We start from the raw sequence: 288,358 nt of genomic DNA on the forward strand, positions 1-288,358 counted from the left end.
GTTGTATGTCTGTGTGTTTTTGCACCGAGGTCTGGAGAACGCTGTTTCGTCAGATTGTACTTGTATAATCAGATGATAATAAACTTGACCTGACTTGACTGATGGATTTATTGGGTACAGTAAATCACCCTTATATGGATGTTTGGTGGGAGAATCAGGGGTGTCAATGAGTAGGTTTGAAAATAGGTTACAGGGAGATATGGAGAATGGGATTGACGGGATTGCTCTGAGAGTTGTCATTGACTTGATGGGTTGAATGGCCACTTCTATGTTGTAAAAGAATATATATGAGCAGAGTATTGTACTTTGCAGGATACCTTCTAACACGAGCTAACTGTCTGACTCTACACTTTATTTGGTTTATTGTCTGATGCACAAATTCATGTTTAGACTTGTTGAGGGTTGAATGGAACATGGTATATTTTTAAAAGAAGCAAGATCCTGTGGAGTGACTTTTGAAAGTCCCTGCATAAAATCCACTCACTTTCTCTCCCACGTGAAATTAATTAATGTCTTAAAGAATTCCATTAGATTTGTGACGCATGACATATTGATTCTAAATCCATGTCGAGTAACTCCTTAAGACCTCTGCAACCTTTAGATTTACATTTGAATCACATACAAAATTCTCAAGCATTTCCTACACAAATTTATCTGAAATAACCCAATAGTTTGCCTCCCTTTTTTGGATTTGTAACAGAAATTGGCTGGTCTTGGTGTTTCCACTGCATATAATTCAGAAAAAAAATTAAAGCAAAACAAAGAAGGGGAAAGGATTAAGAGATAAAATTTAGAAAGTCAGAAAGAATCAACTTTTTCTTATATAGCTCATGTTGCAATCTCTGCAACCTTGGGATAGTTTGTAGTGTTTTATAGCTCTTTAAAATCATGATATGAAATTACTATGACAAGAAATTACACATTTTCTGGTCCATGGATGCCAGTTACTGTAAGAAACTCACCCTACAGACTCCTAAATTAGGCTCAGGTGGCAATAAAATTGATCAATTTTAGGTGCAAAAAGCAGTAAAAAGCATAATTCTTATCTGTTTTTAAACATTTAAAAGACAGCAAAATAAATATCTGCAGGATTGGCAATCCATTTACATGAGATTAATTTTCAGGTCAAGGAAACATATTCCCCAGTCTGGTTAAGAATGACCTGAATAGCAATGTAATATCATGAAAAAAAATTATATATTTAGGTGTTTTCATAAAAAGAAATCTGAAGTTCTTATCGGTCCTTTTCTGAAAGTTACAATGGTGAAGATTAAAAAATACCCTCGTGGAGGGCATAAGAATCACCTGCATCAACTTCAGGATTTGAATGTTTAAGTGTGAATGCACACGCTTTTAAATTCCTACATTACTTTTGGTCTAATCTGCACAAAAGATGACTATCACTGTAGTTTCAAATGGAAATATGGGGAGGCTACAGGAAGTTCACACAAAATGGCAATTCAATAAAGGACCATGTATTCTGATCTTGATTGTGTGATTGATGGATAGATGTTTGTAGGAGATCCCCCACAAATCCAAAAACTCTTCAAATCATTACATATGAACTTTACATTTAATCAAAAGGGTAAACTCGAAGTTAGTTTAACCTTTCGGTCAAAGCTAGTGTTCATGATAATTCAGCATTCTCGACATAGGCTCCAAAATGGCCAAAAAGAAATATTATTTCATCAAGTGTGATTTAGAGGTGAGATTGCTATTATTGAGCTAAATAATAGTTAGTACAAAACTAGAAGCTTGTAATCACTGCCATGCTGGGTTTGCCCCAATATTTACTCACCCAGTTTCTGGAGAGTTTCCATCCAACTGTTACTATTGAGAATAGGGACAGGGAGTCCACACTAGTGGCTTTCAAACTTTTTCTTTCCACTTACATACCACTTTAAGTAATCCCTGTGCCATAAATGCTCTGTGATTAGTAAGCGATTGCTTAAGGTGGTATATGAGTGGGAAGGGAAGGTTGAGAATCACTGCTCTAGACCCAATTGTTACTGAAATATTTTGCTAAACAAACATTGCCATTGGCCCATTTCCTTTGGAGTTATGAAACCGTGCACTTAACGAGTCAATTAGGTATGATTAAAACAGTGGTTCTCAGCCTTTTTCTTTCCATCCACGTACCACCTTAAGCAATCCCTTACCAATCACAGAGCATCTATGGAAAAGGGAATACCTAAAGTGGTATGTGAGTGGAAAGAAAAGGTTTGAAAACCACTGGCCCACACCAACGATGACAGGAGATTCTTGCAAAGTAGCAGCTCTGAAATGGAGAATGACAGTCCCAGAACTAAACAGACCTGGTGACACATGAGGGATGGCAGATGCTAGAATCTGTTGCAAATCTGGGTTGAGCAGCATCAGTGGCGTGAAAAGAATTCTCTTGATGAAGGGTTCACATCCAAAATATCAACAATTCTTTTTCTTCCACTGATGCTGCTGGACGAGTTGAGTTTCCCCCAGCTGGATTAAACAGTGCTTGTTATTGAGACTGGTTTCGACATCTTGCCCAATTGCATGATGATGAACAGTAGCTGATTTTGGTTCAATCCGATTTTGACAAAGAAACAGTGCACACCCTTATATTGGCTAACATCTTATTTTTGTGAAAGGTAAAGATTCCATAATTGTCATGTAACACTACATTTAGAATACTTTAACTTTGTCTATCATAAGGAAGTTAGAGAGTTGCCACTTTGTCCAGCACCTCTCACAGAAACGAGGCCCCAGTGAGGAACAAACCTGGTTTACAAGAACAGTGTCCTGACCACTGAGCTATCAGAGCCTCACCAGTACATAATTGTTCTGAATTATTTTGAAGTAGAACTTCTGTATTTGGGAAAGATTTTTCCGATTGTACAATTTACTCATAGTCTTAATAATGCTTAGTGCTGGATCTTTTACCAAATCTTTGTACTCAAATACATTTTCCCCTTCTTCATACTTCAGTCTGTCTTCTCCAGGCTCTCAGTAAAATCCCATAAATCCCATTCTTTCTGCAGAAATAATTTTAAATATTTTCTTGACACCATTTGTGTCACACGTTATTTTTGGAATATTTAATTTTTGATTTTCAAAGACTCATATGAATCCAAATAAACAACAGTTTTTTCCAACAATAGTGTACATCATACAGAGTCTATTTTATCTCCTATCCCTCTCCCCTCCCTCCCGTACTCTAATAGAAAAAAGAAAAACATTATATAATGTAAACAAATACAAAGAACAAAATATTGTTAAAAAAAAACATTTAAGGGAACAAAAGAAGAATCAAAAGAAACGTAAAACAAAAGGATAAGGAACAAAATACAAGAGCCCGTTGGCTGCGCCATGACCCACTTCATTGAGCTCTAGCATTCCACTACTGACATGTTGTTGTATTCACTTTATCTAAAATGGGTGTAATTACATTTGAGCATCAATGTGCTGCAGATAGGGTTGCCACACCCTAATGAATGTGTCATATTTCTTCCTCAAATTGTACGTGATTTTCTCCAGAGGAATACAACTCTGCATTTCTGTATTATTTGTAATATTTAGTTGGGAGTTGGACTTCCATGTGACCGCTATACATTATGTTGCTACCGACAAGGCGATCTTCTCAAACAGAATTTGGTATCTGGACAGTTTAAAACACACATCCATATGTTTCCTAGAAGGTAAAATTCCAGATGCCGTGGAAAATCCACCTTTGTAATTTTTTTCAGAATGCACCTTTCAGTATCTACAACTATACTACCCCAAATATATCCAGCAGTAGCTTTATGCTACTAACTTCTCTTTATCATAACATATTCTTTGCCGCATGAAAAATTTACCAGGTTAGTTATATTACTGAATTTCTATCACTTCCAGATTCATAATAACAATGTAAAGATTTTATGTCTGCCTGCTTATATAGGCCCAGTTTCCTGCTGCTGGGCCTAGTTTTCCTGCTGTTGCTAGCAGAAGTGATGTCAACAGCATTTTGTCTGCTGATTGGTCAGCGTTCCCGGCTGTTGGCCGGGAAGCAAGGCATTAGTCTGCATGGGCTTTGCGAGATCGCCATGTTCATCCGCCATTTTGTTTATTCCTCCCCAGAACCGGTGATCTGGGTGCTGTCCTTTGATTTTGGTGGCCTGCCCCTGCGTCGCGGGGCTGCATAGTGACCAGTTGACTAGTGTCCATGTTTGCTTGTTTGAGACAGTCGATAGTGAACGTCTCCTCCTTACTGCCAATGTCCAGCATGCATGTGGATTCATTGTGCTTGGTCACTCGGTAGGGTTTCTTGTATAATCACTACAGAGACGTGTGGTGTGCTCCCTGTTGCACAAAGATATATTTGCATGTCTTTAGATCTTTGGAGACAAATGTTTGGGGTTGGCCATGTAGCAAATTCTGTGTCGGGGCTAGAGAGCTTATTCAGTCCCTTAGTTTTTCCATAATGCTGAATTCCTGGAGGCCCTTCACCGTGTGGGGTTTGGTGAAGCACCTGACTGCCTCTACCTTTTTGGCAGGGGTGTTTGTTGATTCTGTGGCCCAGGAAGTCTGTTGTCTCTAGCCCAAACTGACATTTGGCCCAGAGGAAGTCACTCAGGTGGTGCACAATTGTCTTAGGTGGGTTGTGTGTTTCTTGGGATTGTGGTTGGGTATCAGGATGTCATCCAGGTAAATGAATGCAAATCTGTGGTCCCGGTCCACCATGTCCAGTAACTTTTGCTTCGCCCAGAGAGAAAGTCTGGAAGGTCCTGACGTGAACCAACTGCTGCCCTTTGAGGTCCAATCGCTGGTGGTTCTTCTGTGTCTTTGGCTGCCTGGCCGACCACAGTCTGACACTTTATTGAAGGTGAAGGTTAATGGTTTTCTGTGAAAACCTTAAATTGCCTCCCCTCCAAAAAGTACTTGAACTGTCAGACTGCAAGGTACAGTGCCAAGAGTTCATGGTTGAAGGCACTGTATTTAAGTTCAGGTGGTTGGAGGTGTATGCTAAAGAACACTGCCCCTCGATCAACTGTTTGAGTACGCTCCTGACTGCTGTGTTGGAAGCATCTACTGTGAGGGCAGTCAGGGCATCTGTCCTGGGTTGTACCAGAAGCGTAACTTTGGCCAGTGTGTTTTTGCCTTCTGAAATGCCTCCCATGTTTCCCTGTCCCAGGTGACCTCTTTTTTCTTCCCCACAATGAGTATGAAGAAGGGTCGCATGATGTGGGCTACTGTCGGGATGAAACGGTGGTAGAAATTGATTATAATGCTGAATTCCTGGAGGCCCTTCACCGTGTGGGGTTTGGTGAAGCACCTGACTGCCTCTACCTTTTTGGCAGGGGTGTTTGTTGATTCTGTGGCCCAGGAGTCTGTTGTTTCTAGCCCAAACTGACATTTGGCCCAGAGGAAGTCACTCAGGTGGTGCACAATTGTCTTAGGTGGGTTGTGTGTTTCTTGGGATTGTGGTTGGGTATCAGGATGTCATCCAGGTAAATGAATGCAAATCTGTGGTCCCGGTCCACCATGTCCATCTGCCTCTGGAAGGTCTGGGCTGCATTTTTGAGCTCAAAAGGCATTCTTAGGAACTCAAACAGCCCAAAGGGGGTGATGATAGCAGTTTTAGGGATGTCATTGGGGCAGGCTAGGATCTGATGATAGTCCCAGATGAGGTCGACCTTCCAGAATATCCGTGCCCCCTGTAAGTTTGCGATATAATTCTGTATATGTGGCACAAGATACCTGTCCTGTGTGGTGGCTTCATTGAGTAAGTGGTAGTCTCCACATGGCCTCCACCCTCCCACTGCCTTTGGCACCACGTGCAGGGGGGAGGCCCAGGACTGTCAGAATGCCGCACTATCCCCAGGTCTTCCATTTTTTTAAACTTCTCTTTCACGAGGTTGAGTTTCTCAGGAGGAAGGCAGCGTGCTCTGGCATAGAGCAGGGAGCCCTCTGTCAGGTTGTGGTGCTGTACCCTGTGCTTGGACTCAGCTGAGGTAAACTGTGGAACCACAATGGAAAGGAATTCTGCCAGGATGCGCATGAATTCATTGTCAGACACCATGACGGAGTCGAGGTGGGGGCCAGTAACTTTTGCTTCGCCCAGAGAGAAAGTCTGGAAGGTCCTGACGTGAACCAACTGCTGCCCTTTGAGGTCCACTCGCAGACAATGGGCCTGGAGGAAGTCTGCGCAGGAGAGTTGTGCCACCACCGCCAGTGTGAAAGTCCATGTGAAGCTGTTGTTATCAAAGTGGAGTGGAATGTTGCAGGTGCTGAAGGTCCTTATACAGCTACTGTTCGCTGCCCTCTGGGATAGGCCTGACTTCCCTTTCTGAGTGTCTTAGGCTGGGTGGGGGGGGGGGGGGCAGGATGCTGATCTTGGCACCCGTGTTGGCCACGACATTTCCCTGAAAAGCACAGGGTTGAAGGGGGGTCAGCAACGATGGGTCTCCATACCCCATCAATGATGGTAGAAACAGTACTGGTTGGTGGGGGAATCCACTTGCCTTTCCGTCGGTTGTTGCAGCCTTGGTGTTCACTGCACGTGTGGCCTAGAGACCTATTCCACCACAGCGCCGTTGTTCCTATTTGCTCTCCAGAGCACATCCACCTGGGCGGTGACCTTCCTGAGGTCACTGAAGTTTTCATCAGGCAGCTGTTCCAGAAAAACCTGCTCGAAAAGCCCACTCGGCCAAAGCTAGCGTATCGTTCAAGAGGACGGATGTGGCCCTGTTCCCCAGGCCATCCATGTGCAACAGTCAGGCGATGTGTTCATGCCACGAGAGCCCAAAAGTGTGGGTTAAAACCTCCTTGAGGGCATTGTATTTGCCTTGTTCTGGAGGATGCAGCAGGAAATCAACAACCCTTGCTGTTGTGTCCTGGTCGAGTGAGCTCACCATGTACTAGTTCTTCGTGGCATCAGCAAAGATCTGTCGGAGCTGGAATTGGGCTTCAGCCTGTTTGAATCACACCAGTGGCTGCAATGTCCAGAACGTTGGCAGTTTCAAGAAAACTGCGTGGAGCATTGACTGATCGGTCACCTTCAGGTCCAAATGCCATTTGGACCGGTCGGGGTCACCAATGTAGCACGTACTGCAGCAGAGAGTGGAAGAACAACACACACTCGATACAGTTATAGTCATGTCTGCTTCATTGCTCTCCCTGCCCTTGCTTATATAGGCCCAATTTCCTGCTGCTATGCCCAGTTTTTTCTGCCGTTGCTGGCGGAAGTGACATCACCAGCGTTCTGGAGTCATGCAATTGCACTGAACATGGTGCAGGTAAGATTTATTAGAAAGTTTCCTGGACTATAACATGAGAAAAGATAGGAGAGGCTTGCTTTTGTTGAATGGGACTAACTAATGCCCATAAAATAATGAGAAACTTTAGACAGTACAAGTGGAAGAACCAATTTTCACTTAGTAGTATGATAATGAGGAGCAGGTACAAATCAAGGAGATGAAGTAATTGGTACAAGCCAGGGGCATAGCGAGGTTCTAAAGTTAGGGGGTGTGAGCACATTAAAAAGGTGCCACTGTAGCGAGTGGTGCAGTGAATAAAGCACAACAGAACTGTTTAATGGAATCTTTGCAGGAATTTAAATAATTACAGTTGGCGCGCTATCACCATCACCCCAGCTCTGAAGTCGCGTGCCTCCCAGAGTTCTTTGTACCCCCCCAGCTACTGGGAACTCCTGATCCTGCGGGGGCCCGCAATGACGGATGCTGCTTTGATGATAGAATGGCATGGTTCACCACATCATGGCATCTACCAAATATTTTAAATTCATTATACTGTAGGGTGGCTACACTGCAATAACACACACAACTAGATGGGTTGAGCTCAGTGAGCAGACTAGTTTAATGCAGGCTGCTGGGCTGCACCTATACTCCCAGCCCGGACCTGGCTGAGAATAGCACTGGAGGGTGCTGATGTCACCCAGGTGTCCCCCAGCACGGGTTTCTGAGCCCTGTGCTGGAGGAAGGGAACACCCCCGACAGTGCCATTTTGGCCGGCTGCCCCGCCGCGTGGCTTACAAGCAGGGCCGGTTCGCCTGTCTTGTGTTGAGCCGCCGCACAGTCCCCCCCCGCCCCAAAACCAGCGTCAATGTCCTTTTTCGCTGGGCAGCCTTGCTTCTTGGGCTGGGCAAAAAACACAGGCTCGGTGGGATCGGAGGTGTGCCGGCTTCAGCCTGTCCATGGTAAACAGCTCCTGCCTACTGCCAATGTCCAGCTTGAACGTTGTGCTGGAATGCTGCACAACCCTATACGGCCCCTCGTACGGTCGCTGCAGAGGTGCTGTGGTCGGGCCCCGCTGAATGAAAACGAACTCCGCGGAAAGCAGTTACCCGGGAATGTGAGATGGGTGGGTGCCATGCCTGGGCAGCGGTGGGGGTTCGAACAAGTCCAAGTGTGCCCTGAGGTGAGGACGTAGTTAATGCGGCGACCGCTGGGGATTGTGAGGTGTGTTGACGAACTCACCAGGTAGTGCCAGCGGCGCACCGTAGACCAGCTCAGCTGATGATGCCTGCAGATCTTCCTTGGGAGTGGAGCGGATGCCCAGGAGCACCCAAGGCAGTTCATCTGCCCAGTTGCGGCTGGTGAGGCAGGCCATGAGTGCTGACTTAAAGTAAGGGTGCAGACGTTCGACCAGTCCATTGTCCTGTGGATGGTAGGCCGTGGTTTGGTGCAGCTGGATCCCCAACCTGTTGGCAAGCTGTGCCCAGAGCACAGATGTGAACTGGGTGCCCCGATCACTGGTGAGATGACCCGGGACACGTTGGCCGCACGGAGGGGAGGTCCATGAGGTCGGTTCCTGGACTCGATGGCCGTGGCTGGGATGACGCTGATCTGGGCTCCAGTGTCAACGAGGAACCGCTGGCCAGTGACTGAATCTCTCAGGTAGAGGAGGCTGTGTCCTTGGCCAGCTGCCGCAGCCATTAACAGCGGCAGGCCTGGTCCTTTCCCTGGAACGAGCAGGGCTGACGACACTTCTGAGCCTTGGCTCCCCAGTGCTGGTGGTAGAATGAGAGGCCTGTAGTAGATGTTGTGACCTTTGTTATGATCTTGGAGGCCCCTTGAGGGGCTAGGTGCTCTACTGCAGGGCTAGGGGCGGGCTTGGCATGGTCATGCCCGTGCCTCATGACCTGCTGGACCGCTGAGGCCTCCGGGAATCGTGCGAGCCATAGCTCTTGCTTCATTGTGCGTGACCTTCCTCAGGTCGATGAAGCTCTCCTGGACCAGCAGCTGCCAGATGTCCCCAGAGAGTGGGCAGTTGGTGTGGTCACCCATGAGGGCGTGCATCTCATCCATCAGCTCCATCGGCGACCTGTCCCCCAGGGCATCGAGGTGCAGCATCCAAGTGGCACACTGGTGTCTAGATAGTCCAAGGGACCCAGTAAGCACTCACTTGATGGTCTCATACTTGTCCTCGGCAGGTCAGTGCTGAACAAGGTGCAGCACGCGTCTGGCGGTGGCCTGGTCCAGGGCAGCGACCGCATAGCAGAGTTTGGTCATGTCGGACTAAATCTGGCGGAGGTGAAACTGACCCTCTGCGTGACCAAATCAGGCCTTCGGCTCCTGAACCCAGAATTCAGGCAGTTTTACAGCTATAGCACTGATCCCAGGCTCAGACATGATGGGTTCAAAGACATTTGAACCAGTCAGGGTCACCAATTGTAGCGGCAGCTACATTGCTCCTGCAATAACACACACAACCAGACGGGTTGAGATCAGTGAGCAGACTAGTTTATTGCAGGCAGCTGGGCTGCACTTATACTCTCAGCTTGGACCTGGCTGAGAACCGCACTGGAGGCCACTGACGTCACCCGGGCGTCATGTGGCCCCCAAGCGCGGGTTTTTGAGCCCCATGCTGGAAGGAAGAGAAACCCCTCCACAGCACCATTTTGGCCAGCCGCCCCGCCGCATGGCTTACAAACGGGGCCAGTTCTCCTGCCTTGTGGTGAGCCGCCACAATACATTTTTATTTTGTATTTAACATGAAAAAACAAGGAAGATACAATTTTAAAGGAAGTGGATAATTGTTATTTTGTTTTTAAAATCAAAACATAATAAAAACAAGTGTTATTTAATTATTTTACATTTTAAACATAAAATGAGAACACAATGAAGCAACAGCCTCTTTCATCTCAGCTTCATTTTAGCAAAGTTATTTATTACTTTATTATAATTTTCTTCAGTAGCCAACTGTCTTTCAATGGAGACCAAAGCGAACCCAGACAATCTTTCCTCACCCATTATAGAGCGAAGATAGGACTTTATGTGTTTGAATGGCTAAAGGATCGTTCCGTAACTGCGTTAGTTATTGGCAAGGTCAGAAAAATGTGGTAGAATGTGGACAGGCTAGGATAAATGGAACACGTCATGGGCGATCCTGAATTTTAGCACATTGTTGATGGTCAGTTTCTCGACACTTGAATTGCCTCACTGCTCGTGCTCAATATCTCTCTGTACATGTCTTTGAATGAAAGAAACTTGTACAATTTCAGTTTGACTGTTGATGACATCTGAGTATGAGTCTGCTAAAAATTCTAATTTGTTCACATTATCTGTGTTGTCAAAATTCTTTGGATCTAAACCACTAAATTTGGAAGCTACATTTTAAAAATGCTCAAATCTTTTACTTGTGCTATTTATAACAGAATCTAAGGACACTAAGTAGGATACAACTATGAATTTCTTTGGGCATCAAATATTCGTTCATCCTCCGCAATTTCTTCATGGAATCTTTTTCCTTTACATTCTCTGTGCTGCTTGTATTCCGTATTAATTTCACATTTTCTAGTCAACTCGGTTGCTTCATTCTCAATCTGTTTGAATTGTGATTCATTCTCATTTTGCATGTCTTTCATATCTTTTTCAAAAAGCTGAATCAAATGAGAAGCTGTTACCAGATCTAGATGACTTTTCTGTAAATATATGGATAAATTGAAAGACCTGTCTAGCACTTTAACTCCCAAATATAAGAACAACTAAGAACTAAGTTTCCAGTATAGAGTTTGTTGTTTAGGAGTAGTTTTAAAAAAATCTCTCCATCCAGAATTCTTTGCAGGGCAACAACTAGTGCTGGTAAATTCTGCAAGAGCCTCTACTGTTGACTTTCTGGATGCCTCTAGCATCACAAAGTTTCTTTAGAATCAGTACAAAAGATTTGATATGATTGTATTTTTCTTCTTTTAGTACAGAAAGACAAGGTAAACTGCCAGAAAAAAAGGTATAGACACTTTTTAGAGTTCCAAAAAAAAAAGACTTGGTTTGAATGTTGGAGCTTACTGCATCAATTAGAATTAAATTTAAATTATGTGCCCAACAGTGCATAAAGAGTGCATTTGGAGCAACTTCCCTAATCTTTGTTTGGAGACCAGATATTTCGCACAGCATGGTACTGGCTCCCTCATAAGACTGACCATAATACATAGTTATTGACAGCCATAAGTTTTTGATTGCTGGAAGAAGAATGTTGAAAAAAATTTCAGTCCTTGTTCCAGGTAATTCGCTGAATTCTGTAAATTGTTCCACTGAATCACTGTTTACTGTTACATATTGCAAGGATAAAGAAAAGTATCAGTTCTGCTGATATCAATAGTGGAGTCAACAATTATTGCCAAGTACTTAACCACCTTGATTTCAGCTATTATCTTTGATAGAACCTGGACTGATAAGGAATGCATTAGATCGTTTTGTATGTTAGGGCTGAGATATGTTGCATTTCAATCACTCAGTAATAAATGTTTCTCCAGTAATGTTTGGCAAACATCTTAGTAAGTTCTAAAAAATTCCCTTCATTTGTACTTGAGAAACTTAAACCTTGATATTCGTGATGACCACGGAATGTTTTCCCAAATAGAGAACTGCATCTATAACATCCAACTTTTCTCTGTCTCTTTCCTTTCTGCCATTACAAGGCCAGCAAAGACAGTTTTGCTGTTGAACAAACAAAATTTGGTAAGGAAAAGACTTTTCTCCACTTTTTGGTGACTCACTTTTTTCATGTTTTTCAATTTTGTGTGTACCTTTAACACAAATCTTGTAACCAGTTTTTGGATCACTCCAACCATCTAACAAATTTGCAAATAGCCAACAAGCAAAACAAAGCTCTTGGCTAGTAAACCAGCCAATGCCCGTCCATTTCACTACCACTTTAACTGTCTCTTGTACCAAGTTGCATTGAAATGACATCCAGCTTCATCTTTTGGAAAACCATCAAAATTATCTTTAAGACCTGGATGACAAGGGCCTAACTCAAGAAGAGCACGTACTAGATCAGGTGTTACAGGTGTTTCACAAAACAGGTGCGGATCTGTTGGATATTCTGTATGTGTGTCAATAGTCGCACATAGTCTTACTGTGTCATCTCCGTCCTCTGGATGATAATTCGCTGAAGTGGTCGCTTCTTCTAAGGGATCCACTTCCACCACCTGTGCAGCCACAGGACCCAGAGAGCTGTCACCAACCGCTATGCTGAAAGTAGGTACTAGCAAGTCTTTAGAAGGTTTCACCTCAGGTGCAACCACAACGGCCTGGGAACCGTCTCCATTTCCTGGGCTGAAGGTAGGTAGCAAATCTTTGGAGGGTTCCACCTCTGGCACAGCAGACGTCATGTGTTGCCGAATGAAAAGTAGGAGTCCAATCTCTGAGATTTTGACGATTCTTTTTCTCAATTTGCAACTTCTTCCATCTTCCTTCTATCTCGGATAGTTTATTCTTCTTAGTGTTTTTCTCCATGACATTCCTTATCATAAAAAAAATTATGACTACAGTACCAAATGTTGGGGTAATGATGATGCACCCACAGTAAGAAAGCAAGGAAAGTGCTTTGGCTAGGCTACAGGCCTGAAGTGTTTTGGCTTGTAACCACACGCTCATTTCTCCAACATTATGCCAAATGTTTTATTACATAGCTATAATATACTCAATGGCATTCTTACATAAACTTACATATATCTGGGGTTGTGACTTGTGACATGAAAAAGATGAAGTTCCACGGGATCAACCAGCGTCAGAGCAGAGGTGATGATGTCACGGTTTTTTTTTGTTCTCCAGTTGCCAGGCTGCCAGCGGCCACCAGCGCATCACAGGAGACTGAGCACACAGTTCAAAATACCAGGAGGTTGGTCGAATGAAGTAATGAATGATTCCAGAAAGTTCTTCCAAGGCCATGCGATAAAGTAAAAAAAAAAGACGTTCGACTTTTATCGTACAAGGAAGCTGGAGAGTTAGAAAATTGTTGAAAAGGCGCCACCTTTGAAGAATGTGTTTGGGCTCCCCCTCGCGCTACAAAGATTAGAGAGAAAACATTTCATCACTAAAATTCTACTCGAGTTAATTACCTTCCCCACCTCTCCATCTACTCTCAATCATCATCAAGATGGTGGATGTTTTCACCCACAACGCTATCAAATGCCATTTACTCTAAAGTGAACTATTCACCAATGCCCAGGTTTGATTTCACTTGGACCACTGCAGGAGTTCCTCAAGGCAATCTCCTGGATCTGACTATCTTCAGAAAATGAAGCTTACGCACGCCTGCCTGCCTGCCTGGACAATATTCAGGGAGAGGCTGAAGAATGACTTATAGAGCACACAAATGCCAGACAATGGCCATATCCAACAAGAGAAAACTGATCACCCATTCTTGACTTTCAAGAGCATCGCCATCACTGGGTCTCCCATTATCAATATTCTTTGGGTCACCGTTGACCAAAACCTCAGCTAGATCAGGAACGTAGTACTGTTGTTACAACAGCAGTTCAGAGGTTGGGTATTCAGCAGCTCATGGTTGATGCCTGACATTATTTGGCTCATTCAGCATTTAGAAAGAGCTAGTTTGTAGAGATTTCACACAAAAGTTATGAAAAAGGTGAAAACTATAAAATGTAGCAAAAAGTGCCACGGCAAAATGATTTTGACTGAGTCTGGCATTTGATGATTTGAGACTGAGCGTTTTTATGATCTCAGTGTCGACAGGGATTTTGCTTTTTAAAAAATTGCTGTCTGACCTGAATCATCTGATGATCCTATGAGCAATGAGCCATTAGTTACAGTCTAACTAAGGGTGGCATGGTTGACAAGGTGGCTAAGAGCAATGCCTTTACAGTGCCAGTGATCAGGACCGGGGTTTGAATCCCGCGCTATCTGTAAGGAGTTCGTACGTTCTCCCAGTGTCTGCGTTGGTCTTCTCCGGGTGCTCTGGTTTCCTCCCACTGTTCAAAACGTACCAGTGGTGTAGTTAATTGGATGCAAATTGGACGGCACAGACTCATGGGCTGAAATGGCCTGCTACACTGCAGTATGTCTAAATTTTAAATTTAAAACTAATGTCATCCTCATGGAGCCTTGTGTGGAGACAAGATGGAATAAAAGCAGTTTCCTGGGCACAATTCAAAAAGAGGTAAAAGCTATGTGACTGCAAAAATAACAGCAAGAGAATGGAAATATCTGATCAGTTCAGATACAGATCAGGAGTAAGACACGAAAGTCTGCAGACACTGTGGTTAAAGTATAAACACAATGCTGGAGAAACTCAGTAGGTCAAAGAGTGTCCTTTATGTAGCAAAGATAAAAATACATAACTGACGTTTTGGGCTTGAGCCCTTCATCAAGGTTTGGAAAAATGTCAGCAAATGTCTGGATAAAAAGGGTACAGGGGGAGGTGTGGTTGCAAAGACAGGAAATGGAGAAGGGATGGAGGGAGGGCACAACAGCAAGCAAAGGAAAGAGGGATGGCTGGGTGGATAGATAGGGAAAGGGGTGGAGAGCTGACAGGGGGAAAGGAAAGGAGGAGGAAAGGAGTGCAGGTCAGTAGAAACCACAAAAATCAATGTTAATGCCATCCTGCCAGACTGTGCCCAGACGGAAAATCAGGTGTTGTTCCTTCAATTCACAGGTGGTCTTGGTGGGCAAGTACATGACACCAATGGACAGGCATGTGAGTATGGGAGTGGGATGTAGAACTGAAATGGTTAAAATGATCAGATCAGATGCTATTTATTGTCATGTGATAAAACAGAAATGTAATATTACACAAAATTGTCAAAAGGCAGACAAAGATTTCCCGGTGCCCTTTACAGTCAGAGAAAGAGAAGCAAAAGAGTGTCCAGTGCTCCCACAACCTCTGCAGCTGCACAAGATTCATCGCCAACCCAAGCGAGATTCAATTCTCTGACATGATGAGTATGTGATATCTACTATATAAAAGCAGAGAGTTTCAAACAGCCACAATCATTGAGTGCCAAAGAGGGCGTCAGTAACAGCCTCAATGACTTCTGCTCCGTGGCACTGACCACCACCATTATGAAATGCTTTGAGCATCTGGTGATGGAATACATAAAAATGCACCTCCAGAGACACTGGATCTATTTCAGTTCACCTATAGAAGAAACCATTCCACTGATGATACTATAGCCTTATCTTTCCTCTCGATTATGACCCATCTGGAGAATGATGCCTAATATGCTGTTCCTCGACTTCAGCTTGGCATTTAATACAATCAACCGCCAGAGGCTGGAGAAGAAGCTGTCCTCACTGGGACTCAACCTTCCTCTCTGTAACTGGATTGTGATCTTCCTAACGGAAAGGCCACAGTCTGTCTGGGTTGGCAGCAAAACGTTGAGCACTGTTATGCTGAGCACTGATGCATCTCAGGGCCAGATCCGGCTCCAACACAGTCATCAACTTTACTGATGACACAACAGTAGTTGGCCTCATCAGCAACAACGATGAGAAGAGGTGTAAAATCTCGTGATATGGTGTCAGTATGAAACAACGTGGACAAGATAAAGGAGATGATCTTGGACAAAGGATGACCAGGAACAACTGTGGTGGAGACAGTAGAGGGCATTAAGTTCCACCGTGTCTACTTAACAGGTGACATCCTGAACACACAATATCTCCTCACTTATCGGGAAGCCACAACATTCACTGCACTTCCCAAGAAAATTCAGGTGGGCAAGGTGACTGACTATCATCCTGCTAACTTTCTACAGGAGCTCTATCAAGAGCATGCTGGCCAGTTGCATCACAGTGTGGTATAGTTGCTGTGAACTCTACCACACTGTGATGAGACCATTGGATCGGAGGTTAATCTACAGGACCACACGAGTGGCTGAGGATCACTGGATTCTCCCTCCCCCCATCAACATGATCTACCGTGATCATTGTTTGAAGAGGGCATGCAAAATAGTTGAGGAGCCCAACCACCTGGCCCACAGCATTTTTTGTTTACTCCCATCAGGAAAAGGATACAGAAGTATCAGAGCCAGAACCCAGGCTGAGAAACAGCTTCTTTCCACAGGCAGGGATGCTGCTGAACAACTGCTCATACTAACCCTCCGAGACTCTACTTTTTTTTTGTTTGCATGTGTGTTATGTCTGGTTGTGTTTTTGCATGTTTTTGCACCAAGGACCAGAGGACGCTGTTTTGTTGCATTGTATTTGCACAATCAGATGAGAATAAACTTGAACAAAATTGGAGAGCAATGAAAAACAACTAAAGTCAAGATGTTTGTGACAGGGGACATCACGTGATGCCATAGAGTTAGGACGTAGGAACCTGGCCCTCCTGGTAAACTAGCAAAAAAGTACTGAATAAGCAATGTTTTAAATTAGTAAAAGCTTTTGAAGTACATTTAAACACGGTTACAACATTTCAAGAATACCTCCGAAAAATGAAAAAAACTGCTGCAGACTTACCCGGAGCCTGACGCAAAGAGCTCTGAAGCCTATTGCAAGCTTGAAACAGGGAGCAAGTGTTCAAGCTGCTCCCTGGGTGATTGAACCCATGGAGGGTGCTTCTGCTGATGTCACTCTCCTGCAGCGATGGAGAGATGGTGTTGAGGAAGAACCCGGAAGTGAATTGCGCATGCACGAAAAGGCGGGGCCTTCAGAGACACCGACGGAAGAAGAAGAGTCGGGCTCGCAAGGGATTAGCAATGAAGAGGAAGAAGTAGAATAAGAAGACCAGCAACTAGAAGAGGAAGTTACAAAAGAAGTTAAAACTTTTAAAGGTAAAGGTAAATACAAAGTAGAAGATATAACCAATATTGATTTATTAATAAGAGAATGTCATAGAATGAAAAGGAGAAATAAACAAAGTTTATTAATAAAATGAAGATAAAGTTAGATAAATTAGATGGGAAAATGAAGAAAATGCAGGAATAAATGTACCAGGTGGATGATAAATTAACAAGAGTGGAAGATACCACCCTGTCTTAACTATGGAAAATCAGAAGCTTTAGCAGAAAGTGGATATACTGGAAAACTTTAATAGAAGAAATAATGTTAAAATAGTTGGTCTTAAAGAAGAAGTGGAGGAGCAAGATCCAATTGTTTTTTTTTATGAAATGGATTCCTGAGGTGTTGGGAGGTGTGAAATTTGATCACCTTGTTGAGATTGAAAGAGCACACAGAGCAAATCTGCTTCCAAATCAGAACCCACATTATGTCCTAATTAAGTTTTTTCAATACCAAGATAGAAGATTTTGACTCTGATGGCAGAGGGGTTAGAGCAAGGAAAGGCCAACTTGAGTATGAAAGGGGTAAAGTTTTATTTTTCCCTGATATGTGCAGATTTATTAAAAAGTAGAAGAGAATTTAATCCTGTTAAGAAGATTCTTTGGGGAAAAAGGATATAATTTTGTATTGCGTCATCCTGCAAGTTTGAAGATTTTTCTGCCTGGAGGTGATAATAAGTTCTTCTCGAGTTTTATACAAGCAAAAGAGTTTGTGCAAAATCTTCCAAGAGCCCAGGTGGAATGATTAAGATCAGTAGTTGTTATTATGTCCTAGATGGACTAAATTTATTTGACAGTTCCTGCAGGACTGAATAATTCAGAATACTGCCCACTTACTTTTCTTGTTGGTTTTTGGAAAATTTTTATATATGAATTAAATTATCAAAGATTAATGTACCAGGGGGATTTGGGGAGGGGATGAGGTTCTAACTCCTCATGGTTCATGTGGGTAATTGTGACCTTGGTCGCAGCCTGTAAAATAGGAGGTAGTGTTGGGTATTATCTAAACACTTTCTGGGGTGGAGCGTTTATTTTGTTTATATATATAAATATGGGAACATGTATGTTTTCATTGTAAATCTTTTATTTTCTTAATCTGGATTGCTGGAGGAAGTACACGGAAAAACCTTGGATATTGAATAATGGAGGAGGGTGAGCAGGCAGAGGCAGAGGAAGAGTTATTAAGATGAATACTAAAGTGAAATTTGTAAATTTTAATGTTAATGGGTTAAACAGGTCGGTGAAGAGGAAGTGAGTATTAAGGTATATTAAGAAAATGGGAGCAGGCTTAGCTTTTTGGCAAGAACCCCACTTAGGTATAAATATTTAGGTATAAATATGTAAGATGCCTCTTGAGATATGTATTAATCTTCTTCCCTCAGCTGATCGTATAAACCTTGATAGAGTTCTGTGTGTTGGAAGGCGATCATCCAAGCAATCCATAAAGTTTTATCTTTTTCTTTATATTACTATATATTCTTTTTAGACATTTTTTGGAGGTGGGGAGTTTAGGGAGGGAGGATACGGGAAGGAAGGGGAAGGGTTAAAATCATCATATAATGATTGAAATACCGTTAAATTTAAATTCTTATTGTTTCATATAATTGTTAATTAATTACATGTGTGGAAAAAATTTAAATAAAATAATAAAAAAGATGTTTGTGACATTCAGAAATGTTTCAAATGTGACGTAATGGCAGTTTAGATCAGATGAGCTGTGTTCAGTTTTATGTGGACAGTTCAGTGTTTGCAGGTGACCCTCAAGACTGCAGTATATTTAAGATGATACAAAAAGAAAAGGAAAGCATCATTTAGTGACAAGAAGTGCTTCACAGAAGCAATGGTTAATTGTCAAATAGCATTGTGGACAAGAGCAATAAAGACCCATTCCTTCAATCAGACTTCTGTTGATTAAGACCTTGCACTGGAACATTTCTCTGACGACATTGACCTATAGTGTTTAGTGTATTCGTGCACGGGCTGGAACAGACACATATGATCGTTGCAGGTCAGAATGTAGTCCAATGTAGTCTTCATACTTGACAGCTGGCATGGAGTGGTACTAGACAGGAATTAATGATTCCAAATACCTTTTAGAAAAAAAAACTTTCTTCAATCCTTCACAGAACATTATCAATGAAATATGTTAACCAAGAATGAACAAGATCGTAGAACATACTGTAATGATTCCCAGATTTTTTTCCCCCTCAAATTTCTGCTGTTTGTTTTGGAACTTAGACTGACGTTAAAGTGTGTGTGTGTGTGTGTGTGTGTGTGTGTGTGTGCGAGAGAGAGAGAGGAAAAATAGCCTTAACAGATTCCAGCAGGCATCAGGAAACCATCTCGTGGCGAGAGGTTGGGGGTCGTTGCACGTTGAAGGAGGGAGTAATCCCACGACACTTAAAACAGTTCCTCCCTTCGTCTCTTTTTTTTCATCACAAGCCAACAATAGGAAGGTTGTCCGCTGATTTTATTTTCTGTTCTTACTTCTCCCTCTGATACCTGCCCAGCACAAACAGATAAAAAAGAAAGCGGGCTGGGGGCCGGGGGCTGGGGCTGGGGGCCGGGGGCCGGGGACTGGGGTTGGGGGCTGGGGACTGGGGCTGGGGGCCGGGGACTGGGGCTGGGGGCCGGGGGCTGGGGCTGGGGGCCGGGGGCTGGGGCTGGGGGCCGGGGACTGGGGCTGGGGGCCGGGGGCTGGGGGCCGGGGGTTGGGGGCCGGGGACTGGGGCTGGGGGCCTGGGGCTGGGGACTGGGGCTGGGGGCCGGGGGCCAGGGGCTGGGGCTGGGGGCTGGGGGGGTGGGGGGAGGGACATCAGAGTGAGAAGTGCCTGCTGCTCCATGATCTCGTCAATTTCAGGCCAGTCACGGCGCTGAGCAAATTGACAGAAAGGGATAAGTGGATAAGGGTAAGTGGGAATGCCTGAAATCATATTCATAGCTTGGACTGAAACTATCTAAAGACTCTCAGCAAAGATGAAGGAACTTTTCTTTCCCATAGAACATTTACTTTGGAATATTTTCACCTACTCAGTCATTTAGAGCAAGAGATCTGGCCACGTCGCGCAGACTAATGCGAAAGTGGCAGAAGTGACTTGAAGTTAGCTCGAAATTGCCGATATTCACAAGCTAGAGGTGGATATTCCACCCCCCCCCCCCCCCCCACCCCCTTCACAGAGATCCTGGAAATGGGTCAGGGAAAGCGCTGAAAGGCGCCTGGATGGGACAGCAGGGAAGGAAGCCCGTGGCCCCGGGTGACAGACTTGCCTCGGGTGGATCCAAACGGGGAGGAGTAAAGTGAAAGATGAAGCGGTGGGGTTAATCAACAACCGACTTCCGTCATGTGGCTTTGATTTCTTTTCTCTCGCGCTCTCTGTGACCCAGTGTGCGGAGAAAAGTCAAACCACAGCGGTGACAAACAGCGGGCACCTCGCCCCGTCCGCGCGGCTTGAAGAAGACAAAGTTGGCGAGAGTTTCAATCTGTGTTTTTTATTTTGGATCCCTTTTATTTTTGGGGGGTGGGGGGGGGGGTGGTCTGATTAGCATGGACTCGTTGATCCGATCCAGCCGAAGGTGCAGCGAGTGAAGAAGGAGACTGACAATCAATCAGGGGGTTGAGAACTGGATGAAGACCACGGCGCTGGGGTGACATCGCCCGGTGTCCGACATGAGAACCGCCACCATCTCTGGTGGATTAGGGGTCTTGCTGTACTGCTCGGTCTTCAGCTGCGTCTATGCGCTGGTAAGTGTGGTCCTTTGTCATATAGATGTGTACAGATTAATTTACTGAGTTGTGGACATGTCACATATTGCTTCAATTAATTTTGGATGTTGAATCTATTATAGTTTATTATTCTATCAATGAATGCCTGGATTGGGGGAAATCCTCACGTTGCCCGTCTCATTTCCAAAATCATTTGCTCTCATATGACATGAATCAGAGGACAAAAAGTGAAAGACCACTCTTCACCTCCACCGTAGTTCGTTGGACAGAAAAGAGTCTTTTCATATTGATGTAATGTCTTACACTTTTTTTTGAGCGTCTTAAAAGATCTAAGTGCAGGTTAGACAGAAAATCTCAATTTTTAACCTGATCGTTATCCAGTTGAGATTTAATGCTCTTTACTTCCACCTTTTGTGTGTGTGTGTGAGCGAGTTTGTTCAGATTACTCACTTACCCCCACCCCCCCCGGGTGAAATTTCCTCTATGTCTGACAACTCTTTGAGATTGTCAGCCCTTCTCAAGTCTTCAATTTTAATCACACATTTATTGGCAGACATCCTTCAGCCACTTTGGCCAATGCATTGGAATTCTCTCCCTGCGCCATCTGGTTATTTAATTATTTGTCCTCTTTTAAGTCACTTCATAAAATGTTTTATTTCAATGTCCCATTTCTTTCTGTGGCTTGCTCTCATAATTTGCCAGTGTCGATCCTTCACAACTGTTTGTGGTGTTTCTGTCATTTTCAATCGATAACGAATTTAAAATCAATATGATCTTGTATCAGGGTGAGACCAAATGTAGTTGTTTGTGCATCTCTAGACCTGCAACATGTGTGTGAATGTGTTGGTTCATGCACACAGATCTGGTGATGTTGCTAATCATTTGAAATCTCTCTTCTTAAGTCACATATCTCTCCCCTGTGGAAAATATTTCTGGCCATTTAGTCTCTTATGGCTCCAAATGTTGAACACAATGAATATTATGGAACTTCCTAATAAATATTAAGAATCGATTGAATAACACTGACCACGAAGAGACATTTTAATATAGTTTGATATGTTTAATTTTGGTATAGTTTGATATATTGCTTCATTTTAATATAGATTGAAAAGTTTATAAATTGGTGAATACTTTGCCATTGGTGGCTTTCCATTTTAATTTTGGTTTGCTAATTCCTCCTCTTGCAAGCAGTGACCATGGGTTCTGTGGACAATCTGACACCACATCTCGAACCCTTCTTCTTGGCCCCCCTCACTTGAGTTGCTGCATTTTGTGACCACTTGAGAGTCAAATGCAAAATCCTAGCAAGATGAGGGAGCCTGCACTGTTTATTCCCCCTGTCCTCATTATTGAGGAACTGTGAACAATCACTGGGGCAGCTAACATCAAGTAACTCAGCACAAATTGCAAGTTGAATGTGGGATCTTTCTATCTATTAGCAAAGGAAAGGTAAACTTCTACAGACTCAAGAGTGTGAAACACATTCATGACCAATTATATATTTTTGAAGTTTGCCCAGGGAAATATCACAAAATAGATAATCTGTTTTAAGCAGGGTCTATCTGTTTTAAAGATAGATTTTGGCCAGGACACCCAAGAACATTTGCCTGCTTTTCTTCAGATGGTGCTATAGATTCTGTGAGGGCAAATGGAGCATCTGTCAAACCACATCTCCACAGTCCAGCAATCTTTCCGCGAAGCACTTGGATGTGGTTGTTTGAACCTACAAGCTTGCTGAATCAGAGCTCACAATGCTATCAGTTGAACTATTGTTGTCATAATGTATACATGCTGTGCACCGAGGCCACAGGAACAATTTGCTGGTGGTGTAAGAAAGTAGATTGAGTGCTCTTGATTATTAAGTGACAAAAAGAAAATGAATCTGAGCTGCAGCCACATCAGGACGGGTATTTAGAAATGATGATTTGAGAATATGTGTCAAACATGAAGATTTAATGTCTTAGTTTCTTGTCAAAAATCTGACTTCCCTAATTTTAATAAAAGGGGTAAAGTAACTATTCAAATGTTGATAAAAATAAAAAAATTGAAAACACAAAAGGCCAGTATCCAAGGTGGTGGTGGTGGTGGTGGAGGGGTTCCTTATTAATCACTAACTCTTAAAAGTAGTTTGTCGCACACCGCACTGTAACTCCAGCTTATGGCAATGTTCTATCAATGCTTATAGACTTTTAATACCATTTCTACTTTAGTGCCTGATGTCAGCTGGTCCTTCAGAGCAGCACAACAGACAGCGAAAAATTAAAAAATAAAAATAATTTAAGTCCACGGAAGAATTGTGCGACAATATCTTTGAAGTTGTAGAACACAATGGTGGAAAGTGGTTTTTATTTGTTAAAAGTCTGGTTGACAGTAGGATGTTGTGTCGTGTGTGCAATCAAAAATTAATATTAAACCGAAAATATAATTTGGTCAAGACGAGAATTATAGATGAATAATTGAGTGAGTGAGCCAAAGTAACGAATGACACATTGCTAGATAATGGTGTAAGGAATATGAATTTAGGTCAGAAATGAAAAGTTAAAAAAATTATAATTAAAATACTGACCACATTTGCTTGTAAAATATAGAGATGTGAAAGTTTTTTTAAGCACTTAAAAAAGGTAAGAAGCTCTTGACTGACAGATAAACCTATTAAGGAAACAGTTTTATTCTGAACATTTCATTAATTTAATTTTTAATTTAATTTGAATTTAGTTAATTTAGATATACTGCAGAGTAACAGGCAATTTTGTCTCATGAGTCTCTGCCACCAAATTACACCCAATTAATCTACAACCCCTGGTACATTTTGAATGGTGGGAGGTTACTAGAGCTCCTGGAGGAAACCTATGCAGACATGGGGAGAAACTCCTTAAAGACAGTATGGGATGCAAACCCCGGTCCTGATTGCTGGCGCTGTTACAGCATTGCGCTTACTGCTACACTAACTGCTGCTCTTAATAGATCATAATAGAACTGCCATAATTATCTCTGTTTGAAAGAAAAATTAATTTACAAAGCATTTAATGGAAAAGAATGGCTAAGAGGGAGGAAATTGGTTCAAATGCTATCTGAAGGGTGCATAGAATGGAAATGGAAGCAAGTATAGGAGGGTTTGTTCAGCCATTCTCGAAATTCTATTCATTAAAAGATTTTGTGAAGTTTTACAGAGAAATGCAAAGAGAGCAGGTGATGAGTATAAGAATAAATAAATTAATCCCCACAGGATTTTTAAAACTTTGGAAAATATGCTGATCGAGAAGTCCACAATGAGGAGACAAGAAATGGATAAGTGAAAAAGAAAGCTGTGCACAGTGGAACTATATAGTTTTAAGGGGTATAAATGTTTAAGCCCAAGTCCATAAAATGCAGACTTGGTTGGGAGGAATCAGGGATAGTGAGGAAAAAGGGAAATGGAAGATGCAAAGAAACAATGACACATTTGTTCTAATTTGTGTCCTTATAATTAAATGAACTGTTATTTTTTTTCTTCCTCAATCTGCTTGTTTGCACTACAAATTATTTTAAGATCTCTTAATGATTGCAATGGTTATACAAGCATTTGTAAAAAAATGTTTTTTTGTTTAATGTTGATGCAGACTAGCTTAGGTAAAAAATATAACATTTATCAAGGCTAATTTTCAGTAACAGCTTATCCTAGAAGAAATAACAGGCCTGGCCATATTAAATATATTATTGAATAATGATTAATGGTCCAATAAATGAGCAGTGATATAGTGACAATGAAATAATTGAGTTCAATTAGATATTTCAGTGGGAGAACACAAAACAACTTCAAAAGGTCAAGAACCACTTGTGACAAACCAAATCTGCAAATGAATGGGTAAAATGATGAAAATTGGTTGGAGATGTCCAAAAAAGTAAATTATAATACAGAATTAATTTATAATGCCAAGGAATAAGAAACTTGCCAAATAAAATCTAAAGGGACGCCAAAGATTTCAAGTTTCCTTTATCATCAAGGAATAATACAGAAAATGTAATATTACACAAAATTTTCTTTGCCTGCCATAGTATTGAGCGGCACCCTTTCAGGAAGAGAAAGAGAAGCAAAAGAGAGTCCTTTTAGAGACACTGAGAGTCTATGGATAGAAATCTAAAAGAAAGAATATTCAAAAATGTCAAAACCAAGTAGCATGCATGTCGAGGGCTGGGAGAAATGCAGTGAAAACTCAAAAGGTAGCTAAACTGTTAAAGCTATAAATGGGGTACAGAGAATGTCAACAAAATGAGTTTACATTAGGTAAAATAGAGTGGTGAGAATGTTGAAAACTGAAAATTATTTGTAAAGCTATTTACCCCTGAGAAAACTTGCACTGAATCAGGGATGGGTATGTACCAAAATCTATGAAGAAAAGAAAGATAATAATGGAATTAAAGACCAACAAATCCCTCAGTAGAGATAGTTTCAGATGCAGAATTCCCAAAAGCAGTTGCTGAAATCAGAAATAAAAGAATGTTGCAAACACTTGAACGGTCAGGAACCACTTATGAAAAAGGAAAATAATACTTCATATGGATGATGTTTCATCAGAAATGCTGACAGAACTTCAATTCTGATGAAATGGAATCAATATGTTGCATTAACCCTATTTTCCTCTCCACAGGCACTGCTTGTCCTTGAGCATTTCCAGCATTTTTCTGTTTTATTCAAAGCAATTATATATAAGTGGCTCTTTAGGACAGTGGTTCTCAACCTTTTTCTTTCCACTCACATACCACTTAAATAATCTCTATGCCCTCGGTGCTCTGTGATTAGTAAGGGATGGCTTAAAGTGGTATGTGAGTGGGAAGGGAAGGTTGAGAATCACTGATCTAGACTCAATTATTATTGAAATATTTTGCTTGAGAAAAATTGTCATTGGCCCATTTCCTTTAGAGTTATGAAACCATGCTCTGAATGGGCAACTAAAGTGGCATCGATGCCGCTTTAGTTGCCCATTCAGAGCCAGCTCTTCAGCGCTTGACGTCCTGCTTTGCGGAAACTGCCAAAATGTTTGGCCTGGAAGTCAGCCTGAAGAAAACTGAGGTCCTCCATCAGCCAGCTCCCCACCATGACTACCAGCCCCCCCACATCTCCATCGGGCACACAAAACTCAAAACGGTCAACCAGTTTACCTATCTCGGCTGCACCATTTCATCAGATGCAAGGATCGACAATGAGATAGACAACAGACTCGCCAAGGCAAATAGCGCCTTTGGAAGACTACACAAAAGAGTCTGGAAAAACAACCAACTGAAAAACCTCACAAAGATAAGCGTATACAGAGCTGTTGTCATACCCACACTCCTGTTCGGCTCCGAATCATGGGTCCTCTACCGGCACCACCTACGGCTCCTAGAACGCTTCCACCAGCGTTGTCTCCGCTCCATCCTCAACATCCATTGGAACGCTTTCATCCCTAACGTCGAAGTACTCGAGATGGCAGAGGTCGACAGCATCGAGTCCACGCTGCTGAAGATCCATCTGCGCTGGATGGGTCACGTCTCCAGAATGGAGGACCATCGCCTTCCCAAGATCGTGTTATATGGCGAGCTCTCCACTGGCCACCGTGACAGAGGTGCACCAAAGAAAAGGTACAAGGACTGCCTAAAGAAATCTCTTGGTGCCTGCCACATTGACCACCACCAGTGGGCTGATAACTCCTCAAACCGTGCATCTTGGCGCCTCACAGTTTGGCGGGCAGCAACCTCCTTAGAAGAAGACCGCAGAGCCCACCTCACTGACAAAAGGCAAAGGAGGAAAAACCCAACACCCAACCCCAACCAACCAATTTTCCCCTGCAACCGCTGCAACCGTGTCTGCCTGTCCCGCATCGGACTTGTCAGCCACAAACGAGCCTGCAGCTGACGTGGACTTTTTACCCCCTCCATAAATCTTCGTCCGCGAAGCCAAGCCAAAGAAGAAGATGAAACCATGCACATAACAAGTCAATTAGGTTTGATTAAAACAATGGTTTTCAACCTTATTCTTTCCACCCACATACCACCTTAAGCAATGCCTTACTAATCCCAGAGCACCTATGGCATAGGGATTACTTAACACTGCATAAAAGTGCTAAATCCTCCCTACCTTATAACCCTCTACTTTCCTTTCATCTATATGTCTATCTAATAGTCTTTTAAAGGCCCCTAATATTTCAGCTCTACCATCACTCCTGGCAAGGTATTCCAGGACTCAACAATTCTCTGTGTAAAATAACTTACCCCTAATGTCTCCCCTATACCTCACTCCCTTAATCTTATACATGTGTCCTCTAGTGGTTGTTATTCCCACCCTAGGAAACAGAAAATAGGCTGTCCAACCTATTTATGCTTCTCATAATTTTGTAGACCTTGATCAAGTCCCCTCTCATTCTTCTACTTTCCAAAGAGAAAAGTCCCAGCTTGGCCAACCTTGCCTCACAAGACAAGGTAAAATCCTTGTAAATCTCCTCTGCACCCTTTCCATAGCCTCCACATCCTTCCAATAATGAGGCGACCAGAACAGAACACAATACTCCAAATGTGATCTCACCAGAGACTTATAAACCTGCCACATGACTTCTCTACTCTTAGACACAGTCCCCCTATTAATGAAGCCCAGAATCCCATAACATTTTTTAAACTATCCTATCAACTTAAGGGATGTATGGACATGAACCCCAAGATCCCTCTGTTCATCCATGCTCTTAATTAACTGACTGTTAACCCTGTACCCCTAATGTCTCCCTATATTTCTCTCCCTTAATCTGATACACATCTCGATTTGTCCTGCCAAAATGCATCACCTCACACTTGTCTGGATTGAACTCCATTTGCCAATTTTCTGCCCAACCTGCATCCTGTCTATGTTGTCTTGAAACTTCTGACAACCATCCTCTCAGTCTTCAATTTTTCCAATCTTTGTGTCATCCACAAACTTACTCACCCAACCTTCTGTATCATCATCTAGATCATTTATAAAAATCACAAAAAGCAAGGGACTGAGAACTGATCCCTGTGGCCCTCCACTAGTCACTGCTCTCCATACAGATTATCTCCCTTCCACCAGTACTCTCTGTCAACTTCCTGCAAGCCAATGTTTTTATCCAGACAGCCAAGGTTCCACTGATCCCATGCCTCTTGACCTTCTGGATGAGTCTCTCATGAGGGACCTTATCAAATGCCTTACAGAAATCCATATAGACCACATCTACCACCCTACCCTTATCAATTGCTTTTGTCACTTCTCCAAAGAACTCAGTTAGGCTCATGAGGCAGGACCTTCCCTTTACAAAACCATGTTGACTATCCTTGACTAAATTATACCTCGTAGCCGCAAGCTACTTGAAAGAAGACACGCGCACGCACACACACACACACACACACACACACACACACACACACACACACACACACACACACACATATACACACACACACACACACACACACACACACACCATGGCCCCCCTTGGCTGATGTCATAACATGCATAACAAAAGTGGGTTTCCTGTGCATGGGTACTTTCCTGCATAACAATGCGCTTCTTCCCCACACGCTGTCCCTGTCTGTTGGCAGTGCAGCAAGGCTGACCTTTAAGCTGCCCTTGCCATTCACCCAACGGTTTGCTTGTTGGGGCCAGTGCTGCTGTGCGGGCTGCCATAACCTCTCCAAATGCTGGTGGATCCTATCCTTAAGAATCCTTTTCTATAGTTAACACACCACTGATGTGAGACTCATCAAATTCCCAGAATTCAACTTATTACCTTTTTTAAGCAAAGGGACTACATTTGCTATTTTCCAATTCACTAGCACCTCCCCTGTAGTCAAAGCGGATTCAAGGACCATAACTAATGCTCCTGTAATTTCTTCTCTTACTGCCCACAGCAACCTAGGGTACATCTCATCGGCTTAATCAATGTTGATGTTATTTAGAAGATCTAACACTTCCTCTTCCATAATCACCACATTGTCCAGCACGTAGTCATGCTCTATTTTGACTTCATCCTGATCAAGATCCTTTTCTCTTGTAAATACTGAAGCAAAGTATTCATTCAGGACCTCCCCTACCTCCTCCCTTTCTAGGCACATGTTGCCTCTTTTATTTTATAGTGGCCCTACCTTCATTTCCAGCATCTTTCTATTTTTTACATGTGCATAGAATGCCTTGGGGATATCCTTAATCCTACCTGCGAAGGGCTTTTTATGCCCCCTTCGAGCTCTCCTAATTTTCTTCTTAAGCTCCTTCCTGGCTTCTATATATTTCTCATGATCCCTATCTGTTCCCTGCTTCCTATATCTAACATAGGCTTGCTTCTTCCTCTCTACAAGTCGCTGTATCTGTTTCACCATCCACAGTTCCCTTTTCCTACCATTTTTTTCTTGTCCTAATAGGAAAAACCTGTCCTGGACCTAGGTCAATTGGTCCTGTAACTTCCTCCACATTACTTCTGTGCTCTTCCCCTTGAACATCTCTTTCCAATTGATATTCCTTAGTTCCTGCCTAATCACTTCATAATTAGCTCTTCCCCAGTTAATTACTCTCCTATTTAGCCTAATTTGGTAAAATTATATATTACACAGATTTCAAAGTAGATATACATGAGTTCCTTCATTTTAGACCTGAAAAAGGACAGAAAAGTGTTGCTTGTTATTGTGTTGAAAGGATAGAAGTAAGGCAGAGTGTACATATACATTTCAGGGAAAGGTATAGAAACTGAGTGTTTTATGAATAGTGAACTGGTTAGTGTGAATAGAACAATAGAGTAGGGAGCTGCAAAGAGAATGTCCCCTTCAAAATATTGAAAGAAGAATGGAGGGGAATATGTATCTGATAATGAAACCTCGTTGAAGCTGGTGTACGGATGAGCTGTTGAATGCAATGGTTGGTGGGAAGGATGGTGTGGACCAGGAGAAAAAAAATTCTTTGCACTGTTCAGAAGAATACAGATAGATAATTCCCTGAAAGTGGTGTCATAGGTAGAAAGAATTGTAAAGAGACCATTTGGTATATTGGCCTTTATGAATCTAAGTATTGAGTATAGAAGTTGGGATGTAATGGTAAAGTTGTCTAAGACATTGGTGAGGCCAAATTTGATGTATGTAGTTTTGGTCACCTAACTACAGAGTAGATATCAACAAGATAAAAAAGAGTGCATATAAAATTTATTAGGATGTTGCCTGAACTTCAGTTACAGGGAAAGATTAAACAGGTTAGGACTTTATTCCTGAGAGCGTAGTAAAATGAGGGGGAAATTTGATGAAAGTATTTAAAATTAGGAGGGGTATAGACAGATTAAATGTAGATAGACTTTTTCCACTGAGGGTAGGTGAGTTACAAACCAGAGGACATGGATTAAGGGTGAAAGTGGAAAAGTTTAGGGGGAAAAATAAGGGTAACTTCTTCTCACAGAGAGTGATGGAAATGTGGAATGAACTGCCAGCTGAAATGGTGAATATGGGCTAAATTTTAACATTTAAGAAGAATTTGGACAGGTACGTGAATGGGAGACATATGGAGGGCCATGGACTTGATGCAGGCCAGTGGGACAAGGAAAAAAAAATGGTTTGGCACAGACTAGAAGAGTTGAAGAGGCCTGTTTCATAGGGTTCTATGATTCTATGAAGATATTCTCCCTTCTCGCCACATTGGCAACAATGATGAGGCAACTTACAGAGAGGAAGTTGGAGGCTTGTATGAAAACAAAAACTTGACTCTAAATGCAGACAAGACTCAGGAGATGATTATGGACTTCAGAAGAACTGCGCTGATTGGGGGTGCGGGACAGGTAGTGGCAGCTGCGGTGGTGCTGAGTGGTGGGTGGGGGAGCTCATAGAAGGTTCAAAAAATAAATTAGCATAGAGTTTTAGCCTTGTAGGTATATTGATACGTGTAAGATGGGCTTACAAAAACTATTTGTTGTTATAACTAACTACAGGGATATTTTTATATAAAAATAAATTTCTGCTGAAACACTGCACAAAAATTTTATAGACAGCCATTTTGGTGTCACCCCCTCCGATGGTGTCACCCGGTGGGGTCCGCACTCCTCCTACCCGCCTAGTGATGCCAGTGCCTATACCTCTTTCCTCATGGCAGCAACGAGAACAGAGCCTGTGCTGTGTGGTGTGGATCCTTGATAATTGCTGCTGTTCTCCGAAAGCAGCGTTCCCCATAAATGTTCTTAATAGTGGGGAGGGATTTACCTGTGATGTCTGGGGCTGTGTCCACTACATTTTGGAGAGCTTTATGCTCAGAGGTATTGGTGTCTCCATACCAGACCATGATACAGCCAGTCAATAGGCTTTCCACCATAAATCTGTAGAAATTTGCCAGGGTTTCTGGTGACATACCAAACCTCTGCAAACTCCAGAGGAAGTAGAGGCACTGACTTGCTTACTTCATGATGCCATAAATGTGTTGGATCCAGGAAATATCCTCCTAGATGGTGACTCCCAAGAACTTAAATTTGCTCTTCCTCTCTACCTCTGATCCCCAATGATTACTGGATTGTATACACCTGACTTTCCCTTCCTGAAGTCAACATTCAGCTTCTTAGTTTTAGTTGCATTGAGTGCAAGGTTGTTGTTGGTGCACAATTCAGCCAAGTTTTCAATCTCCAACCTGTATGGTGACTCATCACTTTTCTTTCTACCCACTACTGTGGTATCATTTGTAGATGGGGATATTGTCGACCGAGCCACACAGTCATAGATGTAAAGCAAGTAGAGCAGGGGCTAAGAACGCAGCCCTGTGGTGCTCTGGTACTGATGGAGATTGTGGAGGAGATGTTCTTACCATTCCTCACAGATTGTGGTTTGGAGTTGAGGAGATCCATGATCCAATTACACAGCAGGGTATTGAGTCCCAGGTCTTTGAGTTTGCTGATCAGTTTTGAAGGGGTGATAGTATTAAATACCGAAATGTAGTCGATAAAGAGCATCCTGTTGAATGGATCTTTATTGTCCAGGTGTTCCAGGGGCTTTGTAGAGACAATGAGATGGCATCCATCTGTTGCTGCAATAGGCGAACTGGAACATATCCATATCCATGTCGCTGCTCAGACAGGAACTGATATGCTTCAACACCAGCCTTTCAAAACATCTCATCACTGTTGATTTAAGTGCTACTGGTCGATAATCATTAAGGCAGGTTACTATACACTTCTTGGGCACCAGTATGATTGACGCCTATTGAAACAGGTGAGTACCATACCCTGCTGAAGTGAAATGTTGAAGATATCTGTGAAAATATTGGTAAGTTGGTTAGCACCCGTTACTTTCAAGTTTTCTTTTTGAATGCAGGAAGCAGCACCAATATATTCACTGATACATCGGAAAAAGTCAAGTCAAGTTTATTGTCATCTGATTGTATAAGTATAACCTGTCAAAACAGCATTCTCTAATCCTCAGTGCAAAATATGACAGACATAACACATATATAGACAAATATTACATAGGCAGGACAAGTATTTTATCTATAAAAATAAATGTGTAAATATTGTTTTGCACAAATGAGAGTCTTTGGTCATTCAGCCCTTGGGAAGAAGTTGTTTCTCAGCCTGGTGGGGCCTAGCTCTGATATTCCTATATCTCTTCCACAATGGGACTAGTTGAAAGATGCTGTGTGCAGGGTGGAAGAGATCCTCAATGATTTTGTGCGCCCTCTTCAGACAATGATCCCGGTAGATTATGTCGATGGGGGCGAGGGAGATTCCAGTGATGAGACAGGTGTCCTGAATACACATTGAAATGGACAGTGTAGAAGCATATCCCATGGGCCTATGGTTCTTATAATTATAGTTCCTGTAGTTTTGAGCTGAAGAGAGTGAATAAAGTTGAAGGAGAATGTTGTTCAGTGTGAAAAGAAATTCATTCAGAATGAGTGCATTGATGGAGGATGACTAGTTGGCATCTGTTCAAAGAAAAATCAAATGGCCCTTAGATCATCATGGTGTGGCAGGATTGTACCTCCATGGGAAAGATTAGCTTGATGAGAGAATTAGAAATGAATCTAGTGTTGGAGGGCATCAGAAATGTTACAGATGTAAATGGGATTTCACTGGATCAAGGGGAAAAAGATGGTATGATGGTAGGAATAAAGAAATTTGTTGGAGTTAGAGAATGCTGAAGAATGCATCTTCCTGAAGTAATAGAACTGGGAGACAACAGGGCTGGAAGCAAGGAGGGAATATCTTCTGATAAATTGTGGCTGGGATTTGGAGACAATAGCCTGATATTTGGTGGTGGAGAAAGTATGGTGTCAAGAGAAGTACAAGGATGTGTTTGAGAACTAGTCTCTACCTTCTGTTTGTGGACATTGCTGCCTCCCAAACTCGATAATAAATTCCACAAACTTGGGTAACTTGCATTTTCTGTTTGTATCAGGACTAACCATATCTGTTGTAAGCCATCTATGGTATTGGCTCAGTTTGTTTCTTGCAATGTTTAGAACCTGACTTGTTGGGTGTATCCCTTCATCCCTGGATGGTGCTGCCCCGCCTACTCATGATCAGTGGTTGCATGACATCATGTCCTGTTTGAACATGGAAAATATTAATTATTTAATTAATAATTCAGATACAAGATTCCAGAAGTTCTAGGGTTATTTATTGCTCACTACCTTACTTATAATTTTGCTCCTATGTAATTACAGTAAATTATCTGACTTTAAGGCAAAGCTTGAGCTACAAGGGGCAAGAATTGTGTTCTCAAATGTCCATTTCATGATTTTCCATAAGACAAAATTGAGTCTTCTGCATTTGCATCAAGAAATAAGAGTTTAAAAAATAAATAAATGTTGTTTACCTTTCCCACAAATTTTATGAGAGCGACTTTTATGCCATAACTCAACTTTTTGGGTAGTAAATTGTGTCAGGGTGAATTTCCGTTACCTGTATGTGCAAAATGTGGGTGACTCCTCTGTAATTCTTCCTTAATGTAGGATATGGGGGAGAATGCACAAACAGGAATATCACATTTAGATGATCAGGCATGGTTCTGTTGAAGATATAGCATGAACAAAGGGCTAAATGCCTTATTCTTATGAGTTTCTATATTCTTTGCCGTGATATCTTTCTGAGTTTACTTTGATTTCAATTTAATTTTTCAGTAAAACAGAACCAAGTGAAGAAAGGGGGACGCAATGTAAAATTTGTGTTGAGATAACTCAGCTCAGGAAGAGGGATACAATTGGCTTCAGCTCTTTTTCGTGAAACAAAAGTAATTCTCCTCCTCCTTACTGCTGGCTGGTGACCACTGTTGTTCATGTTCATACCCTCACACTAGCTGAGAAAAACTGGTGGTGACACTTCGATAGTCAAATTGGACAAAGTTATTCACTATCTGGATTAAAAACACTGCTGGAGAAACTCAACAGGTCAAACAGCGCCCTTCATATAGCAAAGATAAAGATACAGACCAACGTTTCGGTCTTGAGGCCTTCATCAGTGTATGAGCAAAATGTAAGCAGGTGTCTGAACAAAATGGTGGGAGGGGCAGGGAGAGGAGCATAGTCCCACAGGCAGGAGGTGCATAAGGGAGGGAGGGCATACCAACAAACAAAGGAGGGGGAGGGCTCTGTGAATGAAGAGGGAAGAGGATGGAGAGCTGGAGAAAGAAGACAAAGAGTAAGAGAAATGAGGGAGAATGGAGAGTAGGTTAGCCGAAACAAGAGAAATCAATGTTAATACCATTCAGTTGGAGAGTGCCCAGATGGAAAATCAAGTGCTGTTCCTCCAGTTTACGGGTGGTTTTGGTTTGACAGTATATGAAGCCTTGGACAGACATGCCATCATGGGACTGGGCATGGAATTGAAATGGTTGGGCACTGGGAGATCCCTATTAGCTTGATATTTGACTGAGACCCCACAGATGATGATGATAAGTGGTGGGAGTTTATTATCCAACACATGATGTGCAAATGCACTGAAATTCTTCTTATTTGCTGCAATCACAATGGTACAAATATCATTGTTACATGAGAGGAAAAAATAATAACTACAAAAGGGCAGTACACTGAAGTGCCAGAGAAACGCTGCAGGTTCCACAGTATCCATGGGAAAAGTCTTCCTATAGATGCTTCGTCATCTTAGAAAGGATGTGATGGTGCAGAGATTTACTAGGATGATTCCTGGAATACAAGGGCTAACGTACGAGGAATGTTTGGCAGCTCTTAGATTGTATTCATTGGCGTAGAGAAGAATGAGAGAGGATCTCATAGAGACATTTTGAATTTTGAAAGGTTTTGACAGAGTGGATGTAGATAAAATGTTTCCCTTGGTGGGTGAATCAAGGACAAAGGGGGGGGGGGGTGTCACAGTCTTAAAATTAGTTCTCCATTTAAAACAGAGATGAGGACAAACTTCTATAGTCAGAGGGTCATGGATTTGTGGAACTCACTGCCGCATACTGCCGGAGGCCAGATCATTGGGAGAATTTAAACAAGAAATTGATAAGTATCTCATTTGTATGGGTATCAAGGGATATGGGGAAATTGGAACTAGGTGTGAGCAGAGTTCAGCTTAGTGTAGAGTGTTGGAAAAGATGGGCCTAGTGGCCTGATTCTGGTCCTTTATCTTGTGATCTTGTGACCTGCTGAGCTTCTCCAGCACTTTTGGGTACTGCACTGGACCCCAGAATCTGCAGATTTTCTTCTTTACCTGTAAATATAAAAGGATAAATAAAATTTAACAGTGGCAGTTAGCACAAAAACAATGTGATGTTATGATATTGCACACATGTCTTTGGTGGTCCTGGAGTGATGTTCTTGTTAGGGTAATATGGGGAGGTTCAAGAGCCAGGGGAAAACAACAGAAATAAACACTGGCAATGTGGGATAACATCATGAATGTTAACACTTGAAATGATGAGAGATTGCAAGTTGCTTGGTGGACACTCAAAACAAAAGATTTCACCTTCATTAGTCATGATACAGTGGGGTATCTATGGGAATGGATCAATGGGCAAAAAAGACTACACTTTAGAGCAGTGGTTTTCAAACTGCCCCCCTAAACACACATTCCACTTTAAGCAATCCCTATGCCATCGGTGCTCTGTGATTAGTAAGGGATTGGTTAAGATGGTATGTGAGTGGAAAGAAAAATGTTTGAAGACTACTGTTTTAATCGTACCTAATTGACTCAATATGTGCATGGTTTCATAACTCCAAAGGAAATGGGCCAAGATAATTTTTCTCAAGCAAAATATTTTAGAAACAATTGGGTCTGGAGCAGTGGTTCTCAACCTTCCCTTCTCACTCACATACCACCTTAAGTCATCCCTTACTAATCACAGAGCAACGATGGCATAGGGATGGCTTAAGGTGGAATGTGAGTTTAAGGGGCAGTTTGAAAACCAATGCTAGTGCAACTGAAAAGCAAATTCTATTAGGAAAAATTTGTACAGATTGTCATTGATTGACAGAGAAATTAAAAGAATGTTTTTAAATGTCATTGCGGTTCCCCAGAGTAAACTATGCTATATTAGCTGCTTTAATCCCTTGTTCAGATTTCTCCTTGCCATTTAATTAGTCAGAAAGGCAAACCATCGCAATTTTTTTGTCCATGCCATCCTGCTATATTTTTAGAATTCTGCGTTGGTCATCTCTTGAAGGCTGGTGCCATAGGTTTTTAATTCATGAATACCCATTAGATTTTTTTTAACGAGTTGGATGGTCTCCTAACATTGATGACCACAAATGAAATTGATAGTCTGTTACCCTTCCCCATCAATAGTGAAATAGCTTCAAATGATCAAGTTCTATTCCATCCTTAATACAAATTCTCCTCACTCAGGACCCTCTTCTCCATTTAATTTTTTGACCATGATTTTAGTTATTTTTCTTAATATCTTGATGTTTGGTTCAGCATTGCCTGATAATGTTTCAGTGAAAAGTAATATGTAATTTTACTATGTTAAATGTGATATTTATATTAAAGTTATTGCTGAATGAGTATACAAAATGTCAGCTTTGATCAATATTTATGGATAGATAAGGTTGAAAATGGGGAATAGTGTAAAAATATTTTTGATATTCAAAATGTACATGTAAATCAAATGAATGAATTATTGAGTAGAAGACAAATGGTCCTCCTAAGAGAACTTGATTAATTCTTCAAAGAGAATACAACCAAAATGACACAGAACCTGACTGATTGCAATGTGTTAACTTGACTTTTGGCCACCTGGAAACTGATTTCCTTGAAATGGATACAGATTCTGTATGCAGGACCATGGACTGACATTTTGGACTGTGGATTTTCACTTTAAAGGATAGATTTCTACTGAGAACTGTGTAACTCAATGCTGGTTTCACAAGGTGAGAGAGAGAGAGGGAGAGAGAGATATTCTGCTGGCTAAAGCAGAGATAAAGAGTTTGGTGGAGAAGTCAGAAGGATATGCAGAGATCCCACTCTGTTGAGAACGGTTCTGGCTGACTGAATTCAAGTATGACAAAAAGGTCACTTTGAGTCTGCTGCTTAAGAAAGAAATTGTGGAGAAGCTATGTTAAAGGCACACTCTTCAATAAGTGAGGTGGTTAAAATAAACCAACCTTGAAGAACCAAGGAAAGTCCATGGTGAAGAAACCTGCAAAGGATTTGTAAGTTTAGTGCCAAGTAACATCAGTCATCTCTCTCTCTCCAACATTCATACGGAGTCCTTTTGTCATCAGTTAAAGAACTGAATTTGGACATTGAACTTTGAGAGTGAATTCTGTGGACTGTGATTTGGACTGACTTACTTAACTGGACTGACCTGGGGCTTTGGGCGATTTTTTTCTTTCTTTTGTTTTTGACTAATGGGCCCAGACTGGAAATGTCTGGGGATTTTGTTCACATACACACTTTTTATAAATAATCTCTATATTGTTACTATTAAAGGCAAATAGTAGGGTTAATTTGGGCAAGATATTGTATTGTTAATTGTTATTAATAAATATAGAGTTTAGAAAGAGATAGAGACATATGGTTAAAAGTAAAGGAAAAAATCTGAGATAAATTTGATAATATTAATAGAAGGATGAACATTAAAATAGAGGGACTGAAAAAATGGATAGAAGGGAAGGATCCAGTTTTTTATTAAAGAATGAATCCCAGATTTATTAGATAAAAAGAAGATGGTTGGAGATTCACATATAGAAAGAGCACAAAGATCCCCTTTCCCTAAACCAGCTCCTGACCAGAAACCTCAAACAATTTTGATTAGATTCTCAACTTACTTTGATTGAAAAAGAACCCTGCATTCTGTAATAGAGAGATTAAAAAAGAGGTGGCCCCATTGAAGCAGATGGGAGAAAAGTTTTCTTTTTTCCAGATTTAACTTCCAACTTTAATTTAAAAAAGGGAAAGAATTTGAAGGTGCAAATTAAAAAAATAAATAAAGGCATAGATTATGTTCTGTTGCATCTGGCAATGTTAAAAACTTTCCTTCCTGGAGGCGGGAAGGAATTTTATAATGATTCTAAAGAGGCCCTAAACTTTGCTTCTAATTTGAATACTTCTCAGAAACACAATTAGATTTTTGTACATATTATTGTATATAATTATATAATAGTGATACCTTACTTTTTTGATACATAGAAATTAATGATAAATATAGATATAGGGATCTCCAAGGAGATAGGATAAAGGAAAGGTCTATAAATAGATGCCATGGACACACTCCAGTATCGGGGAAGAATTGGTACCAATTTTTTGGTGGATAGCACTGGGGGAGAAATTTCAAACGGATGGGAAAGGATTTTATGGTGGTCATCAATATATTCTTTTATATTATTGTTTGTATTTTTTTTTAACTTTATTTAAATCTTGTTTTGAGTTTTATTTTATCACAGATGTTTGTGCCAGGGAAGGATCAAAAAAGATGTAAGAGAGGGGGTAATGATAATAAAGAAGCTCTAGGGTAATGGATAAAACAATCAAATTTGAAAGTTTCAATGTAAATGGGATTAATGGGATAGTAAGAAGAAAGAAAAATTTGGCACTCTTTAAGAATAAGACACTCACCTCACCCAACAAGAACATACAAACTAAAGAGGGGATGGTGGGTCAAGTGGTGTCACTCTCCTTTAGTTCTAAAGCAAGGGGAATAACAATTCTGATAAAGAAAAATATTCCAGTTTTGATCCGAGATGTGATTGCCAACTCAAATGGGAGGTTTTTGTGATAATGAACTGCCAGATATACTTACAAATCCTGGACACATGAATATTTATGCTCAAAATTTTAATAACAAAAATTTGTACAGGATATATTTTTAAAAGTGTGTGATGGATACAAAATATTTTGATTGGAGGGGATTTTAATTTTTGTCATGGATAAGCCAGCATAGACAGTAACTATGGCCAGGATGGCTAAATCTACCCTAGCCTTTATGAAAGATCTACATCTTATTGATGTTTGCAGAAGACTGAATCCAAAAGAAAGAGATTATTCTTTTTATTCTAGACAACATGATTCCTAACTTGAATTGATTTATTTTTGGCTTCAGCTCAATTGGAGGGTAGGATAGTGAAAACCAAGTATACAGCTCAGTTACTGCCAGATCATGTACCCTTGACATTATCCATTATAATACCAGACAAACAAACTGTGATGTACAGATGGTGCTCAAATACACTACTGTTGGGAAAGCTTGAATTTTGTAGTTTTGATAGAGCTCAAATTGAGTTGTTCTGTGAGATGAACTGCCTCTCTTTTGAGGACAAATTCTTAATTTGGGACACTTTGAAAGGTTATTTAAGGGGCAAAATGATTTGCTATATGAAAAGTATAAAAAAGAGACATATTAAGGAAATTAGGGCTTTATAACAGGAGATATGCTTAATTGGAAGGACATTACCAAAGAGAGGGTACGGAAGAAAAATGTAGAAATCTAATGAACAAGAAATTCAAATAGAACACATTACAAACATACAAGACAGAAAAAACTAATTTTGAGATCTAGACAGCAGTTTTATAAACTGAGGGGAAAATACCCAAGAAAATCTTGTCCTGGCAAATAAGGACAATTAATGTGATCCAGACACAGAATGGGGTAAGATCTCATATAAACCAAAAGAAATAAGTGAAACATTTGAAAGATTTTATAAAGAAGTATAAATATCTGAATTTGGGAAAGATCATACAAAAAATAGATGAGCATCCATTTGAGCTACCAAATTTTAATCAAGAGAGAGAGATGAAGAGATTACACTGACTTTGAGCTCTTAAACACTGGAAGATCACCAGGGGAGTAGTTTCCCCGCTGAATTCTAGAAAAAATTTGAAGATCTTCTAATGAGGGTGGTGCATCAAGTGTACACTCCCAGAATCTTTCTTAACAGCTATCATCACTGTACTCTCAAGAAATGACAGGATCCCTTAAACTCTGCCTTCTATAGACCAGACTCTTTATTGAATACGGATTATAAAATTATTGCTAAAACATTAGCTAATAGATTGGCAAAATATCTACCAAAATCAACGAATCCAGATCAAACTGGATTACTTTCTATAATACATTTAACATAGTCAAGACTGGATTTGAGAGTGGCCTTGGCTCAAGATGTGGGGAAGGCCTTTGACAGATTGGAATGGGACTTCCTTTTCAAGGTACCAGAGAAGTTTGGATTGGGCCAAACTTTTGTTAATTGGGTGAAGACACTTTACCATAAACCCCCTAGCTAAAATTATTACAAACAGACAGATTCAATTCCATTGAATTGGTTTAGTAGACAGAGCTGTCCATTATCCCCACTGCTGTCATACTGGGAATAAAACCATTTGATGGGATCCAGACATAAAGGGAATCAAGGTGGACCAGGTGGATCATAAAATCAATCTTTTTGCTGATAATTTGTTAATATATTTGTCAGACCCGGGGAAGTTAAAAATTTAAAAATATATATATATTGTTGGGCAGCCCAGGCAAAGTTTATTGCATTATTTTTTGATGGAGAGACTATCCTAGGGCACAAATTGGGCTATATTTGATAGATGAAAAGATAGCAGAAAAAAATTATTTACAAATGGAATACTAAATCAATTTCAAATAAGTTAAATAACTCATTACTGAAACATATACTGCAAATTTGGAAAAAATAAATCAATGTATCGGATTAAAAATTGGGACAACTCCAAAAACACCTTTGACCCAAAATAATTTAATACTTTTGACCAGGGGTAATGAGATCATGGATATCAGGTGCCAGAAAGGAATCAGGTATATCGAGGATTGTTATATACAAAGGCAGGTTATGATTGGTCTACTAGAATATTCTTTTGATATCTACAACTAAAATCTTTCTTCAGAGGAAAATTAGGATCAGATATGATTTTACTAGATGCAACAAAGTGTAAATCCTAGTTTGACAAGGGAATGTACATAAATTGATGTCTTCAATGTAGTACATATTCCAAAGTGAAAGTCCAAACTGAATTTATATATAGGGAGAGATGGGAGGCGAACTTAGATAAAAAAATTAACAAAGAATGGTGGCAAGACCTATGTATGAACAGTATGATCGGAATCATTAATACCAGATATAAATTGGTGCAATATAATTTATTACATCAGTTATACCTCACACCACAAAAATTAGATAAATTAAAATTTGATTTTTTGGAAATGTGCTTTAGATGTGTAAAGGTTGGAACTTTTGTCTACTCCACCTGACTGTATATAAAGGTAAGGACTTTTTGGGTGAACTTGAGGGACATTCTTAAGAAAATTACAAAAGTGGATTTTCCACAAGATCTGGAAGGGAATCTTTTGGGAGACAATGGCAACATGAATTTTAAGTTATCAAAACACCAAATTTCTTTTGTGAAGTTCACCTGCAGTTGTGGTTTCATGGAGGTCCGACTCCCAGTTAACTATCCCACAATGGAATATGGAAATGCAGAGTTGCATTCCCCAAGAGAAGATCACTCAAAAATATAAAGAAGAATTATGACACATTTGTTAAAATTTGGAAACCTTATTTGAATTATATTGGCACCCTGTTTGATTAATTCCCCCCAGTTGCAAAGAAGATGATGCAGATATCGTGTGTGTGTGTGTTTTTTTTAATGAAGAAAGATATTTAATTTATTCTGTGTTAATATGTTTATTGATTGCTTCATCAATTGTGTTTGGGAGGGAGATAGGAAGGGAAGAAAGAGAATGGGATTAACACATACACTGTGCGTATATCAAGTTGATTTGTTTATGATTTGTTGTATATAAAAATCAAAAATAAAATATTTTAAAAAGTTAAAATTTAACTCTTTTGTATTGTGTCCTTTATTGTTGGTGGTTTGGGGCATAACACTCCCAGCTCAAGGCATGGTTGCCAATGTGGAGGTGAAGTTCAAAAGACCAGAACTGAAGAAGTTGGAGGCAGATAATTTTAAAAAATATAGGAAAGAATTTGAACACAACATCTCTTGAGAACCAGCAGCCAACACAGCCTAGAGGTACAATGGGTGGACCTACTGCTGTCTCACAATGTCAGAGACCTGGGTTCTGATGCCTGTGTGGAATTTGCATGTTTTACCTGCAACCACGTGGATTTTCTCCAGCTGCTCCGGTTTCCTCCAACACCACAAAAATGTGTGGATTTTGTCTAGAGTGGTAGAATCTGGATCAATTTGATCGTAATATAGGGAGAATTTTAAAAAAAAATATAATTTTTGGCTGCTTAACATTAGGAGTAATCCCAAGTCCTGCCATTGATGAATGTTAATCTCTCTGATGTTCCCTAGTACAGATTATCCCATTTTACAGTCCCTGACTTCTGTCCATTTCTCCTCCAACTACACTCTACTATCCAAGCTTACCACTCCCAATTCTCAATCATCAACTTTTCCATTATCCAAGAATCTAATCCCCTATTCCTGATCCTCCTTATCCCATTGTACAACTCTTCATTCTCTCTTGTCTCTCATTCCATTCCACTAGCAAATATCCAACCACCTGTAAGCAGAGTCTGAATTTCTGTGACTTGAGAGTTGTAGTGTGGAATCGCACTGAACCACAGACTTCTCTAAAGAGGCAGCCAGTGGTGCATAGGAAGGAATTTAAGGGTGCTTGGTGTACTTGGTGTAATACGTCACCTCAATAATGGAGGAGGTGTATAAAAAAGAGCTGAAGCAGAGCATATTTTGCTGAAGAGAAGGCAAATGGCTAAAACCAAGATTGTCAACAGTGAGACAAAGGAAGATAAATGAGGAACATAAAGCCAGTCTAGGATAAAGGACTGATTGGAATGTGGTATTGGAAGTTGGATATTGCAATGAAAATATGGATGATGCAAACAGGTAGATTTATGAACCAAAATTGGCATTTAAAATATAATATTTCATGAAATAAGGAGCTAGTCCAAGTTAGAGGATGGGGTACAGCCAGTGGAACTTAAACTGGGCACAGTAAGTCCCTTGTGTATATCGGCTACACTTGCTTCACAGGCTCTGTTTACCAGTGGCTGCAATAGAAATATTTGTAGAGACTAAGTTGTACATCTTGGCAAGCTCCCAAGACACATTTCTACACTATGAATAATTAACTATGTGAAACTGTGGGGCCTCTAACGCATGGCAAACTATCTATTATTCTGAGGTGAGTACGAATGATTTTTTACTTGTTTTGCTAAAATAAATTCCTGGAAACATTGGTGGTAATTTCAAAGCAACCTTTTCTCTGGCAGTAAACAAGGGATTGGGTTTAACTACACTTCACACCTGATTTTTCTCACTGTTAACTTCAGATTCAGATTTCAGATTTATTGTCAAAGTACAGAGGTGACATCACATACAACCCTGAGATTTTTTTTCCTGTGGGCAAGGCAGAATTACCACTTATTGACCCTGGGAAAAAACTGGACTCAATGTACACATGTAAATAAATTAATGTAAACAAACTGACTGTGTAATACAGAGAGAAAAGATCAATAAACTGAAAAAGTAAGAACCCTTAAAAAAGTTCCTGATTGAGTTTGTTTTTGAGCAGTCTGTTGTGCAGCTGTTCCTGAACCTGGTGGTGCGAGTCTTCTGGCACCGATCCCTTTTTCCTGATGCAAGCAGTGAGAACAGAGCATGTGCTGGGTGATGTAGATCCATGATGATTGCTGCAGCTCTCCAATGGCAGTGTTCCCTTAAGATGTCTCAATGGTGGGGAGGGTTTTACCCTTGATATCCTGGGTTATGTCTGTCATGATAATGAATATGTATGAGATGTACCGGAAGTCACATGGTATGAGGGAGATAAGAACACAAGCAGGAGAACAAAGGAAACGGGAGAATAAAGCCACTGGGAAGTTTACCTGATAAAAGTTGTGTTTAATGTTTCATTAACTTCACATTTCGGGCCACAAATGTGACATTGGCGACGAGGATGAAAGAAGCTTGAAGAAAATTAAAGACTAAACAAGATTACAGAGGTTTACAGACAACTTCAAGGTGATAAGAATTTTCTCTGTGACTCAGTACTTTTGGGGCTGGAATATTTCCTCATGGCTGGTGCAGACGGTGACTTTCTAACACATAGTGGAATTGCTCATTTTGACCCAACGGGTGATGCAAGCACTGTAAGTGTGAAGTGGAAGGCATGGCTGGAAGAATTTGAATCCTACGCCAACAGTCGTGGCCTATTTCTAGATACCGGTACAGTTGAACAAAAAGTGCAGAGGAGGGCGTTACTTCTTTTCACTGTGGGACCTGCAGTTCGGGAAACATTTAAGACACTTTTGAATACTGGAAGAAAAGATGAGTACCGGAAAGCGGTAGATGCATTAAATGCACACTCTGTAGTGACACCGAATGCTACATTTCAACGCCATTTGTTTCGGAGAACGAGACAAGAAGATGGCCAGACAATTTCTCAGTACGTGACGAGACTACGCCAGCTAGCTGTTGGATGCAATTACATGCCAGCTGATTTGGACAACCAATTATTGGATCAAGTCGTACAGCACTGCAGATCAGATAAACTCAGGAGACGTCTACTGGAAAGAGGGAGTGAGTTGGAACTCACCGATGCTTTAACCATTGCTGCTGCATTAGAGGCTGTTGAAGGGCAATTTCATACCATGACCCTGAAAGACAACTCAAGCCAGCAAATTAAGAGGCTCTCACATCGCCATAACCAGCCAAGATACACGCCGACATATGACGTGGAGTGTTATCGATGTGGAAACCGAGGTCACTTTGGAAAAGACCCATATTGCCCGGCCAAAGGCAAAGTTTGCAGAAAGTGTGGAGGCAAGGACCACTTTGCAAAGAAGTGCAAAAGCAAGTCCAATGCAGACCAAAAGAGGAAGAGTACAACTTCCAAAGGCAAAGCCTGGGGGAAAGGAAAGTATCCTGGAAAGAAAGATACCATTCGCCAGATAGACGATGACGATGATGATACCCAGGAGGAACAGAGTTGTTACCAACTTACATTGAATGAAGTACGTCATGAGAAGGTCCCAGTGATCATTGGTGGAGTGACAGTGCAGGTCATTGTAGACTCAGGCAGTGACAATAATGTGATTGATCGACATTTATGGGAGAAGTTGAAAAGGAAAAAGATTATCTGTACCTCAAAGAAGTGTTCCAAGAAACTGTATCCATACACAGCAACCAAGCCATTGCAGACCATTGGATGTTTTACTGCAACTGTTGAAGCTGGAGATAAGTACACCGAAGCAGAGTTTATGGTCATAGAAGAGAGGGGAGAACTATTGCTGAGTAGAATCACAGCGCAAGACCTGGCAATACTTCATATTGGAGCTTGTGTCAATTCAATTCAGTCATACAAGGATATGAAGCAAGAATTCCCCGCAGTCTTCCAAGGAGTAGGAAAGCTGAAAGGTCGACAATTGAAGCTAGCGGTAGATGAAACGGTCAAACCCAAAGCACAACCAATGCGCCGAACTCCGTTTGGACTTCGTGGGAAAGTCGAAGCCAAAATTAAAGAATTGATCGAACAAGACATTATTGAACATTCAACACAATGGGTCAGCCCAGTAGTGATTGTGCCCAAACCAACATAAGACTATGTGTTGACATGAGAATGGCCAATGAAGCTATAATTAGAGAACGACACCCTATACCAACAGTGGAGGAAATACTTCAAGAACTAACTACCAGTAAGATATTCTCAAAAATTGATCTGAAATGGGGCTATTATCAATTAGAGCTGGATCCGGGTTCCCGAGATGTAACTACATTTGTGACTCACTGTGGATTGTATCATTACAAGAGACTATCATTTGGAATTAATGCAGCTTCTGAGATCTACCAGTATGAAATCCATCGAGTGATTCAAGGCATTCCTGGAGTTGCCAACATTTCTGACGACATCATAGTCCATGCACCAACGAAGGAAGAGCGTGACAAACGGTTGAGGCGTGTACTATCTAGACTACAGGAGGCAGGCCTTACCGTGAATGGAAACAAGTGCCAGTTCGGTGTGTCAGAAATGGACTTCATGGGACACAGACTTACACGGGAAGGACTAAACCCTGCAGAGGCCAAGGTGAAAGCTATTGCAGAGGCACGTGCACCTCAGAATGCAACAGAGGTGAGGAGTTTCCTGGGATTGGTCAATTTTTGTGCAAAGTTCATTCCTAATTTCGCTACAGTGGCAGAACCACTAAGGAAACTAACCATGAAAGGTGTACCATTTCATTTTGGATCTGAGCAGAAGAAAGCGTTCACAGCCCTGAAGCAAAGCCTGACAGATGCAAAAACTCTTGGATATTACGATCCGGCGGCATCAACCAAAGTCATAGCAGATGCCAGTCCAGTTGGTTTAGGAGCCGTGTTGGTCCAGATGCATGATGGAGGACCAAGAATCATTGCCTATGCCAGCAGATCGTTATCAGATGTGGAGAGAAGATACTCTCAGACAGAAAAAGAAGCACTCGGACTTGTATGGGCCTGTGAGAGGTTCCATGCATATTTATATGGCATTGAATTTGAACTCATCACAGATCATAAGCCATTAGAGGTGATCTATGCACCTAGATCAAAACCATGTGCCAGAATAGAGAGATGGGTACTCAGACTACAACCCTACAAATATAAAGTAATCCACATTGCAGGGAAAGCAAACATTGCTGATCCGCTGTCCAGATTGGTGAAGGATGGAGGTCCACAATCCAAGTCAGAATTGGGAACAGAAACAGAGAGCTTTGTACGCTTCGTAGCTATTCAGGCGACACCGAAAGCTGTGACTACGAAGGAAGTCGAGAGAGAACCCGAACGTGATCCAGAACTCATGGAAGTAAGAGAATGCATATAGAGTGGACAATGGGACAAGTGTACTCACAAGGCTTACATTCCCATTAGAGATGAACTTTGTTGCATCAGACAGTGTGTATTGAGAGGTTGCAGATTGGTGATTCCGCAAAGATTGAGACCGAAGATCGTATCCTTAGCGCATGAAGGACACCTAGGTATTGTTGGTACCAAGCAAAACCTCAGGACCAAGGTTTGGTGGCCAGGTTGTGATAAAGACGCAGAGAAATTTGTTAAAACTTGTCATGGATGTCAAATCACAAGTAGGAGTAATCCGCCAGAACTGATCCGGAGTACGCAACTTCCGACAGGACCATGGATCGACGTAGCTGTTGATTTTCTTGGACCTTTACCGACGGGTGAATCAATTATGGTAGTGATAGATTACTACAGCAGATACTATGAGTACGTGGTGTTGAAGTCCACAACCACTGAAAAAACAATACAAGCATTAGCAGAGATATTCGCAAGATATGGATTACCTGTTACATTATACTCTGACAATGGTCCACAATTCATTTCAGAGACATTTACGGAATACATGAGGACCACAGGTATCAACCACCATAAAGTAACTCCGAAATGGCCGCAAGCCAATGGAGAAGTAGAGAGACAAAATCAGTCCATTGAAAAACGATTGAGGATTGCACACGCAGAAGGACAAAATTGGCGAGAAGCATTGCTATCTTATGTACCTGTCTATCAAGCAACGCCTCATGCAACCACTGGAAAAAGTCCTGCAGAAGCATTTTTTGGGAGAAAAATCCGCACAAAAATGCCAGAAATAAAGGAAATCCGAGACGACCAGGAGATGAGGGACCACGATGCTGAAAAGAAAGGTGCAGCAAAGCTGTACACAGATTCGAAACGTGGAGCCAAGTACTCAGACATTATGCCAGGAGATAATGTTCTAGTGAGGCATGAAACTGGTGGCAAGCTAGATACACCTTATTACCATCAACCCTATACTGTCGTATCCAGAAGTGGCAGTATGGTGACAGTCAAGTCTCCGACTGGAGTCCTGTATAAGAGAAATGTATCAAGTGTAAAAAGGTACCAGTCCAGAGATATATCAAGCGAAGAGGTTGAAAGGCCAATACGAGATGCTGAAACTGAGAGACCTGATGATGTTCCAGAGGCAGTTACCAGCACTTCTGATGAAGTGACTAGAGCGCCAGAAACACCCAAAACCGTGGTGAGCAGTATTTCCGACGCCGAGAGTGAACAACCGAGAAGCGACGACAATATCGCAGGCAGGCCGAAACGAAACCGGAAAGTGCCCAAACGATACGAAGACTTTGTGCCATAGTTTTGATAAGAACTTTGGGACAGTATTTTAATCTTATATCATAAAGTGCATGTATGAATGCTGTAGGAAGTAAATTTTATGTAGTTGAGTTATAGTATTACCATTAGTTACAATGTTTGTATGTTTCCGAGGGATATTGGTAAGTGAAGTTAAAGTTTATTTCTGATTAAAGGAGGGATGTCATGATAATGAATATGTATGAGATGTACCGGAAGTCATGTGGTATGAGGGAGATAAGAACACAAGCAGGAGAACAAAGGAAACGGGAGAATAAAGCCACTGGGAAGTTTACCTGATAAAACTTGTGTTTAATGTTTCATTAACTTCACATTTCGGGCCACAAATGTGACAATGTCCATTACCTTTTGCAGGGTTTTACACTCAGGGATATTGGTGTCCCTGTACCAGACCATGATGCAGCTGATTAGCACGCTTTATACCACACATCTGTAGAAATTTGCTAGGGTTTCTGATGTCATACCAAACCTCCACAAACTCCTGAGGAAGTAGAGGTGCTTTCTTCACGATGGCATTTGTGTATTGGGTCCAGAAAGGATCCTCCGAGATAGTGACTCCCAAGAACTTACATTTGGTCACAATTTCAATGATTCAGCTTAGAATGACCTCCACACATGGCGAACTAGAGTTCTAAGACAATTGTATAAAGATGTTTGCATTATAAAGTCAATATTTCAGATCATTGGGTTCCTGCCAGGTACTCTACAATATTTATTGGTATTTAAGCACTGAGGACATATAGGAAACATAACAGCCAATGTTTACAGTAAAGAAGACCACATGGCACAGGAACAGAATAGGGTATTCAGCCCATTGAATCTGTCCCGCCATTTAATCATGAGTTGATCCACTTTCCATGCCGTAGGTGCTCTGTGGTTAGTAAGTAATTACTTAAGGTGGTATGTGAGTGAAAAAAAATGATGCGAGCCCCTGCTTGAAGCTTTCTTATAATCTCTGGCTCTTTGCACAATACCCAATCCAGTACAGCCGATCCCTTAGTGGGGTCATTAACAAACTGCTCTGAAAAGCCATCTCGTAGGTGTTCTACAAATTCTCTCTCTTGATATGAAGTCGCAACTTCATTTTTCCAATCTACTTGCATGTTGAAAGCCTCCATGACTACCAGAACATTGGCCTTCTGACACACCTTTTCTATTTGCTGTTGTAATTTGTTGTCCATATCCCGCCTACCATTTGGAGCTCTGTATATAACTGCCAACATTGTCTTTTCACCCTTGCCATTTCTCAAATCCCACAAAGATTCTATTCTTCTGATCCCATGTCACCTATTTCTAATGATTTAATGGTGTTCCTAATCAACAGAGTCCTGCCACCCCTCTGCTTACCTGCCTATCCTTTTGATACACTGTGTATCCTTCGATATTCAGCTCCCAATGACATCCATCCTTTACCACGATTCAGTGACAACCACAAAATCGTACAAGATCATCCACTTTATTTTTTATGCTGCATGCATTTAAATAAAAACCTTCAGCCCTGCATTTGTTACTTTGACTCCATATCCCTGTTGCATTGCAACTCATCCCACTGGCTGCAATTTCACCCTAACTGGCAGTCCTTCCGCACAAAGTCCTGACCAGTTGTCCCTACTTGTGCGCTAACCACCCCTTCCTCTGCCTCTTCACCTTGGATCCGACTCCGTTGCGAATCTAGTTGAACTCTCCCCCACCCTCACTTATGCCCCCCAACCACAACATTAGCAAATCTTTCTGCCAGGATATTGGTTCCCCTCAGGTTCAGGCACATCACGTCCCACTTGTACAGGTCACCCCCTCCCAGAAAATGTTCTAATAATCCAAAAGCTTGAAACCCTGACCCCTGAACGATCTCTTTGTCTGAACTATCTTCTTGTTCTGATATTCCCTTGCTCGTGGCCACCTTGAAGGTTCAGCCTCTTTCCTAACTCCCTAAACTTACTTTGCAGGATGTCAACCTCATTCCTGGCTATATCATTGGTACTAATATGTACCACTACCTCTAACTGCTCACCCTCCCCTCTAAGAATATTCTGCACCTGCTCAGAAACATCCTGGACCAAAGCATCCGGGAGGCAACACAATATATCTTTTGCACCTGCAGAATCACCTGTCTGTCCCCCTGACTATCATCCCCTATGACTAACCCTCTACCTGTTTTCACCCTTCCCTTTTGAGACTCAGAGCCAACCATGGTGCTATTGATCTGGCAGCTGTCTGGCCCAGGTAGATAATTCCCCTCAACATAATTCAGAGATATATACTTGTTGCTGAGGGGGAGAACCACAGGGGTATCCTGCTCTGCCTGCCTATTCCCTTTCCCACTCTTGACTGTCACCCAGCTACCTTCTTCCTCTTGACTCCTAGGTGCGATTATGTCCCTATAACTCCTGTATCATCCCCTCTGTCTTCTGAATGATCCAGAGTTTATCAAGCTCAGCTCCAATTTCCTTACACAGTCTGTAAGGAGCTGCATTTTAATGCACTTCTTGCAGATGAAGTCTGAAGGGATTCAGTCGGCTTCCCTGACTATCCACATTCTGCAAGAGGTGCATGTTGCTGCCCTGGCTGGCATTATGATTGTCTATTAAAGAACAAAGGATTAGAAAAGCTTGCTCACTGAAGCCTCTCAAACCAAAGCCTCCAAGTCCCACTCCTACACTGGCCCACTCGCACAATGGATGCTTCGCAATAGCCACTCTGCTTGACCTTACCTTCCTTATATTGGCTACAGCTAATTGGCCAATTTGGAAATGTGAACAAGTAGCTACCTCTCCTGCTGCTTTTTAATCACTCCTCCTCTCATTCACTGTCTCTCTCTCTGAGGAAATACCCACCAAAAGCAATAGAATAATGCTCAGCCAATATGTTAATGTGTTTTATTGATGGCGAGTTGATGAAATGATGAAATGTTAAACAAGGGCCCCAATGGTGGATTGTGAAAGCCCTGAGATATTATTTATGTTCTTCCTTGTGTCCAAGATAATATTTATTTCTCAGTTGCAACACAATAATGTTATCCATGTATTTTTTGTGTGGTTGTCAATATATTTCCAGTTGATAGTGGGATTGTGTGTAAAAGTGAGGGAAATTGTGTTTGGACATCAGGTAATGGAGAACAGTCTGTATCAGAGGTGTTGGTTGTTGACGGGGTTGAGAAAGTTATGGATTATAAGATTATGGAAACAGAATATTGTGAGGGTAACCTAGTTCCTGTACACCTGTCTAACTCAACAATTTTGGAAAATCTGAGGGAAAAGTTAGGCCATCTTAAATCACAAAAACAGAAGTAGTTGAAGCAGATACTTTTGGAATATGCAAATTTGTTTCCTGGAGTGTCAAAAAATGTCAGTGATTTGTCATGATGTGGATGTGGGAGAACAAGTCCCATAAAACAACACCCATATAGAATAAACATTCAGACCTTCGAACTCAGATTGGAGTTCTCCTTGTGTTTTGGTACCCCTAAAACAGATGGAACTCTTAGGTTCTGTACATATTACAGGAAGGTTAATTCAGTAACTAAAATTGATGATTGTATTGATAAAATTGGAAAAGATAAATTTCTTACTAAGATGAATTTGTTGAAGGGTTACTGGTGTGAGCTACTAACAGACAGAGGAAGGATTATTTCTGCATTTGTGATACCACCTGGTTTATATGAATATAATGTGCTACCTTTTGGCCTGAAAAATGCCCCTGCAACATTGCAAAGGATGATCAATTCGGTAATCCAAGGTTTGACACATACAGATGCTAATATTGATGATTTGGTCACAAAAAGTGACACATGGGAAGAACAACTGAGGGAATTGGACAAATTGTTTGCAAGATTATCCAAAGCAAACTTAACTGTCAATTTAGCTAAAAATGATTTAGGAAATGCTACTCTGACATACTTAGGACATGTACTTGGTCATGGCAAAGTTGCACCTTTAAAGTGCATGCAATTTCTGTATTTCTTATTTCCAATGGCAAGAAAGCAGTGAGAAAGTTTTTTAGGAATGGCAGGATATTATTTTGCAGAAATTTTGCTGAAGTTGCTCTTCCTTTCACCAATCTTTTGAAGAAAGGGGAGAAATTTGTGTGGACAAATGTTTGTCAGAGAGCTTTAGAAAATTTAAAGGTGATGCTGTGCTATTACCTTATTTTAAAAATCTTCTGATTTTGACAAACCATTTTCTTTGGCAGTGGATGCCAGTGAGGGGTGGAAAAGTGCAATTTTGTTGCAAAAACATTATGAAATTGACCATCCAGTTTCCTACTTTTCAAAAAAGTTCACTATTCATCAAAGGAACTATTTCACTCTTGAGAAGGAACTGTTGTCTATAATACTTGCTCTGCAGAATTTTGATGTGTACCTGGGTACCACTCATGAACCAGATGTGATATTTACTGACCACAATCCTCTGGTACTTTTAAATAAAATGAAAAATTAAAACATAAGATTGTTAAACTGGAGTTTAATATTGCAAGAAAATCATCGGCAAATTAATCCTATCAAAGGTACAAATAATGTAATAGCAGATTGTTTGTCAAGATGTTAAAATTGAACATGTAAAGAAAAATAAACTTTCAAGATTGGGATACATTGGGATATATTGTGTATTATTATCACTGCAGTGATTGTAAAGACAGTTATAACAAAATTTTAACTCGAGAGTTAAAATTCCTTTGTAGGCAGAGAGTGTTATGGGATATATTATATTTTTATATTATTTATAAATATGTTTTTAAAATAGATAGATTGTGGGGTTTAATGTGCAGGTTACTTCACAAAAAAAAGACTTCACAAACAGAGTAATGCTTCATAAAATACATCTCATTTAAAATGCCAGAGCTTTGCTCAAGCCAGACAGTCAGGCTCCGAATGCCTTTGCAAAGACAATGGAACTGCTTTGGGAAAGAACTTAAAAAGGGCTCAAGCACTGATAAAGATCTTTCAAAGATTGGGTTTGGCGGTTTGGAAGTGGTTGTTTGGTTTTTACAGGCAGAGAGAGAGAGAGAGAGAGAGAGAGAGAGAGAGAGAGAGAGTTCTGAGTTTAGTCTGTTGAAAAAGCCTTGTAGTCCTTACTAGAGGAAATGGCTGGCTGGAGTGTTTCTTCAAAAATAAAGGAAACAAGAGGAACTCCGTGGTGAGCAGAAGAAGAGGTTATCATTTGGAAAACTCATGATGGGGCAGGTTTCTTCAGCAAGACACTGAAGTGACTGGAGGAAATCAGTTTGTGTGTACCCAATAAGCATCAAATATTTCTTGGCGAAACCAACAAGAAACTTCCTGAGTGGTAACCATTTAACTTTAAGCTGGTGAAAATTCATAAATGTTGAATTCTGTGCACAATATAAGAATTGCCTGATACCAGTGGACTTGGAGGAGTGAGAAGAGTGATTGGTCTATGAGCCAAAGGACCTTCCTGAACATGTTCACATTACGTACATGTGTGGTTAGAATTAGAAGGGGGTTAAATTAGGTTAAGTTAAGTTAATAGTAATGTGAAAGTTTTATCCTGTTTTCATGTTAAAAAAAAAATTAAAATAAACCTTTGTTTAAGTAACCATTTGTCTTGATGAATTTCTATTGCTGTGGGGTTTTGGACTCGAAACACAAGGCTAAATGTCAGCAGTTGCAGGAATTTGCACAAGATCTGTAGAGAATGCCACCACGAAAGTGACACCTACAAACCAAAAAAAAAAAAAAATTGTGGGCTGTTTGATTGCATATCTTGATTTTTGGATTGGTAATGATGCATGACATTGACTGAATGCATTAAAAATATACAAGCAATTCCCAGATCAACAAGAAAAGCACAGTTGATATACCCCACCTCACCAATTTGTACAATTGTGTCGGAATGGTGCAGTTTCAGGGCTTAGAAAACATGGCTCTCAGTGAATTGAATTGTTTATTGCTAGGTGTACTGAGATGCAGTGTAAAACTTTGTTTTGTGTGATGTCCATGGCAAGACAACCCATACGTACATACAAAAGATAGAGCAAAAATAAAACAAAAGTACAGAGTTTAGTGTTATGGGAAAAGTTCTGTTTAAACCAGGGGTGTCAAACTCAAATTCAAGGAGGGCCAAAATTAAAAACTTGGACTAAGTCGAGGGCCGAACTAAATATTTATTGAAAATTTTCAACAACATCTGCATGTTTTCTCTTCTTTCAACATATGTAATGTTAAACTTTTTCTTATTAAAATAAATGTTTAATAATAGTTTTGGATAAACTCTTTCCAGAAGCATTAACAAATGAGAAATAAAATATTCAATAAATAATATTTCTCTATAGAGGATTTGTCAAATGTTGCTAGTGTGCTGTCAAATAGTAAAATCTGAGGGCTATTGAGAATGTGGGAGAATAACATGATTCCTGAAACAATCAAATGGGTGACTGATTGTGGGCATGAACTCTAGCAGGGTTATTTGCCATGCCCTTTTTCCATTGGTACAGATATCCTTTGATTGACACACTTTTCAAGTTTTATGCCTAATGAGCTTGTATCCAGGTGCAGGACCATTTTTAACCAGGAATATATTTATCACTGTGACATGAAACTATTGGAAGATCGTTTTATCCTGAGATTAAAGTTCATAATACTTACTCAGGCCTGTGTGCAGGAGGGCGGGGTTTGTGGGCGATCGGGTTGGACAACGACAGTGCGGGGGCATCGGCTCTCGCTGCAGGGAGGCATCTCGGCGGATCAGCGGCCCCGTCTCCATGAGTCGCGGGTCGGCCTGCGGCAGGGAGGGGGAGTTGGCAACGGTCCTGGCGAGGTCAGGCCCGTGGCCTCCGGTTCCAGGCGCTGGGAAGCGGCCTTGGCTTCCCCTGACACCGGCCAGGCCCCAAAACCAGAGTCCACGGTGAGACCCTGCAACGTAAACAGAGGAGGTGGGGGCGATTAGCGGGCTGACGCCAATGCATTCTGGGATTTGTTGTATTACTGTGCATGCGCTATACTGGCGCGGCGGACAGCGGGCCACCTCTAATACATTTTTGAAATGATCTTGCGGGCCAAATATAATTATATCGGGCCAGAGTTTGACATGTGTGGTTTAAACCATGCAATTTGCTGGATGAGGTAGAGTTTGTGAAACCTAGAGTTCATCTTTCATTAATAAGAGTTCTTTTAAGAGTCTGGAAACAGTGGGGAAGATATTCTCCTTGAATCTGGTTTTCTGATGTACCAGGAAGTGCAGGCAGAATTAATGGAGGAGAGAGTGACTGGTGTGATGGTCTGCGCTATATTTAGAATTCTCAGTATTTCTTCTGGTCTTGGGCTGAGCAGTTCCCTTACCCAGCTGTGGTGTATTGAGAGAAGGTAATTTTTATGGCATATTCTGCATAATAACAATTGGTAAGAGACACTTTATTAAGAGGACAGTTTGTTAATGATGTTTATGTTTATAAAACTTAAGCATTTTAGCCTTCAAATTTCTGATAAAACAAAGGATTAGTGATGCTAATTCCGGTTTCATCATATAATTGTCAGAGATACATACATACGCACATGTGCACACGCACGCACACACACACACACACACACACACACACACACACACACGCGCGCGCACACACACACGCGCACACACACACACACACACACACACACACACACACACACACACACACACACACACACACACACACACACACACATACACAAAACCATCACCACTACCACATTCACTGGCTTTTACATTATTTTTGTAAATAAAATTTTAAAAGGTAGTAATGGAAATTCAGACCCAGAGTTTATGAAAAAATGTTGGTAGTGTCTGCTGCATTATTGTTTTCAACATTGCTGTTTTCACATGTAATTGAAAGTTCTGACATCTTACTTGTGGTAGTTTTCCTGAATGCATTTGGACACATGACGGCAATGAATATGACATTCAAACAATTGTCCTACACCTAAGGAGGAGAGTTCTCTGCATCATATTGGATTACATGCAAATAGTTTCTCCATCTATTTCAACTGAGTGGAATGGCTGCAAGGTTGTACAGTAAGTACACATTAATTTAGGGATTTTTCAGTTTCAGTTTATTTAAACATTTTATGTGATTTAGCATTTTTAAAATTTTTTTAAATTATAGTTTGAATTGTGCATCTAGATCTGAATAATTTGTAAATGTTTCCAATTGTTGGAAATAGTTAGCAGCTTTAGTTGCCAAATCTATGGCTCTTCTCCATGGATTGTCACCAAACAGAAGCTTGTGTGGTTCTGTGATCATAAGAACATAAGAAATAGGAGCACAAGTAGACCATCCGGCCCATTGAGCCTGCTCTGCCATTGAATAAGATCATGGGTGATCTGATCAATGACTCAACTCCACCTACCTGCCTTTACCCCATATCCCATAATTCCTCTTTTATGTACAAATCTATCTAACTTAAGCAATTCTCCTGGTAGGGTCACCCATAGTGGTAAGGTTGAGGATGAGGTCCCTGACAAAGAACAACTCAACCAAGTCCTCAACGGTGGAACAGGCAGATGAAGTTACCGTGGCTGTGAAGGCGGACGAAGGCTGCAACAAATCCATCTGCTCCAATTGTCATGGTTTCCATGCCATTGGAATTAATTAGTTGATTTGTGAACTATCGTGTGCTTCTTGTAGTGCAACATCAATTACATGTTAAACAAATACATGCACAGGTGTCTTCGCTCTGTGCATCAACGGAACAAAGGTCATAATCCTCGACTATGAGAGATATCCATGATGACAAATCCATGAGCTAGTCTTAGTCCACTGTCAGTTTTAAGTGAATCTTCCCAAATGGATGGAAGTGGTTTCCTCACAGTAAATTCCTACTTGGGGAACCATATGTGGAGAATGAGAAATTTTGTTGAGAGGCATCAGTAAGTGCAGGTAGCTTGTCACCATTGTGTTCGAACAACAATTGTGGATAGTTTTTGTTGGGGGTGGTGCTTGTGCGCAGAGCCCTTTCAATTCCCATTTCATGACAAGCTCCTAAGAGCAGGCCAAGCTAAATAACCATGGACATTCAGTGAAATGATCACAAATTAAGGAAAAAAGAGACCAAAAACTTAATTAGATCTTGCAAGTTATTTATCCTGAAGGCAGTCAAGTTTTGAGGATGCTGATGTCCTCAAAGTGTGTGCATTATGTAGTTTTTCATTTTATAACCTTTTTAAAAATATTTTATTTAAATTTCATATGTATATAAATACCTAAATACAGAATTGTCTTTCATTCATCTCTAAACAGTAATACATAGTAGTTTATGCCCTTCAACCCCTCCCAAACCCTCCTCCAAAACTATAACCCCAAAAAACATAAAAGAGAGTAATATAGAAAAGGAAAGAAAAAGAAACAAGAAGGAAAAGTAAGAAGAAAGAAAAATACATCTGGTTACTAAAGTTACACTAAATTCAATCAAATTTTGCCTCTACAATATTCAAGTTGGTAAGGTTTTGATGTTTTGGGGATAATTTAATAATGTAATGTCTACAGTAGTAAGTATGGGCACCACATTTTCAAGAAATTATCATATTTATTTCTCAAATTATATGTAATTTTTCTAAGAGGTATACAACTAAGCATTTCAGCATGCCATCTATCCATTCCCACATTTGAATCTGATCTCCATGTCACTGCTATGCATTTTCTTGCAACTGCCAATGCAATTTTCACAAATTCCTTTTGGAACATATTAAGTTTTAATTTTGGCTTAATCGCAGATATGTTAACTAATAGGAAACGCATCAGATCTTGAGGAAATTCAACTTTAGTTACCGAGTGGAGTGTAAGAAAGTACCTATCTCTTGATTACACCTGAGACATTTGTCCGATAAATCTGATTTTAACCTATTTAATTTTTGTGGGGTAAGATATAATTGATGCAAAAAATTATATTGAACCAATCTATATCTAACATTTATTGTGTTTGTCAAACTATCATGACACACTTCTAACCAATTTATCTCCCCAATACTAATATTCAAGTCAATTTCCCATCTCTGTCGAGGATCTATGAATTCCTTGTTTCCATATTCCCTTTTGCAATAATGTGTATATAGCTGAAATAAATTTCTTAATAGATTTATTACAAATCAAACTTTCTATTTGGCTCCTTTTAGGCAGTAAAATTGTTGGATTTTCTATAACCTTGTTAATCACAACTTTACCTTCAATAGCCACAGTTCTTGACAGCACTAGGTTTATCCAGGAAAGGATCAAGACTCCCAAGATTGAGATTCCCAAATGGTTGGTGGCCTCCCAGGTGCCAGGATCAGGGTGGTCTCAGATCAAGTCCACAACATTCTCAAGCAGGACTATGAGCAGCCAGATGTTGTGGTCCACATTGGTACCAATGACATAGATAGGAAGAGGGATGAGGTCCTGAAGAGGGAATATAGGGTGTCAGGAAGAAAGCTGAAAAGCAGGGCCATGAGGGTGGTAATATCAGGATTGCTGCCTGTGCCACACACCAGTGAGGTTAAGTAAGAATTGGAAGTTGTGACAGATAATTGTGTGACTGAAGAGCTGGTTCAGGGGGAAAGTGGATCATTCTGGAGAAGATATGACTTATACAAAAAGGTCAAGCTGCACCTGAACTGAAGAGGGACCAATGTCCTGGTGGGAAGGTTTGCTAGAGCTGTTGGGGAGAGTTTAATCTAGTTTGGCAAAGGGATGGGAACCAAATTGTTAAGGGAGAAAATAGAGCAGAAGGTGGAAAGGATGATGTGATGTTTTATGGGTATGTGAGGAATTCAGGCATGGGAACAAGTTGGATGGACTGAGATGTGTCTATTTCAATGCAAGGAGTATTAGGAATAATGGGTGTTAATCAGTACATGGAATTACAATATTGTGGCCATTTTAGAAACTTGGCTGTCGCAAGACTTAGGTGATGGAGGTACCGGGGTTCAGAGGTTTTAAAAGGGACAGGATGGGGGTAAAAAAAAAGGGGGTGGGGGATGTAGCATTACTGGTCAGGGATAATATCACTGTTGCTGTGACGCAGATTGGATGGAAGTCAGAAATAAGAAGAGAGTATTCATTGTATTAGGAGTAGTTAATAGGCTCCCAAATTGTCCATGGGACACTGAGGAACAGATTAGTAGGCAAATTTTGGAATGGAGCAGAAATAACATGGTTGTTGTTATGGGAAACTTCAACTTCCTAAATATTGACTGGCACCTCCTTACTGTAAGAGGGATAGATGAGGCAGAATTTGTCAGGGGTGTCCAAAAATGATTCCTGACACAGTATGTGGATCAGACTAGAGGAGACATGATACTGTATCTAGTACTGAGTCATGAACCTGGTCAGGTGACAGAGTTCTCTGTGGTGGGGAAGCATTTCAGTGACAATGACCAAAACACTCTGAACTTTAGTATAGATATGACCAAGGATGGGATGAGACCAAATGGTAAAGTATTAAAGTATTTAATTGGGGAAGGGCTAATTATGATGGGATGAGGCAGGAACTGGGAACAGATGTTCATGGAAGAAAGCACTGAAGTAACGTGAAGGTATTTATGGTCCACTTGTGGAAGGTTCTGGATAGGTTTATCCCAATGAGACAGAGAAAAGATAGTAGGAAAAGGGAACCATGGTTGACAAAACAAGTGAGGTAGCGAGTTAAGAGGAAGAAGGAACCATACATTATATTTAGGAGGCAAAAAAGAGGATGAGCTCATGAGAATTATATGATAGCCAGGAAGGAACTCAAGAAAGGACTTAGGAAAGGTAGAAGGAGCATGAGAAGGCCTTGGCAAATAGGATTAAAGAAAACCTTAAGGCATTCTATCCACATGTGAAGAATAGAAGGATGATGAGAATGAAGGTAGGGCCGCTTAAGGATAAAGGAGGTGGAGGAGATTGGAGACAGGGTGTATCTATGCAAAATAGCATGCATCACAGGGGTAGCCAAAGCATCAAAATACATGGGGACAAGGAGGTTTTGCGAGAACTGGCTGCCATGTTGTATTTGGCATTGTATAATTGAGAGCGAACACTAGGACGAGGATGAGTGTACCAAACATGAAAGAAACTGGTGTGTGTTCCTTGTATGTTCAAGTTGGTGGCCATGCTGAGTGGGGGAGGGAGTGGGGGGGAGGGGACGGCCTTCAAGTGGCATCCCCCCTTCAAGTGGTGCCTCAGTTACATGGTATGCCTGCCATACCCTAGATACGCCCCTGATGGGGGAGGTCCTAAATGAATACTTTGCTTCAGTATTCACCAGAGATGAGGATCTTGATCCAGGTGAGGTCAGAATAGAAAAAGCTAATGTGCTGGACCATGATGAGATTAAAAAAGGGGAAGTGCCAGATATTCTTAAAAACATTAGGATTGATAAGTCACTGGAACCGGATGAGATATATCCCAGGTTGCTGGGGAAAGGGAGGGAAGAAATAGCTGGGGCATTGGCGATGATCTTTGCATCCTTCTTGGCCACAGGAGAGATGTCAAGGATTGGAGAATGGCAAATGTGGTCCCCTTGTTTACAAAAGGTAATAGGGAGAATCCTGGATATTATAATCCAGTGAGCCTTGGCCACCTCATATATGGAAGCTATGGAGAGAGTGCAGAGGAGATTTATCAGGATATTGCCTGGATTGAAAATATGTCTTATGTCAAGGTTAGCAGAGCTTGAGCTTTTCTCTTTGGAGAAAAGAAGGATGAGGCGTGTCTTAATAGATGCCTACAAGGTTATGAGAGGCATAGTTAAGGGAAATAGTCAGCGACATTTTCCCAGGGCAGGAGTAGCAAACACCAGAGGACATCTGTACAAAGTGAAGGAGGAAAGTTTAGTGGAGAGATTAAGGGCATGATTTTTACACAGAGAGTTGTGGGTGCCTGAAATGCATTGCCAGGGGTGGTGGTGGAAGCTGGAACAATAGGGACATTTAAAAGACTCTTAGACAGGTGCAAGGATAAAAGAAAAATAGAAGGCTATGAGGTAGGGAGGGGTCCGTTTTTTTGGTAGGTATATATGGATTGGCACAACATTGTGGCCAACACTGTGCTGTAATGTTCTAATTTCATGCGCTTGAGCTTTTCTCCAATAAGAGTAAACACTGGGACTATGGCCTTGGCAAGGATATTAAATCAAATATTGTTATAGCCATTTGCACCCTTTAAAATAATTCCTTGTACTGTGCCCACTGGAACTGTATGCCAGTGTTATACATGACAGATTTGTGTTATAGTGACATAATAATATGCTTTTCACAGGGCCTGACATTTTTATTAGATCTCAATTCCCTGAACCACTAGTCCATGTGATCCTCGATTTAAGCCTTAGTCTCTCTGGTTCCTGGTGAAACTGCCAGTTGATGTTGGCTACTATTTATAAGAAGCTGGACTTGATCTGGGGATTCCCAGCTCTGAATGAGAGCCACTGTTGGTTTTAGGGGAACATTGACATCCTTGTACCTCTAGCCCTTTTTACACAGAGATCCCGCAATACTGCCGTAAAGAAAACCTGTCATTAAGCCGCCTTTGCTTGTTTACACTGAACCAAACAATACATATGTCACCTGTGGCAGCTAACTTTTCTTTCATGTAAAGCAAATTCCAACTCAGATTTGACTGTGCAGAACCATTGTTCTGGCTGACTAAAATGTCTGAGCCAATGTTTAGTGCTAAGTGAGGGGTATTCTGTTAGGCATGCCAGCTTTTCATTCAGTCATTAAATTGCAACTCTGCCTGCTCTCTCAGCTGGATATAAGCAGTCCAATTACCATCTTTCAGAAGAGAGCAGGAGTGTTCTAATTGTGTTGCTATGTTTCAACCAAAATTTCCAAAACAGAATCAGTGTTAAAGCCATTCAAATGTCTTACCAGTACGGTAGCATCACCAATACAACTGATTTAGTTCCTTTGTTTATTCTTGTGTTGTAGCAATCTGCCCTGTCTTATTTCAGCCCTGAACTGATAATCTATCTCCATACTATTTTGCCATCCATAAATTGCTGGCACAATTCCAAACTGTGATTAGACCCTAAAATGAATGTTAAATAGGCATTTTCTCTTTTTTACTAAATAGCTTGCAGCAGTGTCTGGGCCATCAATTTTTAAATGCTGTAAGTTCTTGGACAATCTTTGCGATTGGCAATCCTTGGGAATCTGATACCAGTTTTCTCTAAGTTTAGAATTAATGGGATTTAACCCTTTACTTTGTGATTTCTTTTGGCATTTCCTTGTAAACATCCAACATGCAATAAAATTTATGCTGGAGCCTTAAAACAGCCACTATATTTATTTATCTGAACTCATGCTCTGGCTCACACCCTTTTTCAGTCAATTGATGAAGAGGCCTAGTTTGGCATGCTACCAAACTCTACAAAGTATATACATTGTAGTTCAAAACACAGCCAATATTGTGGAAAATGATTCTATGCGTTCATTCTATACATTCATCTGAAAGTTAGCCAAACTATGATTTTGAGCAAGTGCTAGGGGATAAAGCATGATCTGGTAAAATGTACCGCTAATACTTTGCACTGAAAATGTCACCAGGATATTCTAAATTTGTTGCTTTTCTAATCTATTTTCAAAGGGCAAATTATATTCAATGATTTATGTTACTGTTTTTTTTAATCCCATTTTTTGCATGAAATACGGTCCCTGTAAATTGACCCTTTCATACTGGTCATGACTGTTCTTGCCTGGGTCAAAATCATGCTCCATTCCAGAGACTGAGTGCATCATGCTGGCTGTGCCAGTGCCTCATTTGTCAATATACCTTTTGAGTCTGACATGACATGACCCTTGTGCTTACAGAAACAAACAGAAAAGGCTTGCTCTCACTATTTGCAGAAGAATAGAGGAATTCCCCACGTCCAGGCCAATATACAGTCCTCACCCAAAATCAATCTCCAAGAGAATCCAGCTATTTAGCTCATTTGCCGTTTTTGTGACCATCTTGTCTGTTTTCCAAGATAACAACAGGAAGCATGTCAATGAAAAGTAATAGATTGGCTTAAAATTTGAGGTTTCCTGAAATGCATTTGATGATCATATGGTCCTTGTGAAATATAAAAACAATCTTTCTTTCAATATGCTGCATTATTGCAAATGGTGAAATGACCATAAACAATCCAGTTCTTTAGATGAATGAAGGAACTGCCTATGTCTGTCCTGTACAAACCAGAAATCATTACATCGGCTATGTGTGGCCTGTGGAAATGCTCTAATTGGCTTCAGTGCCTCCTTGCTGATGGGGTAGGTTAAGAAAAAGCCTATATTTCTGCTCCTCATTATTCTCCATGACGTGTTGGGGAAAAAAATGGTAACATTTTACTTTAGTGGGTAAAGTTGTGGAAGCATATTGGGTGCTGGAATTCACCGTTTTATTCTTGCAGTGATTTTAATTGATTGCAGAGCACTGTTTTTATAAATTCTTCTTGAGCTTAACTTTCCAGATTAAGACCTGTGGCTGAATGTTTATTTTGCCAGCTCTAACTAGTGCTCTTACCAGTGATAGAAGGTGCTCCCTTTATTATTGTGGAACAGCAAGTATTTATCTGCTCACAATGTAATTTTTGTTAATTCTTATAACATATGTGACAACTTCTACTGGCCTGTTTGCATCTGTGCTCCCTATTGACATCATTACAATCTCACCCCCCCCCCCCCCCCACCACTGTCCCAGTCCCTCTCCCCCTGCAGTATAACAATTTTCATGTATAATGGGGATAAGAACAGGAACTAATATCAGATCTGATTGTTGCCATTGCTAAATATTGAATGACAGATTCTCAAGGAATTCCAACTGCATGAGGCATAATGTTAGCCAAAGGTTACACCCAGCTGAGTAGAAGAGGAGGGTTGAAAAGTTGAACATTAATTGTTGGCTTATGCCACATGTGAGTAATTGGATGTAAATGAACAACATGTGAAGGAGCACGAGAAACAAGGACTTAGTGAGTTTAAACAAACATTTGGTTTAAGCAAGAAACCAGGATTTAAAATAATGCTTGAACAAATATTTTGTTCTTTTGTTTATCTGTTCACTGATTTCGTTTAATATATGGATGCACAACAGGGACCTCAGCCCGATGGAATCCAGATGCTGTGTCATGTAGGAACTTCAAGTTCCTCCCCATATCCTGGATAAACACGAGATGGGTTGTCAGCTAAAGATGTTAGAGGTCTCGGTTTTAGGGTGTGAGCCACCACAGGAGAAAGGGAATTATGATGTCCTGGACCAAATAGAGCAGGAAAATGGTTTAAGACTTGCTCTCTCACTAGTATTTGGTCCATACAACAGGAAAGTGGTTTGCATTGGAAACTTTAGCCATTACCAAGACATAGTATAATGGGTGGCTCAGCTGTAAGAGGGCAGAGGTGGGGGACAAAGAGGAGAAAGGTTAAAGGAGCAATAGTTATATTAATATTCTGCTGTTATGGAACAATAGAGGTGTTTCTGTGTTCCAGGATGTGGTTCCAGGATGACATGTTAGTTGGGGTTATTGACAACATAGATAGTAAACAGAATGAGGCATCAATTAAGAAAGAAATTATAGGCAACACAGTGATGCAATAAAGGAGCTGAGGTCCACCTTTTCATTGACCTGGGTTCAGTATTGATCTCTGATGTGAGGAGTTTGCACCTTCTCCTGATGACCATATGTGTTTCTCCCACAGCCAGACAAAGGAGGAATAAGGGGATCAACAATATGCATGTTTTTCATTAATGATATAAATCTAAATGCAGAGACTCATTGGGTGGAAGGAAAGGACCTGGGCAACTCTGCTCTGGCTCTGTCCAGGCAAGGAGGTGAGAGCAAAGCAGAGGGAATAGCTCTGCCCACTATGACAGAGGGAAATGCATTGTTCAGAGTGGTGCGCTGTTAGACAGAATCAGACACGCACAAGGTAAAGACTGAACAACGGGCTTTAATCCACAAAGACTTCCACAGAGCCAGGCTGGCTGTGGCTGCAGCAACTCAGTGTGAGGCCTCGGGAGGCTGGCACAGGCTTATAGCCCAGAGGGTGATTGACACTCGACCAGATGGGGCTTGATTCATTCAGGCCGACTGATTGGCAGCCGGCCAGGTGTTGTCCTGTCCCCTTACACTCCTGCAGGTATAGAGGTTGCCCCTGCAGTGGGCCGGTGGTGTACCACCACATTCAGAGAGAAGGAAAACATTTCAGAGGTACCTATGCAGAAAGTTTCACTGTTGGAGCAAGTATGATGAGTGCAGAGGAACTGGGAGAATGGAAGGGAAACGGTCAGTGCAATATTGTGAAGTAATGTTTTATGAATCCTTAGGGGACAGCAAACCGGGAGGAACTGTAGTCAAGATAGCTGTGGGAATCTGTAGGCCTTGCTGTGGATATTTGGGGCTAGTCTTCCTTCACCTCTGCATTGATTGGATCATTTTTGTACAATTTCCTCCAATTTCAAGACTCCTATCCTCTTTCCTTTCCACATTTTGAACAACCATTCTCTTTGCAACTCAGCAGTTCACTCTTCTGCCGCAACCAATCATTTCACATCTTCCAATATTTTCTTCTGCAGCTAAGGAGATGCATTACATGTCCTTTCACCTCTTCTTACCATCCAGCTGAAGCAACAAGTCACTGCCACTTACTCCTGTCTCGTGCACTGTATTCAGTTTTCACTATACGGTTTCCATGCATTGGAAAAACCAAATGCAGATTGGGGTGATTATTTTACAGAGCACCTGTATTTAGTCTGCAAAAGGGACACCAAGCCTCCCGTTGACTGGACTTTAATTTTCCATCACTCTGCCTTTCCATCCTGCATTGCAACAAGGAGACCCAACACAAACATGAGGAACAGCAGCTCATCTTCTATCCGGACACATTGTAGCCTTTTGGAGTTAACGTCAAATTCTCTAACTTCGGGTCGCTTACTTTCTCTGTCTGTATCGAAGTGCATGCCATCCATCTGTGATATGAGCTCAGCTGTTCTCTTACTGCATTAGTACTGTTTGACCTGCTAGTCCCAAAGCTCTATTATTAGCAACATGTGTTCTTTTGACTGTATGATCATATGCTTAATGCCCCCATTAAGAAATTTTACTGGAAGACTGCTTACAATTTATTCCCATGGCAACCCTGGCTTCCATTATTAGCAGGCATATTTCCTTTGTATGATCAAATGTTTAATGCCCGCAGCCGGAGTGTTCACGGACATTTTCAACCCCTCATTACTTCAGTCAGAGGTTCCCACCTGCTTCAAAAGGGCATCAATCATCCCAGTACCCAAGAAGAGTAGGGTGAGCTGTCTCAATGACTACATCACAGTAGCACTAACTTCTACTGTGATGAAATGCTTTGAGAGGCTGGTCATGACCAGAATTAACACTTACCTAAGTAAAGATCCGGACCCACTGCAATTAGCCTATCATCACAATCGCTTCACAGCAGATGTAATATCGCTGGCTCTCCACTCAGCTCTGGATCACCTTGAAAGCAGCAGTTCATATGTATGGCTGCTCTTCATCAACTACAGCTCAGCCTTCAATACCATTATTCCCTCAGTACTGGTCAAGAAACTACAACTCTAGGCCTCTGTACCTCCCTTTCCAATGGTATCTTTTACTTCCTCATTGGAGGACCACAGTCAGTATGCATTTGAAACAACATCTCCTCCTCACTGATTATCAACACAGGTGCATCCCAAGGATGCGTGCTTAGCCCACTGCTCTACTCATTGTACACCCACAACTGTGTGGCCAGGCACAATTCCAATGCTATCTACAAATTTGGCAATGACAGCACAGTTGTTGGCAGAATCACAAATGGTAATGAGGAAAAGTACAGGAGGGAGATAGATCAACTCATTGAAATGTTTAATGACGTCAACCTTGTGCTCAACATCAGCAAAACCAAGGAGAAGATTGTGGACCAGGAGGAAGTCAGGGGAACATGATGCAGACCTCATCAAGGGCTCAGTAGTGGAAAGGGTCAAGAACTTCAATTTTCTGGATGTAAACATCTCCAAAGATCTGTCCTGGAGCCTCCATGTTGATTCAGTTACAAAGAAGGCTCACCACTGGCTATACTTTGGGAGGCATCTGAGGAAATTCGGTATGTCATCGAAGCCCCTTGTAAACTTCTACAGGTGTACTGTGGAGAGCATTCTGGCTGGTTACATCACTGTCTGGTATGGAGGTGCCACCTCTCAGGAGAAGAATAAACTCCAGAGGGTTGTTAACTCAGCCTGCGAAATCACAGGCACCAGACTTCACTCCATCGAGGACATCTCCATGAGGCGGGGTCTTAAAACAAAAGCCTCTCTCCTCAAATTCCCGCACCACCCAGGCCATGCCCTCTTCAATCTGCTACCATCGGGTAAAAGGTACAGGAGCCTGAAGACAAGCACTCAACGGTTCAGGGACAGCTTCTTTCCCGCTGCCATCAGATTCTAGAATAATCAGTGAACCAACGACACTGCCTTGCTTTTCATGGACTATTATTTTTATTTTTTTTAATAGTAATGTTGTAAGATGGTTATAATTCGAATGTTTTACACTCTGACGCTGCCGCAAAACTCTGAGTATCATGACTTGTTTATGACCGTACCCATCTGGATACGGTACGTGGGAGTACTGGGGGTTAGCATGCACTTCCTTGACCAATGGGACTGCCTTGAGGGTCCTAATGTGTCTGCAGAAAAGCACTGGCTCAGGGGTCGTCAGTCAGACTGGCAGCGTAATTCCTGACGCTGACCTCCTAGGGAAGGAGAACAGTTTCTCAAAGTGGGGTGGTGTTCGTGCCCATACAGAGTAGGGACTTGGTGGCACGTAGAACCTCTTTGGAGGACCGGGAAGACCTCTTGCCACTGGGAGATGGACATTTCTTTTGACTTGAGGGCCAAGAGGATTTCCCTCCCGATAATGCTATTCTCCCTTTCCACCTGCCAGTTTCCGCGGGGTTGTAACTGGTGATTCTGCTTGTGGCTCTCCCCTTGGACAGGAAGTACTGACGCTCTCCTCACTCATGAATGAGGACCACTCATAACTTGGGAATCGTAGTTCTCACAGTCCCATATCATATGGTGGGCTCGGTGGCCCACAGATGTAAAAAGCTGAGGTCTTGTGACGCCTCATATGTAGCCTCATATTGAATTTAATGGAGCCCTCTGTTTCCTTGGGTTCAGTGTCCAGTTTTTTCACTTGAATCGCCTTGTCCATGGCAAAGTAAGCAGGACATTAAATTATAGCCCGATCAATAACCACATGCAGACATGAGCACGTGGTCAAAGGCTTTAATGTCTTGAAACCTCCAGCATATAATGACCTGCTTCTGACTCAGATCCAAGGCTGGAATTGAGAGAGGAGACTCAGGCTCTCAGCCTTTATTGGGAAACTAGGGGGAGGAGTTTCCAGATCGGAGGCGGGTCAGCCTGAGCAGTCATGTGAAGTCCCCACCTGCATTACTGTGTTCCACCACATCTATCCCACCCACCACCATATTTTCAACTTAAAAATACCTTTTTAAATCTTTTACCTAGTTCCGATGAAAGACTTTCTGAGACTTTAACTCTGTTTCACTTGTGAAGCTACTGCCAGATCTGCTGAGTGCTTCCAGCATTTTCTGTTTATTAGATGAGATACAATCAGTTGAAAGATATAGAGGGCTTGGAATGCCTTAGTTACATTCAGAAATATGTGGCTTCCCCACAAGGGTGTGGTTCTACATTTAGTTTTAAGGAAAGAAGGTGGGCAGATGGAATGAGTATCAATGTGTAAGCTTTTCTATGGTCATAATTGAATTAGATCTAGCTTAAAAAGAAAAGGATGAAATTAAACTGGGACATAGTTCAACCTTGGAGCAAATTGATTTACTAGATTGATGAAACTGGAACTACTTACTGCAAATCTCCATCCAGAGATGGAAGGTATTCAAGAAGTTTTCATTAAACATGTTCCCAACATGAAGAAGGGGGTGGGACTGCCTTGATAGACCATCCAGGGTCTATCAAATTAAGACAAAACAAAATGACAAGCATGTCAGACACCAAACACTTAATACTGAAGAAAACCGAAAAGAATTTTGAATATGCAGGAATGAATTCAGAGGGAAATGAGGAATCAAAGCCTAAAAATATTTTGGAAGCACATAAGGAGTATGAGGATATTGAGGGAAGAGAAGGGTTCATTAGAACCATAGAACATTACAGCACAGACCCTTCTAGTCTGTCGTGATCCATTTTTCGTCCTTTTCTCACTGACCTGCACCCAGTCCCCCATGCACCTGTCCAAATTCTTTTTAAATGTTAAAATTGAGCCTGAATTCATCACTTCAGCTGGCAGCTCATTCCACACTCCCACCCCTCTCTGTGTGAAGAAATTCCCTCTCTGTGAAGAAGTTCCCCCATTACCACTAAAGTAATGCTTGTGTGTCGATAGAGGATATTGGTAAGGTTCTGTATGGATGCCTTTAAAAAAACGGGGAGAATGTTGATGATGCTACAGTAAGTCCCTGGGTTAAGAACATCTGATTTACAGACAACTCATACTTATGAACAGACTATGCACGGTTTCAGCGGTTTGACGGCTCGAGAAAGGAGAATGCTGTCCACCATTTTAAGTCTCATCACGCTGCTGTTAACCCTGTGCTGAGTGTGTAAATATGTATTTGGCTTAAATTTTTTTTGTATCTACCCTTGTAACCATGCCTCCAAAGCATAAATCTGATGCAAGTCCTGGTGATGCATCAAAGAAAAGGAAAACGATCATGATTTAAAAACTGCACAAGCAGCAAGTGAAGGTGTTTGTGGTGAAAAATTTGTTGTGAGTAGGAGTTGGTTCAATCTTTTCAAATTAAGGGCAAATTTACATAACACTGAAGTGCAAGGTGAAACAACGAGTGTCGATGTAAATTCTGTGAGTGATTTTACTGAAATGTTGAAAAAAAATATTGAGGAGGAAAGTTATTTGCCAGACCAAATATTTAATGTAGATGAGACTGGCTTATTTTGGAAAAAAGGTGCCTGAAAGGATCTACATTTCGAAAGAGGAAAAAAGTGCACCAGGGCATAAGGCAGCAAAAGAGAGGCTAAAACTACTGTTTGGGTGGGTAATACATCGAGGAATTTCAAGCTCAAGCCCTTGCTCTCTAATCTGAGGGCACTTCCCCATATCATTAAGGCATCTCTTCCCATTATTTGGAAGGCAAATGCAAAGGCTTGGGTTACAATTGCCATCTTTGAAGATTGGTTCTTGAACCATTTTATCCCTGCTGTTGAAGGTGATTGCTTGGCCAAGGAAATTCCTTTCAAGATTCTCCTTGTGCTTGTCAATGCACCCGGAAATCCAAGCACTTTAGATGACTTTCGCTCCAATGTAAAGGTCATATTTTTACCCCCCTCCCCAACACCACATCGCTACTTCAGCCAAATGGATCAAGGAGTCATAGCCTCCTTTAAGGCCTATTATTTATGGTGGACCTTCTCACAAGCAGTCAGGGCTACTGAAGACGATGTGACGATCTTAAGGGAGTTCTGGAGCAATTATAACATCTATGATGCCATCAAAAATATTGCTGATTTTTGGGATGAAATGAAACAGTCAAATATGAAAGTCGTGTGGATCAAATTGAGCCCCATAATTCGCCCATATTTTTCAGGGGTTTACAGCTGACAACATCGCAGAAGCCAGGCAAACTGTGGTTGATATTAGTTACCAACTGCAGTTAGACATCAGTGAAAATGATGTTGTAGAGTTACTCAACACCCATGCTGAAGAACTGACCAATGAAGTCCTTATGGAACTCGAGCACCAGATGACAGCATTTGAGGAAGACTCCGACCTTAACACTCCAGAACTGAAAAGGTTTTTGACGAAAGAGTTAGCTGAAGCCTTTCATCTCATGGAAGCAGGGATGGCAAAGTTAGAGGAGGAAGATCCTGAAACATGAAATTTATCGTGCAGTTAATGAGGACCTCAGCTGCTACAAGGCCATTTATGACGAGAAAAAGAAAAGCTCTGTACAAACCTCCCTTGATGCCTACTTTTGTGTACTGGAGAAACTATGGGTATAGTTTGAAGTTCCAGTAGTTAACGTGCATTATCAAAAGAATAGAGACAAGACACCCATGGCTTGATGGAGTGGGATCTAAAACGTAAGTGCTTTATTCAATAGCATATGGATCAAATGGTGGTCAAGTCACATTCCGAGGCGGTTCAGTCATAGCTGTACAGAACTTATATTTTACCATATAGGGTTATAGTGGACATTCCTTGGGTACTAATCATGCAACAGATCATTGACATAAAGACTTAGCATAATTGCATAGTCACACGATACTTATATCAGCATGGATGCTGATTTATAGGATACTACACCAATGTCAAAAAAATTGATGGCAGTAGTAAACCCCCCCCCACCGCCCCCACCACCAGCAGCAGAATCAAACCCTGACTTTCCAGCAACAGGTCCATCCTCTCTAACAGTAGCCATCTCTCCATCATCTTCTCCTACATCACCCAATTATGTACAGTGTTATTATGTTTAAGATGTTGTAGCATATTTGGAAGTGTTTGCTAAGTGTTTTACATGCATAGGAAGGTCAAATATAATATATATACACTATATACTAAGATATTTGACTAACCGATGCTAAATAAGGACCGTATGTACTTATACTGAATACAAATTCGAGTTAAAGATACACCTAGGTAACAAAACTTGTTCTTATCCCAGGGACTGCCTGTATTAAACAAAAAATGTCCGAGGTGTGTGAAACCATAACTGAAAAGTATTAGTAGATTCATCTATTTGAAAATGAATATACTTGCAGGCTCAGATAAGAATTTAGTTCAGTCAAAAGAAGTTGTTGATGCTCTGACCTTACAGTATTCTGTCCTCTCTGCCCACAGGATTGGCAAAATTGTTAGCATTGCAACATTGTTTAAAGAAAAAGGAAAAATAACTATCATTGCAGATCAGTCATTTTAACGGTACCAGTTATTGGTAACTGTCCTAAAGATGAGTGAAAGCCTTTGTTTACGAAAGTACATAGATTTAGTAAAAATAGGTTATATCTCATGTCAAATCAAGTCAAGTTTATTGTAATTCGATTGTACAACACCATTGAAACAGCATTCTCTGCACTTTGGTGCTAAACATGTAGACACACAACCGGACATAACATATATATGTATAGACAAATAATACCGGACAAATATTTTATCTACAAAAATAAATGATTTTTTTTCTACAAATGAGAGTCTCGGGTGGTTAGTGTGAGCAGTTCCTTTGGTTGTTTAGCAGTCTCACTGACCATGGGAAGAAGCTGTTCCTCAGTCTGGTGGTATCAACTCCTTTATCTCTTCCCCGACGGGAGCAGTTGAAAGATGCTGTATGCAGGTTGGAAGGGGTCCTCAGGGATTTTGTCCACCCTCTTCAGCCAGTGATCCTGGCAGATTATGTCAATGCGGGCGGGGGAGGGGGGCCTTGATCTTCTTTGCAATTCTTATGGTCTTGTGGATTGACCTCCTATCCATTTCTCTGCAGCAACCATATCACACTGTGAGGCAGTCAGCCAGGATGGCTCTCTTGAAGGTTGACATAATGGTGGCCAGTAGCCTTCCCCCCTTCACTCTTCTCAGTAAATGCAGTCACTGTTGTTCTTTCCTGACATGTGAGGAGATGTTGAGCACCAACTAGTTAAGAGAACTCCAAGGAACTTGGTACTCTCCACTCTCTCTACTACAGAGTTGATGATGTGGGTGGTCCTTCCTGGTCCTCCTGAAGTCCACGATCATCTCCTTCATCTTGTCCACATTGAGACACAAGTTACTAGTCTTGCATGATTTCATGAGATTTTCCACTTCTTCTCTGCAGTGTGACTCATTGTTGTTGCCGATTAAGCATTTGAACTTATTGAAGTGGTAGTAAAGAGATTTGATATACTTGATGTTGTAAGGATTTTAGTAAGGCTTTTGCCATGGTCTCACATAGCAGGTTACTCGGTAGACCAAAGGTAAATGAATGGCTCTGTGGCAGAAAACATAGAATAATGTAAGGCAGGCATTTTTTAAAGATTGAATATCTGATACGAGCATTGTCTTCAATATAGTGAGAATGATAAAGATTTTTGTAAGTGATGCAAGAATCAACTCTGGTTGACAAGGAAGAGGAAAGCATTTGAATTAAGGATGAGAGAAATTAATCAGTAGGGGTTTAACGGCAGCACAGCAGATTCTAATATGAGGCACTCGATTCACATGAGCGTGTAAATCTTAAAGCCATGACATTTTGTATGGGTCAGCATTGTGATTTATATAAACTGTGCCCACAAACCAGTAGTTATATACAGAAGTTGGGGATAATCAGAATCTGATGAACAAGAGCATATGTTTTGAGAACTAGTTAAATTCACACAGAAAATTAGATCCACCAAAGTGTAAATAAATATATGTCATGATTGGCAGATCTATGCAGGTTGACAAATGTTGTTATTAAGGGTAAGTATTTCTAAAATTACACAATCATGTACATATAACTCCTTTTTTTGATTCTTCTACTCCACTTGTAATATCACACATTGCATTATCTCTATTATACGCTGATGCTCATTGGATGCAGATGGGATGTTTCCAATGATGGGAAAATCCAGAACCCGGGGCCATGGTTTGAGGATAATAGGCAAACCATTTAGGACCGAGATGAGGAGGAATTTCTATACCCAGAGGGTGGTGAATTTGCGGAATTCATTGCCACAGAGGGCAGTAGAGGCAGGTTCATTAAATATATTTAAGAGGGAATTAGATCTATTTCTTCAGTATAAGGGTATTAAAGGTTACGGAGAGAAGGCGGGGACGGGGTACTGAACTTTAAGATCAGCCGTGATCTCGTTGAATGGCAGAGCAGGCTCGAAGGGTCGAATGACTTACTCCTGCTCCTATCTTCTATGTTTCTATGTCTATGTTTATGTCTCTCTCTTGTACATGCTAATTAATTAAGACCATAAGACACAGGAGCAGAAATAGGCTGTTCAGCCCTTCGAGTCTACCGTGGAATTTAATCATGAGCTGATCCATGCGTTGGCTAATCAAGAACCTATCCACCTTTGCCTTAAATATGCACAATGACCTGGCCTGTAGCAACAAATTCCACAGAATTACCCCCTCTAGCTGAAGACGTTCTCTACACCTCTATTCTAAGGAGACAGCCTTCAATCCTGAAGTTGTGCCCGCTTGTCCTAGACTCTCCCACCATGGGAAACAACCTTTCTACATCTACTCTGTCCAGACCTTTCAACATTCAAAATGTTTCATTGAGAGCCCCCATCGTTCTCCTAAATTCCAATAAATACAGGCCAAGAGCTGTCAAATGCTCCTCATATGATAACCCTTTTATTCCTGAAATTATCCTTGTGAACCTCCTTTTAGCCCTCTCCAACATCAGCACATCCTTTCTTAAATGAGGTGCCCAAAATTCCTCACAGTACTTCAAATGAGGTGTCACCAGTCCCCAATAAAGCCTTAATATCACTTCCCTGCTTATATATTCTATTCTCCTTGAAATGAATACCTGCATTACATTTGCCTTCTTCACCACCAATGTCGTCTGCAAGCTTATTTTTGATATATCCTGCACGAGGACTCCCAGGTCCATTTACATCTGGGTATTTTTAATTTTCTCCCCATTTAAAAAAATTGTCTGCTGTATATTTTTCGTACCAAAGTGAATGACCGTACACTTTCTGACATTTATATTTAATTTGTCACTTCTCTGCCCATTCTCCTAATTTGTCTGAGTCCTTCTGCAGCTTCCCTGTTTCCTGAACACTATCTCACCTTCCAGCATATCATCTGAAAATTTGGTCACAAACCCATTCATTCCATGATCCAAATCAGTAATATACAACGTAAAAAGAAGCAGCCCCAACATCAACCCATGAGGAACATAATTAGCAACTATCAGCCAATCAGAATATGATCCCTGTATACCAACTCTCTGCTTCCTGCCAATCAGCCAATGCTCTACCCACGCTAGAAGGTTTCTTGTTATATCATTGGTTCTTATCTTAAGTAGTGTCATGTGTGGAATCTTATCAAATGCCTTCCGAAAATCCAAATACACAACATCCACCACATCTCCCTTATCCACCATGCTTGCTGCTTCTTCAAAGAATCCCAATAGGTTTGTCAGGCAAGATTTTCCTTAAGGAAACCATGCTGGCTTTGGCCTAGCTTGTCATGTGCCTCCAAGTACTCTGTAACCTCATCCTTGACAAGTGACTCCAACATCTTCCCAACAATGACATCAGGCTAGCCAGTCCATAATTTCCTTTCTGCTGCCTCCCACCTTTCTTAAAAAGTGGGAATGACATGTGCAATCTTCCAGTTCTCTGGGATTATACCTGGAAGATCATTACCAATGCCTCCATAATCTCTACCGCTACTTCTGAATGTGCAATTCATCTTGTCTGGGAATCATACCCACTCTTAGACCATTGAACTTCCTGAGCACCTTTTCATTTATTTCTCCAGCATCATTTTCTGATGGTTCTATGTCTACTCTCACCTCACTTTTACTCTTTATATACTTGAAGAAGCTTTTTGTATTCTCTTTGACATTGCTTTCTGTATTTTCTCTCTTTATGAGTTTATTTTTAGTTTCCTTCTGCAAGTTTTTAAAAAACTTCCAATCCTCTATCCTCCCATTAACTTTTAATTCCTTGTATGCCCTTTCTTTTGCTTTCATGTTGGCTTTGACTTCCCTAGTAGGCCACAGTGATGGCATTTTTCCATTTGAATATTTCCTCTTTTTTGGAATGTATTTACCTTGCCCCTCCCTCATTTCTTGCAGAAACTCCATCTATTTCTGCTCTGCTGCCTTCTTTATTAGTGCCCCCTTCCAATCTACTTTGGCCAGTTCCTCTCTCATTGCAGTGAAATACTGAAATACTGACACATCCGTCTTTAGTTTCTCCTTGTTAAATCTCAAATTGAACTCATTCATATTATGATCACTGCCCCGTAATGGTTCCTTTATTCTAAGTTCTCCAATTATTCCGGTGTAATACACAATACCCAATCCAATGTAGCCAAATCCTTAGTGAACTCAACAAACTGCTCTAAAAAGCCATCTTGATGGCTTTCTACAAATTCTCTCTCCTGAGATCCCGTCCCAACCTGGTATCCGCAATCTACTTGCATATTAAAATTCCCCTTCTGACATGGCTTTTCTATTTGTTGTTGTAATTTGTTATCTCCATCTCAGCTATTGTTTGGAGCTCTGTATATAATTGCCAACAGTGTCTTTTTACCCTTGCCATTTCTTAACTCAGCCTAACTTACCTGCTTATCCTTTTGATACACTGTGTATCTTTGGACATTCAGTTCCCCATGATATCCATCCTTTAACCATGACTCCATGATGGCCACAACATCATGCCTGTGAATCTAGTATCTCGTCTAACCCCCACCTCCTCCCACATCTTCCCACCCCCCGCAAATCTAGTTCTTTATGTGCTCACTCCCCCTAACATTAAAACCTGGCGAGGCCCCTGCGAAAGGGCCAGATGTTTCTTGTAGGAGTCAGGCTGCTCTTGCTGCTTCAGATTCTTAGCAACTTTAAAGATGAATTTTAAAATTCCTTGCCTCTTTTAGCCTAAATTATCCTTCCCAATAGATTGTGCCTAATGGGGAAGTTGTCACTGCTTTTATTCTCAGATGTCTAAACTAGCAATTCTTATAATTACATTATTTCTAAGTGAGTTAGAACCCCACTTAGTGTGTGGGAGGGCTCATCAATCTATTATTAATGTTGTGTATTGTATCAAGAAACTCAAAAGATTACATGGTTATAATTCATGTTTGTTTAGGTTCTGTCAGGTAGAATCAACTAAAATTGCATCCAAGTAATTTCTGCCGTCTGGTGTCATGGGTCCAATTCATTTTATTAACTGTCTGATAGCTTTTAAAGAAACTTAGATTCAAAATCATTTTATGCTGTTTCTTTGATAATGTAGTTCCTTGATGTTTTATCATTGCCCTGGTGACTTATATTCTTAAAATGTGCCATCAATTCTGTTCTGAAAGCTTTCTTGGATAATTTTATTTCATTTTCGGGCAGAGCATTATAACAACTTGCAAATGAAAAAAATCCAGGTTTTCAATAGAGACCAACACTGGTTGTATTTGTCAGGCAGTCAAATATTTTCAGATCAATAATTCTTTGTAATTCTTTCCCTGATCCTGGTCCTGCTATTCCACGGGTGTACACTAATGAGGTAGCACACAGAAAGGAGGGAAAATATTTCAGATGAGGATTTATGTTCAGCCCAGCATCGTGGAATAATACGCTCATCTGTATCAGTTTGTGGAGTTCTATATGAAAGGATGCAGAGAATCTTCAATCCCATTAAAAGATGTCAGAAAACGGTCCCTCGAAACCTGTGCTAGATATGTTCTACTTGACAGAAATTGCTGATCTCACCTCAGGACTCCTTCATGCGGTAACTGGTGCAGGGAGGAATGGCTGAAAATCCTAAATAGGCCAGGCAGGACGTGAGGACAGGGAAAGAGTTAACATTTCTGGTCAATAACAATTAGAATAATTTTAACGATGGTTATCTGATTGTCTGTATCTGACCTGAGAATGTTTGGTTAAAAGCATAGAGGAATCCTTTTTTTTGGATCTAATCTGTTCCATACCAATCCTGAGAAAGCAGTTATTCCCCATTTAATCCCCCACTTTGATGAAAATATGTACTTGAGAGGTAATAAACTAATGTAGCGGCTTACTTACGGAAATGCAAACCAGCCCGCAAAATAGCCAACGAACGTGGAGACCGTGCAGACCTGGGGGTGACACCAGCTGCCATCCCAGGTAACCTCCGCCCGGCTGGAAGACAGGGAACTCAGGCGGGAATGCTGGCCAACCCAAGGTTGGTGCTTTGATGACATGGGGCCTTAATGTCAGTGCCAGGGACCCATATAAGCAGAGCTGCCAGTGCAATAAGTCAGTCTTCAATTTTGACTCCTCATGTGTGTCTTCCTCCCACACTCGTCATAGCAAGTATACTACATTGGTGACCCCGACCGGTCCAACCAGCAGTTAGACCTGAAAATGATGGATCAAGAAGAGCCAGCGACCATCCACACGGTCTCCCTCAGGCTCCCAAAGTTCTGGATGTCGCAGCTGCATATGTGGTTCGAGCAGGCTGAGGCTCAGTTCCAGCTTCACCATATCAACGATGTTGACACCTGCTACTTCTACGTTATGAACGTCCTCGATCAGGACACAGCAGCAAGGGTCGTGGGTTTCCTACAGCAGCCTCCAGAGCAAGGCAAATACATGGCCCTCAAAGAGCTATTAACCCATATTTTCATGCTTTCCTGGCTCAAATGCACCACTCAATTGCTGCATATGGACAGACTGGTGGACAGGGCCCTGTCTGCCCTAATGAGCGAGATGCTCGTGTTAACTGAGGGCCACAAGCCTTGCCTGCTCTTCAAGTAGATCTTCCTGGAGCAGCTGCCCAAGGATGTATGGTTCTTGCTCACAGATGAGGACTTCAACAACCCTCAGAGGGTCGCCGCCCAGGCGGACATGCTCTGGAGAGTGAAGAAGGATGCCAGTGCTGTTGTAGACCACATCAGCAAACCCAACGAACAGCCCTTGGTGAGGTCATGACCAACAAAGAGGCAAGTGAACACCCTGGGACAGCTATGCTTCTACCACCAGCGATAAGGTGTGGAAGCCCATTGATGCCATCCACCATGCTGGTTTTCGAGAAACGCATTGGCCAACCATCGTTGATGGCTGTGGCGTTTAGCCCATGTGATCCTCCTCCACGTCTGGGACTCACTGTCGGGCAGGCATTTCCTCGTCAACACAGGTACCAAAATAAGCGGCCTACCCCCTGCAGGCCTCAACACCCACTGTGGCAAACTGGGCCCCACACTGAGGGCTGCCAACTGCTCCTGCATTTGAACTTTAGGGACCCCACCATTCCCCATTATTTTGGCAACAGCTGCTTTATATGGACCTTTACCCTCATGGCAGTGGCGCAACCGCTCCTGGGGGCCGACTTCCTTCGGGTCTACTGGTTGCTGGTTGACCTCAAGGCATGGCGCCTTGTGCATGCCAGAACATTTCAAACTTTACCTCTGGGGGAAGCCAAGCTACCTGGACTCTCGGACAATGAATTTGCTCGCATCCTGGTGGAGTTCCCCTTGATAGTACCGCCACAAAACTCCATGGCCAAGCCAAAACATGGGGTAAGGCACCACATACTGACCAAAGACCACCTGCTCCACGTCAGAGTGCGACAACTCCCCATGAGAAACTCATTGTGGCGAAGCAGATGTTCAGAAAGATGGAGGAGCTGGGGATTGTGCAATGCTCCGACAATCCCTGGACCTCTTCTCTCCACATGGCGCCCTAATCCGCAGGGGTTTGGAGACCATGTGGGGACTACTGCCACCTCAACAAGGCCACCACGCCTGATAGATACCCTATGACCCACATCCAAGACTTTGCCACCAACCTGTATGGGGCACAGGTGTTCTTCAAGGTGGACCTCATCCAGCGGTACCACCAAATCTCAGTTCACACCCAAGATGTCCCTAAGACTGCAATCATAACCCCCTTTGGTTTGTTTGAAATCCTCTGCATGCCCTTCAGTCTAAAGAACATGGCTCAAATTTTCCAGTAGTTGATGGATGCAGTGGCCTGGGACCTCCCATTTGTATTCACCTATTTGGACAATATCCTCATTGCCAGCTGCAGCCGTAAAGACCACGCCGCTGACCTGAAACAACTGTTCACCTAGCTGAGCGAGTTCAGGGTGATCATCAACCCCACCAAGTGCCAGTTTGGTGTGGACACTATCTACTTCCTGGGGCACAGAATTAATAGGCACGGGGCCACATCCTTTCCCGAGAAGGTTGAGGCAGTCCAGTACTTCGCTAAGCCACGCATGGTGGAAGGACTGCAGGAATTTGCTGGTGTGATAAACTTTTACTACAGGTTCATACTGGCAGTAGCTCACATCATGTGCCCCCTCTTTGCGCTGATGACCAACAAGGCAAAAGACATTGCTTGGGTCCTGCTGGGAATCCATACCATGCTGAAGGAGGACTTCAATGCCTCGGCAGCAGAGATGTTCTACGGTGCTCCTTTAATCATACCTGGGGAATTCCTAGGACCCAATTAACACCGGGAAGACCCCACAGCAAACCTCGAGAGCCTGCGGTGGAAGCTGTGGTCCTTGGTCCCGTAGCAACCCCCACCACATGGCCAGCTCAAGCATAATGTCCTGAATTACCTAAGTATTTGCCGGTACATGTTCCTGACGAGGCCGCACACAGACCACCATTGAAATGTCCATGTGAAGGGCCCTACAAGGTCATCGACCGCCTGAATCTGGCATAACGAGTAATGAGTTGGTCTCCACTCTGCCCCAAGGGCAGGGGTAGGCTACCAAAGGCTATGGACAATGGCTCGGTCACTGGTTCTGGAGGTGGGGGTGTCGTGTAGCGGCCCGAACACGGAGATGTAAATTAGCCCACAAAGTGGCCGATGGATGTGGCGATCATGTGTACCTGGGAGTGACACCGGCTGTCGTCCCAGGTAACCTCTACACGGTGGGAAGACGTGGAACTCTGGCGGGAATGCCAGCCAACCCGAAGTCGGAGCTTTGATGACGCAGGGGCCTGTCATCAGCACCAGGGACCCATATAAAGAGAGCTGCCAGTGCAATAAAGCAGTGTTCAATTTCAACTCCTTGTGTGTGCATCTTCCTCCCACCTTCATTGTAGCACGTACGCTAGACTAAAACAAAATAGTTTGGTTAACCGTATGGACTAGATGGGCCAAATAGCCTGTTTCTCTGCTATACCACATATATCTAACTTTAAACCTAAATAAGGAAGAATATTCAATTTACAGCGAAACAGTCAGTACTATTTTCCAGAAGGTGATTTGAGACTTGCATGCTCAAAGTAAACTTATAATCAAGTGACCCACTGTGAGTGAAATGGCTTTCAAGAGCTAGTGAGCAGACAAGTTCATAGCAGGCAAAATAGACATGAATGACTCACACTTAATGGAAACTGACTTCTTTCTTTGTCTGTTATTAATATTAATTATGGCCTGAAATTCATTGAAAAGCACTCATGCAAATATTTCCACTATTAAAGCTCCAGCAACTATCGTTCAAATCTAGCACCATCTCTCAGGAGTTTGTATGTTCTCGTCATGTCTCCGTGGGTTTCCTCTTGATGTTCTGGTTTCCTCCCATCCTTCAAAAACTTTTGGTGCTTGTAGATTAATTGATGTATTTGGATGGCATGGGCCCGTGGGCTGGAAGGGCCTGTTACTGTGCTGCATGTCTAAAAAATTTTTAAATTTAAATGAGTAGTGGATCTCTGGTTTATTTCAGTGGAATCTAATGTTAGATTTGTAAACATGTCATATTGAGTAAAACACAAAGCTGGAGAAACTAAGCATGGCCTTCAAGAGTTTGTTGGGATGATAAACTTCTTTCGCTGATTTCTATCCTCAGGCATTCGCATCATGTGCCCCCTGTTTGCCCTAATGTCAGTCAAAGCATAAGACATACTTGGGATGAGGAATTGCATGTCGACTGCATTTAAGAATGCTAAAGACACCTTGGCTAATGCCGTGTTGCTGGTTCACCCAAGAACGGATGTGCGCGTGGCCTTAACAGTGGATGAATCCAGTACAGCAATCAGGGGAATGGTGGAGCAACACATGGAAGGGTATTGGAAGCCGTTAGCTTTCTTCAGCAGGCACCTGAGGCCACCTGAACTCAAGTACAGTGTGTTTGATCGGGAGTTGTTGGCACTGTACCTCACTATCCAGCATTTTAGATACTTCCTAGAAGGTAGGGATTTCACAGCCTTTATGGACAATAAGCCTCTAACATTTGCCCTCACTAAAGTGTCAGACCCTTGGTTGGCTTATCAAAAGAGTCAACTGTCATATATTTTGGGGAAGGCCAACATCGTAGCATATGTGCTTTCCTCTCCATCCATCCAGTCCGAACAGGCCCTATCCCAAGAAGTGGACTATGGTGCACTTGCGGAGGCACAACAAGTGGACGACAAAATCCCACGTTACTGGTCGGGAGACTTGGGACCGCAACTGGAAGACATCCCGGTGGTCCCAGGGGAGTGGATTTGGATGAAGGGATTATTAACAACATGAGCAAATTTGCTGATGACACTAAACTGGGTGGCAATGTAAAGGGCGAGGAGGATGTCAGGAAAATGCAGAGGGACTTGGACAGGTTGGGGGAGTGGGCGGAGGAATGTAAGATGGAGGCAGTAATAAGAGAGCAGAGTATTATTTAAATGGAGTCAAGCTCGGGAGTGGGGTAGTGCAAAGGGATCTGGGTGGACTCGTACACCAGTCACTAAAAGCTAGCATGCAGGTTCAGCAACCTATGAAGAAGGTAAATAGCACATTGGCTTTCATAAAGAGGGGATTGGATTATAGGAGCAAAGATGTCCTCCTGCAGTTGTACAGGGCCCTGGTGAAACATCACTTGGAATATTGCATCCAGTTCTGGTCCCCAAATCTGAGAAAGGATATACTTGCTACAGAGGGAGTGTAGCGCAGATTTACAAGGTTAATTCCTGGGATGGCAGGATTGATACATGCTGAAAGGTTAGAAAGACTGGGCTTATATGTGATGGAGTTTAGAAGGATGAGGGGAGACATGATTGAGGTGTATAAGATTATCAATGTTGGTAGAGACTAGGACTAGAGGGCATAGTTTAAGAATACAGGGAAGGCCCTTTAGGACAGAGATGAGGAGAATTTTTTACGCAGAGAAGTGTGGATCTGTGGAATGCTTTGCCATAGAGGGTGGTAGGAGCAGATTCACTGGATATGTTCCAAAGAGAGTTAGATAAGGCTCTTGTGGGCAGGGGAGTTAAGGGTTATGGGGACAAGGCAAGGAATGGATACTGTCAGAGAATGATCAGCCATGATCTGAAAAATGCCGGTGCTGGCTCGATGGGCCAATTGGCCTACTCCAGCACCTACTGTCTATTGTCCTGAGTGACATATCTATGGGTCGACCTCATCCAATCATTCCTGCAGCTCAGAGGCAGCAGGCATTTGATGCAGTGCATGGGTTAGCACATCTATCAATCAGGGCGACTGCCCAGATGGTAGCAAGCAGGTCAGCAATTTGGTGAGAGCATACACACATTGTCAGATGTCCAAGATCCAGCAGCACAAAAAAGTCCCACAACAGTCTTTTGAGCCGGCATGTCGGAGGTTTGACCACATACACGTAGACATTGTGGGGCCCCTGCCCGTGTATGTGGGGCCCAGTTCCAGCTCACCATGGTGGATCGATTCACAAGATGGCCAGAGGTGGTTCTGCTCGCGGACACAACTATGGAAACCTGTCCAGGGGCCTGATTACTACCTGGGTGGTGTGTTTTGGACTATCGGGACACATTACGCCCGACAGGGGTGACCAGTTCGCCTCAAGCCTATGGTCGACATAGGTCAGGGTGCTGAGAACCCAGCTACACCACATGACTGCATACCACCAACAGTCCAACGAACTGGTGGAAAGGTTCCACAGGCATATGAAGTCGGCCCTTGTGCCAAGCCTGAAAGGACCTAATTGGGTGGACAAGCTACCTTGGAACCTGCTGGGAATTTGCATGGTGCCCAAGGACGACATAAATGCCTCATCAGCAGAACTGGTCTACGGTGTGCCCCTGTGGTACAAGGAGAATTAGTGCCAGCCCCACGGGGGCAGAAGGAATCACCTGCAGCAGTCTTAGGGAAACTCTGCGAGAGGCTTTGCACTTTTGCACCCGGGCCGACATCGCAACATGGTTAGACTAGGACCTACATACCCAGGGGCCTGTGAGATTGCAAGTTTGTTTTCGAACAGAGGGAAGTGCTCCGGGCACCTTTGCAGCGGCTGTACAAGGGACCTTTTAAAGTGGTAAGGCACAACAGTTCCACGTGCATTTCAGATATAGGAGGGAGAGAAAAAGCCTTTACCATAGATCAACTCAAACTGGCCCATCTGGATTTGGGCCAGCCAGTCAAGGTTCAGGCATCATGGCGCAGGGGCAGACCGCCAAAACACAGACAGATACAGGCTTTGGATGCCAGGAGTGGGATTGACAGTTCTGTTGGGTGGGGTCATGTGGCAACCCACTTACCGGGAAGTAAATCAGCTCCCAAAATGGTGGATGCACTGATACAAGCATGGGAAAAAATCTGCACACAGGACGGATTTTTGTCCTATCCAATGACGTCACTTCGGGCTTGAGTGACGGGAACAGAAGTGTATAAAAGTGCAGGTTAAAGGCCTGATTAAATCAGTTTTGAACATTGCTTTCTTTCATAGCTCAGCGAGTAGTACTTCACTACAGAAAATTAATTCCTCAAACACATTGCATTGATCCTCATTATATGATTCTGGGATAACCCCCAGAGATATCCAAGGAAACATTTATGAGTGGATGCTGTGGTGCAACAGTCTCTAAAGAAGTGTGCTGGCCATGGGAATCTGGAGTGGGGCAACTCCCACCTCTCAGACTGAGAGACTGGGCCATATGACCATTGGACCATTAGAGAAATAAACTATTGGGAGAATGGTAGGTAAAGCTTTTAAAAGTAAAATAAAAATGGCTACTCATATTCAATAGGTCAGGAAGTAGTATTTCAAGCATATACTTTTTCATTTGCTTTTGAAATGTTTTTTTTCTTTATTTAATTAGTTTCATTTAAATTGTTTTGATTGCTTTGAATGTGTGTGTGTGTGTATATATAGGTTTGTGTGTGTGTGTTTGTGTGTGTGTTTAATTTAATTTAATTTTAATAGTTTTCCTTATTGTTCGGTGTCATGTGAATTTAAGCGGCTGATTTGGGATCTTGGGTCAGGGCTCGCCACTTATGGGGCCATTCTTGGTAGATTGTCTAGCCTTTTGCATTAGGAGGGGCCCTGTGCCTCCCTGACATGCATGGAACTTGGTTACCAGTGTAAGTCTGTGCTGTAAAGCATGCTGGAAGGCCTAGCATTGCCTAGGACACAGACAATCTGTCAATTCGGGTTGGAGGAGGATCCACCCTTCTTACCTCAACTCTGGAAATGGACTTCTCTCTTTCCTGACACCAATGACTGCATTTTTATGGCATAGATTTCCATGACTTTACAATTTGAAAGAGGTGAGGGCCACCTTCTATAAGTTCACTTCATTGTCAGTTATATAGCACCACAACAAGTTGCTCTTCATCACACTGTGTCTCTAAGTTCTGCAATGGCTGCAGAAGTGGACTGGGCCACAGTCTGCATATCAATTTAGAAAGGAGGAAAATAACTTTTAGAAAACAACTTTTAACTCTTATTTTTTTAATTGTAATATAATGGAAATCTTTGTCAAAGAAGACCATACCAGATGAAAATAATGTTAATTAGGTCCACTCCCAGCTCTTACCCCATAGCTCTTTATATCTTCAGTTGGATGCTTTTAGAAGTGATGAATGCTTCTTTCATCACCTGCCTTTTCAGACAGGTTTCAGTGTTCTTTGAGAAATGTTTTCTTCAGTCCATTGTAATCCTTCCTCCATTTACTTTACTTCCATGACTATCTCTGCCAAGGCACCAAGGTCCTTTCTATTCATTTTGTCTGGGCCTCTTATCTATTGATTAATGTGGACTCTGGTAGAATATCTTTGAGACTGTAAAATGACAATCATGTTGACCTAAATAAGTACTTTTTTTCTGTGTAATTGTTTGAATGGGTAGCATTGTGAGATGTTCCAGGAAGTATTCTTCTTTCTTTGGCTTGGATTCGCGGACGAAGATTTATGGAGGGGTATGTCCACGTCTGCTGCAGGCTCGTTGGTGACTGACAAGTCCAATGCGGGACAGGCAGGCACGGTTGCAGCTGTTGCAAGGGAAAATTGGTTGGTTGGGGTTGGTTGTTGGGTTTTCCCTCCTTTGTCTTTTGTCAGTGAGGTGGGCTCTGCGGTCTTCTTCAAAGGAGGTTGCAGCCCGCTGAACTGTGAGGCGCCAAGATGCACGGTTTGAGGCGATATCAGCCCACTGGCAGTGGTCAATGTGGCAGGCACCAAGAGATTTCTTTAAGCAGTCCTTGTACCTCTTCTTTGATGCACCTCTGTCTCGGTGGCCAGTGGAGAGCTCATCATATAACACGATCTTGGGAAGACGATGGTCCTCCATTCTGGAGACGTGACCCACCCAGCACAGTTGGGTCTTCAGCAGCGTGGATTCAATGCTTGCGGATTCTGCCAGCTCGAGTACTTCGATGTTGCTGATGAAGTCATTCCAATGAATGTTGAGGATGGAGCGGAGACAGCGCTGATGGAAACGTTCTAGGAGTCGTAGGTGATGCCGGTAGAAGACCCATGATTCAGAACTGAACGGGAGCGTGGGTATGACAACGGCTCTGTACATGCTGATCTTTGTGTGTTTCTTCAGGTGATTGTTTTTCCAGACTCTTTTGTGTAGTCTTCCAAAAGCGCTATTTGCCTTGACGAGTCTGTTGTCTATCTCGTTGTCAATCCTTGCATCAGATGAAATGGTGCAGCCGAGGTAGGTAAACTGGTTGACTGTTTTGAGTTCTGTGTGTCCAATGGAGATATGGGGGCCTGGTAGTCATGGTGGGAAGCTGGCTGATGGAGGACCTCAGTTTTCTTCAGGCTGACTTCCAGGCCAAACATTTTGGCAGTTTCCACAAAACAGGAAGTATATATCTCATACATAAATGCTTTAAAATATTTAATTGGCTGTAAAATACAGTGGAATGACCCGAGGACATTTAAGGCTAATTTTTAAAGGCATGAGCTTCAATGAAGCTTCTATTTGCTAAAGTCATGTGTCAAATCTGATTATGCCGCAGTTTGAATTTTCACCTTTTGCCCTATTATTGTCCTATCCAATCTTTCAAATGAGTTTTAATGGTTTACACTAACAGAATAGCTTGAAATGAAGCCCCCATTTACCATTTTAATTATGGGTAAAGGGAGCTTTTATTTTGGCATATTTTAGTTCAATTAAAGACTCTGTGTCTTGAGGTACATGATAACAATAGATCCCTTCTGCAATCCACAGAGATCCAAATTTGTTACAGGCATTCTTTATGATGTTTGGTCTTGATATTATTGCTTATCATTGCCATCTTATGAAGCTTCACCAGACATTTTATTGAAATTAAAGCAAATTTGCAGAACTTTCCAGGGTAGCTCAGTTAGCGTAGCAGTTTGTTGTGGCTATCACTCGAGGTTAAGGATGTTGGCCTTCATTCTGTTGATCCACAGAGTGAAGACGCCTGTGCATGTATTTTTTTAATGTGTACTTGATGTTGCACTCCAAGAAACACACCATACTTCACAAATCAACCAACTAGTTTCAATGGCATGGAAACCACAACGATTGGAGCTGATGGATTTGTTGCAGCCTTTGTCCACCTTCACAACTGTTGAGTTCAGAGTAACTTCATCCGTCTGTTCCACTATTGAGGACTCAGTTGGATTATTCTTTGTCAAGGACCTCACCCTTGAGCTGACCACCATGGGTGACCCTACCAGGAGCATAGTTCCAGATGACATCACTCTTGGAATCACAGGACCACACAGGCTTCTCCACCACGACAAGGTGACAATCCACAGAGAAGCGTAATGGTTAGCATGATGTTATTACAGCACCAGCAATGCGGATTCGTATCCAGCGCTGTCTATGAGGAGTTTGTACGTTCTGCCTATGACCTATGTTGCCTTTCCCCGGGTGCTGCGGTTTCCTCCTGCCTTCCAAAATGTAAGGGATTGTAGGTTAATTGGGTGGTATGGGCGTTATTGGCCAGAATGATCATCTACCATGTTGTAGATAAATTTAAAAAAATTAAAAATTAATACGTCCCTTTAAAATGAAAATTGCACATCAACTATAGGATGAAACCAGAAAGTAAACAAAGAATCTACCCATCGTGCAAGTATTTTCCCCTTACCAAGGACCTTCCTTTCAAATAAGAGTCCAAGTTGGGCGAGATAGTTCCCATGCAGTCTGCATCAGAAGAAGAAAGTGGCAATGCTGTCACACCACCAGCCTCCCGGATTTGAATCTGCTGCCATATGTAATCAGTTTGTACATTCTCTTGTATCTGCTCAGGTTTCCTCCTTCATTCCAAAGATGTTCGCCATAAATAGGTTAACTGTTCACATAGGTATATTTGGGTGGTACAGGCTTGTGATGGCAGGACCGAACCAGGATTCCCTAAAACTTAACTGAGAGGTTAAGTCAGTAGAAGAGGAAGCTCTGGAGAAATTAAAAAAAAACATAAGTCTCAGCACATCCTTTGGACCCAAGGATCCTGTAAAGATTATGCAGAGGCTGCAATAAAGGCAAGCGTGTCTTTAACACTATATCTGCCTGTCTTAGCATTTTCAGGGAGCTGTGGACCCGAACCCCAGGGTCCCACTATTTCCTCAGCACCCTACCATTTATTGTATATATCCTATACCTATTCGACTTCCTAAATACAGCACCTTATATTCATCAGGGGTTAAACTCCACCTGCCAACATTCTGACCATTGTCTATCTCAGGGGAGTCAAACTCAAATTCACGGAGGGCCAAAATCAAAAACTTGGACTAAGTCGAGGGCCGAACTAAATATTTATTGAAAATTTTCAACAACATCTGCATGTTTTCTCTTCTTTCAACATATGTAATGTTAAACTTTTTCTTATTAAAATAAATGTTTAATAATAGTTTTGGATAAACTCTTTCCAGAAGCATTAACAAATGAGAAATAAAATATTCAATAAATAATATTTCTCTATAGAGGATTTGTCAAATGTTGCTAGTGTGCTGTCAAATAGTAAAATCTGAGGGCTATTGAGAATGTGGGAGAATAACATGATTCCTGAAACAATCAAATGGGTGACTGATTGTGGGCATGAACTCTAGCAGGGTTATTTGCCATGCCCTTTTTCTATTGGTACAGATATCCTTTGATTGACACACTTTTCAAGTTTTATGCCTAATGAGCTTGTATCCAGGTGCAGGACCATTTTTAACCAGGAATATATTTATCACTGTGACATGAAACTATTGGAAGATCGTTTTATCCTGAGATTAAAGTTTATAGTACTTACTCAGGCCTGTGTGCGGGAGGGCAGGGTTTGCGGGCGATCGGGTTGGACAACGACAGTGCGGGGGCATCGGCTCTCGCTGCAGGGAGGCAACTCGGCGGATCAGCGGCCCCCTCACCATGAGTCGCGGGTCGGCCTGCGGCAGGGAGGGGGAGTGGGCAACGGTCCTGGCGAGGTCAGGCCCAAGGCCTCCGGTTCCGGGCGCTGGGAAGCGGCCTTGGCTTCCCGTGACACCTGCCAGGCCCCAAAACCAGAGTCCATGATGAGACCCTGCAACGTAAACAGAGGAGGTGGGGGCGATTAGCGGGCTGACGCCAATGCATTCTGGGATTTATAGTATTAGCTGTGCATGCGCTATACTGCCGCGGCGGCCAGCGGGCCACCTCTAATACATTTTTGAAATGATCTTGCGGGCAAAATATAATTATATCGCGGGGCAAATTTGGCCCGCGGGCCAGAGTTTGACATGTGTGGTCTATCTGATCCATATCTTGCTATAGCATCAACTTATCTCGCTAACCATAATACCATCACGTTTTATGTCATCTGAAAACTTTCTAATTCTACTTCCAACTTTCACAGCCAAGTTGTTAATACAGCACAAATAATGTCAGCTCCATCACAGATGTGTATGAAACACCATTAGTCACAGACTTGCAATCATAAAAAAAACCTTACACCACTACCCTCTACCTCTGATCACGAAGATTCTGAGAGGGAATGGCAGGATATATAGATCTTGTCTCCTTGTTTGTGATTATATCCCACTTGTGAAATCAGGCCAGCATCTACCCTGTCAAGCTCCCTTAAAATCTTACAGCAGGGTCGGCCAAATTTTTTTTGGTTGTGGGCCACACAGAGAAATATTTGAGGAGTCACTGGCCAAACAATATTAAGCCCAACAGTTTTCAACCAGTTAAACAATGTTTTTAGATCAGTGCCATCTTGTCTGCTGACATTTTTCCCGATCTTGATGAAGGGCTCAAGCCCAAAATGTTGGTTCTGTATCTTTGTCTTTGCTATATAGAGTATGCAGTTTGACCTGCTGAGTTTCTCCAGCATTGTTTTTGTTTTAACCATGATGTCTGCAGGCTTCCACCATCAGATTTCTGAACAGAGAGGTGGAGAGGATGAGCAAATGTAGGTTCTTGGGAGTCACTATCTCGGAAGATCTTTCTTGGAACCAACACACCAATGGCATTATGAAGAAAGCCTCTACTTCCTCAGGAGTTTGCAGAGAAGCTAGTGGATTTGTTCAAGTGAACCAGTACGGACTTGAAGGGCCGACATGGCCTGTTTCCATGCTGTAAACGGGTTATATGGGTTATATGGTTATGCTATGGAGTTGTTTCTTTTATCTGGAGAATCAGAACAAGGATGAAGGGACAGCTGAAAGGAAGAGAACTTTCTATATGCAGGTTTAATTATTTTAGTTTCAGATGACTGTGGATGCTCAGTCTGAATATTTTAAAGGTTGAATTTCATAGATGCTTGGAAACTAAGGAGATCTGGGGAGATGGTAAAACAGTGGATGAGGCTCAAGGATCAACATAATGTGAAAGGTCAAGTGCTGTCTGACTATCTTCTACTAGCTATCAACAAACAAATCTAGCCATCAAGAAAGAATTCAACCAGCAGATGTGAGCCTCATTTTGAGGATTGTCTGACCTTCAAACAAAATTCTAACCATCCAGAGATCATCTTGCCATCAGAGACATGGCTTAATCATCTCACCTCCAGATAAAAGCTACAATTCACTCACAAAAATATTTCACTATCTGGATCCAAAATGCTATGTAATTACAGATGAAGAATGCCATTTGTGTCAAATCAAATAATTCAACCATGAATACCCCACATTCTTATGAAATGTCTGTTAGCATTAATAATTGGACCATATCATATCAGTTGGATCAGGGTCTATAAGGAACATAGTTCAGTACTATAATATCCCTTTGGTCAACAATACTGTGCCAACCTGTATTAGAGTACTCCAAGACTAATCTGACCTTTCCTAACCTCACACCCCATAACCATCTGCTTTCCTTGCATTCATGTGCCTATTTAAGAGTTTTTCAATGCCCCTATTGTACCAGCCTCCACCACCACCCCCGGCCATGCATTCCACGCACCCACCATACTCTGTGTTAAAAAAAAACTTGCCTCTAATGCAGTGGTCTCAACCTTTTTCTTTCCACTCACATACCAATTTAAATAATCCCTATGCCATCAGTGCTCTGTGATTAGTAAGGGATTGCTTAAGGTGGTATGAGGGTGGGAAGGGAAAGTTGAGAATCACTGCTCTAGACCCAATTGTTACTGAACTATTTTGCTTGAGAAAAATTGTCATTGGCCCATTTCCTTTGGAGTTATGAAACTTTGCACATAACGAGTCAAATAGGTAGGATTAAAACAGTGGTTTTCAACCTTTTTCTTTCCACCCACATACCACCTTAAGCAATCCCTTACTAACCACAGAGCACCGATGGCATAGGGAATACTTAAATGGTATGTGAGTGGAAAGAAAAAGGTTGAAAACCATTGCTCTAATGTCTCCCCTAAACTTTCCTTCCCTTACCGTAAATGGATATCCTTTGGCATTGGCCATTGCCGCCCTGGGAAAAAAGATGTTGGCTGTCCACCCAATCTATGCTCTCATATTGTTATATACCTCAATCAAGTCACTTCCATCCTCCATCTCTCTAAAAAGAAAAGTCCTTGCTCTGTCACCTTTGGCTCATAACACACATTTTCCAATCCAGACAATGTTCTGGAAAATTTTCTCTACATTCTCTCTAAAGCATCCACGTCCTTCCTGTATTTGAGATAAAGAGAACTGAACATAATACACTTAAGTGTGGTTTAATTTGAGTTTTACAGAGCTACAGCATTACAGCACAGCTCTTGAACTCAATCCCCTGAGTAATGAAGGCTGATACACACTATGTCTTCTTAACCACCCCACCAATCTCCACAGCAACTTCGAGGGATCCTTGGATGTGCACCCCAATATCCCTCTGTTCCTCCACACTGTTAAGAATCCTATCATTAACCATATACTCTGCCTTCAAGTTTGATCTTTCAAAGTGCATCACTTCACCTTTTTTCAGATTGAACCCCATCTGCCACTTCTCTGTCCAACTCTGCATTTCATCTGTATCGCCTGTTATTGTCGACAACACTCTACACTATCGACAGCACCTCCAACCTCATCTCCAAGCTTACTGACCCAGCTCTCTCCCTTCTCAACTTCTCTAAAAATCACCAAGAGCTGGGGTCCCAGACCAGATCCTTGCAGAACACCATGTCACTGACCTCCAGTCAGAATGCACTTCATCAACTAATGTCCTCTTCCCTCTATAGATAAACCAATTCTGAATCCAAGCAATCAACTTTCTCTACATCCCATGCCTCATAACTTCTGGATTAATCCTCCATGGGGATTCTTGTCAAATTTCTAAGTAAAACCCATATGCACCACATCCACTACCCAATCTTTAACAATTCATTTTGTTGCCTCCTTAAAAGACTCAATTAGGCTTGTGAGGCACACTCTGTCCCTCACAAAGCCATTCTGACTGTTTCTAATAAGAATCCTCCCCAATAGTTTGTCCACTACTGACATAAGCCTCACTGGTCTATCATTCCCAGGATTACCCTTCTTGAACTTTTACCATCCTCCAATCCTCTTGTACCACTCCTGCAGCAGCAAGAATGCAAAGATAATTATCAATGCCCCAGCAATATCTTTCCTCATGTCCTGCAATTACCTGGGGGATATAGCTTGTTCTGACCTAGGGACTTGTCTATCTGACTATTTTTAAGAAGATCCAGTGCTTTCTCTTTCTTAACCTTGACATGCTTCAGCACATTTGCTGTTCTACATCACCCTCACATTCATTAAAAGTTCCCTTTCCCTGCTGAACACTGAAGCAAAGTATTCATTCAGGAATTCCTCTATTTCTCTGCCTCCAGGCACATATTCTCCCCTTTATTCCTGAGTGGTCCTACTCTCACACTAGTCATCCTCCTATTCATGTATGCATAGAATGCCTCATATTTTTCCTTAATCTTATTTACCAAGGCCTTCCTGTGCCCCTTCTACTTCTGCTGTCCCTTCTTAAGTTCCTTCCTGTCTCCTATCTAACTCTCATGAACCACCTTTTGCTTCCCAAACCAGACAAATGTTTTCTTCTTCCTCTTGACTAACTGTTGCAGTTCTCTTGTCAATCATAGCTCTTCTACCCTACCATGCTTCCCCTTTCTCTTTGGGGCACACCTTTCCAGAATCCTGTACAATTGGTCTCTAAACATCTTCCATCCTCCACACTTTGGTTTTACATTTCGCCAAGAACGTCAGTTCCAAATTTACTCTCCCAAATTCCACAGCCCTTCCCTAATTAAACAATGTTCCATTTTGTCTTCTCTCTTGTCCATAACTAAGCTACACAGATGCAGCCCAATCCACTAAATATTTTAGAGCAGTTTTTGTTTTTATTTCAGATTTCTACATCTGCAGTATTTTTTAATTAAATTATTTCCAAAGTATGAAGGGTTATATTTTGCAGCTTTCTAAAGCCTTGTTTAGATTATATATGATGTAGTGAAAGGTATTTTGGCCATTAATGTAGGTAAGGAAATGTTGATTTTGAAGGGACACTCATTATGATCTTTGTATCCTTCTTGACCACAGGAATGGTACAAGAGGATTGGAGGATAACAAATGTAGTTCCCTTGTTCAAGAAGGAAAATAGGGAGAATTCTGGGAATAATAGACCAGTGAGTCTCATGTCAGTAGTGGAGAAATTATTGGAGAGGATTCTCATTAGGGACCATCAGATGGCTTTGTGAGGGACAGTGTGTGCCTCACAAGCTTAATTGTTTGTTAAGGATGTGACAAAAGGAATTATTAAAGGTTGGGTAGTGGATGTGGAAATTAGTAAAATATTTGACAAGGATCCCCATGGGAGGGCTCATCCTGAAGTCATGAAGCATGGGATATAGAGAAAGTTGGCTGCTTGGATTCAGAATTGGCTTGTCTAGAGAGAGCAGAGTGTGTTAGTAGAGTAAATATTCCCAACTCATCAAACATTGAGTCAGAAATGGAATAACTCATGAGGTTTCTTTGCATGCAGATGACCTATTAGTTTATATTTTAGATCCTGAAAGATCTATCCCAGCTATATTATCTGTGTTTTCTCAATTCAACTTTTTCTCTGGATATAAATTAAACCTTCAGATACTTAAGGGTTAAAATTGCTAAACAATTTAAAGATTTATAAAAACTTAATTTTTCTCCTCTATTCAAGTATGGGATATTGTCTTTTTCTAGATTATCTCTTTTTATCATTATCTTTAATAGGTTGTATTAATGCAGTTAAATGATAATATTATCTATGGTTTATATTTATTTCAAGCTTTTCCAGTTTTCATCCCAATGTCTTTTTTTTTAATAATATTAACTCAAAAGTTTCTTCCTTTATTTGGAAGAACAAAAATTGGAAAATTAGTAAATTTAATTTACAAAAATTGAAATCAGATGGAGGTATGGCCCGACCTAATTTTAGATTTTATTACTGGGCTGTTAATATTTATTATCTAATTTCTTGCATTTTTTATTCTGATAAATTGGAAAATCTTCCAAAATTAATAAGGATATATCTAATCCAAAACTCAAACATATATTACAAATCTGGTTCCAATTTAGAAAATGCTATAATTTAATAAACCTTGTTTTACCTTGTGCTATCTCTCATAATTATTTTTTTCGACCATCAATAATTGATTAATCCTTCTCTATATGGAAAATGAAAGGTATTACTTCTTTTGGAAATTTATTTAAGGAAGGTAGTTTAATGTCTTTTAAACAGCTTGGAAGTAAAAATAACTTACCAAATACTATTTTTTTTAGATATTTACAGATTACAAATTTATTAAATACCATATTACTGGATTTTCCATTTGTATATCCACCAGATCAAGTTGATAATATTTTTCAATTGAATACTTCACAGAAAAGATTAATTGGAATTATATACGATAGTGTGGTGGCTCTCCACTAGGCAGGCGAACTAGCCCCGCTTGTAAGCCACTCAGCGGGGCAGCTGGCCAAAATGGCGCTGTCGGGGGGTGATCCCTTCCTCCCAGCATGGGGCTCAGAAGCCCGCTAGGTCCAGGCTAGGAGTAGAAGTAGACCCAAGCAGCCTGCAATAAGCTAGTCTGCTCACTGAGCTCAACCCATCTGGTTGTGTGTGTTCTTTCAGGAACAGTGTAGCTGCCACTACAATTGGTGACCCCGACTGGTTCAAATGTCTTTGATCCCATCATGAGCGAGCCTGGGACCAGTGCTATAGCCGTGAAACTGCCTGAATTCTGGGTTCAGGAGCCGGAGACCTGGTTCGGTCATGCGGAGGCCCAGTTACACCTCTGCCAGATTTCGTCCAACACGACCAAATTCTACCACGTGGTCGCTGCCCTGGACCAGGCCACCACCAGACGCGTGCTGCTCCTCGTTCAGCACCCATCTGCCGAAGACAAATACGAGATCATCAAGCGAGTGCTTACCAAATCCCTCGGACTATCCAGACATAAGCATGCTGCTCGGATGCTGCACCTCGACGCCCTGGGGGACAGGTCCCCGATGGAGCTGATGGACGAGATGCTCGCACTCCTGGGTGAGCACACCAACTGCCCACTCTTCAAGCGCATCTTCCTCGACCATATGCCTGGGGACATCTGGCTGCTGCTGGTCCAGGAGAGCTTCACCAACCCGAGGAAAATCGCCCAGAAGGCCCAAGAGCTATGGCTTGCACGATTCCCAGAGGGCTCAGTGGTCCAGCAGGTAATAAGGCACGGGCATGACCATGCCAATCCCGTCCCAAGTGCTGTGGTATTGCATCCAGTCCTTGCAGGGGCCCCCAAAAGCATAACCAAGGCCACAGCATCCACTGCAGGCCTCTGCTTCTACCACCAGCGCTGGAGAGCCAAAGCTTGGAAGTGTCATCAGCCCTGCTCGTTCCAGGGAAATGACCAGGCCGGCTGCTGTTAATGGCTGCGGTGGCTGGCCAATGACATAGCCTCCTCTACCTGCGGGACTCAGTCAGCGGCCGGTGGTTCCCAGATCAGCATCATCCCGGCCACGGCCTTCGAGTCCAGGAACCTCCCCTCCGTGCGGCCAACACAACAGAAATCCGGACATATGGACACAAGACAGACCACTTCCAGATCGGCCAACGAAATTTCACGTGGAGGTTCACCCTCTCGTCCCTCCCGACTGCCATCCTGGATGCAGACTTCCTCCTCGCACATGGGATTCTGGTGGGCATTCGAGGTAGGTGCCTGGTGGATGCCAGTACCTTCCAGGCTGTTCGCCTCAACGCCTCCTGCTCGGAGCAACTGCAGAAGGCTATGATCAGCACGCCCAGAGACGAGTTCCAGCGAATCCTGGATGAATTCCTAACATTCCTCAAGCCACAGTTCTCCGCTGCCTCGCCATGCCAAGGGATGTTCCACTACATCTCCACGCAGAGCCCTCCGGTTCATGCCAAGGCATGCCGGCTCCCACCTGACAAGCACCAGGTGGCGAAGGAGGAGCATTTGCACCTGTTGGAACTGGGGATTATTTGGCAGTCTGACAGCCTGTGGGCCTCACCACTTCACCTGGTCCCAAAAGCCTCCGGCAGCTGGTGTCCCTGCGGAGACTATCGACGGCTCAATGGGGCAACAGTTCCTGACCGTTACCCCATCCCTTACATCCAAGACTTTACGGCCAACCTGCACGGTAGGAGGGTTTTCTCCAAGGTTGACCTGGTACGTGGATATCACCAGATCCTGGTGCACCCTGAGGACATACCGAAGACGGCCATCATCACCCACTTTGGCTTGTTCGAATCCCTGCGCATGCCATTTGGGCTCAAGAACGCTGCTCAGACCTTCCAACGCCTCAGGGACTTGGATTTCGTCTTTATTTATTTGGACAACATCCTCATCGCCAGCAAGGACCAGGTGCAACACAAGGCCCACCTACACGCCCTTTTCTCCCGGCTGGCCGATTTCGGCCTTACCATCAACCTGGCCAGTTTGGGAAAGAGTCCATGCAGTTCCTGGGCCATACCATCATGGCTGAATGAGCCACGCCTGGCGCTGCGAAGGTCACTGCTTTCACAAGGTGGGGAAGGACAATGTGGTTGCTGCTGCACTCTTGTGACCGGCCATCTGCGTGCTGACGCCTGGCCTTGACTTCAACCAGCTCTCCCGGGACCAGAAGTGTTATGAGGAGATGAGGGCCTTCAAGACCGCCATCTCGGGCCTGCGGTTCCGAGACCTCCCAACTCTGAGCGGCGAAGGCACCATCCTGTGCGATATCTCCATGGGTATCCCACGACCAGTGGTTCCCCAGCATTGGCACAGGCAGGTCTTCCGTCACATCCACGACCTTTCACGTCCGTCCATCAGGTCCATGGTCCAGATGGTGGCAAAATGGTTCATATGGCATGGGCTGTGGAAACAGATTGCAGGCTGGGCCAGAACATGCACCCATTGCCAGACGTCCAAGGTGCACAGACACACAAGGGCACCCGTAGAGGAGTTCAAGCACATCTGGGAATGGTTCAGCCACTTTCACGTGGACATCGTTGGGCCCTTACCTGTTTCCCAAGGCAACCATTAGCTGTTTACAATGGTGGACCGCACCACTCGCTGGCCTGAGATGATCCCGATGCTAGACGCCTCCATCGACTCCTGCTCTTGAGCACTGTTGCATTGTTAGGTCGCCCGGTTTGGCGTCCCAGGTCACCTCACCAGTGATTGGAGCACCCAGTTCACATCTGCGCTCTGGGCACAGCTCGCCAACAGGTTGGGGATGCAGCTATACCGCACCACGGCCTACCGCCCACAGGCCAATGGTCTGGTCGAACGTCTGCCACCTTAAGTCGGCACTCAAGACACACCTCACCGGACCCGACTGGGCAGACAAACTGCCTTGGGTGCTCCTGGGCATCCGCTCCACTCCCAAGGAGGATCTGCAGGCATCATCTGCTGAGCTGGTCTACGGTGCACCTCAAAATCCCAAGCGGTCTCCGCATGAACTACTTCCTCACCTCAGGGTATGCTTGGACTCGTTCGAGTCAACCGCCGCCCAGGCATGGCACCCGTCCATCTCACGTTCCCGGCGAACTGCTTTCCACGGAATATGTTTTTGTTCGGCAGGGCCCGACTGCAGCACCTCTGCAGCAACTGTACGAGGGGCCGTACAGGGTTGTACAGCGCTCCAGCTCCATGGGGGGGGGGGGGGGGCTGTGTGGTGGCTCATCACTCGGCAGGTGAATCGGCCCCGCTTGTTGTAAGTCACGCGGCGGGGCGGCCGGCCAAAATGGTGCCATTGGGGGTGTTCCCTTCCTCCCAGCACAGGGCTCAGAAGCCCACGCTGGGGAACCACATGACGCCCGGGTGATGTCAGCGCTCTCCAGCGCGGTTCTCAGCTAGGTCCAGGCTGGGAGTATAAGTATAGCCCAGCAGCTCTGCTCACTGAGCTCAACCCGTCTGGTTGTGTGTGTTCTTTCAGGAACAGTGTAGCTGCCGCTACAATAGATTATTGAAATTACATCCAGTACTTCATGATAAGATTTAAAAGGCTTGAGAATTGAGACTTTCAAGACCCTTACTGGAGGATTTATAGGACAAGATTCTTAAATTGGTGAATACATCCTCAATATGTTCCCGACATTCCTTAATCCAATTCAAAGTGGTGCATCGTGTTCACATGTCCAAAGATAATATGGCTTGTATCCTTTCTAATATTGACCCTACTTGTCACAGATGCCAATCTTATATTGCTACATTGACACATATGTTTTGGTCTTGTCCATCCTTAGAAATCTATTGGAAATAAATTTTTAATATATTTTCAACTATATTTCAGGTGGCGATATGATCCAATTAAATAACTGCTCTTTTTACGGTTATTAAACCAGTCATAGGGTGTTCATCTGTACCTGCTCAATGATTTTTGGCCTTCTCTACATTGTTGGCTTGAAGAGCCATCCTATTCAAATGGAAAGACTCTTGTCCTCCAACAGTGTTTCAATGGTTTTCTCATATTATGTCCTGTTTAATTTTAGAAAAAAAATAGAAATCATGTATTTGATTCATTGGTGAAATTTGAAGATATACGGTGTCTTATTTTCATTTTATGTCAATGTTTTTAATGTGACTAGATGTACTCATTCTTCCAAATGATATATAGTCTTTCCTTTTTTTTTGATTCAGGGTTTGAATCAAAAGCTACAAAATATATATAACCCTCAGGATAAGCTGCTCAGATGTTTTTCTTTTGGTTAGTTTTTTTTTAATAGAGTAGGTTAGGTGGTTTATCTATCTATCTATCTATCTATCTATCTATCTATCTATCTATCTATCTATCTATCTATCTATCTATCCATCCATCCATCCATCCATCCATCCATCTATCTATCTATCTATCTATCTATCTATCTATCTATCTATCCATCCATCCATCTATCTATCTATCCATCCATCTATCTATAGTATTTAAAATAGAACATTTATTTAAATAAATAAATAGAGACAATTGAATCTGCAACTTTTGCCTTCCCTCCTGAATAAAATTATTTTATTTGTTGCCCCCCCCCCCCCACTTTTTGATTTTACTGTGGTTCATTGCAGAGCGTGTGTCAGACAGGAAATGAATATTGCTTGCCAGCTCCAATGTCAGCTCTTCAAGAGCTGCTATGCAGAAATTGAAGATATTTTTAAGGAGTAAGCTCTGAAAACTGGGGTTAAACCAAAAAAATCTGCAGATGCTGAGATCAAGTGCAAAAGAGTTGGAGAAACTCAGCAGGTCATGCAGGATCCATATGAAGTAAACGGTGACCAACATTTTGAGCTTGAGCCTTTCGTCAACTCTGGAAACTCCTTCTCAGATCAAAGTGGATTTAGTTGCCCAGTGACCTCTGGTGGACAAGTTGTTGAGGACAAGTGTGGGCTTCACTATAGCATTACCTGTGGTTGAGTTGCCTGTGAATTTTCAGATTATTGATGTTAATGGAGGTAACACAATGCTTTTGTGATCCCAATCCTCATCCCCAACCTTTGAGCATTTCTATCCATGGACTCTGCATGTCCAATTGAATCCCTCCAGCCTCTCATTGTTCACTCTAACCATCGTCACTCAGGTTCAAATGTCATCCCCAACATAACTGGGAGAAGAAAAAATATTGGATGTAAACTTTCTCTTCTCTTAAAATAATTTTTATTGAGTTTTATCATGTAACAGATACCTTGTAGATCCATGTAAATCAAATATATTATGCATTTAGATTGGTATCATATTATATAGAAATAATAATACATGGACTCAAATTCCAATCATACATATATTGAATATTATAAGAAGAAAAAAGAAACATAGGTTGGTTCTGATATTCCGACCTCAGCTGCCAACCAAGTTTGAAATAAATATGCTAAGCAGACTTGAAATTGAGCAATGGCCTCTGGAGATCCAACCAAACATGCCCATTTACTGCATCCCCACAGCTTGATCATTCCAATTGTCATAAATGGACCCCAAGCCTCATCAAAAGAAATCTTAATCTTCTTCACATTCTGTCTCATTTTTTCCAAACTTAAAAAGGACATGATTCCAGTAGCCATCGTCTATGGGTGGATGGAATGTCCTCTTTCCATTTCAGCAATATTCCTCTTTTATCCTGTAATGTAGAAATGCTAAGACTTGAAATTAAGGGACATGTTACTAGATCGATCACAAAGATGGCTGAAAAGGTTCTGAAAATATCAATCCAATATTCTGCCAATTTGGGATAAAACCCAAACATATGTATCAAAGAGGCTTCAAATATTTTACCTTTGTCACACATTGAATTGATATCTGTGTAAATTCTGGCGATCTTAACTTTAGAAAAGTGTACTCTATGCACCACTTTAAATTGAATCAAACTTTGCCTAGCGCACAGAGATGAATCATGGATAAGGGCCAAAATTAAAACCCAACCTTCTTCTGAAAAAGACATGTTAAGATCATTCTCCCTTCAGTTTTGATCCTGATTAAAGATATTTCAATATTTTATAATATAAAGTGGATATTATACCTTCATGTACAAATTGTAAATCAAATAGTTCATGTTTGAAATTTGGGTCCAGAAAACGTGGAAATATGGAAAGTTTAGAACGAATAAAATTTTTAATTTGATTAATACCTAAAAAAATGTCTATTTGGCAGATTAATTTTGTCATCAATTGTAAAGATGCAAAATTTTGTTGGATAAAAAGATCCTTAAAATTTTTAATTCCTAGTCAATTCCATTCTTCATAGCTTGCATCTAAAATAGCAGGTTGAGATAGATGGTTAAATAAAATAGGACAAGTAAATAAAAATCCCAAAATTCAAAAAAAAATCCTAAATTGACTCCAAAACTTCAGTCTATGTTTAATTATTAATTTCTTAGTTAATTTTGGAATAGAGAGAACCCAATACTGCCCAGAAAGGATTTCAATTCCATTTCAATCTAACTCTATTATCAAATGGTAACAACATATTCTGTATGTTCATAGTCCAGTAGTAAAATCTAAAAATAAGTAATGACAGGTCTCGTTTCTTGTATTCTGAAGATAACTTTTATTTATCTTGGTTTCTTTCCTTGCCATATATATATGGCAATAAAACTGCAAAGTTTTCTTTAAAGAGGTTTTAAAAATTCTTAGTTATCACTATTTTATATGGATGATTAGAATATAAAGTAAGAGGTAATAATTCGCTTGTGTAGATTAAGTTTATAACCGGCAAACCTATTAAAAAATGTAAGTAACAACAATATCTTGATACAAAAAGGAAAAGGTAATCAGCATATAAAAACAGCTTATGATCAACAGGCCGTCTAAGCAATCCTCTAAAATCTTCATTTGCTCATAAAGCAACAGCTAGCGGCTCAACCACTAGATCAAAGTGGGGGCTTAAAGGGCAACCCTGTCACATCCATTTTTGTAATTTAAAAAAAAAACTTTGATTGTTAACAATTAGCATGAATTGATACTATTGGAAATACATATAAAAGTTTTATCCATTGAATAAAATCTTGTACAAAAATAAGGAAAGAATCCATTCATTAGGATAGGTAGAAGGAGAATATACAATATTCATTAATAAATTTGTTATTCCTGGTAGAATGTTCTATGTGCTAAAATTTTTGATAAAATGTTCATCTCCACAATCAGTCTAAAGGACACACCATCATCTGCATCTTTCCCTTTTTAAAAAAATCACAGAGATACCAGCCTCACTGAAAGAAGGTAATTACCCAGTACTAAGGTTAATTGAGGAATAAGTTGTTTAGAAAATAATTTATAAAACTTCACTGGAAATTCATCTTGACCCGAAGTTTTACCTGACTGTAAAGACAATATTACTTTTTGAAGTTCCTCTTATAAAATTGGAGCCTCCAAGCTTTATATGTTTTCTTGAGATATAATCGGTACATCCAAATGATCTAAGAAATTATTCATCAGATCATATTCATTGTTAAATTCTGCAGAGTAAAGTTTAAAATAGAAATCTCTAAAAGTATCATTTATTTTAGTGATCAATGGTTATTGTACCATCAGGAAGATTTAACTTATTATGGCAGCACAATTTGGGTGGTCTTAAATCTAGCTTTCCTAAATCCGGAAAAATCTGAAATTTGGAACACACTGTCCCCCAAGGGTTGTGGACTAAGGATTGTGTACCTGTAATTTTATTTTTCAATTGATTGGCTAGCAATTTACCAGATTTTGCTCTGTGAGTTTAAAATTGACATTAGTTCGCAAAATCTGTTGTTCAAATGGATGAGTGAAAAGTAGATGAAATTTAGTTTTGAGTTCAATTATTTTATTAAATAATTCTGGGTCTCTCTTTTGGGAAAATTATAAATCAATCTGTTTAATCTGATTGATCAAATCCATTCTTTCTATCCTGATCTTTTTGTTTATTCCAGCTGTATATGAAATAATTTGACCACATAAGTAGGCTTTCATTGTGTCTGGGACTATTAAATTGGAAATCTCTGGGGTTATATTAATATGAAGAAAAAATTGAATCTGATGTTCTAAAAAAGTCAAAAACTCTTTGCTCTTAAGTAATATAGTATTAAATCGCCACTGTTTTTTAGTACTTGGAATACTTGAAACTCCATATTTAAAATTACTGGAGCATGATCTGACATAGCTATACCTTGATATTTGCATGTTCTAATCATATTAATCAATTAATTATCAATTAAAAAATAGTCTGTCCTGGTATAAACACAATGTATACGCGAGAAAAAAGATTAATCTCTACTAGAGGGATTCAAAAATTTCCACATAGCTGATTTCGAGGGATTAACCTTTCTGTTTGGAGAATGGTCTAATACTGTGATAAAACATCAGTTAAAGTCCCCATCTAAAATTAGTGAGAATTTAGACAAATCTGGTAGTAGAGCAAAAGATTTTTCGAAGAACGCAGGTTTATCCACATTCGGAGTGTGAATATTAGCTAATACAACCAGTTTATTATGTAATGTCCCAGTGAGGATAATACACAGCCCCATTTTATCTGTGGTACATTTATGAAGTACAAATGGGACATTTTGTTGGATTAGAATGGAGACACCACTGATTTTACCTACTGAAGATAAATGATAGCATTATTCTCCCCATTGAACATTGGTCTATCTTTATCTGCCCTTTCATGTGTGTTTCTTGAAAGAAGGTAATATCTGTGTTTAAATGTTTGATGTGAGCAAGTACCCTTCTTCATTTTGTGGGTCCATTAAGCTCCTGCACACTGCATGATATAGTTTTACTAGATACCATCACTCAAATAATTTCTACTATCGAGCAAGAGTAAGTGGATGCATTGGGACATGTTTTATCTTTATTCCAAAGGCCACACCTTTGAATCAGTGCTGCAAAACAAAACATGAAAAAGTAAATTGTTAATAAAAACCTTGTACCTTGACAGTCCAAACAAATCCCTCCCTTCCAACCCTCCCCTTCTTGAAGGTCACTAAAGGAAAATGTGAACAACTCAAAAAAATCTGTTTCAATCCCCCATTGCCTCCACTGTTGTTTTTACTTCTCCCAGTTAAACATGTAATATATGTAGTTCTTCCCTGTATTAAGACAAAACAAAATAATCAAGACTCTGATAACACCCTGCTAATGTTTGAACTATATTCCAAGTCCTCCTTTGCACATCTTTACTTAGCAATAGTTAGTCTGTAAAATATCACCTTAATATTTAATGCTAAAATATATAGATATTTTAAGATGAAAAATTATTAAACAGTCAAACAATTTATTGCTAATAAGCAATTTCATACCAAATAGTCCCCCTTACTTTTAAATATAAGCAAGTATATCCATAGATTAAACAGACAAAGAAGCTTTGGACACATGCACACAGAGTAATTATTTCTTTCTTTTCTTTGGCTTGGCTTCGCAGACGAAGATTTATGGAGGGGTAAAACTAACAGAAATAACAATTTTCTGATTGCCAAATGGTAAACTCCACTATTATTAGTGTATAATTGATTAAGTATATAAATCAAAAGCATTTCACAGATACAGTAATTTCCAACATTTATCACTTCAGAAGACCAAAGAGAAAAGAGGAAAAAATTGTTCTCCCTCTTGTAAATTGAAATTGTCCAGTTTCGAGTAGCAAAAGTTCACTCATCTTGAAGTTGAGGTTGACATCACCACAGCAGTCTCTCTTTTCACAAAGATCTAAGCCTCTTCAGGTGAATGTAAAAATATCTTCTGGCCTCTGTTGGTGATCCTTAATCTTACAGTAGAGTAAGGCAACTCCGCCATTACCTCATTGTAGACCTTATGGAGAGTAACCACTTCTTGGCAGTAATCCTCCATGAGTCTGCTTTGTAGTCCTTGAAAAATTAGTTCTTTCTTTGACCGAGCCATGCTCAAAATTAACTCCTTTTTTGAAAGATCTAGGATATTCTGAAGTATTCTTTACAGATAAAGAGTGATGTGCTCTTTTCAGGATTAAATCCAGAACAATCCGGTAAGTAATTCTGTAAAAATATTTATTGGTGGTTTACCCTTTACAATGTCCTCTTTCGTGCAAAAATTATTTTGATGACCCTGCTTTCTAAATTTATTACTCAGGGTTTTAGCCATTTGTTGTCAGCAATCAAAGATTCATGTTTTTGCTCATTTGTCCAGCTGATTGTTCAGCGTAATCCCATCCACTTCCAATGCCTTCAGATATTTTTCTATTTGAGATAATGAATCCAAAATCGAGTCTAGTTTCTTTTCAATTTCTTTGGCCCACATTCTTAAATCTTTATTAATATCCATCAACAGCTTTCCAATCATTTTGGTAGCCATTCCAAGCGTCAAAAGAATATCCAGTTTGATCTCAGTTTCTTTCTTCAATTCTTCCTCATCTTCTCTTTCATGGTTTTAAATGTAGATACTTTAGCTACTTTCTTTGGCATGAGAGGTCTTCTAGTAATAATTGACAGTCTTAGAAATAAACTTCAAGCTGTTTGATTATTTAAAAGCGAGTGCAAAATATTAAAAAAAATTAGGAGCTTACAGCTACACCTCTTCACAGCATGAGGTCACTTGTAGAAGTTTCTGGATGTAAACTTTACAAACATTTTTAAGCCTTGTTATATTGATTTAGTGTCAACCATTGCTCTAGTTTTTTTTGTGCTGCCATTTGCTACAGTAATCCCTTTACCCAATCCCACTCAATAAACATGTCTCCTAACCCTGTATCACACATTTAGCCAGTTTCACTACAAAAGATTCAGTGGCCTTTCAGGAAAAGCTTTCCATGTAAAGACATTTTCTTTCTGTACTTGGTAATTTTGTTATCTGAACCTTGGGTTTCTCCGTCACCTTCTCCATCTTGCTGATGAACCTCTCTGCTCATTTTCTTTTGGCGTATTCAGGTTGATGCAGATGATGTCATGACTCGAGATGAACAGATTTACCTGCTACTTCATGCCAGAGAAATATGTGAACAGAAGATGAAGTCCAGGATAAGTAAAACTGCAGGTGAGTCGTCCAATAATTTCAACTGAACTCTGAATTTATATTGCAAAATTTTATAAAACATAGTTATATATTGGTAGAGATGTGAGTGGGAGACAGTTTAAAAAGACTGAGTAGCAGGGATTCGGGCCTTTTGGATTGCAGGAGTTTCGGGAGGAGGAGTAAAACTCTTGGTAACGAGGTGAGTGGAAGGGAGACAGTTTAAAAAGAGTGAGGAAGGCAACTGAAAGGATAAACAGAGTTGATTTGTAGGAGTGAGTACTTGAGATAATTGGCAGGGACAAATAAAAAGAGGGTAGCTAAAGAGGAGTGGCTAGTGAGGAGCAGCCAGTGTGTGAGTGGCACAGTGCAGGAGTGGTGCTTTGAGGCTTTGGCTTGAGAGGCTCCGGAGAGCTGAGGAAGAGCTTGATTCTAAGAAGGTGAGGTCATTTATTTTTAAAATAGGAAGGGTTAATAGAGAGAGCTAGGGCAGTGGAATGTTCCGAGTGCAGGATGTGGGAAATCTGGGACAGGACATGTCCCTGATGACTACACCTGCATGAGGTGCTTCCAGCTGCAGCTCCTGGGAGACCATGTTGGGAAGCTGGAGCTGGACCTGAATGAACTCTGGATCATTTGGGAGGCAGTGATTGTTATAGAGGTCATCAGGTTATCAGTCACCCCAAAAGACAGGAGACAGATAACTACGTGACTATTAGGGGAGGTAAGGGAGAGAGGTAGACATTGCAGAGCACCCCTGTGGCCATTTCCCTCAACAACAGAATACAATTTCAGATACTGTTGAGGGAATGATCTATTAGGGACAAGTCAAGCTGGCCCCTCTGGCTCATAAGGGAAAGGGGGAGAAGGGAAGAGCTATGGTAAATGGGGACTCATTGGTTAGGAGAGCAGATGGGAGTTTTGGTGAATGAGATCGAGTCTCTTGGATGATATGTTGGAGAGTCAGGGATGTCTCTGATCAAGTTCATAGCATTCTGGAGGGGGAGGGCAATCATCCAGATGTCATGGTCCACGTGGGGGCCAATGACATAGATAGGAGTAGGAATGAGGGAATATAGGGAGTTAGGAAAGAAGTTAAAAGCAGGTCAAGGGTGGTAATCTCAGGACCTGTGCCACATGTCAGAGAAGGTAGGGACAGAAAGTTATGGCAGATGAATGTGTGGCTGAAGAGTTGTTGCGGGGGGCAGGGGTTCGGATTTCTGGATCATTAGGATCGCTTCTGGGGAAGGGCTGACCTATATAAAAATGATGGGCTGCACCTGAACTGGAGGGAGACCAATATCCTGATGGGCAGGTTTGCTAGAGCTGTTGGGGAGGGTTTAAACTAGTTTGGCAGGGGAGTGGGAATCAGAATGTGAGGGCAGAGATTAGAGTAGAAGGACTAAAGCATGATGCTATGTGCTCTAAGTTGGTGAGAAAGGGCAGGCAGGGGACAAAACATGAAAGTAGCCAGTTAGAAGGATTAAAATGTCTCTCTTTCAATGCTAGGAGTATTAAGAATTAAGGGGATGAACTTAGAGCATGGATTAGTACGTGGAACTATGATGTTGTGGCCATTACTGAAATTTGGTTGGAGGAAAGGTAAGATTGCCTGATGCAGGTACTAGGGTTTAGGTAAAATAGAATGGGACATAGAAAAGGTGGGGAGGAGTAGCATTACTGGTCAGAGGTAGTATCACGGCTATAGAAATGGAGGACACTGGAGAGGAAGTGTCCACTGAGTCAGTGTGGGTGGGTCAGAAATAGGAAGGGGGCTATCACTTTGCTGGGAGTAGTGTATAGGCTCCTAAATAGCCCTTGGGATAGCAAGGAGCAGATAAGCAAGCAGATTTTGGAAATCTATCACAATCATGGATATCCCTTGAGGTCAAGGATGATTGTCTTATTTCCTCTGGGCTCTCAAGTGGCTTATGAGTCCAATTTTGGAAAGTGGCCCACCGAGTGAAGATGCCTGTGCATGTATTTGTTTAATGTGTACTTAATGCTGCACTTCAAAAAGCACAAAATACTTCACAATCAACCAACTAATTCCAATACTATGAAAACCATGATGATTGGAGCTAATAGAATTGTTTCCTTCACCCACCTTCACAGCCGTTGAGTTCGAAGTAACTTCGTTTGCTTGCTCCACTGTTGAGGTCTTGGCTGGATTGTTCTTTGCCAGGGACCTCACCCTTGACCTTACCACAATGCGTGACCCTACCAGGAGCATTGCTCCAGACAGAATCACTCTAGGGATCTCAGGATCACACAAGCTCTCCACCACCACAAAGTGACAATTCACGGAGGGTTGTAGTTATGGGTGATTTCAACTTCCCTAATATTGACTGGCACCTATTGACTGCAAGAGGGATAGATGAGACTGAATTTGTCAGGTTTGTTCAAGAAGGATTCCTGACAAAGTATGTGGACTGGCTGATGAGAGAGGCCAGACTGGATCTGCTTCTGGGGAATAAACCTGGTCAGGTGATGGACCTCTCAGTGAGGGAGCATTTTGGTGGGAGAGACAACAACTCCCTCAGCTTCAACACAGCTATGGAAAAGGATGAAAACAGTCAAATCGGTCAGTGCTTAACTGGGGAAGGGCTAATTATGAAGGGATGAGGCAGGAACTAGCGAGAATAAATTGGAAACATATGTTTAAGGTTGAAAGGACTGAAGTAATGTGGAGGATGTTTAGGGACCACTTGTGTGCAGGATTCAAGATAGGTTTGTCCCACTGGGACAAGGAAAAGATGGTAGGAAAAGTAGGTCAGGCAATTAGTCAAGTGGAAGAAGGAAACATACATTAGATATAGGAAGCAGGAAATAGGAAGGGCTCATGAGAAGTATATGGTAGCCAGGCATATAGGATTAAGGAGAACACCAAGGCATTCTATGTGTACATGAAGAACAGAAGGATGATGAAAATGAAGGTGGGGTTGCTAAAGGATAAAGGAGACAACATGTGCTTGGAGTCGGAGGAGGTTGGGGAAGTCCTTTGTGTCAGTATTCACAAGAGAAAAGGACCTTGATCACAGTGAGATCAAAATTGAACCATGTGTGCTGGACAATATGGACATTAAAGAAGAGGAAATGTCGGATCTTCTTAAAAACTTCCAGATTGATAAGTTCCTGAGGCCAGACGTGGTATACTGCAGGCTGCTGTGGGAAGTGAGAGAAGAGATAGCTGGGGCAGTAGCTATGATCTTTGAATCCTCTTTCGCCACAGGGGATGTGTCAGAGGATTGGAGAAAGGCAAATGTTTATAAAAGGTAATAGGGAGAATCATGGGAACTATAGACCAATGAGTCTTACGTCAGTGGTGTGCAAGTAAGGAGAGGATTCTTATGGATAGGATCTATAAGCATTTGGAGAAGTGCAGTCTATTCAAGGATAGTCAGCATGGCTTGTGAAGGGAAGGCCGGCCCTCACGAGCCTAATTACGTTTTTTGAGGAGTTAAACAAAGAAATTGATGTGGGTAAGGTAGTAGATGTGGCCTATGTGGATTTTTGCAAGGCATTTGACAAGGTCCCCTATGAGATAATCATCCAGAAAGTCATGAGGCATAGGACCAGTGGAACCTTGGCAGGGTGGATAAAGAATTGGCTTGTAGAAAGGAAGCAGAGAGTAGTAGTGGAAGGTAAGTATTCTGCTTGGAGGTCAGTGACTAGTGGAGTGCTGCTAAGATCTGTTAGGGACACCTGTTCTTTGTGATTTTTATAAATGACCTGCATGAAGAGGCAGAAGGATGGGCTAATAAGTTTGTTGATGACACAAAGGTTGGAGGAGTTGTGGATGGAGTTGAAGGTTGTAGAAGGTTACAACAGGATATAGACAGGATACAGAATTTGGCAGAAAAGTGGCAGATGGATTAAAATCCGGATAATTATGAAGTGATGCATTTTGGAAGGACAAACCACAAGGCTGAGGACAGGATTAGCTATTGGTTACTTAAGAGTGTGGATGAACAGAGGGATCTTGGGGTTCAAATCCATATAATCCCTCAAGGTCACCGCAGAGATTGATAGGATAGTTAAGAAGGCCTATAAAATGCTGGGCTTCATTAATAGGGGGATTGAATTCAGGAGTAGAGAGGCAATGTTGCAACTCTCCAAATCTTTGGTAGAACCACACCTAGAGTATTGTGTGCAGTTCTGGTCACCTCATTATGGATGTGGAAGCTATGCAGAGGGTGCAGAGGAGATTTATCAGGATGTTATCTGGATTGGAAAACAAGTCTTATGAGGCAAGGTTAGCAGAGCTGGGACTTTTCTCTTTGGGGCATAGAAGGATGAAAGGAGACTTGATAGAGGTCTACAAGATTATGAGAGACATAGATAGGGTAAACAGCAGCACCTGTTTCCCAGGACAGGATCAGCAAACAACAGAGGACATATGCACAAAGTTAAGGGAGGGAAGTTTAGAGGAGACAACAGGGATAAGTTTTTATTACAACGAAAGCTGTGGGTGCCTGGAATGCTTTGCCAGGGATGGTGGTGGAGGCTGAAACATTATGGGCATTTTAGATACTCCTAGACAGATACATGGATGAAAGAAAAATAGAGGGTTACGGGGTAGGGAGGGTTTAATACTTTTTATTAAGAGGAATATATAGGTCAGCACAACATCGAGGGCTGAATGGCCTTTACAGTGCTGCGTTGTTCTATGTTCTATCCCAAGCTGCTTGACAGGAATGCAATCTAACAAGTTAAAGTAAAGGAAGCATTCAGGGCAGTATTGTTTGAAAAGTTTTACGAAATCTTAAAAGAAGGGAAGTACGGAGAGAAGCAGAGGGCTGCGGTGTCAATCTTTTGTGTACAGATGGCTGAGGGCATGGCTGCTAAGGATAGGGCTAAAGAGGTAGAGAATGGGGACGTGGCGTGATGGTGTAGGTGGGAAATGTGAAGAAGACACCTCTCCCGACAGAACTATTTAAAACCCGATTTAATTTTTAAAAATAAAACAACAGCATTAAAACTTTTAAAAATGAGTGATTATAGTAATAATTAGAAAAACTAAGGCATAGACAGTGATAAAAACAACTTTGCAGTGAACAAAAAGTACAGAGGAATTAGGGCCTACCTTGGAAATGGATCCTGGAGACTTGCTTCCTCCTCCTCCAAGATCTAGTTGTCAAACCCTGTCAAATAATCAGGTAACACCAGTCTCACCTTCCCCGGGAACTGAGGAAGATAGCGCTGGAGTTAGAAACAACTTCAGTTCCTGGAGTCACAGGATCAATCGCACATGCGCGGATCTCCATGCCTGCATGTGACACAGGCTGCAACTCTTCCTGTGCGGGGTGGGGGGACCCAAACCCTCGCAGCTCAGTACTTCTGGACTGTCGAGGGAGACGCCTAGACCCTGCAGATGGGTCGAGCAAGCGCCTACATTGACTGAGGAGGAAAAAGAAGAAAATGTCAGGACTGAAGAAGAGGATACCCTACCTGTAATGGAGGAGGAGGAGACAGTGGTACATCAGGGTAGGCCCTTATCTCAATATATGGCTGAAGGTAAAGCTGGAGCTTCTACAATGCCTTATTACGTGGATCCATCAAATCAACTAGATACATTATCTAAACAGATTCAAATATTATCAACCCAAATGAGTTAGGGCTTTATGTTTATTAAAGATCAACTTGAAACAAGATTAAGTAGTATGAAAGAAGAAATGCTTACTATTAAGACTGATGTTTGAAAATGTGTAAAGATGGTGGATAAAATGAAGATTAAGTTTTAGAAAATTGAAGAAGATTTTCAAGATTGTCCTGATGATGTGGAGCAAAGTAAAAATACGGGTGGAAAACTTGAGGATTCTTTTGCTGCTTGGGAAGTTCATAGCAATTATATGTTTTTTTATATAATTTTTTATTTAATACTTCACTGTGAACCACTTCAACAACAATATATACAAACATTTATAATTAAAATATTCACAGTGATATTTTCCCCCTTTTCCCCCACCCTCCCCACTCCTTATAACATAAAGCAAAAATAAAAGAAAAAAGAAAAATAAACAATAAAAGGATACAAAAGAGAGAAAAAAAAGACTTGTTGAAATAAATTGATGTCTTGGAAAATCAAAGATGCAGAAATAATATGAAAATTGTGGGCTCAGATCTGGTACAGTTTTTTCAGAAGTTTCTGAAGTTTTGGGAAAGGAATATTTTTCAAATGCTTTGGAGTTGGATAGAGAACATAGAGCTATTTGGAAGAAGCCTTTCCTGGGTCAGCCACTTTCCTCTATTCTAATAAAGTGTTTAAATTATCAAGATAAGGAGATGATTTTGAGAGTTGCAGTACAAAATGCAAGAAAACATCAGACCCCTTTGCTGGTTGGAAGTTATAGAGTATTGTTTTATGCAGATCTGAGTCAAGCTATTATTAAATGTCTTAAGGAATTTAACCCTGCCAAGGCTGTGTTATGGAAAAAGGGTTATATATTCACTTTTAGATACCCTACTACACTCAAGGTTTTTTATGGAGAATTTCAATCATAATTCTTTGCTGATGAGAATGATGCTCTTTTATTTGCTAATTCATTGCCTGATATGATACGACATAGCCGCTCTCAGTGAAGTCCGCCTGGCAGATGTAGGCAGCCTCCAAGAACGTGGCACGGGCTACACACTCTACTGGTCTGGCAAGCCTTTGGATGAACGACGCCTATCTGGTGTAGGCTTCATGGTCAAGAAGTCCATTGCCTCCAAACTCGAAAACCTCCCGACAGGCCACTCGGACCGGATCATGTCCATGCGGCTCCCCCTTCAAAACAAATGTCACATCACCCTCATCAGTGTCTATGCTCCAACCCTCCAGGCGGAACCAACAGAAAAGGAACCTCATTCAACGCACCCCTGCAGCTGACAAGGTTGTCATCCTTGGCGACTTCAACGCTCGCATCGGCAAAGACTCAGAAACCTGGCCAGGAATCCTGGGCAAGCATGGTGTCGGCAAGTGCAACGACAATGGGCGCCTCCTGTTGGAGCTCTGCGCAGCACAGAGGCTTGTCATTACAAACACCCTTTTTCAGCAGCGGGACAGCCTGAAGACTACCTGGATGCATCCCCGATCCAAACACTGGCACCTCCTGGACTACGTCCTGCTGCGAGAAAGTGACAAACGAGATGTGCTCCACACCAGGGTCATGCCCAGCGCGGAATGCCACACTGACCACCGGCTGGTTCGCTGCAAGCTCAACCTTCACTTCAAGCCAAAGCCCAGGAACAGTAAAGCCCCCAGAAAGAGGTTCAATGTTGGAAACCTGCAGTCAGACGAAGTGAGAGGAAACTTCCAGGCAAACCTCAAAGCAAAGCTCGAGGATGCAATCCGCCTCATGGACTCGTCCCCTGAAACCCTCTGGGATCAGCTGAAGACTACCATACTGCAATCCACTGAAGAGGTACTGGGCTTGTCCTCCAGGAAAAACAAGGACTGGTTCGACGATAACAGCCAGGAAATCCAGGAGCTGCTGGCAGAGAAGCGAGCTGCCCACCAGGCTCACCTTACAAAGCCATCCTGGCCAGAGAAGAAACAAGCCTTTCGTGGCGCATGCAGCCATCTTCAGCGCAAACTCCGGGAGATCCAAAATGAGTGGTGGACTAGCCTCGCCAAGCGAACCAGCTCAGCGCGGGCATTGGCGACTTCAGGGGTTTTTACGAGGCTCTAAAGGCTGTGTACGGCCCCTCACCCCAAGTCCAAAGCCCGCTGCGCAGCTCAGACGGCAAAGTCCTCCTCAGCGACAAGATCTCCATCCTCAACCGATGGTCAGAACACTTCCAATCTCTTTTCAGTGCCAACCGCTCAGTCCAAGATTCTGCCCTGCTCCAGCTCCTTCAACAGCCCCTAAGACTAGAGCTGGATGAGGTCCTCACCCGGGATGAGACATATAAGGCAATTGAACAACTGAAAAGTGGCAAAGCAGCAGGTATGGATGGAATCCCCTCCAGAGGTCTGGAAGGCTGGCGGCAAAACTCTGTATGTCAAACTGCATGAGTTTTTCAAGCTTTGTTGGGACCAAGGAAAACTGCCTCAGGACCTTCGTGATGCCATCATCATCACCCTGTACAAAAACAAAGGCGAGAAATCAGACTGCTCAAACTACAGGGGAATCACGCTGCTCTCCATTGCAAGCAAAATCTTCGCTAGGATTCTCCTAAATAGATTAATACCTAGTGTCGCCGAGAATATTCTCCCAGAATCACAGTGCGGCTTTCGTGCAAACAGAGGAACTACTGACATGGTCTTTGCCCTCAGACAGCTACAAGAAAAGTGCAGAGAACAAAACAAAGGACTCTACATCACCTCTGTTGACCTCACCAAAGCCTTCGACACCGTGAGCAGGAAAGGGCTTTGGCAAATACTAGAGCGCATCGGATGCCCCCCAACGTTCCTCAACATGGTTATCCAACTGCACGAAAACCAACAAGGTTGGGTCAGATAAAGCAATGAGCTCTCTGAACCCTTCTCCATTAACAATGGCGTGAAGCAAGGCTGCATTCTCGCACCAACCCTCTTTTCAATCTTCTTCAGCATGATGCTGAACCAAGCCATGAAAGACCTCAACAATGAAGACGCTGTTTACCTCCGGTACCGCACGGATGGCAGTCTCTTCAATCTGAGGCACCTGCAAGCTCACACCAAGACACAAGAGAAACTTGTCTGTGAACTACTCTTTGCAGACAATGCTGCTTTAGTTGTCCATTCAGAGCCAGCTCTTCAGCGCTTGACGTCTGTTTTGCGGAAACTGCCAAAATGTTTGGCCTGGAAGTCAGCCTGAAGAAAACTGAGGTCCTCCATCAGCCAGCTCCCACCATGACTACCAGCCCCCCCACATCTCCATCGGGCACACAAAACTCAAAACGGTCAACCAGTTTACCTATCTCGGCTGCACCATTTCATCAGATGCAAGGATCGACAACGAGATAGACAACAGACTCGCCAAGGCAAATAGCGCCTTTGAAAGACTACACAAAAGAGTCTGGAAAAACAACCAACTGAAAAACCTCATAAAGATAAGCGTATACAGAGCCGTTGTCATACCCACACTCATGTTCGGCTCTGAATCATGGGTCCTCTACTGGCATCACCTACGGCTCCTAGAACGCTTCCACCAGCGTTGTCTCCGCTCCATCCTCAACATTCATTGGAGTGACTTCATCCCTAACATCGAAGTACTCGAGATGGCAGAGGCCGACAGCATCGAATCCACGCTGCTGAAGATCCAACTGCGCTGGGCAGGTCACGTCTCCAGAATGGAGTTCCATGGCCTTCCCAAGATCGTGTTATATGGCGAACTCTCCACTGGCCACCGTGATAGAGGTGCACCAAAGAAGAGGTACAAGGACTGCCTAAAGAAATCTCTTGGTGCCTGCCACATTGACCACCGTCAGTGGGCTGCTATCGCCTCAAACCGTGCATCTTGGCACCTCACAGTTCGGTGGGCAGCAACCTCCTTTGAAGAAGACCGCAGAGCCCACCTCACTGACAAAAGACAAAGGAGGAAAAACCCAACACCCAACCCCAACCAACCAATTTTCCCCTGCAACCGCTGCAACCGTGTCTGCCTGTCCCGCATCGAACTTGTCAGCCACAAACGAACCTGCAGCTGACGTGGACATTTACCCCCTCCATAAATCTTCATCCGCGAAGCCAAGCCAAAGAAGAAAAGAAAAAAGATTGCCTGATAATACATTGAAGGGGAGTCAAGATCAGTCCTTCCAACTAATGAAGTTTGCTCAAGAAAAGAGAAAAAATGGTTCACAGAAGGTCATGAGTTAACTGAAATTGATATTGATGATGATCAAGTTAATAGAGACTTGGAGGCAGCTGATCATACTTGAAACATTGTTGATTACTGTTGTTTTTTGCTTGATCTCTTCGGGGAAGGTGGTTTTGTTTATTTCTCCTTCTGAAGTCATCGGCCACTTGGTGGCATTGGTTGCTTTCTGTAAATGGGGAGTGGTGGGGGGGGGGGCAGTACTGCATGAGGAATGTTTATTTCTTTTTGGGTTTTTATCTTATTTTAGGGGTTTCTTTCTTTTCTATTGAGGAGATATATTTTATTTTTCTGAACATCTGTGGATTGGAGTCCAACCATGGGAATTTGATGATTGCAGTATTAAATATATTGGCTATTAATTTGAATTTTGCAAAATTAATGGGCTCATCAATACAATTAAGAGAAAGAGGGTTTTGGCTTATATAAAGAAAATGAAAGTAGATATTGCTTTTTTACAAGAGATTCATTTGATTCAGAAGGAACATCAAAAGTTAAAAAGGGATTGGGTTGGCCAAGTTATAGCTTCTTCTTTTAATTCAAAAACAAGAGGTGTTGCCATTTTGGTTAATAAGAAGTTGGTTTTTAAAAATTAGATTTAGTTATTAGTGATTCAGCAGTTAAACTTCTTGTTATGAATATTTATGCTCCAAATGTTGATGACAAAAAATTTATTCAAGATTCTTTTTTTTTAATTTGGTGCAAGCATATGAGAATGTTATGATTGGTAGAGATTTTAATTGTTGTTTAGATCCATTATTAGATAAATTTCCAAAATCTGCGACCAAAACTAAAATGGCAAAATTAATTTTATCATTAATGAAAGAAATGAATTTACTTGATATTTGGAGAAGATTGAATCTTAAGGAGAAGGATTATTCATTTTATTCTTTTCGATATGATTCCTATTCTTGAATAGACTTTTTTTTATTATCGGCTCAATTGCAAGGACATATAGTATCTGCTGAATATAAGAGTAGAATATTGTCAGATCAATTTTTTTGATAATATCATGTACAGGTTCTGAGTCATTGTTAAGAAATGTTGAGTTTTGTATTTTCATAAGAGATCAAATACAGCAATATTTGAAAATAAACATGGATTTGGTTGATAGCCAATTTATTTTGTGGGATGCCTTAAAAACATATTTAAGAGGACAAATTATTAGCTTTCCAACTAAAATTAAGATAGAGTATACTAGGAAAGTTGATAAATTAGAGAAGGAGATAAATAATTTGGAGAAAGATATATAGAAGGATTCATCAGAGACCAAAAAGATACAATTAACAAATTTAAAAATTGCATTATAATTCATTGCAGACTTTTAAAAGAGAGAAATTATTGCAAAGAACCAGACAAAAATATGATCTTGGGGAGAGAGCCCATAAAGTATTGGTGTGGCAATTAAAGACAGAACAGGCTTCTTGAACAATTAATGCTATTAGAAAGATTCAAAGTTTTCATATATATCTCAAAATATAAATGAGGGTTTTGAGGAATTTCATATTTATTAAGGAATACATCTGAGTCTGAAAATGATGAAATTAAAACTAATTATTTTTTAGCTCAACTTCACTTACCTTTTTTAAATACTCAAGAACATGATGAATTGGACTCTTCGTTTACATTTAGAGAAATTATTGGTGCGCTTAAATCTATGCCGAATGGAAAGTCTCCCGGTGAAGATGGATTTACTTTGGAATTTCATTTAAAAATTCAGGATTTATTAATGCCTCTTTTAATGAATACGTTGAAGCAAGCAATGGAGGTTCTTTCTTTATCAGATTCTTTTTCCAATGCAATTATAACAGTTATTCTTAAGAAAAATAAAGATCTGTTAAAAACTAAGTCTTATAGACCTATTTCCTTATTAAATATTGATTATAAAATTGTATCTAAGGTCTTAGCAAATACATTGGTGAATTATTTACCAAATTTAATTCATTTTGACCTAGATGGATTTATTAAAAAAATGTTATTCTGCAGATAATATTGCAAAATTACTTAGTCTGATGCATATTTCTCAGATGAAATCCAACTTATCAATGATCTTATCATTAGATGTTGAAAAGGCATTCAATAGGTTAGAATAGAGTTTTTTTTAATGTAAAATATTGGAGAAATTTAGGTTTGGACCAGTCTTTATTGAATTAAATATTTATATAAAAATCCTTCTGCCAGAGTTGTGACAAATGGCTGTACCATTATCTTTTTTATTAAAGAGATCTACTAGACAAGGATGCCCTTTATCCCCACCACTTTTTGTATGAGCTATTGAACCTTCAGCACAATTAATAAGACAGGATGGTAAAATTAAGGGAATTACAGTTAAATCTGAAGAATTTAAGATTAATTTGTTTGCTGATGAATTTTTGATTTATTTAACAAAACCACAAAATTCCTTAAAGTCATTATATGAGAGATTGAAACAATATGGACAAATATCAGGTTATAAAATAAATTGGGATAAAAGTGAGATTATGCCGTTAATTATTGGTGACTATACACAATGTAAGAAAATTACTCAATTTAAATGGTCTGATCAAATTAAATATTTAGGTATTAAAATTGATAATGATTTAGATCATTTATATAAGTTAAATTATTTACTTCTATTTCATAAAATTACAGATGATTTAATTAGATGGAATGACTTACCCATAACATTAATAGGTAGGGTTAATTGTATTAAGAATGAATTCTTAGAACTCAGTATCTTTTTCAATCTATTCCTTGTAAAGTCCTTCAATTTTTTAAAAAGATTTGAATTCTATAATTAGGAAATTTTTGTGGAAAGGCAAAATGGTTAGAGTATCTTTACAAAAATTAAATTAGAAATATGAATTGGCAGATCTACAACTCCCAATTTTACAAAATTATTATAAAGCAGCACAATTGAGGTTTATTAATAGAATGTTTTATTTGGATAATTCATTAATACGAGCTGATATTGAGTTATCTAGTATTGGTGAGAAGAGTATGTACAATTTATTTATAAATGGAATAATGTCATTAATCATTAATAATAATTGACCTGTTTTGAGGCATTTAATTGAATTATGGAATAGGATAAAGAATGAGATAGTTACACAGGAGAAAATTTCAGCTAAAACACCTTTACATCAGAATAAACTTTTTCCTTTTACTCTTAATAATCAGTTTTTGAAAATATGGAATCAGAAAGGAATTAAAGCTGTTGGAGAGTGCTTTGAAGCTGGATATTTTATTTCTTTCCTAACAATGAAAGAAACATATGAAATTCCAAATAATACATTTTTTTGTTATTATCAAGTTAAGGCTTTATTGTTGGATAATTTTGGATCCTTTTCAAGATTTGAAATTTTGCTTACGGAAGGTGGTACAAAAAAGTTTATTTCTGAAATGTATAAATTATTACAAAGTAAGATGCCTAAATTAGATATTCATAAATTGAGACCAAAATGGGAAAACCATATGAGAGTAATAATCAATCAAGATGATTGGAAATCTATATATAAGGATAGAATGCATAAGATTATTAATGTTTGATATAGATTAGTTCATTATAATTTTATTCATCAATTGTATTTAACTCCTCAGAAATTAAAGAAATATAAGTTAATTTCTTCAGATTTATGTTTTAGATCTTTTAAAGAAGTAGGCTCTTTTTTACATTTGACTTGGTTATGTGATAAAGTTAATTTTTTTTGGATACAACTTAAGGAATTTTTAGAGAAAGTTTTAAAGATTCAATTACAAATGGATCCAGCATATACATCCAGTATATAAAAAAAAAATTAAATAAAGTATTCAAATAAAAGAGGTAGAGAATGCACAAGGCCAGAACTGGAGGAACGCCCAGCTTCTGGAGTTCTGGGGAGCGGGGAAATGGAGGGTGAAAACAGCTGGAAAAAAACCCCAAAAGAATTTGAACATATACTGTGGCTACATCAGTTAAAACAGAGAATGCTGGAAAATTTCAGCTGGTTAGGCAGTATCTGAAGAGGGTGAAACAGAATTAACCTTTCAGGACCCTGAGCTTTCAGCGGAACATAGAATATTAAAAAATCAAGCACAATATAAATGGCAAAGAAAGTGAAGGCATTTCTGTGATAAAGTGGAAATTAAGAAAGACTAAACAACATAAATGGTGTGGCTGCTGCCTGAGAAAGGATGAAAATAATAACTAATCTTTCTGGAGAAGATGTTGATAGAAAACGTCAAAAGAACGTCAAGCAGAGCAAAAGAGAGTCATGTTGGATTTAGAAATATCAAATGCTGCAGGATGCTGGAAATCTGAATAGTGAGAATGCAGGCAATACAATTAAGACAGCATCTGTCGGTCAGGTGAAAATGGTGCTGATTTTACAGCTTGTGCCACTAATTTGAAGATAAGATGCTGTTCTTCAGTCTTATGTGGGGTTTTGAGGCCAAAGACAAAGAGATTAAAGTGGGAGTGGGATGGAGAATTAAGGCACAAGGTCACCTTGCAGATAGAATCAAAGTGTTCTGCGCTGTGGTTTGCCAGTGTGTTTGGTTTGTCCCCCTTCTCTGTGTCAAACTTTTCTTGGTTCTGATCAAACATCATTTAACCTCAAAATGTTACTTCTGTTTCTGCATTCATAGATGTATTTTTTGCTTTTCAATGATCAGGAGAATAAAGTTATTTTTAAGTTAAATAATAAACAAACAATGGATGGATTAAAGTTTAAAACCTGGAATATTCATCAGAGATATGGGCAAATGTAACAAGAAATGCAAGACAATACTAGTAGTGGATTTTAAATAGTGAAAATGCCAACTTAGACTTAATACAATGTGAAATGGTGAAACAGAGGACAGACTAATGCGGTTTGAAAAATATGAACAGTGACAAGAGCTGTGGAAGAGAAAAGTGAGACAAATATGTACAGTGACAGGAACAGTGAAGTGTGAATGTATGATGATGGAAATGGTGAAATTGTTTTGCAAACGTGTGGATAGTGTGAAGTATATGTCTTTGATACCATGAGCACTGAAACGTGTGAATCATGTGTCCATAGTCAAAATAAATGTATGACGTACATGTGTGTCTATGGCAAAGGGAACTGGAAAAATCATCACAGTGAAAGGAGAGTTCAATATAGTGTGTAGCTCTGGGAACATTAAAAAAAGGGTTTGGTAATAGGAAGTGTGAACCATGCTTACACAAAGGCAAGAAATGTAAAATACTTGTCCACACGGAGTGTAATTGAAAAATATATATGTATAGTGACAGGAGCTGTGGAAACAGGAATTGTGAAAGTTATGGAGAACAACAAGATCTGTGTTCTGTGAACTGTGTTTTGAAAGGTGTAAAACAGTGGGTCATTTAGGTACGATTAAAACAATGGTTTTCAACCTTTTTCTTTCCACCTGCATCCCACCTTACTAATCACAGAGCACCGATGGCATACGGATCACTTAAAGTGGGATGTGAGTGGAAAGAAAAAGGTTGAGACCCACTGGTGTAAAATATATGTGCAAAGTTACAAGACATTTTAAAAATATGCATGGTCTGCCAAGGTGTGAAATGTGATAGTTTTGCCAAGATGTGAAATTATGAAGTATCAACATGTCATGGCATGAATGATTAAATCCATGGTATCAGATATGTGAATGACAACTGGCAGAGGAAATATGTTTGCCTAAAGATGTGCTCAAAATATGGCATAAGAACATAAGAAATAGGAGCAGGAATAGGTTATCTCCTCCATTCAACAAAACCATGAATCAGGACACAGCTCCACGTACCTACTTCTTCCTCATAACCCTTAACTCCCCTTCCATGTAAAAATCGAACTGTGCCTCAATACATTAATGATTCCATCAGCAAAAAAATAAAACCGAGCTGCTGGAGAAACTCAGCAGGTGAAGCAGCACACTGAAGGCAAAGGGATGGTTTACATTTCTGGCTGAGACCATGTATTTTCAGTAGAATTATAGTGAAAGCTAACAAATATCTTGAAAAATTGGGGCAGCACGGTTGTGCGGCAGGTACGACTACTGAATCGCAGGTTCCAACCTTACCTCTGTGGCTGTGTGCCTGGACCTTGCATGTTCTTCCTGTGACCATATGGTTCTTCCCATGATGCTCCGCTTTCCTCCCACATCCCAAAGACTCATCAGTTGGTCATTGTAAAGTGCTCTGATTGGTAGAATCGAAAACCTTAGGAGAATAAAATGGGATGGGTGTGATTAATGTCAATGGGTTCTTGTTGATCAGAATGGACTTGCAAATGGAAAGCTCTGTCTATCTATTGAATGACTCTTCGACTCTTCAGCCCATCTACCTTTTCTGTAATGTCACATTGAATATCAACTCCTACTGTGGATGGAGGATTTCCAGAATTGTTTTGAATAGTGAGATGGTTCTTCCCTTATAACCATATAACCATTAATGGAGCGGAAACAGGCCCTGTTGGCCTTTCGAGTTCGCACTGGGTCACTGATTTTGTGCGCCCTCTTCAGGCATTGGTCCATACTCTTACTTATTTCTTGACACGATAACTGAGTAGTTATAGAACTGCAAAAAGAAGGATTCACAAAGGGAAAAGGAAATGAATGACATGTGATTATCCTCTACTGATATTCTGGGAACTCTCATTTTTTTTTTTGCACTGAAATTTCTTGTTGACACAATTACTGCTCGGAGATTTTTTTTCTCATTCCCTTCCTAAGACCTTCAATCCATTCTCCCCAACTAAATGTAATTTATTCACTGTACCAGCGTGACCATGCCAAAGCCTCAGTCTTCTCCTGACTTGAACCCAAGAAGTAGTGGAAAAATGCTGTTTTAATGGTTAAAAAATAACTTAAAAGGAACAGGAATACCTAATTGCCAAAATTAATTTTGTTTCATTAAAATAGCCAATATTTACTCATCTTACTTCTATACAACTGGATTGTACAAAATACCTTAGGAATATGTGAAACCAGATAATCTGTTTCATATTTGAAAAATCCAACAGTTTAGCAAATAGATTGGGGTTTTATTTGTAGTTCGTTGGAAAAAAAAAGAAACCTACATTTTCAAGGCATCACTGGTGTAATAAACATCTTGGAAGTGTTACAAAACTGAATTTGTCACTGAGCTATGCACTGAGAACAAAGAAGTATTCAGGACTCCAGGATTGATAATGTTCGTCTTGCAGAGAACCTGGTGTGAGCATCATGGGCTGAATAGCATGCAACAGCTTGGTGATTCTCGAAGCCGCTGGGTCAAATAACCAAGAGCTTGGTAGATGTAACAGTGTGGCTTCAAAGACAAGTCAGCAAGAATTCGGAGCAGAGTATTCGAGTTTAAGGGTTTGACTTTGCTGCCAATGGCAAAACTATTAAAACAGGAGAGCAGATAATTTTGAATGGTTCAGAGGTAAGAAAGTTGAGGAATTTGAAAAATAGAATGAAGTTATTGACCACTAGTCAATGCTGAAGAGGGAGCACTGAAGGGGCTTGGAGCACATTAGGTCACAATCTGCAAGTTTTGGAATGCTTGTAAGTTTGGGGAGATCAGAAAGGTGGAAAGCAGGACACAGATGCATTGGGCAGTACAGTGTTGCTGCAGGCAACTATCTCACAGTCCCAATGGCTGCAGTTCAATCCTGACCTCTGGTGCAGTTTGTGTGAGTTTGCATATTCTCCCTGATACCGTGTACATTTACTCCAGGTTTCCTGGTTTCCTCTCACAGCCTAATGACAAGGTGGTTGTTATTTTGATGACTATTGTGACAGAGTATACAGATATGTTTTTGGGAGATAAATTGTGAAAGGTTTGCTAGAGTAGGTCACATACAAACACTTTAAAACAAATCTTATTTGAAATACTGGAGCTCTGCTAATGCTAGACATATCAGCTCCAGAGCTTTTGCAAGAGCTTTGGAGAGTGCTCAAGAGACTTCACTAATGGATTGTTGATTACAAAAAAGCAAGAGATGAAAGATCTTGTCAGAGACGACTTCTGCCTGGAGTAGAGCTTGCTGCTGTTCTAAGACGGTCAAGCAGAGAAAGTCAAATAGTCTTTTTCTCTGGGAGCGAGAGAGTGAGAGAGAGAGAGAGAGAGAGTGAGTGAGTGAGAGAGAGAGAGAGAGAGTGAGTGAGTGAGAGAGAGAGAGAGAGAGAGAGAGAGAGAGAGAGAGAGATAATTCTACAGTGTTACAGCCAGCAGATGCTTGCTGGGACTAGAAAAGGACAAGCTGGCAAGCTTGTGGAAAGCCCCATTTGGAAGACAGCCTGGTCAAAGCCCTTGTGGTTCATGCAAGAGGAGAGGACTGGCTGTCTAATGTTTCATTTAGAATAAGAGAAACAAAAGGAACTCTGTGGTGACCTGAAAGGAAGAGGTTTTCATCTGGAGAACCTTGAAGGGGCAAATCTCATCAGCAAGAGACTGGAGTGGCTGATTAAAAAGGAATCAGTTGTGGATGTTCTGGAACAACAAATCTCTCTCTGAAAACTGACAAGAACCTTCCTGAGCAGTAACCATTTACCTTCCAAGCACTAAAGCTTGGTGAACTTTATAAATGTTAAAATATGTGCACAATATAAGAATTGTCTGCAACTGGTGAACTTAAAGGAATGAGAAGTGAGATTGGACTGTGAACCAAAGAACTTTTCTGAACTTACACACATGTGCACTTAGAATTAGAAGGGGGTTAAGTTAGGTTAGTTAAGTTAAAATATGATGCTATTTTCATGTTTAAAGATAATTAAAAGCAACTTTTGTTTAAGTAACCATTTGTCTTGGTGAATATCTATTGCTGCTGGGTTTATGGGTCCTCTAGGTTCATCCACTATAAATTGTCCTGCTGCATTTGGGTGGTTGGAGAGCATAGGTTATAGGGAAATAGTGGGACTTAGCTGGGAGCCTGCATTGACTCAATGGGATGAACAGACTCCTGTTATAAAATATGAAACATACATGCATTGAAGCAACCCTAACTTAAAATCAGCAAAGCCTTGGACAAGGCTTTCAGTAGCTGATGTGCTAAGATGGGCAGAGCTGATTAGGGTTAAGTATTAATGAAAGGCTGGAGTAGGGATTTGGAGGTTAAACAAGAAATCTGCAGATGCTGGAGGAACTCAGCAGTCATGCAGCATCCATGGGAAGCAATAGGCAGTCGACATTTCAGATCTAAGCCTAAAGGATTTGGATGGCCAGAGGAATGGAGAGGAAAGAAATAAAAGAAGCCACTGAGCGAAGGGCACAGCAGTGGCAATAGAGTGAAACATTTTCACCTACAAGGGTAACAGAATTCATCCTATTATTATTTACCATATAACCATATAACCACTTACAGCACAGAACAGGCCAGTTCGGCCCTACTAGTCCATGCCGTAACAAATCCCCACCCTCCTAGTCCCACTGACCAGCACCCGGTCCATACCCCTCCAGTCCTCCAATCCATGTAACTATCTAGTCTTTCCTTAAATGTAACCAATATAGACCAATTTTGACCAATCGCCATCAAAGTTTCAGCTGTGACTGACCACAGGTAATTTGGCTGAGGGTTTGATAATGATGACAATTTCTTGTCCGATGCATTGCACAATGTACGTATACACAAAAGTTCTTATTTGCTGGAGCATGTTTAAAAAAAATGATAAGAAACACAGCATTGATGCACTTAATTGAATAAAAATGAAACAAAAGTACAAAAAATAGATGAGCAATAGGGTTAAAAGATAATTTTGCCTTCTTCTGGGAAACTTGACATCGCAGAATAAAAGGTAAAAGAAAATGAACTGATGATCAAGGCCATTGAGATGGGAATGAAGGGGCAAGAACTTGGAGAAATCAGCTTGGTTTAATGTTTGGCATCAGCAGAGAAGCTTGGCAGGAGCAACTAAGCGGAGACAGAGGGAGACAAGGGCAGCCCATTGAACTCTAGTCTTTAAATAATAACATCGGCTCCAAGTTGTTTGCTTGCTGAAGGAGCTCAGGCTCTCAGTAATATGTAAAGGCTTGCTGTGAAACATTCCACAGTTTATTATTGTTTATTTTTATAAGAGGGACTGAGTGATCTTTCCCTTTTGCCAGCTTAGCAAGCCATCTCAAGGCTTGTACTGGGGGTGGGGTAGGGGTAGCTGGGGAAACCGCGGCTGTGCGCTTGGCTGGATGCCTCACCCTGCTGCCTGCCATCCTGAGTCATGGCATTAAATGCTGAAGAAAGGCAAATTTGGCAGAATACACTACTTCAGTAGTGGGGCTGATTGTAAAAATTATATTTTAAATAATGACAAATCAACAGCAGAAATGGTTAAGAATAATGCTGTTAAAATAGAGAGTTTCAAAATCTTTTTGTCCTCCATACAATCCTTTGATATATAATGCATGCAATATTTTAAGACATGGAAAGGAAAAGGCTGGGTTTATCTGCCACATGTTTGTAACCTCAGGCAGCTCAATATTCCTTACAGTCAATGAAGTACTTTTTGAAGTTGCAGTATAGAACACGTGGCAGCCATTTGAGGACTTGCGCCCGTACAAACCGCGATGGACTACGGTATGATTTCATTGAAGTGCTTTTTGTTGCTGACCATACAAATAAAAAGGAGGCCCAGAATTTCAGCATTTTTGAAAATCACCAATGTAGATAACGAGAATTTATCTGATTTTAAGTTGGATTTGGATTCTTTATTATCTATATTGAAAAGGATCAATATTTCTGCAATTTAGATTAATAAGACCTTTTTTAAGTAGCACTAATTTGCAGTCTTTTGGAATGCACAACCTACTTTGAACCAGTGGCTTAATTCTAACCTTAACAGAGATTGGTGATTAAGGGAGTCTCTTTAAATTACACATCCAAACTTTTATGATATTCCCTGCTCAGAGGATATATTCTCCTTAGATCAGTGTGCTTTAAACAATCTATCATTCATTTCATGAATGTGGGCTGGAAGATTAGTGAGAGACAGAGAAAACCATTCTCTTCCCTAGACATACCATCTCACACCTTAAAGGGCACACAATATTCAGAAAACTCTGCAATAAATCACTTGGATTTAGTTACATGCAAGATAGATAGAAAGAAGTACATTTCTGTGATTGCTGGAATGCATGGGCAGCTGCCCAAGGGGATTGTGGGATGGCTGTTTTTAGTAGCCTGGTTAGGAGTTGTGTACTGAATTTTACTGCAAACATACCCAGCCTTGTTTCAACTTTCCCTGCTGTACAGAAGCATGCTCTGTATACTAGGCTACCACTGCTTGTTCTCTCCAAAACCTAAAATTAGCTTTGAAGAATATTTCATTCCCAAAGACCACAATATCCTTTTTTCCCCCCTTTCTCTAGACGACAGTGTGTCCCTATTTTAACGCAGCGCTGCTTTGCAAAATCCAAACATGCATGCTTGCAGGGTGCAACCAACAGGGTGGGATCGTAGAAATCTTGGACCACTGAAGCAGGGCAGCCAAAAATAACTTTCTTGTTCACCAAAACCTTGGTAATTTAAGATTATTTTTCTTCAAATTAGGAAACTGTGGAGATTGACACTTGCAAGAAATCTGTAATGCATAACATATTGATGTTTCTGGTAGGAAAGAATTGGACATCTTGAGTTTTTTCCAAAGGAGCACTCATAGGTCAAGCAAAAATCAACAGGAATGCAGAACCTTTCAAAAAGGCCACTCACCCCATAAAGCACCGTCTACGGTAAAAATTGTAGATCGCTCAGCAGCCCTCTCAGAACCACAAGATCGGAGTTAGAGCAAAGCATCCCCAAACCTAAGGCACTGTCTTAATAACAGGGAAGCACGATCTTGTATATCTTGATACAGCTGCTCAGATCTCCAGGAAAATGTGGGGAAAAAAACCAGGCAAACATATTTCAATTAAAAAAAAGACTGGATAATTTCTCCAAATTGGACTCACAAAAGACAGTAGACATTGGAATCTGGGACAAAGAATAAACTGCTGGAAGAACTCAGCAGTTCAGGCAGCTTCTGTGAATCCAAAAGCATCATTAATGCTTTGGGCTGTGATCCTGCTTCAGGATTGAAACTGCAGAGGGAGCGAACCAGTATATAGTAATGAAAGGAAGGAATGAAATAAGGGCAAGTAGATGATAGGTGGAAAGAGAAAGGGGCTGGAAAATATCTCCAAGTTGGGCCAACCTAATAGGGAAGGCAAAGTGTTCTGATTCATTTAGAAAAACAATCTGCTGGAGGAATTTAGTAGGGAGTCATAACTTGTTAACTTCATCACCTTTGGTACTATATTCCATTTACATTTTCAAATGACTTGGACAATTTCTAACATCTCTCTCCGAAGCGGCTATAATGGCAGTGCTGCCGTTGGTGTGGACTCGGATTTGGGAGAGCCAATCAAACAGGCTGCTTTTTCACATCCTGAAGAAAGGCTCAGGCCCAAAATGTTGACTGTGACCTGCTGAGTTTCCAATGGACTTTTGAGTGCTGCTTTCTCTTGGAGGGTGTTGCTTTGTAATTGTTGTCAGAGCTGTACCTATTCTGGCTTATCAAGAGTATTCATTCACACTCATGGCTTTAATACATGATAGAATCTGGAGGTTAGTCACTCACCTTAGGCTACACTGCGCCTGACCAACTCACATAGAACCATATTTATATGGCTGCTTTAAATAGGTTTCTGCTCATTGATGCCCATAGCAATGATAATTATGCTAATAATTATGGTTATTGTTGACAGAGAGTAGCTGGTTAGTCTCTCTGGTTGGTGATTAAAAAGCAGCATTATCCTCAACCATCCAAGGTATGTGCTGCTTAACGTCTGATCGGGAAATGTCTGACCATATATACGTCTGTTGTCCATGGTCCCATAAAGTTATACTAGAGTTTAGAAATACTGAACAGAGCACAAGGCATAGCAGACATAATCAGATGAACGCAACAACTTCCTGCATGCAACATGTGTATCTCATGTCTTTTGTATATAAGGCTTATGTATATAGGTATTGTACTGTACTTTCTATCTATCATGGCTCCCAAATACAGGAAAACCAGTGCTAGTGATAGCAGCAGCAAGGGGAAAAGGAGAAATATCGATTTGGAAGTGAAACATAAGGTTATTAAACAACACAAAGGTGGAAAAAACAGCAAATAGTATTGCTTGTGGTTCAGGCATGTCACACTCGATAATCACGACAGTCCTTAAAAACAAAGAAAAACTTCTCCAAGCTGGTAAAGGATCGGCTCCACTGAAAGCTACAAGGCTAATGAAAATGTGAGAGGGACCGACCGATATCAGATATGGAAAAAATGCTAAAGATGTGGATTGAGGACCAAACACAAAAGCGAGTCCCTCTCAAAATGTCAATGATCACTGTTACGGCATGAAGCTTGTCCCAGATGTTTAAAGAAAACAGCAGGACCAGACTATGATACTGAATTTAATGCTAGATCTGGGTGGTTCAGGCACTTCAATCAATGTTTTTCGCTAGACAATGTGAAAATGAGTGGTTTACCTCAAATGCTGATGTGAAGGCAGCAGAAGAATTTGATAAATCTTTTGATAATATTTGATAAAGAATTTGAGAAAGTAATTGAAGAGGGAGGTTATTTGCCCCATAAAATTTTTAATATGGAGGAAACCTCCTCATTCTGGAAGTGAATGCCTGAAAGGATCTTCATCCATAAGGAGGCCAGGCTTTAAGGCTTTTAAAGACAGAGTGATGGTGTTGTTAGGAGGTGATGTTGCTGTCTACAAGTTAAAGCCATTTCTTATTTGGCATAGTGAAAACCACAGGGCTTTCAAGAACATTGACAAACACACCTTACCAGTTTATTATAAGAGCAATAAAAAGTCCTGGATGACACAAATGCTGTTTCAGGATACCCTTCCCATTTGCTATGCCAGTGAAATGGAGAAGTACTGCTTGGAAGAAAGCATACCTTTCAAGATTTTGCTAATTGTAGACAATGCTCTAGGACATCCCTTTTTCATTGGTGACTTCTACCCCAACATCAAAGTGGTGTTCCTCCCATCAAACACCCTCTCTTTAATCCAGCCAATGGACCAAGGTGTTATTGCAGTGTTCAAAGCCTACTACCTGAGGAGGACCTAGACTCAGGCTGTTGCTGCAGCTGATAACACTGGCAAGACACTGATGCAGTTCTGGAAGGAGTACAACATTTTCAACTGCAGAATGATACCTTGCTAAGGGCTGGGATGATGTGACCAAAGTGTGCATGAATGGCATATGGAAAAAAATACTGAAGTGGCATGAGTATGAATTTAAGGGATTTGGAAAAGATGATGAGATTGCAAAGATTAATAGAGCTGTTGTTGACATGATAAATAACAACCTGAACCTAGACATAGATGATGAGGACATTGAAGAACTCCTGCAGATGGTTCCAGAGGAACGAACAAATGAAGAGTTGCTGGAGCAAGAGTGAATAGCCGAAGAAGAGGCAAGGGAAAAGAAAACTGCAGAAGGAGAAGAACAGGTGCAGAAGAGGTTCACTGTTAAGGGGTGAACTAAATTATTTGCAGACCTTAACAGCTTGCTGAAGAGATGGACCCAAACATTGAGCTCTCTGCACTGATAGAGAGGAATCCTCATGCAGCGTTTGCTTCATTTAAAGAAATTTATGAAGAAGAGAAAAAGCAAACTAGGCACACAACACTGGACATATTCCCGAAGAAGCCAACACCTCCCATAGAAGATCTTCAGCCAGGTCCTTCAGGCATCACAGAGTGACAGTTTATCAATGGCGGTTATTTGACCTGAAACTTTTCCAGAGGAACACCATGAGGGAGGGGAGTTGAGAACAGTGATGTAGATTATCCTATTCCTCTTTGTTAGATTGTGTGTGATATAGGCTAATAAAGTAAAAAGTTAAAAAGAAATTAAAAAGTTTAATTTTAGCATAAGTTCAGTATCCCATTTAGCTTTGCTAAGTATATACAGTAATATAGTGTTTGCACAACGAACACATCGCATAATGCCCAATTTCACAGAAGGTATCGTGGACATTAAGCGGCGCATACCTGTATTACTCTATTAATCTATTTTTATTTGTTAGCAATCTAATTAAAGGTGTCAATAATGTTTGATAACAAAACTTAATTCCTAGTGACATCATTATTAAAGCTTAAAATTTGACAGGACCCGTTGGTTCTCGACCTCATTAGACTTGTGCTCTAAAAATGGACGCAGGAACTGAGTAATGAGGTAAGAAGAGAATTACTGTCCCTGCCATTGTTTAACTCAGTGTGGCATCCATGAACCTTAGTAATATTGAATGTGGGGGGGAATCTCTTCTTGAGCCAGAGTCATCATCTTGGCCTTCTGATTGATTAAATTACTTTGCCTAGTCACTTTCACAAGATATCCGGTCCAGTTATCAATCAAAATGAAGGAGAAGGATCTCTGGTGTTATTTTAGCTTTGACACATCAGGTCCTAATGATTGTGGTGCCAATTGACCACAAGCATCTGGTAGAATAAACACAATGCTTTGACATTCAACCTCAGCCACAGTCTTGAGCCATATTCTTCTGCCAAGTGAGATGGAAACCATATTCTGCAGTGAGTTGCCATTTAAACTGTTCACTTGCATCCAGATCAGAGGCGATCCAGATGGATCTGAAATCATAAAAATGCATACTCTTAATGTAATCCTATGGATATACTTGGCCATTCCTGTCCATAACAAATTCTAACAGCAGAATTGGAGAATCACATTGATGTCATTTGGGTGAATTCTTACTAGAAAGACACCTTATTGATGTTGGGTAGATGTACTTACTTTGATCTTTTAGAAGATACACTTGGGCTTTTCCTGATGACCAAGTGGCATGAGCTTAAATTCCAATGAAAGTGTCTAAACTAATAAACCTGAATGTAAACAGCTCGTACCGTGAAGGGAAATCAACAATCCTTCTTGGTCCGTCCAGACTTTCCACAAGGTTTCAGCTCAAAATCTTGACTATTCTTTGCCTCCTCCTGATGCCGCTCAATGTACTGAGTTCCTCCAGCAGATTGCTTGTTGTTCCTGACTCTCAACAGTATCCTCAGAAAGAGCCAAGCACACCCCCCCAATTCATCTAAAGATGGGCAGTATCCTGGGAGGGAATCAAATATTGATTGAATGAGTATCAATATGTCTTTTTGGATTTCAGTTGAACAAGAAAATGTGCAGATTGTGGAATTTAGTCCAGTGCACAAAGTGCAGGAGAAGCCCAGCAGGTCACACAGCAGCAAGGGAAATAAAAGGTGACCAATGTTTCAGGCCATTCTTGAGGATGAGATGAGGCTCAAAATGTTGATTGCCTTTTATTTCCCATTGCTGCTGTGTGACCTGCTGAGTTCCTTTTGTACTTTTTTTTATTGTACTTTTTGGTTTTCAATTTTTCAGTTCTACCCTGAACCACACTCAAAATATCTTTTTGAATCGAGTATTTTGAGTCAAAAAATAATGACCTCCAATTTCACTGCAAGACTTGACACAAAATATTTTCAGACTCTTCAACATTGCACTGAAAGAATGCTGCTCGACAGGGTAGACAGGGTAGGTAATTTTACTTAGTATCTAACTTGTGATAACTGTGATTTAGGATGGCGATTTCGATAACTTTTTTTCTTTTTGATGATTGCAAAAGAAGACAGAAAATAGGTGGAAAATTCCATGATATGGTGTAAGAATAATAACTGAGCGTCAATGGGGACAAGACGAAGGAGATAATTGTGGACTTCAAGAGGACCAGAAATGACCACCCTCAACTGCACAACAACAACTTTGTAGTAGAGAGAGTGGAGAGCACCACATTCCTCAGAGTCAGTTTAACAAGTGACCTATCCTGGATTCACAACATCTCCTTACTTGTCAGGAAGGTGCAACAGAGACTGTACTTCCTCAGAAGACTGAAGTGGGCAAGGCTCTATTGAGAGTGCCCTGGCCAGCTGCATCACACTGTGATATGGTTTCTGAAGAGAAATGGATCAGAGGTCAATCCACGGGACAATAAGAATGGCAGAGAGGAACATTGAAGTCTCCCTCCCCCTCCCCCCACCCCATCAACATAATCTACCTGGATTATTATCTGGAGTGCATGCAAAATGATTGAGGAACCCTTCCCTTCCACTCCCCACTGCTTCCAACTGCTCCCTTCAAGAAAGATATACAGTAATATCAGAGCCAGATCCACCAGGCCTAGGAACAGCTTCTTCCCATGGGCAATGAGGATGCTGAACGACCAAAGGAACTACTCTCACTAACCATCCAAGACTCTCATATTCCTGAACCATTATTTATTTATTTGTATATATGAATTCTTGTCATGTAAATGTATTGTTTGTCTGTATGTATGTTATATCTAGTTGTATGTTTCAAATTTTGCACCAAGGTCCAGAGAATGCTATTTCATTGGGATATACTCGTGCAATCAGATGACAATTGTGACAAAATATAGATACGTTTTGGGGAGATAAATTGGGGCAGGTTTTAGTGTAGGTCATATACAAACACTTTAAAACAGATCATATTTAAAATACTGGAGCTCTGCCCATGCTAGACACGTCGGGGCCAACAGTCTTTCCAGAAGCTTTGGAGAGTCCCCAAGAGACTTCACTAATGGATTGTTGTTTACAAAAAGGCAATAGATGAAAGAGCTTATTGTAGCTGCAGTTTATCTGCAGTGGAACCTGCTGTTCTAAGAGGGTCATGTGGTTTTGAAAACAGAGAGAGTCAGAGACTTTCTCGCTCTGTGAGAGAGAGAGAGAGAGAGAGAGAGAGATCAGTTCTACAGTTTTACAGTCAGCAGCAGCAACTGGAACTGGACTAGGACAAGCTAGCAAGCTTGTGGAAAGCCCCATTTGGAAGATGGTTTGTGAGTGCTTAGTTCAGTCTGGTCAAAGTCCTTGTGGTTCATGTAAGAGGAGAGGATTGGCTGTCTAATGTTTCACTTGGAATAAGAGAAACAAAAAGGCACTCTATGGTGACATGAAAGAGAGGTTATCATCTGGCGAACCCTGAGAGGCAAGTTTCTTCAGCAAGACACTGAAGTGGCTGATTTAAAAAAGGAATCAGTTGTGGGTGCCAGCGTACAATGAATCTTTCTCTGAAAACCGACAAGAACCTTCCTGAGTGGTAACCATTTATCTTTCAAGCACCAAAGCCTGGTGAACTTTATAAATGTTAAATTCTGTGCACTGTATAAGAATTGGCTGCAACCAGTGAACTTGGAGGAAAGAGAAGTGAGATTGGACTGTGAACCAAATAACTTTTTTGAATTTACACACACATTACATACACGTGTGGTTAAGTTAGATTAGTTAAGTCAACAGTGATAAGTTAAAGTGTGATTCTGTTTTCATATTTAATTGGTGAATATCTATTGTTGCTGAGTTTTGGGGTCCTCTGGGCTTGTAACACAATAAGCTTGACATGACTTGAAAATAAAAACAGTTATTCAATTATTCATCCTGATTGGGAATGCCGAGCCTGATATGTATATATTTCTGCCACAAAGTCCACTGAAAAGATAAGTAAACCAATGTCAGTATCTTCTCCCAGCCTGACAAAGCAGCATTATGTCCTCGGTTACTCATTGGGCCCGCCATGCTGTTTGCCTGTCTGTCATCAAACTCTTGAAACAGATGTTCCATTCTGAGCTTGATCCTGGAGGAGATTCCCAGGCCAACTTGTGGGGGGGGGTGAAATCAAGAATGTGCTCAAAGTTTCTTTGAAAGAGTATGCCATCTTCACTCAGAGTACTTTTGCATAGGACCACTCAAAGAGGAGAACAGCATTTGTGATGGGATTGTGAACCTTGAGGCTATGTTTGGTGACCACACATATGCCGTGAATGTGAACTGGATGGAGCACATACATCATAGACACCCACCCACCTGTTTCGTCAAAGACACCTGACCTATCCATGAAAGAGGTGGCAGTTTCCACATTGGTCTCAGACCCAAAAAAATCAGAGTTGAAACAAGTCATCCTCAAAGCTAAGAAGAAAAAGTTGCACCTGCCTTGCCTCTAAAATTGTGGATCAATTGACACCAGAATATAATTGGTTTATTGCTACTTCTAATGTGAGTCTGTGCTTTACATCCTATCACCAGCCTATGAATGGGACCTTGTTCTGAAATTTATCAAGTCACAGAAATATAATGCATCACAATGAAACATACGATCAGCTAATAAGCATTCTTCTTTACTTTTCTCTCTAAAATGACTCCATCTATATGCAAACCCTTCATATGTATAGTTCACATATTTGCAAATACAACAGGAACATATCCTTTTAAGCCTTTGTACTCCAGCCATTTTTAAAATTTAAATTTAAGGAGGAATAAGGAAGAGATGAACAGGTAAACTTTGAAAGTTTATTCAATTAGCAAATACAGCATGCTTCATTTACCAAAGCAAGCAGTTTTGAAGAAAAATAAAGTCAAGAGTTGACAAAGATGTAAACATAAAATATTTTCATGACAAATAAAAGTGTAATGCTTCAAATTATGTTTAAAACTGGACATTGTAAAAGAAGAATACAATACATGAATGTATTTATTTGAGTTAGTTTACCCATATTAAACATGGTCGCTTGTTGCCGCTGTACATCTGTGTGCTTACGCATGCACACAGACTAAAGCCCGCTAGATTTAAAATGTTTGAGAGTTTTCGAAAAGTCTGGATTCTTGGGTCATCCAGACTTTGCCCTCCCGATTTTTGGGCTTCTACTGTATAGTGAAAAAGGCTTCTTCTGTGAAAGATCAACAGCTTATCTCTAATATTACATTAGAGCACCATTAGCACCAAGCAACGGCATCAGTCAAGCATTGTTATTCAGTGTCCAGAATACATTTTTGATTCAGGAGCTTGATGGCTGCAGGGAAGAAACTGTCTTTGTATCATCGGGCTTTTACACTCTTAATCTTGCCTCATTTTGCTGCCTTTCCTAGGCAATGGGAGATGCATATAGAGTTCACAGAGGGGAGGAGTTCTTGTTACATTCTGAACTGTGTTCACTACATTCTGTGATTTCTTCTGATTTTGAGCAGATCAGCTCCCATATCACGTTGATTCATCCAGTAAGTATGCTTTTGACGGTGAACCTGAAGAACTTGTTGAGTGATGAGGCAGCATGCTTCTAAGAAAGGAGAGGCATTGATGTATTTTCTTGAACATCACGTTGATGTTCTTGTACAGGTCAGGCCATTGGAGATATTTATTCCCAAGAACATGAAGTTAAATACTCTTTTGACTTCAGTGCCATTAATATGGACAGGGGTATGGCCTCTGCCTCCTCTCCTGAAGTCTAACATCACCTCCTTTTTCTTATTGATATAACTAGACAGGTTGTTATCTTGACATCATGTAACCAGACTTTCAATCTCTTTCCAGTAGCTCATCTCATTTTTATTTGATACCAGGTACTTTACAGCTGGGAGTATAGTAGGAACTGAGTAAATATTGCTGAGGAGAACTGGTATTCTTACCTAGATTTTGGAGAAGATGTTGTTACTCATCTTCATTGTTAGACAGGAAGTCAAGGATCCAGTTGCAGAGGGGAGCATTCTGATCTTGATTCTGAAGTTTGGCAATGAATTTGCAAGGGAATTTGTATTGAAGGCAGAGCTGCAGTCCATGAACAGCAATCTAACATAGGTGTTCTTGGCATCCATGTATTCTAGGGCCAAGTGGAGAGCTAGGGAGATGGCATGTGCCGTGTGTCTGTTTGGTCAATAGGTAAATTACAGGACTAGACCCATGATCAGTCTCTCAAAACAATTCAAGATGGCGTCTGACAAAGCCACTGGTCGGTAGTCATTCAGACATGTTGTTATGCTTTTTTATTGTACTGGTATGATTACCTTCTTTTTGAATAATTTATTTTCATTTGGTGGACAACATGCATCAAGAAATAACCATTACTTAAATATTTAAATTGAAATGAAAGAATGAAAAAGGTCAACAGTACCAGTTGTCCAGTTCTTAAAACATCCCATCCCCCTCCCACAAACAAAGCCCTGAAGCAGAGGAAAGAACAAAAGAGAAGATAGATACAAAAAAAAAGAAAAACAGACAAGCAAGAAAGAAAGAGCTGTCCGGGTACAATATCCAGTCGTAGGATCTAATTCCTTTTCTTATCTAGATCTCCTTATATAGAACTCAGGTACAGAATAGGTGTCACTAAATATTCAACCCTGCGTTGTGCAAGTATGGCTACCATACCTGCAAAAGTATATTATACTTCTTCCTTAGATTGTAAATAACTTTCTCCAGGGGAACATAACTATCCATTCCATCGGGCTATGTCCAGAGGGGAATCAGTCTTCCAAGTAAACACAATACATTTCCTGACCATTGCCAATGCAATTTTAAGAAATTCTAATTGATGCTTGGACAGTTTTATTTTAGATTTTATGTCCACAGTATTTCCTAGGAGAAACAATTCTGGACTTTGTGGTAATTGTTCCCCAATAATTTGATTTAATAAATTTATTAAATTTTCCCAAAAAAAGGTTTCACTTTAATGTACAACCAAGTGGAATGTAAAAAAGGTTCCTCTTTCTTCATCACGTCTAAAACATATATCTGATATATGAGAATTTAATTTATGCAACTTCTGTGGGGTAAGATATAGCTGATGCAAAAAATTATATTTTGCAGATGTTGTATTAATATATCTGATATTCCATAGACATGGACCAGTCGAGTATTATACTAATACAGGGCTTTTATTAACAGACTAAAACCACCTCTAACTGGTCAGTGGGAAAAGCATCTCCATCTGTTATACCAGTAGGGTGGAGTATCTCTGCAGACAAAGCCAATAGCTAGCAGTCAGTATAACACCCCGCCCCCCATTACATCATCACAATATCTGACAAAACCAGAAACTTCTTTGTGAAGGTTGCATTTAATCATATATAACTATATAACAATTACAGTACAGAAATAGGCCATTTTGGCTCCTGTAATCTGTATCGATTTAAGTGATCTCCTCTAGACCCACTTACCTGCACCCTGCCTATAACCCTCCAATCCCCTCACCTCCTGCACCTATCCAACTTTTTCTTAAATGACAAAATTGACCTTGCTGCGACCACCTTTTCCGGAAAGTTATTCCACTCAGCCACCACTCTCTGAGTGAAGAAGCTCTCTCTCATGTTACTTCTAAACTTTTGCCCCCTAACCCTTAACTTATGACCTCTTGTTCCAATCTCACCTACCCTCAAGGGGAAGAGCCTATTCACATCTACGCTATCTATCCCCCTCATAATTTTATATACCTTTATCAAATCTCCCCTCAACCTTCTACGCTTCAATGAATAAAGACCCAGTCTACTCAATCTTTCTTTGTATTCTAGATACTGAAATGCAGGCAGCATTTTAGTAAATCTTCTCTGCACTCTACCTTATTGATATCCTTCTTACAATTTGGGGACAAGAACATACAGTATTCCAAATTTGGCCTCACCAATGCCTTGAATAGTCTCAACATTGCTTCCAAACTCCTATATTCAATGCTTTGATTTATAAAGCCTTCTTCACCACTCTATCCACATGAGATTCCACTTTCAAAGAATGATGAACCATTATTCCAAGATCTCTCTGTTCCTCTGCATTCCTCAATCCCCTCCCCTTCACTGCATACGTCCTGTTTTGATTATTCTTCCCAAAATGAAGCACTTCACACTTATCTACATTAAACTCCATCTGCCATCTTTCAGCCCACTCTTCTAAGCAGTCCAAATCCTTCTGCAGTCCCTGAAAACCATCTTCACTATCCACAAATTCCCCTATTTTTGTATCATTTGCATATTTACTAGCCCAATTTATCACTCCATCATCCAAATCATTAATATAAATGACAAACAACAAGGGACCCAACACTGATCCACGAGGCACACCGCTCAACACTGGCCTCCATCCTGACAGAAATTTATCCACCATGACCCTCTGGCATCTACCTTCTAGCCAGCATTGAACCCATCTAACTATCTCAACATTAATACCCAGCGCCTGAACTTTCCATACCAACCTCCCATGTGGAACCTTATCGAAGGCCTTACTGAAATTCATATGACTACATCTACTGCTCTCCCTCATCTACGTTCCTGGTCACCTCCTCAAAAAATTCAACATAATTTGTCAAACATGACTTTCCCTGCATAAACCCATGTTGGATGTCCCTGATCAGTCCTTGTCTCTCTAGATACTTATACATATTATCCCTATGAATACTTTCCATTAGTTTTCAGACCACCAACATCAAAATTACTGGCCTATAATTGCTGGACCTACACCAAGAGCCCTTTCAAACAGAGGAAGCACATTTGCGATATGCCAATCCTGCGGCATCATGCCCACCTCTAGTGACTTCTGAAAAATCAATGTCAGGGCCTCTTTTATTTCCTCCCTGACTTCCCTGAAGGTCCTGGGGAAAATCCCATCGGGACCCGGAGACTTATCCACCTTTATATGCCTCAAAAGTTCCAACACCCCTCCATTCCTAATCCCTACATTTTCAATAATCATCCCTTTTGCTTCTATTATCCTGCACGATTCCTTATCCTTTTCCCTAGTGAATACCGAAGAGAAGAACTCATTCAATATCTCCCCCATCTCATTCGGCTCCACATACATTTGTCCACATACATTTGCTTCTCTAAGGGACCAATTTTATCTTTCACTCTCCTTTTGCTATTTACATATTTGTTAAAATCCCGTTCGATTTACTTTCACCATGTTCGCTATAGCCATCTCGTACCTGCTTTTCGCTTTCCTAATTTCTTTCTTAAGCTTCTTTTTACAATCCATGTATTTTCCAAACATCTTGTCTATACCTTGTTTCTTATATTTAATGTAGGGCTCCCTTTTATTTTCAAACCAACTTTCTAATCTCCCTTGAAAACCATGGCTCTCTTAAACTTTTGGCTCTGCCTTTTATCCTAACAGGAACATAAAGATTCTGCACCCTCAAAATCTCACCTTTAAAAGACCTCAAATTCTCTTCTACCTCCTTCCCATAAAACAAATCAGCCCAAACCACTCCTTGCAAATCCCTTCCCATTTCTTCAAATCTGGGTTTCCCACTCAAAAACCTTAATCTTTGGACCAGAACTGTCTATTTCCACAATTATATTGAAACTAATGTTACCATGATCACTGGATCTGAAGTGCTCCCCAACACATACCTCTGTCACCTGCCCTATCTCATTCCCCAACTGTAGATCCAACACTGCCCCTTCTCTAGTGGGTATCTCAACATATTGCTGCAAAAAACTATCCTGCCCACATTTTACAAATTCTAATCCATCCAGCCCCTTCACAGAATGGGTTTCCCAATCTAAATTAGGAAAATTAAAATTCCCCCACTAACAAAACCCTGTGCTTATTACAAATCTCAGCTATTTCCTTACACATTTGCTCCTCTATTTCTCATTCTCCACTAGATGGTCTATAATACACCCCTATAATTGTAACCTCCTTTTCTATTTTTAATTCTACCCATACCGCCTCCCTTGATGAGCCCTCCAATCTATCTCGCATCAGCGCCACTGTAATATTTTCCCTGACAAGCAATGCCACACCACCCCCTCTTACCCCTCCTATTCTATCATACCTAAAGTGGAAAAATCCTGGAATATTTAGCAGACAGTCACAACCCTCCTGCAACCACATCTCTCTAATCACCACTGCGTCATACTACCAAGTGTCTATCCACACCTTCACCTCGTCCTCTTTCCTTACAATACTCCTATCATTAAAGTAAATGCATTTCAGAGATTTTCCACCTCTTTCCTTCTGCTTGTCCCTATATTTATGGACAACTGTATTGTTTATTACCAACATCCCCTCTCCATCATGGCACTGATCATTTTCCTTCTCAATCACCTGTCTTTCCACCCCCAAACATTGTCTACAAACCTTGTCTATTTGTGGACAAATCTTCTCTTTGCTATTTGGACCCTTCCCCCAACCATACTAGTTTAAAGCCTCCTTAGTAGCTCTAGCAAATGCCCCCAGCAGGATTCTGCTCCCTCTGGGATTCAGGTGCAACCTGTCCATTCGATACAGGTCCCATCTCGCCCAAAAAAGAACCTCCAAGAATTCGAATCCCTGCCCCTTATTCCACCCCTTCAGCTATGCATTCTTCCTCCACCTGATACTATTCTTGCCCTCAATATCACGTGGCACAGGAAGTAATCCAGAGATTATCCCCTTTTCAGTCCTTTTTAGCTCTCAACCTAACACCCTATATTCATTTTTTAGGACCACTTCACTCATCCTCCCTATGTCGTTGGTACCAACATTTACCACGACCTCTGGCTCATTGCCCTCCCCCTTTAGGATGTCATGTACATGAAGTTACATCCCGGACCCTGGGACCAGGGAGGAAAACCACCATCTGATTTTTTTTATTGTATCCACAGAATCGACTATCTGTCCTCCTGATCATTGAATCCTCTAAAATTATTGTCCTTTTCTTCCTTTCCCTACCCTTCTGGGCTACAGAGGCTGACCTTGTGCCAGGGGTACAGCTACAGATGCTTTTGCCAGCCTGATTGTCCCCCCCAACAGTACTCATGGAGGAATACCTATTGTTGAGAGCTACAGGCACAGGGGAGGGTTTCTGGGTATAAAATAAATTGGGATAACAGTGAGATTATGCCATTAATTGTTGGGGATTATACATATTGTCAAAGAAGTACACAATTTAGATGGCAGAAGAATGGGATTCATTATTTGGGGATCAAAACAGATAATGATGAAAAATTTGTATAAAATGAATTACCTCCCCTTGCTTAAAAAGTTGAGGAAGACTTAAATAAATGGATAACTCTTCCAATAGCTTTGATAGGAAGAGTTAACTGTATTAAAATGGATATATTTCCATGCACACAGTACCTCTTTCAGACTCTTCCAATACCATTAACACAGAAGTTTTTTTAAAATTTGAATGTTAATTAGATAGTTTCTTTGGAAAGTTAAGTTAGCCAGAAAAATTAACTTGGAAATACCATATTGAGGATTTGCAATGCCCAAATTTTAAATATTACTATGAGGTAGCCCAATTGAAATTTGCCACTTCCATTTTTTAAAATTAAAAAAAAAATTTTCACGCTATGAACCATATTGACCAGAATACACACAACATTTCCCTTTTGAATATACACAGTGTCATTTTCTCCCCTTTTCCCCCCTCCCTTCCCTCCCTCCTTTCCACCCCCTCCCCACCCACTAAATGTTCAACATATACAATACGTTAAACCCATTAAACAATGTCATCACACAATGAAAATAAACAAGAAAATTATGTCATCTACTTTTACACACTGGGTCTGTTCATTTCATCTTCTTCTCATTCTGTCATTTTAGGTGGTGGAGGTCCGCGGTAGGACCTCTCTGTTGTGTTCCATGTACGGTTCCCAAATTTGTTCGAATACTGTGATGTTATTTCTTAAATTATATGTTATTTTTTCCAATGGAATACATTTATTCATTTCTATGTACCATGGCTGTATCCTCAGGCTATCTTCTGATTTCCAGGTTGGCATTATACATTTTTTTTGCTACAGCTAAGGCTATCATAATAAATTTTTTTGTGCTTCATCCAAATCGAGGCCAAGTTCTTTGCTTCTTATATTACTTAGAAGAAAGATCTCTGGATTTTTTGGTATGTTACTTTTTGTGATTTTATTTAATTCCTGATTTAGATCTTCCCAAAATGTTTCCACTTTCTCACATGCCCAAATTGCATGTACTGTTGTTCCCGTTTCCTTCTTACAGTGAAAACATCTATCTGATACTGTTGGGTCCCATTTATTTAACTTTGGGGTGTGGTGCATAGCCTGTGTGACCAATTATATTGTATCATGTGTAACCTCGTGTTTATTGTATTTCTCACAGTTCCGGAGCATAGCTTTTCCCATGTTTCATTCTTAATCTTTATGTTTAGATCTTGTTCCCATTTTTGTTTGGGTTTACAACTTATTTCATCATTCTCTTTCTCTTGTAATATGATGTACATATTTGTTATAAATCTTTTAATTATCATTGTGTCTGTAATCACATATTAAAAACTGCTTCCTTCTGGTAACCTCAGCCTGCTTCCCAATTTGTACTTCAAGTAGGTTTTCAGTTGGTGGTATGCAAACATTGTACCGTGAGTTATAACATATTTGTACTTCATTTATTCAAAAGATAATAAATTATTTCCCAAAAAACAATTTTCTATTCTTTTGATCCCTTTTCTCTCCCATTCTCTAAAGGAAAGGTTATCTATTGTGAAAGGGATTAGTTGATTTTGCGTCAATATTAATTTTGGTAGTTGGTAATTTGTTTTTTTTCCTTTCTACGTGAATCTTCTTCCAAATGTTGAGCAGATCCTGCAGTACTGGTGAATTCCTACATTGCACCCTTTTTGATGGAAGATACAAGCCTTCATGGGTGGAAATGGAACTGCAAAAACTTGGAGAGAGTAGTAGAATCTCTTGTATATAAATCGGATACTAACCCCACTAGTGGCAGATGACTTTCAAAAGTTTTAGAGTCATCCACCCCCCCCCACCCCTCAAGTAGAACTTTTCAACAATTGTCCATCTCAATCATATTCCCAATGATTCCAGTCCCAAATATTGTTCCGGATCTTCAATATCAATCAGACTCCTTCTTTCCATTCCCATTCCCATTTCTCTTATCAGACACCTTTCTCTTAGGTGACAATGGTCGATCAGCTCCCCATACATCTGGTAAAGAATTAGCAAAAATTAATGCATGATGATCATTCTCAAAAAATTGAGATTGAAAGTTCCCATAGAAAACTTTCAACACGGTGGGGTACCGCAAAGTAAACTTATACCCCTTTCTCCACAACACCTCTTTTGCTGAATTAAATTCCTTATGCCTCTTAATAATCTCCTCTCTCAAGTCAGTATAGAAAAAAATTCTACTGCCTTGAACCATCATTGGAGTTTGATTTTGCTAAGCCTTTTGTATGGCAACTCTTAAAATCATCTCTCTCCTGATAACTCAGACAACAAAGTAAAACCACTCAAGGTGGTTGACCCGGATAGGGTTTCTTCCTCAATGCTCTATGTGCTCTATCCAGTTCCAAACCATCTGGGAAAAATTCAACACCCAATACATCTGGGATCCACTGCTGGAGGTCCTACTATTTTCACATTATTCTGTCAACCTTAATTTTCCAAAGAATCAATCTTCTTCAGCAAATCTCTCTTCTGAATCTCCCATCCTACAAAAGAATCTTCCATTTTATCTATTTTTTCTCTGTTCCATTCCACTTGATCTCTACAATCATGAAATGCCCCTTCAATCTTTTTAAAATGATCTTGTACTGTATCCACCACTTTCAGACATCTATTAACATCAGTTTTAACAACAATCATATCTTTCTTTACAGATGACATTTCTTCACAAATACTGTTCATTTTAACTTTCGTATCCATAAATCCTTAATCCATTTGTAAGGACATCTGTGATGACATATTCTCCATTTGATGAGCAATCCCTTCCAAAATTGTAAAAACTGCTTCAAACCCAGGTTCCCCCATTCCTCCTTGAGACTTACCTTCTTTAACTGCAATGTCTGAAACAAGTTCTTCCTGTCTCCATTCTGATAAGGCAAGACTTCCCTCCTCCTCTTCACCTGCGCTTGTCATTGGCCGGGTCGCTCGGCTGTGGGTCTGGACCCTCACCGATGCAGGGCTGAGTTCCTCAGCTCGTTGTCAGCGGGTCCCCCCACAGCCTAGACTCTATCAAACTCATAATGCACTGCATATGCCCGTCAGTGCCACCGATCATGAAGGCACGTCTCCCGACGGGCCACCACGCACTTCAGGGCCGCCAGGCACAGTTGTGGGGTCGCACAGTGTTGTTGGAAGACACCGCTCGGTTGTTTCACCCGCGCACCACATTGGTGTAGTTTTAGGGAAGATTGATTTTGTGTGTTTTTTATACTGCAAGGTTTTTTTTTGCATTTTACTTTAGAGAAGTTATTTTTATTACTTGAGCAAGGGGAGCTTTTTTTGCTATATACGTGTGAATTTAGAAAATAATAGAATTTTTTAAAATATAGAATGTCTAATTTGAATTTTGTGACTTTTAATGTACAGGGATTGAATAATCTGATTAAGCATAAACGTGTTGGTTTATATTAAAAAGATGAAGGTTGATATTGCTTTTTTGCAAGAAACACGTTTAACTGAAAAAGAACACTTAAAATTGAAGAGAGACTGGGTAGGACATGTAATTGCTTCTTTTAATTCTAAGGTGCGAGGAGTGGCGATTTTTGTTCATTAGAAAATACCGTTTGAATTGGAATCATTTTCTGAAACAGCTGGTCGAATTTTAATGGTGAATTGTAAAATTTTTGCAGAATCATCTAATGTAGATGATGAATGATTTATATCTGAAGCTTTAAATCAGGCTAAGGAAAACATTTTAATTGGAGGGGATTTTAACTGTGATTTAGATCCGCTATTGGATAAATCTCCAAAAAGTATAAAGAAATCAAAGATGCCTGTGCAAATGGCATCTTTGATGAAAGATCTGAATTTAGTTGAGATTTTTAGAAGATTAAACCCAAGAGAAAAAGATTTTTCATTTTATTCATCTAGAAATGATCCATTTTCTAGAATAGATTTGTTTTTGGTATTTGCTCACCTTTAAGCTCAAATTATTCAGGCTGAATATAAGAGCAGGATTGTGTCTGATCATTCCATGTTATTTATATCATGCTGGATCTGAAGTTATTGTTGGAGATTATTGTTGGAGATTCAATGTAATGCTATTGAAGAAACCCAAGTTTGTTAGTTTTGTTAAGGAGCAAATTGTTTCTTTTTTGAATATAAATATGAATTCAGTGTGGAGTAATTTCATTTTATGGGATGTTTTGAAAGCATATTTACATGACCAAATTATTAGTTATTCAGCAAAAGAAAAAAAAGAAGTATTTGGCAGAAAGTTTGACATTGGAGAAACAGATAACTGAGTTGGAAAAAGAGTTTTAGAAAAATTGTACTGAAGATAAAAAGGCAGCATTAACTAAATTGAAATTATGTTATAATACATTGCAAACTTACCAATATGAGCGTCTAATTCAGAGATCTAAGCAGCATTATTATGAATTAGGTAATAGAGCTCATAAAGTATTAGCCTGGCAATTGAAAACAGAACAGGCTTCAGGAACTATTAATGCTGTGAAAAAGAATTCAATAGTTACCTATAAACCTCAGGAAATTAATGATCAATTTTGTTCATTTTATCAGAAATTATATACTTCTGAGGGGGTTTGAGATATGGTTCTATTGAATCTATTTTATCTGCTTTAAATCTGCCAGTGTTAGGAGAAGATGATGTTAAAGAATTGTGATCTCCATTTACAGATGTTGAGATTAAGCAAATTATACAGGAGATGCCAAATGGTAAATCTCCAGGAGATGATGGATTTACTGTTGAGTTTTATAATGTGTTTTATGAGGATTTTCCCCCAATATTTATGGATGTACTTCAACAAATAATGGATGAACAATCATGGCCAGAATTTTGTTCAAATGTGATAATCGCAGTAATACCAAAGAAAGAAAGAGATCCATAGAATGTGGCCTCATACCAGCCAATTTCTTCATTAAATGTAGACTATGAGGTAATAGCTAAAATATTGGCAAATAGACTTGCCAAATATTTACCTCAATTAGTACATGCTGATCAGGCAGGTTTCATTAAAAATAGGTATGCTTCTGATAATATTCTTAGAATCACTACATTGATCAATGCATCGAGTCAGCAACCTGTGCTTGACATGGAAAAAGCATTTGACTGAGTTGAGTGGAATTTTTTATTGAAAGTGCTAGAAAAATTTAAGTTTGGGTTGTTTTTTATTGGTTGGGTTAAGGCATTATATAAAAATCCAGTTGATAGTGTGGTGACAAAATGGCCAAACTTCTTTGTCATTCAAGTAAACATGATCAACATATCAAGGCTGTCCATTGTCACCAGCCTTATTTGCATTGGTCATAGAACCATCAGCTCAAGCAATCAGACAAAATGATAATATTAAAGGGATAAGAATTGCAAATGATGAATATAAGATTAATTTGTTTGCTGATGATGTATTGATATATCTGACACACCCATAATAATCTTTAAAATATTTGCAAAAATGTTTGGAGTGATCTGGTGCACTATCTGGGTATAAAGTAAATTGGGACAAAAGTGAAATATTGCCAATTTCAGATGGAGATTATAGTGAGTGTAAACAGATTACAAAATTACGATGGCCCAATAAAAGTAAATATTTAGGAGTAACAGTTGATGTGAAATATCAATTGTTATATAAATTAAATTATGTACCATTATTGAGAAAGATTAAGATGGATTTGATTAAATGGAAAGATCTTCTGTTGACATTAATAGGTCAGGTAAATTGTATTAAAATGAATATTTTCCCACATATTCAATATCTTTTCCAATCGATTCCACGTTCACTTAAAAAAGTATTTTTTCAAGATTTGAATATGGCAATACAGAAGTTTTTATGGAAGAGGAAGTTAGCAAGAGTAGCATTACAGAAATTGACATGGAAATATGCTTTAGGAGGACTTCAATTACCCCATTTTCAAAATTATTATGAAGCCGCATAATTAAAATTTATTAATACAGTGTTGGATCATGCAACCTCCTAGTTGGGCTAAAGTGGAATTAGCTTGTATTTCTGAGTCTCAGGCTCATCAGTTTATATATAAACTCTGGTTTATTACAGAGATATAACATGCCTGTTTTAAAACATTTATTAGGGATTTGGACTAAAAGGAATTTTGCTATAGGTATGAAGGGTAAGATATCAATTCAAGCTCCATTATATCAAAATAGGTTATTTCTTTTTTGATGAATAATAGGTATTTAAGGGCATGGGAATCTGAAGGCGTAAAGGGGATGGAGGATTGTTTTGAAGAAGGGCAGTTCCTTTCTTTTAATTGACTTAGAGAAAAAAATGGAACATCAGTTAATTCTTTATTTGTTTATTATCAAGTTTGAGCTTTGGTAAGGGATAATTATGGAAAAGAAATGAAATTACCTGAACTAACGAAATTCGAGTTTCTGATTTTGCATACATTAAAAAAGGGTTTTATTTCTGATATGTATGCTTTGTTGCAAGATAGTATGGATAAACCAAATTTAAATAAATCTAGAACTAAATGGGAAGTCTGGAAAAACAACCAACTGAAAAACCTCACAAAGATTAGCGTATACAGAGCCGTTGTCATACCCACACTCCTGTTCGGCTCCGAATCATGGGTCCTCTACCGGCATCACCTACGGCTCCTAGAACGCTTCCACCAGCGTTGTCTCCGCTCCATCCTCAACATTCATTGGAGCGACATCATCCCTAACATCGAAGTACTCGAGATGGCAGAGGCCGACAGCATCGAGTCCATGCTGCTGAAGATCCAGCTGTGCTGGGTAGGTCACGTCTCCAGAATGGAGGACCATCGCCTTCCCAAGATCGTGTTATATGGCGAGCTCTCCACTGGCCACCGTGACAGAGGTGCACCAAAGAAGAGGTACAAGGACTGCCTAAAGAAATCTCTTGGTGCCTGCCACATTGACCACCGCCAGTGGGCTGATATCGCCTCAAACCGTGCATCTTGGCGCCTCACAGTTCGGCGGGCAGCAACCTCCTTTGAAGAAGACCGCAGAGCCCACCTCACTGACAAAAGACAAAGGAGGAAAAACCCAACACCCAACCCCAACCAACCAATTTTCCCCTGCAACCGCTGCAACCGTGTCTGCCTGTCCCGCATCGGATTTGTCAGCCACAATCGAGCCTGCAGCTGACGTGGACTTTTACCCCCTCCATAAATCTTCGTCCGCGAAGCCAAGCCAAAGAAAGATACCTCAAGAGGATTGGGAAGTTATGTGCCAAGATGTGTTACTAAATTATTTAATGTAAGATATAGTTTGGTTAATCATAATTTTTTTACATCAGTTGTACTTGACCCCTGAGAAATTGAAAAAAGCATCATTCTAGTAATGTGGATTTATTTTTTAGATGTGGTTTACATATTGGAACATTTTTAGACGCAGTTTGGTTTTGTGATAAAGTCCAACCATTTGGGGAAAAAAATTAGAGTATTTTTTGAAAAGTTATTTAGGATTAAATTGCCATTAGTTCCAGAAATTTTTTTTCTGGTTTATATTGTTTCACTGACTGGTTTGGGGTTGGACAAGTTTCAGGTTAGCACTAGCAGTAGCATGGAAGTGTATTGCGATTACTTGGAAAGGTGATGTAGAAGTAAATATAAGTCATTAGCAAAATGAATTGAGATCCTGTATTTATATGAAAAAAGTAACTTATAGTTTGCATGATAATTATTCTTTTTTTGTTCAAATGTGGTCACCTTATTTAAAATGTATGGGTTTAGAAATATCTTAAGATATTATATAGTTCATGTTTGAAGCTGGTTGATATATGTTTTTTTTTGCTCTCCTTGTGGGGCGTGCTGAGGGTGGGTTTATATTAGTTTAGTTTAGTTTAGTTTGCTATTATTTTTATGTATTGTTTTTATGTAATTTGAAAATCTTAAATAAAGTTTTAAAAATATATATAAATGGGATATTAGATCTATTTCTAGTGGAAAGAAAGCACCTTCAACCAAGCACATTTTAAGTATTTGGTGCAAATTGAATAATTTAGTTGGAACAAAGGGAAAAAGATCTCCAAAAATACCCTTGACTCAAAATAGATTAATCCCTTTAACAATGGGTAATAAAATTCTACATACATGGTCCATAAAGGGATCAGATATGTGGAAGACTATGGATCAGCAGGTTGATTTATTAACAGCAGCCATACCACAGCTTGAGAAGATGCAAATGTCAGATAAGGAGATACAGCCTTGATGATGATCAAGCTAATAAAGACATTGAAGCTGCTGCCCCTTATCTGAAGATGATGAAGTCTATCCAAAAATTGGGTTTTCTCTCGAGGGGAGGCAGAAATTTGTTCCTTCTCCTTCCTTAGCTGTGCATCACCTAGTGACAAGAGTCACTTTCCGCACAATTGAAGGTGGTACTACTAATATTTTTGACAGGTTTATAAAAAAATATTTAATTGTTTGCAAAAAAATGAATAAAACTTTAATCAAATATCCACAGGCAATGATACAAAAGAAATACTTTTATATTTTTCTCATCATCCCCCCTCCAACCCAAAAGTAAGAAAATAAAGAAACACCTACCATTTGATATACAATAATATTAGCATAGACAATCATTAATTGTTATTAAAAATTACAAATTAAGAGGAGCAGATAAGATAGAAGGGGTGGGCGGAAAATTATCTATAAAATCCATATATGGTTTCCAAATACTATTTTTCTGGGTTTTTTTTGTATTAGATTTACGTTTTAGATGTAGATCTGAGTTTGGAACCTTTTTGTCATTCAATTTGGCAATGCCCTAAGGTTAGACAATTTTGGTTAGGGGGCAGGTAATTATTTTGGAATGAATTATGGGGATCAAATTCCCACAGGACCCAGTTATTTTTATTGAGTGATATTAAGGTTATAAGACCAAAATTAAAATTAAATATTTATCAAATTGAATTTGTGTTAATTGCTTTAGCAATTTCTAGGAAATGTATAGCAATATCATGGAAGTCAGAAATAGATTTAATCATGGAAAGATGGCATGCAGAACTTTGTAATTGTAAAATTAGAGAAAATTACTTTTAATCTGCAAGATAAATACTATGTATTTTTGAAAATATGGAGCCCATATTTACAAAATTTTGCTTGCATATATGAATGACTCTCTGAAGACCTTACCTTTTGGTAATCTCCAATAGATTTTTCTGTATAATTTTTTTATTTTCTTGGCATACTCCAATTTTTCTTCTCTTTTGCTTTTTTCTTCTAAAAATTTAAAAATTAACAAAAAAAAGATATGTGGAAGATTGTTATCTGCAAGGGAAACAAATGTCATTTGAATAATACAATCTTCTGCTACTTTCAATTAAGAACTTTCTTCAGAGATGAATTAGAACCGACCATGATGTTACCAGAGTGCAGTGAAATGGTGATTCTGATTTGAAAGGGGGATGCAAGAAAATTTACATCTGCAATGTATTCCTTACATTGGCCTGTCATAGGGAATGATTAAAGATGTCTGAATATGTCTGCCAGTTGATCTGTGCAGGCTCTCATGACACATCTTGGGACTCCATTGAGCCAGACAGGTTCATCCAATGGAAGGCCACCCTGACGTCCTCAACAGTGACTGTGAGTGTAACTTTGCTTCTAATTGATGTGGATGTCACCTTCCTTTTAGAATCCCATTCAAAATGATCCCAAAACATGTTTAACTCTTTGAGGAATGTTGCACTGCTGGATTCTGTGTTGCTGGACTTTTGTATTCTACGATTATATGCATTCCCTGTCATAGTCTCAGCTTGGCTGTGCTGATCGTTTGAAACTTGAGTTTGGCGCGGCCCTGTCTATGATGGCCTTGGAGTGCTCATACTTGGATTTTTGTAGAGGGCTGGGTCTCCTGACTTGAACCATTCTAGCTTTGTACTTTGCTTCACAGAGAGATATTGTACTCCCCAGTGGGATGGCATCCTTTGCTGGCCAGAAGGATCACCTGGAAAATTGGTTCCAATGCAGTGTCCAGAATACATATATGATTTCAACCATCAAGGTAAGACCTACAAGCTTCCAGGTAACAAATTCTTTCTGACTGCCATATTTCAAGTAGCATTTGTTGGAATGCATCAGAAAGCACACAAAGAAAGAAGAGTTGCTTTAATTGTACATTTTGAAAGTACGCTGTGTGATAGTATAGATTCTATCACCAATGTGTATATGTACATATGTACAGATGATAGTGTAGGATGACTGTGATTGGCTGAGAGTGTAGCCACACCTACTGGCAGGTCTTAAAGGATTGCTCCTAGCCAGACCAGGTCATTCTGGACTGGTTGACCTACTTGTGATACACTCCAGTCTTTTAGTTAATAAAAGTCTTGGTTTGGATCAACAAGTCTTTGGTTCTTTCGATGAGCATTACATTATTGCTCCGAGCCAGACCAGGTCATTCTGGACTGGTCGACCTACTTGTAATATGCTCCAGTCTTTTAGTTAATAAGAGCCTTGGTTTGGATCAACAAGTCTTTTGTTCTTTCGACGCGCATCATACGCTGTATTCTTCAAAGTTACTGAAATCAACCTGAAATTATTTAAATTCCCTTGGTAAATTGCACAGGAGTTAACTTTCCTTTTTTTCTTAAATGGTAAATGATTAAGGAGTTCCTCATCCCTGATAAATGTGTCCTCCCACCCATTGTTCAAGAAGAGTTTTAATCTCATTTTGATGGTTGGCTATCAGCAGATAAGCATTCCCATTAATATTTTTGTCTTAGGATATTTTAGTGAAATACAGAAGTCTGCAAACTCCATGATCGCAGTAAAACACGCAGAAATGGTGGAGGAACTCAGCCAGTCTCACAGCATCCATAGGAGGTAAAGATATATTACCGACTATTGCGGTATACCTTGAAGAAAGGCTCAGGCCCAAATGTCAGTAATATATCTTTACCTTCTAAGGATGCTGTGAGATTGGTTGAGGTCCTCCGGTATTTCTGTGTTTTTTTCAGGATATTTTAGTCCTGTGTTCCTTTGGGATTTTTCTCCTTTTGATGTGGAGTGGCAGAGCGTCATAAACCTATTCTGTGTTTCGTTATCAGTCAAAGAAATTTGACAATAGTTCAATGAACACAGTGATGTAGATACTTCACGTAGCTCATTGAAAGGAAAGCAACATTTAGGCTGATTTTGTTGGCATGGGACAGCTATAAAAAAATGTCTCTTACCCGTTGTTATGGCCATGAGGCTCAAGCCTCACATCTATGCTGGAAATTTAGTTTGGGGCTCTGCCAAATTCTATGAATACTGTAGATTTCCCAACAGGTTGGGGATACATACTGGGATTGAAAATGAATATTTTAATGAGTGATTTGAATTTGAGAACCCTAAATCTCATGGCATTTAATATTGGTCACCAGAAACAATTTCTAAAAGCCTTACTTTAATCAGCTTCAAATAAACCTTTCTTGACCAAACTGGCTAACTATCCACAACAATGATATGAATAATGTGTTTATTCATCTTGGAATCAAACAAATATACCATAGAGTTAAGAAATCACATTTTGTTTGCTGCTCACCTGCAGTACACACATCTCTCTTATATTGCAAAATTACACATGCCTCTCAAACTAAATAGTAAAACAGATAACTTAGTAGTTGCATCAGGGAATCGACAATGGTGGGATGAATAAAGAATAAGAGTGCCTTTGTTACTGACTTACTTTGTGTCATTTGCCAGGCCATGCCTATCGGCAGTGCAGTGTGAATGGAAGTTGGGAGCTTGCACCGAGCAACAATCGAACATGGGCAGATTACACAGAGTGTTCGAGGAACCTTGCACGTTTTAACCTGAGTACAGAAACGGTGACGTACACAAATAAATAATTTTTATTCTTTAGCCTATCTGGATGTTATTAAGCCCTAATATTTACAATTTTATTGAACTAAACAACCTCAGCGTTTATTAGTGTAGCTAGATGATTGAGAAATCTTCCTGTGCTTTGAATAGTTAGAACACCAGAGCAACAGAAGTGAGAGTGAAAGTGGGACATTCGAGTTTTCAAACAACTTTTTAAGCATTATTAAGATTGTGGTCAATCTAGTCATCCATTCATGTTATTTTTTCATCAAGTGGTGTGCCACAAGCATTATTTCTGGAACCTAAGCTGTTAATGTTATGTATTAATAATTTAAAAGATGGGATTGAGTGAAATATATAAAAATGAATGGAAAGTGACCTGTGATAACATAGCAAGAGCACACAAATAGCAGAATTCTTCTAATGAACATCTTATGAGATTTCATTGAAAGTTTTGCAAAAATATATTTATCCACTTCTCAAAATTGTTTTTTCTCTCTCGGGGAGGCAGAGGTTTGTTCCTTCTCCTTCCTTAGCTGTGACAAGAATCACTTTCCGCACAATTGAGGGTGGTAGTAATAATTTTTTTGACAGGTTTATAAAAAAATATTTAATTGTTTGCATCATTAAAAAAATGAATAAAACTTTAATCAAATATCCATAGGCAATGATACAAAAGAAATACTTTTATATATTTCTCCACATCCCCCCTCCAACCCAAAAGTAAGAAAAGGAAAGAAAAGAAAGAAACACCTACATTTAATATACAATAATATGATAATTTTGCAATATCTAATTTTGACTATGAATAAACTCCCTGTTCTTGATTTAGTGGTGCACTTTAAATTGTTATCTGAAATTGTACATTCTTGGGATCTCTTTTGCAAAGAATCCATCCTTTTCTACTGATTTAGATTCTTGAATCATTTGTACAGTAATGCAAAACATTTACTTAGCATTATTTGTCCTACCTCCATCCTCCATAATTAGATATGCTCATCTATTTTCCAGTGATCCTACCCTATTATACATTTTTTTATATTGAGTACATCTCTGGGGCCCAGAAAACTTGTTTTCATGTGATTTTACTATTCCATTCCTTTTCATCTCAACTTTCCTAAGTCATGCTCGTGATAGATATAGGAAGAGTTTTCATCATATGTCACTCTCAAGAAGATGGTGGTGGATTTTTCCTCGGAATTGCTTCAGCCCATGGTGTTTCAATAATTTATCAGTGAGGTGATGTTTGGAATTTGACCCAAAAACTTTGAGTGCATGATGAAGTATGCCCAGGATCTCTTGTGACTTGGAATCTACAGTTCATGGTGTTTTGCTGGTGTATTAGGATATGGTTTTTTTACCTATTACTGTAGATCTGGCAAATATTGCATTAAATTAACTCTAGATGATACCAGAGCTTTAAATCATGTGCCAACTCTTAACTGAAGACTAACAACGTCTTCCATATGTGCAATATCATATGCACAGGATTCACTTAAATATTGTCAAATGGGTGTACAATTTTGTTTTCACCTGCTTCTCTTATCCTTCGACTTCCATCTTTATTGCTAATATTGCCTTTATCTTAAGCAACTTTCTCCATTGACAGTGTAATTTAAAATTAATCTCTAGTTTATTCACAGAATGCAATATACTGAAATATTCTCTTTTCATATTATATCTTTTATTTTACCCTGTGTGCAGGTCATAGTTAAATATTTCCACTATAAATCTTCTGTGTTGTTAATTATTTTGACCAAGTAATTTGGATCAACTACCTTTGGTTTAGTTTAATATTGTCATAGTTTGCAACCCCAGATTAAAAAAGGTTCATCCAATATGGGTATCTCTGGAATCTAATACTGTTACAACATTTTCTCTCATGGTCATTAAACATACTTTGAGGATTTTGATACAATTTAGAAAACATTTTGGTTTAATGAGGTTTTCTCTCTCTAATCCTATTTTTTCTAATTATTTCTTTAAACCTTTCATGACTGATGTAACTTTTAAAGAATGATATAGATTGGGCATAAAACATTTTAAAGATTTATTTGTTGAGGGGAGACTCTCTTCCTTTGAACAACTTTCAGTTAAATATGGACAACCAACTACTTATTTTTTTTATTAACTACAGATTAGAGATTTTTTGCAATCTCAATTACATGCATTTCCTAAGAGGACTGATAAGAAATAAATTGATATAATTTTTAAGTTACAACCTTTCTATAATGGTTCAATATCTAACATTTATGTTGTTGGGAATAAGAGTGGCTCCTTCAGATAAAATTTTTAAAAGCCTGGGAACAGAGCCTACAACTTTTCATTCCTAAAGAAACTTGGAATGTAATTTTCAAATTGGTTAATTGCTCTTCTTTATGTGCCCACCACTCTCTCCCTCAACCTAAAGTAGTCCATAGGGCTCACGTCCAAAGTCAAACTATCTTGTTTTTATGTGGATGTATTTTCTCATCGTGATAAATGGAATAATGGAGATGCTAGAGTATTTCAAACTTTCTCTGCACTTTTTAAAGTTAATTTTAAACTAAATCCCTCAGGTGTTTTATTTGGTATTGTTGGAGAGAGACATAACTTTAATGACATCTGAGCTACATGTTTTATCTTTTATTTCTCTTATGGCTCGGCGGGCGCTGTTGCTCAGATGGAGGGATGTTACCCCATCTAATCATGGTCAATGGTCACGTGACGGAATGTAATGTTTAAACTTAGAGAAAATTAGATGCTCAATTTCCAATTTTAATGTAAATTTTCAAACATTGTGGGGACCCTTTTTGAATTACTTTTGATTTTTTTATGAAGTTAGAAATGTTGATTAATTAGCTCATTTATAACTCTGATAAGAATTCTGTTTTCTTTTGTATTTTTTTGGCCAAACAAGCTTCTTTCTTGGTAGTGGGTTTAGATTTTCATATTTTTATAATAAAAGAATATAATATCAATACAATGCAATCTATTTGATTAAAATGTGGAGTACCCTGGAATGTAATGTATGTTTCTGAATTTTAACATTTATCCATATGTACTCTGTATTTTTGGATGTGAAATTTCAATGTTAATAAAAATATTGAAAGAAAATAAAAGGTTCATCATCACTCAACATTTTGAAGTCTATCTAACTGAACTATTGTCAGAATCTGGTTCAGAATAGAAAAGTATTGATGTACACTGAGAGTCTGGGAAGGAAGTGAATACTGGAGGTCTGGTTTTGGGAATAAGTTCAGAATTCCATCACCATTATAAGACTGGGATTATGTCACCTGAAATAAAAAAAAGGAAGTCTATACTCGTGCTGAGTTTTTTGCAACCCCAACAAGACATCCCAGTGAAATCCTTCTGAAATATAGGAAACTGAATGTAATGCGCAAGAACTCTGCAAAACCAAGGATTCTGCATAAACTGTAGAAATAAGGATTGTAAATTCAGGATTATATTTAAATCTCTTTAATTACCCGAGTGCAAATCAAGGACTGAGTTGAGCAAAAGAGATGGATATTAAAAATGAAAATAAATACATATAGTTGAAAAGTGAATTTTCATTTGGTGGATTAATTTTTCAAAATATTTTATATATGAAACACTACTCCAAACTTTATGTTGTCTCTAAAGATTAGTGGGATATCATATGTACAACAAAGGCATATAAGCATTATAGCTGAAGACTATCCATCAGTATATTCTATTATTGAGCAGAGTTTGTGGAAACTCTGCTCTTGCCTTGAAGCCAATACAAACCACCTCTTGTGACATCTCATTACATTCTGCAGACTTTGAAGTCTGGAATAGTATACTCAAGACCCCTTGTATAGAGCAGTACATCTGGAAATCCAGAAAATGCTGTAGGAAAGAGGTAGAGATAGAGAAATACATTTAATATCACCCTGAAATGGAAAATTGGCATTTATTCTGAGTGTTGTATTATACATTATGTTAACAAAAATATGGCTTCATGTTGTGCCTATTTTAATCAGTGCATCTGCACAGCCATCCCTAGGTAGAGCTGTAAATTCAGCCACACATATTCCCTCCACAGTATGAGCTGTCAGTCGTTCAATTACTAGTCATAAGTTGTGGTGGTGATAGGAGCTCTCTGCATGTTTGTATCTTGTGGCTAATGTGTACCACAGTCTGTGACATCTCATTATTTTCTTTCAGGATATTTTTTATCGTCTGTACCTCATCTACACAGTGGGGTACTCCATCTCATTTGGTTCCTTGACTGTGGCTGTTATTATACTGGGCTATTTCAGGTAAAGTATGTTGTCAGATTGCACCACAGATCCTGTGGGTTTAATATAATTAGCAGGAGAATTTCTGCTTAGGGTAGGGATGATTTCACAACATTTTGTGTTTGATCCATCAGTGATCTCTTGTAAAGGTCTTTTATTTTTAAAACAAATGTATATCACAGCAATTGAAGTTTGGAACTAAAGGATTAATATCAATTAGGTGCCAAAAACATAAGAAACTGGAATAGAAGAACATGCCCTTGTACCTGTTCAACCATTCAATAATTTATCTGATGGCTCAATGATATTTTCTTGCACTGATTCTTTTCAAACCAAAATATCTATTGAACTCTCTATTGATTATATCCAGCAAGTGAGTTGACACAGCCATTTCAAGTCAAAAATGTCATTGCTTAATTTCTATTCTGATGGAAAATGTGGCTTCTCAGTCATGAATAACTGATTCCCCCGTCGCTAGACATTGTGGGCAAGGTAATGTCATCCTAGCATCTGTCCTGTCAACCCCCTTAAGAATTTTGTATGTTTCAATGAGATCATCGGTTGTTCCTTGAAACACATGGATTAATTCCACTGCCACCTATAGAGTCATAGAATGAGAGAGTTGTATAGCACTGATAACCAACTTGGCATTCCAAGTGAGTTCCATTTGCCTGCATTTGGCCTATATCCTTCTAAGCCATTCCTATGTCCATTATAATTGTACTTGCTCCTTTAGCTTCATCTGGCAGCTTGATCCAGATATAGGCTACTCTCTAGTTGAAAATGTTGCCCCTCCAGTGCATTCAGAATATTTCCCCCCTCACAAACCAATGCCCTCTAGTTGTAGAGTTGTCTCTCCTGGGAAATAGACTGAGACCAAGCATCTCATGATTTTATAAACCTCTAAATAGTCACCCTATGCCCCCTATGGTCTAGGGAATAAAAATCTAACCTCTTCCTATAAAACAAACTCCAGCAACATCCAGGTTAATCTCCTCTGAATCCCTTTCTTGATATACTTTCTATACCTGGGCGATCAAATGTGCACGCAGTATTCAAGGTTAAAGGTTCCCTTTATTGTCGCATAATAACACATTAAAAATATAACACATGAAATACTTTAATTTTTGCCTGCCATAAGGCTAAGAGTCACCATTAGTATTGCCCAATGCCCCTTACAGTACGAGAGAATGAGAAGCAAAACTGAGTCCCTTCAGAATCACTTAATGCCTGTGGATTCGCCTCCAGAACTCCCACAGCCTCTGCAGCCACACAGACTCCATTTCAATTCGTCAACTCCTTGAGCTCCAGATCCAAATCTCCGACACAATCAGGAACTTTAACAACTTTAACAATCGGAGCCCTTCAAGAACCCTTCCTGTTCTCAGCATCCTCTCAATTCCCGGCTCCAATATCTGGTTCCCGTGAGACAGTTTCCAGCAGCCCACAGCCTACACGGGTCCCCTGATCACGTCCCCAACAGCCTGCATCCCATGAGAATCCCCCGAATGCGTTGCCCGCCAATATCTGGTTCCATCAGCGGCTGAACCCCTCACTGGGTGGTCAATGTCCTGTACAATGCCTTGTACAACTGTATCATGAAAACACAACTTTTGTCATCAATATCCCACATCATGAAGCAAGCATGCCAAATTCCTTCTTCACCTCCCTGTCTACCTTGGTCACCACTTTCATGGAACTATGCAATCTGCCCACTTCAAAAAATAAAGAAACTAGACAGTACATACTATTGGAGGTGCCATTTCACCAAGGCCTTGTATAATTGGAGTGAAACAAAAAAAATCTGCAGATGCTGGGGCATGTTTTGCACAATTGCGCTTATATAATTGGAGCAAGTAATTTTTACTCTTTTGCGCAAATCAATTATTTGTCAGTAAAGACCAACAAAATATGCTGTTTGCCTTCCTAATAGCTTACTGAATGTCAACTTTCAGTGATTTGTGTACATGACACTAAGTTTTTCTGCACATCAACACCTTTCAACTTTAAATCTGAATCAAATATCATAGAAACTCTGCATGGGAGGCAACCTGTGCTATATGGCCTGGCATTGGATACATACTATGTTCATGAATGCAACCTCACTAAAAGGAATTTAGGATCAAGACAACATTGCCTTGGCACAATGTCAATATGGTTCAACTTTTGTGAAAAGGAAGGATTTGTTGAAATTAGCTGGTGCTGATTGAAGCCTGCCCCAATGTGTTAAAAAGATGCACCTTCTCTACATTAGAACAGCAGCTGACTCTACTTCTGAATTATTTCCCTGATTCTTTAAAGGCCATATTCTGTCCGTCTTATGCTTTTGTAGACCTGGACCCCAAATCTCTTTATCCCCCCTCCGCTTCCATCTTTTGTGAAAGTAGAAAGCGCTTGCTCCTATCTCTTCAGAAACAAACTGATGGACAATTGTCTGCTTTCAAACCTGTTAACCATGGATTTAGACAAGTTAAGAGAATGGGAAAAGACATGAAAAAATGTGAGGTCATCCATTATAGTAGAAAACATAGATAGGTGGTGTTTCTTTTAAATGGTGCAAAATTGATGGATATTAAGGTTCAGAAGGACAAGGGTGCCCTTGGACCAGACTCGCTGTTGGTTCAACAAGCAAATAAAAAGACAAATGACAGGGTGAGCTTTGTCTCAAGAGGATTTATGCACCAAGGTAATGACCTCCTGCTGCTGGTAAGACTATATCCAGAAGAATCTGCCCAGTTCTGGTCTCGGTTCTGAAGGCATAATATACCTCCAATGAGGAGAGGACAGGGAAAGTTCACCAGACTGATTCCAGGGATGACAGGTTGGATGCATGAGAACAGCTTAAATTGACCAGGCCTGCAATTTTTTGAAGTTACAAACATGAGAAGGAATCTCACTGAAATACAAAATGTTTTTTGAAGAGATTGACAGGAGAGGTACAGAATTGGTAATCCTCCAGAACCTGGGGCCACTGGAGTGCAGAATTCACTGCCCAAGACAGTGGGAGAAAAAGAATGGTCAACATTGCGGGCTGGAACCCGTCATTGGGACTGAAGAGTTGTGAAAGCTCATACAGTGAAGGTATTCAAAATAGAAATAGACTTTTAGACATTAACGGAATCAAAGGATACGTGGTTAATTCATTGAAATAATAGGTCACCATAATCATATTGAACAGGGAAACAGGCACAAGGGACCAAATGTCCAAATCCTGATTCTATTTCATATCTTGCATCATTATTTTAGTATTGAAAAAGGTCATGATTCTTGTATTTGGAATTAAAGATAGCAAACTTTCAACTATAGCAACAACATTTTATAATACATTATATTACAATGCTGCATGTATCTCTTTTGTTCTGCTGCACTGTGATAAAGATGAAAACAAATCACCTCATCCATGTATTTTGATATAGTAGGATCTTAACACATTTGAAAAGTAAAAAAATGGTGGCACTGCCAGAAAAGCTGCATTGTCAACCCTGCCATTGGTACGGACCTGGGGAAAGCAAGGAGAGGAGACACAGTGCTCCTTTGCAGGGTTCTACTGCCCAGTTCAACTACTGATGGCCCAAATCAGGCTTTAAATGGCCTGTTAAAGGAGCTGACAGTGTTTTATTTTAAAATCCTGTGACCATGGAGTCTAGACCCAAGATGACTGGCTGCGGCCTCTGGGGAAGCAGAGGATTGGAGGAAGGCATCAGCAAACAAGGAGAACACCCTCTGTTTGAGAAGGAGAGGCAGAGGAGATGAACCGCAGATGACGTTGATCACGGCAGCAGACTAGTGAGGGGCTCGGCAACTGAAGAACACACAGGCAGAGAGTTGCTGGTGAGTTGCAATCAAAGGCCTCACATCAGGCTCCGAACTGTTGGAGACTGGCTGAAAGGATACCAGGTATTGGAACCACGATGCAAGAGGATGAGAAGGGCTCCTGAAAGACCTTGAATGCTGAAGGATTCCTGATCATGTCAGAGTTTTGGATCTGGAGCTCGAGTTGCCGATGAATTGTTTGCAGCTGCAGAGGCTGCAGGAGTGTTGAAGGTGAATCCATGGATACTCAATGAATCTGAAGGGACTCTCCTTTGCTTCTCCCTTTTTGACTGTAAGGGCAGCAGGTAATTTCTGCTGATAGTGAATCTTTGTCTGCCTTATGGAAGACTAATTGCAATTTTGTGTAATGTTACATGTTTTATTAAATGACAATACAGTAAAAGAATCTTGAATTTTGAGATTTGTCAGTTAACTTCAGCAGATACTGCCAACTTTTGATCCAGGCAACTGTGCACCCACTTTCTAATATTCTTGCATCAGGAATTAAATTAATCCTATTCATTTTGCAAAGCTTTGTGACATCCTGAAGCTGTGAATCAAAGTTCATATTTCTTTACATAAAAGGAGGCTTTGTCAATGAGGGACCTTTTTAAAAATAAGATTAACCTCTTATACTTTGCAGTAGTTGATTGTGACAAGTGATTTTATTATTTGGATCTAGACCTAGATATGGAATGGATAGATTTCACATTAACCCTTGTTTATATGTAATTATCCCCTCACAGACGCCTTCACTGTACCAGGAACTACATCCACATCCATCTCTTTGTGTCTTTCATGCTCCGAGCCATCAGCATCTTCGTGAAGGATGCAGTGTTGTACTCGGGGGTTGACTGGGAGAACCTGAAATCCATAGCTGAAGCTCCTCCTTCTCAAGATAAGTCTCAGTATGTAAGTGTGACTTTATTTTGCAAGATACTTCTTAAATTATACACAATCAGATCTTACTAACCATTTTATTCCCCCACTAGCATTTTTCTCTTGCAATTCTCACTTTTTCTTCATATATATTGTGGAAGGAAAAATATGGAGCAGTAATGGATTCATATCCACGATTATCCTTTGTCCAGTCTTCCAGTGTTAGGCACAGGATTATTCAAAAAGAAAATTTAATATGTTTGTCTAAATTTTAAAATCCTGTGACCACGGAGTCTAGACCCAAGATGACTGGCAGCGGCCTCAAGGGGTTGCGGACTCTGGGAAAGCAGAGGACTAGTGCAGGACACCAGCAATCAGAGAGAACACCCTCTAAAACAGTTAAATACTTTGACAAGGATATATCCTTGATGTGGGTTAGGGAAGGAGTAGTCTATTTAACATGATTAAACAAATGGACAGAAATGGACATGACATTCAGAGAAGGTAAATTTAATTAAAATAAAACATGTAAGAAAAGAGTTAATGCTGGTTATGGCGACTACTAAGTTGTCAGACTTCCAGCACTTTCAGGGAATGAAATCGTCTCCTTTTAACTTTTGTCTATAATTCCAGATTGTCTACAGTTACCTTCTCTACCATTTCATTGTCCCGAAAACTTTCACTGCATGTGCTGGAGGAAGAAGGCCACGCACCAACCGATTGCGATGAAAACGAGGGATGGCCAATAAATGCTGGCCTTGCTAGTGATGATAGATCCTGAAAATGAATGGTGCCCTCTGGCCTCAGTCCTACCTGCCCTACCTTGACCTTATTAAACCAGCTCTTGCTCCTCCACGCTTTCAGTCCCAACAAAGGGTTCCAGCCTGCAATGTTGACCATTCTTTTTCTCCCACTGATGCTGCTCAACCCACTGACCTCCTCCAGTTCTATCCATGAACTTGACTAGTTGAGGCTGTATTTATCCTCAACCTTTTATCTGACTAGATCAGTGTGACTTTCCATTTATTGTTCTAACAACTTATTGTTAGAACAATAAATTTGCCCTGTTGCTGTTCTGATATGTTTCTCCTCATTATCTTCCAGATTGGATGTAAGATGGTTGTCATCATTTTCCTTTACTTTCTGGCTACTAATTACTATTGGATTCTGGTGGAAGGCCTCTATCTCCATAGCCTCATCTTCATGACATTTTTTTCTGATAAGAAGTATCTCTGGGGCTTCACCTTAATAGGCTGGGGTAAGATAAAGATTTTTCACAAACTTAGTCTTCTCTCCTCCTCATCCCTCCCCCTCCCCTACCCCATCTTATTCTCTATCCATCTTTCTCTTTTTTACACTACGTCTTGTGCTTTGTTCCATGCTAACAGTTGTCTCCTCTGTCACTTATGTCTGCATTTCTGTCTGTATGCAATTGTTTATCTCTCTCCTGATGCATCCTCTCTCTCTCTCCTCCTCCCTCTATCTGAAAGATATTGGCTGGTTAACATCAGACAATATCCTCATCCAGTCACAGGCAAACAAAAACTCTCATTGTGTCCTTCTTTGCATATCTTGGTATTCTGATTAAGGTGTTTGGACAAATATAAAGATTTGCAACCATTAGATAACTGCTTAACTGAATAAAATGCAGAAAATATTTTCATCATACCTACAGCCTTTGGATGCATGAAAGAAAACTTGTGTTGCTGGGCTGGGGTTCCAATGAATATTGATGTAGATTAATGAATAAGTAGGAAGTTCATCCTCTACTCACAGTATTGACTGTTGGATAAAAAACCTGCCAAATCATCAGTATTAATATGAATCCCCTTCCAATGTATACAAGGGTGCAATGTGGATTGGGAAGTAGTGAGATACCTATGACATAAAAGCAGGTTATTCAGCCCATCAATTCAAAATTGTCTTCCAGCAGAGATGTTTGTGGTGTTTCTGGAGCTGCTGTAACGGCAGCACGGCCACTGACCCAGGAAAAGTGGGAGGTGGGGCTAAGCTCTTGAGTGCTTTTCTGCAGCCCAACCATCCCATGAAATGGCCCCTTGCAGATTAAAATTGCTGGTACAACAGGACCAGTACCAGAAATTTCCAGTGAATGATTTGCTCTCAGAGGTCCAGATCCAAGATGGTGGCTCCCATGCTTGGTAGCCAAGACTTCAAGGATGGCAAGCTCTGAGGAAGAAGTGGATCGGTGCAGGAGAACAGCCTCACCTATGCTGAGAAGGAGAAGCATTGGAGAGGATCCTACAAAGCAGGAAACAATAGTAGTGGACTAAGTTTCAGCATGGGCCTCAACAATTCAAGGCTTCACAGCTGGCTGCAGGGTGCTCCTTCTGGAAATTGGGCCCATAATTCATGAGCACCAATGGGGCGCAGGCCTCCCATTGGGCCTGTGGTGTTTACAGCTTCCCAACACCTTGGGAGTTCGGAACCATGGGGTGAGGGGACGTGTCTTGAATACCTTTAACTCGGGTTCACCTCTAGACAGGACAGGAAGCCATGTGGCTGTAGAGGTTACAGAGGCACAGACAGTGGTGATATTGGAAGTGGCAGGATTTGTGGATGTTCTATCTCTGAAGGGACTCCATTTTGCTTCTCTTTCTTGTCTTTATAGTGGCACTGTATTAATAATGCATCTTTGGGTGCCTTTGCATGGCAGAGCTAAGATTTTTGTGTATTTTGTGTTCCTGACCAGAAATGGAATCTTGAATTATGATCTACATGTTGACGTTGATGCCATTGATTCTGATTGCTTTATTTCCCTCTATCACTACATTGAATTACCAAATTACATGCCTGAATGAACTGTTGTTTCAATCCTTGGAATGTTTTTTGAGCCTAAACACTTCTGAATTAGAATATTGAGTGCTAATTGTAGTTTTAAGTTAGTTGTAATTTGAGGAAGAGGACACAAAAAAAAGTTATAACAGAAAAGAATGTTTTGCTCAGAATTTCTGTTTTAATAAAATATTCTTGGCATTTTTTGTTCCCCTGTAGGGGTTCCTGGTGTGTTTGTGGCAGCCTGGGCAAGTGTGAGAGCAACTCTGGCAGATACACAGTACGTATGACAAGTGACCAGCTTGGGTAGAGATCCTCCTGGGAAATCTACCAAACGCTTAATTCTTCTTCTTTTCTTCTTTGGCTTGGCTTCGTGGACAAAGATTTATGGAGGGGTAATGTCCACGTCAGCTGCAGGCTCGTTTGTGGCTGAAATGTCCGATGCGGGACAAGCAGACACGGTTTCAGCGGTTGCAGGGGAAAATTGGTTGGTTGGAGTTGCATGTTGGGTTTTTCCTCCTTTGCCTTTTGTCAGTGAGGTGGGCTCTGCGGTCTTCTTCAAAGGAGGTTGCTGCCTGCCGAACTGTGAGGCGCCAAGATGCACGGTTTGAGGCGATATCAGCCCAGCGGTGGTCAATGTGGCAGGCACCAAGAGATTTCTTTAGGCAGTCCTTGTACCTCTTCTTTGGTGCACCTCTGTCACGGTGGCCAGTGGAGAGTTTGCCATATAACACGATCTTGGGAAGGTGATGGACCTCCATTCTGGAGATGTTACCTGCCCAGCGCAGTTGGATCTTCAGCAGCATGGATTCGATGCTGTCGGCCTCTGCCATCTCGAGTACTTCGATGTTAGGGATGAAGTCGCTCCAATGAATGTTGAGGATGGAGCGGAGACAACACTGGTGGAAGCGTTCTAGGAGCCGTAGGTGATGGCGGTAGAGGACCCATGATTCGGAGCCGAACAGGAGTGTGGGTATGACAACGGCTCTGTATATGCTAATCTTTTTGAGGTTTTTCAGTTGGTTGTTTTTCCAGACTCTTTTGTGTAGTCTTCCAAGGGTGCTATTTGCCTTGGCGAGTCTGTTGTCTATCTCGTTGTCAATCCTTGCATCCGATGAAATGGTGCAGCCGAGATAGGTAAACTGGTTGACCGTTTTGAGTTTTGTATGCCCGATGGAGATGTAGGGGGGCTGGTAGTCATGGTGGGGAGCTGGCTGATGGAGGACATCAGTTTTCTTCAGGCTGACTTCCAGGCCAAACATTTTGGCAGTTTCTGCAAAACAGGACGTCAAGCGCTGAAGATCTGGCTCTGAATGGGCAACTAAAGCGGCATCGTCTGCAAAGAGTAGTTCACGGACAACGCTTAATAAGATTGCAGCAAATGTAAAGATGAAAATGATCACAAGCATATATAAAACTGATTTGCCACTTGAATTTCCAATAGTCTATATGTAAATCTCCTTCCCAATTCTGGGCTATGTTTACATTTGGACTTTCTTGAACATGCTCCTCAGCCCTTTGAACCTGTTTACTTATCATTGTTGATCGGAACATCGCTTCCATTAAATTGCCTTCTTGTCTGACAAAAATCTATTAATCTCCTTCTTCAAATTATCTATCTTCTTCGACCTTTCGAGAGATAGCATTCTTCATTTCCATTACACTTGACTGGGAAAAAAAAAGCTTCATAATGCACTCTTAATTGGTTTGGATGTACATGAGATCAAAGAAAGAGGATATTAATATTGCCAAAAAGTGCAGATTTCAAAAAAGATTGCAGAATTATTAAGGAAGGTCAAAGTAGAAAAGCAAGTATAAAACTAAACTATAAAAACATCTTGAAATAGACGAAAAGGAAAAGATTAGAAAAGTTAATGTGATCACTCAAATCAGAATTTGAATCGGAATCAGAATTTATTGTCATTAACATATCATAAAATTTGTTGTTTTTCAGCAAATGCTGCTATAAATTACATTCAAAAATAAATAAGTAATGCACAAAAATAGGAGAAAGGGAGTCTGTGGTTCATTGTCCATTCAGAAATCTGATGGAAGAGGGGAAGAAGCTGTCCTTGTTTCTCTGGGTGCTTGCCTCCAGAATCCTGTACATTTTTCCTGTGAAGAGAGCATGCCTCAGTGGAAAGGAGACAGAAGGAATATGGAAGGAGAGAAAGAGACACAGGAGTGGCCTAATGGGAACCAGAGATATCGATGTTAATGCTCAGATGGAATATTAGGTGTTATTCCTCCAATTTTCATGCGGCCTCAGTTGGGCAGTGCATGGTTGGACAGAATTAGACCCTTCTGTAATTCTAACAGTCCTGACATAACAGCCATTAACTAACCATTTTGATTACTTCTATAAATGTAGAAATGGACACATAGAATTCTAATGAATTTAGAGAACTGAGAGTATGGATGAAGCCATTTTAGTCGAGTCATTCTGATTATCTTAAAACTGCCATGCCAAAACAGTTTTTTTGTTCCCTTTCCTCTCTGGTCTTATTACAACAATTAAAATAAATCCAGGAATTGTAGATCATTGTTTATCATATAACTCAATACATCTAGTGATATTCTTCCTCTTTTTGACTCTGCAGGTGCTGGGATCTCAGTGCTGGAAACTTAAAGTTAATTTATCAGCTACCTATTCTGGCTTCAATATTGGTGAGATATCATAAAAGAACAAGCACAGCTTTCCTTCCTTTCGAATCAGACTTGAACTGAGGTGTATTCTGTAAGTTTAGCTGTCTCTTGTTTAATGTTTTTCTTTCACAATAAAAATATTCCTCTTTTCTTCCAGGTAAATTTCATGCTTTTTATCAACATTATCAGACTTTTAGCCACAAAGCTAAGAGAGTCCAATGTCGGAAGATGTGATACTCGTCAACAGTATCGGTAAGCTCTCAGGTTTGGATGGAACAGATCCTTCTGCATGGGAAAATCAAGATAGAATTCACGGTGGAAACAGAAAGGAAGAGGCAGAACTGTTCTAGACTTGAAATGAAGACACTTTGTTTCTCTAATTATAACTGCATTTAGCTTGACAATGCTTCAAACTAATCAGGGACAGCTCCGATATCAAAAAGGAACTGCCCGCACGATTGCTTACTGTATATGTTGGCATATAAGACCGAATTAACTCTAAAAATGTCACCCCAAAACCAGGGGTCTTCTTATATGGCAAGTTTAGAATCTGAACCTTAATATCCTGTGGTTTAGAATGTCCCCATGGCAATGAAGAACAGCATAAAACACTCGCATAACTTATGCAGTCACCAAATATTTGTCCAGAGAAACTTACATTTGGGAAGCTGGATTAATTATTTTAAAACAATAAGAACATATATATATATATATATATATATATATCTGTCTAACATACCTTACAATAACAGCACTGCAAGCGAAGCTAACATTCGCCATTTGCAACAGCTGACGAATAATAAACAGTCAACCAGGGACCCAGGGAGTGTTCTGCTTACATTGTCTCGTCAGTATAATATTATGCATAAATAGATCAACTTCAAGTAAATGGTAAAATTATACTCAGCCCATTGTTTGTTCCTGTATAAGAACTGACACCTCTGTGATGTTACTAGCGTTTACATTTCCACCAGCTGGGAACTTTTGATGCATATTATGGTAGGTAATTGACAATATGAATTGGCTAAATTTTAAATAACCAAGACTGTGTTGCTTTGTAGAGTGCTTAATGGCATTACTCCACTGGTTAGTGGGATGGTTGGTAAACGACAGTAAGCTCTAAGATGTAAGTGCCAGACTTGGGGTAGTCTTATAACTGAGTATAGCTCAAAACCTACATCTTAAGTAGAAATTCTGGGGGTCATCTTATGCACCCAGTTGCCTTATATGCAGATATATTCAGTAATCACTTTTATTTTGCACCACGATAACTAGATATCTTTATTTATGTTTTTGTATTTATTGTCTCTTTTTGATTCAGTTAAGTACTGTATGCCATTGTAGTTTTTTTTTGTTGCTTTTGGAGTTTATTTTTTAACCAAGGGCATGTTCAGCTGCAGTTAGTAAGAATTTTGCTGCGTGTGTTCATTGTACAATTTATATGACGATAAAGCACATCATCATTATTAAAGAAATGTTGCCTTTTATCTGCAATGGCATCAAGATATTTGAAAGAGTATTAAAGGTATAATTTTTTCCTGACATTCACTTCACACATCTCCTTCACCACTTTTTAATACAACATCTGCTTTATAGTTTCCAATCCACCCTCAACGTTAAAATCACTAATTACGTTTTAATTTCAGTCTTGGTGCACATCTATTTCTTACCTTTTTGTTAAGCCTTCTGAAACCTTTCCATTTTCTTGCACCTGAAGAGGGAGATAAGATGCAAAAAACGTAGTTGTTTCCCTTTCTACAGAAGCTGCCTGAGCTGCTCTGCATTTCCAGCTTCTATTTTTGACCTCAGGTTTATGTTTTCTCTGGAGAAACTCCACTAACAATATCAGTACATTTAAGATGTTTAACTCTTTTGCCCATGAATCACAAAAAAAAAAATGGGCTCAAGCATTGCATCAGGCATTGATGGTGACTGTTAATGAGGGGTGATGGAGAGTGGTTGTGTAAAGATGGAAATAAGGGAATGTAAAATTTAATGACAGTATCTATCTGTGTTATGTTTAATCTAATGATTTTTTTTCTGGATTGCAGGAAACTGCTGAAATCGACCTTGGTCCTGTCTCCTCTGTTTGGAGTACACTACATTGTCTTCATGGCTATCCCTTACACTGAGGTGTCTGGGATTCTCTGGCAAATCCAGATGCATTATGAAATGTTCTTTAATTCCTCTCAGGTAATTAAAGAGACATGGAGTTGGATGGTAGGCCTATTGCTCCACCACATCCATGCTGACCTTTTTGCCCATTGACTCCTTGCCTGCATTTGAACTGTATTCTTCAATGCTTTGCTTTTCCAAGTGCCTGTATAAATGTCTCTTAATCTGATTTCACCACTTCCTCAGGCAGCAAGTTCAACCATTCTCTGTGTAAAAAAAAATCTTTCTCCTTAAGTCCCCTTTAAAGCCTCTTTTATTGTTTTTGATACCTGCACTACAGGAAAAGATTCTATTTATCTAACCATTCTATGGTAATTCAGGTCACCCCTCAGCCAACTTTGCTCCAGGAAACCAAACCTAACCAATCCAATCTCTACCCATAACTCAAGTCCCCCAATTTATGCAATATCCTGATGAATCTCCCTTACATGAATTTCTAGCACATTCTCATCCTTTCTCTAGGCTAATGTGATGACTAGAACCTCACACTTTACTCCAAGTGCAGTTGAACCACTGTTTTGTAAAATTGAAATATAAATTTCCATGCTCTGACTTTTGGAGACTAGCATGGCATGAGCCTTTTTCACTATCCTCATCTATTTAAGAAAACTCTAATTTTCAAATCTTTTTGCCTTTTTTTCCTCCCTAAAAATAAATAACCAATGAGAAAAAAAAACGAAACTATGGACTTTAATGGCAAGATCCCTCTGCCCATCAGTGTAACACCCAAAAGTGCTAGAGAAACTCAGCAGGTCATGCAGCATCTATAGAAAATAACATTTTGGGTCTGTGTCCTTCATCCAGGTATGAGCAAAAAGCAGACAGGTGCCTGAATAAAATGGTGGGGGGGGAGGGGGAAGAGCACAGGCCAACAGGTAAGAGGATATAGGTGAGAAGATAGAAGAAATAAAAGCTGAAACATGATGGGGGAGGGGTGAAGCTCTCTGATTGTAAAGGGCAGGGGCTAGGGTGCTGGAGGCAGGATAGAGGATGAGAGAGACTTGTGGGAGGGGTTTTACATCCTGTAGTCCTGCTGAGTTTTTCCACCACTTCCGTGTATTGCACTCCAATCATGTCTGCAGATTTTTCTGTTCAACCCAATGGTTCTCAACCTTTTTCTTTCCACTCACATAGCGCTTTAAGCAATCCCTTACTAATCACAGAGCACCTATGGCATAGGGAATACTTAGAGTGGTATGTGAGTGGAAAGAAAAAGGTTGAGGACCACTGGTCTAACCCCTCAGTTCATCAGTATTCCTTAGCATTTCACCATATAAAGTACATGTCCTATTCCAATTTAACTTTCTACATTGCACCATCTTACCTTTGTTGGAATTAAATCTGAGCAATGCTCTGTTCAAGTCGATATTCTGCTGTGACCTTAAGCAACCTTCCTCACTGTACATGACAACAATTTTTGAGACATCTGTAAACTGATGTAAAATCATATCTTTTACATTCACATCCAAGTAGTTAACATATATATCACAAACAACATGGATCCTTGCACCGACCCATGCCACATACCACTGATCACAGATACAAATCAGAGGATTTGCGCTGTGTTTGGTTCTCTCTTATGCTTTAAATCAGTTGTCTCTCTTATCAAGACTTCAACTTCTGGACCTTTTTGTCCATTTTCATAACTACCTCAAAACATTCAGAAATATGGTCACTTTTCACAAAATGCTTCTGCACCAACACTTCCATCACTTGCCTAGTTTCATTTCCTAAAATTAGGTTAGGACTGACCTGCCTATCCATAATGTTAGGGGCAAAGACATATTTTTCCCCTTATTTGCCCCTGTGCTCCACAGATTTAAATTTGTAATCAAACAATTCACGTGATTAAAGTGCACATTTCAGATTTTATTAAAGGTTATTGTGTACATTTCAGTTTGACCATGTAGGGATTACAACACTTTTTATACATATTTTTCTGATTTCAGAATGCATCATAATGTTTGGGATCTTTGCCTTCACAGGCGTTTGTGATTAGTCGGTTATATTTAATTGTTTCATTGATGCAGGTATTTTTTGATCACCTTTTGAGCCTGTAAATGCCTTTTCTCAACTTGAAGACCAAAGTTGTCAATCAAGCCATTATGAGGGTGAAAAACAAGTACAAAACAAACAGTTAGAAATATCGACCTAACCTTTGTATGACCAAAATCAAGAGTTTGGAACATCATTAAGAAGGAAGAGTGAACTGGAAAGCTCAGTAATCACAAAGGGACTGGTATTCTGCTGTGACAGAAGAATTCTCATTATAATGAAGAAAAATGCCTGCCTGTCTGACAGATCAGAAAACATTTTTCATGAGACAGGTGTGATGTGTCAATGAGTGCTGTCTGCAGAAGACTTCATGAGCAGAAATACAGAGGCCACACTGCAAGATGCAAACCACGAGTTAGCCACAGAAACAGGATGGCCAGATTACAGTTTGTCAAGAAGTATTTAAGATAGCCTGCAGAATTCTGGAAAAACAGATGAGACCAAAATTAACCTGTATCAGAGTGAATACAAGAGCAAGTGTGGAGGCGTAAAGGAACTGCCCAAGCTCCAAAGCATACCACCTCATCTGTGAAACATGGTGCTAGGGGTGTTATGGCCTGGGCATGTATGGCTCTAGCGGCAGTAGAGTGGCTATTCCAAAGGAGGACATGGTCATAGGTTACCATATATTACCATACTGGTGCACTTATTTTATTGATGATGTAACTGCTGATGGCAGTAACAAAATTTATTTTGAGGTGTCTAGAAATATCTTAGCTGCTCAAGTTTGAGTAAATGCCTCCAAACTCATTGGATGCCGCTTCATCCTACAGCAAGACAATGATCCTAAACCTACTGTTAAGGGCAGCAAAGGAGTTCTCAAAGCTTAAAACTGGAAATATCTTGAATGGCCAAGTCAGTCACCTGATCTAAATCCAATTGAGGATGATTTCCATGTGCTGAAGAGAAAGCTGAAGAAAAGGACAAGCCCCCAAAACAGGCAGGAGCTGAAGATGATTGCAATAGAGACCTGATAGAGTATTACCAGAGAAGATACTAAGCACCTGGTGCTGTCTATGAATCACAGATTTCAAGCAAAGAATATGCAACAAAGTACTAGACATGATTCTAGAACCATAGAACAAGAGAACATAACAGCACGGAGACAAGTCCTTTGGCCCTTCTCATCTCTGCTGAATTTTCTTCCTGGGCCCTTTGACCTGCATCCAGTCCATAGCCCTCCATACCTCTCCCATCCATGTACCTGTCCAAATTCTTCTTAAATGTTAAAATTAAGCCCAATTCACCACTTCAGCAGGAAGCTAGTTGCACACTCCCACCACTCTCTGTGTGAAGATTTTCCCCCTAATGTTCCTTCTAAACTTTTCCCTTTTCACTCTTAATCCATGTCCTCTGTTTTGTATCTCACCGACCCTCAGTGGAAAAAACCGACCTACATTGTTTGTGCGTCTCATAATTTTAAATACATTTATTTTTAAAAATTATTTAAAACCTAATTTTAACTAATATACATACCATTGCTATGTCTCTAATATTATGGTGCCCTGAAATGAGGGGACATTGTATAAAAAGTGCTGTAATTTCTATATGGTCAAACCAAAATGTGTACAAATAAGCTTGAATAAAATCTGGAATGTGCATTTTAATCACGTGAATTTTTTGATTAAAATTTTTAAACTGTGGAGCACAAGGGCTCAAGATAATATCTCAAAAAAGTTTCTTGGACATATGCAACTAATTCTGTCCTTTTTGAGCTCTAATTCAGATTTGCCTTTGCAGAATAACATCAAGGCATATTATTGTGGTTCAGTGTTTTTTATCTTTTTTGATGATACAGCACAGTAGAATGTCCTTCCAGCCCATGAAACCTGTGCTGCTCAATTAAACCTAATTAACCTGCTAACCCCAGACATTTTGGAGGGTGGGATGAAACCAGAGCACCCAAGGAAATCGCATGCAGGTCACAAGGGGAACATTTAAATTCCTTACAGTCAGTGCTATATACACATGCGAGCACGTGTGCACGCTCACACACACACACACACACACACACACACACACACACACACACACACACACACACACACACACACACACACACACACACACACACACACACACTTCTGTTCAAAATGCTTGGGACCAAAAGTGTTTCAGATTATGTATTTTTTTTAGATTTTGGAGCACCATTTAAAAAAATGAACTAATTCACTCAAACTTAAAGATACATGCATTCACATTACAATACAAATATTTACATATGCATGTTCTCTTTGGCTTGGCTTCGCGGACGAAGATTTATGGAGGGGGTAAAAAGTCCACGTCAGCTGCAGGCTCGTTTGTGGCTGACAAGTCCGATGCGGGACAGGCAGACACGGTTGCAGCGGTTGCAGGGGAAAATTGGTTGGTTGGGTTTGGGTGTTGGGTTTTTCCTCCTTTGCCTTTTGTCAGTGAGGTGGGCTCTGCGGTCTTCTTCAAAGGAGGTTGCTGCCCGCCAAAATGTGAGGCGCACAGATGCACGGTTTGAGGCATTATCAGCCCACTGGCGGTGGTCAATGTGGCAGGCACCAAGAGATTTCTTTAGGCAGTCCTTGTACCTTTTCTTTGGTGCACCTCTGTCACAGTGGCCAGTGGAGAGCTCGCCATATAACACGATCTTGGGAAGGCGATGGTCCTCCATTCTGGAGACGTGACCCATCCAGCGCAGCTGGATCTTCAGCAGCGTGGACTCGATGCTGTCAACCTCTGCCATCTCGAGTACTTCGACGTTAGGGATGAAAGCGCTCCAATGGATGTTGAGGATGGAGCGGAGACAACGCTGGTGGAAGCGTTCTAGGAGCCGTAGGTGGTGCCGGTAGAGGACCCATGATTCGGAGCCGAACAGGAGTGTGGGTATGACAACGGCTCTGTATACGCTTATCTTTGTGAGGTTTTTCAGTTGGTTGTTTTTCCAGACTCTTTTGTGTAGTCTTCCAAAGGCGCTATTTGCCTTGGCGAGTCTGTTGTCTATCTCATTGTCGATCCTTGCATCCGATGAAATGGTGCAGCCGAGATAGGTAAACTGGTTGACCGTTTTGAGTTTTGTGTGCCCGATGGAGATGTGGGGGGGCTGGTAGTCATGGTGGGGAGCTGGCTGATGGAGGACCTCAGTTTTCTTCAGGCTGACTTCCAGGCCAAACATTTTGGCAGTTTCCGCAAAGCAGGACGTCAAGCGCTGAAGAGCATGTACACTCTATAATATACTACTTAAGTCCGCTACATCCCATTCTCTGAACAGGATTCCTGAACTCTATTACATATTACATATTACACATGACCTATGGGACAATGGATGAAGAAAGTTTTGGATTTTGGATCACTTCAGATTTCAGGTATTCGGATAAGCGATATTCAACCTGAACATACAATATAGGACATTATAGCACAGTACAGGACCTTTGCCCACGATGTTGTGCCAACCTATATATACCGGTACTTGCCAAAAAAACCGAAACCCTCCCTACCACATAACCCTCTACTTTTCTTTCATCAATGTGCTTGTCTAAGAGTCTCTTAAATGCCCCTATTGTTGCAGCCTCCACCACCTCCCCAGGCAAGGCATTCCAGGCATCCTCAACTCTCTGAATAAAAAACACACCCCTGATGTCTCCCCTAAACTTTGCTCCCTTCACTTTTTACAGATTCTACAGCTGTAGTGACTTTGCACTAATCACGCTGCCCTAGGGTAGACACAAACCTGTTGGATTATTATAAAATCTCAATAGGTTCACAAATGCCCTTTTGTGAAGAGATTGTGGTGTTCTTACCCACTCTATTCTATTATTCACTCCCATGCCCAATGAATTATTCACCTTCAGCTGTCTTCCAAATTGGCCAGTTGTCTGGTTGAATGTTGATCTTGCCATGATTCCTGGATTCATAAAATAAAGTCTGACTGAATCAAAGAAAGTTTTCTGCCTGACAGACATTGCAGGGAATCTGTGTGCTTAAGATTCTGAAAATTATGATGGGAAAATATTTTATTTTTACTATATGGAATACCTACATCCTTAATTTTTGGGGGAAAAAAAACCTTCTAATTCTAAAAGTATACAGGTTAAAACACATAAATGCTGGAGGAACTCAGCAGGTCTCATAATGTCCGTAGGAAGTAAAGAAATATAGCCAATCTTTTGGACCTTGAAGAAGGGCTCAGGCCTGAAATGTTGGTAACATATCTTTACTTTCTCTGGATGCTACAAAATCTGTTGAGTTCCTCCAGCATTTCTGTGATTTACAATCATAGCATCTACAGACTATTCTGTTTCAGTCCAAAGGTATAATGGACTAGATATAATTTGGTAGGTCAAGCTCAGAATAGCTTCAATGTGTACTTTGGTCTCATCGAGTGTTGAATGGCCAGTGCATATCTCACAAATGACACTGGCACAGGTAGAATGTACAACATGTATAAAGAAATCAATCACATGTGCATCAGCATTCATTCCCATCTGGTCTTCCATGATCATTGTTTAGGTGCTTCATTACCAGCCCCGGAAGTCAATTATAAGGGAAATGTGAAATGATCTAGTTCGGTAAGAATATTGGAAAAATAGTTTTTTAAAATATAAATTAGAAGGCAGAAAGATGTCATTTGGAGAGATACATAGTATGCAGGTACAGTAAGTGAATAGAATTCCTATTAATTTGTCAGGTTTCATAGTGAGAGGATTGGATTATAAGAGTAAAGAAGATATGATAATTGTGTTTAAGAGACTTTCAGATAAATGCATGACTATGCAAGAAATGAAGAAATATCACTTGTGCACAGGCAGAAGAGCTTTAGTTTATTTTGGCATCATGTTCCATGCAGGCATCATGGGCCAAGTGGGTTTGTACCTGTCTTACACTGTTCTTCGTTCTGTCGTGCTGCAATTGAAGAGGCCTCGCCTGGAATATTGCACAGAACTTTGGTCTCCATACTTCTGAAAGCTATACTTTCTCCAAAAGGAGTAATTTGAGAGGAGCTCTGCTTATTTCTAGTGTCCAGAAAATCTACAGCAGGGATCCTGATCTCAGGGTATTGGAACCAAGATCAAGAGAAGTTTCTTCTGATAATTAAATAAAATTGACTGAATCATTCTTCAGAATGAAAATCAGAATTTATTGTCATGAACAAGTCATGAAATTCATTGTTTTGTGGCAGCGTCACAGTGCAAACATTCATATAAACCATCTTACAAAAATAAATTTAAAAAGTATAGCCGCTGGCGAGCCTTCTTTGTGATTGCATCGATATGGAGGCTCCAGGACATATCCTTGGAGATGTTGACACCCAGGAATTTGGGTGACCCTCTCTACTACTGAGCCCTCGATGAAAACTGCAACATGCTCCCCTGACTTCTTCTTGAAGTCCACAATCATCTCCTTGGTTTTGCTGACATCAAGTGGAAGGTTGTTGGTGTGACACCTGTCAACGAGCTGATCTATCCCCTTCCTGTACACTTCCTCATTGCCATTTGTGATTTTGCTGACAACTGAGGTGTCATCGGCAAATTTGTAGATAGCATTGGAATTGTGCCTGGCCACACAGTCATGGGTGTATAATGAGTAGAGCAGAACAGTAAGTTAGGCACGTTTCCTTGGGGTACACCTGGGTTGATAATCAGTGTGGAGGAGATGTTGCTTCCAATTCATACTCGCTGTAGTCTTCTGATGAGGAAGTCAAGGATCCAGTTGCAGAGTGGGGTGCAGACACTCAGAGTTTGTAGTTTCTTGACCAGCTCTGAGAGAATAATGGTATTGAAGGCCGAGCTGCAGTCGATGAAGAGCAACTGTACGCATGTGTTGCTGTTTTCGAGGTGATCCAGAACTGAGTGGAGAGCCAGCAATATTGCATTTGCTGTGGAACGATGGTGACAAAGGCGAATGGCAGTAGGTCCAGAATCTTTACTTAAGTACATTTTAATTCTGGCCATGACCAGCCTCTCAAAGCATTTCATCATAGTAGATGTTAGTGCTACTGGGCGATAGTCATTGTGGCAGCTCACACTGTTTTTCTTGGACACTGGGATGATTGATGCCCTTTTTAAGCAGATGGGAAACTCTGACTGCAGTAATGGGAGGTTGAAAATGTCCATCAACAGTCTTGTTAGTTTGCTGGCACAGAGTTTACCCTACCATGTACACCATCAGGGCCTGTCGCCTTGCAAGGGTTCACCCTCTTGAATGATGTTGTCGTCATCCTCAGAGATAGATATCACAGTGTCCTAGTGGCCACTGTTGGGTTCTGCTTCTCAAAACAGACTGAGAATAGTGTTCAGATCATCGGGTAATGAAGCATGAGCCATCTATGGTGTTCACCCTTGTTTTGTAGGCTGTAATGGCCTGCACTCCCTCCCATAGCTGGCGTGTACCTGTTTCTAACTTCCGGAATTGCCACTTTGCTTTACAGATGACCTTCTGCAGGTCGGACATGGACTTCCTTAGAGATCTAGATCCCCAGCCTTAAATGCCCTTGATCTTGCCCTCAGCAGGTTGAAAATCCTCCAATTCATCCAAGGTATCTGGTTGGGGAACACCTGGTCTGTGCATGGGTACACATTAATCCACACAGTTGCTGCTGCCTGTTGCATTTTCAGTCAAGTCTATGGATGAGTTCTTGAATATGGTCCAGTCCACTGATTCAAAGTCATCCTGTAGACGCTCCTCCGCCTCCCTTGACCATATTTTCACCATTTTCACCACTGGTGCTGTGCTCCTCAGTCTCTGTTTGTACACTCGGAGTAGAAATACAAACAGGTGATCAGTCTCGCTGAAGTGTGGTCATGCTATGGCTCAGTATGTGTTCTTCATGGTGGTGTAGCAGTTCACAGTTTAAGTCTTTGGAATTCTGTACCTGGATTTCCACACTCAAGACTGAATTTTGGCCTTAAGGGAATTAATGAATATATTCAAGTCTGACAATGGATAGATTTCTTGCCTTTCAGGAAAGTGTCAAATATGGCAACAGGGAAAGGAAAATAAATTGATGTAGAAGTCCAACCATAATCTTAATGAATAACAAGGCATACACCATGAGCTCCATGACCTTATCCTGCTGCCCCATTTCCCGATATGTCATCATTCTCTACTCAATGAACAGTCATGTTCTTACATAGTAAAATAAAAATAACAGAAATAGAAATGCTTCAAGAAATAGCCAGCATGTTAGGCAGCATGTGGGGAAAAAGAAATAGAGTTTTTTTTTCAGACTGATGGCTTTTCATCAGAACTGAAAGAAGTTAAAAGAGAAATGAAATAATAGGAGGAAGCTGAAAGTCATGATAGGGCAGGAGGGATTAAATGGATGAAGTGGAAGCAAACTAATGCAACAAATAAAGATATCAAAGATGGGTCAAGAAGAGATATAAATGGTTACAGCAGAAAGATTGCCAACAACTCGTTCTGAAGAAAATGGAGCAGGATATATGACTTGAAATTGTTGAACTTGATCTTGCATTTGGAAGAATGCAAAATGTCTGATCTAAAGTTATGACACTGCTCCTCAGCTTTGAGATTAATTTGAATAGATCAGGAGGCAAGCTCAGAACTGGGCTATGGCTGAGTTACAACAGGAGCCTAATGGTTGCTCAGGGCAATTCTTGCAGTCTGAATATAGGTGTTCTAAAATAAAAACGCAATGCTGGAAAAACTCAGCAGGTCAAACAGTATACTTTATATAAAGTAACCTTCAGAGGTGTTCTAAAAGTGATCACCTAATTTGTATTTAGTCTCCCCAGTGTTCAATAAATTATGTGGTGAGCTGCAAATGTATGACTTTAAACCCTTTCTGCTTAACTTTGCAGGGTTGCTTTGTGGCTGTTATCTACTGCTTTTGCAATGGAGAGGTAAGTACTTGTGTTCCTGTGTATGAGTGTGTGATTTTAGTGAGTGAAAAATATCTCAGATCTAAATGGATGACTGACCTGAATACTTATTTCGACCTTGCAAGGTGCCAAGGAGCTTTTGGTTCTGGAGCCAAATATTCACTGACATATACAGTATATCTGCCTTCTGCTGAGTGCATGTTGCTCTGCCAGGAACTCCTGCCACAATGGAGTGGTGCTCTCACCGTTCAGTGTGGATTGAGTTACCAAACCAATGTGCAGAATTTATCTGTGAGGGTCGGTTGAGTGGAGCTGCTGCTCAGGCTGCATTCCTGGTAGGTATGGTAGTGTGGGCCTTTGTGGGGGGATTAATATGGCAGTCATTGGCCTTTGAGCTTGTTGCCATAGAGAAATCTCTGGGCTGAGAGCCAAAAAAAGAGATGGGGAGTCAACAGCTGCTGTCACATCGAAATGAAGATAATGAGGAAGATCACAGGATCCCAGTGGTCTGAAAACAGCTGCCACCAGTCTTCTGCAATGACTCGCATTCACTGTGCTACCCAAGCAAAGCATCTCAGCACTGCATGGTGTATCACTTCCTCAACCAGACTACACAGTGAGCCACTGTGACTTACAGAATACCTAGACAAATGGCAACAAGGTGACTTTAAATGAGATTATTGTTATGGGAGCCCAATTCTCTGATGCAGCAGTAGGGAAAGCATAAGTTCTCATCAGATTTCCAGCACCACAGAATTGTCAGTAATAATGTGTCCCCTCCCATCTTTTAATGCTGATTCTGTTGACACTCAGAGCATATTCTGATTGATAAATGAGGTACCAGCGTATGTGGCCTCTGAGTTGTTGCTTACTGCAAGAGCGTAACGCTGTGATGTACAGAAGATTCCTTTTTGAAAGTCTTGGGCTTAGAAATACATTTGCTTTACAGTAAGAAGAGAGGGGCAAGGGTAAGAGTATGAAGGCCAAATTGCATGTGCATTTTATTCTGTGCACATGGTGCATTGCCATCTCTATTGCTTAGGTCAGCCCCCCTCAGTGCTCAAAATTTGCATAAGGTATTAACTTGTGTTTCATACTAATCTTCTGTGATACCATATTGGTCAGAAAGCAGCCTTATGACCCATGTTCCATTTGTGAATGAGCATGTGTACCTTCAAGGTGGCTTGCAACTTGAATTGTGAAATCCATGGAAATTCCACTTTAATTTGGAAATGCACAAAATGTGGGGATTAAGATGGGCTGGAAGTTGTGCTTTTCTCTGATCTTCTTGTGGAATTGGATGATTGGTGGACTATCTGATTACTTGATAGTAATAATTGTGATGCTGGTGGAGTTGCTGTTTGTAGATTTGGCTTGTGCAGAATGCCCTGAACCGGCAGTAAAACTGTTGGAAACACAAGAGACTGAAGAAGATGGAATCTGCTGAAAAAAAAATCTGCTGGTGGAACTTAGTCGGTTGAATAGCATCAGTAGGAGAAAAAGACTGAAAGCTGTGATGCTGCTCGACCTAATCAGTTCTTCCAGCAGATTTTTTTTGCTATTGACCATTTGAATTCAGGGTTAGGGGCTTGGATTTGGTAACTTTTAATTTGTCTGTCATTGCTCTTTCTTTCAGGTCCAGAGTGAGATCAAAAAGGCATGGGCCCGTTGGATTTTGGCACTTGACTTCAAACGCAAAGCTCGGAGTGGAAGCACCACCTATAGCTATGGGCCAATGGTGTCACACACCAACAACAGCATCAGTGCCAACATGACCACCCGTGCACCCCAAGCTCTCCACCTCAGCAGCCGAACAGGTGGTGGATTACTCAATGGGCATTGGAACTTGCCGGGCTATGTGAAAAGCAGTTCCGTATCTGAGAACTCTCATCCCTCTTCCCTTCCGGAGCAGTATGGCAAGGATGATGAGAGTGGCAAGTCTCCAGGATCCCACAAGCCTTCATTGGTTGTTGAGGAAGAGAGGGAAACTGTAATGTGACTGGCAAACACACATATTTCCAAATGAACACCACAGCTGTCAGACCATTGCACTCCACAGGATTAATTTCTGCTCACACTGGTATGGACAGGGTCATCAGCCCAATAATATAGTAAAGAGGGAATTGGGAAGAAATGACATAGCCATTTTCCTCATGTTATCTTTCCATCTGCTAAGTATTAACTGGACATTTGAATAATTATTTAGACCTTAGTCAAACACTGTTCCACATCGTCACAGGTGCCCATATACATGGATAGAGTCAAAACAGCATTAGTGTGTGACACTCTTTGCTTTACACCCTCAATATACCAGAGTAATTATTTGATGCCCGTATCTCTCAGCTTCTGGGGACTTGCTCAGTTGACCATATTGGGCTGAAAATAATCTGATTTAAATTTATGCGAGAGACCAAGCAGTAAATTTCCTTCTGTGAAACAAAAAGAGAAAATACTGGAGATACTCGGCAAGTTGGGCAGCATTTGTGAAGAGAGAAACAATTAACATTTCAGGGCTGACGACCTCCCACCGTTGTTGTCATTCATATTGAACATTGTGATTAAAGGGTAAAGGCTATTACACTGTATTTTGTTTCATGCAGTGGGAAGGACCAGTTGATCCCAGAGAAAAGGATCTCAGCAAAGTCAAGCAGTGGTTGGTGTTTGAAACATACTCCTTACTCTTTCTGTTTTAATAGAGTTTGCAGATGCAAAATTCCAGAAAGACAATATCCTGGATGTCTTGCACTGATAGCAAGGAAGTTAATTATTTTGGGCCTTTTTTCATTTCAGTTGTTTGGCAAAAACATTCAGAAATAATGGGTAACTAAATCATCCAGTAACTAACATTAGAACACATCCTCAATAAGAAATTGGAATTTATACAGTAATGAGGTGTAAACTCATCAAACACTATCGAAATGACTAAGGGTTATGCAACTGCAAAACTCATAGTTATCTTTGATATTTTGAGTTGACTAGTAACCTCTTCGGTAAAATAAAACAACACACACTTCTTCATAAACTAGGTGTTGATATTTATGTGTTGAAATATTAGGTTCAACTGACTTTACATCTACTTCCAGTGAAACTAATTGAAAAGCATTTAAAACATCCCTGGTTATTGTTTCTGGTTGATTTTGTGATGTTAATGTTGTTTGATTGCCAATTGTGAGAAAAAAGGTAAATTATTATTTATTGTTAAATATTTGTTTACATTCAAAAACATGCATCTTTAGTGAATGTGAAAAGAAAATAAAAATACTTGTTGTTTATATCAAGACTAGCAAGAGGCAGTGAATTGTATTCATGTGTGAAACACGAAGGTATGCAGATGCTGTGATTGTAGTAAAAACACACAGAAATGCTGGAACAACTCAGCCGGTCTCGTAGCACTCATAGGAGATAAAGATAAAGGCTCATTCATACCACACTTTCCAGACCTTCGCCTTGGGTGAGGCCAAGGTACCAGCTCCACATTTAGACTCCAATTATCTTTCAGGGAATGTATTCGCCAAGTTGTTGGCAGAATTCCCTGCAATAATTACACTGTAATTCATCTTGGCGATGCTGAAACATGGATTGAAGCACCACATAGCAACTGAGGGGCCATTGCTGCATGCCCGAGCTCGCAGACTCCCTCCAGATGAATTTCATAAGGCCAAAGAGGAGTTTGAAAGGATGGAGGACATGGGTATTGTTCAATGGTCCAATAGCTCCTGTGCCTCCCTGCTCCACATGGTACCCAAGGCCGCAGGAAGATGGAGACTCTGCGGTGATTACCGCAGGTTGAACGAGTTTACCACATTAGATTGTTACCTGGTACCACATTTACAGAACTTCATGCCCGACCTGCAGGGAGCCCATATCTTTTCTAAGGTGGACCTAGTCTGGGGGTGTCATCAGACCCCGATCCACATAGATGACATTCCAAAAAGAGCTATTATTACACCCTTTGGCCTTTTTGAACTCAGAAAGATGGCTTTTGGGCTCAAGAACACTGTGCAGACTTTCCAATGTTTAATGGACAGAGTGGGACATGATCTTGACTTTACCTTCATGCACCTACACGAGATACTTATCACTAGCTGCAGTTGTCAGGAACATCTGTCCCACTTGCGCAAGCTATTCACTCATTTGAATGAGTTTGGGCTGACCATCAACCTTGCCAAGTGTCAATTTGGGTTAGTGACCATTGACATCTGGGCCATAGAATTGACAAACATGGAGCAAAGCCACTACCAGCAAAGGTCCAGGTGATCCGGGCCTTTGCTAAGCTCAGCACAATTAAAGGCTTCCAGGAGTTTGTTGGAATGGTGAACCTTTATCACCAGTTTCTACCATTAGCAGCTCGCATCCTGTGCTCCCTCTTCACCCTGGTGTCAAGCAAGACAAGGGATGTCAATTGAGATGAAGAATCATCGGCAACATTCGAGAATACCAAGGAAGCACTGGCTAATGCTGCATTGCTGGTCCACCCAAGAACGGATGTCCCGACAGCTCTGACAGTGGATGCGGCCATTGGCTTTCTTAAGCAAACACCTAAGACCACCAGAACTTAATTACGGTGTTTTTGATTGAGAATTGTTGGCACTGTACCTGGCTATCAGACATTTCAGGTACTTACTAGAAGGCAGGCATTTCATGGCTTTTACAGACCACAAGCAGTTTATTTGCCTTCACTAAGAAATCAGATCCATGATCGGCTCATCTACAGAGACATTTATCATATATTTCTGAGTTCACCACAGCCATCAAACACATCTCAGGAAAGACCAGCATAATGGTTAATGAGCTCTCTCATCCGGCCATACAATCCATGCAGACCTTAGCCCAAGTGGTGGACCACGTTGAGCTTGCAAAAGTGCAACAGGCAGATGAAGAAATACAGAACAGGAGACTCAAACCTGCAACTGGAAGAAATTCCAGCAGGCCCAGGGGAGTTCAAAATCCTATATGCTTTATCTACAGGTTGTCCTTACCAAATCATTCAGGTGGCCTGGAGACGGCAGTTATTTGATGCAGAACATGGATTGGTACATCCATCAATCAGAATGACTGTCCGGATAGTAGCCAACAAATTTGCGTGGCATAGCCTTCGAAAACAGGTCAGCAATTGGGTGAAGACATGCACTCATTGCCAGACGTCCAAAGTCCAGCAATGCATGAAAGCCCCATGACAATATTTTGAGCCGATGTTTCGGAGGTTTGATCATGTACATGTGGATATTGTAGGCCTCTTGCTGGTGTCACATGGTTCCCGTTTTCTTCTCACTATAATGGATTGGGCACATGGTGGCCAGAGGCGGTTTCAATGGCAGACATGACTACTGATACTTGCGCCAGGGCTATCATCTCCGCCTGGATAGCACATTTCGGTCTGCCAGCACATATCACGTCTGACAGGGATCCCAATTCATGTCAAGCCTTTGGTCAGCAATGGCCACCCTATTTGGAAACAAGTTGCACCACACAACTGCGTACCACCACAATCCAACAGACTAGTAGAAAGGTTCCAAGGCATTTGCAATTGGCTCTTATGACGTGTCTGCAGGAACCTAACTGGGTATATGAATTGCCGTGGGTACTCTTTGGCATACAAATGGCATCTAAGGATGATATAGGTGCCTCATCAGCAGAGCTGGTCTACAGTGCAGCCCTGATGGTTCCAGGAGCATTTGTATCAGACTCATGAGAATGAGAGGAGATGCCTGCAGCGGTCTAAGCAGGCACCACGAGAAGCTCAGTACTTTAGCACCCATACCGACATCTCAACATGGTCAGGCCAGGTCTTATATAACCCAGAACTTGCAGGACTGCAGGTACGTGTTCATACAGAAAGGAGCACACCGAGGACCATTTCAGCATCCGTATGAGGGTCCCTTCGAGGTTCTAAAATGCAATGGATCAATGTACATTTTGGACATTGAAGTAAAAGAGGAAGGTTTTGCATTTGACCACCTTAAACTTGTCCGTCTGGATCTGAATGGTCCAGTCGTGGTTCAGGCACCTCACCAGAGAGGAAGGCTGCCCAAAAAAATAGTACAGACTGTGGGGGTTCACAGTGGGATTGCCAGTTCTGGTGGGGGGGAGGGGGGGGGTTCATGTGGTGATCCACTTATCTGCAAGCAAATTGGCTCCCAAAATGGTGGATGTGCTGTGGAAAATACAGGAAATTGACATGCATCCAACATAGTTTTTTTAAATCTGGGCTGATGACATCACTGATGACATCATTTCCTGTCCCTGTGACAGAAGCCCAGCATGCAAGCCTGGAGGTGTCAGCCTTGCACTAGATGCCACAGGGCGTACAGCAATTCCACAATGTGTACACCGATAACTATAGTAGCTCAGAATAGAATATTTCACTACAAACCTCTTCAAAAAATATAATAAGGTTGATCAGATAAGACGTGTCCCTGACAAAAACATGTTGGCTGGCTGTGATTCAACACTATTATTCCAAGTGATCATTAATCTGACCCTTAGAATTAATCCTAGTGTTCAGCAATAATTTTCCCACCACTGATAATAGGCTCACAGTTCTATATTTATAAGGTTTTTCCTTATTGCCCTTTTTGAAAAGGGAGGCCATATATAAGACCTGGCCTGACCATGTTGAGATGTCGGTATGGGTGCTAAAGAACTGAGCTTCTCGTGGTGCCTGCTTAGACCGCTGCAGTCATCTCCTCTCATTCTCATGAGTCTGATACAAATGCTCTTGGAACCATCAGGGCTGCACTGTAGACCAGCTCTGCTGATGAGGCACCTATATCATCCTTAGATGCCATTTGTATGCCAAAGAGTACCCAAGGCAATTCATAAACCCAGTTAGGTTCCTGCAGACACGTCATAAGGGCCAATTGCAAATGCCTTGGAACCTTTCTACTAGTCCGTTGGATTGTGGGTGGTACGCAGTTGTGTGGTGCAACTTGGTTCCAACCAGGGTGGCCATTGCTGACCAAAGGCTTGACATGAATTGGGATCCCTGTCAGACGTGATATGTGCTGGCAGACCGAAACGTGCTATCCAGGCGGAGATGATAGCCCTGGCGCAAGTATCAGTAGTCATGTCTGCCATTGAAACCGCCTCTAGCCACCATGTGCCCAACCCGTTATAGTGAGAAGAAAATGGGAACCATGTGACACCAGCAGGAACCTTATATTTGGTCAGCAATGATTTAAAAAATTCAGTTAAAACCCCAGCATTCTCTTCTGCCACTGCAGCCTGGGATCTGTTCCATCCAGCTCTAATGATTTATCCACTTTTAAGCCAACTAAGCCATTGAGTTCCTCTTTTCATTATTGAGACTTTAACCTTCCCTTTTGCTACAATGTACATTTCCTTAGTGAATATTGATGAAAAGTATTCAGTTTGGTCCACTCCTAAATCTTTGGCTCCAGACACAGATTGCTCCTGTTGTCATATTAACCTTAATGCTATCTACAGTGATGGTTGATGAGCCCACTCTGCTTTCCTAATTTCCCTTTTAAGCATTACCCTGTATACTCCTGGCGAGACTCACGCACCTGACTTATGTTTCCTTTTATCTCTTTTCCCCACCCACAATAACTTTCGACATCCAGGGTTCCCAGAAGTTGGTAGCCTTGGATTTAACTTTTACAGCAGGCGTCGGCAAAGAGGTCTAATTGACCCCTGGGGGTCGATGGGATTATCCAAGGGGTCGATAAATATCTAGACTATAGAGATATTTAGAGTTGGCAATATTTATTTATTTATTTTACATGCTTGGGTGGGGGGGGGGGGGTCAATGAGAGATCAAAGATTCCATGAAGAGGTCGATGGTTTAAAAAGTTTGCCAACCCCTGCTCTTACATGAATATCCTGCCCTTAAATTCTTGTTATTTCCACTCTGAATGCTTCCCACTATACACGTCGAGTTGCATGGAGGTAGATGCTCCCAGTCAGCCTTAGACTGGTTTTGTCTTATTTTAATGGAGTAGTCTTTTCACAATTTATGACAATAATTTATAGTCCATCCCTGTTTTGTTCCATGGCCACTTTGGAATATAAGGAGTTATGGTCACTATTCCCATCATGCTCCTTCACTGACATTCCTTCCATTTGACCAGCTGCATTCCCCGAGAAAAGATCCTGTGGTGCTGGTTCTTTTTTATAGACATACTGCATGGTAATGAGCCTTTCCAGCCCACGAATCCATGCTGCTCAATTACACCCAAAACCTATGTATGTTTTGAAGAGTGAGAGGAGCCAGAGGGCTGGAAGAAACCCATGCAGGCACTGGGAGAATGTACTTACAGACAATGCTGGATATGAATCCGGGTTGATTGCTCTCTCCTCTTTTACTTCCCTTCATTATCACGTTTGAACATTTTATGCTCTGAGATATTGAATTTCCAGTCCTGACCATCCTTCAACAAAGCTCAGTGATGGCATCAGTAGTGTATCTCCCCACATAAATTACATCTCTGAGTTAATCAACGTTACTTGTTAGAATCCTTGCATTTAAATAAAATTTGGAGATATATATGTGGTAAACCACCATTATGCTATGATTGGCTGCTGTGGGCTGGACATGCCTCCTGAGACCAATTCTACCCATAGACCTTTGCATTCTCTCCATTTCACTCTGCCTTGATCAGCCAATGAGGTTGATGGCTGTTCCAGTCTATAGTGAAGAAAAGCCTGTCAGTTTCACAACTCCAGTCTTTTGTAATTATTGATGGTGTATCAATTTTATTAATTATAAATTTTCAAGAATATTGGAGCAGTACCTGAAACCTGAGAAGCTCAATATAGACCCTTGATCATCTGATGCCCCAAACACGCTTGAACTCTGGCTATGCTGTTTTGAAGACTTCCTGCAACGGCCAAGAATGTTATCACCACGGATGAAAACTAACTAAAGCTTCTCTTCTCGCCAGCTGGACCTCTGATATTCTCATGATCAATGATGCCAGCTCATACATGGAGGCCATGGTGACACAGAATGTCCAGTATTGCAGGAGGGTAAATGAGGTCTATGCCAGGCACTTTCTGGCCACCAGAAAGCAGCAACCCAATGACTCAAGTGCCGTACCTGCAGGCCCTCCGGAACCTAAGCAGAGCATGCGACTGCAAGGCTGTGACAGACACCCAGAACGCTGAGGACCTCATCCAGGACTTCTATGTGGCCGGCATCTGCTCCAGGTACATAAGACAGAGACTCCTAGAACATGTCCCACTCTAATGGCTTGCTTATGTAGCTCTAATGACCTACAAGATAACAATAAGGAAGAAATACAGCGTTGGAGGTGTCACGTTTTGGATAAAACCAAGGACTTATCATCTGTCTCCAGTCAATGTAAAAGATCAATTATTACCAAATTGAAGAGAAGTTTGTCCAATGTCCTGATAATTGTGTGTTCCCAGTGCAACATTATAAACTACTGTTTTATTGGCATTGTGGGACTTTGCATTAAGTGATTTGTATATGATAACAAGGCTGTATTTCTAAAGCAGTTAATTTTCTATTATGACAAATGTGAAATAGTCTTTTAGAGGCTTTACCAATCAATTCAACCATACCATGTTCTTTATAGTTCTCAATTGAGCTTAATCATCTTTTGACTTTTGATGTAACTAAAAATATTTCCTATTATGGTTACGACTATGCACCACCTTCTTTTTTAGAAACCCAATATCTACTCTTATGGCTGTGTGTTGCAATTGTCCCTGTTCCACCACAAAATACTCCCATTCTGTTACAATCTGGACTACCTGCTGGTTTCATCATTTGCCCTTCTTTTAAACTGTGGGGGATATCTGGCTTCCTCCTGTCTGAGAATGTGTTTTCATTGAACCCATTTATCCTTGGCATTTGATTATTTTCCTATTTGTTACCTTCAGATTACCCAGCATATCCTTCAACAGTACCAGACCCATCCACACTTTACCCATTGTTTGTTTACCCTAACCATGTGTGGGAACTGTATCCTTTATTTCAAGCAGCCATTTTCAATAGGGGTCCTACAACCTCCCTGGGGGCCACAGCATATTTAAGTAAAAGCCTTGCTTTCTCTTTATATCACATAACAAATATTTTACATTTTTAAAATATATTCGGTAGGAGAGTATGGAAGGAACCAACTAAACTACTGCTTCACCACAAACTTTGAGGAGAGCCCTAAAGAATGGCTGATTTAGAGAGTGTGTTTCTCTAACCACAATTTAAAACATCCAAGTAATCATGTCGCTCGTCCTATGCCTTGTGTTAGGATTGTTGCTTCTTGAGTCAGATGGTGAAAAGCTCAAGAACCATGTGGTAACTTGACTTTATCAGGTATGACAATTTTCTACTGGCTTGGATGAGTTCAGTTCCAACAATTCTCAAGAAGCTCACAGCATCCAATTCAAAGCAACCATCCATCGCCATGAACATTTCTCTGCCAGCTCTTGGGTCCTCTACCCTTTCCAATCTGGCTTCTGCCTTTTTTCTTTCCAGTCCAGATGAAGGGCTTTGGTTCAAAACATTGATGATCTATTGCCTTCCATGATGTTGCCTAACTCTCCCACTCTTCATCTTCATCTCTCAATACAGAGGATGCATTGAGAGCATTTTGAGCAATTGCATCACCACCTGGTCTGGGAACTGTACCACCTCAGACCCTGATAGTGGAGTCAGCAGAGAAAATCATTGAGGTCTCTCTTCCTACCACGATGGACATCCATAACACTCGATGCATTGTGAAGGACTTTTCACACCCCTCATAAACTTTTCTCCCTTCTGCCACCTGGAAGGAGGTATCATATCATTCAGGCCCACACCTCCGGATTGTGCAACAGTTTTCCCCCAAGTCATTAGGGGAAAATTCAATTCTTAGAACATTTGTTTACTAGTATATCATGTCTTTTAAAAATTGTATTATGACTTAATATTTAACTAATTTTTATGTAAATCTGCTCCATGGTCCTGGAGAAATGCTATCTCTTCTTTATTGTGCATTGCATTAGTAGTTAGGGTATGAGTGATAAATAAAGGTGACTTGGCTTGACTTGACCCATTGTGTTCCTCCAGCATTTTGTGTGTTGCTCCAATTTGCCACCATCTGCAGTCTCTGGTTTGCCTCATCAGCACCATTTCACACAACAGTCTCTCCTTTCAATAATGAGGAGAATGACAAGGCTGTTTGATTTCCTTGGAGTGCAGGAAGCTGAGGGTGGAATCTGATTACAGATTTGTGAAGGACAGTCATAGTGTAGTTATGAAGATTCTCTCTCCATACAGAAGTATCTAAAACCAGAGGGCATAAGAGGTTCAGAGAGAATTCAAAGAAGACATTTTTCATCCAGGAGATGGCTGTAATGTGGTATCCAATGCCACAGAGTGTCACAGCAACCATCTTATTGATGAGATGTTGAAAATGTCATTTACACACTTCAATTACATTGTTTGAAGTGCCATCTGATGTCCCAGGCATCTAAATCAGATAATTTGGTCATTCATTTCATGGCTATTTGTGTGAGTAAGCCTCATTTTCCATTTTACAAGTGCTTTGGTAGAAAATGCCAGTACTTATTTTTTCCATGGGTTGTGGGATTGATGTATAGTATTCTGTAACTGAGTAAATCAACCTTAAATATTTATATATATTTATTTTAAGTGCTATCTTTGTGTATATATGTGATTAATATGTGCTGTGTCTTGTGTATGTATGACTATGTACTGTAGTCCAGAGACATGCTGTTTTGTCTGGTTGCATATGTACAGAAGGATAATAATAAACTTGAACTTGAGAAGCATGGTTAGCGTAACCACAACCTAGGTTTGAATCCGGTGCTGTCGATAAGGAGTTTGTACATTCTTTCCGTGTCTGCGTGGGTTTACTCTGGGTGCTCCCATTTCCTCCCACCTTTCAAAACATACACGGGTTATAGGATAATTGGTGTATTTGGGCGGCACGGGCTCATGAGCTACAAGGGCCTGTTACCCTGCTGTATGTCTAAATTTAAGAAAATAAATTTGATTTCTTTCTTTTACATCCATATTATGTTACCATGCATAACTGGGACATCAGTTGAAATTTATTGGGGCTTCAGACTATAAAGTACAAGGCATATCAAGAGTTAATGAAATTACTAAAACATTTCAACATTCCTCAAATGTTGCCCTATTTAAACAAGCCCTGAGTTTTATCTGAATATTGTGAAATATTTGCAAGATTGCAATCATTCTTTTGAGCTGTCTCTCTGAGGTAGAGCCTCTCTCCTCACAATATCTACATTGTTACACTTAAATGAGGACAAACTGTAGGATCTGCCCTCGTGTATGAATTTTGGACGGCTCAACAGAGTAAACTTGAGCATCATACAGTGGCTGAATGAATCCAAGGCGCCCCACTGTCACTGAGAAGGCAGTGTGAGATTTGTCAGGAATGTGAGAAATCAATTAGAAGACAGAATAGATGTGAACCAAAATGATGGTCAATAACCATCAGTGAAAAGAATCCTCCTATTAATTTTCCGTACAAATCTTTAGTTAGCAAAGTCAGTGTTTATTGCCCGCCTCCAGCTCCCTTTGAAAGGTGATAATTTGGAAGCTTTGAACTGCTGACGTCTTATGGTGAAGGCACTTTCACAGTACTTCTAGGTAGAGATTCCTGGATTTCTTTTTGACTCAACAACAATGAAAGAATTATATTTTGCTGCATCCAAGTCAAGATGGTTTGGTACTTCCATACTTGCCCTGAGTGGTAAAGATCAAGGGACTGGGTGGTGCTTTCTCAGAGGCCTTGTTGGCATTGCTGTAGTGCTTCCTGTGGATAGCCACAGCAGGTTGGCAGTGGCAGTGAGGATGTTTAAAGAGCTGCATCAAATGGATCAGCCTTTTCATCCATGGTATTGAACTTCTTGCATATTATTCCAGCTGCACCCAACCAAGCCAATATTTCACAACATATTTGGCTTCTATCTTGGTGGCGGAAATGCTTTGAGAGTCAAGGGGTGAATTATTTGCCACAGAAAATCTGGACTCTATGAGCAGTTGCTCTATGAGCAGACTAGACCATTTGTGACCTGCTGGCCAGATTACACCAGACATGCTCTATTTATGTTGCTGGTTTCGCAGAGTTCAAGGCCAATGTATAATCAAAGACTTGCGGATCTGTAAGGTCATAGTTTAACTAGTAATGATTTCTAAAACTGAAGATGAGGGATGGTTTTAATGTAGAATGCATTGTGCGTGGTGTCCATCTACAAGAAAATAAAATGATGGCAATGGTATCTGTTGGTATTTGTTTCTAGCTGGGTTCTGCATTTATATCAGGGACCTTGCAGAATTTACTGATATGGGGCTTTTCCTTCATCCCTGATGAATTATAAATCTCAGTTATAAATAAATGCAAAATTGCCCAGGAGAAAGAAAAAGCAACAAATAACAGTACATTTACAAAATACATTGAAGATAGAGTAAGACAATTAGTCAGAAAGTGAGACAAATATGATGTATGATTGTACAGTTCACCACAATCCCAGATTGGGAAAATGAATTTTACTATCTTTTCATCCATTCCTTTCAATAAAGTGCAAATGTATTCATTAACCTGGCTAATGTGAATCAATACCTTGAGGCCTTTACAACTATGCAAATGGAGTGTCAGGTTGCTAAATCAAACATAATTTCAAACTTCCTTGTCAATCACAGAAAGTGATAGATATTACAGGGGGATGTTGATATCTGGAATGTGTTGTAAGAGGGAGGAAATGGAATCAGACGTCAGGACTCGGCAAGTGGTGAGTGTCGGGAGCTGTACTTTGTTACAGGAAAATTCAAAGGCAAGTGGAGTGGCAATTGTTGGGGTCTGTGTTGCAGATAGAACCAGTATCAACTAAACATAAGAGAAGTGGGCAGTGTGTGAGTGGCCCTGTGTGTGAGTAGAGATTTAGAGGCTTTGGCTCAAGAGGTTTTGGTGAGAAGGCTAAGGATGTACAACAGAAAAGGTCAGACAAACTCTTTTCATAATAACCCAGAGAAAGTCATTGAAATGGAAGCTAGGATAGTGGGATGCTCCAATTGCAGGATGTGGGAAGTCTGGGACAGCACCTGCTGTCATCCAGCTGCAACTAAGTAAATATTATGTTAGGGAACTGATGCTGGAGCTGATGAATTCGGATCATTTGGGAGGCATAGGGTTGAGAGACAGAAGCTATAAGGAGACCATCACACCTAAGAGGCAAGAGGCAGGTAACAAAAGTCTGCAGATACTGTTGCTTTAGTAAAAACACATCGAAATGCTGGAAGAATCCAGCTGGTTTTTCAGCACCTGTAGGAGACAAAGATACCTTGCTGACATTTCAGACCTGAGTTCTTCTTCAAGGAATAAGCAGAATGAACAAAAAAACAAGAAATCTCAAAATACAGACAGTGGTGGCTGAGGGAGGAACCCAGAAGAACAAAAGGTGATAATTGGATATGATGGGAAAGGTGAGAATTAATTATGTTTGTGTGAAAGGGAACAGGGAAAAGGGAGAGAGAGTTGGGGGAAGGCAATGGGGAAAGAAGTGAGGAGGGAGTTTAATGAAAGCCAGAAAAGTCAATATTGATGCCACCTGGTTGGAGGGTGCCCTGTCGGAAGATGAAGTGTTGTTCCTCCAATTTATGGGTGGTCTCAGTATGGCAGTGCATGGACTGTAGACAGACATGTCAGCAAGGAAATGGGATGGGGAATTGGAGTGGGTGGCCACTGGGAGAACCATATTATTGTGGTGGAAAGAGCCAAGGTAATCAACAAAGCAAAGTCCCAGTCTGCACCCAGTCACTCCACTGTAGAGGAGACCACATTGGAAGAACCAGATGCAGTAGATGACCCCTGCAGATTCACAAGTGAAATGTTGCTTCCCTTGGAAGGACTGTTTGAGGCCCTGAATGGTGATGAATAAGGAGGTGTAGGTGCTTGGAGCATCTCCTGCAGTCACAGGGATAGGTCTCAAGGGGACGATTCATAGGGAAGGAGGAGTGGACAAAGGAGTAATGGAAGGAATAGTCCCTGCAGAAGGTGGAGAGGAGAGGAGAGGGGAATACATGCCTAGTAGATGGCGGAAATGGCGGAGGAGGTGTTCAATGCAGAGGGTGGTGGGGTGGTAAGTGAGGAGAAGAGGAATCCTACCCTTGTTGTGCGTGGGGGTGGAGGAAGCCACGGCAGATGTGTGGGTAATGGAGGATATGTAGTTGAGTGCCAAGTTGATGGTGGTAGAGGGAAAGCCATGTTGTTTGAAGAAGGAGGACATCTCTGATGATCTGGCATTGGCCAGGAATAAATGTTGACATCGACAGAATGGTCTCCAGCTGTGAGACCTGTTTGAAGCATCACATAAAACAGTCAATGGAACCCATGACTATAACTGACTTTACCAGAGGACCCAAGACAGTGTTGGGACTGATCTTTTTCAACTGGATGGAAATAATTACCTGCTGGTTATTGATTATCTATTGAACTATCCTGTGATGGCACTGCTTCCAAAATGTCTGTTACCTGCATGATCAGATACATGAAATTGATCTTTGCAAGTGACCACAGACCTGTAGTGCACTGTTCACCAGAATCAGACCACACAAGGTAAAGACTGGACAAGAGGCTTTAATCCACAAAGACCCTCAGAGCCAGGCTGGCTGTAGCTGCAGCAACTCTGAGTGAGGCCTTGGGAGGCCGGCCCAGGTTTATATTCTGGAGGGTGATTGACACCCGACCGGGTGGGGCTTGATCCATTCAGGCTGAATGATTGGCAGCCGGCCAGGTGTTGTCCTGTCCCCTTAAACTCTTGCAGGTCCAGCAGTTGCTCCCTGCAGTAGGCCGGAAGTACACTCCTGCAGGTACAGAAGTTGCCCCCTCCAGTAGGCCGGAGGTGTACCACCATATTCACCCCCTTCTTTAAAATTGTCCCGGGATGGGCAGTAACAAGGAATCGTACCCGCTATATAAAATACAATGTTTACAGATTGAGACAATCTGGCGGCCGCCGGGGTCTCTGTGACCATCGCAGGACTGGCTCCTGGTCACTGGTCAGAGGGGAAGTGGGGGGGCTGGCAGCAGGGGTCTGGGTGACTGGCGTGGTGCCGCGCGGAGGGGTGGCCAAAGGGGCCAGGGTTGACGTGTGAGAGTTGTATTGGATGGGTGAGGGGGCAGGTTCATCCCCCAGGGCTGCAGCAGGGCCCTGGTGGTCAAGGAGATCCTGCACGCCCCATAGCTGCCTGGGGATGGGGATGCATGTCCGGTCGGCATCATCCTGGGCTGAAGGATGCCGTGGAGTGGTGGGTGCTCCGGCTGGTGCCAGGTCCCTGGTTGAGACGGTGTGTTCCTTCCACTGCCAAACCTAACATAGGCGTAGTTGTGGTTCGCGTGTAGGAGGAAGACCTGCTCGACCAGGGGTTTGGTCTTGTGTGTCCGTACATGCTTACGCAGGAGCACCAGTCCTGGGGATGTGAGCCATGCTGGGAGGGACATTCCAGTCGCCGACTTCCTGGGGAATGTGAACAGACGTTCATGAGGGGTCTCGTTGGTAACCGTACATAGCAGCGACTGAATGGCAAGGAGCGATTCGGGCAGGGCGTCCTGCCAGTACTCAACGGCCCACACTTTCGACTTGAGAGCCAGGAGGACTGCATCCAGACCAGCCTGTTTTCGTGTTCCACTTGCCCATTGCCTCTCGGGTTATAACTCGTTGTGCGGCTAGTCACGATGCCCCTCGCCATCAGGTACTGGTGCAGCTCGTCGCTCATGAAACTAGACCCCCGGTCGCTGTGGATGAAAGCGGGGTAGCCAAATATGGTGAAGCTCTGTTCCAAGGCCTTGATGATGGTGGCCGTGGAGGTGACCAGGCAAGGGATAGCGAAAGGGAAGTGTAAGTACTCATCCACTATCAGGGGCCCTTTGAAGTCCAGGCCGAGACGCTCGAAGGGCCAAGTGGCCTTTACGACATGGGCCTGGGGTGGGCGGAAGAAATGGGGTTTACACTCCGCGCAGACCCGGCAGGCCTCGGTCATGTCCCTGACGTCCCTGATGGTGTACGGCAGGTTCTGGGACTTAATGAAATGGTACAACCTGGTGACACTCAGATGGCAGAGGGACTCATGCAATGTCTGCAGCCTGTCGTTGTGCATAGACATGCAGGTCCGAGGGAGGGCATTGCTGGAGTCGTTAAACTTTTCCCGGGGCGGAACTGGATGTTGTAGCTGTAGGTTGCCAGCTCGACTCTCCAGCGCAAGATCTTGTCGTTCTTAATCTTGCTCTGGTGGAAAGTATTAAACATGAATGCCATAGCCATTCATGAGAGGGTAAATCTCCTGCTGGCCAGGTAGTGGAGCCAGAGGTGGACCACTTCCACAATTGCCTGGGCCTCCTTTTCAATGGCAGAATGCCCTAGCTCGGAGCCGTGGAGGGTCCTAGAGAAGAAAGCGATGGGGTGTCCCCCCTTGGTTGAGGGTAGTTGCGAGGGCTACTTTGGAGACATCGCTCTCCACCTGGAAGGGGGAGTCCTCATCCACAGCCTGCATCATGGTGTCTGTGATGTCCTGCCTGATGCAGATGAAGGCTGCCTGCGCCTCAGGTCGAGGGGAAAAGTTGTAGCTTGGACCAGTGGGCGGACCTTGTCTGAGAAGCAAGGGACCCACTGCGAGGAATAGGAGAATAGGCCAAGGCACCTGCAGAGGGCCTTTAGCGTGGGGGGGGGGGAGGAGAGGTAGCTCCATTAATGGGCGCATCCTTTCTGGATCTGGGCCGACGACCCCATGGGCCACGATGTACCTCAGCATGGCGAGGCAGGTGGTGTTAAACACACACTTTTCCTTGTTGTGAGGTTCAGCCCCCCTGGCCATCTGGAGGAATTTTTCCAGGTTAGCATCATAGTCCGGCTGGTCGCGGCTGCAGATAGTGACATTATCCTGATACGGGAATGTCGCCTTTAGCTTGTGCTGGTCTACCATGTGATCCATGTCCCACTGGAAGACAGAGACCCCGTTCGTGATCCTAAAAGGAACTTGGCGGAACTGGTACTGGCGCCCATCTGCATCGAAGGCGGTGTAGGGCTTGTTCTTCGAGTGGATGGGGATTTGGTGATACACTGACTTCAGGTCAATTGTGGAGAAAACTTGATAGCGGGCTATCTCGTTGACAATGTCGGCAATCCTCGGCAGGGGATAGGCATCCAGTTGGGTGTACTGGTTAATGGTCTGGCTGTAATCCACGACCATCCTCGGCTTACTTCCCCTTTTGACCACCAGGACTTGGGCTCTCCAAGGGTTATTACTGGGCTCTATGACACCTTCCGCCAGGAGTTGCCACACCTCTGCCTTAATGAAGTCTCTGTCTGCGGTGCAATAGTGCCTACTTCTGGCGGCGATTGGCTTGCAGCCTAGCGTAAGATGTGAGAAGAGCGCTGGTGGGGTGATGTGCAACTTGGTGGAGAGGCCACAGGTTGGCCGGGGCTGGTAGGATGGTGAGCTGTGCAATGTGAGTGGAGGTTGGGGCCTCCCGAAGGCAAGGGTGACACTCTGCAGGTGGCACTGGAAATCTAGGCCCAGGAGGACTGGGGCACAGAGTTTGGGCATGACCAGGAGCCTGAACCATGTGAAAGTCACCCCTCCCACAGTTATATTGGCCGAGCAGCGCCCGAGGGTACCAACAGTGTTATCCTTGGCGGCGAGGGCAATCGAGCAGTTGGTGGGATGGACTTATAATCTCAGGGAGTGGGTCACGCTTAGGTAAATGAAGCTCTCTGTGCTGCCACTGTCGAACAGGCATTTTGTTACCTGCCCGTTGACTCACATGTCCATCTTATAATCATATAACCATTTACGGAGCGGAAACAGGCCATGTTGGCCTTTCGAGTCCACACCGGTTCACTGATTTTGTGCGCCCTCTTCAGGCATTGGTGATTTTAAGTGTAGTGTATCTTTGAGAATTTTAACATCTATCCATAGGTTCTCTGTACTTTGGATGTGAAATCTCATATTAAAATATTCAAAAACATTGGCTGTGTGGGAGAAGCCAGTGAGTGGCCGTGGACAATAGCTTCTCAGACTGGAGGCCTGTGACTAGTGGTGTGCTGCAGGGATCGGTGCTGGGACCAGCATAGTTTGTCATCTAGATCCACAATCTGGACAACAATGTGGTGATTGGATCAGCAAGTTTGCAGACAATACGCAGATCAGAAGCGTTGTGGACAGCAAGGAAGGTTTTCAAAGCTTGCAAAGGGATCTGGACCAGCTGGAATAAACAGCAGATGGAATTTAATATGAACAACTGTGAGGTGTTGCGTTTTGAAAGACAAACCATGAAAACACGGTGAACGGTCAGGCACTGAGGAGTGCGGTAGAACAGAGGGAACTGGGAAAGTGCTGCACAGGCCAAAACAAAAATCTTTTCATTTCTACTGTGGAGAAAAAAATTGGTGCTAGGGAACTCAGAAACAAATAGCAATGTTGATGTCATGAGGGATGTCCCTGGTCAGTGTGGTGGGAGCCAGGACCGTCTCGGGGTCTCTGGTTGTGCACAGCGATTTATGGCATCTGGAGGCGTGGGGAGCATTGGTAGGGCAGCCTGGTTATCGCCCGTCTTGACCACATCGACATCGGTCGTGGGGTGCGGCGTGCGGCAGCCGATGGTATCCGGAGGGGTGGGGAGCGTCGGTAGGGTGGCCTGGTCATCACCCATGTTGAACACATCATTCACATCGTCATCGGGGGCCCTCAGCGACGGCTGCTGCCTGGCCCAAGATGGCGGCGGCACATGGGGGCCCACTGTGTGGCTGGCCTCCTTCCCCAGTCATGTTCGTTGCGCCGGGGGAAGTGACGTCGTCACAGCCAGCAGTAGTGATGTCATTACATCTGCCAGAAGTGACGTCTCGCTGTGAGCCGGAAGTGATGTCGCTGTAGTTCTCAGCAAGCGGCGCTGGCGAGGGTGGGGGCTGGTCCAGGTGCTCGGGGCACACACTGCGATCGTCACTGGCAGAGCCAGATGCTGCACCATCGGAGTAGGGGAAGGCGGAAGTTGTAGCGAGGTCAATGGCACCGTCCGGCACGCACACATGGAAGGGTCCACTGGGGTGGTGGGGAGGTCATAGAGGGCCGCTGAGCTGCCGGCTGGTTTTGAGAGGCACACTTTAGTGAAGTGACTTTTCTTGCCTCATCGGGAACAATACTGGTTCCTAGTTGGGCAGTTTTGGTGTGATCATGGGTCTGACCCACATCAGGACCCACAGTACTTACAGAGGTGCTGGGCACCTGCTGCAGCGACCTTTTCCTCCCCAGCTCTGTCTGGGGCTGCAGCTGCAGTGTGAGAGGGCCATGAAGGAGTCTGGGGGAACTGGGAATCGAAGGCTTCGAAGTGCATGGCTGCAGCTTCCAGGGTTCGGACCACTTCCACTGTCTTCGTCAGGGCATAGATACTATCTTCCAGCAGTTTCTGCCGGATGGCCCTCGAGTGTAGCCTTCAGACAAAGGCATCCTGGAGCAGCCTCTCGACCTCCTCTGCACCACCCCAGGTTCAGCCAGACACAATCGGGCCAATTCTCACAGGTTTCTCAGGTAAGACTCAGCCATCTACTCAGGTTGCTGGGCTCGGGTGTTGGGGAGGTACCTTGCACAGACCGCATTCTTGGGGGGCTTGTACAAGATCTCGAGAGTGTTCATTGTGCTCTTGTATGTGGAGCAGCCTTTGGTGGCCTGGAAGGTGTGGGGACCCAGCTTTGACCAGAGTAGGACCAGCCTTTTCCGATCTGAGTCCAGGATGCTGCCTGCGTGCACTTCAATGATCGCCTCGACTGCATGTTGCCAGATTTTGAAGCGTGTCTGGGCTTCCAGGTGGCATGGGTCGACATCGAGGCTCCCTGCGCTCAGGGGTTTTCCATGGCAGCTGTGGGAAAATTTTGTGGATTAAATTGTGGTGCACTGTTAGCCAGAATCAGACACTCACAAGGTAAAGATTAGACAACAGGCTTTAATCCACAAAGACTTCTACAGAGCCAGGCTGGCTGTAGCTGCAGCAGCTCTGAGTGAGGCCTCGGGAGGCCAGCGCAGGCTTATATCCCAAAGGGTGATTGACACCCGACTGGGTGGGGCTTAATCCATTCAGGCTGAATGATTGACAACCGGCCAGGCGTTGTCCTGTCTCCTTGCACTCTTGCAGGTACAGCGGTTGCCCCCTGCAGTAGGCTGGTGGTACACTCCTGCAGGTACAGAGGTTGCCTCCTGCAGTAGGCTGATGGTGTACCACGACAGGACCATGCTAAAGTTGTAGAGAATTCTAGAACTTTGCAGAAAAGTATGACTTTTGACATGTAAATTCGAGTCCTCTGCAACCCCAGTCAAATGGTAAAGCAGAGAAAGGAGTTCATACAATTAAACAGTTATTCAAGAAAGCACAAGACAGTGGCTGAGATCTAACTAAAAAAACACAAAACGCTGGAAAAGCTCAGCAGGTCAAACAGTGTCCTTCATGTGGCAAAGGTAGAAACGCATAACTGATGTTTCAGGCTTGAGCTCTTCATCAGGGATAGAGAGAATGCCGCAGGCATCCAAACAAAAACCTGGGGGGTGGGGTGGAAAAGGCAGGAGATGATAGGTGGATGAGGGGACGGAGGGGACAGGAGCAACGAGGGGAGAGGAATGGCTGGGTGGGTAAGGGAGAAGGGAGAGGAGAATTGTAGAGACAGGAAAGGGGGAGAGGACAGACAAGATGAGCAAGTTTAACAGAAAGCAGAGAAATTAATGTTCATGCCACTTGTCTGGAGAGTGCCCAGATGGAAGATAAGGTGTTGTTCCTCCAATCTGCGGGTGGTCAGGGCAGGATGATGCAAAAGGCATTGTCAGACATGTGAGTCTGGAGTGTAAGTCAGGATTGAAATGGGAGGCCACTGTGGTTGAAGGCGGAGAGGAGGTGCTCAGCGAAATGATCTCCCAATCTGTGACTGGTCTCTCTGATGGAGAGAATGTCACAAAGGGAGCATCGGATGCAGTAAATGAGTCCTGTGGATATACAAGTGAACATTTGTCTTAAAAAATACAATACAGGAAGGCCACTGTTGTGGAGGAAGTAAGTCCAAGATCCTACACTGTCAGAACAGAGGATGGTCAAATATTGAGAAGGAATCAAAAGAGCCTGCTGAAAATGCAAGAGCCACTGCAAGAACAGACAAATGCAGAAGATCCAGCCTGTACAGGAACAGAGGAAACACCACCAGTGCTAGACAGTAGTGGACCAGCAGAGCCAACACAAGCACCTCTGTTGAGAAGATCAATGTGCATTATCAAAGCAGCTGACAGGCTGGATCTCTAAAAGAAAAAAAATATCAAAAGTTATGGGGAGAAGGCAGAGGAGTAGGGCTGAGTGGGAAAATGGATCAGCTTAGGATGGAATGAGAGAGTGGTTTTGATGGGCCAAATAGCCTACTTTCCCCTATATCTTATGGTCCAATGGGTTGATAATGATGCATTTGGACAGATACTTAAAGGGCAAGTCTTAGAAGGGTACAGTCCTATTGCAGGCACTGGTGATCAGAGTAGATGTATAAAAATGTTGGCATGAAAGTGGTTGGCTAATAGGCTCATTTCTTTTCTCTACATCTTTACCAACCTTTGGCAGTTCATTTTTTTTATAATTTCACCTTCTTCCATCCCAAGGATTAATTTAGCCCTTTTTTTTGTTCTCAGTGTCCTCTTTTCCTGCTTCCACTTACTGCCTCTGTCAGCCTGCTTGTTTGCTCTTCTGATGTTCTAAGATCAGCCATCAAAGTTATGGTCTTCCACCCTCATGAACTCAGGAACAGCATTCACCTTCACTTCCAAGATGCCATAGATCAGGCATGAATGAACTATTGAACCATTCTGGTTTGTTCACTTCAAATATGCTCACCTAGAAGTTGATGTAAGTCTGGTAGCCAGAGTGTATGGGCCTAAACATGGGAACAGGACCAGAGAGAATTAATCTGCCTACTCACAAGGATCATAAACTGTGGGTACCATTTGTTACATTTTAGGAAGCCTGAAGATGGGGATTGAATGCAGTAATGGTGCTGGAGATGGCAAAATTAATTAGCTTGAGTTCAAGCTGAGTGACTTGAGTATCAGGGGAAAGGAACAGAATCAGGAGATACATCTATTTCTGATATCAAAACAAAGATAGTGGCATCAGAGGCATCCTCCAGCACTTCCATTAATAATTTGGTTAATGGATCACGTGGGAAACAGATTACACCCATTACAGTCTATACCAACCTGTTTACCGGCCATTTTTCAATCTCCCTGATGCATGTAAGTCCAGATGACATGACAGTAAATGCACCTTTAAAAACTGAATGGGATGAACTTTCAATACGAGTACAATTTACTCTTGTTAGTTGAAAGTTACTGCTCTACCTACCTCTGTCATTTTCTTCTTCAGCAGAATACACATCCAGAAATTACACAAAGACATGGGTTCAAAGTCCTGTTGTTGTTGCATCCATGGGTTTTGATACAACAACCAGAAAACTTCCAGCCCAGGATGCGTACATGAATACCAGATTTTCTTTTCTTATTAACACAGGGGCTATGCCAGCAAAATGTTGAGCCACAAGAATTAATCAATAAAACTGAAAATATTAGAAACACAATAAATGGAGAGAAATCCTGGCAGCTTCATTTGTTTATTATCTTACCTTACAGAGTCATTGATCTATACAGCACTGAAAGAAGCTTTTTGGCCCAGTTCATCTGTACCGACCAGATGGTCTATCCAAACTTATCCCATTTGCTTATGTTTGACTGTATCCCTCTGAACCTTGTCTTATAATGACACAGTGTGAGGCTATTAGGTCCGTCAGTCCCATGCCAGTCCCACAGGAACAATCCCATTAATCCCATTTCGCCTCTATATTTCACCAGGTGCCTGCACATTATTTTCTCTCACTCCTCTTTGATTCTAGACTGTGGAATAATTTATAGTTGTCAATTAACCTACCAGCACATCTTTGGGATGTGGGAGGAAATCCACAAGATTGTTTCAATCCATTCAACCAGCACTAATTACACTAGTGCTCAGAAATGAAGTGGACAGAGCTGTGAATCAATAACTGCCACTGCCCTCTCGGTAAGGGAGTTATAGTAAAGTCACATCTGTCAGACTGGATGAAACTGGCTTGCTTCTCTGCCACTGAGATTGACATTCACCTCAAAATTTACATCAAATTGCATCCCAGTCATATCCAACATATTCTTCCGATCTGTGAGAATATGTTGTTTTCTCACAAGCTCACGTCAGAGATGAGAGGTGACCTCCTTCTGGTTGGATTGTTCTAGAGCTCAAAATGTCAATGTGCCACAGTGCCCTCCATTCAGGCTCAGCATGAATGTATTGTCCATCAGTGAGAATGAACTAAGACTTTTTTGCAGGTGTTTTCTTTGGCCCTCCCTTGGCATTTCCTCTTGCATTCCCAGCAGTTTTGGCGTTTCCTGTTCCCTTCGTGTCTGCTCTCCCACCATCTTTTGCTCCTGTCCCTTTCTGACTTGCCCCTTTCTCTCTTGCTTCATTTTTATTTTCTCCATTCTTTGATTCTTCCTTGCTATTCTTCTGCCCATCCTTCTTCTTGACTTCTTTTTTGGACCCATCAGCTGAAACGTTTGCTGAGACGGTTGGAACTTCATTCTTTTTTTCTGCCTCTGCTGCAGCTATAGAACATAAAAAGGCATGGATCAAAGATGGAATACTTAAATATTAAAGCAGAATAATGGAGCAGTCCTGAATGTGTGATTGGCAGTATTTTGGCACTTTCCCAGGAATTCCGTCTGAAACATCATCCAAGAGTCTCGTCGAATGTCACCAGTGGAGAGTGTCCCAAGTCCCTTTGTGAACCTGGGCATATTCCCAAATTACTACTTTAATCTACTTTCCCAGGGCCTCAAACATAACTTTCAAATAAAAATAGAAATACTGAAAACACTTACCAGGTGAGGTCGCTTATTTGGAACAGAATTTAACCCCTTCACCAGAAATCTCCACCATTTTCTGTTATTTTATATTTCCAACATGTGCAGTTATTTTCCTCTTTTGATTTAAGGCAAAGGTTCTATTATTGTCACATTATACTACATTTAGAATCTAACATACATGAATTTCTTTAACTTTGTCTACGGTTGACAGAGAGTCGCCACTTTATTCAGTGCCCTTCACAGAGATGAGGGCCCAATGAGGAGTGAACTCATGACCCTTGGTTTACAAGACTAATGCACTAATCACTGAGCTATCAGACTTATTCACTAACCATGATGAAGTTCTTGATTTACCAAAGCAGATACTTGAAATAGAAATAAGGAAGAAAGACTTGTATGTACCTAAGGCCAAAAGACAGGTGAGCAGAATTAGGCCCTTTGGCCCATTGAGTTTAACCCATAATTCCATCATGCCTGATTTACCATTACCTTTTCAACATTCTTCTAAATTATCTCATAATTCTTGCCTCTCTTCCTAATCTCTACCTCTATTTTAAATAAACCCAATGACATGGTCTCCACATCAGTCCGCAACAACAAATTCCATAGATTATTTTATGAAGGGCCCAGAACCCGATACAGTAGGCCCTTTCAAATTGCAATGTTAAATGGGGTTAAAACTGGGCAAGTTGCATGATTAGTGTCCCAGGTACATGGCAGTTTGAAAGGGTCCAATCAGGTCAACTCAGTCTGTCCGGGTCCCAAACCTATCTCAGATCTGGTCAGGGAACCCACTAAAACTTACCCAGGTGTCCTGCTCTGGCAGTTTGAAAGGGAAAATGGCCGACCCGGTTACTCAGGTGACATCAGTGCTTGCACGCGTATGTCACAGGGAAAACCCTGGCCGAAGTACCGCTGCTGCAAATTTGGGCAATGCAGAAGTGCCATGCACCATTGCCTCAGTTCTAGAGTTGCACTGCTATTAGTATACCCACTATCAGATGAGGTTAATCTCAGGGACCAATTTTCCCTGTTGTATCTGCAATGAGGCTTAAAGCTAGTTATTCCTGAAAAAACCATCCACACTTGGTTACATGGTCATTTTTTGGATGAGAACAAAAAGTATTTTTCTGTCATTTTAAACTTCTTACATAAAGTTGATATTCCACAAGGAGAAACTTTAAATTATACCTCTTTCTAAATCAATATTGTTTTGAACTCTGTAATTGCTTCTACAGAACAACTAATTGGGAAAATCATTGCCTGTGCATAAACAGCAACTTTCATAATCTCAGGTTTTTCCAAGGTGTATTGTTCCATTTATGGACTCTAACAAAAATATTAAATTTATTAGTACTGCTTTTCATATACACATCACAAATTAAATAATTTTTGCCTGAGAATATTGTCCAAATAGATGAACGAGAATGTGAGATCCTGGCCTACCATATCTATCAGCATCTGGAAGGTCTGGACTGCAGTTTTAAGTCGAAAGGGCATTTTCAGGAACTTGAAAAATCCAAAAGAGGTAATAATGGCAGTTTTAGGAATGTCATTGAGATGTACCAGGATCTGATGTTAGCCCCTGATGAGGTAGAATTTTGACAATAACCATTCCCCTTTAAAGTTAGCGGTAAAGTCTCAGATGTGGGGTACGGGGTACCTGTCGGATGTGGTGGCCTAGATGAGATGGCAATATTCACCACATGGCCTCCTTCCTCCTGCTGCCTTCAGTACCATGTGCAGGGGAGAGGCCCAGGGGCTGTTGGAGCGTCGTACTATCCCCAGCTCTTCCATTTTTAAAATTCTTTCTTGGCAAGGGTGAGCTTCATGGTTGGGGGGGTGGGGGAGGGTGGGATAGCGGCACATCCTTGCATGTGCTTTGGTTCAGCAGCAGAAAACTGTGGTGCCATGATCAAAGAGAACTCTGCTAGGATCCACGTGAATGAGTTGTCGGATAGCATAATGGAGTTGAGGTGGGGGGTAGGTAATATGGCTTTCCCAGGGGAGTGGTTTTAAAAGTTCTGGCCTGCACCAATTGCTGCCCTTTATGATCCACCAGCAGACAGTGGGCTCACAGGAAGTCTGCACTCAGAAGCGGTTGTGCTACCGCCACCTCCGTGAATATCTATGTGAACCGGTTGCTGCCGAAGTGGAGAGGGATGGTGCAGGTGCTGAATATTCATATGATGGTGTCATTCGTTTTCTTCAGTGCTGGGCCTGGCTTGCCACTCTGGTTGTTGTAGGGAAAGGACACATTTCAGCACTGATGTCAACGAGGAACCGTCTTTTGGACAGAGAGTCCCACACATGAAGGAGGCAGTCACATTGGCCAATCTCCCCAGCCATTAACGAGGGTTGACCAAGTCATTTCCCTGAAATGCGCAGGGTGGGCAGCATTGATGGGCTCCCGCACCCCAATGTTGGTGATAATAGCAATACTGTTGGGCAGGGAGGTCCATTTGCCTCTCTGCTTGCTGTAGCCTTGTTGCCAGCTGTGTTGAGGGCCTAGTGCTTTTGTCCACCGAGGCTCCGTTTTCTTACTTTGCTCTCCAGAGCACGTCCACTCGGAATGTGACTTTCCTGGGGTCACTGAAGTCCTCATTGATGAGCACGAGTCAGATATCCTTGGGCAGCTGTTCCAGGAAAATCTGCTCGAAGAGCAGTCAAGGCCTGTGTCCCTCAGCAAGGGTGAGCATCTAGCTCATGAGGGCAGATGGGGTCCTGTCCCCAAATCTATCCATGCAACAATTGAGCCTGAAGATGCAGGTTAATAGCTCAAGGGGATTTTATTTGCCTTGCTCCAGAGGTTGCCACAGGAAATCGACGACCCTTGTCCTGGTCGAGTGAGCTCACTATGGAGTAGTAACTGGGCTTCGGCCTGTTCAAACCACATGTGGCTGCGATGCCCAGAACATTGGCAACTTCAACAAACCACATGAAGAGCTGCCTGGTCCACCATCTTCAGGTCCAACTGCCAGTTGGATCTGCCGGGGTCACCAATGTAGCGTGTGCACTACCGCGAAGTGCATAAAGAATGATGCACACCCAAGAAGTCAACGTCGAAGACTGGTTTATTGCACTGTCAACTCTGCTTATATTCTCTCCCCGCTGCTGATGACGTGAGTGACATCACAGCAGCGCCGGCCTCGGATAAGTCGGCGTTCCCACCGCTGCTCATTGTTTCCCACCAAGCAGGTTGTCACCTGGGACGAAGGTCATTGTCTCCTGGAGGGTCTGTGTGGTCACCACGTTGGTCAGCCATCTTACATACCGGGTCACATCCCAATTAGGGGGCCGCTACACCTTAAGTAAATAGAATGAATGACACTTGATCGCCGGGTGTTCCTGATCAGGGGAGCAGGACTGGGACATAACTGTCATGCTTATGCACCATGAGGAATTGATGTTGATGCAAACACTGCCTCCGCAGGTTTTGCCTGACATGAGGTGGAGGGTGAAGCCTTTTGGTTGTAGCGCTTTCTGAAATTGACACTGACACATTTGAAAGTCCGGTATACTGCTGTTCAGCTCCTCTGCCATCTCCTTGTCTCCCACTACAATTTCTTCAGCATCATTCTCTATCGGTCCTATATTTACTCTCACCTCTTTTTTACCCTTAGTATATTTAACAAAAATTTTAATACATTTTTTGATATTATTTCCTAGCTTCCTTTCACATTTAATCTTTTTCTTTCTAATGACCTTCTTAGTTGCCTTCTGTAAGTTTTTAAAAGCTTCCCAGTCCTCTTTTTTCCTTTCTTATATGCCCTTTTGCTTTTACTTTGGCTTTGACTTCTCTTGTCAGCCACAGCTGTATCATTTTTCCTTTCAAATATTTCTTCTTTGAAAATACCTGTCCTGTGCTTCTTATTTCTTGCAGAAGCTCCAGCCATTGCCGGTCTGCTGTCCTCCCTGATAGTGTGCCTTTCAAATCTACTTTGTCAGTTCCTCTCTCATACCTCTGTATTCCACTGGTTAACTGACACATCTGATTTTAGTTTCTCCCTCTCAACCTGCAGGGTGAATTTTATCATATTATGACCGCTACCTCCTAAGGGTTCCCTTACCTTTAAGCCCCCTTATCAACACTGGTTGATTACACAATGCCCAGTCCAGAGCTGCCTTTTCCCTGCTCGGCATAGCCACAACAAGGCATCCTGAATTTCATTTCTTGGGATCCAGTACCAACCTGGTGTTCCCAATCAACATGCATATTGAAATCCCACATGACTATTGTCTCATTGCCCTTTTTGCATGCCCTCTTTATCTCCCTCTATAGTTTCCACACCACATCCTGGCTATTGTTTGGAGGTCTATAAGGGTCTCTTTACCCTTACAGTTTTTAAATTCTACTCATAGGGTTTCTAAATGTTCTGATTCAATGTCTCCTCTCTATAAATAATGAATTCCATTTTTAACTAGCAGAACCACCCCATCTCCTCTTCCTCCCTTTCCGTCCTTCCAATACACTGTGTATCCATGATTCAGTGATGGCCGCAATGCCGTAACTCTAACTTCCAACTAGATCATCCATCTTATTTCTTATACTGTTGGAATTTAAGTACAAGATCTTCTGTGCTCTATTCATTACCCTTTTCAATTTTTAAAGTACTTCAAGTTAAATCCTTAATCATCCATTGCAATTTTTCATCATCGATTGAGGGCAGTGTGCACGGGACTTCCCCAGAGGTCATTATTATGGCCTCTACTTTTCTCAATATATTTTAAAAAATTTCAGCATGTGTATTAGACACAATTTTCATTGTTGCAAATAACACACAGCTTGAAGCCGCAGTAGACTGTGAGCAGTTATAGACCAAGGAGATATAGACAGATGAGTGGAAAGGGTGGAACCAAATGCAGAGAAATGTGAAGTGTTACATCTTAGAATAAGGAATGAGAAGAAATGATATAAACTAGAATAATATTATCCAAATGCCAATGTTTTCAAGAATGACATCAACAAAGAGGCAGAAGAGCAGAGATTTGTGGTGATCTGAGATCTGTGAAATTGCCTCGAGACAGATAAAGAAAGTTGCTAAACAGGCAGATGGGGCTTTGGATTGCATTAATAGGTACATGGCATACAATAGCAAGAAAATCACAACAAACTTTAAAAAGCACTGGTTCAGAGATTCTGTCCTCTTTGAGATGCCTCACAGATGAGAGGCCTTCAGGGAGCTTTACCAAAATGATTCCAGAGATGAGAGATTTTTTATTATGTTGATATACTGGAGTATCTAGAAATATTCTCCTTGGGATAGAAATGGCTCCAAGGGGATTTGATAGGAGTATTTAAAATGAAAAAGTGTATACACAGAATAGGGAAATGGAGACTGTTCTCAATGACAAGGGGTCAAAAATGAGAGTACATGGACAAAATGTGACTGATGTCATAGGTGCTCTATGATTAGTAAGGGATTACTTAAGGTGGTATGTGATTGGAATAAAAAAGGTTGAGAACCACTGCTCTAGTCATTCTGTGATCCTGTAAATCAGTCCAGTCTAATTAAGTGGTGAATGATGGAAGACCAGGAAGCAGGAATTCTCCATCCTCAGTGATAAGGGGTGCAAAAGTCAAGGATGAGCGAATGATGCTGAGTGCAGTGGTTATGGACCTGAAGGGCCAATTGCCCTCTTTCCAATGCTGAAAACATCCTGTTGTGCTGCAAATCTATGCTCGATGACCCAAGCTGGAAATTCACCTGCTCGGTCTCAATTGGACTTCTGCAATTTATTGACCCCTCTGTTGTCTGAGGGGGCTGCAAATGATAAAATGAACGAAGAGAGAAAACAAGTCTGACTTGTAGTTACATATTCAATCCTTACCTTGACTTGCTATAACTGTTCATCCTGGCCATGAAACCTGCCGCTTCTGATTAGAACCAATCAGAGGGGGATCAGTGAAAACAGGGTTAATACCAAGCAACTGCACCATTCCATTGAGATGTTTGATTAGTGATTGAGCTTGGAAGAATAACTGTGGCTTTCAACTATCAATTGTTAATTTTCTAGTCAACTTAGAAAATGATGGGAGAGCACTTTGTCTCTGCTTCCTTTGTCTCTGGAACTGTCTGTTGTCATATTTCCTCAGTGTCATATTTCTGGCTATGATTCCAGACTCAGTTAAATTTCAACCAGTATAATACAGAGCTGATTTTGTGATACTGGCACTGCAGGGGGTGGGGGGGGGGGGGGGAAGGGGGTCATCGTCAATCCAGGATCATCCTCAAAAATAGGGCTCCACAAGACTTCCATACTCAGTCCCATACGATACATTCTTGTGCATCCAATGATTGTGTGGTCAGATACTGCTCCAACTCTATAAATTCACCTATGACACTACCATCGTAGGCCAGATCTCAAACAACAGACTCAGAATATAAAAAGAGATTAAGGGACTAGTGACTTTCTGTCAGGACAAGAACGTCTCCCTCGATATCAGCAAGACCAAGGAGCTGCTCATGGACATCAACTGAAGTCCTGAGGTAGACAGTAGACAGCTTGAGGTTCCAAGGACTAAACATGTCCAGTGACCTGGCTTGCTTCACCCAAGTCAATGTGATGGCCAAAAGGTGCACCATTGGCTCTAATTCCTTAGAAGCCTGTGGACATTTGTCATGCCACCTGCATTCCTCAACAACTTCCACAGGTGCACCATAGATCCACAGATGTATCCTGTCAGGGGGAAATGTTTTGTTCATCTGTGTGTATCAGGGTATCAGGATGTACCACTGCATGTATCCTGTGTATATCAGGGTGACACAGTTTACAGCTGCCTGAATACATGTGTATCAGTATGTCATGATGTACCAAAGCATGTATCAGGGTTTACCACAGGTATATCCTGTCAAGGTGTACCACTGCATGTCTCCTGTGTGTATTAGGATGTCAAAGTGTAAAACTGCATGCATCCGTGTCTATCAGGGTGTCATAATGTACCAAAGCATGTATCAGGGTTTACCACAGGTACAGTATTTCCTGTGTGTATTAATCACTGATGTATGTATTCAAAGTGCATCAGTGTGCCTCGTGAACCACTGAATGTATCCTGTATCCTGTATGCATTCGTGTGCCTCATGAACCAATACATGTATCCTGTCAGAGTGCACCACTGTGTGTATCTGTGTGTATGAGGGTGTCTGGTGAACCACCAAATGTATCAGAGGGCACCACAGGCATACTGTCTGGGTGCACCACTGCATGGTTTGGGAGCCACATCATACAAGGCCTGGCTTTCCTGGAATTCCACGGGCCCTACCTTGTTTAACAGCCTCATGTATGGCACCTTGTCAATGGTGTTTTGAAAATTCAAATAAACAGCGTGCACTAACTCTACTTTGTCTATCCTGTTTGTTACTTCCACAAAGAATTCCAACAGATTTGTCAAGGTAACCATACTGACTGGCTTATTTTAACTGTGCTTTCAAATATCCCAACACCTCATCCTTAATAATGGACTTTAGAATGATACCAGCCACTGAAGTCAAGCTAACTGGTCTTTGATGGAGTGACATTTGCAATGTTCCAGACCTCTGGAACCATTCGTGACTCCAGTGATTTTTGAAAGATCATCCAGGTTCTCTTTCAGAACCCTGGGTGGTGGTCTGTCTTGTCCAGGTGACTGATCCACCTTCAGTTCCTTCAGCTTCCTAAGTACCTTCTTCTTAGTAATAGTGACTACAATTACTTCTGCTCCCTGACTTTCTCAAATTTCTGGTTTGTCACTGACTTCATAGTGAAGACAGATGCAACATACCTGCTCACTTCATCTGCAGTTTCTTTGTTTCCCGTGACCACTTCTCCAGCAATATTTTCCAACAGTCCGACATCTACTCTGGCCTCTCTTTTACTTTTTATACATATCTTTAAAAACTTTTGACATTAATGGTTAGCTGACCTTAATATTTCATCTTTTCTCCCCTTATGGCTTTTTTAGTTACTATGAATTGAGTTTTTAAAGCTACCAAAGCCTCTAGCTTCCAATTTATTTTTGTACTACTGTAAGCCCTCTCTTTTACTTTTAAGCTGTCTTTGACTTCCCTTGTCAGATATTGTTGCCTCATCTTCACTTTTGAATACTCTTCTTTAGGGTGAAACCATCCCATGTCTTCCAAATTCCTCGCAGAAATTCTCTCATTTTACTCTAGAGCAGTGGTTTTCAAACTGTCCCCCTAAATTCACATTCCACCTTAAGTAATCCCTCTGCCACAGGTGCTATGTGAGTGGTAATGAATTACTTGAGGTTGTATGTGGGTGGGAAGGGAAGGTTGAAAACCACTGCTCTAGCCCCAATTGTTACTGAAATATTTTGCTTGAGAAAAACTGCCATTGGCCCATTTCCTTTGGAGTTATGAAACCGTGCACCTAATGATACAATTAGGTACGATTAAAACAGTGGTTTTCAAGTCTTTTTCTTTCCAGACATACCACCTTAAGTAATCCCTTACCAGTCACAGAGCGCCTATGGCATAGGGATTGCTTAAAGTGGAATGTGAGTTTGGGGGAGGGGGCAGTTTGAAAATCACTGCTCAAGAGCAGTGGCTTTCAAACTTTTTCTTTCCAATCACACACCTTATTAACTTGTGACTTTCTCAGTGTGAAGATATTTTCATCCTCTCAAAAATTGATGAAGTTCTTGTACTGCCAAGTGAGCAATAACCTTTAACAGGATATCAAAATCTGAGAATAAAATCTCTAGATTTAGGCAAGCAATTTCCCAGTTTGGCTTTCCAAATCAACATAATTAACGCTTAATGACCTTGGTACTACCCCAGCAAGTCAAACATTCAATGTCCTTCTCATGACAGCAACCAGATGCAAAGAAGAAAGTAAATACTGTAGGTTTAGTCTATACTGATAAAAATTATTCAATTCCACTGGATAGGTGAATATATTCCAGATTTCAGATTTGGAGGTATTTGTCAGAGTACATACATGGCAGAGTACATACAACTCTGATATACCTTTTTCCTGCAGGCATGGCAGAAATACCAATAATTGGTAATGTAAAAAATAAACTGCACACAGCGTAAACATGTAAACAAATAAAAGAACTGTAAACCGATAATGAAGTAAACAAACTGACCGTGCAATACAGAGAGACCAAAAGAAAATCAATAAAATGCACAAGTAAGAGCCCTTAAATAAGCCCCTGATTGAGTTTGCTGTTTGGGGTCTGGTGATGGAGGGGTAGCAGCAGTTTGTGAACCTGGTGGTATGAGTCTTGTGACACCTATACTTCTTTCCTGATGGCAGCAATGAGGACAGAGTAAGTACTGGGTGGTGAGGGTCTTTGATGATTGCTGTTGCTCTCTGATAGCAGCGTCCCCTGTAGGTATACTAAATAGTGTGGAGGGTTTTACCTTTGATGTCCTAGACTATGCCCACTACCTTTTGGAGGACTTTATGCTCAGGTGTATTGGGGTCCCCATACCAGACAATGTTGTAGCCTGTCAACACATTTTCCTCCACACCGCTGTAGAAATTGGCCAGGGTTTCTAGTGTCATATCAAACCTCTGCAAACTCCTAAGAAAGTAGAGGTGCTGACATGCTTTCTTCACGATGCTATGGGTGTGTTGTGTCCAGGAAAGACCTTCTGAGATAGTGACTCCCAAGCACATAAATTTGCTCACCTTCTCCACCTCTGATGATCACTGGATTGCATTCCTCTGGCTTTCCTTAGTTTTGGTGGCATTGAGTAAAAGGTTGTTGTTGGTGTACCATTCAGCCAAGATTTAAATCTCCATCCTGTACGCTGACTTATCCCCTTCCTTTATACAACCCATTATCGTGATATTGTCGACAAATTTGTGGATGGTGTTATTGTCGTGCCAAGCTACACAGTTGTACGTGTAAAGTGAATAGGGCAGGGGGCTAAGAACGCAGCCCTGTGGTGCTCTGTTACTGATGGAGGCGGTGGAGTGCATGTTCTTACCAATCCTCACTGATTGTGGTTTGGAGTTGAGGAAATTCATGATCCACTTACATTGTGGAATGTTGAGTCCCAGGTCTTGAAGTTTGCTGATTAGTTTTGAGGGGATGATGGTGTTAAATGCCAGAATTGTAGTCAATAAAGAGCATCCTGCTATATGCATCTTTGCTGTTTGGGTGTTCCAGGGCTTTGTGTAGAATCAATGAGATGGCATCCACTGTTTGTACTATGGGCAAACTGGATTGGATCCATGTCACTGTTCAGACAGAATCTGAAATGCTTCATCACCAGCCTTTCTAAACACTTTATCACTGTAGATGTAAATGCTACTGATCGATAGTCATTAAGGCAGGTTACAACACTCTTCTTGGGTACTGGTATGATTGGTGCCTGTTTGAAACAGGTGGGTACCATGCCCTGCTGGATGAGATATTGAAGATATCTGTGAAGTTGGTCAGAACAGATCTTTAATACTCAACTAGGTACTCCATCCTGGACAAATGCTTCCCTTGGAATTAACTCTCCAGAAGGCAGGACACATGTCATCCTCAGATACGGATAGGATGGGATCGTCAAGGGATGTGGGGGTGAGGAGGGGTGGTTCTTCGCTGTTACTGTCATCAAATCGGGCGTCCAAGGTGTGGAGTTCCTCTGGGAGAGAAGCTTTGCCATCTGATACTTTACTGGATTTGGTTTTGTAACAGGTTATGGCATTTAGGCCCTGCCACAGCTGTCAGGTGTCCCTTGTTGTTTCCATTTTCATCCGGATTCTCCACTTCACCCGGGAGATAGCTTTCCACAGATCATACCTGCTCTTGCTGTACTGATCTGGATCTCTGGACTTAAATGTCTGTGATCTGGCTCTCTGCAGGTTCCAGATTTCTTTCTTCATCCAGGGCTTCTGGTTGGGAAAAACCCTGAATGATTTGGTGGGGACACACTCATTCACAGCTGTTTTGATAAAGTCTGTGACAGCCTCGGTGTTTTCATTCATATTGTCAGCAGAGTCCTTGAACACCGCCTTATGTGCTGATTCGAGGTTCCTGTAACCATTCTTCAGCCTCCCATAACCACATTCTAGCTGTTCTGACCTCCGGAGCCTCTCTTTTTAGGCACTGCCTGTATGAAAGCATAAGGAACACAGCCAAGTGATCAGATTTACTAAAGTACGGTCTTGAGAAAGAACAGAAGGCCTTCCTTTTCTTGATGTAGCAGTGATCAAGTGTGCTGGGACCTCTGGTACAGCAGGTTACGTGCTGGTGGTAGTTAGGCAGGGTTTTCTTGACACAGGCCTGGTTAAAGTCAATGATTAAGATTTGTAGTGCATTGGGCTGAGCTGTCTCTTGTTTTCTGACCACATCATGCAGCTCTGAAAATACCTGCTTGTAATCAGCATTGGGATGGATATAAACTCTAGTGAGAATCACAGATGAGATCTCTCGGGGTAGATAGAAGGATCTGCATTTAACTGAGATTTGCTCTAAAGCAGTAGAGCAGGAGGTCGAGATAACCCCAATGTCTGTGCACCACCCAGTATTAATGAAAAAGCACATATTGCCTCCTCTTCCTTTTCCAGATTCCAAGTTCCAATCCAGTCTATGGATGGTAAAACCATCTGGTCAGATAGTGGTGTCTGGTGTGTTCTCTGTCAGCCAGGTCTCAGTGGAGCAAGCAACTCAAATTTGACTCACTCATCTCTGGTAGATAGCCTTGCCCTCAGCAAGGCTACTCCAGTGATTGGACAGTTTGCCAGTATTATGGACGGTAGAGGAGGTCTCAGACCCCTATGCTTCAGCCTTGTTTGAATCCTGACCCTCACTCCACGTTTCTGACCTCGACTTGGTGGTGGCTGTTCTGTTTCCAGAGCAGCTGTTTCCAAGAGGTTTGAAGATCATTGATTGCATTTAGCAGCTGTTTGCTCACAAAAAAAAAACCCAGATGCAGCTGATTGTAAGGAACGTAGCTAGTAGGGTGAATATTTTAAGGGTTTTGTAATGAATATTTAAAGATTTTTGTGACGGTGGTTTCTGTAGCCAACAGAAAGTCACTGTTTGTCGCTGGCACCATATCTTCATATTCAGGCCATTTTGAGAGAGCTATCCAATTCACTCACTCTTTCTTCATTATCATGCAATCTTTCATGTTAAACAACAAAGTCTGCATTTGCTGAGGTTGAGTGCAGCTCACAAACATGCTGGTCACGCAGCAACCATAGGATGTAAAGGGTAACCTGTGGCGGCTTTCCACTAGGCAGACCCTCCTCAAGCCACAGTTCTCCGCTGTCTCGCTGCCCCACCGGGTGTTCCACCACATCCTCACCCAGGGCCCACTAGTTCATGCCAAGGCACGTCGGCTCCCGCCTGACAAGCTCCAGGTGGCAAAGGAGGAATTTTCGCATCTGCTGGAGCTGGGGATCATTCGGTGGTCCGACAGGCCGTGGGCCTCGCCGCTCCACCTGGTCCTGAAAGCCTCTGGCGGCTGGCACCCCTGCGGAAACTATCGACGGCTCAACAAGGCGACAGTTCCTGACCATTACTCCATCCCTCACATCCAGGACTTTATGGCCAACCTGCATGGTGCGAGGGTTTTCTCCAAGGTTGACCTGCTGCGCGGGTATCACCAAGTCCCAGTGCACCCTGAGGACATACCCAAGACGGCTATCATCACCCCCTTCGGCTTGTTCAAATTCCTTTGCATGCCGTACGGGCTCAAGAACGCCGCTCAGACCTTCAAGCGCCTCATGGACTCAATGGGCAGGGACCTGGATTTCATCTTCATTTACTTAGACGACATCCTCGTTGCTTGCAGGGATCGGGCACAACACGAGGCCCACCTGTGCACCCTCTTCTCCTGGCTGACGAATTCGGCCTCACCATCAACCCAGCCAAGTGCCAGTTTGGGAAAGAGTCCATGGAGTTCCTGGGCCATACCATCATGGCCAAGGGAGCCACGCCCACCGCTACGAAGGTCGCCGCTATCAAGGAGTTACCACATCCAGACAACCTCAAGGGGCTGCAGGAGTTCGCGGGTATGGTCAACTTCTACAACCGATTTATCCCAGGAGCTGCACGCATCATGTGACCGCTATTTGCCCTCATCGCAGCCAAGCACAAAACGCTCACCTGGACCCCAGAGGCCTGCAGTGCATTCGAGGCCACCAAGGATGCCCTCAGGAAGGCTACCATGCTCACCCACCTGCACACCGACCTGCATATGGCGCTCTCCATCGATGCCTCTGCCACAGCCATCGGCAACATCATGGAACAGCAGGTGAATGGACAATGGAAGCCGTTGGCATTCTTCAGCCAGCTTCTCCACCCACCAGAGCACAAGTATAATGCTTTTGACCGTGAGTTACTGGGCATGTACCTGGTGGTGCGGAATTTCTGCTATTTCTTGGAGGAGAGGACTTTTAACATCTTCACTGACAACAAACCCCTCACCCAGGCATTCGCGATGGCGAAGGACCCCTGGTCGGCCCGCCAGCAGCGTCACCTCTCCTTCATGTCAGAGTTTACCTCCGACATTCAGCACAAGGCGGGGAAGGACAATGTGGTCGCCGATGTACACTCACGACTGGCCATCTGTACGCTGACGCTCAGCCTCGACTTTGACCAGCTCACCCGGGACCAGAAGTCCGATGAGGAGACGCAAGCCTTCAGGACAACCTGCGGTTCTGAGACCTCCCGACTCTGTGGCGGAAGCACCATCCTGTGTAATGTCTCCACGGGCACCCTGCTACCAGTGGTTCCCCAGCAGTGGCGCAGGCAAGTCTTCCATCACATCCACGACCTTTCACACCTGTCCATCAGGTCCACGGTCCGGATGGTGGCAGAGCAGTTTGTCTGGCACAGGCTGCGATAGCAAATGTCCAAAGTACACAGGCACATCAGGGTGCCCGTGTAAGAGTTCGAGCATGTCCGGGAACAGTTCAGCCACATTCATGTGGACATAGTTGGACCTTTACCTGTTTGCCGGGACAACCGTTACTTGTTCATGGAGGTGGACCACACCACTCATTGGCTCGAGGCGATCCTGATGCCGGATGCCTCCACGGACTCCTGCTCCCGAGCACTGTTGCACAGTTGGGTCACCCAGTTTGGCGTTCCGAATCACCTCGCCAGTAATCGAGGCACCCAGTTCACCTCTGCGCTCTGGGCATAGCTTGCCAACAGGTTGGGGATCAAGCTACACTGCACCACGGCCTTTCACCCGTAGGCCAATGGGCTGGTCGAGCGTCTGTACTGCCACCTTAAGTCGGCACTTATGGCCTGCCTCACCGGTCCCGACTGGGTGGACGAACTGCCTTGAGTGCTCCTGGGCATCCGCTCCACGCCCAAGGAGGATCTGCAGGCGTCATCAGCTGTGCTGGTCTATGGTGCACCGCTGGCTCTTCCTGGTGAGTTCATCAACACGCCTCACAACCCCTAGTGGTCATCGCACGAGCTGCTTTCCCACCTCCGGGCCCGCTTGGAGTCCTTCACACCCCCACTGCCGCCCTGACATGTCACACGGCTATCTCACGTCCCCAGCGAGAAGCTTTCCGCAGTGTACATCTTTATTCGGTGGGGCCCACCCATGGCACCTCTGCAGGGACCTTACGAGGGGCCGTACAAGGTTGTCCAGTGTTCAGGGTCTACATTTACGCTGGACATCGGCGGCAGGCGAGAACTGTTTACTGTGGACAGGCTGCAGCCAGCGCAACTTGACCCCACCGAACCAGTGATTGTGGCCCAGCCCAAGAAGCGAGGCCGCCCAGCTAAAAAGGACATTGGCGCCGGTTATGGGGGGGGCGGTGTGTGTGTGGTGGCACTCCACTAGGCAGGTGAACCGGCCCCGCTTGTTATCCACGTGGCGGGGCAGCCGGCCAAAATGGCACCGTCGGGGGTTTCCCCTTCTTCTCAGCACAGGGCTCAGGGCCCTTGCTGTGGGACTATGTGATGCCCGGATGATGTCAGCACCCCCCAGCGCAGTTCTCAGCCAGGTCTAGGCTGGGAGTATAAGTCCAGCCCAGCAGCCTGCAATAAATCACTTCTGCTCACTGCGCTCAACCCATCTGGTTGTGTGTTCTTTCAGTAGCAATGTAGCTGCCGCTACAAACCAACGTTTCAGGCCCATTCCCTTCTTGCTCCCAATACCCTCCAAATCATAAAATCTCATTATTTAACTTTTTGCTCATTATCTTAATTATTTGTTCCCAAATGGCTGACCACACTGCCATTGAAACAGTTTCTTCCCATGAATTCCACCAAAACATGATGTGACTTTGAAAGCCTTCTACTGAATATTTGATCTTCACAGCTCTGAGGAATCAATTACATCTTCTTTAAATGTAACGCATAACTGACATCCTTTTTTCATTCCAGATGTAATTCCTGTCAATCTGTGTGGCGTGCTTTCCAAATTAGAATGCTAACTCCAGAAGCTTAGGAAGGTAAGTGCATTTAAAGTATTTTAAATATCAAGGTAAAACAGCTCTCAGGGCCAGGTCATTAAAAGATGCCTATCTGAATAGTTTTTTTGATAGAATTCTTAGCCCACTGTCATCATTGCTGGATATTAATGGAGAAATTCCAAACACCACGGACTGGCTAAGGAGACTGGGATCACGTCAGACATACTGACATTCTCTAATTATGTTTTTCTGCATGCTTTTAGTGTTTTTTTATGCTAGTTGAATTAAATTCATCGATAATGCAACCACTGAATCACACTGTGAGTTGGATCAGGCCGCATTTCACCCTGGGCCAATAGGTAACATTCCCATGTTATTAGTGTATGAGCATTTTCCCCAGAGAACTCCATTCTGATGCTCAGACAGTCATCACTTTCTGACACTGATGTACAAGGGTTCGAGAAGTTCAAAGTTCATTTTCATTGTCAGAATACATACATGACAACCCTGAGATTCTTTTTCCTGCAGGCCAGGCAGAATTTCTATTTATTAGTAGTGCAAAAACAAAACTCTACTCAAGGAAATATACATATATAAAACAGAAATATAAAAAAAAGAAATATATGTCAACAAACTGACTGTGCAATACAAATAAAATAAATATTCAGTCAGAAATAATGCGCAAAGTAAGAATTCTTAGATGAGTTTCTGATTGAGTTTGTGGTTTAGGAGTCTAATATTGGAGGGGTAGAAACTGTTCCTGAACCTGGTGGTATGAGTCTTATTGAAAAAACAATGCTGGAGAAACTCAGCTGGTCAAACAGTGTCCTTTATAATAGCAAAGATAAAAATACCTAACAGATGTTTCAGACTTGAGCCCTTCATCAAGGTATGGAAAAATGTTGGCAGGAGTCTGATTAAAAATGTATGAGGAGAGCCATGGCCACAAAGGCAGAAGGTAATAGATGGAGAAGGGAGGGAGGGCACAGCAGCAAGCAAGGGGAGGAGTGATGGGTAGGTGAATAGAGACAGAAGGAGGTGGAGAGCTGAAGGGGGAAGGAAGGGAGGGGGAAAAAGGTTAGCATAAACTAGAAAGGTCGATGTTGATGCTATCCAGCTGGAGAGTGCCCAGATGGAAAGTCGGGTGTTGTTCCTCCAATTTACAGGTGGTCTTGGTGGTATAATACATGATGACATGTGAGTACAGGAGTGGGATGCAGAACTGAAATGGTTGGCCATTGGGAGATCCGTGTCACTGGTGCGGACAAAGTGAAGGTGCTCAGCGAAGTGATTTCCTAGTCTGTGCTCACTCTCTCCTATGTAGAGAAGGCCACAAAGGGAGCACCAGATGCAGTAAATCAGTCTTGTGGATACACAAGTGAAGTGTTGCTTCACTTGAAAGACCTGTTTGGGGCCCCAGACTGTGGTGAGGGAGGTGGTGTGGGCGCAAGTGTGGCACCTTCTGCCGCCAAAGGGAATGGTGCTGGGGATACGAATCTTGTGTTACCTATACCTCCTTTCTGTGACAGCAACGAGAACCGAGCATGGCCTGAGTGTGGATCCTTAATGATGACTGTTATTCTCTGATGGCAACCTTCAATGTAGACTTCCTTGATGGTGGGGAAAGTTTTGCCTGTGATGTACTAGGCTGTGCCCATTACCATTTGCAGGGCTTTCTCCATAGAGGTACTGGCACCCCCATACCAGTTTGTGATGCAGCTGGGTCAGCACAATTTCCACTACACACTTGTAGAAGTTTGTCAAGGTTTCCAATGTCATACCAAAACTCCGCAAACTTCTGAGGAAGTAGAGGCACTGACATAGAACATAGAATAGCCCACGATGTTGTGCTGACATGTAAACCTCACACCCATAACTATTTTTCTGACATCCATGTGCCTCTCCAAGAGTCTTTTGAATGTTCCTATTGGACCAGCCTCCACCACCACGCCTGCCAAAGCATTCCAGGTACCCACCACTCTCTGTGTAAACAAAACACACCTCTGACATAGCTCCAAAATTTTCCTCCACTCACCTTAAATGGTATTTGCTATTGTTATTCTGTTATTATTTTCAATTCTCATCGGCTTCAGGTTCATCTACTAATCTCAATGTGATACCTTCTCTGCAAAAACTAGCCATTGATTTTGACATCAAATAATTTTTTTGATGTTCTGAGGGTGTGAAAATGATAATCTGGCTTCTAGTTAATTTATAGAAAATGTCAGAGTGAGGGCAGTATGCTGATAAGTGTACTGGAGGGTCTCTCAGAGTTAAAGTAATTAAAATCAAACCTATACTCTCCTCAAGAGCTGCAAGTAGGTTAGAGGTGGAGGCACTTCATTACACAGCTGCAGCTTTGGAAAATGATGGAAAGTGAGGAGGTTAAGACAAGACGACATTGAGAAAGTAAAGATGGAGTAGCAGTGCTAAAATGGAAGAACGAGAAAGAGGGGCAAAATGTAATGTGGTCGGATGAAAGAGAGAGCAACACCCAGAATAATATCAGAAACCAAAGGAACTAATTAGAAAGAGCATGAAAATGAGAATGAGAGAAAAGATCTGTCAGAGACAGATACATACGTAGAGGTCTGCGTATCTTGAGGGATTTCTGTTGTATTCTTCTGTGGTGTTTTCAGTTCTGGAAATTCCTACTTGAATGGTAAGTATCAGAAGCCTTGTCTCCTTATCTACATTTACATGGTCCATAATAATGTTATCTTCTATTTAATGAACCTTTATCTTGTTTGATAACCTTTTTATGTTGTCAAATGCCTTTTGGAAATCCACTAGCTCCTTATATTCTATCCAGCTGGCTATATTCTCAACTAATTTCATTGCTTTCTTAAACAAGTTTCATAGAAATATATTGACTCTTCTTGATCATGTAAGAATTCTGAAGGAAGTAAGAATGTTGTTGCACATTAATTGCTACTTAAGAGACACAAGGTCTACTTAAAATATGTACATAAAAGTTAAACAGATTAGGTCATTATTTCCTGGAGTGTACAAGAATGAGGAGAGATTTGATGGTGGTATATAAGATTATGAGAGCTATAGATCAAGTGAAAACAAGCAGGATTTTTTTCCACTGAGGTTAGGTATGACAAGAGCTAGAGCACATAGGTTAAGAGTGAAAGGTGAGCTGTTTAGGAGGAACTTCTTCACGAGAGTGACTAGTGGAGTTCCTCAGGGATCGATCCTGGGTCCACTATTGTTTGTTATATATATTAACGATCTGGAAGTAGGGGTGGAGAATTGGATAAGCAATTTTGCGGATGATACAAAGATTGGTGGTGTTGTGGACAGTGAGGAAGATTACCGTAGATTAAAAGGTGATTTAGGAAGGCTGGAGGTGTGGGCTGAGAAATGGCTGATGGGATTTAATACAGATAAGTGTGAGGTGTTACATTTTGGGAAGGCAAATCTAAATAGGTCATATGCATTAAATGGTAGGCTATTGAGATGTGCAGAGCAACAAAGGGATTTAGGAGTTGTGGTAAATAGTACCCTCAAGGCTGATACTCAAGTAGATGGTGTGGTGAAGAAGGCATTTGGAATGTTGGCCTTCATAAATCGGAGTATTGAATTCAAGAGTAGGGAGGTTATGATGAAATTGTACAAGGCATTGGTGAGGCCAAATTTGGAGTACTGTGTACAGTTTTGGTCACCAAATTATAGGAAAGATATAAACAAAATAGAGAGAGTACAGAGAAGGTTCACGAGAATGTTGACAGGATTTCAAGGTTTGAGTTACAGGGAAAGGTTATGCAGACTGGGGCTTTTTTCTCTGGAGCGTAGAAGATTGAGAGGGGACTTGATAGAGGTGTTTAAGATTTTAAAAGGGACAGACAGAGTAAACGTGGATAGGCTTTTTCAATTAAGAGTGGGGGAGATTCAAACTAGAGGGCATGGTTTAAGATTGAAGGGGGAAAATTATAAGGAGAACATGAGGAGAAATTTCTTTACGCAAAGGGTGGTGGGGATGTGGAATGAGCTTCTGACAGACGTGGTCGAGGTGGGATCATTGGTTACATTTAAGGAAAGGCTAGATAGTTACATGGATAGGAGAGGACTGGAGGGGTATGGACTGGGTGCTGGTCAGTGGGACTAGGAGGGTGGGGATTTGTTATGGCATGGACTAGTAGGGCCAAACTGGCCTGTTCTGTGCTGTAAGTGGTTATATGGTTATATATGGTTATATGGAGAGTGCAGAACGAGCTACTGGCTCATATGGTGAATGCGGGATTCATTTTTACATTTAAGAAAAATTTAGATAGGTACATGGAAGGGAAGGGTATGGAGTGCTATGTTGCAGATGCACCTTAATGGGATGAGGTGGACTTGATGGGCTGAAGAGCTTGTTTCTGTGCTGTACTGTTCTGTGGTTCCAAGACAACTTAAAAATTGTGTATTTATGTATTTCTTGTTAGCTTTCCATGTAACTACTCAAATAAAAATGTGTGTGTACATATAGTATATAAATAAAAACCTAAATAAAATGTTACTCATTATAACAAAGGATTTAAATTATTGAAATAAACAGACTTGATGAACTTTTGTTGGCCCCAGTGAGACGTTATGCAGAATTCTGTGTCCAATTTTGCTTTTCTTACATAGGGATATACTTCTCTTAGATTGAATGCAATAAAAGTTTTCTTGATTAATTTCTGAAGAGGCTATCCATTGGCCAGATTGAGAAAATTTGATGTATATTTCATAGAAAATTGTTCAATTGTTAATAAGCTTGATAATTCAGAAGTAGGTACATTTTCCTGATGTCTGAAATTAAAGTGTATAGTCTCCAAATAAAGATTCAGCCACAGAAGTGAGGAAAATTTCTTTCGCTCAAAAGGGGTCATGAGCATTTTGAATTTTTCACCCTAGGAGCATTATGGTTCAATTTCTCATGCTATTTTTTTTTAGGTGGATAATGGCTTTTACTTATCTGCAGCAGTTCCTCTGTTCTATATTCACCATTACCTTTGCTGTTTTTCAGGCTGTTCATGTCCACAGTGAAATAGATGGTAAATTGCAAAAATCTGGATTTATCAAAACAGAATTCAGTGCTCCAGTTTAGGAAAGTAGCATGCCTTTGTATCCATGTGATCACTGGGAGTGAGGATTCGGTTCGATCAACTACTGCAAATCAGGTGAGAAGATTAGCAACAATCTGAGTTTTTGAGTTGAGGAGTCACTACAACAGAAGAAGGCTTCTGCTGAAGATTACTTTGCTTTGTCCCAGTGACCTGCACCCAGACCTTAGCATGTCCGTTCCCCCAAATCCCTCCCATCCATGTACCTATCATTTTTTTTTCTTAAATGTCAAAATTGAGCTCACATTCACCACTTCAGGGGGCCCCTTGTTCCACATTCTCACCATTCTCTGTGTGATGAGGTTCCCCCAAAATTTCTTTTAAACATTTCACCCTTAACCCATGTCCTCTTGCTCTTGTCTCACCCACCCTCAGTAAAAAAAAGCCTGCTGGTATTTGCTCTAACTGTGCCCTCGATAATTTTGCATATTTCTCATAATTTCTGGGTTCAAGATTTTTAGGAATGAATTGAAAAAATATTTCTTAATTTAATGAGTTATAAATATTTTGAATTCTTCACTTATGGTGGATTATATGGACTATCGCTGAGTATATTGAAAACAGAAATCCATAGATTTTTGCACTCAAAGGAATCAAAAGGAATGTTTATAGTGTGGGAAAAGTAATCCCATTATTTTATATCAAGAAAAAAGTGAAATTACTGACAGAGACTTTGAGAAGCAGGAAATGGCAATTTATTGTGTTCACATCACATAAGCAATAAACTACCTTATTTGTTGATCAAATTTAGAAAAATTACGTATGTACTGAGCTACTGTACAGAGAAATTAAATCACTACCTCTGCATACCAGCCTAAAACTTTCCACTTCAACTCAAATTTAATACTGAATATACCAATCTTTCAAAATAAATATTGCTACGTGGCATTAACAGCATGCACCCATTGAAACCTTTACCAACACATTTCAATTAAAAGGCACTAATTCAAAACTCTTCATATACAGCCAGAGAATGTGGAGCTGGATGTTTGGAGAGGCAGTAATATCAGCTAGAGATCCCTGGAGGGATTATAATGAAAGTATATAAGTCAGCCGAATGAGTAGTGGTCTTAATTTCAGAGAGGAACCATTTCATCTTCTTCTTGAAGAACTGGTAGAGAGTGGACAGATCTGTGTTGAAGTTGACCAGAGACAGTTTGCAGAGGTATAGTGTCAGAGGAATCTAGGATTCAGGGGAAAGAGAGAGAGAGAAAAAAAAGAGAAGGGAGAAAAGAGCAGATCAGGACTAGGAAACAAAAATATAGTGCTTTCTTTCTGGTAATATGTTTTGCTCCATAAATTTCCATCAATTTTGTTCTTTAAGTTCTCAAGTCAAAATACAGGTCCACTGGGACTGTTCATCCTTCACTGCCTCATCAATCTGGTTGCTTCTTTCTGAAGAATATTTTAACCTTACTGTTCTTTGTCTTTACTAAAATTCTCATGCATGAATATAAATTAATGCACACAAAATGTCTGCATACTGTAGGTCCATACATAAAGACATTTGCAATTGTCCATACAAACTGATGACTCATGGTTCAAACTCTTGCAGAGGCACCCACATAAGGAGATATGAGTCAAGAAAGTAATTGAATCTAGATGGACAGATATTGGAATAAAATATTTAGGTATTCATGTGCAATCAGATTTGACTAAATTATTTAAATTAAATTATTTATCTTTATTAAAGAAAATTAAATAGATTTCGAAAAATTGAATATATTACTTATTATTTTGATGGGTAGAGTAAATTGTCTTAAGATTAATGATTTTCCTCAAATACAATATTTTTTCTTTTTAACATTTTTTTATTTTTATTTCTTTTAAAAAATATGGAACGCTTCATGAATTTGCGTGTCATCCTTGCGCAGGGGCCATGCTAATCTTCTCTGTATCATTCCAATTTTAGTATATGTGCTGCTGAAGTGAGCACTACAATATTTTTTCCATTGATTTCAATTTCTGTTCCTCAAAAAATTTCTAAGGAATTAAATGTTTGTGTTAGAAAATTTTTATGGAAATAGAAAATGGCGAGGGTTTCTTTGGAGAAATTGATGTTGAAATACGATTTAGGAGGTTTACAGCTCCCCAATTTTATGAATTATTATAAAGCAGCACAGTTGAGATTTAGTAATGTTCCAGGATGGGTAAATAATGTTCCAGGATGGGTAAATATAGAACTTGATAAAATAAGAGAAACAGATCCACAACATATTATATATAAATGGAAAGCAAGATTGTTAATATCAAATAGAGAAACATCCATGCTGAAACATTTAATTGAACTTTGGAATAAAATTGATAAATAGATTGGAGGTTTAATGTCTGGAAGAACACCTTTATTTCAAAATAGACTTATTCCATTTTTAATGGAAAATATATATTTTTTTAAATTTGGCAAAATTGTCGTATTAAGAAAATTAAAGATTGTTTTGAAGCCGGGAAATTTATCACTTTTTGTAGAATGAAGGAAACTTTTAAGATATCAGAAAATACAACATTTTGTTATTATCAAATTAAGAATTTTTTTGTGAAAATTTTGGTCAAGATTTAATATTACCAGTGGAGACAGAAGTAGAATTACAGTAAAGTACTGGGGGTATAAAGAAATTCATTTCAGAGATGTATAAATTATTACAAAAGAAGGCTTTATAAAAATGGTGTTCATAAATCAAGACTTAAATGGGAGATAGATTTAAATAAGCAAATAGATGAATGTAGATGGATTCAGATATGTAGATAGGGTATGAAAAGTACAATCAATGAGAGATATCGGTTAGTTCAATATAATCTTATTCATCAGTTATATTTAACACCACAAAAGTTACACAATATGAATTATATTTATTCAGATTTACATTTTAGATGTGGACAAGAAGTTGGTACTTTTTTTGCATTCAACTTGGCAGTGTTCTACAATTAAACCTTTTTGGCTTGAAATGGGTAATATATTAGAATGAATAACTGGAGTAAGATTCCCACAGGATTCAATGTTATTTTTACTGGGAGATGCTAGAGGGATTAAACCTAAATTAAAACTGAATATGTATCAAGTAAAATTTGTTCAAGTTGCCTTGGCAATAGCTAGAAAATGTATTGCTATAATATGGAAGTCAAACACTGATCTGGGAATGGACAGATGACATGCAGAAGTTCACATTTGAAAAAATTACTTATAATTTAAGAGATAAATATCATACATTTTGTGAAATATGGAGCCCATATTTACAAACTATTAGTATTAAAATTTAAATGAATCTCGAACATACCCTTTCTCTCATAGGTCTCTATGAATATTGTTTAAAAGTATTAGAAAGTGAAGTACTCCTGTTGTGGTTTTCTTGTCCGTTTTCTTTTTCTTCCTTTTTTTAGTTGTAGGGGTTTGGGGGAGGGCGTGGGGGATTTATAGGAGATTTTTTTTCCTTTTTATATTTCTTTATTTTCTTATTTCCTTTTTATAAAATACTACATGTATTTGGATTAAGTTTGAAATATTGTGATATGTTTGCTAAGTGGTTTTGTATTAAATAAAATATTTTTAAAAAAGGAGATATGTGTGTACACATCCACACGGTATCAGATCTAGATGTATCTGCACACATGGATATGTTGCAATGTGTAAACTCTTGTATGCTAAAGCACACATCTGTGCACATGCTTTACTTACAAACATAGAGTTAAGAGCAGGATTAGGTTACCCAGTCCTTCAACCTTGGTCAGCTATTAAATATGAACATAGCTGATCTCTATGCTCCTGTTAACCTTCCATCCTCTTGCTTATGGATCATCTGTCCATCTACTCTTTATAATCTGTTCAAAGACTTTGTCTACCTGACACTTTGGGGAAAAGAATTCCAAAGTCCCTCAGTCCTTAAAGAAAGAGAGAGAAAAAAAATACTTCTTTATCTTAAATGAGTGAATCCTCATTTTAAACAGGCAACCTTAGTTCTGGATTGTCTGACAAGAAGAATCACCCACTCTGTTAAGAACCCTCAAGATTTTATATAATTCATCAGTTTTATTCACTCCAGTGAATAAAACCCTAGCCTGTTCAATCATTCCCCATAAGACAATCATTCCCCATAAGACAATCCTTGTGTTAGTAAGTCATCTTTGAACTGCTTTCAATTATTAATTTCTTGTCTCAATACTGTATATCATATGTTCATTTCTATCTCCAGCTAAGGAACACAAAGTAGAAATAATGGCTGTGTTATTTTTATTTTATAAAATGTCTTCTAAACCAGTTGTTTCAATTGCTGACTCAGCTGAGATTAGCTAGTAACACATGAACTGTCTCAAACCTTAAAGATTCAACTGGAATTTCAACCTCAGGGCACTTAACCAGAAACATTTCAATTAGTTACAATTGCAGAAGAGGAAGGTAAGCACTAATGTGACAGTGATATAACTGTGAAGTATATAAATCAGAATAAGGAATTGCATGCAGGCTATCACGTTTAATTAGGTGGTAAAATAATGAAATGAAATGTCTGATAAAATCTGATTTAATCTTCAGCATGTGGCAGACTCATTTCCATGTACATTTATGAGCCCGTGTACAGATTCTTCTGCATTAGAACAGTAAACTATTAAATATTCTTGAGAGAAGCTCATTCAGCCCGTCACGTCTGTGCCTGTTCCATTCTCCTACTCTTCCCCCTAGACTTATAGAGTACTTTTCCTTGTGTAACCATTGAGTTCTCTTTGAAAGCCCTGCTTGACAGTACTTCTATCACCCTTACAGGTAGTGAATTTGAAATAGTAAGATACTCCCTGCAAGGAGAGAGCATTTCCTCACCAGACCAGAAATTCAAAGGCCTGGATTAACAATCCATGAGTAGGAGTTCAGATTCCAGAAGGGAAGATGGAGGCCTAAGATTCAATAAATAATCTGGAAGTTTGGTAATGACGACCATAAAACTGACATTTTCTCATGAAAACTGATGTAGCTCACAAATATCTTTCCATTTTTATCCAGACTCTGGACTAACAACAAGTGGTTGACTATTATCTAACCTAGTGAACAAACTCTGTTGTTTTGCCAGAGCCACCATATGAAAGAGAAAAAGAATAAGAGGAAATGGGCCACTGCTCATTAATCTAAGCACTGTCTAAATAGAGAATGCTCTCCCACAGTCTAATCAAATAGCATTCTGATAGATTTTAATTTACAGAATCATTGCATACATTCAATCTGCCAAACTTCTTCACCACCTTCCATGGAACAGCCTCTCCTGTGGGAACAGTCTAGTATTAAGCATTTGGGATGGAGTATTAAGTAAAAGGGTGATAAACTTAGAACATGGTTCCGTACACAGGATTACAATGTTGTGGCCATAACGGAGACTTGGATGATGCAAGGAAAGGACTAGCTGATGCAAGTTCTGGAGTTTAGATGTTTCAAAAGGGATTGGGAAGGGAGGTAAAATAGTGGTGTTGGTGGGGGGGAGTGTAGGGAGGGGTCAGTGCAGTGGCATTACTAATCTGGAGAGTATTACAGCTGCAGAAAGGGAGGACAAAATAAGTGGTGGATAATGACTAACTGCAATAAATGAAATCAATCACCTTTGATGTTCAGTGATAGTACCATCAACATCCAAGCATCAACATCCTGGAGAAACACAGATGCACGCATCTTGAGCACACATAAAGAAGCTAGAGTTGCTCACCAGGTCAGCACCATTAAAGAAGAAAAATGACAGTCAATGCTTTGGGTAAGAACTCTTCCTTGGGCTTCTCATTATGAATAATTTGAACATTACTATTGACCAGAAACTTATCTAGAGCAGCTTTATAAATGGTTTAGATATAGAGCAGGTCAAGAGGTTATCTCCTAATGCCCCAAGCCTTTCATCGCCTCAAACACCCTTCACTTGCTCAGATAAATACAGCTTCAACGTAAGGCTCAAAATAGCCAAAATAGTAATTTTCCCCATCACTGGTGCATTGTGTTTGCAGTCCATTCTCCCTTAAAAATCCTTTGCAATGATTCATGTAGGCTCTTTGGACAACACCTCTCAATCTACAATGTCTATCAGCAAGGTTGGAGGCCTGAAGCACTTCCATCTGCAGATTACCCTCCAACCTACACCCCATTCTTATTTGGAAATGCATTGTGGTTTGATTGTAATCGTTTGGTCTCAGCAATACTTTGGGAGTAACTTTTCCAGGAGGATTGCAGTTGTTCAAGACAAAACATCACTACCATATTCTCGAGTGCTTGAGTTATAGCGAGAAGTTGGGTTGGTTGAGTCTTTCTTCTCTGGAGTATAAAACATTGGGGAATGAGTTATGAGGTTTGTAAAACTATAGGGCATGGATAAATGCACACCATCTTTTTCCCTGAGTAGATGATTGTAGAGCTAGAGAGCATAGGTTTAAGGGTCATACAGCACAGAACAGGCCATTGGGCCCTCCCTGTCCACATTGACTAAGTTGGCATTCTGTGCTAGTCCATTTTGCCTGCATTTGGTCCATATCCTTCCAAGCCATATCTGTCCAAATTCCTTTTGAACCTGCTTCTATCACTTACCTTGGCTCTTGCTCCAGAATGAAAATATTGTCCCTCAACTCCCTTCTTACATCTCTCCCCTCCCCTTTCTCCTTAAACCTATGCCCTTTGGTTCTACCGTCATCTACTCAAGGAAAAAGATGGTGAGCTTTTACTTTATTCATGTCATTTATAATTTTATAAATCTCATAACTCATTCTCCAACCTTTTATACTCCAGAGAAGAAAGACTCAGCTAATCCAACCTCTCCCTATAACTCAAACACTCCAAAACTGACAACATCCTGGTGAATCTCCTCTGCACTCCTTTGAACTTATAAATATGCTTCTTCTGTCATGATGACTAGAAATGCACATAGTCTCTAAGTGTGTACTCAATACCCTGCCCAATGAAAGTGAGTTTGCCAAATGCTTCTTCACCACTTGATCCAAATGAGCTACAACTTTCAGGGAACTATGTATCCGTACCCCTTGGTCTCTCATCTGTATCATTCCCTGCAAAGTGTAGCCAGTTGCAATGCAAATTGCACACTAGTTTGAAATATTAAAGTGCTACATCTTATACTTGTCAGAATTAAGTTCCATTTGAGATTTATTGGCACCTTCTCAATTGATCTAGATTCTGTTGTAAACTTGAATATCCTTCCTTGCTGTCAATTACATTTTAACTTTGGAATTATCTGCCAATGAGGGATGAATAATAAATGTTGGCCTGAATGGATCAAAAAAAAATCCTACCGATCCTTTTCCCAAACTTTAAATTGTTGCCTTCAACCATGATCCTTGAATCAATTAATGGGAAAGGTTTTCATCTATTTACCTCATCTAAACTCTTTCAAACTTCTTTGCATCAAAAGAGAACGATTCCAGCTTCTCCAATCTACCTTACAGCTTGAATCCTTGATTCCTAGAATGGATATAGTAAATATTTTTGCTCCTTCTTCAGGGCCTTAAAAACTCTGCTAAGTTGAACAGAAATTGGGCAGAATCTGTGAGTAAAGAGCCATTGTCCCTTCAGGATAGTTATTGAGAGAATAGAGGATTGTTTTGAAGCTGGAAGATTTATTACCTTTGAATGAATGAAGAATAAATTTAATGTGCCATATAATACTTTTTTTGGTTCTTACAAGTTAAGTCTGATAAGATAGGTCCGAGTTTGCCATAACCTAGTCAAAATTATTTGGAATTATTGATTTGTAATAGTAAATAAATGTATCTCTGTTATGTATAATTTACTTCAAAAGAAAGCCCCTAAAATAGGGGTTCATAAATTGAGATTAAGATGGGAAATGAATTTAAATAGACAAATAGATGAGAAAAATTGGATGGAATTATGCAGAGATAATATGACAAAAATGATTAAAGTTAGACATAGGTTGGTTCAATATAATCTTTTGCATCAATTCTATTTAATTCCTCAAAAAATTTTTAAAAATTGAATCACATTATCAGATTTATGTTTTGGATGTGGTCAAATTGGAACATTTTTGTATTCCACTTGGAAGTACCCTAAAGTTAAACATTTCTGGTTGGAAGTTGCAAATTTTTTGAAACAAATAATAAGGTTTAAGTTCCCCACAGGATCCAATGTCATTTATGTTGGGTAATATTAGGACTATAAAACCTAAATTGAAATTAATTATGCATCAAATTGAATTTGTACAAATTGCTTTAGCACTTTCTAGGAGGTGCATAGCTGTTACTTGGAAATTGGAAACAGATTTAGGGATGGAGAGATGGCATGTTGAACTTCATAGCTGTCTTCCACTTGAGAGACAGTTATAATTTACGTAAAAAATATCAGAAATTTTGGAAAATATGATGCCTTTATTTGTAGTATGTGAGTATAAATGTTTTTAAAAATTCTGAATACCCCATCTTTTGGTAACCTCCACCATCACTATGGCATTAAAAAAAAACTTTACGATACATAATTTATTCTCTTGACATTCTCCAGTTTTTTTTCTCTTCTATTTTCTTGTTTTTCCTTTTTATTTTCTTTTTTGGGGGTTTGAGGAGGGGTGGGATGGGGGGGGGGGGAGGGAGAGAGGGAGGGAGGAGATTTTTTTATACCACATGTATAATTTTTGAAAGTTCTTTATTGAAAGGAATGTATTTACTGTTGTGGTTTAAAAATTGCTAAATAAAATATTCCAAAATAAAAAGAGCCATTGTCCCCATAATTTTGGAATCCTTCTCTTCTAATGAATCTTAGCATCTTATTTGCTTTATTAACCAAAATTTGATTGTATCCTGCCACTTGCAAAGACTTCTGGATGTAAATCTTTGATACATTCACTCTTCAGCTTTTATTAGTCATACAGTCATATAGCACAGAAGCAGGCCCAGAGGCTTAGCTTGTCCATGGCAAACAACATGCCATCTTGCTTTAATCCCACTTACCTGCATTAGGCATATATTCCTTCAGTTTCCTTCTAGCTATGAAATTATCCAAGAGCTTCTTAAAGAAAGCTAACCATACCTGTCTCTACCACTTTGTCTGGCAGCTCATTCCATATGCCCCCCACACTCTGTTCCTCAATTATTTTATTTCTAACATCTGCTGTCTATTTTTGCATTTTTTTGTTAAATTAAAACACTTCATATGACAAAAAAACTTATACTTACATTACAAATTTGATGAACTGCTGTTACTGAGCAAAGCAGTTGCAAAGTATCCAAGAGCCAACAATCAGAGACTGTCACTGAGGGAACACTTCATGGAGATTTACTTTTTAAACTGCATGTGGATAATTAGCTTACCTCCTGGCATCTCTGTCAGCTCATTCAGTGGTGGGACATTATCCAAAGTGTTGGCATACTTCTTTGCAGCTTGGCGCTGAGCGTAACGTGCTTCGATCTCCTTCTTTGTTCTAGGTATTCGACACTTGAAGATGCAACATAGTACTATTACTGAAAAGAAACAGAAAAATTCAAAAAGTTCTGAATAAAGCAGTGAGGTGATTATTGAATGGTTGTAGTATTTGCCTTTACACCATCTTCACGCATCCAAACGCTTAACTGAGAATGTTGACCCTCCAATGAACTGCAGAGATACTGACTGCCTTCTCAAAATGATGAAGATCCCATGGTGCATCTTTAAATTTCCTTTACTGTAAAACTCCAATAATTTGTTATCCAACTATTTGGAACTCCCGTAGGTTTGAGGTCTGGCTCGCCGGGTGCTGTTTCTTCCTTTCCACTCTCTCCTCCCTTCCATTACCAGACACTCAGCTTATACACTCCTTTTCCACTCACCAGGGCTCTGGTTCTCATGTTCACTTTACACTCACCACAGCCCCAGTTCTCACGTTCCTTTTAAAGTTGCCAGATTCACTTGAAAAATATGGTATATTTTTGGCTAATAAGTGAATGAGTAAGTGTTGGGTTATTAGTAGAAATACAATCCAATAGTTCAGAGAATCACCCGATTCAATACTACCAATGTTCCAAAGTCTCAAATATGCAGGATTTAGTTCTGGGCAATAGCAAATATAGCAATTATAATCTCAGTTCCAGGTCATCTGTAACTAATCTGTAAAAGGTTCACATAATCAGGAAGACTATAGTTCTTTATTCATTTTTCGTCCTTTTTTGTTGTTTAACTCTAATCTTACCTTAAGACATACAGCTGGCAGACATGCAAATCAAGGATATGAGCACAGTGTGATTTGCTGTTCATGCCACCCCCAACTAGGGGGTTGCAGACCACACCAGGTGACGCCATCAAAGGGGGTGTTACCAAAATGAATCACATGGTTTCACGTCCACACACTATAAGCACTCATGTTTGTCTGAAACGCCGGAGGGCAGGGCAAGTGTGACAGTGTGGCGGGCAGAGGAAATCCATGGCAGGTATGGCACTTGCTCCCTCCCACCCCTGCTAAGTGAGTTCTCGAACGGCAGATTGTGTCCTCTCACGGTTACCCTAATAGTCCCAATTAGATCTCTTCTGGTGCCGTTTCTGATGCAAGTACATGGTAATCACAGGGGAATGTACCAGATGTACCATCATTATTGTAGACATATTGAAGATCTGCAGCTCAATTACCATAGACTCCAGGGTTTGTTCTACTAATGTCCTTTGCAGCATTGCAACTGTTCAGCAATACTCATGGTTTCAGCTCAGTTCTCCTGGTTCCTCCAATCTTAAATTTCTCAAATGAAACTGTGGTTTTGCTTTCATTTGAAACAAATTCTATTGATCTTAAATACAGAGTGATTACTCATCTGGATAAAGTGCTTAAAGTTTTGCTTGGTCCAGTGAGAAAACTTGCAAAACCTATGACTAGGTTTTAGGATCGAACCTCTCTAAAATATATGGCAGAGAGAATTACAGGATAACTGAAGTGACAATATGCTATACAGGTAGACCCCGTCTTACGATAGGGTTCCTTTCTGGGACTCACATCGCAAGTTGAAATTATTGTAAGTTGTGTTATAATAAAGGTTTTCAGCATTTAAATTAAATTTAAATTAAGAACAGTAGAGTGTGGTATTGTTTCAACTTACAATAATTTCAACTTGCAATGTGAATCCCAGAATGGAACCCTATCGTAAGACGGGGTCTACCTGTATAGCATATTGTCACTTCAGTTATCATGTAATTATAATACTGGTTGGAGCCCAAAACCTAGTCATAGGTTTTGCAATACCACACTCTACTGTTGTTTTTAATTTAAATTTAATTTAAACGCTGAAAACCTTTATTACAGCACAATTTAAACTGAAAAAACATTACTGCAATGCACACTACCGCTCTTTAATTTACATTTTATTTCGATGGAAATTTGACACAATGCGATTTGAAGCGACGCGACTCTGACACGATGCAAATTTGACGCGACATAAATTTTACATGATGGCTGGTTTACATGTGACTGCTAGCATATGCTGAACGTTACTTTCACGCTATGCTGCAATTGCCCAGCATCGCGAAAGAGTAGCGTCATTGCATCACTGTGCCATGTTCCGCAAGTGTGGGGAAACATTATAATTTGAAAGCAAAAGTACTGGTTTGTGACTTTGAAATATTGCAAGTTGGGATGTTGTAAGTCAGGGTCTATCTGTACTCTTATTGGCTTTATAATACTGAAAAAAATCTGTCAGTAAGGATCCTGTTAACAATCAGGCATACCAGATATTTGCTTCAATAAAAAGGGGCAGCACCCCCTGATTAGAATGGTGGTGATCACATTTCATGGATTTCAATTTTTTGTTCACCCTCTGATCCTTCAGAGCCCATTTGTAGATTGCAAATAATTTACTGCAGATACCATTTGCACAAGTCTTCTTTCTCTTGCAAAAAAAACATGCAGGTAAGGTATATATAGAAATCTTCTGCTGTTAAGATTGAAGCTTTAAAGGGTGAAGTGCCAGTTGATGAAGTAGACAAAGACGATGTGGTCAAACAATAATCATGGCTTTTATTAGCAGAAACTCATGGTACAATAATGAAAGACAATAGGTGCATATACAGTTCTACCCAAGGGGAGTGTCCTTAACAGTAGAGATAATGCACAGCCAATGTTAGTACAGCAAGGCTCACCAGAGGGAAGACAGGCAGCTTGGCAGACATTCACCACACAGTGTGATTTGCCCAGAGGCAGGTTTATCACCAGCAGTGGAATTGACACATAATAATATCAGGGACGGCATTTTCCTTCATTCACAGAGCTTGAGAAAGGTGAGTAGAAAGTTCCAGAATCTTCATCGTGTGCATCAGACCAGATTTGAGACAGGACAATTAGATTAACTCAAAACACTTAACAACAGACTTTATCCCCAGCATAATAGCACTGATTCAAGGGGAGCAGGTAAGAAATAAGTACAAAATCCCCTCCATTTTTCTGACATCTAACTTGGGACAATCTGGAGGGATTTGTAGTTCTCTGTAATTCCCATGATTACAAAATCATTAACTTGCTAAAATAAGAATATGATCCCTTCCTCTGATGTAAATTCATGTTGGCATTGTACCTCTGGGTTCAGTCAAAGAAATGAATGAAAACAAATAAATCAACAATCTATGTTAAGAATGGGGTTGGAATGCGGCCAATATATTGGTACCATTGGGAATGGGTTGCATTTTTGTGTAGGCAGTGGCTTCTCTATTCCATTTTGCTGATCCCAGCTTCACGGTTTTTCATTTGGTTTCATATGTTTGTAACAATTGTTACAATCCACTCATTGTTGTACATCTACAAATTTCTAAGATTAGAATTAATGCTAAATCCACCATGAAGCAGGTTTGACCTACCACATTGTTAAAATCTTCCCCCGTTCCTGCTCCGAGGGTTGTCGTGATGAGAGATTTCATATTTTCCATTCCTTTTTTATGGAAAATGAATTTTTGTGCAACCCTAATTCTAATTTTAGGATGAACTTCTCATATTTGTATTTTTCCACTGCAGGAGGAAAAATATTTTTTATCATCATCCATCAATATACAGTACTCTCCATCATGTTTGAGACAGACACTTTTTGATTTTATTTGCCCCTGTGCTCCACAGTTTTAAATTTGTAATCAAATAATTCGCATGTGATTAAAATGCACATTCCAGATTTTATGCAGGTTATTTGTATACATTTTGGATTGACCATGCAGAAACTACAGCACCTTTTATGCATAGTCCCCTCATTTCCATTATATTTGGGACAGTAGTCATGCAGTCATTCACAGATATCACCAGATGCTGAGTATCTTCTCTGGTGATGTTCTGCCAGGCCTCTTCTGCAGCCATCTTCAGCTCCTGCTTGTTTCAGGGGCTTGTTCCCTTAAGTTTTCTCTTCAGCAGATGAAAGGCATGCTCAATTGAATTTAGATTGGGTGACTGACTTGGCCATTCAAAAATTTTCCAGCTTTTAGCTTTGAAAAAGTCCTTTGCAGCTTAAACAGTAGGTTTGGGGTCATTATCTTGCTGTCGGATGAAGCAATGAGTTTGGAGGCATTGGTTACGAACTTGAACAGATAAGATGTTTCTAAACACCTCAGAATTTATTTTGTTATTGCCATCAGCAATGATATCATCAATGAATATAAGGGCACCAGTACCTGTGGCAGTCATACATGCCCAGGCCATAACACCCCCACCACCATTTTTCACAGATGAGGTGGTAGGTTTTGCACCTTAGGCAGTTCCTTTATACCTGCACACTTTGCTCTTGCCATCACTCGGATACAGATTAATTTTGGTCTCATCTGTCCACAAGACCTTTTTCCAGAATTCTTCAGGCTCTTTTAAATACTTCTTGGAAAACTCTAATCTGTGGCTAGCTAATAGCTTGCATCTTGCAGTGTAGCCTTTGTATTTCTGTTTATGAAATATTCTGCAGACAGAGGTCTGCCTTCTGCCATATAGGTGTTTGGGGATTTTTTTTTTCATTATGATGAGGTTTCTTCTGTCTTCCTTGGCTGAACAGCCCCTTTGTGATTACTGAGCTCACCAGTACATTCTTTTTTCTTAATGATGTGCCAAACAGTTGATTTTGGTCATCCTAAGGTTTGGTTAATGTCTCTTGCTGCTTTATTCTTGTTTCTTTGTCCTCATAATAGCTTCTTTGACTTTCATCAGGCTCAACTCTAGTCCTCATGTGTAAAAATGGCAACTAAGACTCCAAAAGTGCTCAAAATATAAGCACACATCATTTGTTATTAGTTTGCAATAAGATAGATATCTACGTTCAATCTTGTAGAAATTGTCAGAGGTAATACTAAACCAATACTGCCAGACTATTATCCATATCCAAATACAGTTTTTAAAAAATGGCCCCGAGAAACAATTATGCTTTGATGGAAATCTCTGAAGCTTCAATGGCCCTGACCACAGGAATTCCAGGATCCACATTCGGGAGCAAAAGGTAACTTGGATAGTAAAGGTTTTCCTGGAAATAACATTGATCAGTAAACCTGCACTAACAGCAAGTTGGGAAAAAAGGGAGCACCAATTACCTGTAGCATGGAGAAGACCTCTGATAGGACAATCAACCACACAGGATAAATGGGCACTGTGCAAGAAAACCTTGTCTGGAGTGGTGTCATTGTTCAGGAGATAATCAGAACAAAATGCCAGCTCAGGGGCAGGCTGATTAAATAAATAAGCAGAATATTAAAGCCTAATGCAATTCTTGAGTCCTTCACAGAGAATAGGGAAGGACAAAAATGTTCTTTATGATTAATAGGTTGGGCATTGTGTTGTAAATGTACAGGCACAGAATACTGCAATAATTCAGTGATGAAGTTTAACAAGACAGTTGCATTGATGAAACCCATTGCAAGCTTTCTAATTAGGTGCCCAACAGAAAGCCAAAATATTTCATTCCCAGAATTAGTGCAGAAATTGGGTTGGTATTTCAACCATTCACATGGCAGATAATTAAAAATCTAGCATGAGGAATCAAAGAACAGAAGGGAAAATCAGTGGCTACATAGATACATTTATTCAGATGTGGGAGTTAATGGTGACTTTTGAAAATGGTGTGCGCAGGATTTATTTATGTCGCTTAGGTGATGAACAGATACAACACCAGCCACACCGAACCTTACATTTGACTGGTACTACAAAATTCCAATTCCTGTTGAAGTGACATTGAAAATGTGAAGGAATTCTATCCATTGTCAGATTGTTTGTTATAATTAGACTGCAATGATGAAAATACTATTGCACAAATACAATCTGCACCATGTGTGTGGAAAAGGCCCAATGTTTTTGCTGTAGATCAATAATGAAGATTCATTTCATGTCTGATCCTTTTAATGAAAAACATGTCAGAAGAAAGAACACATAGAAGATGATGAAAGGCATTGATCATGTAGATGGCCAGGGGCTTTTGTCCAGGGATGAAATATCCACCACAATGGGGCTTAGTTTTAAGGTGCTTGGGAGTAAGTGCAGGGGGTATGTAAGAGATAGGTCTTTCACACAGTCAGTGGCGGATGCATGGAATGCACTGCTGGTAATGATGCTGGAGGCAAGTACAATAGGAATCTTTTCAGAGACTAATAGATAAGTGCATAGAACTGAGAAAAATGGAGCGTTTTGCAGTAGGAAAATTCTAGGCAGCTACAGTAGGTTATTTGATCAGCACAACTCTGTGGGCTGAAGGGCCTATATTGTGCTGTAGATTTCCATGTTCTATGTTCAATAAAGATGTAATGGGAAATAAAGCAGATAATACTGATCAAAACAGAGCTCACAATATTACAATGAGGTGCAAGACAAACTTGGGCAACAGCATATTGCAGCCTTTCAAACTCAATATCAAATTCTCTAACTTTAGTTGAAGTTGATTCACATTCTCTGTGTCAGAACTGGACACCTCTGTTGCAAATTATCCTTTTGTGATTTTGGATCAGTATTTCTCACTCCAGCCTATTATGCTGTGGTCATTTCACAGCCAGAGTATCAGTGAACGCAATGGAAACAAATGAGTAAAATCACCTTCTCAGGGCCTCTATGATCTTGCCTCACTCTATCACAAATGTTTCCTTTCTCTTACCCATCTCTTATTCTATCATCTCTGCGTTGACTTCTTTTCCATTTAAGGAATAAATTATGATGACTTCTTGTCTAAATTTGCCTTGTTCCCTTAATATGATCAAAGTTTTTAAAACAATAAAATGCTTTGATCGTGTAGGTACAGAGAAAGAAAATATCTGGTGAGGACAATCAGAACAAGCTTGTGTGTTGGACAATATTGAGATTAAGAAAGAGAAAGAGCTGGATCTTCTTAAACACATTGAGATTGATAAGTCTCCAGGGCCAGACGAGATATACCCCAGGTGGTTGTGGAAAAGGAGGAAAGAGATAGCTAGGGAGTTGGCTATGATCGTTATATCTTCCTTGGCCATAGGAGAGGTGCCAGAGGATTGGAGAATGGCAAATGTGGTCCCCTTGTTTAAAACAGGAAATAGGGAGAACCCTAGGAATTATAGACCAGTTGATTTTATATCAGTGGTACGCAAACAGTTGGAGAGGATTCTTAAAGACAAGATTTATGAGCATTTGGAGAAGTACAGTCTTCTCAGGCTTTGAGAAGGAACAGTTGTGCCTCACGAGCCTAACTGAGTTTTTTGATGAGATAACAAAATAAATTGATGAAGGTATGATGGTAGATGTGACGTAAATGGATTTTATTAAGGCATTTGACGAAGTCCCCCAGGAGAAACTCATTTAGATAGTCATGAGGCAGGGGATCCATGGAACCTTGGCTGTGTGGATTCTTAATGGGCTTGCCTTTATAAAGCAGGGTGTAGTAGTGGATGGTAAGTATTCTGCCTGGAGGTCAGTGACTAGTGGAGTTTCACAGGTATCTGTTCTGAGACTCCTGTTCTTTGCGATATTTATAAATGACCTAGATGAAGAAATGGAGGAGAGATCAGTAAGTTTGTGGATGATACGAAGGTTGGAGGAGTTATGGATTGTGTTGAAGGTCGTTGTAGGTTAGAAAAGGTTATAAACAGGATGCAGAGTTGTGTGGAAAAGTGGCAGACGGAGTTCAATCTGTATGAGCTAGTGCATTTTGTAAGGTCAAATCTCAAGGCTGAGTAAAGTGTTAATTGTCAGATACTTAACAGTGTGGAAGATCAGAGGGAACTTGGGATCCAAATCCATACATCTCTCAAGGTTGCTGCGCAGGATATGATGGTTAAGAAGGCCCATGGGATACTGCGTTAGTTGGGAGACTGAGTTCAAAAGTTGAGAGGTCATGTTGCAGCTCTACAGATCTTGGTGGAGACCACACTTAGACCACACTCATTATAGAAAGGATGAGGAAGCAATGGAGAGGATGCAAAGGAGACTTACTAGGATGTTGCCTGGATTGGAAAATGTCTTATGAGGCAAGGTTAGCAGAGCTAGGGCTTTTTCCTTTGGAGTGAAGAAAGGTGACTTAATGGAGACCTACAAGATTCTGAGAGGAATAGATATGGTAGACAACCAACCCATTTTTCCCAGGCTGGGAGCAGCAAACACTGGAGGACATCTGTACAAAATTAAGGGAGGAAAGTTTAGGGGAGACATTAGGGGTAAGATTTTTAGACAGAGTTGTGGGTGGCTGGAATGCCTTGCCGGGGTGGTGGTGGAGGAGGCTGCAAAATTAGTGGCATTTAGTAATTCTTAGACAAGCACATGGATGAAAAGAAAATAGAGCGTTATGAGGTAGAGAAGGTATAGTTTGTTTTGGCACAAAATTGAGGGCCGAGGAGCTTGTATTGTACTGTAGTGTTCTATGTTCTAGGAGATCATTTAAAGGTAGGACCTAAGACCCCAGGATAAAAATCAGTAAGAAATCTGGGAATCTTGACCAAGATCCAGAATTCCCTACCTCTATAGAGAGCAGGGTTCTTCTGCTGAAGTTTTCAAGGTTAACAGAATTTAATTAGCTTAGAGTATCAATGGATTTTGGATTAAAATATCAGAAACCAGCGCAGTGGTGGAGCAGGTTCCAATGGATTACCTATCTCTATCCCAATTAAATGATACTTTGAGTGCGTCAAGGCCTGTCACACTATACAACTTTACTGCAGTGTTTATGTCTCTGTTGTCACATCAGAGAAAGGAAAACATTATTTTTGTCATAAGTTAGTGATGTACAGTAGCCATCATGTGAATACTAGTAATTAGTCTTCCTGGGAATACTTTGCCAGCCCAACTTGGAGCATGACTATACGCAGAGGAGCAGTACTACTTAGCTGTGCCTGCCCATGCCGTAATCAGTCTTAGTTCTGTGCCAAGGGGTGATATCTGTCAATGTGTGTTTGTGCTTGACTCAAATATTGTACTACCAAGACAAGATATTGTCTGATTCAAAGGCTTATGTATGTGATAAAAGCCCAGGACACAGCCTGCATCCTCTCAACCAGAATCTGCCAGAGTAGGGAGATGCCAAAGTAATTTATTTCCATAGCAATTATGTTTCCAGGGGGACATACTGGCGTCAGGGCTGATCAGTGAGACAGAATAACAATCTATCAAAGCATGTTCAGATTTTCCAAAGGTTCTACTTCAGCAAAATCCCAAGAAAATATTCTACTCCTCCAAAGCTTCCATAAATTATAGTTGGAAAAGGAGGAGAGGCCTTCTATTAATTTGGCCGAGAGTTATGCTGCCCTGACCAGTTCATGTAACGAGCAGCCTTAATGCAGTATTTTTTCTTACAGTTTGATTATTTTATAGACATACTTACATACAGAAGTAAAGTGACTTAGAATAACCTCCCACATAGGCAGATTGTTGGTATAGTGGTGAGCGCAACACCTTTACAGCGCCAGTGATCGGGACCAGACCTGGGTTTGAATCCCATGCTGTCTGTAAGGTGTTTGTACATTCTCCCCGTGTCTGCGTGGATTTTCTCTGGGGGTTCTGGTTTCCTCCCACCCTTGAAAATGTAATGGGGTGTAAATTGGACGGCATTGACTCCTAGAGCCGAATTGGCCTGTTACAGTGCTATATACGTTAAATTATTTTTTTTTAATTACTCATCAAAAACTTATAATTCAAGGGCAGAATAGAATGGATACAAAAATAAAGTTCCCTCTGGAATGAGCTATCACATACTTTACATGGGCAAAATGCAGAAGGAATCATTATCAACAGATAGCATACAATGTCCTTGGATTCGATAAATCTGTCTGAGCCATATTGCAGTCTAATCCAATTACGCTAGTGTTGCAATGTGAAGTTAGATGAATATCACCATGAACATTAACATGGCAGCTAACATGTTAAAATAAAATAATCTTCAATAGCAATTAGCTAGTGGATATAAAAAAATACCTCCCTGGATAATTTTTTGTAATGTTGCTACTCAAAGGTTTTTTAAATTCACATTTGATATTTTTATGTATAATAAATAATCACTGCCCACCAGAAAGCAATACACCAACCCGTTCAATGAAAGTGTACAGTCATCATAAATTAGTTCTGCTTGCAGAGTGAAATGCTTCACACAGGAAAAAAGAGCCAGGGAGAAATAGCTCAGGTTACAAAATTATGGTGTATTTCCATCAGTGATATTTTACTTTGACAGGAAATATAACTGGAATATAACCAAAGAAATGTAGCACCTTTATGACTTCAGAACATCACCATGTGCCTTACAGCTAATGAAGAATCTTTGAAGATTATCATTTTTGTGATGGTAAATAAAACAATCACTCTGCACACAACACAGCCCACAAAAAAGTCCAGTGATTTTTGATCATGTAAGAGTGCCATTCACTTAGGCCATAGATTAGTTTGCAGGGTGCTCCCACATCAGTATTCCCTTGACTTTTAGATAACTGACTTATTTTTAAATATAACTTGATTTCCTCTCTCGGATGGAACAATGCATCAAAGTTGGACAGTGTGACAGATTTGATGGAAAATGATACAGGTTTTAATGATTGAACTACATACCATGAAGTTTAAGGGTGCCAATGAGAAATATAATGTATTGCTCCTCAAGTTTTCATTTGGCCTCACCCTGACAATGCATGAGGCCTAGTCTCAACCCTAGCTCCTCACAAAGACTGATTTTTCTACTATTAGATAACCCGCATCCCCATCTAATTTCACTGTTCCCATCTCTTCTTTATCTACTCCTGCATCAAAAAGGAATATCTGCATCTCTCTCGCTTTTCTTTTCCTTTTTCCTAATGGTTTCTCTCTCTACCTGCCTCTCCACCTCCCACACCTTCTGCCTGACAACCCATCACCTCTGCTTCTTTCCCCCTTTATATATGTAGCGCTAACTTTTTAAAAAATCTTAAGATAAAGGATTTAAACCTGAAATATTGACTGATCATTTGCACTCATGGCTGTTGCTTGACCTGTTGACTTCCTCCAGCAATTCTTTGTTTGTTCCTTCTTTGATCAACTTGGGATTCCATAATTATTAGCTGGGACACCAAGGCATCCAGCTGGTCTTCTACCAAATAGTGCAATGAATCTCATTAATCCCAAACACTTAAACTGGGCCAATTGGAAAAAAGATCAGACTGTGCTCCTTTCTCAACAATCCCAAACACAACTGAACCTGCTAATCTTCTGGGGAAGGATCAGACTCCAAGAGATGATGCACACTATTCCAGAGCTGGTGGTGAGTGTGAGATGTTGTGGGTAGGGGAAGGGGGTGGTAGCAGAAACTATATTTTAATTTATTACAAAGTGTGGGTGATGCACCATCAATAATCACAAAAGACTGAAGTTGTGAAACAGAGCATGCAGAGGCCTATGGGTAGATGAGTCTTGGGAGGCGTGTCCAGCCGGCAGCAGCCAATCATAGCAAAACAGTGGTGTACCACAGGAGTGTTACAATTAAAGCTGTTTTTGTCTGATACTAATGGTAGAGAACAAGAAATGGACTCAGTAAAAGCACACTGCTGGAGAAAATCAGCAGGTCAAACAGTTTACTTTATACAGCAAAGAAAAAGATACATAACCAATGTTTTGGGCTTGACTCATTCTTCAACAGACAAGCTCAACTCTTTTAAATACACCAACTGACTGGAGATTGAGGAGAGATCAAATTTAGCAATGGCTGAAAGCAGGCCAGGACTAACCAGAGCTACACATTGCACATAAGGCTGATTGGTTCGCTGACTTACTCACGGCTAAGACGAAAATGGAGAAGACACCGACCACTTGCCATAGACGCAGGCCCCAGAAAACCACCGTTTCTGATGTCACCGGGTCTGGCTTTTTCGGAGGGATTGTAGTAGACTGGGAGAAAAAAGAATGTCACTGATGGCTGTGCAGATTTTAATATATTTGTCACCATAAAGTGTAAAACTTCACTAATTGTATTTAGTTGTTGTAAATGTAATATAACATAAATCTACAGCAATGTGGGAATAGAATCTGTTCAGCCCATAGACAAAATATGCTATATTGTTAGATGGGTGTTGATCTGTAACAGAACAGAATTTACCCATTGAATTCTATAATACTTGTTAACTACTCCTTCAGGTAGTTTGTTCCAGACTAAAAGTGTAAAATTTCCCTTTTTTATGCCATGAATCAAAAGCCTGAAACTTATGGTTTCCCACATTTCTATCAATGGAATTAGTTGCTCATTATTTGTTTCATTGAATGCATGCAAGATTCTGGACAGCTCTACCAGGTTTATTTTTAATCTCCATGTTCCAAGGGAAGTAGTCCAAGCTTCTCCAGTCTCTTTCCAGAGCTGGAGCCTTTCACCCCCAGAATTATTTTAAATAAATTGCTCCTGCACATTTTCCATGGTTTTAAAAGCATTAAGAATAAAACAAAATGCACTAACTTAACTTTTTAAAAAAATTTGCAACATGTTAGAGGCCAATTCCAGCACAATTGCGCAAGTGGTTCCTAAACGTTCTCCACATAGTTTCTGTGCTTTAACCCTTGAACATCTGTTTCCAATTTACTCTCTCTTGTTCCTTTCTCATCCCATCATAATTAGTCCTTCCCCAATTAAATGCTTTCCAATTTTGTCCACTTTTATCCTTATCTCTTCTTTTTCTTCTTTGGCTTGGCTTCGTGGACGAAGATTTATGGAGGGGTAATGTTCACGTCAGCTGCAGGCTCATTTGTGGCTGACAAGTCCGATGCGGGACAGGCAGACACGGTTGCAGCGGTTGCAAGGGAAAATTGGTTGGTTGGGGTTGGGTGTTGGGTTTTTCCTCCTTTGTCTTTTGTCAGTGAGGTGGGCTCTGCAGTCTTCTTCAAAGGAGGTTGCTGCCCGCCGAACTGTGAGGTGCCAAGATGCACGGTTTGAGGCGATATCAGCCCACTGGCGGTGATCAATGTGGCAGGCACCAAGAGATTTCTTTAGGCAGTCCTTGTACCTCTTCTTTGGTGCACCTCTGTCTCGGTGGCCAGTGGAGAGCTCACCATATAACACGATCTTGGGAAGGCGATGGTCCTCCATTCTGGAGATGTGACCCACCCAGCACAGTTGGGCCTTCAGCAGCGTGGATTCGATGCTTGCGGACTCTGCCAGCTCGAGTACTTCGATGTTGGAGATGAAGTCACTCCAATGAATGTTGAGGATGGAGCAGAGACAACGCTGGTGGGAGCGTTCTAGGAGTCGTAGGTGATGCCGGTAGAGGACCCATGATTTGGAGCCGAACAGGAGTGTGGGTATGACAACAGCTTTGTATTACGCTAATCTTTGTGAGGTTTTTCAGTTGGTTGTTTTTCCAGATTCTTTTGTGTAGTCTTCCAAAGGCGCTATTTGCCTTGGCGAGTCTATTGTCTATCTCGTTGTCGATCCTTGCATCCGATGAAATGGTGCAGCTGAGATAGGTAAACTGGTTGACTGTTTTGAGTTTTGTGTGCCCGATGAAGATGTGGGGGGGCTGGTAGTCATGGTGGGGAGCTGGCTGATGGAGGACCTCAGTTTTCTTCAGGCTGACTTCCAGGCCAAACATTTTGGCAGTTTCCGCAAAACAGGACGTCAAGCGCTGAAGAGCTGGCTCTGAATGGGCAACTAAAGCGGCATCATCTGCAAAGAGTAGTTCACGGACAAGTTGCTCGTGTCTTGGTGTGAGCTTGCAGGCGCCTCAGATTGAAGAGACTGCCATCCGTGCGGTATTGGATGTAAACAGCGTCTTCATTGTTGAGGTCTTTCATGGTTTGTCTCAGCATCATGCTGAAGAAGATTGAAAAGAGGGTTGGTGTGAGAATGCAGCCTTGCTTCACGCCATTATTAATGGAGAAGGGTTCAGAGAGCTCATTGCTGTATCTGACCTGACCTTGTTGGTTTTCGTGCAGTTGGATAACCATGTTGAGGAACTTTGGGGGGCATCTGAGGCGCTCTAGTATTTGCCAAAGCCCTTTCCTACTCATGGTGTCGAAGGCTTTGGTGAGGTCAACAAAGGTGATGTAGAGTCCTTTGTTTTGTTCTCTGCGCTTTTCTTGGAGCTGTCTGAGGGCAAAGACCATGTCAGTAGTTCCTCTGTTTGCGTGAAAGCCGCACTGTGATTCTGGGAGAACATTTTTGGCGACACTAGGTATTAATCTATTTAGGAGAATCCTAGCGAAGATTTTGCTTGCAATGGAGAGCATATCAATTGGCCAAAAAAAGAACCGCAACCGAAGACTGGGAGCAGTTCAAGATGCAGCAAAGGAGGACAAAGGGATTAATCAAGAGAGCAAAAATAAATTACGAAAGTAAGCTTGCCGCAAATATAAAAACCGACTGCAAAAGCTTTTATAAATATGTCAAGAGGAAAAGATTGGTGAAATCCAGAGTAGGTCCTTTGCAGTCGGAATCAAGGGAATATATAATGGGGTATAAGGAAATGGCAGACCAATTAATTCTTACTTTAGTTCTGTTTTTACAAGAGAGGATACAAATAACCTCCCAAGGATGTTGAGAAACATAGAGACTAATGCAAGGGAGGAATGAAATAAATCAGTATCTCTAAGGACATGGTCTTGGGGAAATTGATGGGAATGAAGGCAGATAAATCCCAAGGGCCTGAAAGTGGCCATTCAGATAGCAGATGCTTTAAGAATTATTTTCCAGAACTCGATAGACTCAGGATCAGTACCCATGGATTGGAGGGTAGCTAATGTTACCCCACTATTTAAAAAGGGGAGTAGAGAAAAAGCGGTGAATTATTGGCCTGTGAGCCTTACATCAGTAGTGGGCAAAATGATGGAATCCATTATTAAGGATGTAATAGCGGAGCATATGACTAGCAGAGAAGGGATCGGACGGAGTCAACATGGATTTACAAAAGGTAAATCGTGCTTGACAAATCTATTGGAATTCTTTGAGATGGTGACAGGTAAAATAGATGGGGGAGAGCCAGTGGATGTGGTGTACCTGGACTTCCAAAAGGCCTTCGATAAGGTCCCGCATAAACGACTGGCTTCCAAAATCAAGGCTCATGGGATTGGGGGGAAAGTATTGATGTGGATTGAGAACTGGCTGGCAGGTAGAAGACAGAGAGTTGGGATAAATAGCTCGTTTTCTGAGTGGCAGCCGGTGACCAGTGGGGTACCACAGGGATCTGTACTGGGACCCCAGCTGTTCACAATTAACATTAATGATCTGGATGAGGGGATTGGATGTAATATCTCCAAATTTGCAGATGACACTAAGCTAGGAGGGGTTGTGTGCACGGAAGAGGGGGTCAGGAAGCTCCAGTGTGATTTGGATAAATTGAGGGACTGGGCAGATACATGGCAAATGCACTACAATGTGGGTAAATGTGAGGTTATCCACTTTGGTAATACAAACGGGAGGGCAGATTACTATTTGAATGGGAATAGATTAAGAGATGGGGAAGTGCAGAGAGACCTAGGGGTACTTGTACATCAGTCTCTGACGGCGAGCATGCAGGTACAGCAGGCAGTTAAAAAGGCAAATGGTATGTTGGCCTTCATATCAAGAGGGTTTGAGTATAGGAACAAGGATACCTTACTGCAGCTGTACAGGGCCTTGGTGAGACCACACCTGGAGTATTGTGTGCAGTTTTGGTCACCTTATCTAAAAAAGGATGTTCTTGCAATGGAGGGAGTGCAGAGGCAATTCACCAGGCTGATACCTGGAATGGCAGGAATGACTTATGAGGAAAGATTGCGCAAATTGGGATTGTACTCCCTGGAGTTTAGAAGATTAAGAGGGGATCTCATAGAGACATATAAAATTCTGGCAGGACTGGACAGAATGGATGCAGATGGGATGTTTCCAATGATGGGAAAATCCAGAACCCGGGGCCATGGTTTGAGGATAATAGGCAAACCATTTAGGACCGAGATGAAGAGGAATTTCTTTACCCAGAGGGTGGTGAATCTGTGGAATTCATTGCCACAGAGGGCAGTGGAGGCAGGTTCATTAAATATATTTAAGAGGGAATTAGATATATTTCTTCAGTATAAGGGTATTAAAGGTTATGGAGAGAAGGCGGGGACGGGGTACTGAACTTTAAGATCAGCCATGATCTCGTTGAATGGCGGAGCAGGTTTGAAGGGTCGAATGACCTACTCCTGCTCCTATCTTCTTCTATGAGAGCAGCGTGATTCCCCTGTAGTTTGAGCAGTCTGATTTCTCGCCTTTGTTTTTATACAGGGTGACGATGATGGCATCACGAAGGTCCTGAGGCAGCTTTCCTTGGTCCCAGCAGAGGTTGAAAAACTCATGCAGTTTGGCATGCAGAGTTTTGCACACATACTAAAACTCAAGGAATTGTGGCCACTCTCACCAAAATGTTCCCCAACTGAGAAGTCCACCACCTGATCAGGTTCATTACATAGTATTAGATCCATTATGGGCTCTTTTCTTGTTTGCTGGTCCACATAATGTGTTAGGAATCCTTCTTGAACACACCTGACAAATTCAGTTCCATCTATCCCTCCTGCAGTCATGAAGTGACAGTCGATATTAAGGAAGTGGAACCCTGTAATTCCTGCACCATTCCAAAGATTTCTTGCTTATCTGCTCCTTGGTGTCCAGAGGGCTATTTGGGGGCCTATAGACTACTAGAACAGTGATTGTTCCCTTCCTATTTCTGACTTTCATCCACACTGACTCAGTAGACACTCCCTCTGCAATGTCCTCCCTTTCTATGGCCTTGATGATATCCCTGACCAGTAATGCTACTTCCCCCTCTCTTCACTTCTGGTAATATTTACCAGGCTGATATTGTTTATCCTTTCAGTGAATTTGAAGGATATTGTGGAGATCCCTTTGACTATAGTTTTCTGGTGCCAGGTATAAGTTTCAGAAGCACACAAGAGGGAAGCGGTCATTGGTTTGAGAAGCCTGAGAGTTTTTTGCTCTTGATTATCAAATAGACTTTTCCTCATTTGGCCAGAGAGTATGCTTGCAAATTGTATACAATAGTGAATTTAATTTCTGACATCTGCATTTGTTGACAAATGGTCCATATTTTTCAGGGTCACATCTTGAACGTTCAATTGCAGTGATAAAACTTGGAGGTGGGGAATTGGGAATGGGGATATTGTCAATGCACTTTGGTCTTAGTGCACTGCCCATTCTCTCCTCCAGTCATTCTCAATAGGAGCCATATGGCACCTCTGGGGACTACAGTGCATTTAATTAAAAGCCTTGTTTTCTTTTCACTTCACATCACATAAATATGTTTTATGTAGTCAGTAGGAGAGAAGTTGGAAGAAACCAACTAAACTTGACTCCTTCACCATAAACTTTAAGCAGAGTCCTAAGGGGGTCATAGCCAAAAAAAAGACTGAGAATCACTGCATCTGGTGCTCCCATTGTGGCCTCATGTACATTGGAGAGTCTGGATGCAGACTGCAAGACTATTTCATCGAACATGTTTGCTCTGTCCACTGAAATAAAACAGACCTCCAGATGGCCAATCGTATGAATTCCACACCCCATTCCCACACCGGCATCTGAGATTCACTAAGAGTGTGTGGAAAATAATGCAAGGCTCCTTGTCATAGTTCAACCCCTCAGTAATGTGCCAGGGCACTCTCTGATTTATAGGTTGTTCCCAGGGATGCACACAGAGTGAGACATCCAGAACTGCTTGAAGGCCATCAATTCAGAAAAAGATGCACATTGTCTACCCAAAGTCTGTTAATCTTTCAAAACACAGAGATGTCAGTGCTGGAATGCTGCCACCTAGCACATTTCAGGCTGCAGGAATACATGCTGAGGGATGCATTGAGATTCAGCACAGTCAATGCCATTCTCAACTATTTTTGGCTATGGCCCCCTGAAGACTCTGCTCAAAGTTTATGGGCCCCCTTCCCTGTGAAACAATCAAGTTTTGGTTTCTTCTGTACTTCCCTCCTACGCCTACATAAAATCCATAAAAATAATCATGTTACAGGAGGTAAAAAGAAAACAAGACTTTTACTTACATGTGCTTGGATCCCCAGGAGGGCAATGTAAAGGGCCCTTATTGAGAATGTCTGGTCTATAGTCTTTCTGTTACCAGGCATTGAGGGGAAGCCCTTCAAACAATGGAGAGGGGAATAATGACAAAGTACTGTTGTGTAAATAGAAATGAATGTAAGAATGTACAGTGATGGAAATGTGTGGCTATGAATCTAAGGGTGGGGAAAAGACAGAACAGTTTTTCTTTTGCAAATTTATTGTGAAAAATATCTATTTTTGGTTAAAAAATGGTTTGGGCCCTGAATGGTGATGAGGGAGGAGAATAAGTGCAAGTGCAGCACTTCTTACAGTCACAGTGGGATGGTTGGTGGGAAGGGATGAGTGGATGAGAGAGTCTCACTATTTTGTTCCTTCCTGACTCTTCTCTTTTCTTCGATTCCTCCTTATATACATGTGTTCCCATTTGACCTCTTTCTGCTGATCTATGTTTCATTCTCCATCTCCACTCTCCTGTTCCTTTCGTCACTTTTGCTGTCAACTGGCTCTTCTGGCTTTCACACAAAAAAAATCAAGGAACCATTGTGGATAACGACACGTGCTTTAATACTATGACCAATCAGTAACATATGCCACTGGTAGAATATTTAATAACATACTTGGATAAGTATTAATGGTAAATATTTGAAGTATACATATGAAATATTTGAATTTTCAATGAATGCATTGAATAGAAGTTATGATTGAAAGTGCCAATTAGAGAACATGGTATATAATTAAGATGCTTTTAGCTGGGTAGAATATGAATTGGATAATTCATGAAATTAGGAAGTTATTGTTCTGGTTATTTCAGCCAGCTTTTTGAAACTGCATTTCTAAATCTTTCTTCTGAATTTAACTATTGAAGTTTCTTCTGACAACAGAGTTTCGCTGCATCTTCACTTTACCAGTGATCGAAGATCAAACCTAACCTCTTGAACTGGTTGGGGGAGACATGAATGGGAGAACATGGATTAAAGGTGAAATGTTTAAGGGGAACATTCAGGGGAGCTTCTTCACTCAGAGGGTCATGAGAGTGTGGAATGAACTGCCAGCACAAGAGGTAGATGTGGGCTTGATTTCAACATTCAAGAGAAATTTAGATAGATACATGAGTGGGAGGCCTATGGTTTGGGTGCAAGTCAATGGTTCAAGTCAGAAAAATAGCTGATCATGGAGAGATAGGTCAAAGTACTGTAGTGCTAGATAATTCTGCTCCACATGCTCTTCCTGTGACTGAGGAGGCTTCCCATGATTCTATCCTATATCTTACAGACATATGGTCAATTGGCCACTGTAAATTTCCTTAATGCATGCAGATGAGGGGTAGAGTTAATGGGAACACAGGAGAATAAAATTGGATTAGTGCAGAATTGGTGGAACTGGATATTCCTGACTTGGTGGGCTTATGGCCTGTTTCTTGCCTCCATGGCTCCAGGACTAACTACACAACAAGTGGCCTTGCAATAATATTGGGATTTGGGGCTGTAAAGTTGAGTAGGACATTTTTCTGTTCACCTAGGTGAAGTGGAAAATTAAAACTCATAGCTCACCTCGCACATAATTGCATCTTACACAGATGTGATCTGCATACATACAAAGTATAGTGGGTGTGCAGGTGTGGCCATAGGCTGCCAAATGGCGATCATTTGGCTTTAAACATGCAGCATCAGCCAATGGACGATGACCAGGGTGGAAGTCTCAAATACTAAAGGGCATGGTTTTAAGAAGGTGGGGGGTGGGGGGCGGGGAAGGGAAAGTGGAGGAAAGTTCAAGGGAGATTTACAAGGCAAGTTATTTTATAGTTTTGTAGTTGCCTGAGGACACGAAGGAAGGAGCTATGACAATAATATTCAGGATGCACATGAACAGGCAGGGATTTCAAGGATATAGATCACATACAAATACAGACGTATCTTAAATTCGCATCATGGTCGGCACAAACATTGAGGGGTAAATAGCTGCTGAAATGTAATGTTCTGTCTTTGATTTATATTCTTGTGTCTCAATGCTCTTGACACCAAATGAATTTAAATATGGTTAATTGTGGTCTTGGTGAACATGTATGTAATGAATGTATTAAGGCAACCTACAGTGAGAAATCAGATCAGTGAATCTGTTTTTGTCAGTATTGAATGAGTCGGCAACATTGGTCAGGCCATGGGAAGAACTCTTGGTTCTCCTTTAAGATCCTGATCAAGTGGATATTATTTCATGAAGGGAAAACTTCAGGGAGAGTGAAGGGAGGATGTTAATTGTGGAGAGTAAAAGACTGAGTGATAAAATGAACAGGATGACACAAGAAAATAAAGCAGCAGTAACCAAATGGCTCTTTGAGCCTGCTCCGTCCTTCATCAAGAGTCTGGCTGACCTACTTCAATAACCTTTTCCTACAATATTCCCATGTACCGTTTGTAATCTCTGTTTGAATGAATCCTCCACAGCCTTCAGAGTAGAATATTCTGAAGATTTGTTACCCTCTAATTTCTCTCATATCTGCTGGATGCTCTTCCCTTTATTCTGAGCCTGTGACCATTCATTCAAGACTCCTCATTTACAGGAAGTATACTCCCTGTAATCATTTCAACAAACTCTGTAAGAATTTTGTAAGTCTTAATGGGATCTCGTCTGGTTGTTCTGAACTCTAATACAGGCCGAGTCAAAACTGGCTGCCCAAAAAATGAACATGCCATCCCTGGAAACAGTCTAGTGAAATGTTGCTGCACTCCCACTATAACAAGTACAACCTTCCTTCGGAAAGGAAATCTAAACTTTGGACAATATTGAAAATACAATCCAATCAAACTTCTACATAATCCTCTCATACTAAAGACAACTATATCATTTGCTTCTTAATTATTTGTGACAACTTTGCATCTTGTCTTTGGTGACTTGTGTACAACAAAACCCAAGTGCTTGCACCCAAAATCCACAGATAAGAGTGGTGCTGGCGCACTGACCTTTATCTTGCTGAGGCCAGATGACAGCTCTCAGACATCTCCTCCTATCTACCCCTCCTACAGGACCCTCCATGGCACATCGTCAATGTCTCTAACACCATCTCCAACCTCATCAACTCTGGTCATCTCCCTCTCTTAGCCACCATCCTCATTGTCTCCCATCCCCACACTTGCCATTTTTATCTTCTACCTGAGATACATAAACCAAATCATCCGAGTAGACTCATTGTTTCTGTTTGCTCTTGTTCCACCAAACTAGTTTAATCTTATCTTGATTCAATCTTTTCTCACCTGGCCCAATCCCTCCCCACCTACTTATCCCCAATAACTCACATGCCCTCCATCTCTTCAATGACTTCAGATTCCCCAAACTGGACTGCCTCATCTTCATGATGGATGACCAATTCCTTCATATCTCTCCATATATTCTCCATACGGAAGATCAAAGGTCTTTGCTTCTTTTTGGACCAGAGGACCTGATCAGTCACCCTCTACCACCACCCTCCTCTGCCTGGCAGAACACGTCTCACTTTCTCCAAATTAAAGGAGTAGCCATGGGTACCCGCATGGGTCCCAGCTAGGCCTGCCTGTTTGTGGGCTTTATGGAGCAATCCATGCTGCAAGTCTGCACAGGAAAGACTCCGCAAATCTTCCTTGGGTATATCGACGACTACATTGAGGCTGCCTCATGCACCTGCAGTGAGCTTGCCAACTTTATCTACTTCGCGGCCAACTTCCACCCCAATATCAAACTCAACTGGTTCATCTCCGACAACACCCTCCCCTTCCTGCATTTCTCTGTCTCTATCTCAGGAGACAAGTTGTCCACCAGCATATTTAGGTACAATCCTTTATCCAGAACCCTTGGAGGACAGTGTGTTCTGAATTACAGATTTTTACAGATTTCAGAAAGCCAGATTTAAGCCTACCCGAATTGTGCTGCCATATATACCCCCACCCCTTCCAGTCACACTGCTGGTCTTCCCTTCCCCCACTTACCTTCCCGACTCGCGCTGCCAGTCTCCTCCCCCCTCGTCTGCCTGACTCGCACTGTTGGTCTCTCACCCACCCAACTTGCACTGCCGGTCTCCCCCCCCTCACCCGGCTGACTCACGCTGCTGGTCTCGCACCCACCCAACTCGCGCTGCCGCCTCCCTCCCCACTTGCTGGATTTTGGAGCTTTCTGGATTTTAGATGTCCGGATAAAGGATCGTGTACCTGTATTACAAACCCACTAACTCCCACAACTACCTTGACTACACTTCCTCTCATCCTTCTCCCTGCAAGGATTCTACCCCTTCTCTTAATTTCTCCATCTCTGATGCATCTGTTCCCAAGGTGAGGTCTTCCAGTCCAGATCTTCCAAAATGTCTGCCTTCGTCCACAAACGTGGCTTCCCCTGCACCATGATCAACTCAGCCCTCACCCATATCTCCTTCATCTCCCACTCATCTACCCTGGCCCCTTCTGCCCCCAGACGTAACAAACATAGAATTCCCCTTATTCTCACCAGCCTCTGCATCCAACACATTATTCTCCAGAATTTCTGGAAATAACAGGATCCCACTACCAGATATATCTTCCCCTCTCCTCCCTCTCTGTCTTCCGTGGGGACTACTCCCTCGTGCGCTCATCCCTCCCCATCAATCACACCCCCCAGCACCTTACCCTGTGGAGGAGGAGATGCCACACTTGCGCCTACATGTCCTCCCTCACCATGGTCTGGGGCCCCAAACAGGCCCTTCAAGTGAAGCAACACTTCACTTGTGTATCCTCAGGATTGATTTACTGCATTCGGTGCTTCCTTTGTGGCCTTCTCTACATCAGAGAAGATTTGGAGATCGCTTTGGTGAGCACTATCGCTCCTTCTGCACCAGTGACAGACACCTCCCAGTAGCCAATCATTTCAGTTCTGTGTCACACTCCCATACTCCCAAATCTGTCCATGGCCTTATGTACTATCCCACCAAGACCACCCACAAATTGGAGGAACAACGCCTGATTTTCTGTCTGGTCACTCTCCAGCCAGATGGGATTAACATTACCTCTCACGGTTTCTGCTAACCTGCCCTTTCCCTTTCCCTTTCCAGTTCTTCCCCCTCCCTTCCCCCTCTATTCACCCAGCCATTCCTCCTCCCCTTGATCACTGTGGTCCCCTTCCTCCCTTTTCCACCTATCATCTCTAGCCTTTGCAACCACTCTTCCCCTCCCTTCTTTGGTTTGGACATTTTTCCATACCTTGATGAAGGGCTTTAGCCTCAAACGTCAGTTATGTATTTTGACCTTTGCTATACAGAGGACACTACTTGACCTGCTGAGTTTCTCCAGCATTGTGTTTTTACTTCAACCACGCTGTCTACAGATTTTCACGTTTTATTTCCATGAACATTATCCAGTCTTTTAAAATTTTAAAAACACTCTGCACTTCTAATTTTTCTTCCACCTTTCACTCCTTCTTGCTTCTTATATTGCATGTTCCATTTTCTCAACCACTCACTTAGTTTGTTCCTAATCCCTTGCAGCCTCTTCCTCCACTTTACTCACAATTCCACCTTTTTTTTTGGTCCTACCACACGGTAAACCGGCTCTTCTGCCCCACGCGCCATGCCGCCCAATTAACCTACAACCCCGTACATTTTTGAAGGGTGGCAGGAAACTGAGCACCCGGAGGAAACCCAAGCAGATACAGGGAGAATGTACAAACACCCTACAGAAAGTGCCAGATTCGAGCACTGGATTCGAACCAGGGATACTGGCACCGTAACACTGTTACTCTAACTGACACGCAAACCTGGTCGCCTCTGCTAAATAATTGAAAAGGATAGGTTGGGGCCAAGCATTAATGGCTGAAGTATCCCACTATTCTGATCTCTTTCTTCCCTCCCATTGTTTTCTGCTCACTAAGTCATTCTCAATTCAAATCTGTATTTTTGCTCCAATTCGGTGTGCTTTACCCTTGCTGACCAACCTTATAGAAAGGTGAGGTGAGAGTTAAAGAGAGGGATTCAGAAAGAGATGAAAAGTGGAGATTGGGGCCAATCAGAGAGATGGAGGAAAGGAGGGTGACAGTGAGACAGGAGAATAAAAACACTGAGGGAAGGGGAGAAGGAGATAACTTGCAGAGAGAAGTGGAGGCTAGTATTTAATCACAGCATGTAAAGATGTAAAATGAAATGGGAAAGCAATGGCAACAAAACTTTAAATTGAAAAGTGGCCTGATGACTTAAAAACAGAAGCTGCTGGATACACACAGGAGGACAAGCAGTATCTGTTGAACAAGAAGCAGAGTTAATGTTTCAGGTCAAGAACCTTTTGTCCTCATCTTCTGATGAAGGTCTCCCTGACAGAGTCTCTTTCCATATATCCTAGTTGATCCGCTGAATGTTTTCGAAAATGTACAGTCTTGTAATTTTTATCTAATGGAAGAAGTTGTTTAAAAACATTAAATTGCAATCACAAATATGCTGCTCCTGCCATCTGTTGACTGGAAACAGAAGGACAGGCTGCTCAACACCTGATGAATGGACTTGTATTACTTTCTGCTAACTCACCTCCTGAAGGTGCTAACCTCAGTTAACTGGGCCACCTCTGACATTATTTGTAGTGTAATCACTCAATATCCCTTCAAGTATAAGAGTCAGGCACCTCCTGCTCCAGATTGACTGAAATTGACTCATGCCAGAACTGAGGACGGAAAAGAATACTTACATTGGACAAGTAGGCTTGAGGTGGACCCTGTGTTGCCTTATTAAAGAGTTACTGTGGATTCCTGACAATTCTCCAGAAAAACCAATATAAATGTTCATCTCCTTTGGAAGTCATCTATTATTGAACCAGGGAATCGTACAGCAGGGAACAGCCCAATGAGTCACCTCTGACTATCACACACCCATTTACATGAATCCCATTTCAGTTTTTCACAACTCCCCAGAGATTCTACAATTCTCATACACTTCCAGGGAAAATTCTAGCAGCTAATCATCCTACCAACACATCTTTGGCTTGTGGGATGAAAACATAGCCCTGATGCAGTCATAAGAAGGGTGTGCAAGATCACTGCTGGAAGTCAGGTTTGAACGTTGGTCATTGGGGCTGTGAGGCACTGGTTCTACTGGGGTAACTGTGCACCCCAAACAGAATTCCTGCAAAATGAGCCCTTCAGTTTCACATTGGGTAATGCATTTAAGCACACAGATTGTTTTGAAGCAACCCGTCATTGGTGCTTAGCCACTGGGCCCCTTTTCAACCAGGCTGTCCTTGCATTGTTGGCCCCACATAAGCTATCTTCAGGAAGGCATAATTTCAATCAGATCCTATGCTCCCTTAATAGAAAAGGATTTGATGTCTGATTCAGATGCAAGAATTATGATGCCCTCACACTGGTCACAAAATGGTCATGGCATCAATAGATTTGTAAGCTAAAGTGTAAGTCACAAATTTTATATTGGATTGTGGTTAAAATAGATAATTACACTTTGCATGATAAAAATCTTTAATGGTACACAGAGACAGAGTAAAGAACTAAAAGAGATCAGTACAGGAAGTTTTATTAAAGCTTACCAATCACTAATGGTCCTCTTGTAATGACAATATTTAGTTTTATCAGAGGTGGTATGGTTAGCGAAGTGGTTTGCGCAATGCTGTGGCTGCACCTGTGACCTTGGTTCGAATCCAGTGCTGCCTGGTTGTCTGTAAGGATTTTATGTGTTCTCCCTGTGTCTGTGTGGGTTTTGTCTGGGTGCTCCAGTTTCATAGAACTCTACAACACGGTGCAGGCCCTTTGGTCCTTGAAGTTCTGCCTATCTATATATCTCCTACCTTGTGACCCTCTATTTTCCTTTCACCCATGTGCCTGCATAAATGCTCCTAATGTTTCAGCCTCCACATTCACTCCGGGCAAGCCTCTATGAAAAAACATACCCCTGATGTCTCCCCTAAACTTTTCTCCCTTCAAAATGTACGGAGGTTGTAGGTTAAGTGGGTGTAATTGGGTGACATGGGCTGGTGGGCTGGAAGGCCTATTACTGTGCTGTCAGTCTAAATTTAAATTTATACTTAGGAATTAGATTGTTTATCACTATTTTACCTTATGGCTATAAAGGTAGATATTTTCATTAACCAGGGCTTCTATAAATATTTTCTGAAAAACTATGTGGATGATACAAATAAAAAATAGTGAGAAGTCAGGTGCAAGTCGATTCAGGAACTCTCATTAGAGACAGGAGATTAGAATCCTACAGTAGAAATGAGCACAAACTCTAGATTGACACAAGTGCAGTGACAAGATAGTGCTGAATTGTTAGGGGAACCCAGTGTCAGATAAGATGATAAACTGAGGCCTGCTTAATCTCAAAAACTGACTATGAAAATCTCATGGCATTATTTCAAGAAGACATTATTCCAAATGTCAGGTGTGGCTTGTCAGTCAACACCAGAATTGTCATGGAAAGAAGTATTTAGTCCTTTTTATGAAATAGCTCCACTGACCGAGGAAATTAAATGAGAATAAAGGGCAAAACCTACACTTGCTAATATTTATTGGCTTAATTCCTAATAACACATGATTTGATGACATTTGTATACTTCATATTGCTTTCATTTCCACAAATTAACCGCTGTTCATTAAAATGCAGCCATGGATGCAGTTAAGATTTCCTATTAATTCCTTGAATCTGAATGTTGTTGGAAATTAATATAACTGAAATGTCTTTCTAGGACTTAGAACTTTACAGCAGTGCATAATAAGCCCTTCAATCCACAATGTTGTGTTGCCCTATATTAACCCACTCAACAAACGAAACCTTCCCTACCTCACATCCATAAACCCATATTTTTATTGTATCCATCTAAGAGTCCTATTGTACCAGCCACCACCATCACCCCCGGCACTGCATTCCAGGAACCCACTCTGTGTAAATCCTGGAAAAAACGTGCTGGCTGTCCACCCTACCTCAATCCCTCAATTAATGAAGGCCAGCATTCCATAAGCCTTCAAACTACTTGGCAACTGGAGAAATTTATGGATTTGGATTCCAAGGTCTCTCTGTTCTTTGTTCTTCCACACTGTTAACAATCCTGATATTATTTTTTAATTTTCTAATCCACACTCTGCCCTTTGGCAAAATGATTGGAAAACATATTGTTACATCTGCAATTACGACACTCGGTTCCATTTCAGCTCACTTTCTTTTCTCTCTATGATTATTACATTTCTATATGTGTTCAAAGATGTCTGGGCATGTTAATCAGCTACTGCAAATAAATCCTTACTACAGGTAATTGGCATAAAAATATCCAAAGTTGCAGGAGTACAAGGAAATGGGAATAATGGGATTTTACTGCTGGGAAGTACGAAACTGATGAGTTGAAGAGTCCCTTAATGTGTCATAATAAATAAATTAAGTTAATTAAAGTTAGCGGCATATGAGCAGCTATACATTGCAAAGAAGGTGCCATTATCTATGCGTTCAGTGTGTTCTGTTTCCTAGGCACCAATTTGGATTAGCTCAAAGCTATTACAATTTTAGTTAGTGGTTTTGCTAAGTTAGAATGACCATATATTTTGGCATATAAGTCGAATAGTGAAACCCCAAAAAAATCTCTCAAAAAATAGGGGTTGACTTTTAAGACCTTAAATTCATCTTAAAATCCAATCCGCACTGATCTGGCAATTAAGTCAATTAATTAAGTCAATTAATCCGCCTGTTCCACACGTTGTCTATCCACAGTTTTACACCATTTTCACCCATCCATCCTTTTCCATGAAAATGTACAAAAATACCCACAGGGAATTTCCTTTTAGGTTTAATTTTTCATTTGAAGATTACCATGGGTCTTAATTTTGTCCTGTTGGCCATGCACGATAACACCCCAGTAAACCTGGTCCTTTCGTGGCCTGAACTTGTGGTCTGCACTGTTTTAATGCCTTTCCATTCCACTGTTCTATTACATATCATGTCAAAATTCATGAGGGTTTTGTCCATGTTTCCGATATTAGCCAATGCAAACTGATGTTTCTGCCGGTTCTGTATAATAAACTGGCGAAAACGTACAACTTTATAACATAACATATAACAATTACAGCACAGAAACAGGCCAATTTGGCCCTTCTAGTCCGCACTGATCCAAGTACCCTCCTCTAATCCCATTTACCAGCACTCTGCCCATATCCCTCCATCCCCCTCCCATCCATATACTTATCCAACTCTTTCTCAAATAACAAAATTGACCCTGCCTCCACCACCTTTACCAGAAGCCCATTCCACACAGTAACCACTCTCTGAGCAAAGAAGATCCCCCTCATGATACCCCTAAACCTTTGCCCGTCAACTCTCAACCCATGACCTCTTGTATCCATCTCTCCATGATCAAGATCTTTTGGTAATTTTTGTGCAATTTTTGTTTTTTCTCATAATACCAGATTTTTCCTGTTCCTGAAACAATTGCACCAGCTACTCTAGGCTCAAAATCATCACTGAGGTCTGGATGTGACTTGGCCCACTGCAGTGCAAATGTTTATTTTATTTTGAGTGACTATATAACAATCTTGCCTCTGTTCATGGACCCATTTGCAATGTGATTTTCCAACTCTGGCCAACAATTGATTCCTTTTTTCAATAAACATTGCCTTTTTGGTATTTTTCTTAAAGAATCTTCTTTCTTCCTCCAATCTCTTACCAACTTCACATGCACATCAAATTTTCCTGCAGCAGCGCCTTTGGTTTTTGTGGCCATTTCTATCACTTTTAATTTAAAACTTGCTTCATATTATTGTTGCAAGTTGCATTGTGTCGATGGACTGTCCGTGATAACAATCACCTCTAGCCAACGTTCAGCAGATCAATGATCAATCCACGCGATCTATGGGGGTCGACTTATACCCTGGTCAATGGCCCATCTCAGGCATCACGATCTTTGAGGATCGATATATGCTGGTCAATGGGGCACCTCAGGCATCCATGAAATTAGGGTTGTTATATGCCGAATATCCCATAAAACCCTTAAAATAATGCTAAAAAATGGGGGTTGACTTATATACCGGTCAACTTCCATTCCAAAATATTCAGTAATATAAAATTATGATTGTGGTATATATTTATTTTAGAAACAAAATGATATAATTAATGTAAGAAGGTTGCAGGATTTAGGTTGTAGTTGGAGAGATATGGTAAAAAACTGGGCGGAATTGATGGTAGGATGAAAACTAGGAATACAAATCTATTTGGCCTGATTTGTATTTCCAGCAATTTCTGTTGGAATATTTGAAATCATCTTCAATAATATGTTTTCATCTTTTAACATCTTGCTCCAAATCTTAATTAGTCTTTAGTTGCAAACATACTCCCCTTATATCCAAATTGCGTACCGACTACCACCCCACCGAAATCTGCCACCAATCCCCCTCCATGTTGACCCTCTAGCAAATAGAATCAAATGTAACTAATGCATTTTAACAAAAGCTTTTACAAGAATGCCAGATTTAATTTTGTTTTGGATGCATGAACATATGATTAGGATCAGGGGTAGGCTTGCTTGACCTTTGAGCATTCTGACATTTATTAAGGTCATTTCAAATATTTGAGAGTTTGGCCATTCAGAAAACAACCACCTTATCGATGGTTATTCACAAACTCAAAGTTGGCTGGATTTTCAATCACTGAAGCACTGAACACATTTCAGGCAGATAACTTAGTGAGGTTGTTCAAGGACCTTATTCAGGCATCATCATGTCACTTTCCCAGTGTAATGGGAAGACAGAGAAGGCTTTGAAAAAGGCCAAGGAGCTGCTGAAAAGACAAACTCACAGTTAGGGATCTGCATGAGCATCTCAGCCCCCTACAATTCATCACCTCAATGGTCCATTGCAGAGACTTACAAGCATATGAAGAAGAACTCTATTCCTGTGGTGCTCTGTTAGACAGAATCAGACACACACAAGGTAAAGACTGAACAGGGTTTAATCCACAAAAACCTCCACAGAGCTAGGCTGGCTGTGGCTACAGCAACTCAGTATGAGGCCAGAACAGGCTTATATCCTGGAGGGTGATTGACACCCGACCGGGTGGGGTTTGATCCCTTCAGGCCGACTGATTGGCAGCCGGCCAGGTGTTGTCCTGTCCCCTTACACTTCTGCAGGTACAGAGGTTGCCCCCTGCAGTAGGCCGGTGGTGTACCACCACATTCACCCCCTTCTTTAAAATTGTCCCGGGGTGGGGGGGGGGGGCAGTAACAAGGAATCACATCAACTATGTACACACAATATTTACAGGTTGAGACGATTCAGCGGCCGCCGGGGTCACTGTGACCATCGTAGGACTGGCTCCTGGTCATTGGTCAGAGGGGAAGTGGGGGGGCTGGCGGCAGGGGTGTGTGTGGCTGGTGTGGTGCCGCGCAGAGGGGTTGCCAGGGGGGCTGGGGTCGACGTATGCGGGTCGTATTGGATGGGTGGGTGGGAGGGTGGCGGGTCTATCTCTTAAGGCTGAAGCCAGACCCTGGTGGTCAAGGAGGCCCTGTGCGCACCATAGCTGCATGGGGACGGGGGTTTATGCCCGGTCAGCGTCATCCTGGGTTGGAGGGTGGCATGGTGAGATGGGTGCTCCTGCTGGTGCCAGGTCCCTGGTTGAGATGGTGTCCTCCCTGCCACTGCTGAACCTAATGTAAGTGTAGTTATGGTTTGCATGAAGGAGGAACACCTGCTCCACCGGGGCTTTGGCCTTGTGTGTCCTTACATGCTTACGCAGAAGCACCGGTTCTGGGGACGTGAGCCATGCTGGGCGTGATATTCCAGTCACCAACCTCCTTGGGAATGAGAACAGACGTTCGTGAGGGGTCTCATTAGTAGCCGTACACAGCAGCGACCAAATGGCATGGAGGGCCTCAGGCAGAATGTCCTGCCAGAATTCAACGGCCCACCCTTTTGACCTGACAGCCAGGAGGACTGTCTTCCAGACCACCCTATTCTCGTGTTCTACTTGCCTGTTGCCTCTTGGGTAATAGCTTGTCGTGCGACTGGTCGCGATACCCCTCGCCGTCAGGTACTGGTGCAGCTCGTTGCTCCTTAAACCAGACCCCCGGTCGCTGTGGATGAAAGCGGGGTAGCCAAACATAGTGAAGATCTGCCCCAGGTGGCCGTGGAGGTGTCTGGACAAGGGATGGCGAAAGGGAAGCATGAGTACTTGTCGACTACCGTGAGGAAGTAGACGTTTCGGTTCGTGGAAGGCAGGGGCCCTTTGAAGTCCATGCCGAGACGCTCGAAGGGCCGAGTAGCCTTTACAACGTGGGCCTGGGGGGGAGGATGGAAGAAGCGGGGTTTACACTCCACACAGACCCGACAGGCCTCGGTCATGTCCCTGATGTCCCCGATGGTGTACGGCAGATTTCAGGACAATGAAATGGTACAACCAGGTGACGCCCGGATGGCAGAGGGACTCATGCAATGCCTGCAACCTGTCGTGATGCATAGAAGCACAGGTGAGAGAGAGGGCATCGAGGTAGTCGTTAAACTTCCCGGAGCGGTGCTGGATGTCATAGCTGTAGGTTGTCAGCTCAACTCTCCAGCGTAGGATCTTGTCATTCTTTATCTTGCTCTTGTGGGAAGTGTTAAACATGAATGCCACGGCCCGCTGGTCCATAAGGAGCGTGAATCTCCTGCCGGCCAGGTAGTGGCGCCAGTGTTGGACCGCTTCCACAATCGCCTTGGCCTTCTTTTCAATGGCTCAGAGCCTTGGAGGGTCCTGGAAAAGGTGACAGGGCGCCCCCCCCCCCCACTTGGTTGAGGGTAGCAGCTGGTCTACTATGCGATTCCGCTGGAAGACAGAGGCCCCGTTCGTGACCCCAGAAGGAACCCAGTGGAACTGGTACAGACGCCCATCCGCCTCAAAGGCGGTGTAGGGCTCGTCCTTCGGGTGGATAGGGATTTGGTGATACGCCAACTTCAGGTCAATAGTGGAGAAAACCCGGTAGCGGGCAATCTCATTGACGATGTCGGCGATCCTCGGCAGGGGGATAGGCATCCAGTTGGGAGTACCGATTAATGGTCTGGCTGTAATCCACGACCATCCTCAGCTTACTTCCCCCTTTGACCACCAGGACTTGGGCTCTCTAAGGGCTGTAACTGGGCTCTATAATGCCTTCCGCCAGGAGTTGCCACACCTCCACCTTGATGAAGTCCCTGTCTGCAGTGCAATAGCGCCTACTTCTGGCGGCGATCGGCTTGCAGCCTAGTGCAAGATGTGGGAAGAGCGCCGGTGGGGTGATATGCAGTGTGGAGAGGCTGCAGGTTGGCCGGGGTTGGTAGGATGGCATGCTGTGCAACGTGAGTGGAGGTTCGGGCCCCTCGAAGGCAAGGGTGACACTCTGCAGGTGGCACTGGAAATCCAGGCCCAGGAGGAGTAGTGTGCAGAGTTTGGGCATGACTAGGAGCCTGAATCTCCCCTCCCACCGTTATATCGACTGAGCAGTGCCTGAGGATACCAACAGTCTTATCCTTGGTGGCGAGGGCGATCGAGCAGGTGGTGGGGTGGACCTTTAACCTTAGGGAGTGGGCCACACTTGGGTGAACGAAACTCTCGGTGCTGCCACTGTCCAACAGGCACTTTGTTACCTCCCCGTTGACTCGCACGTCCATCATCGAGTGCCCAAAATCGTGGGGAATGTCTCTGGTCAATGCCGTGGTGGCCAAGATCATCTTGGAGTCAGAGTTATCGCTATCCAGAGGGATGGGGAGCGTCGGTAGGGCGGCCTGGTCATCGCCCGTGTTGACCACGTTGCCATTGGTCGCTGGGTGCGGCGTGCAGCAGCTGGTGGCACCCGGAGGTGTGGGGAGCGTCAGTAGGGCGGCCTGGTCTTCATCCGTCTTGACCAAATCATTCTCAACATCATCGGGGGCCCTCTGTGTCGAGTGCTGCCTGGCTCAAGATGGCGAACGTAGCACGTGGGGAGCCGCTGTGTGGCTGGCCTCCTTCTACAGCCATGTCCACTGCACCGGGAGAAGTGACATATTCCCGGTCGGCGGCAGTGACGTCATTATGTCAGCCGGAAGTTACATCACACTGTGAGCCGGAAGTGACGCCACTGTAGTTCTCGGCGAGGGCTGGTGCAGATGCGCGGGGCATAAGCTGGGACAGTTGCTGGCGGGGCTGGATGTTGCGTGGTCGAAGCTGGGGAAGACGGAGGTTGCCACGGGGAAATTGGCGCTGTCCGGCACACGCACGTGGGGGGTCTGCGGGGGAGGTAGGGAGGTCATAGAGGGCCGCTGAGCTGCCAGCAGTTTTAGAGAGGCACACTTTTGCAAAGTGGCCTTTCTTGCCACATCGCAGACAATACAGGCTCCTAGCCGGGCATTTTTGGTGTGATCGTCGATCTGACCCACACCAGGTCCCACAATACTTACAAGGGTCCTGGGCACCTGCCGCAGCGATGTTCTCCTCCCCAACTCGGCCTGGGGCTGCAGCTGCAGTGTGAGAGGGCCATGAGGGAGCCTGGAGAAAACCAGAATTGAAGGCTTCGACGTGGAGGGCTGCTGCTTCCAGGGATTGGACCACTTCCACTGTCCTGGTTAGGGCATAGATGTTGCCCTCCAGCAGCTTCTGCCGGATGGCCCTCGAGTGTAACCCTTGGATGAAAGCATCCTGGATTAGCCTCTCGACCTCCTCTACACCTACCCCGGGTTCAGCTAGACATGGTCGGGCCAACTCTCGCAAGTATCCCAGGTAAGACTCAGCCATCTCCCTGGGTTGCTGGGCTCAGGTGTTGAGGAGGTACCTTGCACAGACCACATTCATGGTGGGCTTGGACAAGTTCTCAAGAGTTTCCATTGCGCTCTTGTTTGTAGTGCAGCCTTTGGTTATCTGGAAGGCTTGGGGACCCAGCTTTGACAGGAGTAGGACCAACCTCAGGATGTCGCCCTCGTGTGCCTTGATGAATGCCTCAAGCGTGTCTGGGCTTCCGGGTGGCATGGTCAATCTCGATGCTCCCTTTGCACAGGAGTTTTTCCATGGCAGCCGTGGTAAAATTTTGTGGATTAAATTGTGATGCGCTGTTAGACAGAATCAGACACACACAAGGTAAAGACTGAACAACAGGTTTTAATCCACAAAAACCTCCACAGAGCCAGGCTGGCTGTGACTGCAGCAACTTAGTGTGAGGCCTCAGGAGGCCGGCACAGGCTTATATCCTGGAGGGTGATTGACACCCGACTGGGTGAGGCTTGATCCATTCAGGCTGACTGATTGACAGCTGGCCAGGTGTTGTCCTGTCCCCTCACACTTCTGCAGGTACAGGGGTTGCGCCCTGCAGTAGGCCAGTGGTGTACCATCACAATTCCCAACAGAAAGGAAATAGATGTGCAAAAAAATGTTGGGCAACAATAGGAAATGAGTTAAAAAAAACAGGAACATTGTTTCAGTGCCACAAAGAATGAATCTGGAGGCGCTCTGTACAATTACTCATTGGTCTTATAACATCAAACAACATGCTTGATGTCTTCTGCAGCCTATCTGTAACAGCACTGATTTACCACAGCTTACAAACAAATAAAGAATACACTCACTCATTTCTTTCAACACACCATTCTTTTATCATTCCTCTAGGCACAACATTGCATTCTTCAACTCCCCAAACACCAGCCAGCCAAACTCCTCTGATCTTCTCATTGGCTCACTGCCACACGGGTGATCCTGACGCTCTCACTCTCCTCTTCCTGCATCTGAGATTAATCACCCATATACTGATGCTTAACACACCTGTGCATACGTGCTATTACTCCCACGCATCCCATCGCTTACATCATCAATGGCAGCTGGCACTGCTCCCGACAAAGGTAAGTACATGACCGTGACATATCTTTTTGCTGTGAATTTACTAGTGCTATTTGATTTTTAGGTGAAACAAGTTAACCTGAAGTGTTTGAGATAAAGATAGCAAAACGGATCAAGATCAGACTTGAGAAGGGAGAAATTGATTAGGATAAATTAATGCAGGCAGAAAATAAGTACTGTAAGTGGGAAAAAGTGTAAATAAATGATACAAATAGGAAAAAGGCTGAAACGATAATGAACCTTGGGGACACAAGATGGTGTCAAAAAAAACCTATCATCTCTGACTCTATAACAAGAGCTTGACAGCGCTTGACTGGGGTAAATGGCTCCCTTTGCCAGATGGGTTAATGGCCAGGGGAGTGTTCAAAATGATGGTCAGATAATAAGGAGAACGTAAAGGAAATACTTGTACACAGAATGGTTTTGACCTGGAATTCACATGCCTTGTACAATTGATGAAACCAGGTCTTATAAGAAATAATTTGATTGGTGCCTCAGGGAAAGTAATTTGGAGGACTAATCCAAAAGTTGTGGGAATGAGTTTCTAAAGATCTGTAAAGAACTCAATGGGCCATACAACTTCTACCTGCACCACAATGACATAAGAAGTCTATGAAAATTTGAGCAGGCAGTTTCAAAGATTTCTCTTTGTGTGAGGCCAGGATGGGATGGCATGTTTCAGCTTTGAGTGCGGAGAACTCACTGGTGGCAGCAAGGTCTGGGCCATTACGTCTCTCTGTGCTAATGATGTAATAATGCACAGTTGGCGTAACGGTTAGCACAATGCCTTTACAGCGGCAGTGATCAGGACCAGGGTTCGAATCCCAGGCTGTCTGTAAGGAGTTTGTACGCTCTCCCTGTGTCTGCATGGGTTTTCCCCGAGGCTTCAATTTCCTCCCACCCTTCAAAATGTGCCAGGGGTGAGGGTTAATTGGGTGTAAATGGGCAGCATGGACTCATGTTACCGTGCTGTATGTCTAAATTTAGTTTAAATGTGACATTCTGCAGATAAATATATTTTCATTTATTTTGATCCTCATTTTCATATCCTGATTTATGATTCTCTTACCCATAATTTGTAGCAATGCTTTTATCACATTATTTGCAGAAGGAGCTAATTAAAATGAAATGTGCCATCTGTTTGCATTATCCCAGTGATATCCAAGTTGCTCAGATGGTCTTTATCTCAGCAGGTTATTGTCTAATTGAAGTTGGTATAATCTCAGCAGGTTATTAGACATTTGAAGCTGGTATATTTATGGGTAACTTCAGTTGAGATAGAAAAGCTGAAGTTCAGCAGAATGAATAAAGGTCTGATGGAATGTCCAGCTGTAATTCGTACAGTGGTGCGGCATGGATGAACTTCTCATAGTTATCATCAGGCAGAAAACAGCGGAGGTTTTGTGGACACAAGAAGTATTGACAGCAGAGGATTGATCTCTGAAACATTAAATGTCACCTCATCCCAGCGTTGGATAAAATTCTCTCACTGGTATTAACTGTTGAGCACAACCTGTCAACCATCGCACCATCATCAAATCTACTTGTGTAGATGTTGGGTGTGGGTTGGTGGTTGACCAGGTCACCGGACATATCCGCAACTTTCCCGCAGGGCACATGTTGCTCATTCCACTCTGCACAGTTGTTTGGTCATTCCGAAAGTTCATAATTTAAAAAGGGATTTGCCAGTTACCAATAAATCTGTAACCCATATTCTGCTGACATCAATCCTGTATGAACTCTGACATCAGACTCACAATCCACAGCCAATGCTGTGTTTAAATTCTTGTATTCTCTGTTCCCACAATGCTTAATCTCTCAGTATATCTGTCCCCAGTGTGTTTAAACTCTTGGGCTATCTGGTTCCTCTGTGTTTAGATTCTCAGAGTCTTTGTTCCTGCTGTATTTACACCCTTAGAGCTGTACTAAGTCTCTCAGGGTCTTGGATCCTGCTGTGTTTAAACCTTTGGAGATGGTTTTAAGCTGTTGGGGTCTCTGTTCCCACTGTACTTTTTTAAAATTTTATTTATAAACAATAATGAATCATATAAACAATAATGAATCATACAATCAAAATACAATCCAAAACATAATATTTTATCCCATAAACCCCCCACCCCTATCCCCCCAACACCCTCTAAACTACCCCAAAAGAAATTATACCCTCACCATTTTACCTTTCCACAAACATTTTCTCACCAAAGTATTCAAATCTTTAAAGAATGTCTGAGGGATCCTACATGGAATTGATTGAAAAAGATACTGAATTTGGGGAAAGATATTCATTTTGATACAATTAACCCACCCTTTCAACGTTATAGGTAAATCCTTCCACCGATTCAAATCATGCTTAATTCTAGACAATAAGGGTAAATAATTCAATTTAAATAAATGATTATAATTACTATCAATAGTAATACCTAAATACTTAATACGATCAGCCCATTTAAACTTCACAACCTGTCCACAAGATAAATAATCCACTTCAGCTAAAGGCATAATTTCACTTTTTTCCCCAGCCTCATATGGATGCTGAGTTTCTCAAGCATTTTTGTGTATTTACTACAATCACAACATCTGGAGACTTTCTTGTTAGAGTAAAAATTTGCTGAATAATTTTGAGGATGTAGCAAACAGGATGAATGAAAAGGAACCAGTAGACATAGTGCACTTCGGTTCTGAGAAAGCATTCTATCAGATACCATATAAAAGGTTACTGCACACAACAAGGGTATATGGTGCTAAAGGTGATAGACTTATTCATCTGTTATTATTACTGATTTAGGTAAAGGGGCTGAGACTTCTGTTATTTGATACAAATGCACACAACCTGGTGGTAAGCATTTTGCATCTGGTGAAAGGTTGTTGATCTGAACAGTTAATTCTGATCCCTTCACTGCAGATATTTCTTGACTTGCAAGTCCGGCATTTCCTCTTTTTTATTTTAGATTTCTATACCTGCAAGTTTTTATTTTTGCATTTTCTTTACAATGGCAACAAATTGGAGGCAATGTTAATTATTTTAGCTTAGTAAAGATTCCTCATGGAATCAGGTTGCTCATTTTGAACAATGATTTGGAAGTTACATCTTCCCACAATGCAATTAAAATGATGTCATAACCATGAGTGACTCACTCAAAGGTGCTAGGCCAAAAGTTGAGAGAACCACTCTGATATATTATAGGAACCATCTGTCTTCATTACTTCTTTTGTCATTCACATTATGATGAGATTAGTTAACCTTTCTGGATGCAACTGCTCAAATATATGGTTTGCAAATTGTAATGTTGTTCCTACTTTTGTTCATTTACTGTCAGTATTTTTTGGCAAATTTCATTTCTTCCTGGAAGTGTATATTGGTGATAAAATAAACACTTACTGCTTCTTTCTGTATTCAGTGTGAGCCGTCTTCGTGAACCATTTATTAACTTGATACAACTGAGAGGTTCACTCACCTGCTCCAGAGGGCAGATAAAAAGTCATTTATTTCCTGGTATGATTTGAACCCTATCAAGGCCATTAACAATGTGTAGAGCTCGTCGAAAGAACCAAAGACTTGTTGATCCAAACCAAGGCTTTTATTAGCAAAAGACAGGAGCTCTTCACAGGTGGCCGACCAGTCCGGAATGATCCGACCTGGCTAGGGACATAACCCTTTATACATTGGTGATAGATCTGTACTATCACACAATGCAAGGATGTAAGAAGAAGAAGCAGGTGTAGGCCATTAACCATTCATCAAGATCAACACCATTCTTTCCCCTAACTCATGAATCCATTAATATCCAGAAATCTCTCAATCTCTATTTTGAATGAACTAAATGACTGAACGATCTCAGCACTCAGGCGTAGAGAATTCTACATGCCAGCATCCTTTTAGTGGGGGAATTCCTCCACATCTTAATCATAACCATATATCAATTATAGTATGGAAACAAGCCATCTCAGCTCTTCTAGACAGTACCGATTTAAATCCTCTACTCTCACTTACCTGCACCCTGCCCATAACCCTCCAATCCCCTCACATCCATACACCTATCTAACTTTTGCTTAAATGACAAAATTGACCCTGCTGCAACCACCTCTTCTGGAAGGTCATTCCACTCAACCACCACTCTCTGAGTGAAGAAGTTCCCTCTCATGTTACTTATAAATTTTTGCCCCTTAACTCATGACCATTTGTTCCAATCTCACCTACCCTCAGGGGAAGAGCCTATTCATATCTATGCTATCTATCCCCTTCATAATTTTAAATACCTCTATTAAATCCCCCCTCAATCTTCTACACTCCAATGTATTCTAGATACTGCAATCCAGGCAGCATTTTAGTAAATCTTCTCTGCACCCTCTCTAACTTATTGATATCCTTCCTATAATTTGGAGACCAGAACTGGACACAGTATTCCAAATTTGGTCTCACCAACACCTTGAATAGTCTCAACATCATTTCCCAACTCCTATATTCTATGCTTTGATTTATAAAGGCCAGCAAATCAAAAGCCTTCTTTACCACTCTATCCACATGAGATTCCACTTTCAAAGACCAAAGAACCGTTATTTCAAGATCTCTCTGTTCCTCTCCATTCCTCAATGCCCTCCCCTTCACTGCATACGTCCTGTTTTGATTATTCTTCCCAAAATGAAACACTTCACACTTATCGATATTAAACTCCATCTGCCATCTGTCAGCCCACTCTTCTAAGCGTCCAAATCCTTCTGCAGTCTCTGAAAACCATCTTCACTATCCACAACTCCCCCTATTTTTGTATCATCCAGATATGTACTAACCCAATTTAACACTCCATCATCCAAATCATTAATGTAAATGATAAACAACAAGGGACCAACACCATTCCCTGAGGCACACCGCTCATCACCAGCCTCCATCTTGACAGACAGTTATCCACCATGACTCTCTGCCACCTACCTTCTAGCCACCGTTGAACCTATCTGACTGTCTCAACATTAATAGCTAGCGCTTGAACCTTCCTTACCAACCTTCCTTGTGGAACCTTATCGAAGGCCTTACTGAAATCCATATAGACTACACCTAATGCTCTACCCTCATCAACCTTCCTCGTCACCTCCTTAAAAAATTCAACAAGATTTGTCAAACATGACTTTCCCCTCACAAACCCATGTTGGCTGTCCCTGATCAGTCCCTGGCTCTCTAGATACTTATACATATTATCTCTAAGAATACTTTCCATTACTGTACTGACCACCAACATCAAACTTACTGGCCTATAGTTTCTAGGCCTACACCTGGAGCCCTTTTTAAACAGAGGAACCACATTTATGATGCGCCAATCCTGTGGCACCATGCCCCCATCTAGTGACTTTTGAAAAATCACTGTCAGAGCCTCCATTATTTCCTCCCAAACTTCCCTCAAGGTCCTGGGGAAAATCCCGTTAGGACCCGGAGACTTATGCACCTTTATATGCCTCAAAAGATCCAATACTCCCTTCTTTCCTAATCCCTACATTTTCCATAATCACCCCTTTTGCTTCTCTTATCCTACACAATTCCATATCTTTTCTCTAGTGAATACCAAAGAGAAGAACTAATTCAATATCTCCCCTATCTCATTTGGGTCCGGACACAGTTATCCGTTTTGCTTCTCTAAGGGACCAATTTTATCCTTTACTCTCCTTTTGCTATTTACATATTTGTAAAAATCCCGTTGGATTTACTTTCACCATGTTCACTATAGCCATCTCGTACCTTCTTTTTGCTTTCCTAATTTCTTTCTTAAGTTTCTTTTTCAATCCATGTATTTTCCAAACATCTCGTCTATACCTTGTTTCTTATATTTAATGAGGGCCTCCCTTTTATTTCGAACCAACTTTCTAATCTCCCATGGCTCTCTTGAACTTTTGGCCCTGCCTTTTATCCTAACAGGAACATAAAGATTCTGCACCCTCAAAATCTCACCTTTAAAAGACCTCAAATTCTCCTCTACCTCCTTCCCATAAAACAAATCAGCCCAAACCACTCCTTGAAAATCCCTTCTCATTTCTTCAAAACTGGCTTTCCCCCACTCAAAAACTTTAATCTTTGGATCAGACCCATCCCTTTCCATAATTATATTGAAATTAATGGTACCTTGATCACTAGATCCGAAGTGCTCCCCAACACACACCTCAGTCACCTACCCTATATCATTCCCCAACAGTAGATTCAACACTGCCCCTTCTCTAGTGGGTACCCCAACATATTGCTCCAAAAATCTATCCTGCCCACATTTTACAAACTCTAATCCATCCAGCCCCTTCACAGAATGGGTTTCCCAATCTATATTAGGAAAATTAAAATCCCCCACTAACACAACCCTGTGCTTATTATAAATCTCTGCTAATTTCTTACACATTTGCTCCTCTGTTTCTTGCACCCCACTAGGTGGTTACCAAGAAGGTAAATTAAGGAAAAGCTGTGGGTGTTGTCTACATTGATTTTAATATGGCCTTTGACAAGGTCTCACATGGGAGGTTAGTTCAGAAAGTTCAGACACTAGGTATCCATGGGAGAAGACAGAGAGTGGTAGTGGATGACTGGTTATCAGACTGGAGACTTGTGATTAGTGGTGTGTCTCAGGAATCAGTGCTGGGATCATTGCTGTTTGATGTCTATATCAATGATCTGGATGATAATGTGGTAAATTGGATCAATAAGTTTGCTGATAACACTAAGATTGGAGGCATTGTGGACAGCGAGGAACATAATAAATAGGAACAGGAGTTGACCATCTGGCCCATCGAGCCTGCTCCATAAGATTATGGCTGATCTGATCATTGACTCAACTCCACCTACCTGCCTTTTCCCCATATCCCTTAATTCCTTATTTTATGTAAAAATGTATCTAACTGAACCTTAAATATGTTTAATAAAGTAGCCTCAACTGCTCCCCATGGCAGAGAATTCCACAGATTCACTACTCCCTGGGAAAAACAAATTTTCCTCATCTCCAAAACAAATCCACTCCCCTGAATCTTGAGGCTGTGTCCCCTAGTTCTGTCTCACCAACCAGTAAAAACAAATTTCCTGCCACTATCTTATCTATCCCTTTCATAATTTTATATGTTTCTGTAAGATCTCCCCTCATTCTTGTGAATTCATGTGAGTATAATCCCAGGTGATTTAGTCTCTCCTTGTAGATCAAGCCCTCATCTCCAGGATCAACCTGGTGAACCTCCTCAGGACTGCTTCCAAGGCTAGCATGTCCTTCCTCAAGTATGGAGACCAGAACTGCACACAATACCCCCGATTCAGCCTCATCATAACCTTATATATTTTCAGCATGACCTCCTTCCTCTTGAATTCATTTCCTTTAGCGATGAAGGCCAACATTCATTTGCCTTCTTAATGACCTGTTGTACCTGCAACCCAACTTTTTGTGATTCATGCACAAGCACTCCCAAGTCCTTCTGCAGTGCAGCATGCTGCAGTTTTTCACCATTTAAATAATAATCTTCTTTTCTATTTTTCCTACCAAAGTGGATGACCTTGCATTTACTAACATTGCGCACCATCTGCCAGACATTTGCCACTCACCTAACTTAACTATATCCTTCTGTAGCCTCACACATCCTCTGTACAATTTGCATTTCCACTCAATTTAGTATCATCCACAAACTTGGCTACACGACACTCTATCCCCTCCTCCCAAATCATCAGTGTAAATGATGAACAGATGTGGGCCCAGGACAGACCCCTGTGGCCCCCCACTTACCACTGTCTGGGGCCAATCAGAAAAACACCTATTTATCCCAACTCTCTGCCTTCTGTCAGTTAACCAATCCTCAATCCATGCCAATACGCATCCCTTGACTCCATTCATCTGTATTTTATTGATGTCTCTTTTGCGGCACCTTATCAAACACCTTCTGAAATCCAAATATACAACAGTAACCTGTTCCCCTCTATTAACTGCACCGATATATCCTCAAAAAACTCCATCAAGTGTGTCAAACTAGACCTGCCCTTTCTGAATTCATGCTGCGTCTGCCTGATGGAACCTTTCGTTCTAAATGTCTCACTATTTCATCCTTAATGAGGGCTTCAAGCATTTTTCCGACCACAGACGTTAAGCTAACTGGCCAATAGTTACCTGTCTTCTGCCTACATTTATTTTTAAAATGTGGTGTAACATTTGCTATCTTCCAATCTGCTAGAAACTGCCCAGAATTCAGAGAATTTTGGAAAATGCCTCCCCATGCATCGTCTCTAACTCCTGCCATTTCCCTCAGTACCCTGGGATGCATCCCATCAGGACCAGGGGATTTCTCCGCCTTCAGTCCCATTAGTTTTCTCATCACTATTTTTGTAACAATTACTTTATCGATGCCCTCACCTCCCTTCACATCCCTTTCGTATCACCACTCTTTTGCATACTGGATGTGTTTTCCACTGTGAGGACTGACACAAAATATCTGTTCAATGCCTCAGCCATTTCCTCATTACTCAATATCAATTTCCCTTTCCCATCTTCCAAGGGACCTATGTTGACTCTAGCCACCCTCTTCCATTTTATATATTTATAAAATTTTTTGTTATCTGTTTTTATATGTTGTGCTAATTTACCTTCATAATCCTTCTTCCCTTTCCTTATTTCCCATTTAGTTGCCCTTTGTTGCCTTTTAAAGTTAGGCTGACTCTTCCCTCTCATACTGTCCTTATTTTTAATAGGAATATATTTTTGTTGAACACTGTGAAAAATCTCTTTGAAAGTCTTCAACTGTTCCTCAACTGTTCTGGCAACTAGCCTGTGCCCCCAGTTCATGCTGACCATCATCCTTTTCTAGTCTCCCCTGTTTAAGCATGATACGCTAGTTTGAGATCTAACTATTACACCCTCCATCTGTATGAGAAATTCATTCAGACTTTGATAACTTTTTCCAAATGGGTCCCTAACTACTAGATCGTTAATTTTACCTATCTCATTGCATAATACTGATCTAAAATAGCATTCTCCCTTGTTGGTTCCTTAACATGCTGCTCAAGAAAGCTATGAAGTCATCCTCTAGACTACCTCGATCAACTTGATTTTCCTAATCTATGTGGAAGTTAAAGTTCCCCATGACATTTCATTCTTGACTTGTCAGCCACAAACGAGCCTGCAGATGACGTGGACATTTACCCCCTCCATAAATCTTCGTCCGTGAAGCCAAGCCAAAGAAGACCTCAGTTATCTCTCAGTTGCCACTGTGTGCTATTGTTATTTGGTGGGAGATAGACACTCCCATGAGTGATTTTTTTTTTCCCTTTACTATTCTTAATCTCTAGCCAGATGGGCTCAACAAGCTTTCAAAGCTTGCAGAGGGTTGTGGACCAACTGGAAAATTGGGCCAGAAAATGGCAGATGTGAGGTGTTGTATTTTGGAAGGACATAGAAAGGTAGGACATATGCAATAAATGGTAGGGCACTGAAGAGTGTGGAGGAACAAATGGATCATGGAATACAGATGCATAAGTCCCTAAAAGCAGTGTCACAGGTAGACGGGGTTGTAAAGAGAGCTTTTGGTGTTTTGGACTTCATAAATCAAGTATTGAGTACAGGAGTTGGAATGTTATGGTGAGGTTGTATAAGGCATTAGTGAGGTCAAATTTGGAGAATTGGGAGCAGTTCTGGTCGTCTAACTACAGGAAGGATATCAGTAAGATTGAAAGAGGGCAGAGAAGATTTACTAGGATGTTGCCAGGTCTTCAGGAGTTGAGTTACAGGGAAAGATTAAACAGGTTAGGAGTTTATTCCTTGGAGCGTAGAAGAATGAGAGGAGATGTGATAGAGATTTACAAAATTAGGAAGAATATAGTCAGAGTAAATGTGAGTAGGCTCTTTCCACTTAGATCAGAAGAGATAAATATAAGAGGACATGGCTTTAGGGTGAAAGGGGAAAGGTTTAGGGAGTATTATGGACCATGGACCTTTGGGTGTGAACTTTAAAGAATGGATTTCTACTGAGAACTGTGTAACTCAGTGCTGATTTGCCAAGGGCAAGCTGGGCAGATGAGAATAGGTGAGAGAGAGAGAGAGATTCTGGCTGACTAAAGCAGAGCAGGAATAAAGAGTTTAGTGGAGACACCAGAAGGATATGCAGAGATCCTACTCCATTAAGAACGGTTCTGGCTGACTGAATTCGAGTACGGCAAAAAGGTCACTTTGAGTCTGCTGCTTAAGAAGGAAATTGCGAAGAAGCTGTGTCAAAGGCACAGGCTTCATAAGTGAGGTGGTTAAAACAAACCAATCTTGAAGAACCAAGGAAAGTCCATGGTGAAGAAACCTGCAAAAGATATGTAAGTTTACTGCCAAGCAACATCAATCATCTCTCTCTCTCTCCAACGTTCATATGGAATCCTTTTATTAGAAGTTGAAGAACTGAATTTGGACATTGAACTTTGAGAATGAATTCTGTGGACTGGGTATTATTTAACTGAACTGACCTGGGGTTTGGGGGATTTTGTTTCCTTCTTTTATTTTTGTACATCCTTATTGATAAAACAAATAAAGAAACTAACTATATATCTGATACGGTGAGTGTGTGAAATCCTGAGAGTTAATGTGTCTTTAGAACTTGATTGTTAGGAAGACTTTGCTATGTGCATAAATATCTAATGAGGGAGAATGTATCTGGTGTTTGGTGATAATTTAGAAAAAGAAAATTAGCATTCTTTTGTAAAAAGAACCAGTTTAATTTTTCACCAAAAATGACAACCCACTCCAACAACAGAACAATCAAAAGATTTTAAGACAATCGAACAAAAAAAATCTAAATCTGTCAGTCATAAGATCCATTTTTTATCAAGATACTAATGTGCACCAAAGCATTTGATCATACCAACTTTCAAGTAGCATTTACTTAAAGACATAGTTGGCCAAGGGATATGGTTGAGGGTGGAGTGCGTCTGTAGATTTGAATCATTTGTGTTAACATAGTCTACCAACTTCACCATCCTCATCTGTGCTGGGCATGTTAAAAGTTGTCTGTTGGTTCTCGTGCTGTCTTGTCTTAGAGATCAGGATGGGAGAGGTATGGAGGGCTATGAACTGGGTGCCCATCAATGGGACTAAGCAAAATAAAAAATGATTTGGCACAGACTAGAAGGGCGAATGGGGCCTGTTTCTGTGCTGTTTCTGTGCTGTAGTGTTCTATGGCCCAGACTGGAAATGTCTGGGGATTTTGTTACTATTAAAGGCAAATAGTAGGGTTAATTTAGGCAACATATTGTAATGTTAATAGTTTTAATAAATATAGAGTTAAAATTTAACCCTTTTGTATAGTGTCCTTTATGGTTGTTGGTTTGGGGTGCAACAAGAGAAAATTGGGGAACTTCTTCACTCAGAGAGTGGTTGGAGTGTGGAATGAGCTGCCACCTGACATGGTCAATGCAGACTCACTCTTAAGTTTTAAGAATAAATTGGATAAATGGATGGGAAAGGTCTGGAGGGTTATGGAATGGGTGCAGGTCAGTGGGACTAGAGGAATAATGTTTTGGCAGACTAGAATGGCTGAATGGCCTATTTTCTGTGCTTTAGTGTTCTATGTTCTAAATTAACTGTCCATTTTTTCCTTCATACCTCAGTAATCCCCTTTATTCCTCTTGTATACTGACACCTCTCATTTTAGTTTCTCCCACTCAAACTGCAGGATGAATTCTACCATATTTTGATCATTGTTAAGGGTTTCCTTGCCTTCAGCCCCCTTATTAACTCTGGTTCATGATACAATACCCAATCCAGAATTGCCATTTCCCTGGTCAGCTCAGCCACAAGCTGTTCTAAAAAGCCATTCTGATGGCATTCCATCTTTTGGGATCTAAGCACCAACCTGGTGTTCCCAATCAACCTGTATATTGAAATCCCCCATGACTAATGAAGCATTGCCATTTTTGCATGCCTTCTCCATGGCCCCCTGTAGTTTGCACACCACATCTGTCTATGGTTTGGAAGCCTGTATACAACTCCCATCAGGATCTTTTTGCCCTTACAGTTTCTTAATTCTACCCACGAAGATTTGATATCTTCTGCTCCAATGTTTCATTTCTCCAAAGATATAATTCCATTTTTAAACAGCAGAACAATCCCACTCCCTCTCCCTTCCTTCCTGTTCTTGTGATACACTGTGTATCATGGATATTGTTCCCAGCTGTGCTCTTCTTTCAGCCACACCTCAGCCACAATATCATACTTGCCAACTTCCAGCTGTGCTGTTAGATATTTCTTATTTCTTTAAAAGCCCACAGTATTTAATATATGTCTTTCAGTGCTATATTCATCACCCTTTTCAATTTTGTTTCAAATACCCCATTAAATCCTTAATCTTATGCTTGCAATTTTGCCCTATTGACTGTCTGTCCTCACAATCTCACTACAAAGTGTATCTATTTGTGTATCTTCTGCCCTATTCACTGCCCTCTGATTTCCATCTCCCTGCCAAACTAGTTTAGACCCTCCCCAACCACTCTACAAAACTTGCCCTACAGGATATCTATCTGCCCTGAAATCTGTTCTGTTCAAGTGCAAACTGCCCTTTTCATACAGATCATGCTTTCCCCAGAAGAGAACCCAATGACCCACGAATCTGAACCTCTGCACTTACTCTTCATCTGTTATAACCTCCTATTTCTGCCCTCCCTGCTGCATGGCACAGGCAGCAATCTAGAGTACCATCTGTGAGGTCCTGCTTTTCAGCTTCCTTCCTAACTCCCTATATTCCCTCCAGAATCTCATCTCATCTACTGAGAATGCTGTGGACTTGATTGGAGACATCCCTGACCCTTGGACCTGTGGGGCAACATTCCATCTAGGAGTCTCAATCTTGTTTACAGAAACTCCTATCTGCTCCACCTGACCAAAGAAGTCAGAGCTTAGTCATTAGGGCAGTAGCAGAATTTTGTTCATTCAATCAACTACTGAGTTGCAGGTCAAGAAGAAATTTTACGACCATCTTTGCAAGGGAGTTATGGATGAGCAATTAAATGCTCAGCCTGTGTAGCCCCACATCCCTTGTGAATAAAAAAGATTGAATCCTGTAGTACCGTTAAATAGTTACAATCCCACTCTTTCCCTTTTGTCCACTAAAAGTTTCCCTGAGGAAAGTAGCTGTTGAATATGATTCCGCTCCCCAATTGGGCAGTGGATGCAAGATCACAACAGATCACTGCATGATGGACTTGGAGATGAAACTTTGTCTCATGGCTGAGATGTGGAGAATTGTGATTTAGGAGAACACTTTGCATATTTTCCCATTTGCTGAAACATCAAGTTTAGGTTGTAATTGACACTGGCGATCCCTCGATAAATAAATAGTCATGGAAAAGAAGGAGTGATTGAGTAACGTGATTTACTACCAATTCTCCAAAATCTTTCCATCTTTCACAAGTCACATGTTTGATAGAATATTCTCCACTCTTGTTCATTTGTCATTTCTTTGCATGTGTGTTCTCTGATTGCCAATCCTGTGAATGTTTCATTACTTATTGTCAAAATATCCATTTGGATGCTTTTAAATCTCATCATGATATTTTTCCACCACCACCCCGATTATATTTTATTAACATATCCTTTGCTGGTTTTAGTTATCATTTCATCTGAACTGCTGAGAAAATCCAGTTCTTCCACTTTCTGCAACTTTTGCCCCGGCACTGTATTTCTAACTGGCCATCCCTTCAAGGAACATCAGGTAACCACATTCATTCAGCTATCAAGTCTAAGATGCTTCCAAATAATCAGGCAACAATGAAAATAAGAAGGAAAATAAATGTTCCTGCGTACATTCAGTAGCAGCTTCAGGCTAAGGCAAAAGCAAAAACAGAGCCTCCAGTATCAGACACATATTTGGAAAAAGCATATTAAATGAACCCCTAGAATTTCTCTGTACCAACATCTGCTTCTCTTAAGTGTCCAGGCCTCTGCCGGTCATCACAGCACTGCCTGCAGTAACCAATAGCATTGTGGCAGCTCAGTCAAACAAAGATGCAGAAGATAGGATAGGGTGTCAGAGAGAAAACAAATAATAACTCACGTCTGTATTCAAAAACTGGGAGGATGTGGCTGCGATGAAGAGAGAAAGCAGAACATTGATGGAGCTGATAACACTGAGGGCCGAAATGCGGGAGCGCTGGTCCTCAGAACACGCCATCCCCTCGGACACTCCCCTTGAACCACAGCCGGTCACGATCTACGCACATCTACAAACAGGCACACACACACACCGTGAGAGAGCTGAGAGATTGATGAGCTAAAGCCGGGCTGACAGGATTCACATCTGTCTGCATCGGTGGCCTTTTCTGCTTCACGGTACACAGGGCCTGCACTGCACCTTGGGGAAATCATTAATTAATTAAATGGGTCTCCTTTTACACACAGTCTGTAGGCAAACAACAGTCAACAAAGTAAAAAGTGTCGGCAGGTTGCTTTGGTATTAAAACGACCAAGTTTCTGCTTTCTCTGCATTGAAACTATTTTGCAATTTATGCAATTTATGTAGAAGCATTACAGGAAACAGCTTACAGTTATGTCTTGTTTCACTCACTGAGCTCCAAGCCAGAGAGCAGGGGAATATAGGAACTGAGAAACAGGAGAAAGCCATTCAATGCTCAAGTCTCGCCTGCTTGATCGAGGCTTTCCTATATCCCTACTCTATTTTGTACTTTTGATCCACTTTCCTTGATATCGTTTATGATTGGCTTAATATGCTTTATTAACAGATTTTTGGTAATTTTTTTGTGATAAATATTGCTACCTCAATATGAACTGAATCCTAATTTAAAGGTGCGTCAATATAACTAGGATTTGTTTGGCAGAGGAACATTGATTTTTACAGGTATTTTTAAAAGTGATGCTATTTATGTAATGCTCTTTTTGAATATTCTTTTAGCAGCAATGCTCTCTTTCAAATATAAAAAAAAACAAACCTGGTAACCTTATCCTTATTTCCTGCTATCATCTGATCTGCCAGGAATCCCCTGTAGTGATAGAATGCTAATGATACTCCTGACCACTAGAGGGAGTCAGAAACTAGTTTGTTGCAGCTTGGGAATTCAAGATGGATGCCTCCACACAGTCATAAGTTCTACAACTATTTTAGTTGTTTAAAAATAACAAAGTGGTTGAGGCTGCTTCATTAGACATATTTAAATTTCGGTTAGATAAATTTTTACATGATAGAGGAATTAGGGGATATGGGGAGAAGGCAGGTAGGTGGAATTAGGTCATAAATTAGATCAGCCATGATCTTATTGAATGGCGGAGCAGACTCGATGGGCCATTTTTGGCCTACTCCTGTTCTTTCTTCCTATGTTACCTATTCTTTCTTTGGCTCTGCTTCGCGGACGAAGATTTATGGAGGGGGTAAAAGTCCACGTCAGCTGCACGCTCGTTTGTGGCTGACAAGTCCGATGCGGGACAGGCAGACACGGTTGCAGCGGCTGCAGGGGAAAATTGGTTGGTTGGGGTTGGGTGTTGGGTTTTTCCTCCTTTGCCTTTTGTCAGTGAGGTGGGCTCTGCGGTCTTCTTCAAAGGAGGTTGCTGCCCGCCAAACTGTGAGGCACCAAGATGCACGGTTTGAGGCGTTATCAGCCCACTGGCGGTGGTCAATGTGGCAGGCACCAAGAGATTTCTTTAGGCAGTCCTTGTACCTTTTCTTTGGTGCACCTTTGTCACGGTGACCAGTGGAGAGCTCGCCATATAACACGATCTTGGGAAGGCGATGGTCCTCCATTCTGGAGATGTGACCCACCCAGCGCAGCTGGATCTTCAGCAGCGTGGACTCGATGCTGTCGACCTCTGCCATCTCGAGTACTTCGACGTTAGGGATGAAAGCGCTCCAATGGATGTTGAGGATGGAGCGGAGACAACGCTGGTGGAAGCGTTCTAGGAGCCGTAGGTGATGCCAGTAGAGGACCCATGATTCGGAGCCGAACAGGAGTGTGGGTATGACAACGGCTCTGTATACGTTTATCTTTGTGAGGTTTTTCAGTTGGTTGTTTTTCCAGACTCTTTTGTGTAGTCTTCCAAAGGTGCTATTTGCCTTGGCGAGTCTGTTGTCTATCTCATTGTCGATCCTTGCATCTGATGAAATGGTGCAGCCGAGATAGGTAAACTGGTTGACCGTTTTGAGTTTTGTGTGCCCGATGGAGATGTGGGGGGGCTGTTACCTATGTTACCTAAGTATATTACAATAAAAGAAACATCACATGGTACCAGGAGTGTGCATGGTACCAGGAATGGAAGAAACACCAGGAATGTGTTAAGTGTGTATCAGTTGTTAGCAGCAGAGATATGGAGAGTGTAAAGACTCATGACGCTGTAAATTGGACTGGAAATGTCATTCACGAGTGGAAGTTGTTCAAGCAAAGGTTCATGCTTTACCTCAAAGCCATTGGACTGGATAGCAGACCTGAACCATAGAAGATTGCTCTGCTACTTACCGTGGCAGGACCTCAAGCACTAAAGGTTTGCAATACATTTGTTTTTGCTGAGGCAGAAGATCAGGGCAAGTTTGACAAGGTTATCGAGATGCTTGATGAACACTGTTCACCTAAGAAAAATCAAATGTTCAGGGGGATGTGTTTTGCTCGTGCATGCAGCCGCGGGGAGAGAACTTTGATACTCTTTTAATGGGCTTGAAATTAAAAGAAAGAACATGTAATTTTGGTTTGCTGCAAGATTCAATGATACATGATTAAATAGTGTTTGGGATTATTGATATGTAAGTGAGAGAGAGAGGTTGCTGTGAGAGACAGAGCTTACCTTAGCTGGAGCTGTGAAGATATGCCACGCCAGTGAAATAGCTCTGCAGCTCATGAAAAAGTTCAGTGAAAGTGAAAAAGCCAGTGAAAACAAAGGTATAGCCATAGCCACAGTGAGTGTCCACACACATATCAACAAAAAACAAGATATAGGAAGCAACAAAAAGATGGAGAGACATTCAAGTGTAAATAATGCCCCAGCTATGGAAAAGTTTGTAATAAATGCAAAGTGAAGAATCATTATACCAAGCAATGTTTTTCTAAAGGGAAACAAAACAGAAATGAAAACATGCACATTGTATACACTATAGAAGAAACTGCCATCAGTGGACATGGTAATGCAGAAAGATTCTAAACCAACAGACACTGAACAGCCACGTGTGAACAGACTCAAGCAGGACAAGTGGACAGTGTCATTACATACAAATGGAACTAATATTCCTTTCAACCAGGACACAGGAACAAAAGCCAATTTGATCTGGGAGCGCAACATCAGGGCAATGAAGATAAATCCTCTGCACCCTCTTTATCCGTACAGCTCAAAGCCTACAATGGCAGAGCATTGACATGAAAGCTACATGTAAACTTAAGGTGGAAGTTAGAGATAAAGAGCATCACCTCAGGTTCACAGTTGTTGCAGAAGGACATGAATCACTGCTGGGTGACAAAGCAGGTGAAAACTTAAGCCTATTGAAGAGGATGTACACACCAGGGAAACTTATTGTGTTAACTGATGTGTTATCGAGGGCATCGATGCAGAGTGAAGCACAAAATGAGATATCAACAGATACACTTGTGAATCTGATCACTGAATCTGACACGAAATCCAAACACATCACAGTTGAAACAGAAAAAGACACAGTTCTACAGAAGGTCAAGAATCTGAATGAAGGATAGCATAGAGGTGAATGTCAAGCCATACTACAACATCAGTGCTGAGCTGAGTGTTGTCAATTGGCTTATACTCAGACAGAGCAGAGTTATCATTCTTCAATCACTGTGACGAGATTCTGAAAAGGGTGAACGAGGATCACCTTACAATGGTATAAAGCAAGAGGAGGGCCAGAACTGCTGTTTATTGGTCAGGGATAAATGCTGTGAGGCCACAAAGCAGACAAAGGAACCCATGATAATAACTGATGTATCAGCAGAACAATGGCAGAAGGTTGGACTGATCTGTCCTATATTGATGGAAATAGAGAATTCCATAACTTTGCACAAGAGTATGATTTTTGATATGTGACTCAAGTCCTCTGCGTCCACGGTCAAACTGTAAAACAGAGAAAGGAGCTTACAGAGTTAAACAGTTGCTCAAGAAAGCATTAGACAGTGGCTTAGATCCATATTTAGCTCCTTTGAGTTACAGAGCTTTGCCACATTAACATGGCTGATGGGACATAGACTACGCACCACACTTCCCTACTCTGCAGGCTCAAACAAGAACAGAGATGTCGAACGGAAACAAAGCAATGGAGAGAAAAAGCAAACTATGACAAGTCAGTAAAAAGCATAGGGCCACTGGTACAACATGACACAGTGAGACTAGGAGATTCCAACACTTGGGACAAAAAGGTTATTGTTCTGGAGGAAGTAAATCCAAGATCCTGCACTGTCAGATCAGAGGATGGTCAAATACTGAGGAGGAATCAAAAGAGCCTGCTGAAAATGCAAGAGACACTGCAGGAACAGACAAATGCAGAAGATCCAGCCTGCTCAGCAACAGAGGAAACACCACCAGTGCTAGAGAGTAGTGGACCAGCAGAGCTGAAAAAGCATCTGCGTTAGGAAGATCGCCACATGCTATCGGAGCAGCTGACAGACTGAATCTCTGAAAGAAAAAGAACTGCACGCTTGAAAAGTTTGTGCTGCTGATGTTTTTATATTTGAGTTGAACTTTAAATTGAAATTATTACTGTATTAGTGTGTCATGTTATTAAGGATGTAGTGATAAAGTGCTAGTGATACTCCTGGCCACTACTTCGTTGCAGCTCGGGGATTCAAGATGAATGCCTCCTCATGGTCTATAGCTAATAAAGTATAGATGTTTT

The 288,358-nt window shown here is 41.4% G+C and overlaps 1 protein-coding gene and 1 non-coding gene across 3 annotated transcripts; one reads left to right on the plus strand and one right to left on the minus strand.

Annotated features, from left to right (window-relative positions):
* Positions 1–20,531: 20,531 nt before the first annotated feature.
* On the plus strand, positions 20,532–183,306 carry pth1r (parathyroid hormone 1 receptor). Of its 2 annotated transcripts, XM_069922121.1 has the most exons (13): positions 20,532–20,744; positions 106,343–106,448; positions 151,753–151,863; positions 153,549–153,673; positions 157,842–157,936; positions 162,475–162,640; positions 163,712–163,865; positions 165,620–165,680; positions 168,001–168,067; positions 168,204–168,298; positions 170,098–170,239; positions 180,064–180,105; positions 181,721–183,306. In XM_069922121.1, exons 1-13 carry the CDS (start codon positions 20,670–20,672, stop codon positions 182,081–182,083), a joined length of 1,602 nt encoding a protein of 533 aa, XP_069778222.1. In that variant the 5' UTR covers positions 20,532–20,669; the 3' UTR covers positions 182,084–183,306. The 2 variants fall into 2 exon arrangements, with proteins under 2 accessions (XP_069778222.1, XP_069778223.1); XM_069922122.1 differs by lacking the exons at positions 180,064–180,105; positions 181,721–183,306 and adding an exon at positions 172,252–173,886.
* Positions 183,307–227,258: 43,952 nt separating this feature from the next.
* LOC138755946 (U6 spliceosomal RNA) lies at positions 227,259–227,365 on the minus strand. Its single transcript, XR_011352643.1, has one exon. It is a non-coding gene; the product is annotated as a U6 spliceosomal RNA (small nuclear RNA).
* Positions 227,366–288,358: the final 60,993 nt, after the last annotated feature.

The sequence above is a fragment of the Narcine bancroftii genome, chromosome 2, assembly GCF_036971445.1.
Source record: "Narcine bancroftii isolate sNarBan1 chromosome 2, sNarBan1.hap1, whole genome shotgun sequence".
Taxonomy (NCBI): Eukaryota; Metazoa; Chordata; class Chondrichthyes; order Torpediniformes; family Narcinidae; genus Narcine; species Narcine bancroftii.

Excerpts from the sequence above, each read along its gene's own strand:
- pth1r (XM_069922121.1), top strand. The coding sequence starts at position 20,670 with ATGAGAACCGCCACCATCTCTGGTGGATTAGGGGTCTTGCTGTACTGC. Across the intron at positions 157,937-162,474 it reads ATTATACTGGGCTATTTCAG|ACGCCTTCACTGTACCAGGA; the intron begins GTAAAGTATGTT and ends ATCCCCTCACAG. Across the intron at positions 165,681-168,000 it reads GCAACTCTGGCAGATACACA|GTGCTGGGATCTCAGTGCTG; the intron begins GTACGTATGACA and ends TTGACTCTGCAG.